This window comes from Camelus dromedarius, chromosome 3 (assembly GCF_036321535.1).
Source record: "Camelus dromedarius isolate mCamDro1 chromosome 3, mCamDro1.pat, whole genome shotgun sequence".
In the NCBI taxonomy this organism is placed as follows: Eukaryota; Metazoa; Chordata; class Mammalia; order Artiodactyla; family Camelidae; genus Camelus; species Camelus dromedarius.
This window is the reverse complement of record NC_087438.1, coordinates 30,185,298-30,473,655: the sequence shown is the minus strand read 5'-3', so window position 1 is coordinate 30,473,655 and position 288,358 is coordinate 30,185,298. Positions and strand designations below refer to the sequence as shown.

General features: G+C 38.8%; 5 protein-coding genes, 3 long non-coding RNA genes and 1 pseudogene across 17 annotated transcripts; 5 read left to right on the top strand and 4 right to left on the bottom strand.

The window, feature by feature from the left end:
• Nucleotides 1–21,455: 21,455 nt before the first annotated feature.
• Nucleotides 21,456–41,485, bottom strand: LOC135319551 (uncharacterized). Its single transcript, XR_010378229.1, has 3 exons — nt 40,483–41,485; nt 39,043–39,130; nt 21,456–21,851 (listed from the first exon to the last, which is right to left on the bottom strand). It is a non-coding gene; the product is annotated as an uncharacterized LOC135319551 (long non-coding RNA).
• Nucleotides 41,486–49,191: 7,706 nt separating this feature from the next.
• On the bottom strand, nt 49,192–125,381 carry NNT (nicotinamide nucleotide transhydrogenase). 3 transcript variants are annotated; one of them, XM_011000969.3, is made up of 22 exons: nt 125,232–125,381; nt 120,265–120,460; nt 117,385–117,614; nt 114,767–114,984; nt 110,916–111,003; nt 107,116–107,204; nt 103,842–104,029; nt 91,065–91,198; nt 90,579–90,770; nt 89,866–90,019; nt 86,696–86,857; nt 85,700–85,810; nt 84,614–84,759; nt 83,251–83,446; nt 79,759–79,992; nt 78,430–78,590; nt 77,101–77,280; nt 71,007–71,166; nt 69,227–69,308; nt 53,331–53,449; nt 51,963–52,078; nt 49,192–50,426 (listed from the first exon to the last, which is right to left on the bottom strand). In XM_011000969.3, the coding sequence occupies exons 2-22, from the start codon at nt 120,413–120,415 to the stop codon at nt 50,277–50,279; spliced, it is 3,261 nt and encodes a 1,086-aa protein (XP_010999271.1). In that variant the 5' UTR covers nt 120,416–120,460; nt 125,232–125,381; the 3' UTR covers nt 49,192–50,276. The 3 variants fall into 3 exon arrangements, with proteins under 3 accessions (XP_010999271.1, XP_031300592.1, XP_010999267.1); XM_031444732.2 differs by lacking the exon at nt 125,232–125,381 and adding an exon at nt 124,691–124,830; XM_011000965.3 differs by lacking the exon at nt 125,232–125,381 and adding an exon at nt 124,422–124,560.
• Nucleotides 125,382–129,849: 4,468 nt separating this feature from the next.
• Nucleotides 129,850–138,549, bottom strand: LOC116150533 (uncharacterized). Its single transcript, XR_010378224.1, has 4 exons — nt 138,347–138,549; nt 137,047–137,132; nt 136,801–136,893; nt 129,850–134,434 (listed from the first exon to the last, which is right to left on the bottom strand). It is a non-coding gene; the product is annotated as an uncharacterized LOC116150533 (long non-coding RNA).
• Nucleotides 138,550–138,605: 56 nt separating this feature from the next.
• On the top strand, nt 138,606–167,724 carry PAIP1 (poly(A) binding protein interacting protein 1). 3 transcript variants are annotated; one of them, XM_031444712.2, is made up of 11 exons: nt 138,606–138,642; nt 139,994–140,160; nt 147,324–147,509; nt 150,957–151,069; nt 154,795–154,906; nt 156,170–156,295; nt 157,485–157,591; nt 159,817–159,934; nt 160,698–160,752; nt 165,311–165,404; nt 166,554–167,724. In XM_031444712.2, the coding sequence occupies exons 2-11, from the start codon at nt 140,065–140,067 to the stop codon at nt 166,645–166,647; spliced, it is 1,101 nt and encodes a 366-aa protein (XP_031300572.1). In that variant the 5' UTR covers nt 138,606–138,642; nt 139,994–140,064; the 3' UTR covers nt 166,648–167,724. The 3 variants fall into 3 exon arrangements, with proteins under 3 accessions (XP_031300572.1, XP_031300564.2, XP_031300569.1); XM_031444704.2 differs by lacking the exon at nt 138,606–138,642 and adding an exon at nt 138,892–139,403; XM_031444709.2 differs by lacking the exon at nt 138,606–138,642 and adding an exon at nt 138,895–139,163.
• LOC105084305 (phosphoglycerate mutase 1-like) lies at nt 157,600–159,809 on the top strand (annotated as a pseudogene).
• Nucleotides 167,725–172,747: 5,023 nt separating the features above from the next.
• Nucleotides 172,748–197,168, top strand: C3H5orf34 (chromosome 3 C5orf34 homolog). The gene is made up of 13 exons (XM_011000948.3): nt 172,748–172,882; nt 176,175–176,408; nt 176,560–176,649; nt 178,551–179,197; nt 181,273–181,374; nt 182,524–182,647; nt 188,012–188,103; nt 188,986–189,055; nt 189,703–189,873; nt 190,283–190,377; nt 191,449–191,547; nt 192,334–192,374; nt 196,755–197,168. The coding sequence occupies exons 2-13, from the start codon at nt 176,214–176,216 to the stop codon at nt 196,949–196,951; spliced, it is 1,923 nt and encodes a 640-aa protein (XP_010999250.3). The 5' UTR covers nt 172,748–172,882; nt 176,175–176,213; the 3' UTR covers nt 196,952–197,168.
• A 5,713-nt stretch (nt 197,169–202,881) lies between these two features.
• TMEM267 (transmembrane protein 267) lies at nt 202,882–224,528 on the top strand. 6 transcript variants are annotated; one of them, XM_031444690.2, is made up of 4 exons: nt 202,882–203,354; nt 205,516–205,639; nt 213,685–214,072; nt 222,286–224,528. In XM_031444690.2, the coding sequence occupies exons 3-4, from the start codon at nt 213,761–213,763 to the stop codon at nt 222,619–222,621; spliced, it is 648 nt and encodes a 215-aa protein (XP_031300550.1). In that variant the 5' UTR covers nt 202,882–203,354; nt 205,516–205,639; nt 213,685–213,760; the 3' UTR covers nt 222,622–224,528. The 6 variants fall into 6 exon arrangements, with proteins under 6 accessions (XP_031300550.1, XP_031300546.1, XP_010999242.1 ...); XM_031444686.2 differs by having other exon boundaries at nt 202,882–203,681; XM_011000940.3 differs by having other exon boundaries at nt 202,882–203,755.
• A 17,126-nt stretch (nt 224,529–241,654) lies between these two features.
• CCL28 (C-C motif chemokine ligand 28) lies at nt 241,655–259,585 on the top strand. Its single transcript, XM_011000922.3, has 3 exons — nt 241,655–241,989; nt 253,455–253,581; nt 258,627–259,585. The coding sequence occupies exons 1-3, from the start codon at nt 241,926–241,928 to the stop codon at nt 258,814–258,816; spliced, it is 381 nt and encodes a 126-aa protein (XP_010999224.2). The 5' UTR covers nt 241,655–241,925; the 3' UTR covers nt 258,817–259,585.
• LOC116150517 (uncharacterized) lies at nt 255,981–287,987 on the bottom strand. Its single transcript, XR_010378215.1, has 3 exons — nt 287,695–287,987; nt 282,867–282,957; nt 255,981–256,537 (listed from the first exon to the last, which is right to left on the bottom strand). It is a non-coding gene; the product is annotated as an uncharacterized LOC116150517 (long non-coding RNA).
• Between the last annotated feature and the right edge of the window lie 371 nt (nt 287,988–288,358).

The window sequence follows — 288,358 nt, the reverse complement described above, 5'->3', positions numbered from 1 at the left end:
TCATTTAATTTGGTTAAGACTCTATACCTTGATTATATTGTGCCTATTTTGAATGCACATAATAACTAAAAGGAGAAATTCTACTGTGTAGGAAAAGAAAACATATTACTAATCACCGATTAAAATCATTGACTCGAAAAAAGAATTTTTTAAAGTTATGATTATTGGACAGTAATCACAACTGTGTCAAATGCCGAGGCTTTTTTTTCCCATATTGCTCCTTGCTAATCAAATCCAAAGTACTGGAGAACAAATAGGTGAGTTTTAGGGCCATTCTCAATCAAGAATCTATTTTGTTGATGATTTGTCCCCAAAATATAAAACTTTGATAAATATTTGATAAATATGTGAATAAACTCATTGCATTTACCCCATAGAACTTTTATGCTATAATTCTTTACATCACTTATCATTAGCTATAGTAAACTATCCATTAATTTTCCTTTGATATGCAGTGTCCTACATTGCAAGCTTTTTTGCAGAAAGCCCAACACCTGTTTAAACCAAAGGCACAAGAGCGTAGTGACCAAAGGCATAGGTTTTAGCCAGACAGCATAGGGTTTTGTTTTTTAATTGAGGTATAGTTGATTTACAATGTGGTGATAGTTTCTGGTATATAACATAGGGATTCAGTTATATGTATATTCTTTTTCATTATAGGTTACTACAAGTTATTGAATACAGTTCCCTGTGATATACAGTAGGACCTTGTTGATTATCTATTCTGAACATATAGATTGTATCTGCTAATCCCAAACTCTCAATTATTCCTCCCCACCTTTCCCCTTTGGTAACCATAGTGTGTTTTCTATGTCTGTGAGTCTCTGTTTTATAAATAAGTTCATTTGTGTCAGATTCCATGTGTAAGTGATATCACATGGTATTTGTCTTTCCCTGTTTGACTTATTTCACTTAGTATAATAATCTGTCATGTTGCTGTAAATGGCATTATTTCATTATTTTTCATGGCTGAGTGGTATTCCATTGTGTATATATATACCACATCTTTATCCAGTCATCTGTCTCGATGAACAGTTATGTTGCTTCCATGTCTTGGCTATTGTAAATTATGCTATGAACATTCGGGTGCATGTATCTTTTCAAATTGGAGTTTTCTTCAGATCTATGCCCCGCAGTGGGATTGCTGATGGCATGGTAACTCTATTTTTAGTTTTTAAGGAGTCTTCATACTGTTTTCCATAAGGGCTACACCAAATTACATTACCACCAACAATGTAGGAAGATTCCCTTTTCTCCACATCCTCTCCAGCATTTATTGTTTGTGGACTTTTTAATGATGGCCTCCTGACTGGTGTGAGGTGATACTTCATTATAGTTTTGATTTTCATTTCTCTGATAATTAGCAATGTTGAGCATTTTTTCATGTGCTTATTGGCCATCTGTATGTCTTCATTGGAGAAATGTTTGCTTAAGTCTTCTACCCATTTTTTGATTGGGTTTTTGTTGTTGTTGTTATTGAGTTGTATGAGCTATTTGTATATTCTGGAAATAAAACCCTCAAATAGTGTAGGCTTTAATCCCAAGTCTAACAGTTATCTTTTGCCCTTTATTTTATTTCCCTATGCCTTATAAGTCAGATGTGCTAATGATATGTGTTTTGCGTGGATATTAGCAAGAAAAAAAATGACACACTCAAACAGGGTTTGAGGAGAGACTGATGACAGGACTATTTGCAAAGTTGTGAGGTGGGGGTCAGAGCACCCCTGATCTAGCAATAGCAGAGACTTTACCACCCTACACCTAGGAGGTAGAAGGAAGACACTGTTACCAAAACCCAGAGAGAGTGACTATTGGAGAAGACCAAATAAACAGGAGCTATGGTCTTTGAGAAAGGGATGCAGCCAAACCACAGTGACCCAAAAGGGAGGAAACAGAAGTAATAGGTACCATAACCTCACTTATCTTCCACCTCCTGATCTCATGCTGGCAACTCTCTTCAGCAAACACAACCAGAAATCATAAAGCAAAATATTTAGTACCAAAGGTCAGCCTCTCAAGGCACAGAGCAGGGTATGGAAGGATGGACAGTGCCTGAAGGAATAAACAAAAATGAGCACATCTTGTAGAGTTTTTGTGAAGACTAGAAGTGCTAAAATACATAAAGTACCTATAGTTGTGTCTAGCATGATGAAAGTGTTTGCTGTTATTTTGAGTAGAGTGGCAGTATGGCACAATAATATGAAGTCACACTGCCTAGATTTAAATTCCTATTGTGTTGCTTACTAGGATTGTGACCTTGAGCAATTTTAATTTCTCTGTTTCTGTTTCTTCTTCAGTAAAATGGGGAAAAAATAAAACCCTTATAGGTTGTATGATAATAAAGTGATAACATTTGTAAAACACTTAGAATAGTGCCCAGTGTATCTAAGCATGCAAATTTATTTATTTATTTTTATTCTGTTTACTCAAGAATTGTTGGCTTAGACTTTGGTTAATTCTGGTGCAATAAAACCTAGAAAACAGTCCCTTTTTGGCTGAAGTAATTCTCTGTTTATTCCAAGGAAATATGTACAGGGTTTGTGAATATACCCAGCACTACAGTATCTGACAGGTCAACTAAACACATGCTTAGGGCACCCTCAAGGCAAATAAGAGAGGGAAAAGAGTTAAGAGAAAGAAAAGAGAAGGTTTGATGAATTTATCAGAAAATCTAGAAAGACGCCATCTTATTTTCAGATTCCCCTAAGATTTACTTTGAATAAAACACTATGGGTGGGAGAGATGAAGAGAATAATCTTCCCAGTACTTGGGGTCTCTTCAGGTCTCAATGTAGTGCTGGGACAGACCAGCTGTTTTTAGCTCTTTGTGTGTGTGTGTCCATTTTAAAGATGATGCAGTCTCTTTTCAGGATGCAATGAGGAACAAGGAGAGTCTAGATGGAAAATGAAATATAATAATTAGACATTTAGTATGTAAAAGAAATTTTATTGGGCTCTGTCCAACATGTAGACCTTTATCAGAATTACTTTTGTTTTTCACTTAGTAAAGCCTCTAAATAACAGAGATCCTCATATGCAAGTACAACTTCAAAATCAGCTTCCAAAAAAAATCTCACTTTTCATCTTTCAGAAACAATTCTACACACAAAAGAATTTTGAAAACTCTTTGCATCTGTGATAGCTAGACAAACTAAGCACTTCAAAACCAAACATTTCATGGGGTTTTTGGTTGAAAGGGGAAGTGTACACTTTTTGAACTGGGCATTGGCATTCCCCCAGATGTCACAGAGTACACCTTGTAATAGTGTGAGTACGCCTCTGCTTCCACTCTCTCTGATCAGTTATGTTCCTGTTGTTGGCTAAGATTGAGAGAGGATGGTGAGACTGGCTGCGAGGGGATGAGTACTTAGAGGAGGCATATAACTGAGGAGTAGACCAGGCAAACCAAGCCCACACTGCAGGTTACTTACCCAGTTTGCCTGGAGTCCTGTCTTCAGCCCAAACACAGAACACAGAAGATTCCTATTTCCTCTTTCTTCTTCTCTGATACCACCAAGGAAGACTTTCTGACCACTTAAAACTCAACAGCCACATACCATTTCCAAAGGAGGAAAAGAAAACAGTCAGGTCCCCACATCTCCTGGAGTTGAAAATTTTTGAAATACATATTTTTAGTTCTTGAAAAAAAAAGTTTAGTTCTCAAAAACACTGTTTATAATAAATCATATGTCTCTGTTTTTAAATTGTAATCAACTATATGGTGAAAGCAGCTCTTTTATAAAAACTCTGAAATTAAAACAACCACTTAACACTCCAACCTAATGCCTGCAGTAAATCAAATGTCTTTGTTGTTTAGATTTTAGCTCAACAGGTCCATATAAAAAAGGAGTTTTAGCACTATTTATAAGAAGAATTGTCTCTCCAAACCCATCCAACAATTTTTTTTCATTCTTTAGGTAAAAACTTCAGCAGGAGTGTAAGTGAGGTACAGGCAGGCTACCAATAACTTTTTGTGCCAGACATTATATAACAAGGCCAAATTCTAATGTACACACAAATGTACAGCAGCTTAAAAGAAGCGGTTGTTCAAAAAAGTATCCAATAAATCATTGCCAAGGAGCTGAGAGGGCTGCTAGGGCATCTGTGTTAAACCACAATTCTGTCACTAGTATACTGTGTGACCTTGGACATATCACTTAACCCCTCTGCTTCTCGGCTTCCTCTTATATGATCCCTCTACCACTCACTCTACATCTTTCCAGGTCCAAGTCTCCACAGAATAGTCCAGGTGGTGAAATATTCCTTTATAGTCTCCCAAAAGGCATTTGCTTCATGACTCTATGAATCTGTTCTAAGAAGAGCATAATCCCATGGGTTTTCTTTTATGGACAAAGCAGAGTCTTCCTTTAACTAGATTTTCCACTCTCACCAAAGACAGTGGAGGAAAGGAGATAAACGAGAGGAGCCCAGCATAGAAAGGAAAAGAATCATGTTGTAAGTCAAGAAAACCAGTTTCCAGCCTCTGCCACTGCCTGGTTTGGGAAAAGACCTCTGTTTCCTTATCTGTAAAAGATGAACTTAGAATATGGTCTACCTGTATGTAAAACTGTATGATACTGGATGTAAATAGACCAACAGAATACAAGAGAAGGTTCAAAAACAGACTCAACTATTTGTGGAAATCTAGTATATGGTGAAGGGGATATCTCAGATGCCTGGGACAAAGTGTTATTTTTAATGAATTACATTGGGACAGCTGCATAACCATTTGGAATAACATGAACTTAGATCCATTCCTAACAACATATACAAGAACAAATTACAAACCAATCTGGAATCAAAACATAAAAAATTAAACTGTACAGGTACTTAAAGAAAACATGGATAAATTCCTCTATAACCTATGATTCAAAATCCATATTGTGATATTGTGATTTACAATAAGAAATATACATTTGGTCTTTATCCCTGTTTCTGGCACAAAGCTCCTAAATCCCCTGGAACTTCCTAAGTCATAAGAACCACAAAGGTGTCTTTTGTTATGTTAATAATGTTACTTTGAGACCTAAAGACTAGGGCTGGTTGTCAAGAGAACCAACCTTGTGATTAGAGGGTTAGAACTTTCATTCCCTGACCTCTGGGGAGGGAAGAAAGGCTGGAGATTGAGATCCATCACCAATGATCAATGATTTAATCTATCATACCTATGTAATAAAGCCTCCATAAAAAACTTAAAAAAAAAAACAAGCTTCAGAGAACTTCCAGGTTGGTGAACAAACGGAGATGCGGGGAGAGTGGCATGCTCCAAGAGCATGTAAGATCTGCACCCATTTCCCCATACCTTGCCCTATGCTTCTTGGAAAAGAAACTGTTCTGGCTATTCCTGAGTTTGTCCTTTTATAATAAATTGGTAAACTAGTAGCAAATGTTTCTCTGAGTTCTGTGAGCCTCTCTAACAAATTAATCAAACCCAAAGAGGGGGTCATTGGAACCTCTAATCTATAACCCATCAGGAAGCCCATGAGGCAACCTGTACTACTGATTGACATCAGAAGGGGAGGCAGGAATGGGATGGGGTGTCTTGTAGGATTGAGTCCTTAATCTGTGGGCTCTGATGCTGTCTTCAGGAAGATAATGTCAGAATTGAACTGAATTGTAGGACACCCAGCTGATGTCAGAGAATTGCTTGGTGGTGTGGGGAAACATCCCCCCTCCCCACAACACGCACACATAGGAATTGAGTATCATAATTATAATATGCAATAAAGAATGATTAGTAAATTTGAAATTTTGCATAGCATAGTCAAAGACAAAAGGCAAATTGCATTATGGAAGACACATAAAAAAGATGATTATTCCTAGTGGGTTTTTTTTTAACTTAAAATTTGAGAAACAAATTTAATAGAAAAATGGGGAAAAGAACAAAAAATTTAGCAAAAAGATATTTTATAAAAGTTCTTAAATATATGAAGAGGTGTTCAAGTTTACTATAATAAGAGAAATGCAAATTAAAACTGCACTGAGATACTATTTTTCTCTCATCAGAATGATACATATTCAAAATCCTGATAGTGCATTGTTGAGCAGACTGAGGGAAAAGAGCTTAGAAGAAGCAAACCCAAGTAGCAATAAACAGTACAGTTTAATGCTCCATCTTGTTTTCTAGATGCCTTTCCTAACTTAACGGAAACAGATCTCCTAGAAGAAATGGCTGATTTCAGGGCTATCAGAGAAAGTATAATGTGAACCTGAAATGTCTTGCTGGGTGGAAAAATAAGTGCTAAAAAAAGTGATGAGGCCGTATCAAAAGGACACAGGAGCCATTTTGAAGGGGCTCCAACTAGTCAACTCTATGGTCACTTGAACACAAAAAGAAATAAGGCTAAATAATAAATTATAACTTAACAAATAAAATAAGAATTCATGAGTCAATGCTGATAATAAATAGATAAATGAATAGGAAGGTACAGAGGATTCTTCTGTACAGTAAAATTCCATCTGACAAATGTGAAGGAAGTAAAGGAATTTGAAAATCAGCACTTGACAGTCATAGTTTATTGTGTGACAATCATCAATTATTGTAATAATTAGCGATACAACAAATGGTAGATACTACTATTATGGATACCAGTGAATGTCTACTGATGGTTGTACAGTCCTTGACAAGAGGATTTTTTTTTAGGCATAAGTTAATCCATTTCTGAGAAAAAAAACAGTAGGTTTTGAAACTTGCTAGGGTTTTGGTGCTCAGTTCTTCATATCTCCTCCTTAAGGTTGCCAATCAAAGACAGTAATTGCTATTCAAGGAAATAAAAACCAAATGGAAACTGAGTCCTGATTTATTAATTGCCGGGAGAGAGCCCAGTAATCCACAGTTTGGGAAACCGTGCTGGGGATTAGGGATATAAAGCTAGCTAGTGATGGAACTAGGAACTAAAGAAAGAGAGGGGGGATTAGAAACAACAGCCTTTTCATTTCTTTCCTGATTCTGGAGGAAGTTCATAGTAAAGAGACCAAGAATGGAAAAAATTAAAATGGCAACTCAGATAAAAGTCATGGAAAATGAAGTGCCACCCAAATGACTTGGGAGAATATTCTCCTGGAAAATTGAGAGTGGGACCTCTGAGAAGAGTCAGACATTACCAAGGGCTTCAGGGTTTTCAGGACTGGAAAATTCCTTGGATTTGAGTGATCCCAGAGATTATTCCAAGATAGACCTTCAGCTTCCCTATGTACTCCATAGATTCACTTTTAGGAGTGGTAAGTGGGAGGGAAAGACTTTCTGCTAAAGCACTAGGCTTTCCTCCTGGGTGGATTTTTCCCAGATGTGCAATGTAAGGACTCAGCCAATAATGTGTGATTCCCATCCACTAGTCTATTATCACTGCTTGGTCTGAGGATAAAAGTGATTAAGAAAGTTTACAAAGTAGAATTGCGAGATCAAATTACATGGAACATTGAAATCCCATGTGCAAATATGGCAGAACCACCAACCATGTAATTATAGGTTCAGAACAACTACAGAAATCAAGTGATTGAAAGTGGACCCCAGAATCATTGAAAGATCATCTGGAGATGTCACTCATATTTTGCAGACAGTAGCATCATAATGAAGCAAGTCAAATGTGATATGGAACCCAACATTGTAATTTTAAAAGTGCGTTCAATTTCTAAATGTCAGTGTAAACATGCAGGATATTGAGTCCCTCTTTCAGTCCACACTGAGGATTGGCCCAACCCACCAGTCTTCTTGGGCGACTCCAATCTCAGCCAGTCCAGAGGAGACTCCAGGAGAATGTACTTTTGCCTTCTCCTACACCATGTTTTCTTTCAGGCAGTGATGCCAATTAGAAGAAAAGATGAGGCAATACATATATTTACTTAATGTCTTATTACCTACTAAAATTGGATCAGTCAGCAGGAGAAGCACAGATCTCTAGGACCCAAGAATTTCCTGATCATGTAGGCTTGGTTTTATATATTTCTATAAAACCACCTCACTTCTTCCTTCTTTACACTATTTTGATTTGACCCAGATTCCTTCCTTGTGCTTCCTTTAGGAAGATTACACAGGCTTACCCACCTTGGACATAACTGGATCAGTTCTTCTAATTACTTTTTTATGTTAGCATTTTGATATAGGAGTGGTTTAGAGCCCCTTTTAGTTAGGCACATATATAGGCCTTTCTTGGTGGCAATTAAATTAAAGCCAGTTTTTTTGGTCCACATATTATATTTCTCTGGGTGAATCTTTATTAGAGCTAGATAGTACTTGCATTATATCTTGGGATGCCAATCAGTATTAAGCTCTTTCTTGTGATCCTGTATGTTTGCTTTAATTTCTTGGCAAAGGTCTCTTTCCTTAGATTATCCTTGTTTACTTATTTCTAACACACTGTGAGACCTGCTTTTATATTTGATCTTACTCCTCTCACAAGGAATTATTCTTAAGTCTTTGGGCCCTGTGCACACCAGATACTTTGTCTGTGTTGGATCAGTTGGAGAAACCAAAGAAGTTTGAAATCAGAGACAAGATTCCAGGAGACATTTAAAAAGGTAGAAATGGGACACAATGACAGAGCATTGCTGAGCAGGACCCTGAATTAGATGCCCATTGCTACACATACTTGAATTAGGCCTTAAGTAAACCATGATCATCTTTGCTTCTGACCAAGGCAACTGTATTATAAGAAACTCTAAAAATACAAATTCCTTCTTGACTTTCTGGACCAAGAGATCATCATTCAAATAATGCTATAAAAACCAAAGAATTGTAATAGTCATAAAATTCAGAGCCAAGAGAAAAGAAATTCACATTAGTGAGAAATAATTGAACCACCTGAAGAAAGATATAAAAAGATACTTTTTAAGATGCTTATATAGCTGCTGACCTATGAAAAATAACACATCCAGAAGAAGTACACAGAAGAAAATAAAAGGTACTTCAAAGGCTCCCAGTTTCCAGCCAAGATCAGTAAGATAAATACATTAAATAAAATTACTGTGGAATTTTAACTCTTTGATTCTTCAGTTGAAAATCTTGTGCTAGAAAGTGAATAATTCTGAAACAGAAAACCTCAGACCGCCCAAGTCATTGTGTTTGCTCCTACCAGTAAGCAAGTTATTGTCAGTTCCCCATGAAACCATTTATTCTACATTATCAAATCTTTCCCCCATAGTTCTTTGAGAAGATCATCACTAGCCATGTTTTTCAAGCATATTTTTCTAAAAGTAAAATTGTTCTGAATTCACTTTTGGTTAAACAGACTGCTTTCTAATAGAGATCCTTTCCACCAAGACCTTCACCTTCCACTCCTAGACTACAAGGTCTTCTTATCCTTCTAGAAGCTACTATTTATCATTCCAAAACCTACAGTGAACAAAATGAACACGAGAAAAGTGTAAGGCATAGGCTACGGTGGTACCTAAGATACTACTTAGGATGCCAACTATCAAAACAACCACCAGCCTTCTTCCCACAGCTCTATTCCATGCATATCTATCCCAGGGATTCCTTATTCTTGAACTAGTTTTCTCCACCAAATCTATGCCACCACTCAGGCCCTTATTTGATCTTTCCATCACTCATTATATAATATAACAAACAGTACAAAGATCCATTCTAAGTTAGCCCATAAACTGGAGAAAATAAATCAAGTTTCTGCTGACCAGGCCAAGTATAACTGTTGAGTAGAACATGATTTTTCTGTGGGGTGAGAGATATAACTGTCTCTAGAAAACTATTTCTCATCTATTGAACACTACACCTATATCACAGATCTTTTATTATTATTTAACAAATACACATGGTAGTCAAGCTTACCAAGGTCCCTCAAGACTCAACCCATCTTCCATGCCTCCTTGTTTGAGTTCTAGCTTTTCAAGCAGTGTCATATTCCACCAACAGAGGATCGAGCAAAAGAAAGCAGGAGCTCAGCTCTGAGATAACGTTATCCAGGAGCATCTCTTCTCCTAGCAAAGTCAGGGTCAACACCAGAAGATGAGTCTTGGGTCTTCATTCTTCTCACAGCATCCCTCCCAACCTTGATTGGGTGCAAGTTTTTCATGGACAAATTGCAGCAACCCACACATACTGTTTATTTCTTGTTTCCCTTGCATAAAAAAAGAAAAGGAGTTACTAAAAGAAGAGATCCCAACAAACAATGTAGTTAGTTTCACTCCATGAAAAAACCTTTTTTAAACAATAAAAGAGTTATTTCTGTCCTGAGAGGTTAACTTGTTATTATATGAACCTACTTAACTCTTCAGAGTTTGAGAAATTTTCCTCATCTCCTGGGTCCTGTCTTTTTCCTTATGCCTGGATAATGCCCCAAGTTAAAATCATATTCTTGCCTATGATCAGCTGCTTCTCCTAAACCTCTGTACTAAATCTTATCTGGGATCCCTGAATACAAATCCTCTTTCTCTATTTCACCAGTCTGCGGCAGACACTGATTTCTTTATCTCTAACCAAAGACTTGCCTATAACCTCTACTTAGTTTGAACTTCTGAATGTCCACCCCAAACTGTCTCCTCAAAATTCAAGAAAGCCCTGCTTGAACTAACATTTGAGGCTCTAACTTCCAATTTTTCCCTAAAATTCTCATTGATTCCTCTTACCCTCAGTCCTGCCTTCTCTGTCCCTCCTCCCTCCTGATCTAACATTGGTTGATGCTTACCACTAAGTCCAGTTGCCAACTTAAAAGACAGCGAACTCTGCAGCTAATCCTTTTAATGAGAAATGATGAGAGGCCTAGAAATAGTCTCCATCGATTCCCACATCAAGCAGGGAAAAAATGGATCTCAGTTGATCATTTCAAAAAAGAGTTACAGTTAAAGTGATTTGGGGAGAGAATTGACTAAGAACTATATTTTTTGCCAAACAGTTCTACCAGTTTGTAAAGTTAGAGGTTTTTTAATGACTCATGTAATGTACCCTAGCCACATGTGTATACAGGTGTTAGAGTCAGTCAGGTTTTAATTGTTGTTGCATCATAAATTGTCACTTTTACAAGAAAAAAAAAGTTAATTCTTTTAAGGGAATTGGCACTATATAACCATCAAATATTTCACCCTCATAGATTTAAGACAGTTTTAAAATCTTGCTGCATTCTTCCACAGTTCACACCAATCTTAACATCAAAGGTGAAATTCCTGTATGTGTAAGACTTAGGTCTTTACATTAAGTTTTAGTAATACCTCTACACATCTCTAAATCATTTCTGCCTCAGGGTTCACCACTGGTCATTTACTTACTGTGTGAATAGTGAAATACGCAGTGTTTTTGCAAACGGTACAATATTCCAGTGAAAGACATAATGCCCGGGCCCCTCATTCCATCTGCCTCTGGTTTGTGTCAGACTGACAGTCTGTAGGTCAGTTCACTCATCCTTAATACATTGTTTAAATATACAGTAAAAGCAATATTCATAGAGTGGTATAAATATCATACCCCCAAATTACAACAGTTTTATTTGAATACTCACATCTTCTACAGAATTCATGGAGATTTCCATGTTTCCACAACTTGAAATTTAAACAGACCAAAAGAAATGCTCTGAGATGGATGATACAAAAGCAAAACACAAGAGACGTAAGTGCATTTTTTTTAGTTTTTTTTCCAAGCATCATTGCTTTGCAACTTCGGGAGGGGAATGCTAGTGAACATATGGATCATTCAAATGGATAAAGATCTGTTCTATAAAATACTTCTATTTGTAAAACCCTTTCTCTATTCCCATTGGGGAAGTCAGGGTGATGAAAAGTGTAGATGTTGGTATCAGCAACACCAGACTACGTTCATCATTAATTAATGCAACAAGACTAAGGATGAAACCTCTCCGTGTAGAATGAAACTACTGAAATTGTTAATTTGCTCTGCTCACATAGGTAAGTTAGTATAACACGTAACCAGGAAGTGGTATGCATCACTAATCACCAGTCTCACTGATGAAAAGGACTCCCTGTTTTGATTTCCTTGAAGTTTGACTTCGCTGGTATTTAAACAGTATGCAGTTCACACTGGGTCTAGAGAGTGCTCTGAAAGGGCAAAAAAATCTTTACTTTTATCCCAAATAATTGCTAAGTAAATGTGTAACTTAGCTCAGAAATTAGGGAATAATTTGACTCTTCCTTTAAATGTTTATCAAAAATAACCCCCAAATTCAGAAGGAATAAACTATTTCCTTAAACATGAGAATTTCTAAAATCAATACCTATACGTCTACTTCAAAAATCGTTATGAACATTTATGATTATGCAAAAGAAAGAGTAGATTTAATTTCAAGAGAAATATAAAAAAAAGCAAAGTAAATGTGTATCTCAATATTTCACTTAGTTTAATTGTTTGTACTACATATAGTCTCCCCTTTGTATGATGATTCAAATAAAAATAAAACAAATACAAACAAACAAGCATAACTGGGAAAAAAGCATATTAAAATAATTTTTCTTTTGAGAGGAATGCAGGCATATCTTAACAAATAGTTTCAACAGATGAAGAGCTTCCTGACATGAGCGATGACAACAGATAGTCAATAACATAAGGTAACATTGAGTCATAAACCAAAACTTTAGCTGAAAGCTTCAAAGACCCAAAGAATTACTAGTGAATAACATTTAAATCCATTGATATGAGAAGAATTTTAAGTATTTTTCAAATGCAGATGTCTGTAGAATAATGAATTCAGTGAAGTCTTGACTTTTATTGAGAACTTTTTAAAAGAAAACCCATCTCCTCATGTTGGTTCAACAGCAAAATTTATTGAAATTCAACTGTTGTCAAGTGGGGCCCCCTTCCTCAGCTTTTTGTAATTGTGGGCGATCACTAGACACAACATTTTCCTGAAGTGTGAGCCAAAGCCCCAGATGCCTGCCCAGATTCTATCCTTTCCAATTTACTTTGACATCCTCAGTTCCTTTCATAGGAAATGAACATTAGCCTCTTGTGCGTCCTGCCTCCCCGGTGATATCCCATCTGAAAAACTACTGTCAGAAACCAGTCAGTTCTTACCTGACCCAGACACATAATTGAAATTTAATTCTACAGGTGTTTGGCAGATGAACTGAGAAGCCTCTGCAATTTCCATTTTCATTCTATAACCCCACTGTCTGGTGCTTAAAACATTTCCCCCTTCTTACTGAATGTAACTGAATGTTAAAATAGTTAATAAAGTAAGACCATGCTGTAATTTCTGCTATTTACTGAAATCTGCCAAGTTGGTGTATTGTTTTCATCATTTTGTGACCCGTTCCACATTCTGGCAAGGGCCTGCTCCCAGCTTGACATGATGAGCTGTGGCATCATTCATGAAAGGATGGAGAGCTTGCCAAACAGTTAGTTCTCTGACTGGTGGAATACCTTGTAAGATCTGGCCAAGGCCTCAGCCTGTAGGCTTCAGGAAAATCAGAAAAAGGGGGAAAATGTTACATGTTTGTTCCTTTTATACACGTTACCTCTGATACAATTTCCTTATGAGCTTGCTGGCAACTCTAGAAGCAAATGGACTATTTGTTCCTCCATGGGAATTTTCAAAGCCACAGGATAATGGTTTCAAAGAAAGGAAGGGGGATTGATGAAATAACAACAGTGCTATTACCCTTTCAAGGAAAAAAAACTTCCAGCATATTACAACTGGGTGGTCCAATTATTACAAATGAATATTTATTTTTTATTTGTTTGTTGGTAATGTGACTTCTTCCAGAAAAGATTTAAAGCAGCTTCAAAAGAAACTTATAAATATACAGGAGATTAAGACATATAATGAAAAAAATCAAAGGAAAACTAAGGGGAGAGAATGAGAGGGAGAAAGGAATTCAGTAAGTAAAGTTCATGTTATGTCCTTTGCTTGGCTAAAGGTTTGTGACAAATTATTAATATTACTTTTTAATTAAATAAATTAATAAATCCACAAGTAACAAAAGCACTGTTTGTAGAAGGAGGACATAGAATTGAAGAGCTGTAAAAGTTGTTCTTGAAATGATGATGGTAGAATTCTTTGTAGGACAGCCATTCGTGTCACTAAGAAATGGACTAATTTTACATTGGAAGCAAATGCCATGACTGAGATGCTCTGTTGCACTTTTAGTCCCCAAGTTCCTAAACATTAAAGCTAAGAATAGTTTTATTGTGAGTTTATATTTATCTGTTAAGGACCATGACATTAAATTTTCCACATACAGAAGTATTAATGATTTGCATCCAGAAAGCTGATACCCTAGTATTTCATCACAATGATAGATGAACTATGGCACCACCAAATCACACAATCTGCACCCAGCTCTCTGTTGACTTGAGAACAGTTTCTTGCACACCTGTGGAAGAGAATTCACCACTGGATTAAACAGTAGGGGAAAATTACTCCCTTTCCCAAAAGAGCAGTCAATTCTCCCCCATGGTTTTTGACAGTTAATTGCTATGCACTGTGAAGTTCACATCTAGGAAGTATTCTACTCAAGAATCCTGTGCATGACAGATGTCCTGATGTGGCAGGGTGATTTTTCAAAATCACTAGTAGCTACCTTTCACTTTTCCCCCAAAATGGCAAAGAGTTGAGAACTGCACTGGCTCCTCCCCCATTGCTGCTTTCTCTGTTGCCAAACTGGACACGTACAAAACTGGACATAAAGAGAAGTTCAACTGATTGTAAAATGCCTCTTGAGTCTTTTACACTACTCTACCCTTCAGTGACATCATGGACCTTTCTATTCTGGCCAAAACACTGGCAACATTTTAAGCTAATGTTAAAATTTTCATCTTAAGCTGCAAGGCGTTTGTACTGGCCTTTTTCTTAGCACCAGTGTAGTGCGGTGAGATCAAGTTCCAGTGAGTATCAGCATGCTGAGTAGTGTCCTTGGAAACATAATGCTGCGTTTCACAGTGAGATCTCCAAAACTTCTTCAAGGTGGGTTCCAGCCCAAAGCTTGAATACATCACAGAAGATGGCCAAATTCTCCTTGCTACGAATGAAACACTTTGGTTACTGAGAGGTTAAGAAGTGTTGAAGCATGCCTCTAGAACCTCTCACTTTCATTTACAGAAGCCTGTTTTGTGTATCAAGGGACAGAATCACAGCCTTCCTAGTTGCTCTTTCCCTCTTACCCAGGTTCACTCATCTATTCCTGTATCCATGGAAGTAGAAATAACCTACATCATCAAAACACGAAAAATATTAGCAGCAGCTCCCATTTACAGAAGGCCGACCAATATGGCTGGCACCATACTGATGTTTTGTTATTTCATTTGGCCCTCACAACAGGTTTATGAAACTGATTTTATTACCCTCATTTTATAGAGGAGGAAACCAAAAGTTACAAAAATGAATCAATTTGTCCAACATCACCCAGCTAGCAAGTGCTAAATTTTAAAAAGCATGAGGCTATTGAAAATTTCTTTTAACTCCTTGGAAAAATGCACCATAAAAATAATAAATTCTTTGAAACTTCTGAAAATTTTTCCATACCAACCATGAAATTATTTGGGAACATAATTAATGAAGCAGAGAAGGCCACATGGACAACACAAGCTCTGCCTCCAGTCCAGACAAGCTGAACAGCTTAGTACTATGTTTGTGAGTCTGTTGCAAGTTGCTATTTGTTAACCTACACAAATTAAATAATGGCCAACTAAGTGTCAGTAAACTTCAGGTCTTCCCAGGATGGTGGGACTCACGGGGCATAGGCCACAGTCATTTCATTACTCATAATTCACCCAGATATTCAAAATAGTGCAAACTCACTGAAAAGACCCTCTTTGTTTCATGAAACCCAGAAAAATCCTATCCAACTGAGGGTTTAGTAAGATGCCTTCAACTAATCCATGACCTGTGGGTTCACTGGGAGCTAGTTTGGAAGGTCAAAGCTTACACACAAGGGAAAACAAAACATGTGCGAATGTAGCTGAATCTTTCGTCCCAAAGCAGTGCTGGAAAACTCATGTAAATATACAAATACACTGAGCTGTATTGTGAAAGGAGCCATTTGTTTTACTAAAACAAGTTGGTATGGTGCAAGATTTTTCTTGGCAAATAAACAGAACACAGTGGAAAAATTTGTAAACGATGTTTTCTGGCAATTTTTTAAAAACTGAATGAACAGCCTTTCCAAAAGGTAAAAAACTTCCTTTTCCTCAATCCCCCATGAGATACTACTAACATATGATCACTTTAAAAGTCAAAACAGATGAAGAAATACAGCTCGATGATCAGCAGAGCTTGTTAAAAAGACCATTTGGTCACTAGAAGAGCTAACCAGCCAAATGCTCAACTTGGAGAGCGGTGCAGACCAAGCCAGCCTCGCCAGAATGGGCAGTCTCTCCATGATGGTCGCACACTAGAGTTCCGGAGGTGAAGAAATCACTCCTCTTCCCAGAATTCCTCTTATGTTAGTCCTCGTCACAGTGACGAAGGTTCAAATACAGGAATTGCTTTACTTACCAAATGTTACTACAGAGACCAAATGTTCTTGCTTAAACACAAGTCTCATTGGAAAAGTATTGGCTGAAGGTCAAAAATATGGAGAAGATGGGTGGAGGTTATAGCTCAAGTGGTAGAGTGCATGCTTAGCATAGTCCTGGGTTCAATCCCCAGTACCCCCTCTAAAAATAAACAAATAAGTAAACTTAGTTACCTCCCCCATGAAAAATTAATTAATTAATTAATTAAAATTTTAAGAATTTAAAGATTAAAAAAAAGAGAGAGAAGAAAAGTTCCCCAAAGGTAAGGTATATGATGTTAGCTTAAGAAATCTCAGCCTAGTATGGTCACACCTGTCTCCTGAGCAGATCCAAATCAAATGGATAAAGTCTGTCCTTAGCAAACTGTACATCTTTTTTTCTACTTAGCCATTCGAAATGGTTGACCACACACACACATACACACCCCACTCTGGACTCATTTCATTCTTTAACATGCTCGGAAGTATATTTACATCAGATTTACATTCAAGCTGCAAAGGACTGTGAATGTCTAAGATCAATTTATGTACAAAACATTTTTAAGTGAGAATTTTATACACTTTACCATACATAATTGTATAAAACTACACATAAAAGACATACATTGTGTTTTGTTATCCAACTCCAATTCCTCCTCCCCAAGGAACTGGTAATAATCCTTAATTACTGTGGTTAAGAGACTAATTTTGGTCCAATTCTAGATCCTTTTCCCTGTATCTCACACTAGACTTAATCCACCTAGTTTTCACTAGGATGTATCCTTACTTCAGGTTTTCCTCCATCAAAGTTCATAGATGCTACTTAAGTACTTAAAGTCTGTCTGCTCTCAGCCAAGTAACCAATGTTAACAATCTGTTAACAACCTGTGTATATCTTCTGCATGCTCACATATTCATATATAAACACATATATGTATATGAATGCACATAATTTGATATATATATTAAGATAGATGTTGGGAATTTTCTTTGATCGTCAAGAATGAGGCTATATACATACATACATATATTTTTTTCTTACTTAAGAATATGTCATGAGGGGAGGGTAGAGTGGTAGAGTGTGTGCTTAGCATACATGAGGTCCTGGGTTCAATCCCCAGTACCTCCATTAAAATAAACAAACAAACAAACAAACAAACCTGATTACTCCCTCAAAAAAACAAAGAATATATAATGGAAATCCCTTCAAGGATTAATTTAGCTCATTCCTTTTAATGGTTATTAATAGTTCATAGCAAGTATTTTCCAGAATTTAAGCAACCATTTCTCTATTGATGGGGATTCATTTCATTTTCTGTCTTTTCCCACTTAAAACAGTTCTATCCAATTAGAAGTAAAGGACAACGGAGATACATGTAAAAGCTTAATCTGTATAGCCAAGAGTGCATGCACAAGGCTTACTCCAAACAGAACATCAGAGAGGAATTATACTTACACGCTTTCTACTCTTTGTCCCCCTCAATTCCTTATCACTATGTAAAGTATGCAGTAGTTCCCCGCTGGTCTCCCTGCTTCCACTCTTACCCTTCCACATTCCATTCTTCACATGGCAGCCAATGAACTGTGAAAATAATAAATCATTCCCTTGCTCAGGACCTTCCAACATCTTCCATTCACACAAAAAAATGAAATCTACAGACAACCAAGTCCTACATAGTCTGGTCCTTCACCCCAGCCTCATCACCTGACACCCTCCATACACTCACCCCACTAACGGAATTTCCTTTCTTGTTCCTGAACTGCACCAGGAACCCTCCAACTGCTCACCTTTGCACCTGCTATTCTTTATGCCTGAAACCTCTTCCCCAGAAGTCCTTTACTTTATTCAAGCCTTTGCTTAAATATCCTCTCCTCAGAGAAGCTTTCTCTAATTATGATATTTAAAGTAGCCACTTATCTTGCTATTTTGTCTTTGGATCCCTGATCACTTCCTGACATTACATTACATAATTCTATTATTTCTTTTCCTCCGTTAGAATGTAGGCTCCATGCCTTCTCCTCCACAGTTTCCCCAGAACCTAGAACGGTAGGTAGCCTGTGGTAGGACTAAATATTTACTGTTGAACAAATGAATGAACAAATGAATAGATGGAAAGGTTAGAAAGGGGTCATCATAAGATAGGTACAATACATGTAGATGTAGAGTCTTTTAGGAGAGCAATACTTGGAGGAATTTTGCGTAGATTAGCTCCAGCATGCACTTCATCTTGTGTCAGTACTTTACGTTAACTAAATCTTCTCCACAAGCCTAGACAGTTAAAATTTTCTGTGAAAGCAGGCAGTTATGTAATGGCCCTAAGGATTTATTATGTTATTTGTACTGTGGCACACAGTTGCCTGAGTTTTCATTTAATTTCACTCTTGTGGTCTCCCTGAGCATGAACTGCAGAGTTATTAGTGGACATCAATGACAACCCTGGAGAGAAAAATATCCCTACGTGTGGGGGGTGTTCAGTTTCACTTTGGGGAGTTATATGAAAAGGAACAATGGAAAATGGATGCTGAGTTGTATTGCTTCTCGTTTTACTTTGAGTCCAATATAATTCAAAAGACAAGACACTCCCATTATTTCCTATTTACAAATATTAATAATGTGTTTATGGATTTGAGCTCCAGTAAAAAGAGCTAGTTAATTAGTATGGGACAAGCATTCTATGAAATGGGAAGTGGGTGAGGATTCTATTAAGCAGAATTAAGCAATAGACAGGGTTAACTCTTAACTATTTTTAATGGAACTGTCTGTCTGCTGACTTGTCATGATTTTACTGTTGTTTCTGCTCCCAGGGCTTTCCTTCAGAGGCAACAGATTTAGTTGATTGCTTCCACCACAAGCTTTGCAGATTCTATTTCTTATCCTGGGCAGACTCAAAGAAATTTCCCAGTGGATTGAAGAAGGTAGATTTACCAGATGGTGGAGAGATTCATACGAAAACAATCAGCCTGTGAATCCCTCCACCATGACCACGGCAAGTGTAGTGAAGTCATGCCTTTCCTGGCTAGGGCTTTCTCCCTTCGTCACCACTCCTACCTCTTCAGGCATCTTTGATGTTGATTTTCAATTAACTTCATCTGAAACAAGATGCTGACAAAGACAGTAAAGCAGAGTGCATTCTTTTTGTTTTCAATTTATCAAAGAGTTACATAGCTTACTATTTGTCAGACATTGCTCTAAGCATTTAAAATGTTATTTCATTTAATCTTCATGTCAACCCTATTAGGTCAAAGCTAATTAATGATTAATTGGTTAATTGATTTGTCCATGTCGCAGAGCCAGAGACCAGCTGACCCAGGATTTGACCCTAGAAGAGTGGATCCAGGGTCCACACTCATAACCACGACTATGCTGCTCTTCTGCCCCTTGCCTCTGACAGCGTGGGGAAAGCGAAATCTCACAACAGCTTTTTCTTTCTCATTAAAAAAAGCTACTTGTAAAAACTGACAATTAAAAATAGAGTAGCAACAAAACTCAACCACTATTTCTGTTTTAAAGCATATCTACCACCTAGGCAAAACCTAACTTAAGGAGGAAACTTTATTTGAAAAAAAAATGGTGAGTAAAGTATTAACGCTTAACATCCTAGATTTAGGTTACACCACAACTATTTGCCAACAATAATTGCACTTGCATTGATCATTTAAAACCTGTTCCAGAAAGGGGTTCTGTTTCACAGGAACACCCATTTGTAGGCCTTGTAATCTGTGGTTAATTCCTGTAGGATTCCATTTACCCCAATTTGTACAAACAAAATTAGGCTAGGTTTGTGTTGTATATACATTTGATTATATGTAATTAAGTATATATTAGCTCAGTATATCTGTTATATCTAATATTATTTTATAGCAAATTTTCAGAATGTTCTGTACTGTGGGGAATTTGTCTCATGCAATATAATAGGAGGCAGGAATTGAAAGAGATCATGTGCTTTGAGAGAGGAAACTGGTAAGGAGAAACTGTTTGTAAAATATATAAACCAACAATGATGAGTTGAAGAATGTCATCCCCCCAGCTTGCATTTTATAGTTCCTCTCACCCTACAACCTGAGATCTCAAACAAGATCTGCTCCTTTCATTCCAAAAGGGAAAATTTGGTTACAGATTAATTGGTGGATAATCTAGGATGCCATGACCAATTTGCAGTAGAGTAAGGACTCAAATTTTCCACCAATTTAAAAAATCATTAAGAAATATTTCCCACCTTATCAAAACAGCAATAATCCAAAGCATACTTTTAAAGCAGATTAGAAGAACCTGAAACTAATATTGTAAATCAATTACACTTCAATTTTTTAAAAAATTGTTTTAAAGCAGATTAGAAGAAATGTCCAAAACCTATTTGAGAAAAATTATAAAATCTGTGAAACTCACAAAAGCAGAACAAATCGAAAGACATACCATGTCCTTGAAGAGAACTCCACATGGTATAGATGTCATCTCTCCCTACATTTATTTATAAAGTAATGAAATCCAAATAAAAATAGCTCTCAGAATTTTTTTCAAAAACTAGGCAAGTCGGTTGTACATTCTGGAAGAAGTGATAAGCAGTAATAATAAGCAAAAATCTTAAAATAAGAGCAATGCAAAGGAGTAGTCTTACAGACATCTAATGTATTTTAAAGCCCTTATAACTGAAACTGTATGATACTGACCCATGAATAAACAGACTAATTAAATATAAAATCCAGAAACAGACCAAAGTATATATAGAAATTTATTATATAATAAACAGCATGTCAAATAATTGGGGGAAATGAGTTCTTAATAAGTGATTTGGAGACAACTGAAAAGTTATATGGGGGGAGAAAAACATATCCAGCTTTCATACCAAGTGAATTACGGATGGATCGAAAGTACTAGACACAAGCATAATCGAATTTCTAAATAATCTGGGAGTAAGAAAACCTTTCCTTACCATGACTCAAAACCCAGAAGCAATAATGGCAAAGACTGATATACTTGATGACGTTTTTACAAATTTAAGAATAATGATTTTACAAGGCAAAAAACTCTATAAGCAAAGTAAAAACAAAAACAACAAACCCGGCAGATTATCTGAAATTTATATCAGAGACAAAAGGTTAACACACTTCATATGAAAGGATTATATCCATCCAAACAGGTTAAATTTTGCTGTAGTAACAAACAACGTGAAACATTTCAGCAGCATAAAACATTGTTTCTCACTTATGCTATATGTCTATTATGTCCATTATCGGTTAGCAGGGAGCTCTATAATCAGATTGTCTCAGGGACCCAAACAAACAGAGGCTTTATCTCAATCCATGCATCCACAGTGGCAAGGGCAAGGGCCATGGGCTGGTTCTTCAAGCATCTGCTGAGAATGCATTTCACTTCTTGTTTTATTGGCCAAAGCAAGTCTCACAGAGGTGCTGAGTTCTACAGGTGGGAGTATCAGTCTTTGTGAACAGTGATAACAAGCCCTACAAAGAGTTTTTAGCAAGGGAGGAAAAATAAGAAAGAAAACTCTTTATGAGAAATGATCAATAGCTATGTTTACAGTAGGGCTTTTCAACCTTGGCATTATTGGCATTTTCAGCCAGATATGCCTTTCCTGTGGGAGTGCTACCTCGTAGATTATAGGATGTTTAGCAGTATTTATCCATGAGATGCCAGTAGCGCTACCCTCCAGCTGTGACAACCAAAAATCTGTCTGGATGTTGCCAAATGTCCCCTGAGGGCAGGATCATCTACAGTTGGCAGCCAATGGTTTACAGAAAGTGAAATGCCAATGATCCTTAAACATATGAATATTTGCTCAACTTCACCCATAATAAGAGAATCATAAATCAAAATCACAACATACCATTTACACTCATAAGACTGTATAAAATCTGAAAGTTGACCAACATAATCTCTTCGAAACTCCAAAATATATTAAATGGAAAATCCAAAGTACTGAAAAGTGTTTGAGTATGCCACCGTTTATCCATAAAAGATTGGAATACAAATGTGTATTGATTTTTTTTTTAATTTTTGCAAAGGAACAGTAGAAGAACAAGCACTAAAAAGGAAAAAAAAGCTACCTATAGGTGAGGGGAGGAAACAGAGGAAGGTTACAGGCATGAAAGCCAGACAATTGAATGTGGTTTTGATTTTGGACATTTACATGTTTTACATAATCAGGAAAAAAATTTAAGCCATTCCCCAAATTTAAAAATAAATAAACCTAACATTATAAAGTTGATGGCATAATCACATGGAGAAGAATTATTTCAAATATTTTAAAATACAGTATTTGTATTGTACATCAATAGTGAATTACATCTTAAGGACACAAAGAACCTCAAAAAAACTTAAACTCCATTTAAATGTCATATTGTTAGTAGTGATAGTATCATTGTTATTTCAAAACCATACAGAACTCCAATGTTTGGATAAAGTAAATAGATAATATATTAATGTCATTAGTCAAGATTCAGTGTAGAAGAGGAATAAAGTCAAAATGATGAATTCATGATTTACTTTTCTCTTTCTAAAAAACAAATATTTATTAAGTAGCTCTGACCACTGAAATGGTCTGGGAACAATGACAAGTTAGTAGTAATGAGCCCACTAACACCCAGATCTCTAAACACCGATTTCCAGTTGAGCAAACAATATATAAGTTGAGCAAACAATATATAAGTTGAGCCTGGGAAACCGACTTGCCACAAATCAACAAAGCTGTCAGAAACTACCATAGTCGTGTCATAAGAACATAGAAGCTAACTTAGTGAGCCTGCTGGTTGAAGAGGGCTCTTACAGAGCAAAGAAAATTTTAGCATTTAAAAAAAATCAAATATATAAAAATCTATGGGTTTATCAATACTGAAAAAAAGAAACCTACACAACCACCTCTTTGGTGACCGTTGAATTTCTAGGGTGTCAACTCATTATTCTGATAATTAACTGATAATAAAGGGAAATGATTAATTATTTCCCTGTCTTTTCTGCACAAACTCTACTTGAGGGCAACCAAATCATTGTTGAGGGAAAGATTTCCAACTCTAATGCAGAAGAAATAACAAAGCTGCTAAAACCATAAGGTTGTTGGAAACTTTAAAATAGGAATCAAGCTGAAAACACCTGCAGTCACTAGTCAGTGTTAACACCATTAAGAGTGAGACAGCTTACCTTATATGCCTCCTGATATGATGCAATAAGTACACAGCACTTCCTTTGAAGTAACTCAAATTTTTTAAATTTGTATATAATTATCCTTAAATTTAACAACGAATTTATAGGAAGTATGTGACATAAAGGAACAGACTAAATGATGTCATGAAGTTACAATCAGCCAAATCTAGAGTGAGGGACATTCAATAGCACAAATGACTTGGCTTCTTTGACAAATTAATGGCATTAAGGAGAAAGGGGATGGAGGGACAGAGAACCTGTTACAGACAGAAGAGAATTTCTAAGAAACACATAAATTAAATATAAATGTAGGTTTTATTTAAATCTTGCTTCATAAGCCAACTGGAAAAGACATTTTTGAGAAAATCAGGAAAATTTTAAATGGTCTTAGATTTATTTTTTTGCATTGAAGTACAGTCAGTTACAATGTGTCAGTTTCTGGTGTACAGCACAATGTCCCAGTCATGCATATACATATGTATACTCATTTTCATATTCTTGTTCATTAAAGGTTATTACAGGGTATTGAATATAGTTCCCTGTGCTATACAGAAGAAATTTGTTTTATATTTATTTTATATATAATAGCTAACACTTACAAATCTCAAATCCCCAAATTTATCCCTTCCTACCCCCTTTCCCCTGGTAACCATAAGATTGTTTATTATAGATTATATTATGGAATTGGTGTTATTTTTATTAGGTATAACAATAGTATTGTGATTATATTTTTAAGCCCTTCTCTGTTAGCAATACCTACTGAAGTAGTTATAGGTAAAATAATATGAAGTCTGGAAAAATCTAGGATTTGTTCCCAGTCAATAGGAAAGCGAAGAAAGCCAAAGCATGAGGAAAAAGATAAAATAAAACTGGCAAATTACTGGCAATTGATGAAGCTGGGTGATAGATACACTGAAGTTCAGTATACTAATTATCTTTGTTTTTATGGGTGTTTGAAAAGATTTTTAAAGTTCTTGGACAAGTTCAGGTATGACACGTCAACCATCAACAGCTCTAGCCAGAACCTGTCTAACTGATCCTCCTTGATAAGACTGAGAAGCATATATACCACATACTTAAGACACACACGATGCTGTGTGCTCATCTTCCACCCTCGTTACTCGAGTATCTCAATTCTGCATGGCCCCAGGCCAAGGAAATAAGGGACTGAATACAGCCCTAAAAAATAATAGACAACATGAGTCACCTGGTTCCACAAGCTAGTGACACCATAAAAACATTTGATTGGGGGCTAGCCTGGTTTAGGGTAATATTGGCTTTACTTATGTTGGATGAGAAGTGTATTTGTTGGGACCCTTAATGGGGATGTTCCAGAATAATGACAATATTTAGATATCAAAGCTGAATGAAAAATGAGACACTCCCAAAATTCATAAACTGGATTTACAACCCCTTTCTGGCACCATGCTTTCTCTATGGACCACATCACAGAAGGATCTCATTAGAAATAAAATACACAAACAGCGTATGTGACGACTTTGCAATCCTCTAATGCTTCGGGGCTAGTGGACTAGATGTGCAAACAACAACACTATCAAATGATCCCAGAACAACATCTTAAATCCCTTTGTGAAATATTTGGTGCTGTTGAAAAAAAAGAAAATTGTGACACAAGATCAGCTGTAAGAACACTGTTATGCAGTTTTAAATGATAAAAATTAAAACTTCTGAAAAAAATACTTCTGAGTCATAGAAAGCACACAGATTTTTGAGTCAGGCAAAGGTTCATTCAAATCCCACTTCCATCACTTGCCCAGGTGTGTATCCTGTGGGCAGGCTGTTTAACTTCTCCAAGCCGCACTTTCTTCATTTGTCAAGGGGAAATGAAAAGGCCTATTTAACAAGGCTGTTGTAAGGATTAAAGACGATCTTACACACACACACACACACACACACACACACACACACACACAAGTCCTTAGTAAAACACATAATGAGAACTAAATAAATAGTAACTATTATATTACATGAGTTGGATTGACGAAATGTTGTAGCCATTTAAGATGGGAGGCTCTAAAATTGTTTCACTATAAAACTGGAAAAAAGGAGTTCAACAAACCGTTTTAAAGACTATTTCAGATCCATAACAAAACATGAACACTTAATGGATCATTTATCAATGCTGAATGCAAGTCTCCTCTGATGTGGTGCGAAGAGGTACCTAATTCTACATGCAAAAGCCAAAATTACATTACTGAAAATGCCTTGGGTGAAGAGAACAGTTGCTCAGTGGAAATTTCAGTTTACTGTTTCCTACTCATGAAATTTCCATTGGTCCATTTACCACATCACTTTAATTGCTTCTCATTTATTCCTGCCCAGCCTGGTGTGCAATTCCCATGGCTACGCCTGCCTTGTGTGCTCATCCATTATTTCGCCTCAAAAATGCATTTACCTTTTTCTTTGTCACATAAATACAGTCTTCCCTCAGTATCCGAGGGCGATTGGGTCTGAGACCCCTGTAGATACCAAAATCCATGGATGCTCAAATCTCTTATATTAAAGTGGCATAGTATTTTCATATAACCTACACACATCCTGCTGTATACTTTAAATTGTCTCTAGATTACTTATAATACATAATACAATGTAAATCCTATGTAAGTGGTTGCCAGAATGAGGCAGATTCAAGTTTTGCTTTTTGAAATATCCTGTAATTTTTTTTCCCAAATATCTTTGATCCACAGAACCTGGAGATATGGAAGGCTAACCCTACTTGATTGTCCATTTTTTTATAGTATACCTTCATAAATTTATTAGTAAGGTCATTTCTAGTGTGTGATAATTTGAGGAGGCTAACTCTTACCTATTCCTTTGCAAACTCACCATTTATGGAACAAACTAATATCATAAACATGCCTCAGTCAGTTGTTTCTTCTTTGGCATTTGCAAAACACTTTGTATTAATAATAACAGTAGCTAAAACTTACTGAGCACTCATGTGCTAATAACTCTACTAAATGTCTAAAATGCATCAAATAGCATAATCCTAAAACAACCCTATAAAGAAGGTACTATTATAATCTCCATTGCATAACACGGAAACTGAGGCTGAGAAATGTTCAGCTAGTTTCTAGAGTTCACATAGCTAGTATATGGAAGAATTGGAATAAAAGCTCAGTAAGTCAGATTCCAGAAACTTCCCTGTTATTTTTTTCCCTCTTGGTAGTTAGGATTCTATCTTGTAATTACTGTATAAGCTTTTAATATTATTTATCAAATAATAAAAATACAAGCTCCAAGCCAATAAATACCTTATCATTCATCTGTGTGTCCCCAGTGCTTTAACTTAGACTCTGGCAGATATATAAACAATCTATCTTTGTTGAATGGATAAATCTAGTTGCTGTCACACAAAAATGTAATATCTTCAGTAAAGTTGCTAGTTTTTTGCTTCATTTTGTTTTTTAACCAAATCTGAAGAATTTAATATTACTCATTACCAACAGACTAACATTAATTTTTAAAAACATTCTGATCTATTAATTTACTACAAACCCCCTGAGAATGTTACATGAGATATAATATGTCAGTAGCCTAGTATTTTTGGTACTTACATGCCCCTCTTATAAATTCCTAATTCTACCAAAATCCAATTCTCTGCCTATCTGTGCCTAGCGTGAGAAACTCTGTGTGACTAAAGCAAACCACCATGCCATGGGTCTTACTTTACATTTCTTTCCAGCTACCTAAAAAGGGCTCTTGATACTGCCTGGCAATTGTCATGTCCCTGGTCCATTCACTGTACTGCTTGCCCAGAAATCTCTCTCTCAATGCTCTGTTTGAACTGCAAACACCTCCTCCGTCTCCTCCCCCTCAGCTCTGGGCCTTACAGAAAACAGAAGAGCAGCTTTCACATCTTCCCCTCACCACACCCACTGCTCTATGCACCCTACCTCCCTGCCTGTTAGAACCGGTGAACTGCCCACGCTCCGAGACCAGCTCCTCCGCGTTTCCATGGTTCTCGTCTGCTCTCACTAAATCCAGGTCCTGGCTTCTGCGGTTGCTCCTACTCTCTTCTGCATCACCAGTTTTCCTCTCACCGGATCAACAGCGTTATTTTCTTCTTCTTGAAACACTTCCTTCCCTTACTTATGAGATATCACTCCCTCTTGGTTCTTTTCCTATTTCAGTGGCTGCTCTTATTCAGTCCCCTTTGCTGATTTTTTTCCCTTATCTTCCAAAATGTTAAATGTTAAAGTACTAAGACCTATTCTGTTCTCTATCCATACTCACTCCTAGGTGAGCTCAGGTTGATAAATTCTATCGATACCTTTATGACCTTCAACCCCAATTTCTCCCTGAACTCTTGTCTCTTACATAAAGCATTTTCACTTAGATTATTAAAGGCATCTCAAATTGAATATGTCCAAAATTAAATTCTTGATTTCCCACCCCAAAACCTACTCCTCTCCAAATTTTTCTCATTCCAATGAATGGCAACTCCATCTTTCTTCTTGTTCAGGCCAAAAACTTTAAAGTGACCCTTAATTCTTTTCACTCTATCAGCAAATCCTGTCGGCACTATCTTAACAATAAGTATCGAATATGACCACTACTCACTGGCATTGTTAATATACTAACTGGAATCACTGACATTTTACCAAGAGATTATTGGCCTCCCAACTGGTATCCCTGCTTCTATCTCTCCTCATCTTCAGTCAGCTGAATAGCAGAGTGATCTTTTTAAAAATATGTCTCTTCCTATATCCTTTTCCTCTTCTTTCCTTCCTTATTTTCCCATCCTTTAAAAATTAGGACCTAAAGAAATTAGGAAAAGCAAAGCAAGGTATGCATCCCCCTTAGTAGGGGAGCTGTGTTGGCCCAGTGCAGGGTATCAAAGGCTCGACTGGGATAAGTAGTGTCCACATAGGAGGGCTTCCTGTAGTGGGGAGTCAGAGCTTTACTGAGGGTAGGAGGGCATCCATAGATGGGGTGGCCATGGACAGGGAATCACAGCCCAAGCAGAGCAAAGAGAGGATCAATGTGGGAGATCAGTCCAGCATGAGAAGTCAGAACTCAAACAGGGTCAGAAGGACATCCATGCAATATGGTGGTCTGATGTGGGGTGTCCAACAAAGGGATGTCCTGTGCAAGATGAGGAAGGAGTTCACATGGGTCAGGGGATGGCCAGGCATGAGGCACTAGGTTCAAGAGCCCAAATAGGGAGAGGGGGATCTTCACAAGGAGTGTGGTCAGAGAGTATCAGAGCCCAAGTGAGGTAAGAAGGATATCCATGCTATTTCTACTGTCTGGACATTACCCTGTGTCCATATAGGTGAGTGGCCAGGTGCAGAGGTCAAGACCTAAGCAGGAGGAGGAGGATGTCCACACACAGGGGCAGCCCAGCAGGGGGAAATAAGAATCTGAGCAAAAGAGGGTTCCATGCAGGCAGGCAGCTAGATGTGGGTGTCAAAGTCCAAGCAGGGCAGGGAGACCATCCATGTAAGAGGAGCAGATGTGCATGACGTATTGGGGCTCCAGTGTGGTGACAAGAGCGTCCACAGGGAGAGTGCAACAGCAGCGTCAGGAATCCGGATACCTACAAGGGGACTGGTCAAATAGGTAAACTTAGGGCAATGGGAGCACGTTTCCTTGCTGTTGAGTGACAAATATGAAAAGAGAGAAATAGAATCCCACTAGAATGGGGATGGAATATAGGTGTGAACTCATGGTTTTCAATACATAGAAATAAATGTAATTATATGTATGTGATTGTGTGTAAACGGCTGGATCTTTAACAATTAAACAGTAAACTGTTTACAGGGAACATATCAAAAACAGAAGGGCATAGAAATCTGAACATAAAATTATCAAACAAGATATACCACGCAGTGATGGGTTGGGTGTAAGAGGTACAGTCTAGTTCTTGAGCAAGACAGGTTCACGGGTGAGAAATTCAGTCACTGTGGCAACTGAATAACTCACATAGTGCTAAAATTAAGATAATGACTGTGAAACTTTAACGAAAGGAATACAGCTCATTCAACCATGAGGTGGTTAGAGTATTTTTGTGTGTGTTGTGGGAGGCCAGTTGACTCCCTCACACAATCTAGCACAAGTCAACTCACCAAATCCAGTATCACTTTGTTTCTCCAAAATACTATCCCAACAGTATCCCAGAGTTTATCAGCCTCAATGAAAATTACTCTGACAAAGCTCACAAAAGCCTGGTTTGTAAAACCAACATGCTGACTCATTAATATTTAATGAGGGGGAAAAAAAAAAACCACTTACAGGTCAGGCTGACCGGTGTATTCTCTCCCTGGACCTACGTCAGAAGCCATACCAGAAGATGATCAAATGAACTTGGAATTTATGTAATTTTTCTCTGCTCCTTTCCCTCTCTCCAGATCCATTTTCTGCACTTCTTTGCTTTGCACTACGTCCAGAGAGGCTGTCCCCAATGGCCTGCACACATAACCCTACCCTTCTGGCCAGAGACTTCTGGTTGGATTCAGCTATTGAAAGGCACCAGCAGGAAATTCAAGGATGGGGAAAGAGAAAAGTTGGGATATTTCTTCCTCACTTCTTCCTTGCTTGGTTCCATGTCTATGGCAGGAAACTCATCCCTCAAGACCACAACTGCCGCTGGGAATCTCATCATCTGTGGTCCAGCTCCACTGTCACTGGGCCCTGAGCCTGGAAACACCACTTCCTCCTCCAGGTAGGTAACCATTTCCAGTTGTGGCTAGTCTCTGTGGACCACCTCAGTATCCACTGTTAGTTCCCTCAACCTGCCCACACCTCTGTAAGTCTCTTCATTAGAATTATCTCAGCTGAATTGCATTTCCTGCCATTTGAATGAGTAATACAGTGTTTCTGAAATACCAAGTATTTTCAGTCTACTTAGAGTGACCTACCTTCTCAGTTGAAGCAGAAATGATGTAGGGTTCAGGACATTCTGTTTTCCTATCGAGATGAGTTGGTCACCCTAATCCTACTTGACTTCACCATATCTGCTTGCCACACCTGTATGGTTATTTATTTAATGCTTTGTTAAAATGGCTTCCTTTTGTTATTTCTTATTACTTTTAAAAGAAACTTTAAATCACTGTCTTAAATGGAAAACTAACATCATTTACCTTTGATCAATACAAGAAAATATACTATAGATATAAAAGTAAATGGAAACTAAGCAATAATATTAAATTTAACTAGAAACTATTACTACTTGCAAAGGGATCTGAGCCTGAGGCCTGCTCTCTCTATACTTAAAAGGAAGATTAGTGAGTGTCAGGCATTAAAGACATTCCAGCCCCAAATTAAACTTTCTGCCTGTTATATCAGAACATCTGGTAGAAATTGTAAGTGGATAACATTCTGACCGTACAGGTCTACATTATTTACCAATGTACAAGTATGACCTGTATCATCTTGATTACACCCAGTGGTACGTGCTCCAACCTTCTGGAGACAGTAGTCTAATGGGTGGTTAAACGCCTAGCAGAATCAGGCTCTACAATCTGGTGTCCCACTCTCCATAGTAGATATAACCAGCAGACTAACTACTGGCCTGATGGGCCCCCTTTACCGCAGGACAGTGCTGGGATGGACATCATCAACAGTTGCTTCTGACTTTGTTTCTATGATTCCAAGCCCTATTCTAATGAACACATTTTTTTTTCTTTGAATGCAGTAATCTTTTTACAGGAAATACTCAGGTCTTTTAAACCACAGAACAATTTGGTCTCCTTAAGGTAACTTCATAAATCTCTGTTACAGTGTGTGTTTATTAGGCATTTTAACTCTTAGGATACAGCCTTCTTTCCTCTTCATATTTTTAGAAGGCCACTTACTGTAACATTCACGTTCTACCTATAAATACAGAATACTCTGGCAACTTGCGGGCACGTATATGAGGGAGTGGGTAGGTATATGAGCAGTGGCCAGGTCTAATGTCATAGAAGAGGTGACACTGGAGTTCAGACTATGAAGATTAATTAGCTTTCTCTAGATGGAGAGTGGAAGCCAAGTTAATCTAGGCAGAAGGAAGAGTATGCTCAATGGCAAAGAATTATGAAAAAATAAAATATATTCAGGGATTGAAAGTAGTTGAATACGGTCTGGGAGGAGATGATTTTAACTTAAACAGTAGATTATCAGAGAACACAGTTCCTGCATACAAATAAGGTAACCCAGACTTCATATAGTGGTGCGCAGTATGGCACGTAGGGGAAGGACATCAGGGTTTGGAGTCAGATTTGTGCTGTTATCTCAGATTCAGAAATTACTCTTTGTTCAACCCTGGGAAAATTACTTAACATCATAAGCCTCCATTTCCTCACCCATAAAGTAGGAAATAATAAGCAATTCTACATATTTCATAGAGTTGTTATGAGGATTAAATTAGATAATATCCTTAAAACCAGTGATTCTCAACTGGGGATAATTTTGCCCCCTAGGACATTCAGTAATGTCTGGAGATATTTTTTATTGTCACAACTAGGAGAGGTGGGAAGGCTGCCACTGGCATCTAGTAGGTAAAAGTCAGGGATGCTGCTTAATGACCTACAATATACAGGACAGCCCCCATCACAGTCTTATTTGGGCCAAAATAAGGAAGGTGCTGAGTGAGGTTGAGAAACCCCATTTAGCCTAATGTCTGGCTTACTATATGCATTCAGTAAATGTTTCCAGAAAGAGGAGGAGGAGGAAGAGGACAAGGAGGAGGGATGATGCTGTACAAAGGATATGAGTTCTTTGCAGCTGCTTTCTGTTATGGTGAATGCCAACCCATCGTGCCCTGCTGTCATCAAGTGCACTCCCTAATCCCAGCCACCAGCTGTCTATCTACATGGACAATTGGTCACAGGGTGACTAGACAAGAATTACAGGCTGGTAGGCCTTGGAAGAGCAGTCAAGCACCTGACCACAATCAAGTTTAATAAAAACAGAGAAAGTAACCAAACCTCCCTATAACTCTAACACACAGCCACCATCTCCTGTCCTGTGAATAAGTATTTTGGGCCTGAGAACAATAAGTGGCAAGACCCAGTAGCCACGGTTGGCAGTTCATCTGGTCCACCAGCCTCGAAATAGTGAATAATTACAACTCAAATACTCAATAATTACAATAGTGGACCAGACATGTTTTAAAAAGGGATCATAGCACACTATTTAAACAGGTCTCGCATATAAAATCTGGGAGGCCTAAAGACTTCTGATGAAGCTTCAGTCCAAAGGATGGTGTGGCAAAGCTAAGAACAGCTGGGGACAAAAACAGAGGCTGCCTTGATGTGCATATAGCGTCAGTGATAGTGAAGTTCTTTTTCAAACTAAGCTTCAGCTAACCACACTTTGGCAGAACAAAATACAGAAGCGAGGCTCTGCCAACAGAGGCTTGAGCCACAAACCAAGGAGCAATCTGCATGTATATATGATGTGGAAAGAACTGCTTGTCAGATGTTGGTTTTTCTCAGCCACAGCTTCACATACTGGGGTATCATCTTCAAATTATGAAGGACAGTTTGATTCTTTAACTGCCCAGGCATGTGGGAAACTAATGACAGATAATGCCCTATGTTGACAAGTTAATGTCCCAGCAGGGAAAACCAATTAGGAAATGTGTCATTTAGGGTGCTGCCTATCCTTCCAGAATCAGCTCTAACAGTGTCTTTGTTTGAACTGACATGTCAGCTAAATGCTAAGGCTCTGGGGTCAGACGGCATTGGGTTTGGGTACTAGCACCACCGTTCACTTACTGTGTAATCTAGGAAAAGCTATAATGTCGCCAAACACCAATTTCATCTACTCTAGAATGGAGATGATAGTAACAACTTTGTAGAGGCGCAGTGAGGATTCAGTGCAATACTTCAGGTAGAATTCTTACCACTACACCCAGTACAGAGTAACTCTTAGGTGAATACCAGATGCCTGTGGCCCTTGGTGTCCATCAAAGAAATCACTCATCTTATGTTCATATCTCATCTCCTATATCTGAGAGCACAGGTCCTATCAATCATATTGCATGTTAATAACTGTGAATTGGGGCACAGGGGTCCACATACACTAAAAACAGAACTGTAAACAAAAAATCTGACTCATGAATTTGTTCATGATTCTTCCTAGAAATGGACTCAGCCTGTCTTCAGTTTTGATATATGTATTAAAATGTTTGCCCTTCCATGTTTTTTTTCACATCTGTACTGATACTATTTTGAGAAAAGTGTATATATATTTCTTTTGAAAAATTTCTTTCTCATATATTTTTCTATTTTTGCCATGTTACTGGTGGCAATCTTTAGATATCTTTCAGCAACAGATGCTCCACTGGGAAAAGTTTGCTCAGTTACATCCTTGTTCAGTCTCAGGAACTATAATGAGGAAATAAAACCATCTTTTCCTGAAATTCAAACACCACACGTGGGACTATAAATACCTCTATTGAACTTTAAGCAACAGTTTGCTCCCTAAGTAAGTAGTTTGGTGAAATATGAATCAGCTTCACAGGTAGAAAGAGAGTAGTCATAGGTCAGAACACCAGCCTGAGAGAAAGGAAGGGAAGAAGTGTGAATTTAATTGAACTGGTATTTCCCCTGATTGCTTTGTGACTGGGAACTTACTGGTCTTCATTAGTAAGTGAAACATGAAGAGAAATGTCATGAAAGTTAACATTTTTTGACAGCTTAGGATGTCCTAGGCACTGTTCTGTCTTTAATGTATGTTAATCACAGCAGTCTTATGAAGTGGAAACCCTGGCACCCTCATTTTGCAGGATGAGGGAAAGGAGGTAAGAGAAGTAAGGAACCAAGATTACATGGCTAGTAGTGGCAGATCTGGGGTTTAAACCCAAGCAGTGTGAATCCAGAGCCTTCCCTTTTAACATCTAAGACCTTTAAATGAAAGTAAAGGAATACTGCCTATAAGACATCATTTAAAATCTAGACAACAACCCATTTCACAAAATAACATTATGGAATGAAACGATGTTCTCATCACATAACAATTTAAATGATTTTGCTTCCAGCCAAAGATTAATGTTGTATTTTAAGGAGAGTAAAGAGGACTTTTAGTTCACAAGGCTTGGACAGTTAGCCTACAAAACATTCAGAATTTGCTGAGTGTAATAATGATCTTAATGGGTTTTCTTTTTCCTCCCAAGAGCTTAACATTTTTACCAGAAGGGAAGATATTTTCTCCAAATGTTCTAACAATTACAAAGAACTGTCTTAAATTTTTCTAAATTTTCATTGCCTTATTCTACTTAATTCACAAATTTCCATTTCCCCTTACATGAATAAACCATGAACTCAGTCTTTTTCCTCATTAGCTCATAAGCACCATCTAGTGAAGAAACAGAATAATTACAGAACAATTCCTGCTGGCGGTCACAATTTAATCTGTACTAATAAAGCCTAAATCAGCACCATTTTATATCATTGTTCTCAAAGAGAAGAAGACTTGTTCAATGCATACATTATGGCTAAGGTTTAAAATATCTATTCCAATTTTTATTATAGTTTTAAGTTTTTAGAAATGAGGATTAGCTTGCTTTCTATTTCCAATTCCTGCTGGCCTTTCCACTACTGTTGGCTGTGTGTCCTCAGACAGTATTTTAAGTGACACACTTCACTGTACCAATAACCCAGGATGGTTTTTGAAATTTGTTTTTCTGTATCAGCCCATACTCTGCTTTCTTCCTCCTTCTTTTCATGTATCACACTATAGTGCTTATATATATATGTATATATACATATTCTCTAGTCATTTATCGAGGACAATCTCTACCCTCAAGAAGCTCACAGTTCAGTAGGTGTAGACTTTAGGGAAACAGAATATTACAGCTGATATGATAGAGTATAATGTAGAATTATAGTCAGAAGGGTCAGAAAGAATTGGCTAGCATTTTGCAATTTCGTCGAAAGGCAAGGAGTTCATCATTCTACAAGTAGAAGCTCTTAGTCAACCTCCATTTAACCAACTCACCACATTAACCGAAGCTCTCCATTTACATCTGTAAAATACATTGACTCACACCCACTGCACAGTGAATGCTTAGGGCTAGAAGGCTATCTAAACACTCATGAACATCTGTTTCTACCAGCCAAGTTGGATGCTTAACAAGACACAGTTGGGTTTTGTTCCCAGATATGTTTATGCCAGTTCTAGTTGTAGTTACACAACATTAATTACACAACTTAAATAATTACTACATCAATCAAATATGAGTTCAAAAACTGGTGTCAAATTAGGCGGATGTGAGACAAGCATAGAAGATTAGGGAGAAATGTAACAATCTAGAAGAGTTCTGCATTCAGATTGGTTTGAAGATGTTTTTAGAATCTTGCTCTAATTTCTCAAAAAACCTGGAAATCTTAGCTGATGGCTTATGGGTGTGTTTTATGCAAGACAGACAATGCACAGCCTTCCTAGGGTGTCAGACTTTAAAAGGAAATAAACAAGAGATCATAAAAGAATTCATAGTAGAGAATAATACTTTAAAAGTGGCACAGAGGTATAAGAATAGTGTCAAAGAAGGCAAAATACAGCTTTAGCTCAAGACTGTGGAAAAACAGAACAATTAGCTGGGCTTTTTAAACTGTATTTAGAGAAAAATGAGAGCGTGAGAGGTGAAAGTCTCTGCACCTCGGTAGGTGATGCCACAGTAAGGGGGAGCACAGGTAAGGCTGATCTCCTCGAATCTCATTTTCCTTCCTTCTTTGTAAAGTATAGTGAACTTCAGCTGGAAAAGGCAGAAGATAGGACTTTATAAATAACCTCCTAACTCCTGTAGAAGGTGCATACATGAGACTTGCACTATTTCCAGGTGTAAATTCAGAATACATCCTTCGCCTGCTGACTCTGCTGTCAGCCATCTTCGAGGAATCAAGACAAGCAGCAACAGCGCTGACAGGGCACAAGCATATTCCCGACCTTCCAAAAGTGGCACGAAGTAGATACCGAAAATGACCAACTGGGAATATACTAACCATCCTCAGCTACATTCTAGAACAAATTATTAAAGCCTCAGACCATGAGCATCTAAAAAGGGAACAGTGTCGAGTGTGAATCATGATTAGTTCACAGGAAACAGATCCTACCAGAACTCACCCATTACTGTTTTTATGTTTATTAGGTTAGTCAGTTTCCTATTTCTGTGTATTTTTGGAAAATATTTGCCAAGCTTTTAAAGATACCCTTCTGGACAAAAAGTGAAGACATGTGAGTTCAATAGATTTATTGTTGTTTGTACCTAAAACGTCCTGATTAATGGATCAAAGTCAGCCTTGGAGAGGAGTCTGGAGCACATGTTGTTCAGTTTCATCCTAAGCCCTACAAAATGAGGAAATTTTTTTTTTCCTTTCAATGAATTCAGTAAGAAAATTGGTGCCATACTTGCAGGTGGCAGAAAGTTAGAAGGAGCATTCAACCCGTTGGATGGCAGACTCGGATCCCTATCCCAAAGGATAGAAAATGGGTCAAATAAGTCATTAAAAAAAAATGGGACATTGCAGTACACATTGTAACTGATTGTACTTCAATTAAAAAAAAAACTACAGAGTGCAAATAGAAGAGAAATTAATTATCAGTAGCCTGGGTGAGAAAAGAGTTAAGGATTTTAATTACGTTCAATATAATAAAAAGAAGTGCCAAGAGGTAATGTGCACATAGACTAAATTAATTATAGTAGTTAGAGTAGTAGAACCCTAAAAAGGGGACATTTTCCATAGTGGCTGGTCAGTGACATCAGATGTTAGAGAGATATCCAAGAAAATAAGTTCTGAGATTTATATTTAGTGAAAAGAACATCACTGTTGACTTTCAAGAGAGTAATTTCTGCTAAATAATTCGGGTAGGAGCCAACAACAAAGGTTTTTGAGGACTAATGAGAGTATGAGCAAAAAAAAGTAAACTACCCACTTGAGAGCTTTGACTGGTAAAGGAAAGAAAGTAGCATTTAAGCAGAGAAGATAAACTAGTATTGGATTATTAAATTCTCTTGTTTTAGAGAACTTTGATAATTTTATGCAACTGAGCAAAAAACAAAACTATTATCAAAACTAAGAAGCAATATGACTTGTGTCCTTACATTATTATACCATTTCAACCATGCTCTGCCTCTAATAACCTATACAGTTTTATATTTTATTTTAATTTTATACTTACTGTGTAAATAAGCATATCAGAAAGACTAGGTCTGAGGTAATAGAGAGGAATAGAGTATAGTTTAGCAGACTTATTGGACTAATATAAAGAAAGGAGGAGTCTACACTGTGGATGGAAGGACAATTTTCTACAAAAACTTGAGCAGCTCTACTGTATAGAATCAATCTCACGGGGAACATGAACTAGCATGGGGAAAAGAAGGTCAGAAGATGATGGGAAACCCAGACAATAACAAAAAGGAGGACCAGAAATGGAGGCAGGACAGAGGAACTGCCCAAACTAGTCTAGACTACAGGTTTCATAACTTTCTATTAAAGAAGGAATGGTAGTCAACGCTAGACCCATGATGTGCTTTGTAGCCTGTTGTATGGATATATATGCTTAAGTACATACTAAGATCTACAGCTACACTATTTAAAAAGAAAGAAAGAAAAGGAAAACTCAAGAGCAGCCTGCACTTAAAAACAAGTAGTTCACATTCTAGGAGTGAAGCACATGATCCTTCTTGTGGCATCACATCAAAATGACAGATTCTGGATTTCTAAAAGGTGAAGAAATCTTTTGGAAAAATTGACTCTGCCAAACACATGCATGAAGTTAAGCAAATGTCAAACGGGTACATTAAACTACTTCTTTGCTCCTTTGTTTAGCATCCCATAGAGTTCACAAATTACAAGTAGTTCCCAACTTACTAAGAGGTTGTTTTCTAAAAGTTAGTTGGCAAATCAGTTCTGTGTCAGCATAGCACTGTGGTTCGGAGTGGAGCCAACTGCCCAGATTCAAATCCTGACTCCACCACCTACTTAATTGGACTCTGAGCTCCCACATCCCACATGGGATGCTTACTCAAAGGATTGTTCTGTTATGATTAGTAAGTTATTCCATTGAAAATCTTTAGAATCCTGCCTGGCACAAAATGAGTGTTCAATGAATGTTAGCTATTATTACAATTAGCACACTTAGAGGAACAGGAACACAGTTAAGTAGTTCCTAGAACGGAAGGCTCACAGGGCTGTGGTTATGGGAAAGGACAGGAGAGAAATACATCACCAGGGATTTGGTTAATATCTTTACCTCTCCATATACGTAAAAGGAGACTTCTCTCTGGGTTATATCTCCCAAAGTGTTCAGCAGAACACATTTAAATTCCAAAGAGTATGCTAAGCAAAAAAATTAATTAAATGCTTAATTAAAATTTCAGTTACCAGATGACAATGGGAAATGCTGTACATTATATCCTTTCTTCTTGGAGATTTACAGCATATATTATCAGTACTACGATTAAAAAGAGAAAAATACTGTTGAATTTTGTTTAATCCAGCATTTCCTGAACTTTTATAACAATAGAACCCATTTTTCTCTTACCTGCCATTCCCATCACATTTTGGGAAATGCTTCTCCAGGTCAATTACTTCCCAAATATTCTAAATTGAAGAATAAACAGCAGTTATCCCTAAGGAAATAAAAATGGAGGCTTTTGACTCACAACCCTCAGAGGATTATAAAATGCTATTCATAAGTGGAATATTGGTTAAATCACAATTGCTGTTCTTGCTCAACCCACTGAAAATCAGAATAGCAATGTTAAAATGTAAAGCTCCAACACTTCCTTTTTTCCTGCTCATAATAGTAAACCCACTATAAGCAAGTTTTGTGTTTTATTACTACAGACTTTAAGGAAGATAAATCTGAATACTGCAAAATGTACTAAAGCATTATTGTTCAGACTTAGCATGGTGATCATTTTGCAGCATATACAAATACAGAATCATTATGTGGTACACCTGAAACTAATATAATGTTATATGGCAATTATACCTCAATAAAAAAGAGCATTATAGTCTTTCCTTCATAAATCTGAAATTGTTTAATTATAAAAGAAAAGGAAGCTTTTAACTATTATTGCATGGAAAAACAGGAATAATTTTTATGGCAGCCCAGTGATGTTTTTACAATGCATGTTAGCTCTTACTAGTTTTCTTGCTTCTGGGAATGCTTTTGTCCATGGATTAGAATTTAAATGGATAGGCATTTGTAAGGGAACCCACACTGCTCTAATAAGTCTTAGTTTCAGCATACTGCTCTTCACTTTTATTTCCCCCCTCTTGAATCATCTCATAGAGCTTTTAGAATCCCATGTGCCTTCTTTTTTGCCCACAATAGTAACAAAACACCCAGTCCAGGCACAAAAATTTCTATAGTGCATAGGTAAAACAGAATTTAATTATTTAGGATTTCAGTTCATTCATTCATTCATTTAACAAATATGTATTGAGTATGTTCCAGGTGTCAGAATATATGCTAAGTATTGAGAATACTGTAGTGGGCAAAAATAGACAAGATCTCTACCCTAGTGGAGCTTATAGTTCCAGGAGGTATAAATTACATATTTCAAAAGTTGAACTGAGATTTCTCTGAAGAAGAAATACTTAGTTTTATGAGTGTATACAATAGGAGAATTAATCGGGAGTTCTGGGTTGCTTCCCTATGGAAGTATACATGGAGTCAAGAGTTGAAGAAAGAGTAGTAGTTAACTGGATGGCAAAATAGGGGAAGAGCCTAGTAGACAGAAGTAAAAGTGTGGGCAAAGCCCTCTGGCAAGCAAGGGCCCGGTCTGGTACACAGTCCTTCTTAGTTAACCATTTCCTGGGAAAGCAAACTAACAAACTTACTCTGGTTCAGTGGTGAATGATGAGAATAACATTATGTGTCTGGGGATAGTTGCATGTTCATCATTGGAGATGGGAATTCTTAGCTTAGGAGAACAAAAATTTATTATTTAAATAATGTTGAAGATTCAAGTACCAGGACAGGCTGATAAGGAGATATTCTGGGGTAAGCAGGGTTTCCATGTCTCTCAACTCATGCTGCCTAGAGGAAAGATCATCCATTCTTCCACAGGAAAAGGGGAAATGAAGACAATGGAAAGAAGTAAGAAGGAATCTAAGGAAGGGGTAAAAAAAAAAAAAAAAAAAAGAAACAGTCAGAACTAAGTTAATGAATGGTTTTTGCTTTTAAAAGGAACAGTTTGCTGTTAATGATTTGTCACAGCTTCTTTTAGTCTTCCATCACTGTGTAGCCAACCACTCCCAAACAACAATTTGTTATTTCACAAAATACTGTTTGTTTGGCATCCTGGCAAGGTTTAGCTGGTGGTTCTCCTGCTCCAACGATGTTGCTCATGCAGCTGCCTTCAGCTGGTAAATCTAAGACAACTCCAACCCTCCAAAACCATCTCCAGGTGGCCTTTCATGACTCACCCCAGCTTCTTTACAGCATGGCAACAGGCTCCCAGGAAGGAACTTTCCAAAAGGCCAAGTCCCCATGTACAGGCATTTTATCAAGACTGTCTGTATGTCACTTGTTAATGCCCCACTGGCTAAAACAAGTCACCTGGTCAAGCCCAGTCAGAAAAGGATTGATTTCAATATGCAATAATGAGTGCTCTTTGAATTTCTAAAAACGGTGTCAGTCTTACCTGTTTGTGAGCATACACTATCACCAAAGCATATCTGAAACATTTAGCCTCCTCCTTTCATCATATATTCAAACATGCTCCCCACACATTCCCACTCTGCCACAAAGAAGATAGACTTTACAAGTGTCTTAAATCCCCCCATGGTAGTAAATTATGCCCTTTGGGAAAAAAAAGAAATCATTAACTGAATTTGCCATTCAATCCATTTGTAAAAGGTGGTGAAATGTGAGTCACCTAATTTTGATATTTACTAGGAGAAATGGTTGAAATCATTAAATGAAATGTTTTGACCATCATAACTTCAATGACATATAAGGAAAAGGTTGTAAAAAAAAATCCTAGGAATGTTATTTTTTATTTTACCTTTCCTTGAGAACAGCATAAGGAAAGGGAAATTAGTCAGTACCAAAATTGAAAAAGGACTATTGAAAAGGAGTTTAAGAAAAATTAGTGACTATTTCAACAGTCATGACCCCATGCCTCCCCATCAAAATAACCTGGAAAATAGCAGTTCTCTAGCACAAGAGTTTTGCTATTCATTTAAAATCTATATTGTGATCCATATTTGAAGAGAATTACTTCCTTTGAGATTTCTTGGTTGAGTTAATTTCACATGCTTTCTCCTTCCTTTAAAATGCCTGTTCCTTCCTTGTGTGCCTAATCATCTCTCACTCATCTTCCAGAACACTTCTCTGCAACATGTTCCCAGAATTTCCTACTCTTACCCAGGCAACCGTAATCATTCTCTTCTACAAGCTAACCTCCATAACTTGCATATCATTTAAGTTTTACACTTACACCTAATTATAATTATATTGTTCCTCTGTGCATCCCATACTTCACTGCAAGGGACCATGTCACAGGTATCTGTTACCTGGCACAGCACAAAGCACAGGATAAATAATAAAGGCTTAGGCTTTTCATTGCCATATGCTCACGTATTTTATAGACAAGAGGCCAAACTAAGTCAGTGGTGGAAGGAACAGAATTCAGAACATTTCAAGTCTAAGAAATTTCTCACATCACCTTATAATCTCGAAAATGTCATTACTGCTACTATTAGCTCTTTTTTAGCTTCTTTTACTTAAAATTGCAACTCCTTACTCCCTTCCAAAATTCTCATGCCAATATTCTGATTCTTCTCTCCTTTGAACATCCCCTTCCTTCATTTGGGATTTAAAAGAACTACCATAATTTGGGTTTCACCCAACTCATGAATGTCCCTTTGGTCTCTCTCTTGCCAGGGTCTTTTTCTCCCCATCTCATGGGAGTGAACGTCCCTCATGCTCAGCAGTAGCCACCCCACTCTTCTCACCCTCTGGTTCCTCCTTGACAATCCCCTGCTTATCCCACAGGCACCCGTATTTTGAGAAAACCCAGTATGCGAAGCTCTTCCTTACTGCCCCATGTTCTCCCTTGAAGTCTGTTGCAGGTAATAGCATGAGAATATTGTCATGGCAGTTTTAAATAGCCATGATTTAATACCTTGTGATTTAACATCTTCTTTGTTTTGCTCAATTAATTGCAATTCCATGGGGGAAAAATATTATTCTACAGAAGCAAAAAGCTTATGCATAAAATAGGAACCGTGAGATTTATTTAAACAACCAAGCACTTGTAAATTAAGGAAAAAAAATATAGCTAACTGGCAAAAGATATGGCTCTTGTTGTTCCATCTGTCACAGGATAATTACAGGAAGACTGTGATGCTTTGTGTTCCAATTTCTCCAGTTGAAAGTTACAATTAATAACATCCACAGAAGTCACTATTTTTTAAAAAATATTTCGTCAGTACAAAGAAAAATTAGTTGGGCTAGAAATGCTAACTTGTGTTCTTAAAAAGACAATAATTATCAGAAAAGCTGCATTTTGAACTTGCTTTGTTTCAGATGTGCTCCAGCTATGACTGAATGTTTCTTTTCAACTTTTGGCTATAGATTTAATACAAAAGCACTGTTGATAAATTGAAATTAGATAATCAAGCACTTTACATTCCTCGTAGGGCAGGGAGGAAAAAAAAAAACTTTCCCCCAAACAACTTAGTCTCACTAAATTTTTAAAAATACAGATTTCTGAAGAAATTCAGTTAGTCTCAAGAGAGTAATTAAATTGGCCCCTCTTTAAACTTCCTTGCTGGAAGTATTTGGATTAATTCCACTTCAAATTATGGAAACAATAGAGCACCTACTACTTTCTTTGTGGAAATAACATTAATATTCTGTTCTCATACAAAGGCTTTAAAAAGTTTCACCCCACAGACTCATAGACATAGAAAACAAACTTTTGGTTACACCAGCAGGGAAATGGGGTGGGAAGGGATAAATTGGGAGATCGAAATTTGCAGATACTAACTATATATAAAATAGATAAACAAGTTTATCCTGTATAGCACAGGAAACTTTATTCAATATCTTATAATGAAAAAGAATATGAAAATGAATATATATAAGTATATGTATGAAGACTGTTACGCTGTACCCCAGAAACGGACACATTATAAACTGACTATACTTCAGTGAAAAAAATTAAATTTTTTTAATTAAAAGAAAGTTGCCGAGAGAGTAGATCCTAATGGATCTCATCACAAGGAAAAAGTTTTCTTTTTACTGTATCTATATGGGATGATGGATGTTTTACTAAACTTTTGTGGTAATCATTTCACAATTTATGTAAATCAAACTGTCGTGCTTGCTGTACAGCTTAAACTTATGTACTGATGTATGTCGATTATTTCTCAGTAAAACTGGAAAAAAAGTGTTAAATAAATAATAATAAATTAATTAAAAGTTTCACCCCAAATATAAATAGTAGTATATAGTAATACATAGTAATAGGAGAAATTTGCCAAAATTTGTTGAAATTATCATATCCTTCACTTTGTGTATTTCTTCCTTCCCGTTCCACACTGCTTTAAACAATTTTGTAACTTCTTTTATTTCGTTTAGTAGAGGGTGTCAACATGCAAAGAAATTAGTAACCAAGACTAGGCAGGAAAATAGACATCTCAGAGGATGCCAGACTGGACGGATCTTCATTCCTCCCAAACTCTGAGGTTATGTAACTCACCTTGCTCTCCCTTCCACTTTGCCTTTGAATGACGAGGTGCCCCCAGGGGAAGGAGGAGGAGAAAACACTCTGAATTAAAGTTAAGGCTCCATCACCAGAGGAAAACTGAGATGTGAGGAATTAAGTTCACATATAGAAAAATAAATTCACATTTTGGAACATTTGAGTTTGTGGCCCAGGAGATGAAAATTCACAGCAAAAAGCTCCGGCCTGACTGGCTGTCAGGTGCGAAGGTATCAGAGGTCAAAGCAAGCAAGGAAGTGCAGCAGGTATGGTCCTGGAAAGCAAAACCCAGAAAGGTGGAACACCTGCTCCAAAGGCTCCTGTATTCTATTCCTAGGTAGGAAGCATCCTCAGTATTCAGGCTTTTGTGTCTGAGGCAAAAATGGCAACAGCTGCTTAAAGAGAGAATGGGTGGAAGGACAAATCATGACTGGATAACCAGCACTTTTGTAATGCTATGTAAAGACAGCAGGCACTTTCCCGTGTTTCCTCCTGTAAGTGGTTAGCATCTTCTTGCTGAAACTTTAACTGGGTTTAAAAATACGTATTTAATTAATTTAGAATGACATGGATCTTCCCTTTCCCATCCTTTCCTTTAGCTATTTTTGTTTAACAAACATCAACAGTGGTTAGCAGATCTTGCTGTCAGCCAGCTCTGGGTTTAAGTCCCACTCTACCATTTTCTATTGTAGGAAGCACTGGAAACCCTCAGGGTGTTGATAGGATGTTGTCTAGCACAAAATGAGTACTCATTAACTAGCAGCTACTGTTACTATTACCCACTCACTGAGCTACTAAAATGAACAAGGGGGCAGTCTTTCTATCTAAAATTAAAAAAAAAAAAAAGCTAAGATAAACTTCAAGATAATGAGTCTTGAATACTGCATAGAAGTCAATGTGGAACACACACAAAAACACATTCCCCTCCTTCCCTTCACCTTGCATGGTAATATATTTATTTAAATGGCTTTGTGCTTAATTTACCAAAAGGTGATACACTCCAGAAATGTAAGCATGACCAGAAGTGATTCATTATATAGAAAACAGTAACACGTTTCACAGTGATGCCAGTGATCCAACTCCCCAACCTGAGTTCATCACTAAAACCCACCTTTGGTGCTGCTTACAATATTCTGGCTAAAGTGACAACATTTAGGGTAAGATGTATTGCAGCAAGGACCAAAGCCAGTATAGGTCCTCTGAAATTCTTACATGTACAGTATCCCTGTAAGATTTTCTGCTACAGTTTTTGAATGTTCTGATGGTCTCATTTACAATAATGATTCTAATCTTTATGAGACCATGTTTCCAAGTTACTATAATTATACCCAACACTAATGAAGCAGTCACCCTCAATCAGACACAAGGGTGTGGACCAGAAGTATGCCTAAGCTTCCATGCCCATATATATCCCAAAGGGACAAAACCACAGAGCTATAATTTACAAGAACAAAATTTTCCATGAATCAGTAGAGCCATGAAAGCTTTAAAAGGCCTTTTCTAGAAGGCGTGATTTCTGAAGCATAGTGTTCCAGTAACGTGAAGAGAAGCAACAAAACATCCTAAAGATAAAGCCATGACATTCTGCTTCATCCCTCCGGGGAAGAAACCATCTCCTTGCTGATGTAATACAAAGGGGTTATTTATTTAGTCACACTTTCTCTCATTTCTCTGGAGAAGTTTAGACGTGACCTTTCAGTGCTCAGCCTGTGGGTGTGCAACAGAGGACTAGAATCACAAGGTCTGAATAGAATCAACCAGCACAAGGCCCTGCTGTGTTAGTTTTAACCACTGCACTGTACTCTGGTGGAAAATGCACTCCCTATACTGGAGAAAGAGGAGGAAAAAAAAAAAAAAACAAGGCTGGCTCATAGCAACTCACTGGCTTTTGGAAAATCAGTTCCAGAAAGACTGGTTTAGATCAAAGTTCACTGGCTAAGTCTAGTTCTACACCTTACTGCAGAAGTTTACACGTTCTTCTTTTCTTACTGTAAACCAAAAACAAAGTAGAAGGATGTGGGGGGTGGGACATGGCCTCATTTCAATTTCTAAATGATCCGTTCCATGGATTTTTCCTGTCTCCTTCATCAAATCACACTGCTGCTGTTTTTCATCTTCCCAAATGCAACAGGAAGGAGGATGAGAAAAAGTTTACTAGATCTTTCTATTCCATCTTTACAACAGAAGAAATGGCAGCACCCCCGACACTCTGCTCTGAGTTCTCACTTACCTTTTCGCTTCTCTCCATTATTGGGGGAAGGAACTAGCCACCATCATCCCGCATGTCACTTGCATATCCCAAATCCACATCCCCTCCTCGATTCTTCTCCAGGTCTGTGACAACCACATCTACTCCCTGCCGTTCTGCTGCTGCCAGGCTGACTTCCCCCTAAACTCACTGAGGGGAGGGGGACAGCTTTACCCTCCCCATTCCAGCGCCTTCATTTCTTTGTTATTCTCAGACACCCAGACAGTGCAGCCTGGGGACCCAGCTCTCGGAAGGTCTGGTTTGATCTATGAGTGAAATCTAGGGGCACCCTGGACTCCAGATCCTTTAAGCAATCTTTCCACTAGTAGTATTCTTCACAAATATGCTCTTGGAAGAACTGAAAAGGAGAGTTCAAGGCTGTCATCTTTGGCAAGAATGTGAAATACAAATATTTTATATAGAACAAGGTAGTCATATGCTTTGACAATCAACATGACTTAAGATGTAGTACCTCCCCATTGTTTAGGACTCAAGCTTTTAAAGTTTTCCATAATCATAACCTGACCTTACTCTACTTATCCAATATGTTTTTCCAACCTTCCCCCATATAAATTATCTACTATGATCTATTTTTTCCCACCACCATCTTAATCATTGTATGTCACAGTTTCAAATATTGGTCATTCTAATTACTGTCTCATCATCTATATCTCTATTTTACCAGCATCCAAAGATTTCCATCCAGAATTACAGTATACACCATGTTAAATGACCATAATCACTTAAATTATGGAGAAAATAGTTCAATTCCGTAGCCCAATATGTAACTTCTAAGAGATAAGAGTTTACGAACAGCAATCTTGAGTGCTTTGAAATTCAAATGTTACCATTTCTGCTACTTTACTGAATCAACACTTTAAAAGTTTTACTTAGAAAAGTTTCTTTCCTCCTTGTTAATTAACCTAACTTTTCTTTCCCTTAAGAATCTAAAAAGCAGCTGGTTTATGCAAGTTGCTGCCACTGGAGTGAAGAGTTTGGGGTTTTGAGGTTTTGTTTTTTTGTTTTTTTTTAACCATTTTGCCCCAGTAACATTTGTTGGCAAAGATTCTCAAAAACTGGCAAGAGCTATAAATTAGATATGTGAACTATTCTCCCCTATCTGTACAAAAGAGATGTCCAACTTTCCAGTGCTAAAATGCTTTAACTCGCAAGATTCATGCCTTAGGGGACTAGAAAATTTGCCTCTAAGTCAGAGGAACACATGGGTTATAAGTTATTAATTACAGAGAATAAGGCTTTGGGATGAGATCAACTGAACTAAATCCTAAAGTTGACTGATACATAATATATCCCATATTTGTGTTGGATGATTAAACAGCAAAACCTAAAAGTTAGGGTCATGACTTGAATGGAATCAGAAAGGCCAAGGCCCACTTTCCAGATTTATTACCAAATACTTAACTGATATTCCCTGACTCCAGGAAGAACTGAAAGTCTACTGCATGGAGACTAGTCCTCTCTATTAGTCCCTCTATTCCAATCCCTAGAAAGCATATAGAATGATAAAAAGATTTATGTACCAAAAAACTGTCCAAAGTTACTCAGATAGATAGAATGTATAAAAACTTCTATGTTTACTTACATATATTCTTTACTTAGATGAGTAGCTTGAAGACAAACTCCCAATTTAAGACAAACATGAGAAAATAAAGGATGGTTAATAAGTCCTAAAAGACAAATCAACATTATTACTTCATTCCCTAATTCTTTTTTCTTTCCTTCTTTCTTTCTTTCTTTTTTTTTTGGTAACAGACCGTAGGGCTCAATGGACTTTTTAAAAAATTATTTCTAGTTGAATATCAAGAAGATATAGCAAATAATACAAAATAAAAATAAATTATATTTACCAGTTGAATGACATACAGAAAAGGAGGAATAATAAAAATAGGATGCATGAAAGTTATTTTTCTTAATTTTAGACCCTACCATAGTTAATAATCCAAAACTACCAAACTTTTGGAGTATTATGAAATTATATATCCAAAAATCCCTTAAACATCCTAACCAATAAAGTAAAATAAAACCAACTGGAACAAGAATTTTCAATTCAGTTAGCACAACTGAATGACAAAGAATTAGTGAGTATCAAAGAAATGAGATGATCCTAAATTCTAAAAATATAAAAAAAATTACTATAAATGGTGAAAATAAATTAATAAATCCAAGTATAATTACTTGAGTTTAAATTAAATGCAGGAATTATCTCCAAAAAAATTCAAGTTGCTGCTTTCCAGATACACCTACTACTACTTTGGGAAAGGAAAGGGGCATGAATCAAGACACAATTTACTTTCTTCGAAGAGAACTTTCATGATATAATTCAGTCTTAAGGTTATGAATGACCTGAGATCCATTAACAAGTTGCATTTACCACTGAAAAATTAAAAAGGGATCTTTCCTGATTTAAATCACTTGCACACGCACACACAGATCTTAATCTCAGGCACAGCAAAGCAGAGATTGATCAAACCAGCAAATACTATAAGCTGTAAACTCAGTAAACATGAGCACTACAGTAAAGAAATTTTGCGCCAGTTTTTTTTTTTCTGGTTTAGAGAGAGTTTTTACGTGTTAATTGTTTTAAGACACTTACTTCCAAATTCATTACGTAGAGAAATAGTCCAAGTATTCATCATACATTCAACCTTAGTATAGAGCTTTCGGCACAGCAGCAAAGTTACAAAGACAATCTACACTATTACTGCAAAAAGACATCATCTTTACTGGTGCTTATATAAACAAAGAGGTAGCTTTAAAAAGCGCCATCATTTCTCTCAAATGTCATCAAGTACATAACACCTCAAAACACACTCTTGGGGAAAAACTATTCTTGCAAACAGTTAAGACATTAATTTTATCTATTCCATAGTAGCAGGTCTTCTTCAGATGTTATTAACAGGCAGAATTATTCAATTTTAGCCTTTTGTCACCAGAGACAATTGCTATATCACAATGCAAACATGGTGAACTTATTTTATTAGTCAAATAGTTGAATTCCATTCAAGTGCACTTAATACAGTACTATACATTATAAATTGAAATTAAAGAGATCTCTAATTGGAAATGGGGTTTTAAAAATACAGCTAATACTGATTTCAAATTATATGTTTCACTGGTGTTCTAATGAAACATACAAAGCAAATGATTTCTTTCCAGCATCTCTGAAAGACTATCTAGTCCTTTTATGTATCAAAATAGAAGTGGGAAAATACATCCCTGAAATCTAGAATCAAAAGTACAGTTTGAAAAATTGAAACCAATCTGGTATGGTAAATTCAGATTATGGTTCAGTGGTAAGATGAAGAGCTCAGGAGTTGATAAAAGCTTCAAATTAGTCATATTTGTTGAAAAAAGATAAATGCAGGTGGCTGTAATGTTTACACTGTGTCAGATTTTTCAGATCCATGTATAATGTAAGTCCTAAAATCCTAAAGACTTAATGTCTTCAAACATTGCTGACTATTGAGGAAGAATGAAAATACCCAAATGGATTACATTCAAAATGAGACTGTTCTTTCTCCTTTTGGAAAATATTTTGGAATTCATAAAACAAAAAAAAAAATATGCACAGAAAGACATTCAGAATTGTCAATCTTTTTTTAAAATCGAGGGATCGCTGTTCTTGAAAAATTTCCCTACATTTGCTTTGCTTTCTTCAGAACCTTCCTTTTCTTCCAAGAGCTTTGCTACAGATGTGTATCAGCTGTATATATTGATAATTTATCTGCCTGTTCCTACATGTGAAGAGGGGGCCTTGTCAGACAACAGCTTGAGCTTTAAATTTTACTTCTGGAAGGATTCTCTCACTTTCGCCTGCAGTGCATCACATGTCTTCTTGGCATCGCCTAGAAGCATGGCTGTGTTAGGTTTGTAGAAGATTGGATTGTCCACTGCGGCATAGCCAACGCCCAAGGTCCTCTTCATGACGATGACCTAAGAACCAAAGATTAAGTGAGAGAGTGTATTTAACAGACTCAGCCAGGATGTGTTGGGCACACAAATATTGCCTGCCGTGCCCTGACTCTGAACAAAGCATGTACCACTACTAATTCTTTACTACAAAGACTTCTAAAATACACAAGGAGTACTTTTAAATGCATGTTTACCTTGCATTAACTTTAATTCTTTAAATGTGCCCATACTCTGATATCCATTAGAGAAAAGGTCATGTTAACAATAGTTTATCTGAGTGATAAGTGAAGTGATTTTCTTCTCAGTGCGTCTCTCTGTAAGGACTATGTATATAACATTTTCTAGTCAGAAAAATAAGCATCCTTCTCTGAATGGGCTAAGGAGAACATACTTCATGCATGAGCTTCCAGTACAAATCCCAAGATAAATGTAGTAGAGTGGGAAAATGGTATGATTCCTACTCCATTGCTTTAAAGTAAAGGACAGCAAACAAAAAGAATATAACACAAAAGCCCAAGGAGCAATCTAGCATGTCCCAAGGACAGAGCTAACTGAATGCTCCCACAAAGCAAAATGAAGTCCATCTCTAATACTGATGTATTATAGACATTTACAATTACACAGACTATGGATGTTGCTGTCCTATTGAACATCAGGTCAGTTCTTCATAAAATAAAAATCCTTTCTGTGGTCTTCGAGGACATGTAGTCTATCCAAAAATGGAAGTGGTGTGAATTTATTCATGCTCCATATCACATTAATACAGTAATGCGCTCTGCAGACTCTCAAATAGTGACCCCATTGAAGCAATAATTTTCCATACACACATGAACAAGTGCATGTCATATCTACTCACAACAAACACTAAGTTTCAAACTCATGTATTTATAATGAAGAGAAACAAAATTAAAGGGAAAAATACATTACATTATAGTGATTCTTAAAATGCAGATATGCCGCGAGAGTGGTAAAGGGACGTGCCCACAGTTGGGTCAGGGGAAAATTTACACACCTTTGAGTTCTCCACAGTGTAGCAATTGGCTTTTTCAGAAGTAAAGTTTCAGGGCTGGCTTCCTTATGCCATGTTATTGTTTGGATTTCTAAATCACCTTTCTTCTAGACACTCCATAACAACATACAAATTCCCTCTCAAAAAAAGTAAATGAAAAAAATGTGCTCGTCTTCATAAGCGGAGGTGATGATACTGACTCAGTGTCCCAGAGGGAAGCCATCTGCTTCACTGGGCTCGGCCTGGAATTCAGCCAGACTCATTCTAAAAGCTCACAGCTCCTTTTTCAGCTGCGGTTACAGATTTTGTTAATCCATCCACCACGTAATCTCATCTAATTCCAGTCATGATCAGGGCATTCAATCACGTTCTCTAGTGACCACAGAACAGACAGAGGCTGGACAGAGAGAGCTGGACCCTAAATCTACTCTAGCTCCTGGGCCTCCTGAAAGGCATTGCCATTTCTCATCAAGTGGCAAGGGAAGTTCTGTGTGTGTATTTTAAGAGACCTTTGATGATCAGAATGAAACACAAGTCTGAAACGTTACCTGCTTTGATTTCCAGACCTCAAGGACTGGCATGCCTGCAATAATAGAGTTGGGGTCTTCTTGAGCCGCTGAATTAACAGTGTCATTAGCTCCAATTACAAGGACCAAATCAGTGTCTACATGACAATAAAACAGAAAAAAAAGAAAATATAAAGCGCGAAGAGGTCACTTTCCCTTCAGACAAATTATAGTGATCTGACTTTATAACAACAATAACAAGCTAACATTTACAGGATGCACACTTGTGCTAGGCACTGGACAAAGAATATCAGAGAGGTCCTTAGCCAGCGTCACAGCCTAAAGGCAGTAGGTCCTGCATCTGAACCTGAGCATCCCGACTGGAGCTTTGCATTATTATGCTTTCCCTCCCCCAATGGATCTACCTAATCTGACTTTATAGCTCTTTTATTACCCCAAAATGATCTGCCAGTAACATTATTTTAAAGATTTGCATTCCATTTTCGACTTTTAAAATGACCACTTAACAAGCAATTTGATGTCTAAAAGAAAACGGTCTAAGAACCTGTACTGCATTAAAATTGTGTTCATAATTCCTGCAACTGGCAGGTTTCACACACAATTTAGCAACAGTGAAATCTGAAAGGGGGCATAAAATTAAAATGGCCTAAATCCCCTCTTTAAGGACCAGAATATAAAGTACCTTAGAAATTTGCCCAAAAAATGCCTTGTGAATCTAGACATACACACAATTTCACTGTTTTTCTCTAATAAACAGTATTTTTTTTAAGTTTACAGTGGACACTTGCCAGAAGGAACTGGTTTAATTTTGACAAATATGATCTTGGGCCAAATGTCATTAGCATCCAACATCTACCCAGTAAAAGCCATTAAGTACAGCACCTTACCTAGTGAAGTCCAAGTACTTTAAAGAAAACAGAAAACTACTTACTGATCTCAAATTGCTGCAATTGAAAAAACCAGTAAAATCTCAGCCACTGGCAAGAATTAGACACTAAATCATCAACAGAAGCAATTTCGTAAAAGAGGAACCCGAGGTTGAGTACCTACTTCAAGGCCACAAGCAAATGAGAATCAGGACCTGATTCCAGAGCCAAATCTGTACCCGGTCCCTCTGCAATACACACCATTGCACTGCCTTCCAAGACTTGTACCATCCTTCAGCCCTTCCCACAGGAAAAAAAATCACCCATGCTGCTTACAAAGCCGTAGCATCATTTTTAGTATTGGCTTTCATTTATTTACTTTCAGCTGCATGCTTAACCAGGAGCAGGTGACTCTTCATCTGACTAGCAGGTCTTCAGTAATCCCACAGTCTATGTCCCAAGACTGGCATTGCTCAATTCATACTAAAAACACTTAAACTTTACCATTACCCCCATCACTTACCTGGGAAATCATGGTTGATCTCGTCCATTTCCAACACAATATCATATGGCACCCCAGCCTCAGCCAGCAGCACATTAAGCTGACCAGGCATCCGGCCTGCAACTGGGTGAATTCCAAACCTGGACATGAAACAAATGAACAGCTGGCCTTACTTGATGGACCAAAATATACAGAGATCCCAATATCACCTCCAGATCTGCACACTTTGTTCTTGGCACCTCTGCTTCTCCTGGTACTATCTGATTTCTACAGGCAGGAATAGAATCAATCTAGATACGTGGTCCATCTACAGACACTAAGGTTAGAGATTCAGGATCCCAGTATATACAAACTGTAAGCTCTCTCAAAAAAAATAAATGTAACTTTAGAACCTGACTCTTCCATATATGTTTTATGTACAATGAACTCCCAACAACGTTAATAAGTAATATCACCTTACATTTAATAAGCACTGTGTTCTCTCATGATACTTTCTGATAATTTCTGAATCTTTCTGAAGTCAGCCGGGAATTAAACGTTTGCCATGAAAAACACTGTCATGCACATGAGTTAAAGGCCTATGTTCAGCGAGTAACATGTAGCATTACTCCACATCACAGATGAAATGTGATAGTAACACGCTGGGGTGTTTAAAAGGCAGAGTAATACACAAATCAGAGCTCCGCTCTTTTATTGAGGCAAAAGAAACTAAAGCATCAAGCAGTTTCTTTCAACCACAGCCATAAGGGGGGGGGGTCTATGAAGTCATTTAATCAACCTCTTGCCCACAGGATTGATCTTTGTCTCCTCAGCACTGGGCACAGTCCCTGGCACATTGGAAAGCGGGGGAAAAAAGTGAGTGAGTGAATAAATGAACGGATACAGTGAGGGAATGCATTTTATAGTGCCTCCTGGCAGGGATTCATCCAACCTCAGCTTAAACACCTTCGGTGACCAGAAACTAACTCCAACCTAAGGTCCATTCTGTTACTAGAAAATCCCAATAATTTTATATCACACACACACACACACACACACACACTCATGCTTATTATATCAAATCAAAGAGAGCCTCCATCTCACTGCTTCCCTAGGTCTGTACTTTGAGAGTCTATCTACTCCCTCTTCCATTTGTGGATTCCTTTGAGCTTACCTACTATGCAAAACATCTTTGATTCTTTCAACTGTTCAATGACTGACAGGACTTCTGGACTCACTGCTGTCCTAGTCACCAGTTCCTACCTTGTCGATGTCCAGCTCAGACTTGAGGACCCCGAGGTGAACACAACATGCTGGATGTGCTCTAGTCGCACAGTCACCGCAATAAAGTCACGTCCTCAGACCCTTCACTGATGAAGCCTAAGTCTGCACTAGCATTTACAGCCTCATACAACACTTGTGGTCATTTAAGATGCCCTGGTACTCTTCCCAGAAACTGCTGCCAAGCCTGGCTGCCCACCCTCAACACAGGCCCTGTTAGGAACAGAGGACCCCGCCCAAAAAGCAGACCGACCTGAAAAGAGCTATAAAATGGCCTTTTACGTTGGTCAAATAACTGATAGACGCTTTTCTACATCTTTAAAACTGATAATGAAGTATCTGAATTATTGAGGAGCTCGTAACTGGGAAAAAAGACATCAAGTGACGACCTATTTTCTCTTTTATCAAATTCCCTTTTATGGAATCTTCCTTCTGGGACCCCTGAATGTCCTTAAATAACCAACTTATGTTTAAAAAAACAAACTCAGGGCTAAAAGGAAGCAAAACAATTATCTCTAGGCGGTTGTACAACAGATAATCATTTTATTTCTCCTCTTTTTTAAAATGGTCCAAGTTTTCTGAGACTGAAAATTTTATGGTGGAAAAAAACTAACTTCATTTAAAATAAATTACTATTTCATGCTTTTATACTGTGATATAATTTACAAATTTCTTATATATTACTTCATTCTATCCCTAATCATCTTTAAAAATCTCTGTCAAGCATTAGAATTTAGAGCAGCTGATTCAAATTCAGTACTGAGTTAAATAAACTGGCCTTTAGAGCTATATTCCTGTATCTTAAAAAAATGAAGAAAGCAAGAACGTATGTAAGGGGCTGATGGCATATATTTTGGCATCAGGGGTAATACTGACTCTGAGATGTCCTATGCAATTTGCTCAACTTTTTTAGTAAATAGCTAACTTGTGATTCAAACTCAGGTCTTCCTGCCTCAGAAGTGTGAATTTTTCACTACTATACAATATAGGCAGAATAGTCAAGCAATTTAAGAGGTATTTTTGTTCTGTTAACAGCTCAAGTTAACTAGTTGTGTGATGTTCGGTACGTTACTTAACAACTCTCTCTTTTCCCATAGAATAGTAACCAGCTATTATTACAAGCCCACATCATGCCAAGGGCCATATAAAACTCTGTAGAAGAGGTTTGAGAAATACCTATTTATCTCTGCTTGATGGGTGAAATAAAGAGTTCTAAGAATCCAATTTACAGTGTTCTTTGAGAAAAACTGAGAACTCAGAAAGTTTCAAACAATGCTACAAGCTATAACTTTTTTTTAATTTAATTAAATATTTGCATGGAAAAAAAGTATGCAAAGTACCTGCAACAATGCAAAACATTTACCAGCACCTCTTAAATGCTGGGGAAGTAGGTTCTGAAAAATTACTAGGGGTAGGAAGTAGAATGAACTATTAATAATCTAATATTCTTTTTTTTTCTATTGGAGTATAGTCAGTTTACAATGTTGTGTTAATTTCTGGTGTACAGCACAATACTTCAGTCATACGTACACATATGTATATTCCTTTTCATATTCTTTTTCATATAGGTTACTATAAGATACTGAATCTCGTTTCCTGTGCTATACAGTATAAACTCGTTGTTTGTCTATTTTATATATAGTAGTTAGTATCTGCAAATCTCAAACTCCCAATTTATCCCTTCCCACCCCCTTCCCCACCTGGTAACCGTAAGTTTATTTTCTATGTCTGTGACTCTGTTTCTATTTTGTAAATAACTTCATTTGTGTCTTTTCTTTTCTAAGATTGTTTTAAAATAAATTCATCATTTCTTTCCTCAGTGGGCTATCGATAGTTTTATTTTCATAAGAATAAAATTAAGGTCAGTCATTAGTTTGCTCCAGACTGTTGTCACCTAATCTCACCATCTCATAAGGTTTAAATTCTTCAATCACAAATTCTCCTATCATTTTTGGGAATATAACACTTCAACATTTGAATAAAAATTTTTTAACGTTCTCAGGAAACAAGATTGTTCTTCTTTTCTTGCTAAACATTGCTTTCCTAATGTTACCTGTACTAAACCAGAGTTTTCAATCACTCCTAAAAACAAAAGAAATGAGGCAAAATACTGACAATTCATGTTCGCACTCTTCATGTAGTAACACAAGCTATATTTAGCACTACTACAGCTATTTTCAAACAACATCAGAGAAAGCACTTCCAAAATGTTACAGGCTCTGGTTAAGAAGTCTACTTTAAAATGTTAATATTTTTACAATAGCCATAAGATAAAACACTTGAAAAAAAATTTCTCTAGACACCAAAATATATGCTCATTAAATAGGAGTTATTATTACTAAACCTTAAATCTGAATATAAATGGCATTTTAATGTTTTCACAATAATATAGGCTTTTAAGAATGAATATAAAAAGTAGAAAGAAAATGCATTATACTGAAATAACCAAAATATACTCCTAAGCCTGCAGATAGCCTGAATGTAGAAAAAGAAAAGATATGATGAATAAAGGCTCAGAGGTGCTTGATTTTGTGAACAAGCATCACAGTCTTCAGTTCAGGATTTTCACATTTTCCTTCGATGGTGGGGAGGAATGACAGATCCCTTAAGGTTCATGGGTAATAACAGAAGCAGTAAGAAAAAGAGGAAAACAGACTAAGAAGGTAAAGCTCACTTTTATGTAAGAAACTAAATTTCAAAAAAGAAGAAAGACTGAATTTGTGTAATTCTTGCGAAAGGTGAAAAAGAAGACAGCACAAAGCAAAATAAATGCACATACGAGAGTGACGTGGACATGTGTCTTTAAAGGCACACATGACACTAAAGGATTTAAAAATAAGAAAGTAATTTGAACATCAAAATAAATAAGGATAGCAATGGATTATAACCCACTGGGAAAAATGGGAATTCATAGGTCAAGACTGATAAAAGATTCATAAGTCAATAAGGAAAGGAGGGAAGGTGGGGGAGGGGTTGGGAAGGGAACACTCTCCCCTACAGTCAAAGACCATGAACTGATAAGTGGGGTGGGGTTATAAAACCACCATTTTGCAACCATCATAACAAAGACTGGTTCAGATAAAAATCATCAGCACATGTTCAATCTAGGGAGTAAAGCTTGATGAGGAGCAGGATTTTGCAAGGTCTTAACGAGAGCCCAACAGAGAAAGAAAAAAAAAATTGTAAAGACTTCCCGTGCTTTCTCTGAGAGCTACTTTATTGAAATCGATCAATAATAAGTAGTTGTTGGAAACAGGACATCTATATACTTTGCTCGTGGACATTTGGTTAAGTGGGCAGAGCTCATATTTCTTTTTCTCCCCAGCTAACAGTTTCTTAGATTACCAACATTAACAAACCAAATCTTAGTCAAGCACTTAAATTGAAACCGTAATTTATTATGTATTTTAATGCACAGTTTGGCATACATGGGTACTGATGATATTTTTAACCTGCTGTTCTTCTAAATAGCACATGGGGAAACTAAAGGCACAAAGACTGTGCCCCAACAAAAGCAGAGATTCTACAATAAAATCTGGGGATCCTGATGTGTCATTATTTCTGAATAATGACAGAACAAAATAATTTTCAAAAGAACACATCTTGAAATAAAAAATTTTAGTTTGAAAATATCATTTCATTTTTCAGAGGTTCTGAGTAATAGAGCTAACATGTCAAATTGCATTATTAATCAGGTGATTTTCATTTAAAGTGAATGCCAATTTGTATTTCAAGTGTGTCCATTTCAAGTCAACATTCCAACTTAACACAGGGATGTTTTCCCACATTCACAAAAAGGTACTTGAACTTCTACCACTGACTAGATCCAATGATAAAACTAAATAACCAGATTCAGTTCAGGGAGTTGCAGCTTAAAAGATCAGAGAGCACTTGGATACGGTTCAACAGAAACACAAAATACCTAACGACTTAGAAAATAACACACTCTAAGTGAAAAAAGATCAACTGGCTAGAAAAAAGGCAAAATGCGATTTCAAGCAGACCAAATAAAATGGAAGTTGACAAAATATTCCTCATTTTCATTAAACAGAAAATTGTCTTCAAATGCAAAAAAAAAAAAATTGTCAACAATTTAGAACAAATGCCCTAGTTAGGGAAAGTTTCTGCCTTCTCTGCTGTGGATCAGGGAGGGTAAGGGTTCATTCATCGGAGCTGATGCACCACCAGCTCAGCACAAAATGGATTCAAGGGCATTTCACAAATAAATGCAAAGGATGGTTGGCTGGAAGTGGACATAATCAAGGCAGTTATGGTGGCTGAGACAGCCCTTCATTTATGGGAGGAGGGGGAAGGATCAAAACCACTAGGAAGAGAGCCCAGAATAACTGCAAGACATTGCCCTGCTTCAGTCCTATACTACTCATTGCAATGAATTTGTGTTTTTTTGAGATGTTCATAGTAAATCTTGGATACCAAAAATTCCTCCTATTCTCCCAATCCTTCTGAGCACAAACAATGTTTCCTGCTTCCCCCAGGTCCCTTTCTCTTCCCAAAAACTGACTGGTGAGACTTCAGAAAAACTGAGTCACTGTGCTACACGGGATTTAAGGTCTGTGTTAGCTTCCTATTGCTGACATAACAAACTACCACAAATTCAGTAGCTTAAAACAACACAAATTGATTTTCTTACAGTTGCAGAGGTCAGACATCCAAAATCAGTTTCCCTGTGCTAAAATCAAGGCATTGGCAGGGCTGCATTTCTTTTAGAGGCTCTGTCTCAAGAGGGAAAATCCATCCCTTGCCCTTTCCAGCTTCTGGAGGCTGCCCTCATTCCTTGGCTTGAGGCTGCATCACTCTGACTTCTGCTTCGATTGTCACATCTCTTTGATTCTGACCCTCCTTCCCCTCTTTTATAAGGACCCTAGTGATTACATCGGCCCACCCAAATAATTCTGAATCATCTCCCCACCTCCAAATCCTCATTAAATCTACAAAGTGCCTTTTGCCATATAAGGTAACACAGTCACAGGTTTGGGGGGTTAGGCGGTGGGTATCTTTGGGGCCATTATTCACCCTACCACAAACTCCCTTTCCAGTCCTAAACTTCCATGAACTAGGGATTCTATTTTAGCTGAAAAAAACAATATACACTTTGTGATTTACTTTTGTGCTTCAATTTTGTATCCTCCCTTGATTCCAATAATTTTTTTTATTTTAAGTTTTTATTTGTTTTTAATACTGCCTTTGCTTATCTTTAAATTAATCCATCTGGTCATCATCTTTGTGCTTTAACTGAAGTGTCTTGGACCAAATTAGAAATTAAAGACCTCTAAATGTATTTGTTATTACTGTAATTTTTGATTAGCTGCAGACTGCATAAAGAAATGTTTCTGTTGAGCTAATTGTAAAAGGTAAATAATCATAAAGCTAACCAACATGTTATGCTGAAAATCCCAAAGGACAGATCACTTTATATCTGTTTGCATAATAATTTATTATACTAAACTTCAAGACTCTGGAAGTTGGAGAAAAACACACACAAGGCTATTTCAAGAGAATGCCAATGTTTTGAGAGAAATGACAGAACACAGTAAGTTTGTAGAAATATGTATGTGCATGTTGATGAGTCAATGTGAATTTATAACAATCCTGGCCCATGCCAACTGGCTAATCTTCAAAGCATGGATTAAAGTTAATTATATCAGCTATTGGTTGCCCATGACCGGCAGTTTCCAGGAACTGATGGCCAAAGCTCATCAGTGTTCCATCATCACATGAAGAATATCCAGAATTCCAAAATGCAAAGCCTACCAGCCTTTTAGTTCTTCCCTCTGAACCACGCAAATTATTGTATACATGCCTAACAAAACAGGATCAGCTGTCCCAAGTCCACAACATAATTCCACGGTCAGAGAATAACTACTCAAATGAGGTCACAGAAGGATCTCCCAAACTCCTGTAACTCTTTCTGCACCTCATCCTTACGATGCTCTGCTTCATAACAACTGGTTGGTAACTGTGCTCTCCAAACTGGGAGCAACTCGAGAACAGGAACCATGTCTTATTTATCAGTTCCCACCGTACCTGGCACTCTATTATAGCAACTCAAACAAAGGGAGGGAGGGAGGGAGGGAGGGAGGGAAGGACAGTGTTTCAAGTAACATAGTGTGCCCAGTAAAGTACACTGACTCAAACTTTCTATGTCTCTGTTTAGAGAAAGAATTTAGGGAAGTAGGAAAGAGTAGCAAGTAAAAGCTCTAGAGTGCCACTGCCCGGGCTCAAAACATTTGGACAATTTACTTCAGTGTCCCTCACTTTCCTCATGTGTACATGGGATTGATAATAAAGCCTCTTCAGAGGATTATTGTGAGATTTAAGTGAGAGAGTTCATGTAAAGAGCTTTCTATACAAAGCACTTTAGACCAACGTCTGGCACACAAAGCCTTTAAGAAATGTAACCTGCCATTATAATATTCAATTGAAATGCATTTTTATAATATAAATGCTCATCTGTATTTAGTCATTGGTCATTTATATGAAAATAAACACACACTTTTACATTAAAACAAATGTTGGTTTGATGTCAACATTTTCTGAATTGGTTTTCTAATCTTTACCTTGAAATCCCAGTAAATATCAACATGATCCAATAAAAGCCAGAAATTCTTTGTACTTGAAACCACATGAAAAAACTAGAGAAACTGTATAGTCACTATAGACTGAAGCCAATAAATGTGAACACTGACTCATTGGTCAACTTGGTCATAACTAGTATTCAAGTTCACATTTACTTTAATAGTGTCAAATTTCAAAAGGCCGCATTTAACCCTTCTATAGATACTATTAAGGCCAAAAATTAATGTTTCCTTGACTGACAGATGCAACAAATGTCATCAACAAGTCAGGGTAATCTCTTCAATTATCTTGAAGCAAGAAAAAAATTTTTTTTTCATTCTTAGTTTCTTTTTTTTTCCTCTTTCTTTTTTACTAAGTAGAATTGTTACAGTTCGACTGCACATACATGTTATAGTTTGAAGCAAGAAAAATTTAACCACTTTTCGCTATTTTTCTTCTCTCAAACATGAAAGCAATAAAGTCTTTCGTGGGACAGTATATAATAAAAGCTAAAGCCTCAGCAGCCAATTAAAAATAGACCCAGGCACAGTTCAAAAAAGGTGGAACAATATACTCCAATGAAACAACCCAATCTTCAGAGACTTTTAAATTATCCAAGAAAGAATAAAAACAAATAAAAATGTATAGAAGAGCTACTCATAAACACCACGTGAAATAGGTACAGTTTGGTAAAGGAGCAATTCAAAAAACATCGTATTTTTTAAGCCAGCCTCTTCTATAGTTCATGATGGCATAAATCCCATTCTTAAACTTTTTCACAACCTCCAATTAGATTCCAGGTGTCACATGTTCTAAAGGGGACACAACGACGTGAATTCCCATGACCGTGGGCCATGCAGACACGATGTCCCGGCTAGGCTGCTTCACCCCAGTTGTTCTTGGACATGTAGGACTTTTAAAGAGTATAAAACATTCACCACATGGATCCCACCACAACTGTTCAGATAAACTACATTTCCCTTCTTGCATAATGGAAATACCCAGATTTAGTTTAGCAGTAAAACATGAAGAGCCAAGTATCCCAAGTCAACAGTAAAAGAAAGAAACTACAGGGACTACTGGGCCCTGTGCTAAAATACCAGTGTGTTTTCTCCATTTTGCAGCCTCCTGCTATTATAAACAGAGGAAAGGATCTCCACATTTCTTTTTTAGGTCTCTTTACAACCTTCAACTATTTGGTTATACGTTTTGTGTGTCACTGTGCAAAATCTACTTTCATACTCAAGATGTTCAAAGGGTTAATTTCCTTTCTTTCACTGTTTTATATTTTCAAATCAAACTGTATACAGAACAATGACAGCATTTTAGAATTTTGCCTTCTCAATACCATCATCACACAATTCTACTAAACATGTTATTCTAAGCTCTTAGGTGGTTGACAAATTAACAAAGAAAAAGATGTAACAAAGGGAAAATAAAAAGAGTTCATTGTTAAAAGCCTACATATTCTTCTTGTTTTTAATCATAAATATTTATAAATCAATAAAACCTTAAGAGTTAAAATAAGATTCTCCAATCAAACTGCTTCCTAAAGCAGGACTCCTTTTTTAGAATAACACCAGTTATTTGTACACTCTATTCTGTCACAAAACAGGCTGGGAATTTCACTGCAGATGTAACAGAGTCCCTGGTATGGGCTACATCTTGAAGGACCTTCGTATTCAATGTTTGCATGTGGCAGTGCTGCATTCTGAGGAGGGTTCATGGAGGTAATTAAAAGATGTGTTATATACTCAATATTTTCTTAATTAAATTTGCATTTCACCTGTGAAAGATATGAAAGGATTGGAAAAGAGGTATCTTTGGTTCATCACATTCTGATCAGAACTTCTGATTGACAGCTATAGGTCACTTACTAAAACCACAAGGAAAAGTTATTTTTAAAGAAATAATTGTAGTAAATTAGAGTAAAACCTTACAAAATATGAAGCAGGGTAAATGTCACACAAATTATCCTTGCTGCTGAAAAGGCTGGGACCAGCCAGGTGGGGTCAGCCTATCCATCTGAAGAGAAACATGGTAACTTACAAATGGGAAAAAAAAATCTTCCTGATGAAGCAGCTGTAGTCCACAAAAACTGATTAACGAGAAAGGCTGTGGAATCAGCTTGTTGGCAAGGCTTCCTAGGCAGAAGGGTAGACACCCAGCTTTCTGAGATTGTGATCGTCCTCCTTAGAAGCAGTGGTTGAGATGACACTCTTACAATTCCGAATGAAAAAAAAAATTTTTAATTTCCTAGAACTTTCCAACAGCCAGAATTAGAGAACATTGTGTACCTTTCTTTTTTTGGAAGACAATTAAGGGCTGAACTCTCATCTGAAATCTGGTGTTCATCCACGGCCTTTCTTCAGGAAAAAATTATAAATGTTGAAGAGCTTATAAAAATGTCTTAGGGGCAGTGCTTCTAATACAGAATAGAACCTGTTCTATGACTGTGAGTGAGGACATGTGTGACAGAAGGCTACGGTCACATTTTCCGTCTGTACACGTGGCCTGTGACACTTAGGCCACCCAAAAGATGAGAAGTCATCCAAACAGGATCAGGTCAGATGATCTAGTGAAAACATCGATGCAGCCCTCTGCAGAGCCCTGTCCCAACACAGGCTTTTCTACCCTGAGAAATTATTCCAGATTGTGCCCAAATCTGGCTCTTCCACCACTGAACCAAATCCAGCTAAGCCCAGAACAGAAATGGTATGACTACTGACAGGGTTTTTGTTTCAAAATAGCCGACAAGACTATGAAAAATGACATTAGAGGAAAAACGAAAATTCTATTTGCCACTAATGTTCTAGAATATTATATGCTAGCATATTGCAGAGATTTAGTAAAAATAATATATACACTATTTCATCTTTCTGTCTGAATAATTTTAATGATGCTATTGAATGATTCTTGGAACGCAATGGCTAGTGAGCACCATAAAAATGGAAATTATTAGCAAGATACTGAAGAATTTGAACATGAAATGAGAAGAAGGCTTCTATTTACTTGTACTCTGCCATGTTTACATGAACCTCATTGACAAAAGTCAGCTCAAGAGTTTATTATAACTAATACTAGAACTAGAAGCCAAAAACCACCCTGATGGTCAGAGGCACTGGTTTCCAACAACAGTGAGAGTTTCCCCTTGAACCATGGGGACAATAATTTCCAAAGAATGAGCCCTAGAATGGTATGGCTGGCAGAGCCTTTACAAAGCACCTAAGGGGAAGGGGAGGGTATAGCTCAGTGGTAGAGCATATGCCTAGCATGCACAAGGTCCTGGGTTCAGTCCCCAGTACCTCCATCAATAAAATAAATAAGTAAGTAAAACCTAATTACCTCCCCTTGCAAAGCACCTAAATCACAGACTTTTAACACAGCCTTCTGTTCTTTCTACCACACCAATTTCTACCATGTGCTGTGGACAACATGAAGTCAAAGGTAGTCTAGTCAACAGTCATAATCCAGGAGGAAGACAGCCTCTTTCCTGGAGCACAACAGACACCTTTGATCAGAGGGATTGTGGCAATTCTACACAACAGGTTGACTAAAGATGTGAGGGAATGCACATGCTTTCTTTGGTTTTCCTCTCTTCTACCAAAAGTTTCACTCATTTGATGAATTTCACAATGACTTACCACACCCACCCTATTGCCACCATGTTTTACAAGAAGGCAGGCTCACTGCAAAGTGCAAAGAAACAGGCCACACTCTTTCAGAAAACCAGAAGCACTGGCTAACTCATCACCAAATAGTGCCAACTGTAATTCCAAAACTCTGACACAATAGCCTATGTTCTAGCTGTTTTTCCCCATTTCAACTGTCATCTGAATCGGAAACACAATGATGTTATGTCTTCCATTCAGAGTATCTTAACACCTATTAACTAACCTCCTAGCGAATATAAAAGGCATAGGATCAGGAATTTTGATCTTCAGATTCACTGATGCACTCTCAGGACCTAGAACAGTGCCTGGCACAAAGTACTATATAATTATTCATACAGTGAATGGTCATTAACATGAACAGTCATGGCTAAAAAGAAAGCATTGCAAAGCTGGCAAGAAACTCATAAATAATGTCTATTTCTTTACTCAAAACACTATACTGGATCTTTTATCTGGCCTAACTGCTATTCTCTTCCAAAGCATGTATCTTTATTACTTAACAAATTTGCATGTCCTAGCCCTTCCTGCACCCCAAAACATAACAAATGCAAGAAAGCTGAACTAATTTTATTGGAATTATATTTAATCCATGAAAAACAGGAAAATCCAGTCAGATTAACAAAATATTTCATCTTCAAGTAGCTTCAAAGAATGGATTTCTTAGCAAAACTAACATTTAAATTTGTAGCCATGTCACACAAGACCGTAAAACACTACTAAACTGCAAATACCACTGGCAGCTAGATGTGTTTAGGCAGAGGATGAAAAAAATAATTAAATAATTATTTTTTAAAACCTGCAGAAAAATATCATGTTATGAGTAATAGAAAAAGTTTTAAATGTTCCCTGGACAGTTATCTACTCCTCCTCCTACTTTTCTTAGCACACTACCACATTAAGTGGAGTTCACTCACTAATGCATTTGTTTATAGATTTGTTCTCTTTATAAACTTTTGAGAGTGGGAATTGGGCTTATGCAGCCTTGTATTCTCAGTATCTGGTAATACATTTCTAATAATTAGTAATTATTAATAACTTCTAATTATTAACAGAAAGATACAGGTGAAATTAACATGAAAGCAATATATCACAGTGAGCCAACCAAAGAAGTTAAAAGGTGGCTTTATAAGTGCAAAAGCAATAATGCTTTATACAAAGAAAATCAAGCAGGGATTAATTGCAAAAAGAGAAAAACTCCACCTCTTTCTAAGAATTGTTCATTGGAAATAACTATCTCAGCTTTGGAATGAAAAGCCTATCACATCAATCCAAAGATTGGGAAATTAAAAAAAAAAGTCTGTCCTCCTGTAACCTTAAGATTTTTGTAATAAAATGCTTTGAGAGATCAAGCCTGAGTTAGGAAAGCTACCCCGGCATTCTGGGCAACCGGGAAGCAACAATATCCTGGCCACTAAAGAACGGCAAAGTCAGTGAACTTCCATGACACCCTGAAATGAGCCCTTATCATGAAATGTCATGTGCTTCATTATATAATCTCAGCTCTCTGTGAGCATGTTATGACTATGGCCAAAGTAAAGGAAAACAGGAGTGTCTCTAAATCAATCACGGGCCATGAAGCCAGACAGACTGTATGACAGACGCAATTTTTCTTGGTACCACTTGGGCATAACTAATTGATGACAGTCGTATGTCCACACTGGCACGTTTCCATGGGGAATGTGTGCGAATATGTCACCACATCTGGATGCTGGGCTTGCTGGGGTCCTGAGGCACAAAGATCTGCTAACAGCAGAGGCCCAGCAGCTGTGCTCAATGAACACCGTGGGAGCGCTGCAGAGTGATGAAAGGACCAAATTACCGCAAACTGTAAATACAGATTTATTTCATTAAAATACGAGGTAACCACTGCAGCCATCTCTTGTTCAAGCAGACATTTGCCTCTTAAAAGAAAGCTAGCATCTATGTACACACATATTCTTAACTTCATAAAGAAAATCCGCATTTCTCCTATGAAAAGATGATGACAGACATAAAGCAAAATCAACAAAGTTGCTACAATTCCCTTCAAATTAAAAAAAAATCCCCACGCAGAAGCTAGAAAGGAAAAATATGATAATCTACTGTCATCATGTTAACAAGAACTGTTCCTTCCCATTCAATTCAAATGTGAGACTTAACATAACTTATTACAAAGCCTGTGTTGAAAATTCATTACAGTAAAAAAAAAAATTGAATATATAAATATATAATTTCATCTTTAATATGAAATAGATCAATATAAATGGCTAACTTTTCCTAACTCACAGAGAAGTCAGGCTGACCAATAATTTTATTCTGATCCTACGTAATAATTTATTAATACTTTATTTGAACAATTGATGACAATTATATGTAACGATTAAAAGCTCTCTCATGAAAAGCCTAATCTATTCACAGAATTACATCGATGAAAAACAAATTATACCTGAAAACTATTCACATATGTCTAACCAAAATCCTCCTAAAACAGCAGTTTATACTAGGTTCTCATGGATAAAATTCAAATTTTAATCAGGTCAGAAACTAAAATTTCATTTGTTTTATCCCTTTCCTTTTCAGATGATTTTCTTCCATCCTTCTAATTCCTTTCCTTTCACATCTTGCCTTCCATCAAGCCATCAAACTTGTAAGATGTTCTCCAACTCTGCACCCATCTATCTAACACTGGACTGATTTTCCAAGATGTCTGTTTAAGCTGGGCTGACCAACAGGACATAAGAGAGGTATGTCAAAGTATCATGCCCTTCCCTAAGGATAACTAAGACATGAAAGCCGTCTTTCTCTGTTTTGTTATGATTGCCACTCATCTAAACATTTATGTGGTGATAGAAGGCATTACTAATACATTAGACTTTTTCACATGTGGATTGAATAAAGGGAAACAATTTCTTTTTAGGAAAATTATTAAAGATTCTGTAACATGTCCTTTCCACTTGTAGGTCTGCAAATGCTTTAAGTGGTCGGAGTAGGACTGAAAGGGAAGCACAGTTTAATACCCTACGTGAAAACAGAAAAAAGTTACTAAAATGAGACCGCTTACATGAAAATCAAAACACAAAGTCAGTAACTTTTCTCATCTTCTGTCTTCTCTACCTTCAATTCATCTAAGATTTTACTAAACATCGAAAACACCTACATCACAGAAATGCTGGTCCTACCGCAAAATAATATTTTGATCCTGTGTATTTAAAAAATACAGACTCCCTACAGATCACAGGAAGGTAGAGAACGAGAAAAGGAAAAAAGGATGGAAACACAGGAAGAAATAAAATTCAGCTGACACTAAAACATTTTGGATAACCCTCTGCTGTCATCATCAGTCTCTTTTACTGCTATTAATAGCTGGGATATCCCAGCTGAAGAGAAGGATTCTGCATCCAGCCTGGCATAGGTGGTCTGACTAGCTCCAGGCACACTGTTTGACTTATTTTCTTATCATCTGCCTCCAGACAAAAATGCAAGATTGATGTCAAAAAGGAATTTTTATTAACAGACGTTAATAGTTTTGTCAACATACATGAACATCCTGGTGCACAAACTAATTTTATTTAATAATAGTTACCTTGTTGCTCTGACATATGGTATCATGTCAATGAAATTGCTAGTGAACCAGTTTCCCACACAGCAGGCAGCTCTCATGCTACCAGGGACAACTCCAGGCAGTACCTTCACTGACTCCTAACAGCAGAGTTCCAGAATATGGGTCCAAAGGTACACAGGACAGATGCAAAGTACTGCAAGGGTTCCTCACCCTCAGCCCCATTCTTACATCCCACAAACCCTTTATCCCAGTTCATGGGGAATAATCCAGAAATGCAGAGTTCTCAACTGTTGCGATTCTGCTTAATATCCACCCAAGGGCAGAGTCCAGTGCCCAAATGGCAAGGGGCAGGTACAGCTGCCGCTCTAGTTCACATTTCAAAAAGCATACGGTCTTAGAAAAAGAAATCATTCCGCAGTCTTTTCCAGCCTCAGGGTGTGAGAGCTGAATCAGTCAACTATTAACCAGCCCAGCTTCACCACCTGGTCTCACTCTTCAGCAATCTCTCGTTTGAGATGTTTTTCTTCAGTGTGAACAACAGTAACCAAAAAGACACAACTTGGTGTAATTCAAATGTTCTGCTTGACCTCCTTCCAGAAACCGGGTTTCTATTTTTCCCCAGGGATAAATATCCTGGAACTTAGTACAATAAAATTTCCCTTTCTAAAACGAACCTCTATTTAGGGTCGATGATATTAGACAGAGGCAGCAAAAACTGGGTAGTAAGACTGCAGGTAGACTAAGGCTTTTTACAACTTAGTCTCTCTACCTCACATTACAGAGGAAAACCCCACCCAAAGAAACAGTCACCTCAAAAGAGGTCATCTACGTCCCCCGTCTCTCATACACGCACAGCAAGCACTTACCTGACTTTTTTGCCCTGTTCAGAGAGCATCTTTACCAAATCTGCAATGGGGTACTGAGCTTTGGCTGCACAGAGGCCATAGCCTACAAGGAACATTAAGGACATTAAGAATGTTGTTTTTATTATGAAATTTTATGAACTACAATTTCTCTCTTGATCAAACATATTTTTATGCCCCCCAAAAAAGGCAATCGTTAACAGGATTAGAAATGGTAACAAAAAACTTACAATACAGACTTTTAAAAATATTGGCCTAAATTTCAGATTCAGAATCTCATGGTCCCTCCTCAGTCTCCTGTGGTGTCTGATGCTGCTGGGCACCCTCCTCACCCACCACCTACTACACATACACACACTCATTTGTGTACACACTTGGGCTCACCCTCACATAAAGTCCCCTGGCTCCCCTCCTAACATTGTCACTATTCTTCCTCAGTTTCCCTGAACAGATCTTCTCCTTCTGTCCCCCAACCACTTAAATGATGACGCTCCCCAGGGTTTAACTAGGCAACTCACTCTCTCCTGGGAAAACCTCAGCCCACCCAATGGCTTCAATGGCCATCTGATGACTCCCAATCTATCTGCAGGCTCAGCCTGTCATTTGAGCTCCAGGTCAGCATGTCCTTTGTCCCAGCTCCGCCACAACTTAATGTCTCCAAATAAGAACTTAAAAACATAGCCCTTATCACAACCCACCTTGCATTATTTATCGATCTGACTTCTTCACTAGATGGAAAAAGCATAAAGGGAAAAGAGTGTGTCCTTTACTTTCCACCTTCACACTCCAGCACAACGTTTCTCAGTGCACTTTGGTTGGGACAATTCACTATGCAGGAATGTCCCAAGTGCTACAGCATTTAGCTCGCCTCCTCCCATGTCTAGCTGACAGTAGGAGCCCCATCTTGAAGACAACCAAAAACCCAAACCCACATGTTTCAAATGGCCCTAGAAAATGATACTGCCCCCACTTGAGAAGGCTTGTGTCTGAACATTCAATTCTGCTAATGTTTGTTATTTACGTGTTAGTATATAACCAACAAGCAAACTATCCACATGCCAAATCAATAGATTTTCTTCACAGAAAATTCCCACGATAGCATGATAGAGTTAAAATCCTAATCTGGAACCAACATATTGCCTGTAATAAATACATCAGCATTCTGTGATAAGAAAGAACTGGGCCAAAACTCAGAAAATTGGGAAACTGAGGCCTGGAGAGATAATTGAGTTGGGCAAAGACTTGCAAAATCAAGAACAAAACTATGACTCCTAGACCAAATTCTTCCTACTAGGCCATGTTCCCTTATCTTTTGGAAATCACATGATTCTCAAGGATTTTTTAAAATACTTACTTTTGAAAAAAAAAACATTAACATTCCCTAACCCTTACTAAGTGAGTTTAACAAATGAGCTAGACACTTTCATATATACTGTCTATTTCAATCCTGACATAGGCCCAGAATTTATCAATGAGGAAAAAATAATCAAGACTCAAAGATGATTTAAATAAACATTTATACAGAATCACAGAAAGACATGGCTAGAACCCATTACATCAATTTATAGAATCTCTATGTGATTCCCAAAATATTAACCTAAACCAAGAATTCTTAGTATTTTTCACTTAGTAATCAAAAGGCTGCTTCTAAATTTGCATTATGTTTTCAAAATGAAGAAGTTCTCATTTGGTTTTTTCCAATTATAAGAAAGTTACTTTAATGTAATCAAGTACAACTGCTATTACAGGTTGTCTGTTTGCTTTTGGTTTGGGGTTTTTTTACCTGGAGTAATAATAATGCTGTTAGCTTCCCGAATCATGTCAATTGCATTGTCAAGGTTGATTTCCGTATGTGTGCCAGAAATTTCCATGGGTTTTCCACCAGCTGTTGAAGTGGTGCCATAGCCTCCAAGAATCACATTAGCCAGGGAGCGATTCATTGCCTGGAGAGCAAAAATGATCAGCTGTGAGAGTTCAACTCAAGTAACTTTTGCAAATGGTATGACTCCTGTGTATACGATATTCAGAATCATTTAAAGAGGTTTATTTGATCATTTAAAACATTTTAACCAGATCAATCTGACCCAGCTTCTGAAAATTATTTCAAAAATTTAAATGATAAGAAGATATTTGGGAAATCATATCATTTGTTTCTATAAAATCAACTGTACACTGATATGTTTTCAGTAAAAATAAATTTTAAAAAAGAATTTAATGGAAAATTACCAGGGACATTAACATATTCATGAAAAACTCAGAACTAGTTTTTATTGTCTGCGCACTGAGTGAGCAAGTTCTGCCTCCATACCGACTTGTATTTCACCAGAGTAAAAGAGAATGAAAGCTATAAGAAATTTTACAAGGTGACTCCACAGATCTCCCAGGTGAACTCTGCTACCAGCTGCAAGCTGTCACAAGGCAAGAGGGAGGAAATCAGGGAGGGACCCGTAGCATTTAGAAGTCTGCTGCCCTCTGTCGTCAAGAAAACAAACACGTGGGAGTTGATACTGTCTTACTTTCCAAATCAACTACAGCTCCATGAAGCAATAACAGAATGGCTGGATTCATCATTAGGCTTCTAAAATAGTTCACTTCTAAGAACACAGATGAGCAAGTTTATAGACTGCTTCATTAAAATCTGCACCCACCCTTTTAACTAGAAAAATAATCTTGGGGGAAAAAAGAATAAAGCATTTCCTGCGTGCTCATTTACAATCATCCAACAATGTACAAACACCACAACTGGAATATCTGACAATAACTGATCTAATTTTGCAAACTGTTTGTAGAACTCTGGAAGTGTGGTGGTAAAAGCAAAAAAAAAAAAAAAAAAAGAAAGAAAAACAAAAAGAAAAGAAAAAACAGGAAGCTAGATGTTTTTAGCAATCAAAAACATTTTAAGAATTCAAATCACTGTACACACTCGAAGCAGTCATTCAACATGATCAAAACTGAATTCATCACTTCATTAAAAATTTCAAAAAACTGAACCCTATTTTAAGGGTTGTAATAAGCAGAAGATTGATCCATTGTTTATACCATTTAAAACCTAGATAAGTGTCAATCTATATTAAAAAAAAAAAACAGACAAGGCTTTATTATTAAAAAGCAAAAAGCACCTGGAGATTCTCAGTGATAAGTAACACATCAGAGGAAAAAAAACATGGCCACTCATCCAAAGACAGGCCATCCCACGACCACCTTCGGGGAGACATTTACATGTATGGCTGAAGGGGGACAGAGGCAAAGGCAGGCAGGAAAAGGAGCAGAGCAGGTGAGCAGACACCTGGCTTATCAAGACTATAGACTTCAAAGATGATAGATCAAAATGTTGCCAGAATTTTTTTGATTGTACTTTTGACCTAACCTCATTGATCAGATACAACATTCACATTTTACAGAGCCTAGAGTCTGGTCAATTTATCTAAGATTATTACTTATAAAATAAAGCCCAGAAAATCTTAATGCATATTATTAACAGATAAGAGGGTCAGAGAAACGTCAAAGTAATGCTTTTAATTGAGCTCTTAGTCTCAATCCAACATGAAGTTTTAAATTCTTAACGTAGTCTCCTATACTTGAATCCAAGTAGGCACTCCTGAGACTTCCCAAACAGTCAACATTTGTTGATTTTGATAAACCCTTTCTAGTTCTGAAGTACAGGATTCTGAAATTAAGTTGCCAGAAATACATTCTACCAAATGCTTGCCCTTAAGAAGTGACTCAGAGGCACATTTCAGACATTGAGATATTTCTGTCATAGATAACTTAAAAAAAAAAAAGTCCAATGTACAAAGAGGCTCCATCACCTGCATCACACAGTTCTGTAAAGGGACAGGCAACAGAGAGACATGATGTAGAGTGTGACCACTTTATTCCAAGTTAGTTTAAAAGGAACCATTCTTTTCTTCCTATAAAACTGAATGGAGGATAAGAAAAGAATTTCTGAGGATATTTTGTTAATGTGTACGCACTTCTGATGGTATCTCAGAGAGAAAAAAAACGGGGGGAGCCACACGGTAGTTTAACAAATCAAAGTCAACTTGTTAAACACATATCCACGATTATATCACCATGAAGCTAATTCCACGTGGTCTCTTACTAAATTATTTTTCATCTCTGAATCTACCATTGAAGCATCATATTCACGACAAATATTTAGGGTTTAGGGCTTTGTTTTGTTTTTCTTTTTCTTTTTCTTTTTTTTTTTTGCTTACTAAAGTGATTAATGAGACTATCCCATGACCACTGATCCACAGATTGAAGAATTCCCAGCTTCCAAGGCAAAGTATTTGCAACACTGTCAAGACTGTTCCTTTTAAGTTATTAAACTCTATAATGAAAATTGTATGCTACTTTAAAGAGACCCTTAATTCACATAATTCCAAGCAAGCTGAGAAATAAATCTGAAAAACACAGGAAAGGTCATAAAACAGGCAAAACCAAAGCAATAACAACATACATACCACTTACCAGCATCTCTCACTTCAGTGCTTTGTAGGTGCTAACTGATCACAAAGCCAAAAAAAATTATTTTGGGTTTGGCTTTGACCTACTTCATCCTGCTCAATTTTCATTTGGAAGCAAAGTGCAAAATTCAGAAAATATGGCCTGAAAATGCTGTCCCATTTCCGGGAGCCCTCTGTGTCCCAGGCAATCTGGACACTATCTCAAGCAAACGGACTATAAAATCATAAAGAGGTTAGTGTCTATATGACATCTGGATATAAAGCAAACCATTCATTTGAGCTAGTTGTTTGGACACTGTCAACATTTTTCAGTTTTTGTAATATTGGGTGTTGTGTAACCAAAGCATCAGGCTCAGAGGAGACCCGAAAGAATTGTCGGAACAAAAAGTCAGCTTTAGGGATGCTGATTACACAGGGTGCATTCCATTCCCTCTCACATAATAAAACCACTCTGTTCTGGTTTGGATTTGCATGTTTCTGCCAATAAATAAGAAAATACTGAAGGTAAACATACTAGCAATACTAATACATATGGACAGGTGGTAGTCTATCTGCTACCATAACCTATCTGAGAAGATTCCAAGTGTGAAATGAGCTAATAAAGTGTTCATCTAATGTCCATTTAACAAGTATTATATTCATTTGAATGTGCCAGGTGCTAGGGCAGGCTTCATAAACCCAAAGGCAAATAATAAATGGTGTCTTAAAATATCTTCCTTGTAAAATGAGACTATTTCCTACCTCCAGAATTAGTTTGGGGATTAAATGAGTTACTATTTGTAAAGTACCCAGCATATTGCAATATGCCCGAGTACAGGCAGCTATTTCACTTTTATTATTATTATTATGAATTACTCTGAGCTGCTAAGCACAAGCCATGAAGAAACTATTACTTACAATAAATTGTTTTTTTGTTAAGAAATAAACAATTTATCATAATAAAGAGAAAAATCAATGAAGATTAACATGAAAAGTCAGAGAGCAGGAATATTTTAAAGGAAAGGAAATGTCTGTCTTCAAAACTGAAAAACACGGCAGGCTTGTTTTTTGTTGCCGTCTTATGATGACATTTATAATAAGACACAGGAGTAGAAAGTGTTCAGTCAAACAAGCACTCCACACCCCACTGCTGGAGCCCTGACTAGAGAGTCCTTTGTGGAGATCAATTTAACAACATCAATAGCCAACAAAAAGATTTTTACTCCATTTGACCAAGTAAACGTACTTACAGAATCTGACCTGAGAAAATCCTCAGTGATGTACAAGGAGAAATAACATGGACTTGGATAAATAAAATTATGGTATATCTTCGTGTTATAAAAACATGCACACACTAAAATTTATTCGTTAAAAAATTAAACTTTAACATAGAAAGCATATGCATATGAAAAAAGACTAGAATTAGAATATTCAGTATAAACAACTAAGTGGCAAGGGGGCTATAGATTATTTTATATCCTTATTTATCCTTTCCCACTTTCTTCCAAATTTCCCACATTAAACATCTCTTATTTTCATAATTAAATAATTTTTTTTAAAGTAAAGCTTCATCTGTTCTTGAATCCAAGTTACTACAACTGGCTATTACAAACAGAGTGTCAGTCTGACCCAGTGTGAAGCTTATGGTCCCAGATGGCTATGAAAATACCTTTTTAGCCTTACATACAGTATAAGGATAAAAAATAACTGAGGGATGCTGACAGTAAATGGCAGGACTGAGGCAGTGGAAATAGAAAGAAAATACACAGAAGAACTAGAGGAAACAGATCAAGAAATATCGAAGAATGGAAAAAATTTAAGAGAAACATGATATAATCACAGAAGCACATGTAGAGAAGGGTATTTTAACAAGGGCCTTTTACACCTTCTTCTAGTTACTGCTGTAAAACTGCTACTGCAGAAGTTACTATACTTACTATAACCAACAATAAAAGAAACTAAATAAAGGAGGTAAAGAAGAGGAAATAAAAGACACAGGTAGAAATTTGCAAAATACTGTTAACTCAAGAACCTAAAGAAAATCATTAAAAAAAAAAAAAAAGAATAAGAAGGTATCTTATGCTGACACTTCAAGAACCATATACAAGTTCTTCCCACCTCTACCCATCAATACGCCACTGGCCTTGTTAAAATTCAGACCCTCCCATTTAATTTTAAAATCAGTAATTAATGGTAATCTGCTGCCCCCTGCTGGTCATTCAAATTCACTGAATGAAGCAAAGTCACGCTAAGGATTGAGAGCTAATATTTAGAGAAAACTATTTCTAATACAACTGAATAAACTTTTTCTTCCTGATAAGCATTTGTTTTTAAAAATTCCAAAGCATGATAGTTTTCAAATAGGAAACACCTTTCCAAATTCCTTGAACAACTTGAGGGATTTAATTTTAAAACCTCTCAGCTTATTTTGAACTTAGGCTTTCAAACTCTGTTTTTACAATATGGCCCCCAAAAAACTAATTTTTTTATTATGAAAAGATAACTTCAGCATTAAATTCACATAAAGATTTTCAACTAAAACATAAGAGAAATTCTAAGTTGTAAAATAAGGTTTTTTTCCACTGTAATAAAAGAATGAAGGTGGAATATCTTTTTTCTGCCTGAATTACTAACAGGTATAAAATCACATTCTGATTTCACTCAGTTTCATGCTCTTCCTTTCACAGTCATTCAAAACTATTATTCAGAGAATAATATCTTTAACTTGAAAAAGTTTTCTAGTCAAACTTTTAATTATTTGCAGGATTCTTCTTGCCATCAAGATGAGAAACAAATGAAGCTAGGAAGTATTTGTCTTGTTAATTTTTTCCTCTTTTTTTTAAATCATGCTGACCACAAAACTTCAAGATTGGCACTCTCACAGATAACCGGTGGGAGTACAAATTGGAGCAAGCTTGCTGGGAAACACATGGCAGTAATAGACAGAGCCCTTAAAATGAGCACACCAGTCCACTTCAAGCAGTCGATCCTAAGACGAAAATCAGAAGTGCCAAATATGTATTTATGTCGGAAGAAAAATAAAAATCAAACAACCTTAAAGGTCTAACATTAGGGAAAAATTAAATAAATCTTGTATATCCATATGATACATCAGTAAAATAATATTTAAAAAGCATTTTAATGATAGGAAAGTGGCAAGACTATAATTTGTAAGATGTAAAAATTTAAATGTAAAACAGTGTACAGTATAGTAAGTAAACACACAGATAGGTAATACACAAAGAAAAAGAACAGAAGGAAATAAATCAAAATCTTCAGTGTTGATCGCCAGATGGAGGCACTCAGAAGATTTTTATCTTAATCCTGAACCTTCCTAATTATCTATACTTACTGCAGATAAAAGAAATGACAAACAGGTCATCACTTTCAGAACTCCGTCTCCCTTCCCTTCAGTCGCTGGTTCCTTACCACACACATGATGTAGGACAGGATGGCGCCCGAGGAGCCAATGAGCGCGCCCACGATGGTCAGCAGGTTGTTGTTGAGCAGGAAGCCCTCGGCACACAGCGCCCAGCCTGAGTAGCTGTTCAGCACGGTGATGACCACTGGCATGTCAGCACCCCCAATGGCAGCTGTCAAAGTCACACCCTAGGACGAAAACCAGAGCAGAGCTAAAAATTAATCGAGTAAAAAGAAACCTCTGACAAGGAGCATCATGGCACGTAACCATCCCAGTTTTTCTATTAAGAGATTTACATGTAAGTTCCACAGCAGGTAATGACCGCGTGCCCCCTACCTAACTGACTCTCCCACAGACATAAAAGTACAAGCGCTGAACCACTTCCTCTGCCCCCCAAAATCCCTAAGTCCCTAGAAGGCAGTGATGAAAAGAGGGCAGAAACTGGAGAGGGGTCTACGCTTGGGAAAAATAACAGCACAGAGTAAATTTCCCAGTTTTTATGGTTTTATTTAGCTGATAAGCAAGACCCTGCAGCTGCCAATTGAAGCAGCGAAAACTAAAATATCTTACTAGTTTGAAAATCTGAGGATAGGGTTCAGAGTGACTAAACAATTACTATATGTCTAACTTTGAGCTAAGCACTGTAAATGATTTTAAAATTTCTAAACTAAAACCTTATCTACAAAGCATACACTATAGAGTATACTAGACAGACATGAAGCAGTCAGTGACAAACACAGAGCTGAGTGCTGTAACAAAATGCTACACTGTGACCACAGACAACGAAGGAGTACTGTATGTATCCACGGGCTAAATGCAGTAATTGGAGAGGAAGAGGACCAACCTATCCTGAAAGGTCTCCCTGAACACATAGGGTTTGTTCAGTGCATTTCATCTTATACAATTATTTGGTTTAGTATCACAGCTTCTAACAAATGTGAGAGTAACTAACGGGCAGGGACTCCTGGACACTTACTATGTAAACCCCAAGGCACTATTTTATAGGGCCTGTCACACAGCAGGGGTCCTAATGAACAGAACTGAAACCTTTGGCTTTTTAAATTCTGTTCACCAACCCACTGATCTGGTGAAAAGACCCCAGAGCAATAAAGATGTCACATGTGACAACACTGACAGGAATAAGTGAGTGGAGAGAGTGATTTCTTCTCACACTTTTCTATAGTTTCCAAATTCCACAAAGACAGACACATGACATCATTTGAAAAGACTTTTATTCCACCAGGGGACTTGAAGAGACAGGACAAGGCTGGACTGTACTCTAACAGAATACTCCCAGTTCCTCGGCAAACAAGTGCTTTCCATCTCTGACTACTCACCATGACAGCAGAGAGCGCCGACACGGAGCCCAGACAGGCGATGCCGGTGGTGAAGCTGGGGTCCATCATGAACGGGATGATTCCACCCACACTGGCAGCCAGCAGGCCTGCATTGAGTGCGTGCCTCCCGGGGAGCAGGAGAGGGGCGGATTTCAGGATACCTGGGGCCAAGCATGTGGTGGTCAGAACCTAGAACACATCATAAGAACCACCACCATCCCCCATACACACACACACACACACACACACTCTTAAGTGTATGTCATTTAATCCTAAACTACCAAAACTTAGTATTAGAATAAACATGCTACTTAAAATATCACTTTACATCAGCAGCTATTAAAACAGAAAAGCAAATGAGAGTTCTTACATGTAAATGTCAACAGAAGTAGAAAAGGCGTGGCTGAACTTAACTGTCCTGTACTTTGATCACACAACCATTTCATTCCTCTTCATCATGGAATCATGAAAAGTGATCGTTCTTTCCCTGTTTGACTACTACAGAAGTTGTTCAGTGTGGTTTTATTCATTTAAGACTTCAAAACCAAGTCCTAGAACATTAGCCTCTCTAATTCAATCAACTGCACCCAAGGGAGGAGAGCCCTTGTCTGCAAGTTGCTCTGAGGACAAAGTGTGAGACACGAATGTTGTGGGCTCGAAGTTCTTTTGTGATTTTTACATGTCACTTAAGTTCCCTCACTCACTTAATTTTAATGACTTGACTACTGAGAGGCAAGACCAGATTTTTAAATCACTAACTAGCTTCTCTAGAGACTCGCTTTTTTAGGAAAACACTGAAAGCAGCTATGTGAGTTTTCTTTCCCTCCACTTCTGTTTTCACGACTGCCTTCAGCAGCAGTGACAGCTGCCATGCTAGACCCCTAAAATGTGTATTTGTTTTCAAAGTAAGTAGGGTACCCTAATCACACAAACTTCAGTAAGCCTCTCTCTATGCTGGAAAACGTATGAAGTCCATTTCTGTGAATGCTACACAGGTATCTCTAACCAAAGATCATGACGATGCTATTTTGTTCGTATGTATTATCAGTGTCAACTAGTCCCTCGATGCACACTTCCGTGCACTACTTTCCTCCACGAGCTGTCTGCAGAAGTCATGGCTTCAAAGCTCTGTGAGGTCTGTAAGGCTCAATTAAAGGGAAGCCACCTCTATAGAGGAAAAAAAAAAAACTTTTATAGTACTTCTCAGGGCCATACCAATACTCTTCACCTAACAGGTCCTACTAATTAAGCTCTTTCCTGAAATTGAAATGGACCCGTAAACGCCCTAAATAATAGATATTTACCTCTATATTATACTGAATCACTTACCCTGCAATTTTCCATAGGCAACAAGAGACCCACTAAACGTGACACCACCGATGTAAGTACCAAGGTAGGCCACGATCTTGGTGAGATTAGCTGCTGCATCTGTAGCAAAGTGAGGATACTCTACAATGTACTCTGCTATGCAGGTCAGCACAGCCGCCAAGCCCACCAAACTGTGGAAAGCAGCAACCAGCTGAGGCAAATCAGAAATCTGGATGCGCTTCGCGATTGTCAGCCCTGTTGGGAAACAGAAGTCAGAGAACTCAGAGCTCAACAGACCCTTGAGAAGTGACCACAAGAAAGACCACATGAATATTACCCAGCCATAAAAAAGAAGGAAATGTTGCCACGTGTGATAACATGACTGGACCTTACGGGCATTATGCTAAGTGAAATAAGGCAGACAGAGAAAGACAAATACTGTATGATCTCACTTACACGTGAAGTCTTAAAAAAAAAAAAAAAGGTAAAAAAAAAAAACCAAGCTCACAGTCACAAAGAACAGACTGGTGGTTGGTTGCCAGAGGGTGGTCAAAATGGGTGAAGGCGAAGGTACAAACTTACAGTTATAAAATGAATAGGTCCTGGGGATGTCAGGTACAGTATGGTGACCACAGCTAGTAATACTATGTTGCATGTTTGAAAGTTAAGAAGGTAGATCTCAAAAGTTCTCATTACAGGAAAAAACCTTGTAACTCTGTGGGGTGACGGATGTTAACTAGACTTATTGTGGTGATCATTTCACAATATATGTATATATAAAAGTCAAATCATTATGCTGTGCATCTGAAACTAACCTTATGTGTCAATTATACCCCAGTTTTAAAAAAGACCACACTTAAGGATCTCCAACATTGTCATTAGTTAAGTATTTAACTGCTTCCTAGCAAAATATTCTCTTACAGGGACTATTTGGATAAGAACAGTGGCTTAAATACCCCTTCAAAGAGCAGGTTCCCACACACCTAAGCAAGGCACAGCTCCAAAGAACCCAAACACATAGCATCAACACACGACTCTTCCCCTTACAAACTTCCAACACTCCCCCAGACTAATGTTTCTTCAGAACACTTAAGGCTCCCATTAAACCCCTGACAGTCTCCCCACTCATGAATAACCCAGGCTCTCTTCTCTATCAGCCAGCATTCGCCTCTGAGCACACAAGAAACAGCTAGTCTGTGAAGACAACCTAGGTTTTAGGTGTGTGGATGGAGCCCAGTCCAAAGGTAACAAAATGTAAGTATTTGAGTAGTAAACAACCAAATCAGGAAGGAGACTCTGAAGGAGTTTCCTGGCTGCAGTTGGGTGACATAGGAGTGGGGCTCAGAATATTTGCAACAATGATGTCTGAAGGTTTTCCTGCCATGAACCTGCAGCACAAGCATTTTCCTTCAGGTGCCTTTCTAGGGATTTCTAAGAAAGCATGCCCAGCCTTCCTGGGTAAGGATGAAAGGAGACGTAAAGCTAATGTCGTGCTGGTAAATACTTAACCATCAGCTCCTCAGGACAAAAATTTGTGTGTATAAATACATACATGAGTTTTTATTTGGTGGGGGGAAGGCAGGGCATGTCTCTGTTTTTTTGTTTGTTTGTTTTTATTGAAGTATAGATGATTTACAATGTTGTGTTAGTTTCTGGCATACAGCATAGTGATTCAGTTATACATATATATACATATTCTTTCTCATATTCTTTTTCATTATAGGTTATTACAAGCTATTGAATATAGTTGCCTGTGCTGTACAGTAGGACCTTGTTGTTTATTCTGTATCTAGTAGCTTTTACCTACTAATCCTTAACTCCCAATTTATCCCTCCCCCTTCCCTTTCCCCTTTGGTAGCCATAAGTTTGTGTTCTATACACATGAGTTTTTACTGATAAAAAGGTATGCAGCACACAATTTTCAAAAAATAATAAAATACGGGGAGGGTATAGCTCAGTGGTAGAGTGCATGCCTAGCATGCACAAGGTCCTGGGTTCAATCCCCAGTACCTCCATTAAAATAAATAAATAAAAACCTAATTAGCTTCCACACCACAAAGAAAAATAAATAAATAAAAATGTAAAATAATAATAATAATAAAATATACAATACTCTATTGTAAGTTTCATAAAGCCAATTGACTTTCCCAGAATGCTTCGAAAGCCTTCATTGATTTTTGCCAAACTCTGGTATCTGCAGCCAACCTAGTGTTTGCAACTGATGAATGGGTATAGTTCCTACATGAATTGCTGGTTGAGATTTTTGTTTACTTTTACAAGTAAGACCAGAGTGAAACATAAGAGGCACATGAGAACTTCACTCATTGTCAATCATGTGAGTGGCAACTTCACTGAATCTGATAATAGTTTCCAAGTCCTGGAAGAATATTTGCTCAAACTGTTGTCCTAGTCATAATATAATGGTTATTTACTCCACAATATAACACACTTTTAAGTTTAAGCTGCATTATTAACATTATCCTCATCACTTTCTTAGATTGGACAACCAAAAAAACAATAAATGAAACCCAGATTTGTAGCATTTGTTGATTTCCATGGTATAAATACAACTGCCATGGCTGATCTCAAGCTACCAGCGTGATGGCATTAAATATGGGTTCCAGAAAAGACGTACAGAAGCCCACCCACCATTACACAGTGTCTCTACCACACAGACTCAAGACACATGGATAACCTCAAAAGCATAAATAATAAAACCTAGTGAATTCATTAGAAAGTCATGAGTTTTTAGTATTATACTCTTTGTTTCTAATATAATTTTTTAAGTTTATATAATTTAATTTTTGACAATGGCTGTGTTTAATAACCAGCTCAAAAACTTCTTGAAGTTTTTTTTTAACAAGCACTGAATAAGATTAAATGGTGGTTTTTCTGCTGGCACGGGACGTTTTTCAAGGTTTTAACAGGTCTCTGAAGCAGAATCTTCTACTATAACTTATACCCAGCAGACTAAAAGATGAGCCTATAGACAGTACACACAAGAGTCCCAATCCCTCGTTCTATTATCATCTAACTGGACAGAGTCAGTAATGGAAAACCAGGACTGAGTACAAGGCATTTTACAGCCTGCTCTTTTGACGGAGTTGATGTACTTACTCAATGTTGAAAACATTTGTACATGAATGAAAGTTATACCAACTATGATGACTTTTTACCAAAACAGTACTTACTGAAGCAACTTCCATTAAGGCAATTAAATTCTTTCATCAATATGGGCCTCAAACAGAAGTATATATACTTAGAAACTGAAGTACAACTAAAAGTTCTTACTCCTGACAAAGCACTCTTAAATCTCTGAGCCTGAAAAAAATATGAAAACGGATATATGTATGTATATGTATGACTGAACTATGATGCTGTGCATTTGACACAACATTGTAAACTGACTATAGTTCAATTAAAAAAATTTTTTTTTTAATCTCTGAGCCTAATTGCCTTCAGGTGTTCAAAGGGCATTGGTTCACATAAAGGCAGAAACCCAAAAGTGCTTACCAATGGTACCGCCCAAAGCCATTGCTCCAGACATCTGAGCTAACAATTCTGGGTCCGGTTTTAGGCCTCCAAGAGTGGCTGCCAGGCCTCCAGCCACCCCAATCATGCCCAGTGCATTGCCAAGACGTGCAGTTCCCTGGGTGGAAAGCCCGGCCAGGGCGCCAACACAGCACAGGCCGGAGCCCAGGTACATGATCTTTTCAAAGTAAAGGGAAGAGAGAGAAAAAGATTATCAGAACCTTCAGTCTGAGGACAATTTTAAATTTAGACAACAGAAGGACCAAATTGAGCTCTTCTTTCAATATATCAATATATTTTCCTATCCATAGGGGATAGTAACATATTTAATAATTTACATTGTACTTGCAATTATACCATTTATGTAATTTGGTTCCTTCTGGATTTGATAGCATGTACAAATGCTTATAAAATTAGCTAAATTTAAACAGAGTTATTATGGGATCTAGACTTAACCAAATGCTATAAAAGAGCCAACCCTCATGGTTGTAAGTGCCAGGGACCACACCGTCTATTTTACTTATGTTGTAACTCAGTCTCATGAGAGCCACAGGAGGAAAGAATCATCACCCTCATTTTACAAAAGAGAAAACCAAAGCTTAAAAAGGCTACAGAATTTTCCCTAGGTCAATGATCGGTAAACAGCAAATCTAGGATGCAGACGTGGGTCTCCCTGACTCACTGATCTAACCCTTTCAAAAAAGACTGTGTTCATTAAGCAAATACATGTTGGGAATCAACAGAAACCAAGGGAAACATGATTTTTCAGATGTCAGAGAGGTTGTAATTTAGTGACAGTCATTTTAAAGAAAGATATGACTGAGTTCAGAACAAAGTTGAGTCTCTATTATGTTTAGACATGGAACTTTCAGAGTTCAGCTTGATTATTTCTATTTTTCTATACAGCATTCATTTTTGAATTATCATTTTTTAATATACTGGCCATAACATCTGGCTTCATAGGGGAAGAAGTAAGTAGGAAAAGGACTGATAGTATTTAATAATGAAAAGTTTCCAATTTTTACTGATTCTTTCATTGTATCCGTACAACAATCCAGCCACGTACATAAAAGGAATACTAAGAATCTTCTTGGCGCTGCTTACATGTGGAAAAGCTTAGGGACAAGCAGATAAACCCACATGTGCAGAGCTAGCAGGCTAACCTGTCTCTAGAATTCTGGCTCCTGATCCTTAGAGGATGAGAATGCTTTATTTGACCAAGATGTTTCGAGAGTTATTGTTGTACTTGCTTGACAGAATTTAAATTTTGATGATGGTAATGTCAAGACTAACTGGGAAGAAGACACAATGCCAAAAAATAAAAGCTTTCAAAAGAGTCTCTTACTTGTTCAATGTTATAACCACTGTAGAGGGCAGCTAAATATCCTCCAACAAAGGTACCAGCAGGGAGCAGATACAGGTAATTGTATTCTGGGGGATCTGTGGGACGCTTGAACATGTCCAGCATTCTCTGAGTCACCAGAAAGCCACCTTATCCAAATAAATATAAAACAAAAAGAGTTATCTCATTGAGCAACATAATTTTTTAAAGTTATATATACTTTCATATATATACACAATTATATATAATTTTATATATATACATACTATGTGTATACAATTTTTCTATTTTAAGCACATCTTTATCATCGAGGAATAAATATAATTTTAAGTAACATTTTAGAACCTCAAAATTAGAAGTTATTCTATTATTCAAGCCAGTTCCATTGAAGGGGAGGAAACCTAAATACATTCAGGAAGAAAACTTGCTATCAGAATGCAGAACCAACTATTTCTGCGTGACTAAAAGTAAATAGCCATTCAAGCAACTTGGGAATGCAAGTGATCAAAGGCCAGTATTTTTTTCTAATAGGTTATTCTGTTTGTTAAACGCTATAATAAATGAAAAAAGAAAAAAATACCCTATCAACAGGCACCAGGTTTGTTGCACATGGTAAATTTTTAGCTACAAAATAGCATCGAATGAGTTTCATACACAAGAGATGTGCTGGGCTTTCAGTTTTCAGGAACACAGGCCAGGATGAGGTAAAAGGGTGAAATTTTATCTAAAGTTATACTCATTCAGAGATGTTATGGTGATAGCTCTAAGTCAGCTTAATGCAAAACTATGCATTCAATACCTTTCCAGTTAACATGCAGCGAGACATCATTTTATTTCTTTGTTTTGGGGCGCTGAGGGGGAGGGGTGTTCTTTTATCAACTAGTTTCTAAAAGTTACACATGGGCAAAGTAACTAATTTCCCTTCACAGAGAACAACTGTCATCTGAGTGAAACATTTTTTAAAGGCATGATAAAATTCTTAAAATCAAAATGTCTATTTTGACTCTGTGAATGTCTGTTTGACTTATATTCACTTATCACGGTCACCATTAAAAAATAGCACCCTGGGTTCTTTCATGGTCCTCGTACCTGCAATATTGATCGAGGATATGAATGTAGCAAGAGCAGCCAGGCCCTGAGGAGTTGTGGAAGGATACAGATGCCCTCCCATTAGCACCAATCCACCAACTGCAGTCAACCCTGGGAAGAAAGCATCAACGTGGTGAACAGCCATAGTGACAATGGCAAACCAAACGCCATAGCCAAGAGACCTCGCACACACATGCATCACAGAGGAGAATATTCTCGCATGCCGTTCTCACTGAACTCTTTCATGGACAAAGGTTTAACAGCACATTTGCTCCTTTCGCTTAAGGCTTCCACCTTTACCTTTCTAGCTCTGCTCCCCTGATTGATTTAAACCAGTAATGTTATCAGACAACATTACTTATGCTGAAAAGGGACCTCCAGGGGATAAACTGCATCTGAACTGGAAAAAACTACGCATGAACTACAAACATATGATGATGAAAGCCCTGGCTTTGGGCTTTCCTGAGTCTAGTACTTCTTGGAATTGGACCTGTTCCCTGCAGAGATCCTGGAAGCTATGCCTATGGCAAGACATGCCCACTGGGGCCATGAGGCTTCCGAGCCAGGGCAGCTCCCACACCTGTCCAATGTGGGTTTCACTCCTCAGATCTGAGCCATCACTGGGGGCCAGAGAGAACAGTCTTGAGAAGACCTGTGTTTACTGCCGCCCAGACCATGCTGCTACTGTGAAACACTGGCTTCCACACTTTATCAGATGAATCCTTTCTTTGAAGGAAATCATAACTTAAAAGAAGTAAGAGTGGCCCTGCAATGCTTGAAATGGGAGCAGCCCAAAGGCCTGACACACCCCCTTGGCCTCCTACTTCCAACCCCACCCCTGCACCATGTAGGAGCCCAAGGCACCTCAACCTCCACCTCAGATGCCAAGCCCTACAGCTGGAAAACACAGACTTCAGACACCTCGTTGGAAGTGCTCCTAGAGTTGAATAAGCCCCTGCAGACCTAAGGGGATGGAAAATGAGAACAGGAACAAACCTGAGATTGCATTAGTGACAGACATCAGTGGTGAGTGGAGAGCAGGGGTCACTCCCCAGACGGTATGGTAGCCCACAATGCCAGCCAAGCCGAAAGTGGTCACCATCTGGGAAAAGGCTAAATTGGGAGACGCAAGGCCCAACCCCAGCATCCCAGTGAGGCCTAGAGAAAGAGAGGACACAGTGTGAGCACACATCCAATTATCTCAGGAAGATTAAAAGCACACACACACCCACACACAAACACGTGGGATAGTCAATGCTATTAAATTCCACACCCTTGCCAATAATGAGTTGCTTTTTTTTTTTCATGATTTCATGATTGGGAAGGGGGTGGCGAAATGGGATTAAAGGTATTGTGAACAAAATTCAACTTCCTGATCACCACCCCCCAAAATAAACTGTAAACATCTAGCAAAATTTATGAGTCACATTAGTAACAATTTGTACATTTTCCTCTGTGTAACTTGTGCTCTTCCCTGTTTCAACTTTCATTGACAATGCCACATGTGTTTATACAAGTGTTTTTATTCCAGAATTATATGCCTATAAAGGATCTACCAAAGCATTTTCTACTTGGGCAAGACACAACCTTTATGAGACAGAGGCTTTTGTGAAGCCAATTTCATGTCACTCAGATTTGGCTGAGGAATAGGGATTTTAAAAGAGTAGGAAGGATTTCATTCACTCCAGCACCTCCCCAAAACATATGGCTTCCACCCACCCGGGACAGAAGTTTTGCAATTGCTCCTGAATCTGGACTGGACTGCTGGCCAGGGCAGTCAGCTCCAGCCTCAACACCAAGTCAGCAAACAGGATTTTACAAAGAAAAGGGGAAAAAAAAATACAAATTAAGAATGTGCAGAATACGAACAGTCAGCTCTGAACATACATCTTTAATTATTGCCTCTCCTAACAGCAAACATGTGGACGGTTGTTCCGTAACAGAAGAAAGGGTTACCTAATGGTCAGTGAAAACCAAATGATATTGGGTGACCTGGGAGCTGGACTTTTACTTTCCTGAATAAGATATTTTTTTCCCTTGATATAAACTATTTCTTTATAAGTGGCACAGCTGGAACATTAGCAAATGACATTAATTTTACTTTAAACCTTTCAATAAGACTGTAATTTAATTTTTGTTTTCCTACCCACATATAAGATTTCCAGGGTTCCAATGGATGGACTATTAACCATCTGGAGGCAGAATTAGATAGAATATTGTTTTGTGTTCCAGTTAAACATTGGAGAAGCTGTGCAGAGTTATCATTAAGGATATATTTTCTTAAGCCAGACTGCCTGATTCAAATCTTGACTCTCCTGCTTGCTAGCTGTGTGATCTCGGACAAAATTACTTAACCTCTCTGTGCTCCAGTAACCTCATCTGTAAAATTATTAACCCTTTCTGTCTTCATCTGGAAAAAGGAAATAATAATATGCCCACTTCATAGAATTCTTATAAGGAATAAATGAGCCAAGGCATGTGAAGTGTTTAGCACACTATCTAGCACTCATTCAATGCCCACATTAGTCAAGAAGCATTAATTATCATAATCTGCAATCCACTGTGTTGGGCATCTAAGGTAGATATCACACATCTGAAGGTTTTCTTAATAACTATTTAATAAGTTAATGTCTTTTCTATAATACATTAAATAACACCAAATGTGCTATCTCTAGCCTGTATAACAGGAAAAAGAAGAGAAAGGCAGAGAAAAACAAAAAAGAAAGAAAGAAAGAAAAGGGAAAAAAGCAAATCAGATTCTTTGAAAAGTCCTATTCAAATAGATGCCCAACACATACATAAGAAAAATACCTGGTTTTATTTTAAAGGAGGGAGTTTAAGGTAAAGTAAAATAAATATAAGGCCATCCTTTTATTCACTGGAATATGCCATTGTCCTATCTATTAAAATGCAATAAATATTGACCTAATAAACATAAGAGGAACCTGTAAACCATCATATATGTCTTGCTGTATTTCCTTAGGAACCTCAGAGAGAAATGGAAATGTGCACCCCTGCTGACAATACTGCCCATGTACAACACAACAGTAAGTGCAAATTGGGACACTTCTCCATCTACTCACAGTGTTCACAACCAGAGGCCTTTGCCATCATTTTGCTGAGATTTGCTCTTTATCCAAGGAGAGTTACATACTTAGCTTTAAAACATCTGGACTCACATGGGAATTTGGAGAATGCTGAGGCCACAAAAATTCTGTGCACCTGGTGCTGGTTCTTAATTCTTTATAGTTTGGTTTTGTTTGTTTTTATTTTTGGCTCTAAGCAGATCTAAACATTTTTAATTCATTCTATGAAAGAGAAACCAATTTAAAACCAAATATCCATATATCAAACTCTAACAATTCATAGCCAGAATGAATACTTATACTATTTTACAATAATTTAGTGTCTTCATGAAGATAAATTTAAAAACAAAGAATCTATGTTAAATTGTAAAGAAAGAGGTGGGGAGGGTATAGCTCAAGTGGTTAGAGCACATGCTTGGCATGCATGAGGTCTTGGGTTCAATACCCAGTACCTCCTCTAAGAATAAATAAACAAACAAACAAACCTAATTACCTCCCTCACCAAAAAAAAGAAAAGAAAAGAAAAGAAAAAAATTGTAAAGAAAGAGAGAAAACTTTTTAAATTGAATTTTTTTTACTAAGTGAGTAACTTGGGGGGTTTATTATTCAACGCAAACATTTGGTTCCCCAGTCTGACCGAATGGTGCAGATAATCACAAGTGAAGTTTTATAAACCACAAAAATAAATGAATAAATAAATAACCACATCGATATGCACTTAACACCAACACAACCTGACATACACTTACTACCCATTCTATTTGACATAAATAAAAATATTAACAATTACATCTTCAGTGTTCTCTATAAAAGAAACGTATTAACAGCCTGGGTATTGTTTCACACGCATGCATTCCAGTAACTAGCCCAGGGCCTATATCCCTGGCGGTGGGCAGCCCACGACCTCTCCATGTCCACAGAGGGGGGACAAGTGACCTGTATCTGAAAAATCGCCTCTAACAGGCCCGAGTCCTGATGGAATCCAGAGAAGGACAACAGCATTTCATGTACTCATTTTGACAATACATGCTCACAAAATTCAGAGATTCAGCACTAATTCCTAAGAAATGGGATCTTCACCTGCTGTATACACAGAAGCAGACGTCATCGTCTTCCTGAAGGGTGTAACAGCGGCTGCTTTTTCAGCCTCTAGCTCAGCCACTGTCTTCTGTTTAACTGGGGCACCTTGAGGAATATTTTTTGGTGTGGGAGCGGGGAAAATCACTTCGCCATCCTAACAGAAATTAGAAAAATACCATTTTTTAAGTCAATCCAGCGTTGAGACCAACACAGACAATAGTTAAAATTCTGGGGGGAAAACGTTCTTCTAAAAATAACTTAAACAAATATATAAATTCATGTAATTTATAACTTATCATTTATATAACTATATAACATGTGTACATTAATATATAATGTTTGTGTTTTGCATATACACATAGATGTATAATTAGTATGTGTATGGAACATATAAGGAAGAATACAAATCAAACCTAAATGCAGATAGGTAGGGGAATGTTTAATTTTTATTTTATTCAGTGTTGGGGTTTTTGGTTTTTTGTTTCTGTTTTTCCAAAGCACTGCATATTTCAGGTAAGTCATGCATGTACATAAGTCAGTGATATTTTTCTTTAAATTATTCTACAGTTTTAAACAATTTTTATTGGCATAAACCCAGCACATCAATACTTTACTAGAATATATCATGATTACAAAACAAAGACTCTTCCATGAACAGAAATTCTAGAACAAATTTATTATGTACATAAGAAGGAGCAGATCTCTTTACTCACCTTCATCACTACAGTCCCTCTAATGACATGGCCCATTGTACCAAAGTCAAAGTCATCTTTCACTTCAAAATAAAAATTATCTTTATCGGGGCTGATGGCCTTCAGGAGCTTGGTGATGTTGTTGGAATACAGGGTGCTGGCCTGAGTGGCCATTCGGCTGGGAAGGTCTGTGTAGCCTATGTGAGTAACTCCCTAAATAAACAAAAATACAGTCAGGGAGGCCTATTACTGAAAGCTCACCGTCTTTCTAGGACAATTCTCAGTCAGAGAGTCAAGGCTGAGTTTTGAAATCATACATCTTTATAAATACATACATATCCTCACAAACAAATACATATTTCAGTAGAAGCTTTAAATGTGCCTATTTTTAATCTTAGAAAATTCCAGGCCACCATTTCTCTACAGACTTAAAGGAATAAACAGTCTCTCACACATCACTGAAGCTGTGGGGATTGGGTCACAGACAGAGGATGCTTTTCGCTCTACCTTATGAACATAAAGTTCTCCCGGCTTGGTGGTTTCAAAGTTTCCGCCGGCCTCAGCAGCTAAATCCACAACAACTGACCCTTCCTTCATGGACTCGATCATTTCTTTATTAAATAAAACGGGAGCTTTTTTACCTAATAAAATCAAAGCAAACAGTACAAATTACATGACATGTATATATGTTTAACTCTATATTCTAATTGTTACAGTGGTCTCTCAGTACTCAGGGATTTAACATCTGAAATTTTAGCTCTGTCAAGAGACCCCCCACACACAAAGTCCACGACACAGGTGAGACCGGCCACTCCCCTAAGGAAGAAACAGGACCAGAGAGCATGCAAAGCCAGAGTGCGGGAGGGAGAGGCGGAGCCCTCCCTTTGCTAGGCAGGGAGATCTCAGCGAGCACTGCTCTTCTCAAGTGGTTTCCACCCAGAACCACTCATGAAGAGATGAACATTTTGCCTGTTTTCTGAAATATGCATAATAATGAGCTAGTAAGGAAACTCTGTCCACCCTGGTGCTGGGAATCTACTGGTAGGTAAACGGAAAAGATCCCTGTTCTCACGGAACATGCTTCTCATGAGATATTTACATTTCAGCCCATTCACTGATTCTTACATAGAAGGTAAAGCACCAGACAAGATTTTTCAAGTGAGCATACATCAGTACATTCAACAGGGCCCCACACAGTCGGCTTATTATCTTGTTCAGGTTTCCTAAAACAATGTAAATATCTAAGCCAAAAGAAAAAGGAAATAAGCTTGTGAGATCAGCTATAGGAAAGCAGAGTTAATAGCCTAATTACCTGTATCTTTCCTTTTGAAAGTTTTCATCTCTGTTTACAGAATTTCAATAAAAGCACTGTCAATTTTATAAATGAAAATCAATTTAAAATAAATTTGCATTATAATAACCTGTTTTTCAATCTACCTGATTGGAATACGTATGATTTAAAAAAGAAAAATAACCTCTATTTGTAGCACATGTGAAAAAAAAAGTTGTGAAGATACAAGTGGGCATGTATATAGTAGCAAATTGAAAGTGCTCACCTGTACCTTGCAGTTGTTCACTGTCATCAACCTCCCTTCCTCGGGTCCAGAGCCTCTTCTCTATTAACCAGCCTTTCATTTATCACAGCCCTTCCTCCCACCTTACTTGCACCCTGATATGCTTTAAACTACTCTTTTGGCAATATCCAATTTGGATCCAGGTCTACCCTCTTTGACTCGCAACTGCACCAACTTTATGACCAGCAACTTCACAAATTTGACCTGGCATCTAACTAAATTTCTCCTGCCCTAGAAATTCTGAATTCCTTCTTCCTTCTGAGACATCTACAGCTTCAGATTAGATCCTGGATCTGTAACGCTGCCCTTTTTATAAGACTTCAAGTGGCCGAAATCATTTAGGCTCCCTAGAAAACATCCAGCGGATCACCTGTTTCTCTTCTTCGATTTTACTTATTCAACCTTCACAAAACAATTATGCAGTGGCTGACACACCTTTAAATGCACAAACACACACACACCCTCGAATCTTAACAGAGATAAGAGGTGTTCTCTCCATATTATCACTCTGAAATTCAACCACTTTTGAAAGGATAGCGTATTATTTCACAGAGTATTTTATTTAGTGTATAGCCAAATAACTGGAAAGTAAATTTTAAAAAATACTTAAATCACAGAGGGACATTTAAAAGACATGGAATTACTATGAGTAAAAAGGATAAGCAAAATAGTAGACATAGGATGCTCCCATTCAATGTAAAAATTATGTATATGAGTGTTCCACATATATGTCTATATACACACCTACATAAAGTATTACATATACTACACAGTTCCTAGTAAATTCTATAGTATATAATGTTTAACAGTATCAGGATAACTTTGAGTGGTAAGACTAAGAATAATTCATTTTGTTCTTGGTGCTTTTCCTTATCTCCCAAGTTCTCTAGAAGAGCTTGTTTTAATGCTACAATTTTAAAAATTCAGTAAGTGTTACAGGGAATATGATGAAGAATACGACGCGCAGCAGCCTTGAAGCACTCACATGTGGATTAATTTTTTGAAAATTCTGAGAAGTGCAGATATGCAAATTGAAAACAGAAGTGAAAAAACAGAGCCAAAAGAGGAGAGGAGAAGTACATAAAAACTCCAAATGAGCAAACCCTCAAAAGATTAGGTCAAGAGAGGGAAAGCCAGATAAGGAAATTTCAAAACCCTATCTTACCCTGATGGCCTACAACGGTAAGAACGTCATGTATGACAAACATGGCATCACAGAATAGAAGGAATGAAAGGAATAAGATGGTTAGTTAGGTTTTAGGGGGAAAATCTACCCAAACCGAATATCATACTTCAAACTAAACTAAACACTATACATCAGAATGATAAAGGAAGAAAAGCAACCCAAAAAGAAAAAAAGAAAGAAAAACTTTGGTGAATATCTCTCTTGCCTTTGGATTAAAAAATACTTCCTAAACTTACAGCAATGGGGAAGACTACAAAAGAAAACATAAATAGATTTAAGTATGAAAAATGCATATAGTAGTAGCCTCAAAAAAAATTACACGACAAAAAATTAATATAAAAGCTCACAAAAATTAAAATGAAAACAAAACACTAATATCTTACTAGAAAATGAACAAATACAAATGACCTATTCAAAGAGAAATAGTAACCAAATTTTTAAAAAAGTTCACCCTAAGAGTCAAAGAAACGTGAGTACAAAAAGCGAGATACTTTTTTTCCCTCAAATTCAAATTCAAAATCATAATATTGCTGAAATGCAACAATTAGCCAGACAATCTACTGATAAGATTATTAGCTGCATCATCTTTCAGGAAAGCATAGTTCATCAAGTATACATCAACTGCGAAAAAAGTTGATATCCATTCATCCAGGAATTCTACTTCTAAGATTTGATTAACCCCAGGGAAATAAGTGAAATATGGATACAGGAATAAAGCAGGGGAAAAAAAATGTTAGAACATTATTTTTACTTGACAAAAACTGAAAATCCCAACTTTGGAAGAACAGATATATAAAATATGGTACAGACAAGTAAGAAAATTCTAAAAAACCACTAAAATACATTTACAAAGAGTTCCCAATGACTTATTACATTAAGGGGAAAAACTTGTCATATTAAGTGGGGAACGTAAGCACAACATTGTATCCTCATCTAACATGATAAAAAGGCATGGGAAAGGCTGAAAGGAAATGATAAAATGTTAACAGTATTTGTCACTAAGTAGAGGGATCACAGATGATCTTTATTTTCTACTTTGGACTTCACTGCATTTCCAACAAAAGTCACATACTATTTTTATAAAAATAAATAAAGTACTCCTGCATAATCACAACCAGTTTCTCCTTTAAGTTGAGGACAGAGATTAAAGAGTTGTACTAGAATAATTAAAATAACTTAGAAATGCCATTGGCCCAATCTGTTTACTTACCAACTGTAAAGGCTTCACCCAAAGTCCTCCACCCTCCCTGTGACTGCAAAGGAAGCTATACAGTTAGGATGGCTTTCAAAGGTTGCATCCAAACACTTATACTGGGAGACAGAAACATAACTAAGGGTGGGCAACAAACTAAGACATACAGATGTTTTATCACATATAGAGAAGAATATATCCAATACTTAATGCAAATCCTCCAAATATAGAGACATGCCCTAACACCCCAGCAATGGCCCTGTGCAGATCCTAGATACAAGGGTAAAAGGTCACAGAAGCACATCAGGTGTTTCAAGATAGAACTGTAGGAGAAGGCACAAGAGTTCATAAAAAACGCAGGTAAGAGAGATTTTTTTAGAGGTAAAATTGGGCTTTCCCCTTTTGACTGCTCACTTCTGTTAATTTTATCATTTGTCTGCAAAAGATGAGATACACAAAAAGACCAAGTCTGTTAAATTTCCTCAAACCATCTCCCCTACCACCAAAAAACAAAACAAAACAAAACAAAACAAAACAAAACAAAACAAAACAAAAAAAACAAAAAAAACCCCACTATGATTGGAAACAACAAGGAGAAAAAAATTTTTACTATATTCCCTGGCACAATACAAACTGTGGGTGAAAGGTCTGGCATGATGTCCAACTTCATGAATTTGTCGTATTTCGTGGTGCTTTCTGGTTCATAGACATTAAGTTCCTAATAAGATTACTGAGTTCCCTCCCAGTTGGGAGTTTATGTCCATACTTTTGCCAAGACAATGGCAGGACACCACGTACTCATAATCATTCAAGTATTCATCCATTCATTGACTCAATTAATATTTATTTAGTGTCTAACCATGTGCAGGCTAGATGGGGAAGGAAAATTTATAGCTCTGAGGTCTAATATTTTAGGACTGAGAGGCTGTATTCAAAGGTTAGTTAGTTTTTATTACTAGGATAGCTGAGGTATTTATAGCACTCATCTAAAATTTTTAAGTATAGAATTTCCCAACTGGTTGGCCATTATTTGGGGTGAGCAGGGGTGCCACAGATTAGTGTAAGGTCATTGAATCTCTGTGTGCACCAAGAACTGACAGTGGACTGAAAAAACATTGCACACACTTGTACCTTCTACATGTGTGCGTGCATGGCGGTGATTCACACAAATTCGTTCTGAAATGAGACTGAATTCATAGTATCTTTTCATACTCATGTGTTTTCCCATTAAACAAATAGTAAGATGCAGTTTTTTAAGTATAAAAATTCAAAATTTCTAGAAAAAAATTACTTCTAAAAATAGCTGTAACAACTTATTGCTATGTAACAAAAGAATGTATCATTGGCCTCTCTACAACTCTAAACTGAAAAAGAGAAATTTAGCTTAAACTAAATCCCAAAAGCTAAAGATTTGCTGGAAAGTTTTGCAATATATTACCTCTCTGAATAACTCAGGCCTAACAGGATCATCTGAAATCAATAAATTCCCAGATTCTATCTTACTGGGAAAAGAATCAAGCCCTCACAGACAACTTTAATCACACCAAAAAAAAAAAAAAAAGAAAGAAAGAAATTAAGAGGAAACCACTAAAAATATTAAGAACAAGACACCAAGATTAAAAAGGTTTACCACAAAATTTTATAATGATTCCAAGGAAGCATTTAGCATTATTTACTGGAATTATTCAATGGCATATAATCAGATGGGGAAATTCCTAACTTCCTGGCCTGTAAGGCGTCAAATTAGGCAGGCTCAAGAAAAACTCTCTGCTTTAACAAAAACATGGTATATTTAACACTATAGTAGCAAAGAGATTAATAATATAAATTATCAAACATATTTATCTAAACCAAAATAGATTTCTCATAAACAAGTACTACAAAGACAAGGATAATTTTTAATGTAACACATCATGCATGGACTAGATGCAAAACAGAGCATGTAAAGACATTCTGAACCATAGTACTTACACATTAAGAAATATCATTCTAATAATACAGTTTTACACTGAGCACTGATGTTTGCCCAACGTCTTCTTGTTGCTACTCTGATTTCCATTTTCTCTACACAGTCCACGAGCTCTGGGAGAAATGACCTGAAACTGCTCTAGAAGCAGGCCTGGCTGGCCTAAGGGTAATCTCATCACCTTTCTGATGACCGGTTCAGAAATCCAGAAGTAAGCCAGGGTCATCTCATGCCCTGCCACATGGATTGGTTCAGAGGTGGGCATGTCACCCTATTAAGACCGGTAAGAAGGAAGGAAAGTGTACTCAGGGCTTCTGAAAAAGAAGTTTCCTTGTTCTTGGAGAGGGAACCAGCAGAACTGGCTTGCCTCGTCCTCTGGATGTTGTGCTGGGCTGTGCAAACCGGAGCCTGAAGCTGCCCCTGCTGCCCTCCCCCTCTGAGGGGAGAACCAACTCAAGGAGGGCAGAGCTGCGGAATCTCGGGTTCAGAGAGACACATCAGCTGTTCGGCACTGAAACTGGAATTTACATCTACTCTCGCTGACTCTAAACCACAATCTGATCCCCAATGAATGGATTCAACATAGGCAGATAAAATTAAAACTGGAGGAGGGGAACGAGGCTGTCTGCTACTCATCAAAATCCGCATTTCTTACGGGTTGAATTGTGTCCCCAGAAAAATTCCTATGTTGAAGCCCTAACCCCAGGTTAGGGTTTAGAATGTGACTGTCTGGAGAGAGGGTCTTTAAAGAAATGATGAAGTTAAATTAGGCCATTAGGGTGGGCCCTAATCCAACCTGATTGGTATCAAAACAAGAGAAAATATAGACACACAAAAAAAGACACCAAGACCATGTGACGCAGCAAGAAGAGGACCTTCTATAAGCCCAGGAGAGAAGCCTCAGAAGAAACCAAACCTGCCAACACCTGGAACCCAGCTTCTAGCCTCCAGACTGTGAGAAAATACATTTCTGTTGTTTAAGCTGCCCACCCAGTCTGTGGGATTTTGCTAAGGCAGCCTTAACAAACTAATACACTTAGGGCACACAGGCCACAATTCCCAGCCTCCTTCACAGTTAGGTCTGGCCATGTGAGCGGGGTGGTGTGTGTCACTCCTAAGTGTCCCATGCACACTCCTCCAAGTCCCTTTCCCTCTGGCTGGCTGGAACAGAGGCAGGGCCCTGAGCAGCCTCCACAGCCTCATAATGATGATGGTAACATGGTAATACCCGAACCCCAGCTGCACACGAAGGAGCACTGCCCGCCAACATGTCCACCACTGTTAACTGAGCAAAAAGTACATTTCTGTAGTGTCTGAGCTTTGGGGTAAATGTGCTGGAGCACCTAGACCACCCTAACTAATCCTGAGGCACAAGAAAGTCCAGGAAAAGTGGAAAGAAGGAAGAACAGAGATGCGTATGGTGGAAAAGTGCTGGTTGTAGCAGTAACTCTTAGCGGGCACTGCTTCCCCAGAGAGAGCCTCAGTGTCCAAATCCTTTTCAGCTCAGGGACTGCCAAGGAGGGGAGCACAATGCTTCCTGATCTTGCAACATACTTCTGGAGAAATAACAGGTCAAACCAAAAGACAATTCTGTGCCATAAATTTTCCTAGCAGGACACTTGTTAAATTTGGCCCAAACATCACTGAGTGTGCTCAAACACACTCTGAAAAGTCAGGACTGATACATGGCAATGGAAAACACCACAACTTTGGCACCTCCCTCTTGATGACAAGTTGCCCTGCCTCTATTGAAAGCTACCAAGAGGTATGCAGACAGCCTGTGGTTCCCACCCCTTGATGTTACAACATTTAAATATTTCTCTCTGTTCTTCAGACTTCTCAAAACAAATGAAACCTTGTATGAGTAATATTACAAAATGCCATACAATCATACAATGCATTTAAGGGAGGGGAGGATGGTAGATGAATAGGATTAGTCAGTTAAAAAAAATTAAATAATATAAAAAAATTGGAAATCACTGATCTGTATAGTTTTGTCCTGTAAGACCATAATGCCTACAAAAGAAGGAAAAGAACAATTTGAAAAATAAGTCTTTATTTCAGAGAAAAATCTTGTATGGTCATCAAAACAATATTATCTTTTTGGAATTTCATAAAAGGAGAGTATATCGCTGTATCAATTATTTCCTTGCCTAAAAGAACAAGTTTGCAAATTACGGTGGGAAGTTATTCTTTTGTACTACATTTCTACTCCATGTGAAAGATGGAGTCAAAGAGACTGGCAGCATCAGGTAGAGAACCACTGTTGAGTTTCTAGGAGACTGAAATCTCTCAGGTTTGGTTTCCTATGTGTAAGGCCCTTGCATCTCAAGGGAACACACCCACTCCCAACTCTCCAGTCATACAAAATCACCACAAAGGTCCTCCAAGGGGTGGATTCTACAGACCCTATCTGGTAGAGATAAAAATTAAAGACACCATTACCCTAATTTGGATTGTGCCCAAAAAGAGGTCCAAGTACATACGGCCTAAAGTATTATAATTTATAATCAAGCAATCAATATCTTCCCTCCTGGCTAAGAGGACTGTCTACTTCCTAGTTCTATCTGCTGAGAGGTGGCGCTGACCATCTCAAACTGCCAACTTGGCAAGGTCCTGGTTTGAAAATTTAAGGAAGCTAGCTTCCCAGTCTTAAATCAGCCTCTCCAGTGTCCCTAACCAAGAGTGTTCTATCTTTCCCTGAATAGCACTGGAAAAATAAAAGGGATTGTACCCACCGAGACCTAAGGAGAGCGCCCAGGCTAGCTCAGCGCGTGCTGAACCACTGTTGTGCGCCAGGCTCTCTGGTGAGCACCAGCCACGGCAGGGATAAGCCAGGCACTCCTGCTGCGCCCGCAGGATGACAGGGCACCAAAGGGCGGTGAGACTGAGAACCACCTACTGGAATCTGAGGCACAGGGAAATGCTATGAATGCGGGAAAAAAGAGTGTTTCCCAGGGACCAGGGGATGGCAGACACTACGGAGAAACTACTGAGTCTGGTAGGATTTCAAAAGGCAGGGAAGAGGGGGTCAGCATTCCAAAGAGAAGGAACGATCTGCACGAGGTCCGGAAGTCCTGGGCCGGTGTGTGGGGTAACGGCAGCCAGCAGGACGGAAATCAGGCCCACAGAGCAAGAAATTAGTTTAACACGAGGCCCAAAGCTAAATCAGGACTAGAAACTGAAAGACAATGAACACCTTACGAAGGAGTGCACAATTTAGAGTACAGGGAAGGGTGGGGTGGGAGGGGCATGTGATCCAGTCCTGATGACTTCAGACGCCTTTAGCGAATGATGCTGGGAACCAAAGTGGCCAGGTTACTGTCATCATTACTAAACAAAACCCCAGGCTTTGCAATAGCTGTGGTTCAATTGTGAAATGAGGGCAGGACCTGAGGTGGGGAACGGGAGAGCAGGAAAGCTAGATGACCCTGTGATGCTTAAGATTTTCTTTCTAATCAGGCGGTCATCAGGAAAGGGTTTAAATGGAGGAGACTTGTGCCCCGCAGGGTAGATTAAGCGCGTGCCCCACAACACTCTTAATTCTCACGGGAATTTAGGCAAAATTTGCCTAACACATCACCAGTGCTAAACCACTGTGATCCCTCCTCACTCCACGCCTATAATCCCCTCCCTAATTTTCCAACCTGATTTAGTCTCTTGCTGATTAAATATTTTAAGTCGATGAAAAGTCTCTTTAAAAGGGTTCCAGAACAACAGAAATGCTAAAAAATCTCCTATGGCTCAGAAGGTTTAGTGAGAAAGTCTATGAGCAGAGCCTGAACATTAGTGGGGGGGGGGGGGAGGCTGCTGTCCTTCTTAGTGGTGACCCTACAGGTCACAGAGCTGGGCGGGAGGTTGGAAGTTTTCTCTGGGGTGCACAGTGCCACAAAATGGGCTGTCAGCTAGGCCCTATCTTTATTTTTTTTTTTAGTATTTCCACAAACTTTTATTTATTTTAGAAATTATACTAAAATACATATACATGACAAAATTTACCGTCTTAACCATTTTAAGTGTACAGTTCAGTAGACTTACGTAGATTCACATTGTTGTGCAACCAAAGAACTCTTTTCATCTTGCAAAACTGAAGCTCTCTACCCAGTAAACACTAACTTCTCTTTCTCTCCTCCTCCATCCTCTGGCAACCACTCTTTTAGTTTCTGTCTCTATGAATTTGACCACTCTAAGTACCTCAGATGAGTGGAATCATACAGTATTTGTCCTTCTGTGACTGGCTTATTTCACTTAGTATGATGTCTTCCAATTTCACTCATTATTTCTACAAATTTTGAGTTAGGATTTTATGAAGTAGAGAACTAAACAGAGAACTGGAGGTGAATTTCTGTTAGATGACATCTTGAGTGACACAGCCTCATTCTGTTCAGAGATTCATGTCTTTGATTTCTGAAGTACAATATTATTAAAGAGGATTAAAAATGCTTTCCAAGTATGTCTGGTAAGACTGGTTCTTCACCATGTCTCAAATTTCCTGATATAAACCCAACTGAATTATTTCTACCAGAAACATAATCAAATTACAGAGTAAATAATGTAATTAATACCTTAAATACAGTTACTTTCCTTTGAGCTAGGTCCTGTCTTAAAGGTACCTACAGGAAGTGAAATCCAAGCCCTTAACCCATCACCCAACCCGATGGAGGGGATGTAGGTGATGGTACAAGTTATGAGACACAAGATCTAGGCAGCAAAAACCTAACTAGCTACAGAAAACTTCCTTCCACATACAATCTTCATTCCACCTACAGACTTCACTAGCACAACATTACTGTCTGTTCAAGCCCACTGACTGACATGTGCCTAGGAGGAATGAAAACTTACCAACACTGTAAGATTACAACCTGAAGCTAGTTAATTGCCTGTGTCCCTCTATCAACGTTCTTATCCATGCCAGGTCTTCAGTACAGCCACGAGGATCTGGGTCTAAGGAATTTCAGAACCTGTGACATTTGACTTAATCCCCTTTGGAGCCACTCAAGGAAAACTGAGAACAACTTCTGCTCCAAGAGTCTCTTAAGAGCAAGACACACCATCAGCTGACCCATGCAAAGGCTCAGGACAAACACCAGCAAGGGTACAATGCCAAAGACAGTTTTTAAAAGGGCATCTGTATCTTTATATAATCTTTTCAATTTTTTTTTTTAATGGTCATGTTTTCAGGTTTTAGTCCTCCAGGGATCTTAAAGAGGTTCAGAAAGATCATCGTCTTCCTTATAATAGTCTAATTAGCTTTTCTCTTCTGAGGGGCTTACCAAAAAAGTAACAGAAAGGTCCTTCTCAGTCCAGCCTTCTGAATGTGAGCTCTGGTGAAGGATTTTGTGCAAGTTTACAGCGCTCTGAGCAGATGGCTTCAGAAAAGACTGAAATAGGAAAGGCTCAGCAAAACAGATTAATAAAACTTCTTCTACAAGTCTTCTTTAAGACTATTATATAATTTGACCTGTTACTAAAAAATGCTTACTATAAACTACTTGTGAAAAATAAGATGTTATGTGGGGTAGGCCCTTTTAAAAGTCTTTATGCGTTTTACACGAGAAGTCTGGAGATCTATCACTTACTTTAAGCTTTGTAATCAACAATAATTCTATATACTATGTCCAAATTATCCTCCCTTCTTTTTGTTAAGAGAATGACTTGACTATGAAGAGCTTTATGGCCACATCATTTACTGTATGAGTAAATGCTTCAGCGCCCTCTACTGGACATTTGTTGCATCTAGTCAGCTCCTAACTCCTCTTCAACAAGCAGTTAGCTTTCAATGGTGGCTACAGCAAAGGCCACCCCATCTCTCCTTCAAAGCCACCTGTGCAACAGCTGAGCCAGGGGCCACTGCCACAAAAGGAAAGGATGAATCCTAAAGTGCTCTCCTGCCACTGCCTGTCCATGAGTCCTGTGGTCGTTGGCAGATTTCACAACCCCCACCCTGGGCCCCCTGCCTTGTCTGATCTGCACCCACCTCCAGGAACCAACCCTAGCCCCATTTCTACACATATAGATTTTTTCCTAAGGGCTAAGCCCCTATCACCCTCCTGCCTGTCTGCTTCATCTAGCCAGCTCCGCTGGGATGTGGGTATGTGGAGCGAGCAGCTCATCCATCAGGTATTACCCAGGTAAACAGGGGACAGAGGAAGAGCTTGGGAGGCACAAGCTCAGAGAGATGATGCCAATCCATTCCCTGCCCCTGAATGTAGCCAGATATGTGAGTGTGTGTGCATGTGTGTGTGCGTGCGTGTGTGCTGGGCATGGGGTGCAGAAGAGAACGTCCCCTTTCCCACAACCACGTGACAACTTCTCCTAACTTTTCAGAATCCCCTAGAGAAAATGAGGCTCCTTTAGTAGGATCAAAAACAAGCAACCTGAACCCTGTAAGCTCCCGTTATCTGGCCTACTTTCTATCAGAAAGGGAAAAAATTAGAGTCAGCATGGTATTCATTATTCAATAACAGAAGGAAAGGAGAGGAGGAGGTAGGAATATAAGTGGTGGAGAGTTCTTCACTTCCAAATCTTGCTAGATGAGGTTACTGTTTACTGAGTAATAAATGCTGGTTGGCTCCACATCAATCACCTCTTGAGTGAAAAATATTCTTTATAGGAGGATGTTGTAAAGGACTAAAAGTAATTCCTGTCATCAGAGAGCTCACAATTTGGTTGCAAAGACCAGACACATCAAAGGAAATAATTAAAAAATGAAAAAGTATCAAATCCTTTAGTAAAAAATATATATTGGAAATTCCATAAATACATACATACACACACAAAGTCCTCCTCTCTTTCTCATTAATGTATGGAAAAATAATCATCAAAGAATTAAAAACAAGGGAAAGTATAGCTCAATGACAGAGCATGCACGTGCTCAGCTTACACGAGGTCCTGGGTTCAATCCCCAGTACTTCCATTTAAAAAAATGTATGTATATATTAAAAACAGTCATCTCTGGTGGAACTCCAGATCTGTACTATTTTTTCAGTACTGTTGGAATTTCCCACAATAAGAATGTAGTATCTTAACAAAGAAAACGGGAATAAGTTAAACATCAACTTATCAAGGATGCAGAGGAAACTGCTTATAAATATAATATTGTACACAGAATATGACATATGAATACAGTTAGATAAAAATACACAGAGAAAAAGACTGAAAGAAAATACACCAAATTATTAATGACCGTTTTTCCTCTAGGGGCTGCCGTCATTTTGTCTTTTTGCCTTTCACATGCTTTCTCATTTTCTAGAAAGTAAATCAATTTTTACTTAAAGAAATCCAAATGTTAAACGATTATTCCCCCTCATTTTAAAATATCCTTAATGAAAGTGCTTTGCCAATAACCACAGACTTAATGACCAACCTGGGATAAGCGCTGTGCTGATGAGGATGTCCACGTCCTTGCACTGCTGAGCAAAGAGTTTCATCTCGGCCTCAATGAACTCTTTGGACATCTCCTTTGCATACCCTCCTTGTCCCTCACCGGATTCCTTCAGGTCCACCTCTAAGGGCTCAGCACCCAGAGACTTGAACTGCTCCAAAGCTGCGGCCCTGGTGATCACCGATGGGAAAGCAGTGGTTACTTTAGGCCCTTAATACAGGAATCATGATCATCATTTACATACACATTTTTAAGAAAACTGTATATATTCAAAAGTGGACACTTCCTTTTAATGTCTTTGACCAGACCGTTTCAATTTTTTTCTAAAGACAGGTAACACTTTTATGACACTTTTTTTCCTGGAAAAAAAAAACTACATGAAATTCCAACTGTTGTAGTTAAGTTACAAAAGGAATTTCACTATTGCCAACTCCAGTCATCAATTACATTTCTTATGGCTCCACTGTCAATGATGATGTGAGATCTGACCTACAGTCAGATTTGACATCATTCAAATCACTCAAGTTGGAAGTTTTCATTTGTTCTGACTTATGGGGACTTTTCCCACATAAATGACTCTTTTACTTAGAAATATTGTTACAAAGTGATTTTTGCCTCTAGTCCTCATTAAATTGTGTCTGAGAAAAGCAATCTATAAATGACATAGACGTAAAAATGTGAAGAGCTAACACACTTAAAACATGTAAAAATATATGCAGTTTAAAAATAAACAAAACACTAGCCAAGCACTGGGTACTAGCTGGAAAACCAGAGCCCACAAAGCTCTCAGCTCTGTGGCAGACCATGTGTTTAACTCACAAACATCCATCCCACTACAGTGAATCCCAAACCTCCCTAATGGCAACAATCACTCAGCGTACTTGTTAAAAATTCAAATTCCCAGACCCACTGAACTACAATCTCCAGCAAAGAGGCCAGAAGCTCTGTTTTTAGCAAGAGCTGCAGGCAATTCTTGCCAGAGGGAAATCTGGGAAATGATGGTCTGAGCTTATCAGTCCCCCGGCAAATGCCATAGTCGGAGAGTGGACACAAAGGTAGGACGTAAAAGGCAGGGCAGAAAAGGTACATCATGGTTGAGCAAGAGCTTGTCTCCGTTTCTGCTGGCTGGAATGAGGAAGCGTGTAGCCCAGGTTGTCTGGGGGAGGTCAACATGTAACCATAGGGGACATTAGCCAAAGCTGAGGACAGCAGAGACAAGAGACAGAAAGAACCTAGGCTTAGGTTAAAAAAAAAAAAAGTAAGTTAAGCAGTACTCTCAGTAAAATTACATTTTTAATTAATGTGTAGAAAACAGAAATTATACTAAAATGTTAACAGTTATCTCTAGTAGGATTTTAGGGTATTTTATGTTCAGTTTTTGTGCTCTTCATGTTTTTCTGAATTAGGAGAATAAGCATGTATTATTTTTATGATCAGAATGAAAATAAACTGGATAAGTTATTGAATTGATTTATATTCTCTTTGTATTATGTAAAATAGGGCTATTTATTCCTATTTCACAGAGTAACTGTAAAGAACAAATAAAATAAAGCATATAGCACTATGCCTGGAAGAGAGGAAGCATTTAGTACAGGTGTCCTGCCAGCCGATTGTTTTTGTAAAGAAAGTTTTATTGGAATACACATTAAAAAAAAAGACAAAAAAGAAAGTAAAGCCTTTATATTTCTAAACTTTGTAACAGAGACAACAGGCAAGATACTATTGTCATGAGAATTTTTAGTTACTTTTTAAAGAATTCAAAAATCACACTCCTGTAATATCACTGGGTAATGAGTTGTCCTTAAGTCTTTAAGACATTTATCTGGAAATATATACCATTTGGCTTTCCAACAAGAATTTACAATCAAGTATGTTTTCCAATATATTTAGACTTCATATTTATAATATGATACCCCCCAGTCTCAAAATAGTGATTCAATTAACTAATGAGCTACAATTCTTAAAAAGCATTATATCAGATCAGCCACATCTTTCTTCTTTGTATACTTCGGTTATCTTAATAAACTGTAATTAAAAATGAAGTTAAGCAACAGCCATATTCTCGCTGTCTACTCACTACATAATCTAAACCAATGACATCAACGTAACTTTTATAAATTCTCAGTAGTTAACCCAACACAGAGTTTCAAATCATCTCCAAATCAAATACATACATTTCCACTGTAATACTATTGGTCCACTACAATGAAAACTTGAACAACCTGCTTTCACCAGGCTTGGATGGTTTCAAAAACTTCACATTGGTAAACATTAAAAATAAAAAGCTAGGACTAATGATATGTTTAAGTCTGGCTATCCTTGGCTTGTGTCCTGGTTACTTCAGAAACATCTTTTCTCATTTCAGCCAGACAGCTTTTTATCAGTACATCACTTCTCTGAACTCCAGGTAAGCACTGTAAACCACATTCCATGGAACATTCTTTACTCTGAAATGTCATATTCTTTTCAACTGTGAATGGTTGCATTTCTTTGTCATTCTATATTCGAGATTAACCATGGTATTTACCCCTCTACTGACCTCAGCTGATAGTCAATAACTACATGTTTCAACCTCGAAAAAGTATTGGAAGACATAAATGATAACAATATTCAGCACGCATTTAATAAAAGCTAGTATTGTCTTCTGAAATGGAGAGCCATGTTAATCAAACTTCTCTTTAAAGAAAGTCCAGGAAAATGTTGAAATGTCTGCTTTAAAGAAACAGGCACTGATCATAATCAAGGGCTGTCACTCAGGGGATCTAGTGCTGCCCAATGCGCTTTACCTGCTTCCATCCGTTCAGTGCAGAGCATGACTCTCATCCCCCATCTGTCTCCTAGATCTCTCCCTTTCTTCACACTCACAAAATCTTTGTTCATGCCCTACCGAGTACCTACATACATTATGAGCAGAAACAACACAGCAGAGCAATGTGTTAGAAAGTCAGGGCAGAGAGAACTCTGGTCCACATTGCTAATCTACGTGAAAATTCAACACTAAATACGAGTAGTCCGTTTACAGTTTCTTTTTTTTATTACATCGGCTGTACTGCGTCTGAGTCCTTAAATTCTTTTTCCCACTAAGTAATACATTTTCACTTTGAGTGAACTTTGAGAAAGTGGAAACACTTTTAAATGGAAAGAGCTTACAGAGCAGTTTCAATGTGCTGCTTTAATTTATAAATTCTAAGGAAAGCATAATTTCTACTGAAACAAGATAACTTACCTTAACAGCAATCGCTAGGAAAGCACTCACCTTGTGTCAAATCCCCGAACAATGGCACCCATCGACTTTGCTGCACCTGCAGAAGCGAGCCCAGCGACACCCCCGCCAACTATCAGAATCTAGGAAAGAAGGCAGAACCCATACGTTCAGGTCACGATCAACTGCCTATGAAAATCGTCAGCTACAAACTATGAATGCCTTGTATACAGCATGCACTAGCACACCAGGTGGCTAGCCCTCAATAGTACTGAGTCGGACAGACTTGCCCTTAACCTAATCACTGCTGTTTTTAAAAAGTTTTTTATTTTTTTTTTTTAACTGCTGGCAAAGGCCAACAACCTTCACTAAAGATAGCTTGGCAATCAGCATCTCGGTGTAAAAGCTACATACAGCACCATCAGTGTCATGTATGTTAAAGACTGACAGGTTTTTTTTCCCACTGTATCAAAGCTACTTCTACTCAAATCCCCAATGTAGCACTCTAGCTTCCTCTTCCCTTTCAAATTTTAAGATTTTTCTATGTTCGTAAAACATCAAAATAAGTTTCAAAGATGGGTACAACTTTGGTGGTGAAGTATCTACCTCAACTCCTATTTTGAGCTCAAATGCTTCTGAAATGTGCAGGTGACCAACTACCTATCTTTGGACTATTTTGAATGAACTGCACCTGAAATCCAAAGCAATGTAACTAATCTCCTGTGGAAGGACTGGAGCCAAGAAAGTCAAACAACTGCCCAGAAACAAGAGTCTTCCCCGCCTTCTAAGAAACAAAATAAAAACAGTGTTGTCTCCAGTCTGGAATGGGCCTTCCCGAGAAAAGTCCTATTATACTTTCCAGTCCACTGAAGGCAACTCCTTGTTGCTGTTAAAAAAAAAAAAAAGCCACCCATAGAAACAGTAAAGTTTATAAATTCCCACCCACCCATCATGCCCACATCTCCTTCCGCCTCTTTAAGACCAGGCTAGTGGAACTGTGCTCCAGCAACCGCTAGGCAATATCTCAGGTATCCTGTGATTTGACCTTAAAGGGGATGGTTTGCTTGTTGGGGAGAGGTGATCTACAGGAAAGGGGACAAAGAGGGACCACAGAGAACAAGCTAGCTCTGGGCTCCAAGGCAACAACCCCACTCTATACACTGAAGCCCCACCACAACTTTTAAAAACAAAAAAGAAGTTAAAATAAGCAAAAATCAAAGGACTGGGCCAAGTTATCCTGAATCAAGAAAAAACAAAAGACCCTATCATTTAAAAGACAGAAACTATTCTTCAGAGAGGGAAGAAGGGCTACAAATGGAGTTAATGATCAATCACTCCTGCACAATGGAGCCTCCATAAAAATCCCAAAAGTACAGGGTTCAGAGAGCTTCTGGGTTGCTGAACACACGGAGATGCAGAAGAGTGATGCCCAGAGAGGACATGTACGCTCCAGGCCCCTTCCCACATACCTTGCATCTCTCCCAACAGGATGTTCATCTGTATCCTTTATCATATTCTTTCAAAATAAACTGGTAAACAGTAAATTAAGTGTTTTCCTGAGTTCTGTGAGCAGCTCTAGCAAACTAATCGAACCCAAGGAGGGGGTTGTGGAAACTTCTGATTTATAGCCGATCTCTCATAAGCACAGGTGACAACCTAGACTTGTGACTGGCATCTGAAGGGGGGGTTGGGGGCAATCTTGTAGGACTGAGCCCCCTAACATGTGAGATCTGATGCTTTCTCCAGGTAGATCGTGTCAGAATTAAGTTAAACTGTAGGGCACCCAGCTGGTGTCACAGAATTGCCTGGTGTGGGGAAAATCCAAATTTTCCCCACACCAAGCAATGTCCCCCAACATGCTTATTGGGGAGAGGGTGGTCTATAGGAAAGGGGAGAAAGAGGGACCAGAGAGAACAAGCTGGCTCTAGGCTCCAAAGGACCAGCCCCACTCTATGCACTGATGCCCATGGCTGCTTCATCTCAAAAACAAATGAAATTAAAATAACTGGTGACCCAAAGGATCAGAAGTGAAGTGTTCTATATGAAAGTTAAGAGGGAACACAGGAGCAAGAGTGGAGTTTTTCCAAAACAATCAAGTCAGGGATTCCCTCATCCGCAAGAGAATCTGAACTCTAACATGACCTGTAAGAGAGGCCCCGCATCATCCAGCCCCAACCTACCTTTCCAGCATCATCTCGGATCACTCTCCACTTGCTCATCACACTCGAAACCAGTGGCCTTCATTATTCCCCTAGAACACACTTGAACTCTTTCCCACCACAGGGCCTTTATATGTGCTATTCCCCTGGCCTACAATCCTGAATCCCTGCTTTCTTCCTCCCCAGCCTTTAAGTCCCAACTCAAATGTCAGAGGAGTCTTCCCCATTGCCCTGATGACAGCAGCTTGTTCCCATTACTCACCAACATATCATCCTTTCATTTCTTTTACATCTAAAATTATCTTCTATATTTGTAAGATTTTTTATTTCCTCGCTGGGGCTCATTCTAGCATGTAAGTTTCACGTGGCAAGAATTTTGTTTGCCTTGTTCAAGCCACATCCCAGCTCCTAGAACAGTGCCTGGCATGTAAGCCATCAACCGATTGATCTTAGCTCATTCTAGACTCGTAAGAACCCTCCACGCTTAAAGCAAACCCAAATAAAATACTATGTAATCTACCTTGATGAGTCCATCTGCTGTCTAATTCCTCAATACCTGAAAAGTATTTCTGTCATGTCACTAAAGCCCCTTAAGGTGCTATTTAAATTCTCAGTAGACAGTCAGTTTTCCACCTTTTAAAGGCTGACTGATTCTCCTTCCTTTACGCCTCTTCTCTTTTATTTCACTTCTTAATCCCTTACTTTCACAGCTTTCGTCTCAACTTCCATGTACTTCCAAGAAAGATTCTAATCAAAACTGAGTAGTGGTTTTATGCATCAAAGCATTCGTCCAGTTCAAGAAGAGCAGCCAACTTCTGGCCACCAGAAGTGCCAAATCTTTTCTCATGATCCTAAGAAGTCAAAATGTAATCACTTCACGCATCTCTGTGGTGGTGGTAAGTATCCTGGCCTCTTGCCATTGTCTTCATCTGGCCTGTTTTTAAAGTAATAAATAACTAGATTTCTCAAAGCTGCTATTACCTGTTTCTCATTTTTTCTATGAGATTTTGTGTGAGAGCTCTGGGTTGATAGAACAAAGTACTTAAGAGCACCAAGTAAACCTGCATCCTACAGAGTATCTGTAGGTAGCTGACAATGTTGAAGGACCTGTTTCCTTTACCTCGCCGAGGTGCTTATGTTGTCATCTGGTGTACGTGGCACTGAAGGGTCATAACGTAATCTCTTCTTTCACCTAGCCATCCCCACCTCTCATCAACTGCTCCTCGCTGCTCTCCACGTAGACGAAAGAAACTGTACCCTTTCCCGCTGGCAAACACCCTCACTACACCACCTCCTATTTCCTCTCCTCTTGACCCCAAATTTGGCAAAAACAGAAAATCAAGTCTTTCCTGAGCCAAAATGTCACAATTATTCGGAAGTTGAGAATTGGTTGAATGGTATCGTGATGCTTTTTAAAAAACTGGTAATAAACCAGTCATCCAAAATCCCTTTAAGAATTCAAGTTAGCAAATGAAAAAGAAACAAACAAACAAAGCTAGAACTTCTAGAAATGTCAATTCTTTCAAGTAATCTTAAGCAGCTTTGAGTCTCCACCATGTATTTGTATGTGACACAAGTCATCATTGTGAAGTTAACATAGAACAAAAATGTTTTAATAACTGTATTTTAAAACCATACATACACTTCCCTTTAATTAATTCATAGTATAAAGAAATATTAAAAAGTTTTACCTACCTTAGCTGGAGGAACTTTTCCAGCAGCTGTGATCTGACCAGTAAAGAACCGTCCAAAATGATTTGCTGCTAGTACCACAGCCTTGTAACTTAAAAAAAATAGATAAATAAATGGGTAAATAATTCTACAAAATGAAAGAACTTAGGCTCATATATCAAAATTAGTAAAGAATAAGAATAATAGCTAACATTTACATAGTAACTACTCTTCGTCAAAAACAGTTCTAGGTGCTTACTCCTTTCATCTTCACAACAATCCTGTGGATAAGTAAAACTATTATCTTCATATTATAGGTGAGGAAACTGAGACACAGAAAGATGAAGAGATCTGACCGAGGTCGCTCAGCTAGTAAATGGCAGAGCCAGAAGTCTACCGCTGGCATCCTGCCTACAGAGACACATTCTCACCCATGATGCTCCCTGACTTCTTCGTAATGAACACTGCAGAAGATCGGTTGGGATAAAAAAAGAAATGAAGGGAAGACAAGAAAATGCTAACAATGCTTTTTCTTTGGCAGCTGGGACTACAGATACTTCATACTTTCTGTTTTACTTTATCATATTGTCCAAATTTTCTTTGAGGACTGCATAGTATTTATATGATGGGGGAAATCTTAAGAATCAAAAAATTAGACTAGCTATATGCTTGTACATAATAAAATTCCAACCTCAGAACGAAAAACATTTCCTTTGATCCCTGATGGTTGAAACCAGGGGATTTTGAGACAGAGTGACCTTGGTTCAAGTCAGAGTTCCACTACTAACTAGCTTTGAATGACCTCAGGCAAATTTCTTTAATTCTCTATGGTTTCCTCACCTTTAAAATGGGGACAAAAAGAGCCTTTCAGTGTTGCAGTGAGGACTAAATGAGATAATGCAGGTAAAGCACTTATCATAAAGCCAGTCACATAAAGACTTGGTAAATATGTTTTTAGCTAAAGAAACACTGTATGCATCAAAAACTAGTAATGTATACCATCTTTTCTTTAACAGGATTTTTTATTATGCTAATTTCATTACACATTAATTTCATTTTCATATTATTTTATACTTAAAAGGCCCTATGCACACTCTCAGTAACACACCCACTACCTTAATATTATAATGCAAAGATTAATATCATAATGCAAATATTATAGTGATCCTATCCACCTGCCAGCTGACAAAAAAAAACCTTTACCCAGTCATATTTTTATAACATAATACTTGATATAATAATTACTACAAAAGCACGTAAGTAGTTAACACTACTACTTTAAGGTAAATCATTAGAGCAAGGAAACAATATTTTAGAGATTACATTATTTGTTAGTCTTACTTCTGAATCCAGGTGATAGAAATTTGCAAAGAGTAAACATGATAAAAATTCAAAGACTACTGTAAGGAATTAATTTGGGAATTAATGTTTTAAAAGATTCAGTTGCTACACTAAAAAAATAAAAACGAGACATAGGAAATGTACAAGAAAACGTTGATAGTGGGGAAAAGTGATAAAAGTGGGCCTTTTTTTTTTGATGAGAACAAAAAGGCTCAGAATGAGCAGCAATGAACTAGAAGGAGCGTGTCTTCACGGTAACAGGGCCCTGTGTGTGAGTTAGATAACAACTGCGTGGGTAGGTACCCTGGACAGTTCATCTCAAGCTCTGCCCTTTGCAAATATCAGCTCAGGACATAAGACGGTGACGCTTTAAATTTTGTCCCTGGATTCCCAAAAGTTCAAATTTCTGCCAATTCTGGGGCTGTACTGGGTTAGCTAGAGAATAGACATGTTTGGACACCCTTTCATCCCTCATTTCAAGTAAAGCTACGCTGCTCTTACTGGATTTGTTTGCACTGTCTCATTATTTGCTCAAAAGATTCTGCAGCTAAAAACCACTGACAGAGAGCTACAGATTGGGATAACCTTTCACATGTGCGCATTTCCCATGACAAAATCAACAGCACCCTTAGAAGTTTACGTTGTACATTTTCTGTACAAAATTTCAAGTTCCACATCGCATAACATAACTCTTCTGGAAACTAAATATGGCAAGATTTATGATGTCACTTGGTACATAATTTATATCACAAAAAATGTCTTCAAACCAACCATTTGCCATATTACATTAAGGACAACAAAACCTGTTTTTAATTTGTCATTTTTGCTTATTGTATCTCATTTATATCAAAAGTGAACAACTGAAACCCAAAGTAGAACCTGTGGCACGTTTGATAGACTACATCTCAGACATGAAAGCTAAGAAAACTTTCAGCATATCTATCAGCTGTAAAAGGCTTTATTCAGATTAGTCTTTTTTCATGCACTGTTTCATGTTTTAAACATTTTCATTTGTTGGTGCCTCATTCATATTAGGAAGTTGTCACCACTAATAGTTTTCATGCTTAAAATCTAATTCAACTAGTTTCTTAGGTGAGCTGATTTCATAAGCATCATCTGATTTCCAGATTTTTCCCACTCTCTAGGCAGAGTCAGCCATACACTGCACTTACACAGTTACTTGTGTCCTGTGGTGGACATGGTTACTCAGCCATTGCCACATTTCTCAGAGCTGAATGAGCCTTAGAATCCTTCTCAACATAGCCCTCTAGGCAATAAACGAGGAATGCATCAGTGCCGGGGAGCAAATGAAGTTTATGGCCATCTTGGCCGTAGCTAGCCTTCAGCAGTCAGCATGGGTTTTGACACCAGATGAAACTTCAAGTGCAGACATTTTCCCTATTCATTAAATATTTTATGAATTTACTACATAAAACCTAATTAAAGTGGTAAATCTACTAATTAAAAAAAATTATATATTAGGTGGAATTGTATGAAACTGCCCATATCCAACCATTTTTAACCCTATGGCAACACTGATTTATGGTAATTAAACTTATTATGGTAATAATTTCACTATATATACATATATCAAATCATTGTTTACACCTTAAACTTACACAATGTTATATGTCAACTATAGTGCAATAAAACTGGGGGGAAAAAACAGTCATTTCAACCTAATATATACATACATACACACACACATACATGAAATACAATATATTCCTATTAAAGTACAGCTAAATCCTGAAGAACAAAATTTGGGGCATTATGTATACAGAAATCAGAAGTACTTTCTTTAGCATAGAATTAGAGGCCTTATAATTAGTAAACTAGAATAAGACTTTCTACATTGCACCCTTTCCCTTTTTCATTCTTTATAACTAAAGTCTAAAAGAAGATAGTACTAGATCTGTGTGAATTTTTTTTTTGGTTGTCATGTCTCTTTTTTTTTAATTGAAGTATAATCAATTACAACGTGTCAATTTCTGGTGTACAGTATAATGTTCCAATCATACATATACACACATATATTCATTTTCATTATAGGTTACTACAAGACACTAATCATTTGTTCTAATTATTATCACTACCCTTGCTATTGACTTCAGAAGTTTAGCTACTACAAAATATGAGTTGATCATATTAAGGTTTTTGGATAATTATAAATTACTAATGCTATGGTTTATTTACCACGTAGTTTTTGTGAAAACAGATATTAAGAAAAGTAAGTGTGCATTTCATTAAAAAAAAAAGAGGCATTTCTTCTGGTGGGAGGAAATATTACTTCCTTTCCGCTCATGAAGATTAAAAAGGAGTATACAATCGCATGCAAAACAAAGAGCCACTTCCTATCTGATGACTGTGAAACAATACGAGTCTTAACAATAATTCAAGTGCACTCTCAGAAGGCTGCAATCTCCAACAATCATTACAAGTAAAATCATTGTAAGACAGAAGAACTATAGTGAGCATGTTTCTATAGTACCATTGTGCTTCTGCTCAACTGGAATGGAAAAGAATCAACCTACCCAGCAATGTTGGCCATGGAGCTTAGTGCATCATATCCCTGAGCAATTGTGACTCTTGGCACCTGGTCCATCGCCAGAACTGTAGTTTTCCTTTTGGAAAGTTTATTTAGCAAGTCTGGATTTTGGGCTGGGTAAATGAAACTAATCAGTGTTCCCGATGTCTTTAAAAGGTCAGCTTCATGAACACCTAATGTTGGATTAAGCATAGGGGCTCGCACCTGAGAAAAAAGTCAAGTCACCAATTAAAAATGCAAATACCTTTATCATATTTTTAAGTAAATAGAGCAATTAAAATAATATGCCATGATTGAAATAATAATCCAGAAGTAATCTCTCAGCAATACATTTCTGACTAAATTCCCAAAGTAAGACTCACAAAGATCCATGCCACCTACTATCTAAGTAAAGAGACACATACCTGGAAATAGTGTCAGGACAGATTTGGCAATGAACTGTAGAGCAGTAAAAAAAAAAAAATGTAGGTTCTACAACATACCTGTCCTCCTGAAATCTTGTTATCTGGTAAGATTATGAGATATTAGAATAAAGGGACAGGAAGTTCTGGTTGTGTGTTCAAAAATTCAGTTCCTGTTAGTTTTGGCAAGCACAAACTTTGAGGGTGGTGAGAAGTTAAGAAGGTCATACACTAAAAGCTCCATGGTCGTATGTATTGATTTACATGACCTTAAATTTTCAGATGAATATTTATAGATGAACACAACTCAAACTAGTTGCCTTACTGAATTGGATTTATGCAAAAAGCTACAATATATTCTGTTAAGTATCAAGTCAGTGAACACATAATCCACACACTTAGAGAAGTTTCAAATGTCTACTTTTTCACACCAAATTTTTTTAAATTTCATTTTAAAAGTGTTTTAAAATGTGTTTCAAATCCCTCTTTAAAATCAACCCTCAAATAAAGTATGTCATTTCATTAGCTCCCAATTTGCAGTGGTAGTGCTTTTAGGCTAGTTTAAGCACAGAAAACACAGCTCTGGGAATCACATTTTAAAAGGAAACAGAATCACAAACACCGGGTCAATACTTTGTTTCACAGCATTAATTTACCTATAAGACACCTTTATCTATTATTCTCATTTCAGCTATTGATCTGGTGATGCATGTGGTTTTACGTTCTGGACTTTAATTAAGACTCTGACAAGGTCTATTTTTCCTCAGTAAGAATCTATAATACAGATTTAATAAAAATTAGAGGACAACTTTGAATTAATTCTTCTGGCCCCTATCAAATGCTCAGCTGAGAATGCTGGCATCTGAGAGAGTCAAGCTAACAGAGTATTTCCCTGAAGGTACATTTTGGATCACTAGTTCCTCAGTATATTAACAGGCTTGACTCAAAAAAGAGGCCCTAAGGTCAAGTAGTTTATTAATGCAAGTACAAAACTATATGTTTCAGTTATGTAAGTTTCTATGTTATAGGATTTCTCAGTGCCTTTAACAGGCTCATACACATTGTGAATCTCTAAAAGGAACATAGGGCATATCTAAAACTTATGCACAACCTACTAATCCTTTCTTCTGTGACATCTCAAAAGGTTTTGATCCTTAGAATACACATTAGAATGGATTATACTTATTCTTCTATTTTCCCTAACCTCTTTTATTATACCAAGTTATATTACCAAGTATCAGCACACCTAAACACTTAAAAACTTAAGTTGAATTACTATTTTTCTCCATATCCTAAATTTTATTATTAATTTTCTACAGCAAAAAACAGTTGTGTGTCTTCTGCAAAAACCACTATTTAAGACCCTATCAAGTTATTTAGGGATCTGTAGATTTTAAAAATTTTAAAAATTAAAAAACTATGTGATTGATTCCCGCTTAGAAACTAATGCAGAAAAAGCTGGTCTTTCCTGAAAAAATCAGAATTTTAACTTTTAATTTTAACTTGGTAATCATGCTTATTTAATCCATACTTCCCTACTTGCCTTGGTTACAGAAGGCTTAGGATTTAGATTAAAGTTCAACTCTAGTAATTATCTGTATTGGACTCTTGATACAGAGTATCAATCATTCTCTGAATGATTTTTTTACTTCAGATTTTATTTGTAAAATTCTTTAACATATAGTTTTCTATTATACAATACCTTAACACCTTTTATTAAAGTAGGCAAGATCACTCGACACTCAGCCCAACATTGCTTTTTCCAGAATATTCCTGCCCTCTCTAAAAATACCATGTAAGTCAGTTAAATCACTGTTCCTTCAAGGTATTAGAAGATCACTGTACATTCAGTCCCCGGAGTTCCACGCCTCCTGTCCATTCTAGCAGCAGTTAAATATTCACCTGTAGGCATTTTGGACATACATGAACCAAATTTTCCCTACCCAGTAAGAAGGGAATTTCTACATCGCAAAAGTAAAAAGGAAGATCATTTCTCTTCTCATGGTTAAACATAGGTCGCACGGTCTGATCAAAGTTCTACTGGAACATGATGAATATTCACAACATGCAACCATTTCTTTGAGAAAAAGGCATCGTTCAAAAATATGAGAAGCTATAACAATAGAAAAAGTAATTCAATCTCTCTATGGGAAGATTTCAAAAAGTCAGCATGCCATAAATGGAAAGGGGAAAGAATAATTACTTTGACCACCAAATCAGAAGCCAGCGCTTCCTTCGCCCCTTGGATTTGGGCACCTGCTGCTCTGTAGTGATCGTCTGAGAATTTGGAAGCTTCGCCAGCACCCGACTCCACAACAACATTAAAACCCTGCTTGACCAACGCCTGAACACCTGCAGGAGACAACGCCACTCGCTTCTCATTCTGGAAAATCTCCCTGGGGACTCCAACAGTCAGTTGCTTATACGGAATTCCTACAACAAAGGCCAAAAAAACAAACAAAAAAATTGGAAGTCAGTGATTTAATAATACAGTTCAGAAAATGGAAACGGGAAGTCTATTCAAAACATACTGCACATACAGCTTGCTGTTCTAAATGATGTTTCAGATTCATATGCATAATCCTTTGGCTTTTTTGATAGATGGGAAATTTTTGTACCCACTCTCCTGAAAATCCTAAACAGTTTAACCAAATGGCTCTCTTCAAGGAATATAACTAGTTTAGTTTATTCTTCAGAAAAAAAATGGGTTGAGAGACCACTCAACATGCTAACTCTGCTCTTCAAAGTAACTCTCTCTGGTTTATGGCCTCCTCATTTTTACCTTTAAGGAAGACAGGAATAATTAGCTATTTTGAAAAACAGCTCTGTACTAGACACTTTGATGGCCTGCCACACCCAAAGTCCTTTTCTTGGCAATTGGCCCCAGGCAATTCCTCACAGATTTCCAAGTGTTATATCTTAAACCTTTCTATTCTTAAAGGAGAGGTCAGCAGCTGGGTCAAAGATAACAGTCTACAACAGCCTTTGAGTGACAAACTGATAGTAACTTCCTAAGATGGATCACACTGACAACATCTAAACTCACTGATCAATCTTCCTGACAGTTAGTACACAGCAGCACCTACGAAGTATGATTGTCAAAAAAAAAAGCAAACCTGAGTCTGATCAAGCTTCTAGATCTAGCTAAATGTTACAGAAAATACAAGGGACCGACAAACTGGTTAAATAATACTAAGGGAACTCGGCCAGTCAAACCTAGAATGTGAGAAATTCTACAGGAAAACAACTAAGTTCTCTAACAATCAAAAAGGAAACAGAGGAGAGGAACATACAGATCAAAACAGACCCAAGAGACACAGCAAGCAAACACAACACATAGACCTTGTTTGGATCGTTATTTGAGCGTGGCAACTGGTGGGGGAAAAAAAAGGAAAAAGAAAAAAATTGAGAAAATATTAATATTGACTGAAACTACTTTTCATGCTTTTCAACATGGTAATGAAACTGTGGGTAAGATTAATGAAAAAGCAGAATCCTCCTCTGTTAGAGATAAAAAATAAACATCTAGGAAATGGTCAAGACCCAGAAATCCCACAAGTCTCATGCATGGTTGACTCAGAGATCTCGATGTCCTTGCTGCTCACAAGGACAATTCCCATGTCCTCAATGCAGTTATTGACTTTTACTTTACACACAATTTTATCACACTGGATAATCTGGCTTTCTAGAACACTTAAAAAAATCTGAAGATAAGCCTGAGGGCTCTCAGGGCAGGTACCCTACCATTAGTGACCTGTCATGTGAGAACAAGAAAAGAGGCTGTGAAATCAATTAAAAGACAGATAAGAACTCAAATAGTAGTTTAGGCAACCTTAATGCACAAACATTCCTACAAACTTAAATTTAAAACGGAAGTATTCTATGTGGCAAAGACTTCTGGTTCCCTGCTCCCCCATCCCCAAACAGCCATGCTGTTCCTCCACCCTAGTAACAGAAAGCCATTTTCACTTGAGTATGTTGCCATCTGGAATAAAAAAACTAAATGTCCGAGTCTCCCCTTCAGCTACAGATGGCCACCGGTCTGAGTTCCAGCCAATGAGGTGTAACAGAGTGCTAGGAGGGTCTTTGGGCAAGACGCTTAAAGGAGTCTGACTCGCTTAGAAGCCTCTCCTCTTAGCCTCTCCTCCTTCCCAGCCAGCACCCCAGGACAGAAGCAAGAGGGAGTCCTAGCAGGAAAGGCCGTGTAAGCCGCTGGAAGACTTCAGCTCTTACTCTGTGTGGGCTAGGAAGCTAGCTGCAAATTCTAAGTAGAAGAGTGATATGACTTTGATTTCAAAAAGATAATTCTGTCTTGTATAGAACAGACTCTAGCGGAGCGCAAAAGTAGAAAGCACAGGAACCATTTAGAGGACTAGTTAAGAGTCCATGTGACAGATGACGGTGGCTCAGACCAAGACAGTAACAGTGGTGATGGTGAGAAAAAGACAGATTCTAGATACAAGGAAGAGCTGACCTATACCTATTATGAGGATCTGGCATGACTCTGAGGTTTCTGACCGAAGCAACTGAGATGAAGTTGCCATTCACTGAATTAATAAACATTAATGCAGATCAATTAATACAGTTAGTTCCTAATTTTTGAGCATGGCTGAGACATGTATGGTACAGTCCCCCAATACTGACTAGGAAAGAGGAAGAGCTGCTGGAGAAATGGTTACTACAAGCAATAGTTTCCTGGGTACAACTCAATTGATTTTTTTTTTTTTTTGGTGGGGGAGGTAATTAGGCTTACTTACGCATTTATTTTAAATGGGGTAAGGGGGACTGAATCCAGGACCTCATGTATGCTAAGCATGCTCTTTACCACCAAGCTATATCCTCCCCCTCAATTGATTTAATCATTTTTCTTTTTCTATTATTTTTTCCTCTCTGTTAGTACTGACAGTCAGGAACTTCCATACATGGAAAATGTGAGAAAGCACTCATTTGTTTTTTTACGCAAAATGATCACGCGCAAGCACCAGGCTGTAAAGCTGCACGGCTTCTCCTTTTCTCTCTCATCAGATCTATTGGCTCCTATGACTTGAAGGTTTGACTTACATACGTTGAAATGAGACTTTACCTGGTTTTACAGGGGCTTTACACCACAGCGCCTGGTGAGTATGAAATGTTCGTAAAACATCCTTCTTCCCAGGTAGAACCTTACAGGACCCCAAATTGCTAAGTAAAGGACACGAACAGCCAGTCACCACTGTTTTCAGTAGGTTCGCCATGTTCACAGAACTTCCTGAATCCCCAACTTCCTTGAAGGTAAATCACTAAAGGAAAGAAAACAAAACATTTATGTGCTGAGAGAACCATACTTTGTCTTTTGAACATCAAAAACATTTTTTAAAAAACTATTCAAAGAGCTTGGAATATAACAGTTGATCATGGGTGTCTACAATGAATTTAGTTGCTGAGTCCATTACATACAGAAAAGGGTGCTTCAAAAGTTTGTTTCCAATTCACATATTTAAAACTTGGAATCTACTTTCCCACTTATATTGTAGTTATAAACTCACTGTTCAATTCCAAGCCTAGGTCACATAAGTCTAGTTGATCCTTAATGTAGCTGGAAAGTTTTATAAAGTCCGCTCACATCTTACATGAAATACTATCTTCTAAGTCAGCATGTCCAATAAAAATTACATAAAATCAAAATTACCCTTAATTCCTCTTAAATTGTCTAAAATACTGCACAATACAGTAGTAGGTGTTCTGTCACCATGCTGTACAGAAAACACCAGCATCCTTTCACAGCAGCCGGATGTTCATCCCATGAGACCCCTCTCAACCGAGACTGAGTAAACTTGAGATTCACATTTGCCAGGTGTACAACTCAAGAAAATTAAAAACATGCATGGGATATGACCCCAATTACAAAAAAGAAAGAAAAATTCCATGGTTAACTTTATCACACAGGCGTGTGCCTGCAGATGTGGGCGTAACTAGGAATTCTTCTGTCAGAGGTTCTCACAAGTGGCCACTTTTTGCCAGCTCTGCCCAAACTAGGTGAAGGGTCATTGACCTTTGCTGTTTCTGAGGCTCCGGTGGCAGACCCGAGGGGTGCATGGAAGGCACTTTCACCAACCCGCTGACTCCCAGTGTTCTCTTTCCTTCAAAAATGGTAAGGAGAAGACCTGGAACTCTACCAGTTAACCTCAGCCAACTCCACTAACTATGCCTTTAGACTTTGCCCTATCATGTCAGCCCCTCCTACGGCCCAGCCCATAAAACCAGCAGACTCTCTAAACATACTTCCAGCCTCCAGGGGAGGGGTCTAGCTCATTTTTCATTTCATAACTGCTGCCACAACTCCCTGAAGCAACTTCCTACAAACAGCAAAAAGCAACACTGGAAACAGAAATGCACAATCCAGGTAATGCTTATTCTTAAAATGCCCTTTAATTGAACCAACATGCCCTGAGGGCTGAGTCTCAGAAGCACAGCCATTAGGAGCATCTGTAGAATTAAACTGGCATAGGTTACAGGCTTGGAGATAAGAAAAGTCAATAACACGAAAAGCATAATATAACACAAGTCCAAAGTTCTTCAAGGCATCACAGGAGATCATGTCTTCCCACAGGGCTAAGAAAAGAAAGAGAAAGGCATTTGAGAAGGAGAGGATGATAAGAAAAAAGCTAAGGAGGAGGGAGCACACAAGATGTGTTCAGGCATACAACCAAAAATACATATGAATAATTTTTTTGCATTTGAATGGAAGGTTTTATATTTTCAAAGTGTTTCCATATATGTCATTTCATTTCAGTCCTAAAGCATTACCAAGTCCCATAAATACTCTCCTCATTCATTCATGGGTCACTGCTAGGGTTATTCATGGCAAGAATGGAGAGCAAATGAGCTCAAAATTCAGCAATCCATTCAAAACATTCACTGACTCTACACCAAGAACTGAGGGAGATACAAAGACATATAAAAGATAATTCTTGTCTTGAGGGAGATTTGGTCCCACCATTACCAATGACCTAGTCCTATCCCAACAGTCCCACTTTCCCTGGTTTCTCTTAGATCATCTCTGCTCCCCAACAACCACCATTCTCATCAGGTTGGTGAAGCTTGCCCAGACCTCATCAGCAAAAAGGCAAAGTAGCAATAATAGAGCCCAAGTATCATCTAAGCCTGCCACTCACTCGCTGTTTGACCTGACTCTCTCTGCACCTCACTCTACTCATCTATAAAAGGAGCATAGAAAGGCTCCTTTGTAGGGCCCCATTAGGCTCTAGAAATTTTACGATTAGATGGGTTTTTGCAATGCTTTAAAGCTGAAGTCCTGTTTCATGGCCTAAAGCCTGGAAAATTTGCCCTATCTTCTTGAAAAGTGGTAATTTGATGTTGAGCAGACTCCTGGCATCAGATGTCAATAGGGCAAGGCCTTCAGGGACCAATTTCTCCCCCAAATTCCACTTGATTCAAGTTAGGGGCATACAAGATAGTGATCAGGAGATAGTTGCTTGGTAAGAAATTATCACTAAGCCTAAATTAAATAAAAACGACCCTGAAAGATATTCAGAGAATATGTGAACCATGTTATTACAGCCCAGTACTTGTTAACACCAAAGATAGTACAGTTGACCCTTGAACAGCAGGGGTTTGAACTGCACTGGTCCATGACTGTCATTCAACAGTAAATACTACCATATATAAACAGCCAGTGGTCAGCAGAGTCCTCAAGGGGAAGGAACTACAGACGTAGAGAGCCATTATTCTAGACTCAGCTGTATTCCATCTTAATAGGCACACTTTCCCCTATTTTCACTTTAAAGCTCTCTACTCTTCCACTACCCACATGTTTCTATGAGTTTGAAGCAATGGAAAAGAACTTTACAACTCAAAATTGAAAAAAAAAAAGTTTTTTTTTAGTATCGCATTCATACAGCCATTTAATGTAAGTTATATGGGTAACTATCTCCCCTAACAGATGAAAATACTTGGGGGCAAGCACCTGAAAGAGGATAGCAGAGACGCTAAGAGGGTGAACTGTTGGCTGGAAGCTCCCATCCTGTAACTTACCGGCTGTGTCATCTTGCCAAGTCAGTCACTTAACTTCTCTGTACCTGACTTCCTCATCTTTAAAATGGGGATAAAAATAGTAGCACTTACCTTAGGGTTCTTGTGAGGAATAAAAGTACACAGTACCTTTATTGCTATTAGTATTAACTTTGGTATTACTTCTGGCCCAGGGCCTTACATAAAAAGAGAGGAAATCAACAAGTATTGTTTGAGTGAGTGAATGAATAACCAGGGCTAGGTAACCTGAAGCTTGGGTATCTATGAACGCATTCTCCAAGGCGTTTCAGGAAATTTCCTTCGAAAATAAAATGCTGTGTAGCCTTGTGGAAAAGTGATTCCATCAGCAAAGGTAAGCAGCCAGAGCACACTTGCTGATAAGGAAGCAATCCTAAACTGTCCATTCAATTAAAAAACAGCCGAGGTTTGCAAATAAAAGGGGTATGATGGAGAAGAGAAGAACATTTTTTAAACATTTTAAAAGTGCATATGCAAGCTCCACCTTTTCGAATTCTAGAGCCTGTCCTATAAGACTCCTGACAAACATCTCTTAAGGACTGCCCTGCACCACAGGGCGAATAAAGGACGCCTGCAACTATAATAAACAAGTCACGCTTTTGAAGCGAGATCAACCAAGGACACAATACCCTACAGAAGTTTAGAGTGGCAGGCAGAGTGACGTCGCCCAAAGCCACCGGTTCAGCTCCTCCCTCGGCCACTGAACTACCACGGGCTGGCATTTGCCGGGGACCGCTATTTATAACCTTCCCCGGAAGCCGATTGGCTGAGGGGGCAGAATAGTCATTCCGCCTCCGGAGCTCGAATCAGCTCAGCCCCTTCTTTCCCCCTCCCCCGCTGTCTCTCCCGGACCCCCAGTCCTAGCCCCAACGCAAGCTTGCCCGGACCACCACCAGCTCGCCCCGACATACACTCACAACTTTGGCTCGCCTCCTCCTAGGTCTCCAGCTGGTCACCGACCCCAAATTCCCTCCAGATTCGAAAACACTTTTGGGGCGTCCAGCTGCCACCTATCGAGAGTCCTCTATGACCTCCCTTCCCCCTCCCATCTTGTGGGCTGAAACGACCCTATGCAGCTCCCGCCGCCCCCTAAAGCTCCAAAGTCTGCACTGCACCTGCGCAGCTTACGCCTCGTTCCCTGCGCTCTCAAATCCACCAGAGACTCAGCTCTCAAATCCACCACCCTCCTACCTCCTTCCACTTTGCCCCCGCAAGAGACAGGAAAGGGTGGCCTCGAGGCACGGTTCTCCTCCTTGAGGGCCCAAGGCTGTCGGCCTGCCGGCGCCCGGGTGCACCCGGCGCCTGGGTGCACCCGGCGCCCGGGTCACTGCTGACCCCGCCCCCCTCAGCTCCTTGACAGGTCTCCTTCCCGACCCGGGCGGGATCACCAGGACGAGCCCCGCGCCCCTCCCCAGCTGCGCCTCAGGCGCGCGTCCCGCTGCCCACGTTGCGACGCTCACCTTGGCGGGGAGGTCAGGCAGCCGCGGGCCGCGAGGGGACGCCGCGCTGGCAGACCCGGGCTCTGGCCCCGCGGCGCGGAGCCTCCAACCCGGAAGAACAGCCTCAACCCGCTGGCGGCGGAGGCCACGTGACCGCGGCGCTGCCCTCACCACAGCCCCGCGCCCCTTCCCCGCCAGGCCTTTCTTCCCGCCCCGCCCCGTCTTTTAGGCAGCCCGCCCGCCGTCTCACCCGACGGGAAAGCGATACCACGAAAATCCCCCTCAGAGCGCAAAGGCCTGTTACCCTAATGGTCGCTTCCCTCTCCTCGGTGGCAACCAAGACCTCTTTGTCTCGGGCTCGACCTAAGCACCCCCCCCAACCCCCTCCCCACCTCGGCGCTTTCCCATGGCCCGTCCTGGTCAGTCAAACCTGGAGCCAAATGCAGAAGCTGAAGTTTCCAGGGCTACATTTGTCCTCCCCTAGAGACCCAGTTACAAAGTTACGATTTCCTCTCCAGTGTCCACCAGAACAAATAACATAATAGAATGCCGCTTTTGGTACCTGACTCCTCTGGCTCTCTAGGGAAAATCAGAACTTCTGAAACGAGAGGACCAAAAGGAAAGTGGGAGGAGGACAGGAGGTGGTGAAAGGCGGGAATGGAGGCGTTGTTTTTCCTTTCAGGACGGAGAGGTGGAGTTAAATTCTTCCAAAACGATGTCAAGGCCCGAAAATTAACACACATCTGCATACCAGTCTTCCTACGTCCCGCCCAGAGAAAGCCTTGTTGCTACTCTTAGTATTAACATAAAGGCGCTGGAGAGCGCCCTTGGTGGACTTTTAGGGTCCTGATCAGGCCTAGGCTGATTTTTGCAAAACTGCTCAAGAACTCGAGACCGTAATGACTTGCTTTACTTAGTCTGCAGGTGTCTCCTGACTAAAAGTGGAAGGAATAAGATAAAGAGTATAAATTGATTCACTAGCCCAAAGCTGAATCATCATGAAATGTCAGTACTGTGTCACCGCTTTTTTACTGTAATTGAAGTAACTAAGATGAGTTTAAAAAATTATGAATCGCAAAGGGCACGAAGCAAAACATTCCATATCCTTAAAAAGAAATAAACTGCAGGGAAACCCTTACTTTGAGAACATCTCTTGTGTTCAACCAACACAAAAGGTCATTCAACTAGTGGACTCCCACTGCCATCCAGACGAGGTAAAACACTGTCCTTGCCCTGCAAGGGTTATCATAGACAGGAAAGGACACAGCCCCATGTTTTAAATAGTAATAAGCCATGATAAGGGCCTGGATAGAGACAGGTTCAAGATACGGTAAGTACAATGAGATAGGAGTAATTGATAAGGATTCAAACTAAGCTCCTTTCACAATATATGCCAGTCAAAACATTATGTTGCACACCTTAAACATATTCAGTGCTGTATGTCAATTACATCTCAATAAAACTGGGGGGGAACTAAGCACCTGTTTTAAAATGTGTGTGTGTGTGTGTGAGGGGGATTTACTTCTTTTCTCTTTCAATGCTTAAAAATCAATCAGTGGTTCCCAGCTGGGGACAAAATTAGGGTAGGGTTAGGATTGGGGTTATGGTTAGTGTCTGGAAACACTTTGGTGTTCACAACTGGAAAGGGGAGGCAGCTAATGGGTAGAGGCCAGGGATGATGCTAAACACCCTACATTACACAGGAAAGCCCCTTAAAACAAAGAATTATCTGGCCCCAAATGCCAATAGTGCTAAGACTGAGAAACCTGGGCTTAAAGAAATGCTCAACAGCTTATTTAATTTGATTTACTTGCAATTATATGACAGAAGAACAAATCCAAAGATGACATTAATTTTTCCCTTTTCTGTTAAATAGTAAGCATATTGTAATTTTAAATACTCATTCTGCTCATGGCCAACATAATTTGGGTGCCATTGCTCCAGATGAAAACATCTTTCGTTTGGAGAATTCTGTTCAGGTTTTAAGCTCCTATATAATAATTACCATAGATTAATAGGAATCCCCAAAGAGAATTAGGTTCATTTCAAAAGTTTGTTTGTAAGTTAGTTACTTCTGAATCTTAGACACTGTCCTGCATAAAATGTTTGCAAAGATTTTATATCCTCTATTAGGTGGTGACAGCTTTGTTTGTTTTGATATCTGCTCCTTCCTCCTCAGCTTTCTCAGCCTTCAACCCCTACGAGAATAGTATTTCTCACATGTATGCAAGTTTTTATTATAGATTGTTCATGACTGGATATTTTAATTTTAAATATATTTTAAAATTAAGATACACATTGAAATTTAAACCCTCTGAAATGTAGGAGACTTTGTACCCACAAATGCTTAAAAATAGTGTTTAATATTTTAAATCTTAACCTATCAAAAGGAAAGGTTACATTTTTAGAAGTGTGTTACACACCATTAGGATCAGCTTTGAAACCTCAAACCACAGAGGTGCACAATAGCCAAAAATCAAAGTGTAGACTGAGCCTGAGAGAATATGTGTTCAAAAACTGAACTCTAAAGATGAGGTGTTACAAAACCCTGCATTTAGTTAAAGCCAAGCCAGAGAATAAGTCAATTTTTATGCTTTGTGGTTTTTTTTAATTGAAGTACAGTCAGTTACAATATGTCAATTTCTGGTGTACAGCACAATCATCATGCAGATACATACATAAATTCATTTTCATATTCTTTTCCATTGAAGGTTATTACAAGATATTGAATATAGTTCCCTGTGCTATACAGAAGAAATCTGAGTTTTTTAATCTATTTTTATATATAATGGCTAACATTTGCAAATCTTAAACTCCCAAATTGATCCCTTCCCACCCCTTTTCTCCACATAAACATAAGATTGTTTACTATGTCTGCAAGTCTGTTTCTGTTTTGTAGATGAGTTCATTAGTGTCCTCTTTTTTCTTTTTTTTCAGATTTCACAAATGTGTGATATATGGTATTTTTCTTTCTCTTTCTGGCTTACTTCACTTAGAATGACAATCTCTAGGGCCATCCATGTTGCTGCAAATGGCATTATTTTATTCTTTTTTATGGCTGAGTAGTATTCCATTATATAAATATACCACAACTTCTTTATCCAGTCATCTGCCAATGGACATTTAAGTTGCTCCCATGCTGTTATATATAGTTCTGCTATGAACATTGAGGTGCATGTATCTTTCCGAATTAAAGTTCCCTCCAGATATGTGCCCAGGAGAGAGATTGCTGGATCATATGTTAAGTCTGTTTTTAGTTTTTTGAGTAATTTCCATACTGTTTTCCATAATGGCTGCACCAAACTACATTTCCACCAGCAGTGTAGGAGGGTTCCCTTTTCTCTACACCCTCTCCAGCATTTATTGTTTGTGGAGTTTTTGATGATGGCCATTCTGACTGGTGTGAGGTGATACCTCATTGTAGTTTTAATTTGAATTTTTCTGATAATTAGCAATATCAAGCATTTTTTTCATGTGCCTATTGCCCATCTGTATGACTTCATTGGAGAATTGCTTATTTAGGTCTTTTTCCCAATTTTGGATTGAGTTGTTTGTTTTTTTGTTACTAAGTTGTATAAGCTGTTTATATATCCTAGAAATTTAAGCCCTTGTCAGTTGCCTCATTTGCAAATATTTTCTCCCATTCTGTAGGTTGTCACTGTGTTTTGCTTATGGTTACCTTTGCTGTTCAAAATTTATAAGTTTAATTAGGTCCCATTTGTTAATTTTTGTTTCTATTGCCTGGGTAGACTGCCCTAGGAGAGCATTGCTAAGATTTATGTCATTTCATAATGTGTTTTCATTGTAGTTATTAAGTTAAACGGTTATCAGCAGTTCGTTTTTTTCAAGCTTCCCTTTTATAAGTAATTATTAGCAAAGTAAACAACTCCAATGAGCTCGTATGCTTAGACTCTAGGGATTTTTAATAATGCAGACACTTGACACGTTTCAAAGCAAACATTACTAACCTCAATCTCAGTCCTCTTCTCTCAGGCAGACAAATCAAGAGTGTGTTTGATTGTGGGAAGCAAGTATTAACCAACTAAATGAACTTACACTAATCAATCTTAACTGGAAGAAGATCAAGGAGAACTGACATTAAACAGCCAGCATAAAGTTAAATAACTGGCAATTTGTTTAAATTAAACTGTTAAGTTAAAACCAGCTTGCATCTAGAATTGTTGTAAGCATCTAAAAAACCAAATTTTAGCATACTTTTGTGGATTTTGTTCTCTCTAAACAGTAAGTGCCAATGACAAAAAGCTGTGGTTTTTTATGAATATAAAAAATTATGTATTTAATGATACCTTTGGAAGCCTGGGAAGATGGTGAGGGATAGGAGCTGTATTAGCATCTTGGGGCCGCTGTAACAAATTACCACAAACTGGATGACTTAAAGCTACAGAAATGTACTCTCTCACAGTTCTGGAAGCCAAAAGCCTGAAATCAAGGTGTCAGCAGAGTTGATTCCTCTGGAAGTCTGAGGAAGAAACCGTCCCATGCCTCTCTCCTCACTTGTGGAGAAAGCCTCTGGTTGTCAGCAATCGGTGGTGTTCCTTGGCTTGTAGACACATATCACTCCAATCTCTGTCTCCTCTTCACATTGCCACCTCCTCTGTGTGTCCCTCTGTGCCCAAATCTCCCTCTCCTTTCTCTTATAAAGACACTAGTCAGTGGATTTAAGGTCCACCCTAAATCCAGGATAAATTCATCAAGATCCTTAACTAATTACATCTGCAAAGCCGTATTTTCAAATAAGCATGGACACAAATTTTGAACAGACACTAGCAACCCACTTAGGGGCAGTCTGTGTATAATACAATGTAAAGAGAGTTTTCTGTTGTTTTTAAACATGGATAGATACCAGGGTTTTTTTTTTAAATTTTTTAGTGGATGTACTAATGATTGAAGCCAGGACCTCGTGCATGCTAAGCATGCACTCTACCACTGAGCTATACCCAACCCCCAACCAGTTCTTGAGTTTAAAGTTAAAGGCCAAATTATTTGGGGGAAATTTAGGTGAAAGTTTTTTTTATTAATAATTAAAAGAATTTCCTTATATACTTGTTTGCTTTCTTAATAAAGACTCAATCTAATTGAATTTTCTTTCACTGTTTTAAAATATATGACTATATATTACATAGTTAGCATAATCAAACTATTTGATCATAAAACTCCATAATAGTTAACATGTTTATATTTAACTTTTTAAAATATTGCATCTAATGAAAACTCTAATTCTAATACTTTTTAAGCAGTTTTGTGAACATCATCCCTTTGTAGATCTTTTTTTATGCAGATATTACCCATAACAGAAAAGCAAAAACTAGATTCTGGTTTTCGTTGGTTTTCATCATATCACTTTCCTACCTGCTCCTGCTTCTTTAACCATTCTTAGTTCTTTCACCACTTAAATGGGCAAATGTTTCAAATATTCTCTTGGCCCTTCCTTTTAACTTTGATATTGTCTTCCTACAGGTTCGATGTCAGCTGTGCCGTCACAACTCCCAAAGCTTAATGTCCAGCCTGAATGTCTCTCCTAACCTCCAGACATGCCTGCCAGTCATTTCCACTGACATCTCCACAGATATTTTAAACTCAACATGAGAGGATTTCCCTCCTGCTCTACAAAGGACTTGTATCTAGAATATAAAAAGAACACTCAAACTCAACAGTTAAAAAAAAATCCAGATAGAAAATGAGCAAAAGGCATAAAGAGCCATTTTACCGAAGAAGGATATAAGCACATGAAAAAGATGTTCAACATCATTAGCCATTAAGGAAATGAAAAAAAAAAAAAAACCACATTGAGACATCACTACACATCTATAAGAATGTCTAAAATTAAAAAAAAAAATAGTGGCCAATATCAAATGCTGGTGATGATGGGGAGATGCTGGATCACTCACACAATGGTAGTATAAAATGGTACTAGTCACTGGAAAATAGTTTGGTGGTTTCTTGAAAAACTAAACATGCAACTACCATATGACCCAGCAGTTATACTCCTGGGTATTTATCCCAGAGAAATGAAAATTTAGGTTTGCCCAAAACCCATACACCAATATTGATAGTAGCTTTATTCATAATAGCCAAAAACTGGAAACAGCCCAGGTGTCCTTCAACAGATGAATGGTTGAATACATCCTTACAATGGAATGCTCCTCAGCAATAAAAAGGAAGCACTGATACACACAACTGATACAGCTTGAATGAATCTCCAGAGAATTATGCTGAGAGAAAGAAGTCAATCTCAAAAGGTAACATAATGTATGATGCCATTTATAAAACATTCTTGAAATAACAAAATTATGGAACTAGAGAACGGAGTAGTAGTTTCTAGGGTTTAATGAGGAGGTGAGGGTGGACGTGACTATAAAAGGGCAACAGGAGGGATCGCTGTGATAATGAAAATGTTCTATATCTTGACGGTATCAATGTCAATATTCTGGTTGTGACATCGTACTATAGTTTTGCAAGATGTCACCCTCGGAGGAGACTAGGTAAGGAGTACAAATGTTCTCTCTGCATTATTTTTTACAACTGCATATGAATCAACAATTATCTCAAAATAAAATATTTAATAAAAAATAAGCCTGGTGGGTGTAGTAAAGTATTAAGGTAGAATCTAGGTGGTGAGTATATAAAATTCTTTCAAATTAGCTGTATGTATTTTTGAAATTTTTCTTAGTAAAATCAGAAAAAAATTTAATCTTAACTATTGTGATTATACTGAGACAAAGTCTACCCAATTCTCCCAATCTAAAGTATAAAAGTAACATAGATTCAACTCATTAGAAGTATTCCTAAGTGCTTTCCCTGTGGCATAAGTTTGTCAAATGAGTTTGCCCACCAGACAAGAAACTAATTCCGTGAAATGGTTTTTCATTAGCAGGGCTCTTCTGAAATACTATGAAGCAAATGTTGATGGTTCAAGAGGCCATCCTAATTTGGGGGGTAAAGATGTTTTTCGTCATCCCTCTACCCCACCTCACCTTTTTTTTTCAGCCTGCTAATTGTTATATTCCCCTCTCTACTGGTCTTTTTATCCACAGAATGGCCCAGGTACTCTAAGGATTGATTGCATTGCTCACTCTACTGCTAGGTGATACTTTAGCTGCCATATCTTTCCTGCGGTGGCTTTTGAGTAGAGGACCAATTACAATAATTTATAGCATTAACTCAAACATTTTAAGTACCTTCAAGAACAATTCATTTCAGAGCTTAAACTTGGCAGACCTGAGAACTACCTACAAATCCGGAGTAACTATTAAGGAGTCTTTGTTTCTTAATCCCCATAATAGGCTCAAGAGTACGAAGGCATATGGCGTTCCACCTTCTGATGCTAAGAACAGTTAAAACCTGCGTAGTGTTTAACAGTTTCCATAGCACTTTCACCTGTGTTATGTCATTTGCTCATTTTGATAACTCGGAAGTAGGTATCTTTATGCCTGTCCTAAGATGAAAAAATGGCCTTGAGGTTAACTGACACGTCTAAAGTCACATCAACATGAAATATTGCTGAGACTTAAATGTAGATCTTCTAGATCTTCTGGTTCAGTGATTCCTGGTAGAAGTATCCCCTAGGTAGGGGGATGCTAAGATGACTGGCCTGTGAGAATGAAGGTGCCAAGAGAAACAGAGATGCCTCTTTGAATGTGGGGTCCCTCTTATTTCGCCCTCAACATTCATTCACCTGGATTATACCTACCACTCCTTTATTCATTTGAGATGAGACCTTCTCACAGAAGCCTCCCCTGATACTCAAGGTTGAGTTAGGTGCCCTTCCATTCAGACCTAAGTCCTAACATAATTATCGTGTTTATCATTCTGTGTTATTACTGTCTGTTGATTGCTGCATTTAAGCCCCTTGAGGATAGATATTTCATCTTGTTCACTGGTATGTTATCAACACATAACAGACTGTCTGGCTTTATTAGGCAGTCAACAAATATTTGTCAAAAGAAAGAAAAACACTGTTAATGCCCTACAGGAACTGAAACAGAAAGAAGATACCGGCTTTTGACCTCATGCCAAGAGAAAGGGCAGTGAATACACTGCGTCAGAGATAGAGAATCAGAAAATGCCTCTTACTTGACATTTATACATTAAGCATTGATGATCCTAATTGTCTTTTGAATGCCAAATTTCGGCTCTGAAAATAGCATTTCTGACTATCACATTACCTTACTGATGGCCAGCAAGCACTTCAGTTCAGTTAGTTGAATCATGCAAATTAGTAGAATATTGTACATTGTAATTATTCACCAGAACTTCCTCCAGAATTTTAAACTCATATCTCAAACTCAGACCACGACTTTTCTTCTTTCCAACTCTCTTATTTCTGTCTTTTGGTCCTCTTTTTTCCTTCCAATCTATCACCTGTCTTTCATCTTCAACCCTTTCTCTAGCTAACTAAAACCACAAACAGCCTCTCAGCCCCTTTTGTCTTTACCCTTCTGCCTTAACTGCATCATGAAATTACACTCCCACTAACAGGCTTCTCAGTTCCCAGATCAAGTTGTCAAGAGTAGCTAGAGAAAAATCACAAAATTGTTCAGTGTTGCCCCAACAAATCCCTGGTCTCCAACCTCAGCCGGACTTTCTATACAGCCCAGCAGGCCTCCTATGAGCACGCCCTCTTCCTCATCAGCTGCCTCTCCCAGAGCTTCTGCAACAGTTGCCCTTCTCCTCAAGCCCCTTCTTTTTATGTCTCCCATCCTCACAGTAGAGACACTTTCTCCTTTTTTTTCCCACTGAGAACATGGAGATCATCTTAAATTCCCATCACCCTCCTTCTCCTGCAATTTATCTGCCTCTGCTTCCATTTCTTAGTCACATAGCTTTTCTCCCATCCCAAGTTATTCCTGCTGCCTGTACTTAGAGTTTGTGAACTGCCACTTCCTCTGGTCCTTTATGCTCTCTATTTTCCCCCTTTTCCCTGATGTGTTCCTTTGCTTCATTGTCTTCAGCTAACAAACTAATCTTTCTTCTATCTAAATAAATAAATAAACCTATAATAGCAACAAAACGTCTTTAATATACTTGCCTTGCAAATTTCCTTTATCTGCCCATTTATTTCATAGTCAAGCTTAGAGGCATCTATGTTTCCTAATACTACTGCTTGCACCCAAATCACTCACAAATCTATATTATTCCAATTGCTAATACTACTGGAATGCCTATTTATTAATTTACAGTGAGAAATATAACACAAACAGAATAGAATGTTTGCAGCAGTGTCATCCACTTACTATGGAGATAAAATGTAGCGTATGGTTTCAGTTTGTGGATTCTGGATTTAATAGAATTTAGCTGCTCATTAACTGTGATCTAAAGCAAGTTAATGAATGTCTCTGAATCTCAGTGTTTTAATCTATAAAATGGGATTAGTAATAGTACCTCACACCTACCTCATAGAGTTTGTTTTGGAGATTAAATGAGATAATCTATGTAAAGTGTTTACTTGGAACAGAGTAGGTGCTAACTGTTATTCTGATTGTTATTGTTCCTCTGAAAATGCAAATTTAGCCAGGTAGTCAAATTATAATGGAAGATTGCCTGATGAGGCGGGCATGGTTCCCAGAGGCAGCTGTTCCTTCCGTTGTGTAATGACCTCAGGCAGCACAAAGTGCTCAAGCTCAGGGAACTGTGCGCTTTCATAGATTCTCTAGAATCCTTGTATGTGACATCTCAGCAACGTTTGACACTCGGGCTCTCCCTCTTTGATGTTCAGGTCCCCTCTGGCTCCTCTCCGGATTATTCCTATATAAACAGAGTAAAAAGATTCCTCTTCTTCAATCTAGCCATGCAACTTGGTGCTTCTCTTTCCTCTTCTGCCTCTATATGCTTTTCCTAAGGAACCTCATTTCTTCCTGTGCCTTCACCTATCACATCTCTAACTGTAGGTAACATTCCTCTGAACTCCAAGTCCATAAGTTAACTGTTGATAGAACAATTCCACTTAGCTGCTCCAGGTGCCAAATGAAATGTCCAAAGTGGAATTAGTGAGTCTCCTGTTCTGTGGATGAGAGTCTCTGCTTCCCTCTGGTATTCTCACTGTTAGGGACTGAGGCACCAAAAGCAGAATCCTGGGAGTGATCCATATCCCTGGCTTCTCATTAATGCCTTGCACACATCTGTCAGCTTCTTCCTAACAACCCTTGTATTTGGCCCTTCTCTCCAACCCCACAACCACTACCTTAATAGCTAGCCATTACCATTTCTCACTGGAATTTCCGCTATAGCCACCAAACAAGTCCTTCTGCTTCTAGCCGCATACACTTCACATCTACTAATCTCACACTCCTGTGTATCCTCAGCACCAAGAACAGTGTCTGGCCCATAGCAGACATGCAATAAATATTTACTGAATGAATGAACAAATAAATGAATTCCTATCCTCATAGAGTTTATAGTCCAGCCAAGAGATTGACATCAAATAAGTGAGCCCACTAGATGCTGGGGAGATTCCCATGCAGCATTCTTGGCTCTTGAAGATGGATTGGAACCCTGATTGGTCAAGTGCTGACTGGCTTTGGTTACATTTCATAGAAGGCCCAAGAGACCAGGGGAGGAAGATAATTTACACAAATGAGACCCAAGAGAACAAACACATCAGCTAATCCTTCTTCTCTCTGTTAATGACCCATTAATTTACAATGATATATAAGCTACCATCATGATTTGGGCAAAGAAGAGTGAACCAAGTTAGCTAGGAAAGAGTTGGGAGTAACAGAATAAAATGGAACAAGGCTTATTCATATGTGTTAGTTTTTCTAAACTTCTTACAGATAATTGTGAGTTTAAATGCAGTTGTAAGAAATAATACAGAGAGATTTCCCCCTAATGGTAACATCTTGCATAACTATGCACAATTATAATACAATATCACATCCAGGAAATTGACAATATACAATCCATCTACCTTAGTTTTTTTTTTTTTTTTTGCACTCATTTTTGTGTGCATGTGCATACCTGTATTTAGTTCTATGCAATTTAATGTCACCTCTTTTTTTTTTTTTTTGGTGGGGGGAGGTAATTAGGTTTACTTATTTATTCTTAGAGGAAGTACTGGAGATTGAACCCAGGACCTCATGCATGCTAAGTCTATCATTTGAGCTATACCCTCCCCCCTAGTTGTATGCAATTTAATATCACTTGTGTAGATTCATGTGACCACCTTCACAGTCAAGAACGAAACAGTTCTATCACAAGGATTCCTCATAGTACCTACCCTTTTAATAGCCACACCTACTTCTCTCAAAACCCCACACTCTCCTTAATCCCTGGCAACCACTAAACTGATCTCCATCTTTGTAATTTTGTCATTTCAAGGTTGTATAAATGGTATCATACAATAACTTTTTGAGATTACTTTCTTTTCATGCAGCATAATTCCCTTGAGATCCATTGAAGCTGTATTTATCAGCGGTCGTTCCTTTTTTTTGAGTAGTATTTTACAGTATGAATACCGCAGTTTAACCATTCGTTCATTAAAGAATCTATGTTTTTTCCAGTTTGGAGTTATTATGAATGAAGCTGTTATAAAAAATTTGGTACTGGTTTTTGTGTGAACATAAATCTTCATTTTTCCAGAATAAATGTTTAATTTGGGCTGCTTTAACAAAATACAATACACTAGGTGGAAGCACATCACTTAACTGGTTTCACTGGTTCACAGCTGGAGAGGATCTTTGCTATTTTATAATAAGGTTTGACTTATATCCATTGACCAATAATATCTTCATTTCCATCTGAGACCTCATTAGAATCATCTTTCGTGTCCAGAGTTCTACCAACATTCTCTACATGATTATTTGTATTCTCTAAGAAGATGGAAACTTTCCCTACAGCTCTCCTCATTCCTTCCTGAGCCCTCACCAGAATTACTTTTAACAGTTCCTTCAAGGAAATGTTGACTTTTTCTAGCAAGCATCAAAAACCACTACCAGCCTCTACCCATTAACCAGCTTAAAAGCCACTTCCACATTTTTTAGGTATTTGTTACAGCTGCATCCCACTTCCCAGTATAAATTCTTAGGGTTTTTCCAGAGAAATAGAACTAATAGGAGATAGATAAGGAGATATACAAATAGACAGGTAGAATTTATCATGAGGAATTGGCTTACATGATTATGGAGGCTGAGAAGGTCCATGATTTACTGTCTACATGCTGGAAACCCAGGAAAGCTGTAGTGTAGTTCCATTCCAGGTCTGAAGGCCTGAGAATCAGTGTAAAAAATCTGTTCATGTTCTCTCCAAGTTCATTTTTCATATATCATAATAGGACTACATTTACTTAAAAGTAAATAGGGAGAAGGCAAAGGACAGCATCTGTTATCTAACTTATCTAACAAAAGGGGCTGTAAAGATACCTTGATGTCACCATGGATGCAGAATAGCTTTATCCTCAGGTAAGAAAGTCTCAGGTGTAGAAAAAGAGCAGTCCACCATAAAAGTTCTAAGGGGGAAAAAAGGGTGATGAATGCAAACCAAAGCTCAGGACAGGACTGGAGCATCTACATCAATGGAACATACAGGATATCTCTCTGTTGTTGAGCATACATTTTGTGGGGCTTTCTTACATAAAAGTTCAGGCAAGAAGTGACTGACAACAACATAAAAGAATCGATTTTTATGTTATGGGCATTACCTCATTTAATTTTTAAACTGTAATCTTGTCTTGTCTTTACATGCTCAGTGCTACAACATACTTCTTATTTTATAGGCGAGGAAAGTGAGACTTAGAGAAAATAAATCCCTTACCCAAGATCACACAGATATTAAGGGTCAAGGCCAGGATCCAAACCAAATCTCTGGCCTACTCTGAATCCTACATTCTTTCTCAACACCAGGGAACCACACTTTTTGCTGGCTTTCTTCCCTGACTTCATTATTTTTGCCAACACTCAACAGAATGAATCACATATTCATGATTGCCCTCATTAAAGCTATTTTCTCTTTCATCTGGCTGAAGATCTTAACATTTTCTTCATTAGCAAGAAAAGAAAATGGTTAATGAGAGTTTTTCTTAACTGAAATGATTCTCAAGATCGAAAAGCGTTAAGCCTTGCTCAAAATACAGGGCTACAATCAGAATCTGTGAAGATGGTTCTATCTAACCGTAAAGAGATCATTTTTTTCTCCTTTTCATTACTGCTATTCATCCTTCATTTGGCTTTAGTACCATCAGGTAAGTCTGATTTTTTTAATTACATATTAAACAATGTCTAGAACTTTGCTGGGCAATGCAGTAGCCACTAGCCACGGGTGGCTGTTGAGCACTTGAAATGTGCCTAATCCTAAATGAGATATGCCAAAAGCGTAAAATACACATTGGATTTTGATTAGTATGAAAAAAGAGAAAATATCTCATTAATATCTTTATATTAATAACATGTTGGAATGATACCATTTGGATGTGTGGCCTAAGTAAAATATATTATTAAAATTAACTTCACCTGTTTTTTACTCGTGTAACGTGCCTTCTAGAAAATTTATAATTACATAAGTGGCTTGTGTCTCGCACTATATTTGATTGGGGACAGCACTGGTAGAAGATGGAAAAGAGGGGAGTTTCATTGAAAGGTACTTTCTTAAAATTTCGGATGGAAAGAGAAAAGGGAAGAGAGTACAGCTTGGTCAGGGTGTGACCTACTGTGATTAAAAACCTACTGTGAATTGAGACGGGCGGGGGGCGGGCGGCGTATTTTGATTCTGTTCCCATTCCCCTCTCCTTCGGCTAACGTAGCAGGTGGTAGAGCGTCTTCCAGAGCCCCCTTCCAGACCAGAGCCCTGGTCTCGGCTGGCGCGGGGTCATTGAACACACCTGCGCGCCCACGGAGGTGCGCGTCCGCGAGCCCTGGCGCCAGCTCCACGCCCCCTCCCCCCGTATTTTTATTTTCCTGGCATCAACCGTCAGTCTCGCACTTCTCTCTTGAGAACCATCGCGTAGGCCGCGCCCGCCGGCGGTAAGCGCCCCTCTCTCCCCTCAGCCCGGCCGGGGAGTCGAGGTGGCCCAGCCAGGCCTCCGCGGCGGGCAGGGCTGTCCAGCGGCCTAGGCTCCGCTCGCCGGGTGGCCTGCTGGGCCGCGGCTGTCCGCCCGCCGCGAACGGGAGGAGCTGCAGCGGGCGCGCCCGGGGCCTCCGGGCCGCGGGGGGCCGCTGTGACCCGCCTTCGCCCCCGCCGCGCCGAAGGCGGGGGAGCCGAGTTTTGAGGGGAGAGTCGGAAAGCGGAGGGTAGCTGTGGGGGACGGGCGGTCCGGAGTGGCGGGTTCGGCGGGTGCTCCAGCTGCCGTCCGCTCCGCCCGAATCGCGGAGGAGCCGAGCAGGGGCTCGCCGCCCTCCTCCTCCATGAGGCCCGAGTGAGCGCGGCGGCGAGAGCCGGCCCGCGGCGCCTCCCCCCGCGTCCTCTCCTGAGCGCAGCGACAGCGGCCCCCGGAGGAGGAGGAGGAGGAGGAGGAGCATGTCGGACGGTTTCGATCGCGCCCCAGGTGCTGGTCGGGGCCGGAGCCGGGGCCTGGGCCGCGGAGGGGGCGGGCCTGAGGGCGGCGGTTTCCCGAACGGAGCGGGGCCTGCTGAGCGGCCGCGGCACCAGCCGCCGCCGCAGCCCAAAGCCCCGGGCTTCCTGCAGCCGCCGCCGCTGCGCCAGCCCAGGACGGCCCCGCCGCCAGGGGCCCAGTGCGAGGTCCCCGCCGGCCCCCAGCGGCCTCCCCGGCCCGGGGCGCTCCCAGGTACGGAGCCGCTCTAGGGGACCCCGTCCTCCTGGGCCAACGCTTCCCCACGGCCCGCCGCGCGCGCCCGAGGTCGGCGCGCTGTCTCCTCTTTCCCTCCCCGGTTCCCCGAAAGCATTCCCCGAGGGACCCGGTTGTGACGGGGTGGGGACGGGCCCGGAACGGGGTTTGGAAGGTGGCCGCCGAAATCCTTTGTGCTTCCCGGCTGGGGGAGGGGCGTGGTGCGCGGCCTCCGAGTTCTGCAGTCCCTGGAGGAAGTAATAATCGCCTCCCCCGCCCCAGCCCTCGAAAGGGAGGCCTTAGGCGGGCAACCACCTCTTTCTAACCGACTCCTTAAAAAAGAAAGAAAAAAGGGAAAATAAAGCCCTCAAGCATTCATTTAGGAGGCAAATATGTTCATAAAGGGGCTAAAGCAAGTCTATTGTTTCTTTCTGCAGGCTCTCTGTTCATATCCTGGCGATAACCTTAAATTTCCTGATGGTTCTTGTTTAACTTAAAAGCCAGCCCTGCTCAGATGGCTTTTCAGTACATAGTAAGTTGTTATACAAAGGAATGAACGCATGTAACACGGCTTTTCCCCCCTTTCTCAGAACAAACGCGGCCCCTGAGAGCTCCACCTAGTTCACAGGATAACATCCCACGGCAGAACTCGGAGTCAGCAATGGCTAAACCCCAGGTGGTTGTAGCTCCTGTATTAATGTCTAAGCTATCTGTGAACGCCCCTGAATTTTACCCATCAAGTTATTCTAATTATACAGTAAGTACACCCTTTTAGTACAACTCTGGGTTAATATTACTGGAATAATGTGGTTACTGTGTCATTTATCAGTATGCTGATGCTTTCTGTACTACACATAAAAACATTTTATGAATTTATTGAAATGAAACAAAGTTGACTCGAATATATTTTGTAGTTTTTATATTCAAGGTATCAGAATATAAGCTTGAGAGTAGGCAGTCTTGTTTGTTCCCTGCTGTATTTCCAGCGTCTGTAGACTGTGTCTAGACTAATAAACCTAATGTAAGTCAAGGACACCTTTAATCTATAAAACTGAATCTGTGTCCAGACTTCATGAACAACCTACACAATAGCGGCCTGGCAACGTTAATTTTTAATATGATTTTAGCACGACAGCCGAATATTCGTTGGTAGCTTTAGGGTAAATCTGACTGGTTTTGCTGTAGACTAATTGAGGTAGGCTTTTGAATGTTGAGAAGTACACATCTGGGCACACACAATAGAAGTGTTTCTGGTTCTAATTAACTATTACGTAGAAATGTAGGGAGTTTTGATGAAGTGTTTACACAGATATAAAGAACTTTTAAACTGTCAGATTTATCTTTGTCAATAGCTAAAATTTTAGAAATTGATCACACTTTTCTTAAACAGCAGGAGAAAACGCCAAGCACAATTGGGATATCTAGGAAGAAATTGTGATAGGTAAATGCATAGCAGTTAATTGTAGCTAAAAGTGGGCAGGGACCATTCCGGATTTAAGAAATGGTAATACTTTAGCTTAAGTCCTGTCTTTTCTGTCGTCTTAGTTTTTTTAACATATAAAATAGTGTACACAGAGTTTGAATAATGTACACAAAGTTTAAGTCAAAGTTTTATAAAGTGAATACTCAGTCAAGCAGCATCCAAATTAAGAAAAAGGATGTTATCAACATCCCAAAAGCCTGCTCTGTCCCCTTCTAATCATTACTGCTCTCCAAGGATAACCACTATTTTGATTTAACATTAGTTATGCCTCTGTTCAATGTTTATATTAATAGAGTCACATAGAATATATTATTTTCCTCACTTTAATTCAACATTGAAATTAATACATACTGTAGCATGTAACTGGAAGTGACTTATTCTCAGAGCATTCCACTGTATTAACATTTGTCTCTTGATGAACATTGGGGTAGCTTCCACTTTGGGGCTGTTAGATTAGGGCTGCTACTCTGGTTTGTGTCTCAGTGGACAGACATTTGCCCTTATTTCTCTTGGTGTATACCTGGGAGTGGAGTTTCTGGGACATAGGGTAGCCAGCTTAGTAGAGATTGCTAAGTATTTTTCTGAAGAGATTGTTCCAATATATGCGTTGAGTGCTGTATGGTTTCCAGTTGCTATACTTCGACAGCACTAGGTATTTGCTGTTTAAGGTTAGCCTTTGTGGTGGGTATGTGGTATCTAAGTTGTGATTTTTAATTTGAATATACTTGATAACTAATGGTGGTACACCTTTTTTGTTATTTTGGGGTGGGGTGGGAGGACTTTACTTCCATATTTTATAGAAAGTATGGAAAAGCTTTATTCCATGTTTTAGAAACTTCATGTATCTTAGACTGCATTAGGAAAAGAGCTTTGGGGCTGGAGAGGGAAAAATGTAGGCATAGCAGGAAGAGCAGCTGATTTGGGGTAAAATGGACCATCAATTATGTAAACTAGAAATGAGAGCAGCTTGGATCCTTGCCAAAAAATTGTCTGTCTCTTTGAGAGGAAGGAACCATTGGAGAGCTGCTGGGTAGTTGAATAAACCCTTAAGGATATTTACCTTAACAGCCACAAATGGTTCCTCATTTGTTTTCTTCCTATTGATTTGGGCTATTTTATGGTAGGAGGGAGGCATTTTTTTTTTTCACAGTTATGTACCGACAAGTTTTATACATAGTTCAAGAGAGCAGCGTGTGGAGCCACTTTGTCTGAGCCACTGCCATCTTTTAGGCATTCCTTGATATCCTCTAGTAGGTCAGCTCCTGCTGTTCTCAGTTTGCCAGAACAGATTACAAACTGGAAGCCTGTGGCTCACGAGTGGACTGCAGGTGTGTCTTCTTTGACCCTGAGTGTTTTTTTTAAATGGGGCTTTATGATAAGTTACCAATACTTAAATATTGCAAATCTGAATTTTCTGATTTCTCTTAAAATTGTAAGCTCTGGTCATACTGGACTGTTATTTTGACAGAGCAAAAGTTGGCTGGAGCTGAACAGAGGCTGCCCCTTTAGATGGAGTGTGAGCTTTGATTTGCTCACTGGCTTACTTCATTACCCTCTAATCCACCTGGATTCTATAAGCATTCACGCTTGCTACCCCTGCCCCAGTATATTCACTGGCCTTACCCTTTTACTCTCTGTCAAAGCTGAGTTTTTCTCAATTGACTTAGTTACAGAAAAGCAAAATCCTTGTTTTTCCCCTGACTCTTTAGGTAAAATCTGGTTGTGAGACAAACTTTTCCTTATTAACCATAACCCAAAGTTGTTATATTCACTGTTTCATTCAACGAATAGTTGAATACTTATCACGAGTCAAGGACTAAGGATACAGCAGTAAACAAAACAGACAAAAATTACTGTCTTCACAGAGTCTCTGTTCCAGTGGTGTCCTGGCTGGGTTTCTAGAAATTCCTTGAGTCTGCTTTTTTTATACACATGAGAAGCTATTGCTTGGTATCCTTAAGCTGGATCTGCTCAAAGAATGGATATTTAAAAAATTTTTTATGATAGTCTTTTGCTGTGCTTTCATAACTCTTCAGAAACTCCAAGCCCTTTTATCTTCAGTCCTTCCTCAAATCCCACTGCTAGAATTTCCTGTTTTCCATGCCTTCTTACCAGTAAGTTACTGTATCCATCTGTTCCTGGCCATTGCTTCTCAGGTAAACCATTACATCTTGAATATTTAATCACAGCTCACTTACGAGAAATGAAAATACCACACAGGAGTTCATAAAGCATTTATTAAGACACAAAATTTCTCCCCACCTGTGTGCACATGCATGCACTCACACACACACACACAAACACACAATCCCAGCTTTTTTCTAAAAACATCTCCCTACAAGTTACCAGTTTTTCTTCTGCCTTTCAGTAGTGACATTCTCCAAAATATAAAATTATTCACTCTTGGTACTACTTTACTTCTCACTGACTGTTCAAACCTCTGCAGACTGATCCCCTTAATTGTACTGATACTATTTTTGTGACAGTTACTGGCATTTTTTGGGTTTTAAAATCTGTTGTCCTCTTAACTCTCATCTTAATAGGTTTTGTTGACCATACTATGAAGTGTAACGTTTAACAGGTCCCAGTGTGGGTCCTGTGTGAGGTGCTAAAAGTACCTTTTCAGTGTTTCAAAAGTTCCTCCTATTTCTGTAAGGACTGAATATTTAAGATACTGATTTTTGTTTTAATTTACTCCTAAGACAATGCAACCATCATTCACTTCAGATTTCAACCAATGAAATTATTCTGTAGCATTTGATACTATGACTACTTTTACCTTTTTCTTTGGCTTCTGTGACAGTACTACATCCTCCCAATTTGCAGATCATTCCTCCTTCCTTCAGACTGCAGTTTCTGAGGTTCTGTCTTTTTTCTGTTTTGTTACCTCCCTTGGTGATACTACCTACCCCCTAGAATCTAACCATCACCCACCTACCTCTGATAACTCTGGCATCTAATTCTTCCTCTCAGCTCCAGGCTTGTGTTTCCATTTGTTTGACCTCATCTGAGGATCTCACCTCCAAACTCAAGTATAAAAAATAATTTATCTTCTACAAACCTCTTATGTTTTTATGTTCTAACTAGCTGCTCAGTCTAAAAACTTGGTGGTGAATTGACTTGATTTTCTCTTTCACATTCTTGCCCCCTTTCAATCAAGTTAACTAGAGTAGTCTTGACTGTTTCACCACCCAAGTATCTGATAATTTCATTTTACTCCCACTGCTTTGGCTAAGGTTCTCATCTCTTGACAGTGTATTGAAAAGTGCCTACCATGAAGTGAGTTTTCCAATTGATGTCCTTCCTAATCTCTTGTCACAGAACTCTAAAAAGATAAATAATGCTCAAACATTTCTCAGCTTAGAAGCCATTTGACTTCACATTGAAGACTGAAGAAATCTGTACTTTAAAAAATCTAGTACTGGAGAACTTAACCCAGGCTTTGATTAAAACATGTTGGAATGCTTATCTGTTCAGAATACTCTATGCCTCCTTTTTCGCTTCAAGTGACAGGCTCTGAATCCCCTGTTCTGCTATATTCACAGCAGCTCTACTTCATCCTTTACTTTCACACTTCAGATTCTCTTAAAAGAATTACATTCATTTGAGGGAAAAAAAGACTGAAGTCAGTGTTTTAAAATACATTTTGCCAAAAGGAATGACATTTGATAGAAGCAAGAAATTAATACTGTCAGCTGAGACCTGTAGACTGCCTGTTTTTATCATTACCAGTAGGATACTATAAATCTTAACAGTAGGATACTATAAATCTGTAAAACTGCACTACATCAGAAACTTAAACTAGATAAAAAACTTAAACTAGCTTTAATTGTAAAACTCACACATGTACATAGTCAACATTAAGATAGTGTATGCTCTTACAAGGCTTAACTGCTTTCACAGTTTTATAAGATTCAGTATTTATAATAAGAACATTACCTCCAAAGATAACTGTTATCCCTTGGCTGTCTTTCCAGAAATTTCCACTGCCTGTAAGTCTCTTCTTAAGAAAGTCAAATTGTACTTAACATGGTTCTGATCCTCTTCTAATTCACTGTATTGAGAGAATTTCTGTATTAATACATGTAAATATATAGTTTTTCTTAAGTGGTTGTATTATATTCCATAATACGGATATAAGGTAACATATTTAACCAGTTCCGTGTTGATGAACTGTTGGTTGGGTTTTTGGCAACATGTATCCTTGTTTTATATGTCAAAGTTGGGTTTTAAGACTTTGTTGGTTGTTTGGAATATAGAGGTTAAAAGCACGGGCTTTATTCTGTGCTCAATTTTTTAAGACTAGCTATATGACCATGTGCAAATTACTTGAGTTGGTACATGGTCTTTCCTTGCTCAAACCCACCCTAGCCACCACCCCTGCTGTGGTTTTTGCACTGCCTCTTAAACCAGTCTCCTTAGTGTGGTTCCCAAAACCCCATACCATCTCCTCGTTTGTCTCATTGATCCCAGTAGCAAATGCCCCATCCTCAGTTTCTGTTCTGGCCTTTCTTAAAGGTGTCAGTCAAGTATGTATCTCCCCGGGACTTATATGCTTCTTGTGCCCACTGCATAGAATATCTTTCCTCATATTTTATGACTGATTTTTTTTTCTGCTCTTTCTCAGTTTAGATGTTAATTCAGAATCCTTCCCTGACCATTTTCATTATATCTCAATGTCTGAAGGGTGCCTTCCATCATAAAATATAAGCTCCATGAGAGGAGGACTTGTCTCCTTTATTTATGATATGACTGTACTCCCAGCACCTAGAACATTCTTTGGTATTCAGTAGGCACTCAACACTCCAGCAATTTTGAATGAGTAACAGGCTATCCATGCAGCTGGTGGCTGGTAGCTTACAATAGAGTATCATCCTAAGTGTAGTGATCCCTCTGCTTTTTGGATACGTTTTATGCTTTAGCCCCTTTAGGTATGAGAACATGACTCTTGCATTTGGAATATGTTTCAGTCTTTTCTAAAAATTTAAAAATTGTTGAACACTTAGTGCCTTACTATGTGCTACTTACCAGTCCAGGGGCATTTACTGATGTAACTCACTTAACTCATTTACTCATTTAATCCTCAATCACACAGCTGTAATGTTTATAATTCATGAATTTGTATTTCATCAATTTAATGCCTTTATCTTACAATAGAGTACTTCGGATTCAAATGTGTGATCAGACAAATATTTAAATATAAGAGTATGAACACTATATAAGCATGATATGGGCACATTAGTCTGCTCTTCCTGCAGCTGGTCTTATTTCCTGAGTGTCTTTCATAGTACATACAAGTGCCATGTTAAATATCACTTTAGTGTCTAGAGATACATAAAAATTAAGCAACATGGCCTCTAAATGGCAGTCAGCTGAAGAAATAGTTGGTCAGCATCAACAATGGAGGAATAATTAGCTATGTTAGTTTTTCTACTAAGATTTTATGTCCATCCCCAACATGGAGCTTTCCTAAGGGGAATTTTGACTAAGTGTGATGATTTTTTTTTTCTTTATGTGGTCACTAAGTTTAGAACTTAACCTCTTCATAAAATGCTTCCAAACCTCTTCATAAAATGCTTCCATACTGTAGTCATAATTCTTTCATGTGGTTTCTTATTTGACTTCTTTTGGAAAGGGGTAAGTTTCATCAAACAATATAGTTATTAGTGGATCATAATGGTTAAGTAAAATGCTTTGGGTGGTATTCCAGGCATTGTCAGTATAAACATTGATACTGTTAAACCTTTTGCAGTAGTCACCCAGCTCAGCCTCTTGCCATTAATTAAAAGGTTGGGAACCACTAAAGGTGAGAGAGACATTAGTTGAAAGCAGTGCTGTTATCAAGATTGGCTAGAAACTTGGACATAGGAGCCAGAAAGTCTCCCTCCACTGTACACTATTTTATTTTATTTTATAGTCAGTTAACTATATTTCCCTGTCCTTGGGGATTAATAGACAGGTGACAGACCTTACCTTTTTTTCAATATAGAGATTGTCACATAGCTATAAGAATACAGAGAATGGTACGATGAATCCCCATGGCCTCAGTAGTTAGCTATAGGTGGCCATTCTTATTTCTATCTCTGACTGCTCCCCCTCCCATTTTGAAACAAATCCTAGATCTTACTGTATCCATAAATCTTTCTTAATTGTGATATTGGAATTGTAGTGAAACATTGATTTTAAACTTTATTCCTCAGCCATTCAGTAAATCTGCCAGGGGTGAGAAGATAATTCCCTAGCTGGCTGGATGGAACCCTTCTGTTATGACATTTGGCCATTGGGCAAGGAAGAAGGGTAGCTCAGTGGGTTTTAGCAGGTGAAGGATTCTTCGAAATTTCATTTGAGCTAGAGACATCACAACTTAAAGTTGCCTTATGTTTATTTTAGACAGTTGCATGAATTATTATTTTTTTTTTTAACGTTTTCCTATATAGGAGTCCTATGAGGATGGTTGTGAAGATTATCCTACTCTGTCAGAATATGTTCAGGATTTTTTGAATCACCTTACAGAGCAGCCTGGCAGTTTTGAAACTGAAATTGAACAGTTTGCAGAGACCCTGAATGGCTGGGTTACAACAGATGATGCTTTGCAAGAACTTGTGGAACTCATCTATCAACAGGTAGGTTGGTTGATGGTGTAGGGTGATCGCTGGATAGATTCTGTGATGCCCAAGGATGTGGCTGCTCCCTGTGGGGAGGGAGGCTAGGTTCATGTTCACCAGCCTCCACACTCCTTGATTCTTTGTGGTTCATGGGAGCTTTTAAGTCTCCTGTATAAAATTCCTGTTGTTAGGGATCCAGGGCTAGAACCGGACTGCAAATCCTCCTGTGTAGCAAAGGCTCTATACAGGCAATTGGAAGGAGCTATGGCATTTGTGAGGAAAGCTACATGAGTATCGTATCTCTTTTCCAACATGCCCCCCCCATTTTGCAGGATCTAAATGTAACAATACATGAAAAAGACCAGTTTTCCCCTAGATGTTGAATTATATAGCATTATTATTAGAGTAAGGGAGAAAAAAATCACTGAAGAACTTTTTTGCCTCATAAATGATTCTTTAAAAAAAAAAAAAGGACCACCAAACACCCTGACTTTAGTCTTAACATTTCTCCTTGTCTTTATTTAAAAATTTCAAGGATTTACATCTTATTTGGTTAAATCTAATGTCAGTCTAGGTTGCTCACAGAAAGTTCAGTTTTAATTCTAGCATACTGGTCATTGACACATTAATGCTGTTTTAAGTGGGGGAAAATAGACAATACTGGATTTTTGAAGACAATTTTAAGGTCAGTGAGTGAGACTGGCCAAAAACAGTTGGATTAAACAGAAACATAACCTTTAGTGTTCTTTAAGTCATTGCTGAAAGAGCAGCTCAAATTTAGAATATATGAAAGGGTGATTTATGATAGCAGGTTGAATTTTTTTTATATGCTACCTAGCGTTTCATTTGGCCACTTCCTGGTTTGTTTTGGATTGTTACTGGACCTCAGTATTACCTGGCCAACTCTTAAATTTCTGAAAATGCCTGAGATTTTAGGAAGATAGAACTGCTTGTTTGTCCTGATTCCTACTTTCGGACTCTATATGGATTGAAAAGGAATATAAGTTAAGAAAATGGAAGAATTAGACTTATTTGTTACTGCTTTTCTGGTTTTGGCCTAATTTCAGCTCTTCAGTAGGCTGCCTGATTATAGTTCTTATATCAGAACTATAATATTATTTATAGTTCTTATTATACTCTTAATCAGAGTTGGTTAGAAAGGCTGTAACTGAACAAACTACAATTTCTGTGATTGTCTCAAAGCCAATGCTTCAAATATGTACTTAGTATTATTTTTAAATTTTAACATTTTGTGGTCAGTGATACAGATTTATCAATGTTTTTGAGTTGCATTAAGGGAACTCATAGCAACTAACAAAAGACCTGTTCAAAAAAAATGCAGATTAAACATATTCAACTTTGATTCTTTACCAAATACCACTGATGACAGTATCAGGATTTTAAAGAGCCAGAAGCCCATAGGACTTGTACAGGGAAAGGAGATAGACATACCCATTTTGAAGACTAGAAAGCAGGTGGGTGAGTGGTAACTGACTTGATAGATCTAAAAAGTTGAATTCTAAGCCAGTGGGGAAAGCTGAGAATTGTCCTGATTTATGATACAGAATATCCAAAAAGTCTCTAGGATAAGGATGGAGCGAGGCTAAAAAGATTGCTTGAAAATCTAAAAACACAATTAGACCATCTAGATCTTTTTGCACTGAGTAGCCAGTTTGAAGCTTTATCATAATCGTTCTTGAAGTTACTGAAGGAGGTACTCCACCAAAAAGAAGATTAAAGCCAAGGGTAAAAACGTGGGAACTAGGAAATGGGAAATTTTATAGGAGAGACTAAGTGAATCACCTAGATGATGGTAAACAGAGATCCCAAGGCAATAGCCATGCACATGGCAGTCCTAGAGGGGCCAGGCTTCACTGTAATAGGGCAGAAGGCTCCAGGAAAGGCTTCCCTGGTAAGATGAGCACACTCCGTGCATTTGAAGGTCCCAAGAAGAAATTTACAAACTAGTGAGAAGTATAGAAAAAATTAAGTATAGGGAAAACAAAAGTTGTGCAAGAGGAATCAGTGTCATACATGGTACCGCTATAAACGGAAACACAAAACTAATAAAATCATAGTGTAACCATAGTGGTAGGCAGAAGGATGGGGAAATAATGGAATGGAGTAGGGTTACGTAGGATGAAAACCAAATGCCCATGCTCCTTGGTGAGAAACTAGTAAGAAATAATGTCTAAACTCAAAAATCACAGAGCATAGAGATACAGAGGTTAAAATCTTTAGCTGAAAGAACTGAAAGTAGTTGTCTATGAAAGTAAAATTGAGGTGTAGCAGGGAAGTGGGAAACTTTAAAAACCAGCCTTGTTGAACTTCTTTAAATTGTGATCATTTAAAAGTAAAGGGAAACAGGCCATGGTAATAATGGTTAAAGTATACATTTTGACTTTCAAGTCTTTTGTGGTACCAGATACACACATATGATGTCAGGAGAAACCAGTCTTCCTTGATGAGAAATGTACAGGGTCCTGTGTGAGCAAGGAAATAATTAGAAATAGAAAGTTATGATTATAAAGTACTTACTCAAAGCCCGACAGTGCTGAACACTTGACCTGCAGTTAACTCCTTTGATCCTCAGTGGTTGCAAGGTATCACTCATATCCCCATTTTAAACGTAGCCTAACAGAGGTTAAATGACTTGTCTAAGGTTACACACTGGTAACTAGACGCAACATAGGGTTGGAGGGGCATCAGGCCATTTGTTAGGTCTAGACTCTGGTTAACTACTACCTTTGTGATGTTGGTCAAGTTCCTTAATGTGTGTTCTCTACTATTCTTTAAAAACTGCAATGAAAGTTAAACTTCCTGAGTACTTCTTTGGCTGTATCACAGTCTGATACTCAGTGTTTCCTCACTGTCTTATTATTAAAAATAGCTTATTTGTATTGATTTCTTCCTTACCCCAAATGTGTTTGGAGTGTTCTTTAAGTGTTAATTTTTCCTACTAGGTACCGTAATCACCTTTTTAGGAATCAAGAAACTGAAGCTTAGGGAGGTTTAGTGATGTCCAAGGTCACAAAACAGGCCTGGGAGTCTTGGTGTGGACCGCTAGATGCCAAAGTTGGTGCTATCCTGTTGCTGAGAATACCACAGATCAATAGTTTGGCAAATATTTTAATTCATAATTGATACTATGCAACTGGGTACATATACACATTTTGTGCAAAATGGGTTGATGTAAAGGGAGATGTTCCCTTTGCTTTCTGCTAACCTCGGGTAACTGGTGGGGGGAGCTGGCCTTAGTGTTTTTCTTTGTACTTATTCTGGTTCTTGGTAAGGTTGGGAGGGAGAGTTAATTTCCTTATGCCTAACAATTATCAGTGACTTGTACATTTTTCTGTACAATTTTGGGGGCAGAAATGTTTTTCCTCTTTAGAATGTTGCTGTTAGGTGTTTGCATTAATAACTTGATGCATTTGTGTCATACAAACATTTCTTTCTTTTTGAAAGGCCACATCTATCCCAAATTTCTCTTACATGGGAGCTCGCCTCTGTAATTACCTGTCCCATCATCTGACAATTAGCCCACAGAGTGGCAACTTCCGCCAATTGCTACTTCAAAGGTCAGTGTGAATATATGAAATTAAAGGAAAACTACTTCTAAACATACTAGAATTTGATAATTCCTCTTTTCTAAAGACTGTTCTTTATAAAAAGTTGCAGGGTAGAATAGGGCAGACTATTCTTATTTGTATAGTATTGAAAGTTTATAGTCATATATACATCAGTCTTTTTCTATAATGGTCTCTGCCTTTCATTTTGTACTTAGAATAAGCCCATTTCCTTTTCCAAGGTCTGAAAAATGATCACGTATTTCTTAGTGCTTTTGTACTTTCGGCTTGAATAAGGGTCAAATTTCACTTATTGCTGCATGTTTAACCAGTGTTTCCCATACTGCTCTCCTGAATGATCCTTTCCTTAATAATTAGAACTGCCACACTACATCCTTACGTTTGGGTTTTGATTTTGGACTTCCATTATATTCCGTTTGTTACTTGTTCTCTTCCTGTCTCATTACCATGCTATTAAAGAGCTCTAATTTTTTAATAGCTAGTCTAGTTACTTCCCCATTTTTTGTGTGTGGAGTCTTCTTTGCTGTTCTTGAATTTTTTCCTCTGAACTTTAGAGTCAGCATGTGAAATCACATAAATCTTGTTGATACTGATATTTGGGGGATGACATTAAATTAATGTAGGGAAATGAATTTTCTTATAATTTGAGCCGTTTTATTCAAAACAGGGTTGTCTTTGAGTATTGTAGTTTGCCTATTCTTTAAAGATACTTTTGGTTGCAAAGTATTCCATTGTGTGGTTAAACTGTGCTGAAACAGAATAAAGATTCCAAAGGTACACTCCAGAAACACTTGAAAAATTTAAATTTCTGGTGAAGATTATACTTCAGATACATATGTAAAAGGCATATTGTGCGGCTGACAGAACTGGCTAGTGGTTCGGAGGCAAAAAAAACAAAACAAAGATGGATTTCTGTCTCACTCTTTATACCAAAATACATTTCAAATATATGAAAGACTTAAAGTGAAACAGTAAATACTAGGGGGAAAATTGACAAACAGTAAATACTAGGGGAAAATTAACGATTAAACAATAATCTTAGATTGGTAAATCCCTTTTAAGCAAAACATACTCACAGGCCCTAAAATAAGAGATTAAACTTAATTACATACAGATTATAATATTGAGGGGTCATAAATTTATTTGTAAAGTAAAAATAGGGAAGTTGATAACACTGGCAATGAGCTCACTTATTTAATATGAAAAGAGGAGCCTCTTAGGAATGAGTAAGAAAAAGACCAGTATTTTAATAGAAATACTTGGAATGGCTCTGAATAGGTGCAGTTTGGAAAAATATAAATGACAAAGTTATAAAAAGATATCTAACCTTACTTACAATTGAAGAAATACAAATTACAGCTTCTGGAGAGATGTGGGAGTGGGCACTTCTAGGAGGCAGGATGGCAGAAAGGCTTGCTTATCTTCCCTTATGTTGCTCACCCCTGGCTCTGCTTTAGGGTTACCTAGAGACTTTAAATGGGGCTAAGTCCCTGCTCTTGGAAATTCTGATACAATTAGACGGAAGTAGAGCCTGGGCATGGTTTTTTAAAGCTCCACAGGGATTCTACTGTGTAGTCATAGTTGAGAACTACTCTTCTGACTCTTGACCTGGTGTGTGCTTCTCTACTATGATGCTGTCAAAGATCTTGCCTGGAGAAATGCTAATCATCTAACTTAATCATCTAACTTCTGTTAACTTAAAAATGCATCCATACTTTGAAAAAGACAAGTTATCTTCACAGCCATTATCTCAGTTGCAGTGACTTTGTTCTTTGTATTTTTCTGTTTTAACTTTTTGAAATAACCATGTATTGCTTTTATAGTTAAAAATCTTTAGCTTTAAGTTTTAGGGTCTTTTCTGTCACCTGGATAACCATGTACGAGGTTAGAGATTTGCTTTTGTACATATTAACATATGTTAATATGTAATTTAATAGTCATGGCACTTATAAAACAAAAGTCATTTCATCGAAGCTCTTACCTGCAAAGTCATAAAAGGAAGGACAGAGAAAGGAAAGCACCCAACAAGCTACTTGAATAACTGCATTGGAGTTAACTGATCCTTGCCGTTAGTAACCAGAGTGTTCTACGTATAGATGTCCCAACTTTTTTCTGATGAGGGTTTAATATGTATGAGAAGGTAACAAATATCTTTCCATATCTGACTCAAACAGATACCCATTTAATATAGCTTGTAAGCATTGGACTCAGCCACGCGGGCATAATAAACTGCTGGGTTTAGGGCTGAAACATAAACTGACCCAAGGTAAATTCTTGGATAAGAAGTGACTTTGTTTCTTTAAAAAATTTTTTTTTCCCAAACAACCTAAACTGGTCTGGCAGATATGAAAGCCATTAAGTCTTTCTAAGCTGCTCTCTAGGTCTTTAAAAGGAGAACTATCAAAATCAGTCTTATAAAACACATGCCTTTCCTAGAATGTTCTCACCACCTTACTGATAAAAATAAGAAAATCCTTAACGCCAAAATAATGATCGTTTAAAGTCCATTCTAAAAATCCATTTTAGTAACAGTAGCTGACACCATAGTTTACTGGTAAGAGACAATGACGGTCTTACTGTGATTATTTTAGACACCTTGTAGGAACTGAGTTCATAAGCTCTAATGCAAATGGACGGAGTTGGGGAAATCAAGCAAGGGAAAATTAGTTGACTCCTTTTTGTCTCTGTTGGAAATAGAGACCAAATTAATTGCCTTTGAATTCAGTTGGGGACTTGCCCCGCATTTCTCTTCTGGTTTGTATAATAGAAATTATAAGGATCATGGGCTTAATAAGAATTTATTTTCAGCTTAAGTTGGAGGCCATCTATATATCTTCTAAAGATCTGTTTCAAAGTTCATATTTCAGCAAGAGTGAGAATTTTAATTTACAGAGACAGTTTGAGTAAAATCAGTGCTTTGTTTTTTTTTTTTGAGTAAAGGTAGTTTTATTTAGAAATACAACACTGCATAGAGTGTAAGGCAAGGAAAGAAGTGTGGGAATTGGGTGCTCAGTTTAAAGCAAAAGTAGGTACACACTCCATAGACAATGCGGGCCATCTCCGAAGAAGAGGGAGCGAAAAAGGGCGGCTAGGCATGATGTTGCCAGTGTTTATGGGCTCAGTAGCTTCACACACCTACAGATGGGACCATTCCAGCTACCCTGGAGAAGGGGCTGGGATTCCCAGGAATTGGGCTACCGCTCATTCTTTGGCCTTTTGCTGTATGTATGGCGCCTACGGACCTGTTATTATGCTGTTACAATGAGCATATAATAAAGCTCAAGGTCTACTAGAAGTCAAAACCTCCCGCAAACTTAATCCTCAAGGCCAACTGGGAGTTGAATCTTCCACCATTTTGGTGTTAAATTGTTGTAATCAGTGAGTGCTTTCTTAACAAAAAGGCTGTAAGACAATAAGGTGAGATGGGTTTTTATTTTTTGTTTTTTTATTGCCAATATACAATGAACCTCATGAAGCCTATGTTGCTTTATTACAAACTTGATCTAATTATTTTCAACTATTATTGCATAGTCTGGTCTCTACAATAGACAGAAACAATTTTTATTATAGAAAATCAGGGGGTTTTTATTATAGAAAACCAGGCATTGTGCTTGCCTCTGTATTGCCTGTGGACAGCCAAACTGACAAGTGGTCATCTTGTTTGACTGTTTAAAAAGCAAAGCAATGTGAGATTATAAAAAGTATGTTTTTGTTAGATGTCGGACTGAATACGAAGTTAAAGATCAAGCTGCAAAAGGAGATGAAGTGACTCGAAAACGATTCCATGCATTTGTACTCTTTCTGGGAGAACTTTATCTTAACCTGGAGGTGAGGAAGAATTTTTCTTTTGTTTAGCATTGACAAAGCCTGAGAATATAAATTGGATCTCAATAAGGGATTTGTGTTTGCATTACCCATTTACAACAGTAAATGTGAAATGGAAGAGAAAGAAAATAATATCTCAGTACCTACTTGTGGTAGTACCTGTCCTCTAATGGAACGTTTGTACCATTTTGTTTTCCTATTCATGGGCAGGGTGTTGGGAAATAGTTACTAAGCATTTTTAAGTCTTTGTCTACATTTGGAAAGACATGGCTTACATGTGAGTTAAGCTTTTGGAATACAGATAATAATGTTTTGAATTCTTGCATCATAAATATTAGTATGTTCAGTACGTTGACTTTCAGGTAGTGGCTCAAAAGCAACTTGCCCTACAGAATACAAGCTTGAGTGAAGAGGGGAAAGACTAGAGTTTCTGGGGTTTTTCACCTAATTCACCCACAGTAGTTGTGGTCTTATTTTATATGTTAAGTCTTCCACGTAAAATGTATTTGTACAAAGTCTACAGCTAAATTGGTTGTATACTTGAATATATGCTTGTTGGTAGGCAACAAAAGTGCTGAATGTTACTTTGTAATGGATTTGCTTGATTTTTTTTTGACTAGTTAGTCCTAGATATGAGTATACCTTTGTAAACCCTGATTTGAAGACTTAGTATTGTAAAAACCACTGAAAAGCCACATAAACCCACCATCAAATGTGCATCTCAGTCAATGCATCTAAAAGGTCTGTGGCCTATCTTGTACCTAATTTGCCACAGATAGCCTTAATTTAAAAAAAAAAAATCTCATGCCTTAATCTTCAGTTAAAATTTTTATATAAGCCAAATAAGGGCACCAATCTACAATGTACCTTAAATGAAGAGCCACTTTAAGAATGCTGTTGAATATCCTGTGTAAAAGTAATGACGCTGTGTGAAGGGCGGTTGGGGAGTATGAAGATAAGACATGGCTCCTGAACCTATAATTTTTCAAGCCAGAGATCTAGATATGTATACCATTCTGATACAAGTTAGATTTTAAGTAGTACAAAAAGCAGAGTAAATGTTCTTTGTTTCCCCAAAAAAAGCTGTTAAGCTTAATAGGCTAGAGAATGCTTTATGAAACAGTAACATTAAAAGAGGCTTAAATTATCCTGACCATATGTTTTATATTTTTTAACTTAAAGCACTTATTTTGTCAACACTTTGTTAGACCATTTATGTATCTGTATATATTTTGGCATTGCTTTTCATTTCTTTTGTCCCAAAAGATCAAAGGAACAAATGGACAGGTTACAAGAGCAGACATTCTTCAGGTTGGTCTTCGGGAATTGCTAAATGCCCTCTTTTGTAATCCTATGGATGACAACTTAATTTGTGCAGTAAAATTATTGAAGGTAGGTTTTAATTTTTTTATTAAAATGTAACTTTCATCCCTTTTAGTGTATAACTTAAAGGAAGGAAAGTTGTATAGTACACAAAAGAATTCAAGCTTAAGTTACTAAAGTTAAATATTGACATTTAACTTCACTCTTGAATTTAAATATTGGAAAAGCAATGTAACTTACTGTTTAATATAAGAAGCAAAATTTAGAAGTGTAAAGTGGAAGTCCTTCACCCCATCTGTAAATTCCCTTTCCTTTCCCGTCAGTATATGTGCCCCCATAAGTAAGATCTTAACTCTGTTGCGGCTTGCTTTTTTATCACCTAATGAAGATCTTGGATCTTTACATGGGATATAGATTTGCTTCCCTCTTCCATAACTTCCCAGTATTCCATTTATGTATGCACATGTTTTTTCGATTCTGTCATTGAACTATTGAGTTATTTTCAGCTTAGCCACTAATAGCACTTGTCAGTAATCTTTCATCATGTCTTTATATATGTAGTTGTTTTTGTGACTTAAATTCCTAAACATAGATTTTGGTGGCTCAGTGAGCATGTATACCTTAATTTTGATAAGTAATGCCAAATTTCCCTTCCAAATGCCAAACCAACAGTGAATGAGTACACACCTCTCTCCCCATGTCTTTATCAGTGATGGATATAATCAACCCTCGGTTTTATTTTGTCATAGGTGATGAGTAGAAACAAAAAGCTTATTTTAATTTACAGTTTCCTGATTACTAGTGAATTTAAGCCTTTTTTCATGTTGATTAGCCATTTTTTCAGTTTCTGTGAATTACCTGTATTTATATCCTTAACTCATCTTTTTTTCATAAAATTTGAAGTTTGTTTTTTTTAATTCAAAGCTTCTATTACTTATTGCATGTTTCATATTTCAAAAAGTGATATGTTGATTAAAATTTTGTAGCCCATCTTAGTCATACAGCAAATATACGATATAGTCACTGGCACATAAAACCTATAATTAAAGTTCTGCTATGGTTCAACTCCTTTTAGTTTCTCCCAGTTGAGAAAAATGAAGTATAGCAATCCCTAAATATTAGATGGTAGAGAATAATTGGGAATATTTTACTTGCTAAATTCCTCTTGTTCTAAGAATACTTGAACTGCTACTAATATCTTTTTAGAGTTTCTATACTTTATTGAATGCTTTATTTCACTGATAATTGCTTTTTTTAGTTGACAGGCTCTGTTTTAGAGGATGCCTGGAAGGAAAAAGGAAAGACTGATATGGAAGAAATTATTCAGAGAATTGAAAATGTTGTCCTGGATGCAAATTGCAGCAGGTAGGAAAAGAGCTAATGTAGATAGCCAGTAAATCTCAATTCCTTGCTTTTTTCTTTGGAGGTTGTTTTTAATATGCTATACTCATCAGAATAATTAATCTTTGTAGACCTACAGAAATATTTTACCTATGGCTTCTGCTTACCTAGCCATTTTTTCTTTTATTATCTTTATAAATTGAAAAAGTTAAGATATTCCTATAGTAATAAGAGTCCACTGAAAAATAAAATGATTCAGACTTTGAGTAAATATTTGGGTAAAGATACTGTTAAGTCCAGTTGGAGTATAAAAATGTTTGCAGGATCACACTGCCTTAAGAACAATATATAGTCAGAGTTACATGGAACAAATTTCAAGGCTGTTTAAAAAAAAGAAAGGCGGCAAGAGCTGGGCAGTGGGGTGCGAGTACATAGGTGGGACCCTGGGACCTGGCTGTGACTCCAGAATCTTGGTGAGCCCCAGTCTACACAGCACCTCAAGCCGCCGCCATGGCCACCTGCAGGCTGGTGCTGATCTGGTACACAGCACTTGGAACCTGGAAGCTGCTTCAGTGGGTGGTCCAGTGTCGATCTGAGCTGGGCAGGGCATGTGCAGGTTCTGAGAGATGCTATGAGTTTGACATCTGCTACACTTCAGTGCAGAAGAGAACAATTCGGACCCTCTGGAAAATGCTGGATGCCATTGACCAAATGTGGCCGCCAATGGTGAGGACTTGGCACCTCAATGAGCGGCACTACAGGGGTCTGACTGTCCTCAGTAAAGCAGAAACTGCTGCCATGCAGAGCAAGGCCCTGGTAAAGATTTGGAGGGGCTTCTTTAAAGTTGCACTATCTCCAGTGGAGCCCAGTTATTCCTTCCACAGCAACAGCAGTGAGGATTGCAGACCTCACTGAAGATCAGCTACCCTCCTATAAGAGTCTTAAAGGATACTGTTGCTAAATCTCTGTCCTTTTGGAAAGAAGCTGTTCCCCAGATAAAGGAAGGGAAAATGGCACTGATTGCTGTAGCTCATGGCAACAGCCTTCTGAGGGTATTGTCAAGCATCTGGGGGGTCTCTCTGAAGAGGCTGTCCTGGAGTTGAGCCTGCTACCTGGCATTCCCATTGTCTATGAACTGGAAGAGTTTGAAGCCCATCAAGCAGTTCATAGGGAATGAGGAGACCATGCATAATTCCACGGAGGCTGTGGCTGCCCAGAGCAAGACTAAGAAGTGAGGGCGAGCAGCAGGCAACTCCGATCCCATTCCTCTGCACTTTTTCCCTCCACATGTCACACTGACCACATCTGTAGGCATCTTAATTTGGAGCTGCAGATGGGGTCTGGTGGCTCCCGATTTCGTATTAGCCATTTTTTCTCTTGCACCCCTTCTTATAATCTAGTCAGAATGGCACCTCTGGGGCATGGTCCTCAGTCCAAAGCCAAAGGAAGACTTGTCAAAGAGGTTAGAGAGGCAGTAACTCAGGGGGGTTTGCTTATGTTTTATTACTAAAGATCTGCTTGAGTAGGGGATACGGAGGAACCATAGTGAGACATGACCATTGAGGAGAGGCTAGAGAGTCTATTTCTGTTCAGTTCTGTAGTATTCTGTGTTCAGGTGACTGACTCAGGATGGGCTCTAGTCGTTCCAGTGGAAGATGAGTAACTTGTGTGGCGATTCAAGCAAATAGTTCTCCCTGGCTCCAGAAGATTGGGATCAATCCTGAATGTTTACATGTTGCATGTACTTTTACAAATATATAATTAAAAAAGAAAAAAAAACCTTTGGGGTTTCTAGTGATGGTTGAAATATTCCCACATGTGGTTGCCAGAAAATAAGCCATTACCTTACACCAACATGGTATAAGCTCCTTGACCTCTAAGGTGTAGGAGTTCATCCTGTTGTGTGTTTTAGAATCCCTCCCTGTCTTGTTTTCTGGCAGTGGAATACCTCTTCATCACATCCAGGTGTGTTTCAGTGTGCCTAACTTCTAAATCATGTTCCCATTGGCTTGGCCCAGTACTCACTGAGCATAACTGTACTAAATCTTTTTCCAAATCAGTATAATAGAAGAGTGATGTGCAATTTAAAAAAAGGCAAATTTGTTTCTAGACATTATAGGAAATGTCTAGAAAATCTAAGCACTAGATATACATGTTTAAACTTGAAACAAAATTTTAGGCATCTAGTATTTTAAAGCATGACAGCACGTACTCACTCATTTTAACTCATTTTCAACTTTCGTCTGCAGAGATGTAAAACAGATGCTCCTGAAGCTTGTAGAACTTCGGTCAAGTAACTGGGGGAGAGTCCATGTAACCTCAACATACAGAGAAGCAACACCTGAAAATGATCCTAATTATTTTATGGTATGCCAGTTTTTACATTTTAAATTTTGCTGTTGCCCTGAATTCAGTTTTGGAAATTTCTATGTAAGTTACATAAAGCTGTTCTCAGAACTTAATACCTAATAACTCTTCACTGGCTTAGGGTCACATGACAGCCAGCAGACCAGGCCAACAGGAGGAGAAACATGAATTCCTCAGTGAAAAAGGATGGACTAGAGAAAGATCCATCCAGTGGTGAGGGAAATTAGTAAGGCTTGGACTTGGGTGGGCGTAGGGATTCCACAAAGCAGTTTTTCCAGAGAATTCATAATCAAAGGCCCGTGTCAAACTTTTCCTTTGCATGTGGTAGTAAAAGTAAATTAAGAAAATAGTTACCCAGGCCAGTGATGTCCTGAAGCTCTCAATAGGACCAAACATAAAGCCACTATGGAGGAATGCTCCTACAACCTCGGTCTTGGAAATTCTTAAAATAAAATACTGTGGGGAGTGGAGAACCACAACTGAAAATCAGCTGACACTGAATCACAATGCATAGCTCAGCAAGTCACCATGAGTTTGACAGGCAGTAGACAGCAGGATGAGAACCACAGGAACTTGACGTAATAGAAATCTGAAGACTGTAGACTTTCCCAATGAAATGAAAATTCATTTCTGAACGGAAGGAAGTTTTTTGCTTGTTCTTGTATTATCAGGTGCAGATGAGTGACGTCAGCCATGCTTTATTTAGTGTGGTTTAATAAGTCAATTCTGAAATGGTTACATATTTTTATCACTCTGATCCTAGAATGAACCGACATTTTATACATCTGATGGTGTTCCTTTCACTGCAGCTGATCCAGGTATGTTGGCTCAGTCATTTTCCTCCATTTTTTGGTCAGATAGTAAACTACAGAAAACCATACCCTCACGGGCACAAAGTTGCAGTTCTCTGAAGAGTGCACATCATTCTTAAATTTAGGGTAAAGATTTGTCTCACTGAGAATAGTCCTTCAGTTACCACTTAGAACTATTTCAAATGGAACATCTGAGTCAGTGTAGTGTCTTGTCACCCTAACAGTGAAGGATTGGAAGAATTCCTCAATTAAAAGAAAGCATTTTTATATTTCCTCTAATATTTTGTTTTTAAACTCAAACTTTCAGGTGGTTAGAAGGGAAGAGGAGGAAGCACAGTGTGCTGTATAGTCAGCGGCTTTTATTGGTGTTGGTTAATACTTACAGATACTAATGGATTTTATTAATACTTGGTCAAAAATTAATTAAAATCTAAATCTCTGCAGCCTTCGCCTTCCAGAAAAGGATCACTTACAGAATGATTGCTTTAGTTGTGATAAATAGAACTGCAGTGTGAGCAAATTTTCCCACTTGGTACAAAATTATAGCCAGCTTGTCAGAATTTTTCTGTTTGTTTCCTCTAGATAGTGGACACTGCCTGTTGTATGTCTCTAGCACAAAGGAGGTGGAAAGAAGGACTGCTTAACTTTTCAATTTAAAATTATGAAACATTAAAAAAAAATTTAAGAACCACAGAAAACTGGCCTATTGATTTACTGTCAAGAATAAACCAATTTCATTTTTCCATATCAATATACGCTTTGGGTCTTTTCAAAGAAATAAAACCCTGTAGATAACATTAAACCATTCTCTGTTCTTAACTGATCCTTAACTGAGTCCTTCCATCGCTTCCCTCCCAGAGGTAATTACCATCCTGAAGTTGGTGTCATTGTGCTGTCATTTTTACTTCCATATGTCTGTAAACAATAGGTATTATACACAGGAGAACTAACCTCTGTGATACGTTACTGTGCACATGTTTTTTGCCACTTACTTTTTATTCAATATTTTGATATTTATCCATGTTGATGCATACATAGCTTTAGTTGATTCATTTTAAATGCAAAATGGTGTCTTACTCAGAGTAAACCACAATTTATAGGTACCTACATTTATGGGTGGTCAGGTAGTTCACACTTGTTAATACTCACAGTGCTGTGCAAACATCTTTAAGAATCTTTGTGCACATGCAGGAGTTTCTTTGGAGTAAGGAAATAGAATTGTTACATTATAGGCTTTGTGCATCTTCAGCTTCATTATGTGTTGCTGAACTGCTTTCCAGCATGATTATACCACTTAATATTCCCACCAGCAGCTTGTGAAGGTTCCTGTTTTCTGTTGTTGGCAACACTTACATGAACCAGACCTATTATTTTGTCAGTCTGTTTGTATGAAATTGTAAACTTTTATTTCCTGACTAGTGATAGTGAATTTCTTTTCATGTTTCTATTGACTTTCTGATTTTTTTCCTTTGAGAATCACCTGTTTGCATCCCTTGCCTATATTTCTATTGGATCATTTGTCTTCTTGATTTGTAATGACTTACTTGATCTAGAAGGTGATCCTCAGTTTATCCCAGTATGTGCTGTCTTTCCATTTTATTTCCTGACACGTAGAAGCCTTGAGTGTTAATGCAAACTAAATGTATCTGTCTTGTTTGTGCTCTGTGACTGTTCCCTTACTATGATCAAATTCTATTTTCTTCTAAACTTCGTTGCTTTTTATATTTAGATCTTTACTCTATCTGGCTAGTTTTTATATGTGGGATATGGTAGAAACTAAATATTCCATAGTCACTTGTCTTTGCAACAGGTCTTCCTTCCTTTCTTGGATAAAATGTCCCTCTGTTGTGTACTATGTAACTTCCTATAAATTTGTCTTATTCCTGTGTCTGTGCAGATGGATCTTTTTATCTGTCTCGACACCAATACCACATTCTTAATTATTCTTACCTTACCAGACACTAAGATTTCAGTAAGACAAATTTTCCTTCTTCCCTTATTCTTTGAAGTTACTGTGATTCATTTTGGTTTTTTGTTCATCTTTGTCTAATCTTTTTCTTTCTAGTGACTGTTTTGTTTATAGAAATCCAGTTTGGCTTTCAATTTGAATTGTTTCTGCATTTTGTTCAAAGTATCTTGATCTTAAAGTTTCAAGTCCCTTTTTTCTCATTCTAAACATGCTTGTTTTTGTTTCATATTTTTGTTCTCTTAATTCTAACTCTGCTGTTATTTCTAATTATACACAAAATTGTTTCTTTATGTTGTGATCTTTTTTTGGAATCATATTTAAGTGTCTTAAATTTTTTTTGAAGTAATTTCAAACTTATGGTAAAGTTACAGAAGTAAAAACTGTACGAAGAACATCCATCTGCCTTTTACTCAGATGTACCTTTTGTTAACATTTATCCATTTATCCAGCTTACTCCATTTATCACTGTTCTCTCCATGCTCACGTTTTTCTAAACCATTTGAAGTTAACGTGGCCTTTTATGACTGCTCCAGTGTTTTAACTGCCTGTTTTTCTTTGTGAAAACTCCTTGTGGCTTGGATTATAGGAATGTCTATCCAAAATGGGGTTTATATTTGCTTGTGTCAGGAGCCACAGGAGTAACACTGGCTTGGAACAAGTTTCTGTTTTCTTGTCATGAGGATTCTTTATATAGACAGAAATTTGAAGTGCAGGTCCATTGTTACAAATTCTCTGGGGAACCAGTTTCTTTAGAGCACTTCTGTCCTCGCTCCAAACCCAGGCGGACACGTCCAGGCTTCTTTGCCATCTGCCTTTGCCACCTCGGGGTATTGTTTGTTTTTTTTCCTTACACACTTTTTTTGTGGTGGTGGTGGTGGGGCGGGATATTTAGGGTTTTTGAGGCGGGGGGCAGTTAGGTTTATTTATTTATTTTTAAATGGAGGTCTTGGGAATTGAACCCAGGACCTTGTACATGCTAAGCACATGCTCTACCACTGTGCTATACCCTCCCCCTAGGTTTATTTTTTAACAAAAGTACTGGGGATTGAACCCAGGACATTGTGCTTGCTAAGCACGCACTCTGTGACTGAGTTGTATCCTCCTTGTTTTTTCTTGATCTACCTTTTGCTTGAGATACTAGCCCTCTGAATGTCCCAGGTTTGTGTGGGTGAGATGGATGTGGGGCATGAATTCCGTCTCCTTGTTTCACACGGGCCCAAGACTTTGCTTTCTGACCTTTGGGTTTTAAAATCCAAGCCCCTTTGTTACTTAAGACCCCGTGGTCTACTAGCCTCCCAGCTGTAGTAGTTATGTATGGCTTTCAGTTATGTCATCTAGTGACTTTTTTTTTAAACTCGTTTGTACATTTAAAAGAATGTCTTATCTGTGCCTTGAACATTTGTGGCAGGAAGGTTTGGAAGGTTTTATAGTTAAACTTCAAATTGCCAAGATTGGATGTCAAAATATCGCCAAGCCTTTAGGGTGGAATTATTTTTATGGAGAGTAACAATCTTGGAAAAACATGGTCTCTACTCTGTTTAATTTAATTATATTATCCTCTTGAAATTTGAGGTAGCTGTTATTCCCAAGAAACTAATTGTAGGTAACTACTTTTAATATATACTGACCCATTTTATTATTCAGAGGTAAGGACTCCATACACACGTGCCAATCTTAAAAGATACTCAGTAACACTGCCTAAGTCAGTTGGCAGGTGGAGAGCTGTAATATCACCTGTTTGCTGTAGAAGAGCCCATCCAAGGGAGAGCTGATGTTGCTGAAACATTTATCAGGTAGCTACCTTCCAGCTGTCTCTGCGGAGAGGGAAGGAAAGAAAATCCCCTGTGCTCGAAACATTTGCTAGGTTAGCCTCCTCTGCTTGAGAAACTTGGACCAATGATGGCTCTTATCTGGTAGCCGAATAGCTCACTGTATCTCTTAGGAGTAATGGGGGAGCCAGAAACTAGGAGGTTTGATTGAAATCCCTCCTCGTGAAGGAAAAACAGTAGTATGGAAGAAACATGTTCTTCCCCAACAAGTTAGGACAATACTTGGTCTGATGGAAAGCAGCAGTAGAAATTATAAACAGCATACACATTGGCTGTGAAGTGTACTCTGGTATATTCATAGTGGCTTTGATTTCCAACCTATATTTAGAGGAATATTAAATGGACACTTGACCCAGAACAACATATTTGAACCGCACAGGTCTATTTATATGTGAATTTTTTCTACAGTATACATGGGGTTAGTTGTACTACAGTACCACATGGGGTTAGTTGAATCCACAGATAGAGGAACTGCACATAAGGAGGGCTGAGTAAGTGATACACGGATTTTCAGTTGTATGGAGGGTCAGTCGCCCTAACCCCCATGTTGTTAAAGGGTCAGTGTATAATTCATGAGTATGTGATGGTGGGGGAGATAAAGCAAGCCAATTAGAATGTAAATTTTGTAAAAGCAATCCCTAAATATGTAATCAGAACCTGGCTGCTAATGAAACATTGGATCTACTCAGACTCATAACATAAAAAAAATTTTAGTGGCCATTTCATATGAATTTTTTTCAGCATTAAAATTTATTTGTTTTTTTAGATTACCAAGAGAAATATCAAGAGCTACTTGAAAGAGAAGACTTTTTTCCAGATTATGAAGAAAATGGAACAGATTTATCGGGGGCTGGTGATCCGTAAGTTCTCGTTAGCTACTTTCATTGTGAAATTTGTGGCCAGAGTTTAGGAGTTTAGAAAAGAAAAGATGATGAGTGTGCATTCTTATTTGATGGTGTTATAGTGGTATATGAGTAGTAGTTATTTACCAAAAATTTCAGAAAATCATATTAGGAAACACTATGATTCTGAAAATTTATATATAGTTGGAGTTAAAAACTACTAATGGAGCATATTGAAGCTATGAGTTTTTATAAAATAAGGTACTTTTATTATGCCTAACACTTTAAATAAGTGGCTCAAATACTGTAATATCTTGGGCAAGTTCTGTGCCTGTTTCTCCATCTATTAAATAGGAATAGTAGTACCCCTCGAATTTTTTTGAGAACTAAATGAGATACATAAATACTTGGAACAGCCTTCTGGTACAAGTAAAAAGCTCAAATCTTAGTTGTTAAAGGAGTTAAAATGAAAACAAAACTATATAAAAATATTTGGGCTGATAGGAATATGTAAATTAGTCTCGTCACCTGCCATTCTTTGTAATATTACTCATTTATCATTAGATTGTGCTACATTTTGTATATGGAAGGGCCAAGAACTTTTGAGGTTTAGTCCCAGTTCTGTTAAGAATTCATGTGAATTTGGACAGGCTACTTAGATTCTAGTCTTCATAAGTGTGTGCTGTAGGTTTAAAAAAAAAAAAAAGAACCACATTCTGTCTCCAACTAGTGACATTTTAATTATATCAGTGTAAGATTTTCTAATGTTGCTATACCTTTATATACTAGTTTTAATAGAAGAAAAAAATACAGGGCAGTGCTTCCAAGCACAGTTAGGAAAGTTCAACCCTGCTGAGTGTACCATTGGAAATTGAAGTTGTCCTTGGCATTGAATTTCAGGTTATCCTGTAAGGTTTTGCTTGGTAAGCGTTATATTTTCTTTGCCCTAATGAACTTGTGGCATTTCAACACATGCCCTGCACTAGAAATGGGACAGGAACAAAGAGAAAAAGACCTATCAGCAGTTGGTAGGATTGGCAAGATAGTTTTGTCACATATGTAGGTGGAAAGGGTTATGGGGGTGGGGAGACACACACCATGCTTTGTGGCTTAGCATCTTAGACATTTTCTGAATTGTAAAACATTACATCTTTGCTTCTTTCACAGATATTTGGATGATATTGATGATGAGATGGACCCAGAGATAGAAGAAGCTTATGAAAAGTTTTGTTTGGAATCAGAGCGTAAGCGAAAACAATAAAATTAAATTTCAGCGTATCAGTTTTATAAAGCAGTTTAGGTTATGGTGATTTAGCAGAACACAGGAAAGCAAGAAAATGTGTCACACTTATACCAAATTAAGGATGTTGAGTTATGTTACTAATGTATGCAACTTTAATTTTGTTTAACACTCTGCCAAAATAAACTTTATTCCCTATAACTTAAAATGTGTATATATATATAATAGTTTATTATGTACAGTTAATTCCACTGTTTTGGGCTGCAATAAAATTGATTTTGAAATAAATGAGATGTTGAAAATAAATTTTGCTAGCTGGGTTAGAAGCTTATCCTTTAAATTCTACTTTTCTTGAGGTAAAGTCCTAGCCTGGAAATACATATTACTGCAAAATGTAGCATTCTTTTTTTAGATATGAGTATTATAGCTTTCATTTAGTTTTACGATTATAGTGTTTCAATGAATTGAGTTTCAAATATGAATTGCTATCATGAATATCTTTAGCACTGAAGTCTTAGAATATATCGTTAACAACTGATTTACATATCCAGATGCTGTTTGATACCAAGGGCTTTTAAAAACGGCATTAAAAAAAAAACCTTAGAACTCCCAACTAAACCATGATTCTTCACTGAGGATTTATTGCAATTCTAGAATTGTTTGGTTTTTTCACTTAACCTCATTACCTTAAAGCCTAGAACACTATTCTGCTTTATTTATATAACTTTCTCACTTTCGTTTTATAGCATGAGTTGCATTGACTTTTTTACTAGAGAATTTTACTAGATCTTTGTCACTCAAGTTTTCATCTGCTTTATAATTGATACACCTTGAGAATCACTTTTCTAATACTTATACAATAATGTGGTACCACCTCAGCCCTGAGTAATATTTTTACCTAATGTCAAATCTTTTTCCAACTAACTAAAACTTAATGTACAAAAGGATTGCTTGTAAATATGCATGTAAATAGTTCTGTTAATAACCCACTGTTTTACATTTGGTACATTTGTGTCTGCTAATACAGTTAGCTTTCTCACTTTTCTGCTTGTTTGTTTCAGTCTGGATTAAAGTTAGACTTTGAAAATAAAATTTAAATAGTTTTGTTTCCTCTTAAGTTTTTGGAGTGGTATCCTGGTATTTTAAAGAATTTCTGTTGGACTTTTTTACATGACACCATAAAGTTATTTTGTAAGACTGAAACCAGAGAAGCTATGCTAGAGTAGAAGAAACTATTCAATGTCTGTTGAATAAGAATTTCAATGACAAATACATCTACTTGGAAAAACTAGCAAATATAAAACAAAACTTTTAGTATCCTTGTTGTAAAGAAGGGAAATACATATGTAATTGGGGTTTTTGCAACTTGTAATAGTCAGAATTCTTTTTTTCAAAATGGCTCCTAACATGGTGGCTGTTGCCTTAATCTGCAGTTCTCCAAAGACTCTGCTCACTGTAATCTCGGGAAGGGGGTGGAAGGAAGGGGCCAGCCATTAGACCCAGCCAAGTATATGCTAACTGAATATACTTAAATTCTAGCAATTTCTCTGTAAAATAACCACCCAGTTTTATCTACTAGCTCATTGTCACCAACTACTGCTACACTCACAACAGCTATGAACAGGATCAGTATATGTTCCAGTTTACTAGTGCTAGTGAAGTAACCACCCAGAGTAAGCGTGCTCAAACAGTAAGCATTCTGTTATACTCTGGCTCAGGAATTTGGACAGGAGCACAATAGAGTTGGCTTTTCTCCACCCTTCAGCGTTTGAGCCTCAGGGTGGCTTGAACAGCCAACAGCTGGAATCATCTAGAGTTACCTTTACTCCTACTCACATGGCTGGTGACTGGGCTGAGAAGACTTGAAGCCATCATTTGACCAGAACCACCTACACATGGCTTGTCTATATGGCTTGGATTCTCACAACGTGTCAGCTGGATTTTGAGAGAGGGCATTGCAGAAGACCCAGGAAGAAGCTGCATTTGGAAGCTGCACACAGCGTTACTTCCACTAGAGTCTCTTGGTTGTAAGTGGGTTGCTGTAAAGCCCTTCAAGGATTGTGTAGATGTGTTTTAAAACTGCAGCAGTATGTACTGAAAGCAAGAGTTGGTCTTGTGCCACAGCTGTTGGCCTTAGGGTTGCCCTAGCTTCAACAGAAACATGGGCCAGTCAGCCTTTTGTCAGAGGGATTATTAGTACAGGTCTTCAGTGAGCAAGGAAACAAAGGTTGCAGCGAATGTCAGTCTTGTGCCTGGTAACACAGTGCAAGTATTAGTCTGAGCCCGGCAGTCGTGTCATTGACTCAGACCCTCAGCCAGACTACCAGGACCACATCTGTACCGGAATATGTTGGGTGAGGTACGTGAGGTGTGAGGCAGAATATACACCATGGGGGACTGTTGGGTATGTCCATAAGAGGGTGTTAGAAAGAAACTATTACAGGATTTGGGCTTTGATTACATAACTTGGGAGAGGGTCTAAAAAACTGGAGGTTCACTTTAGCCTGGATGCTGTCAGAAAGGAGGGGCAATTCTATGGTTACGTATTTCACTCAATCTTATTTATAGGGAGGACAAGAGGGCATGGATTAAGTTTTAATTTTTTTTTAATCTTACATTTATTGAGAGAGGATGCTTGGTATGGAAGAGTAAAAACCTGTCCAAGACTGAAGGACTGGAAATCAGCTCAAACTGGAAAAGAAAGTAGCCCTGCCTGTTAACTGGGCTGGGAGGACAGACAGATAAAGCCAGCTGCAAATTTAATAGGAAACATTTTCCCCGAAGGTCATGTGGCTATAAAGTGCCATCATGATCCCCTCTTTGTGTGACCACTGCTTTGTTACCAATGATGCCTCCAGACCTGCTTTGCTGTCCTTACCCATCTTTTACTGGGGATCCCAGTTGCTAAACTGCCCTCACCTCATGATAGCACCCAGTCCCTAGTTAATCCCTGCTTCTAATTCTGCTGCAGAAACTGCATCCAGTCCCAGAACTGGACTCTCTTCCCTTAGAACTTCCTCAGAATTCTTCAGCAGGAACCCAAACCTTACAAAGGTGGTGCCCTCCTCCCCCTGTGGAAAGCACACTTCGTGTTCCTCTGGAGTGTGCTTCCTTGTTTACAAGTCAAATATTTTGTCAGACTGCAGGCTTGAGTCTGGTGGTCCTTGGCTGACTAAATATTAGCAGATGTATTGTGTCAGCCTGGCAGAATGCCAGCCCTGGATGAACCTGATGCTGCTGCTGCATCCAGACAGCTGGAGGTCATGTTTCTGGTAGGTTTGTGCTACTGCAGTCATAGCCAGCCCCTGGCTGTCAGTGCTGCCAATAATCTTTGTGTTTCTTCATTCTCCTGTTTAACTATTTCAAACCCTCTCCACTCCGTGTGCCCCTTTATCCCCTAACTGATGATGTGCTTCACAGGAAAAAAAAAAAAAGCCACCAGACATGTGTACAAAAATGCATCTGCATGCACTTCACCCCTCCTCTTCCTGTGTGGGAAGTATCTCTCTTCCTACTAAAGATCAGTTACTGAACATGTGCTTGAATACCATGCCTTCTCACTCTCATGAACTATTGTTACTTGATCTGTAGTTAAATTTTTTTCTCCATTGACCCTTTGCATGGGCTGTTGAACATGCCATTCCTATCATTAAAAGAAATCCGGCCCTCATACTTCTCTCCAACTGCAGTCCTGTCTCTGCTTCCTAGTCAGACTTCTGAAGTGTTATCCCATTTTTCCATTTCCTTACCTCCTATTTATTCTCCTAATCCACTACAGCTTCTGTCACCAGTGACATCCATGTCATTAAATTGAGTAAACACTTCAATCTTTAGCTTGTTCTCTAGGCAATATCTGGCATTGTCAAGTGACATCAAAACATCTAGGCATCTACAATACAGTAGCTTGCTTTTCCAGCTTTATACTCTTTCTCAGTGTTTTTTTTTGGATTCTCTTCCCTTACCCTAATCTGTAAGTACCAGTGCTCCTCAAAGCTCAGTCCTAAGCATTCTTTTCTCATGTCACAATATCCTTGGACTATTTCATCTTCTGAAGTTTCAGTTAGCAGCTATCACCACTGACCTCCAGATTTATTTCTAATCTCCTGTTCTAGATCTTTGCTAACTTGTCATTTCCACCAGGAGGACTCATAAAATTTAAGTCACACTGTTCTCTAAATTTGCACTTCTCACAAATCCCTCCCATTGACAGCACTGCCACCTCTCCATTTGCCCCAACCAGAAACCCTGGAACTGTTAACTTCCACTGTTAAATCATCCCAAGACTATAGAGTCTACCTAAATATATCTTGGAGCTATGCTCTCCACTCTCACTGTGCAGTCTTGAGTTTGAACTACCATCATCTGTTGTGTTTTCAAAAGCCTTCTACTAGGCTCCACACATCTTCTCTTGCATCCTACAGTCTATTCTCCATTTGGTAGTTCCAGGAATCTTTCTAATATACAAAAAGCACCACAAAACCTCTCTGTAGTTAGAACTTTTATATAGGAGATTCTTAGTAAAGGGGAAGAAAGAAGGATAGGACCTAAATTAGCACTGTGTAATAAAACTGATAGTACAGTTCAATGAATAAAAACATTGTCTGAGGATGCCCTAATTACACTTTACATACGATTGAGGTCAATTTGCATATCGGACTTTTAAAAATGGAGATAAATTTAAGGAGTTATATTCCTGCCCATTCCTCGATGCTGCCATATTTGCTTTAAGCCCTTATAATAGTTTACCATTGCTTTTAAGACAAAATCCGTAATTCATAAATCTGTACTATCTCTAAAGCCCCATTTTAGGCTTCTCTCCCCTAAGAGATCTTTAATCATTTTTAAACCAAACTTTCCTTCAGTCCATTTAAGGGACCAGATCTTCCCAAGGGCCTCGGGGCCTTAACACAGGATATTACCTCTGCTTGAAACACTTTCCCCTCTACTTTGCCAGGCTAACACCTACTTATCCTTTGGATTTCGGTGGAAACATTTCCTCAACCTGGGTTAGGTCTGCCCACTATGCTCTCACGGACCTCTGTATTTTATCTTAGGAACACTTAACACAACTGTGATCAAATTATCGTCTAGTTGTTTCTTTCCAGTTAATCTTGTGAATGAAAAATACAGCAACCATATCAGTAAACAAAGAATGCTGAAACCATCAAATCGTCAGCAGCTGCCACTACCCCCCAGTGAAGAAGCCTGCAGCCCAGCCTCTGCAGCTACTCACAATGGTGCACTGAGGGGACTTAGAATAAGAAAGGACAGGATAATGGCCCCAGATAGCTATATGCTTGTCAAAGGAATGAATTCAATGAGCCCAAATGTTTTCTCCCTCCCATACACAGAAAAGAGCTAAATTCTTTCACCTGAGATACCTGGTTTTCTTCAGTTAACAAGTAATCTTCTAATGTTCTGACTACCTGGTCTTCGTTGTAAAACTCCTGTATATCCTAGCTCCTCCCCTACCCCTTTGGAGCCGTCCCCTCAGAGCAATCTGAGAAGCTGTCATCCTGGCTCGAGTCCTCCCACCGAATAAAACATAACTATCAACTTTTCGGCTGTGCATTTATTTCAGTGGACAATCTCTAGCCCCCGTGTTCCATCCTGGGTCCCATTCCCTACTTTATCCCCAGCACCCCTAGCACACACTACTACTCCATAAATATTCTAGCGGCACTAAATATAGCAGAGACGTCAACTTGCTATTTGAGGGGAAAGAAGGCGCAAAGACACAGTTGAAAGACATTTTCTGATAAAGTATTAAAATAGGAAAAGTAGAGGTCTATCTTTGGTCAAGTTTTTTTTACAGCCTTACTGAGGTATAATTGTTTAGATTATTTAAATAAGCATCACTCCGCTAAAATCCACCTTTACAGTTATCTTGGCTAGACCATCAGAACGCTGATCCTCACCCACCTTACCGCAACCAGGTACCACCGGTTCCTTCTTTCTGGGGTACCAGAAGTAAAAACCGAGACAAGTCCACCGGCTTCCGGACTGGGAGCCCCGCCTCCCGACTTCCGGTCCCGCCTTTCCCGTGCAAGCGACTTCCGGCCTGCCTTCCTAAAGTGGAGCGACCGGGAAGATTTGAATCGCATTTGTTTGCGTTTGCTGTCTCTCCGGGCTGACAGCTAGGGCTGCCGCTTTCTCCCGCTGCTCCGACTTGACGAAGGACCCGGGAACACTCTCATTGTGTCCTTACTCCTCTCGGTTATGATTGTTTTCCTTCATCGAGAAACATCACTTGCTGGTAATTTGTCAAATTCAGGAACTGTTCCTCGGGAAGCAGTTGTGGGCGGGCGCAGAGGCTGCGACTTGGAGCATTTTGGCAAGCGAAAGCACAAAGGCCGGTGATTGGCCTCATTTCCACGACTTTTGGGCTCAAAACTGCTTGATGTGTTAGTCCAAGACGTTGGTAGTTGTTTTGATGAGGATTTTTCTGTAACTAGATAACGCATTTTGAAAAACGAAGTTCCTGTTAATGTCAAAAACGAACTTGTGGCCTTTCGATCCTTAAACACACTCTGACGTAAACTGCTGGCTGGGTGGTGAAAACACGAACAGGAATAAGACACTAGAAATGTGGTTGGAAATGTGGGTTGGAGCCGGATTATGTTTTTTTAATGATATTCCGGGAACTTTAGACATTCCACTGTTTCTTGTGTGTGCTTCATTATTTAAGTGATCTAAACAACAATTATGCTTCAGTAACCTGTTTTTAAGTTGGCTAAAGATAGACCTTTTTCCAATTTATATCAGAAAATATTTTTTCTAACTGTGTCTCTGCTCCTGTTTTTTTCTAAAATAGTAAGTAGACGGCATACGTATATATGATATATGTAGCTGCAATCTAAATATATTTATTGCTGTGAATATTTATTGCCATTTAACAAGTATGTAAACAAGTGGTGTAAAGTGGTTGGTATGGTCTGGATTGTGGAAAGTTGCCTATGGCAGCAATACTGGAAATGGATTGGAGAAGGGAAAAAGTGGGAAAGGGTCCCAGGCAGTTTACAGGAGTTGAGGGGAGAACTCATGGCCTGAAATAGAAAATGAGGAGCCAGATTTATGAAGGAGACTTAAAAAATCAACAGGACTTGTTACAGGGTTGTAAAGGGAAACAAGTCAAATATTGCTAACATTGAGACGCTATTAACTCAAATTGCAAAATCAGGAGGAGCAGGAAATTTTTAATTCACATATATTTCATCATTAAGTAAATATTTACTGCACTCTTATTGGCCAACTATTGTTTTAGATGCCAGGAATACAATTGTGAATAAGACAGATGAGGTCCCTGCTCTGACTGAGTTTATATCCCAGTGGGAAAAGACAAAAAGCAAGTACATAAACAGAATTAGTTTCGATAGTAATCGATGTTATGAAGAAAAAAAAGGAAATGGATAAAAAATGACTAGGAGATGGTTAGGAACAACTTTAACTGACATGGTCAAGTCAGGCCTTTGAAGAAGGTAAATATTTGCGCTGAGAGATTAATGGAACCAAAAACCAACATGTGATGAGGCAGGAAAAGGACATGCTAGGCAGAAAGAACAGTGCAAAGGTTCTCAGATGTGACACAGCGTGCCTTAAAAAAAAACAAAATTAAAAAGGCCAACATAGCTAAAGTGTCCTGAACAAGAAGGAATTAAAAGATAACATTAGAGTGGTAGATGGAGGCAGACTGTATGGCTTTTATATAGGCCATGGTTAAGGATTTGGATTTTATCCTAAGTGCAAATGTTGGGTTGTAAGTCAGGGAGTGTTAGATCTCATTTTTATTTTAAAAGATCCCTCTGGCTACTGTTTGTAGACTGGACTTGAGGGAGGTTAGAGTGAAAGTGAATTAGGGGATATCATAGAAGTCTACTTTTGGTGGGAGTGATTAAGTTCCATTTTAGTCATTTGAGTTTGATTTATCTGTAGAAGAGGGACATGAAGAGGTTTCCAGCAGGCAATGGAAGCTCTGGAGAGAGGTCAGGTAGATTTGGAAGTTCTCTACAGAAAAAAAAATGATTACAGTTATGTGACTCTCCTCAGGAGAGATCATGTGGTTTAATATTTACTTATATCTTGACATATTCCACAAAGGATTATAGGCCAAGGCATATGTAGCTAATGCATACATTGAAAAGGGGTAGGATATTTTTAAAAAGCAACGGTGGCATAAAAGCAACACAAGTGTATATAGTAAGAAGAGATGACATGGGGACTAACCAAGGTCAGGTCTTGATGAATACTTGATATGAGAGAATGTCGAGGAATAGATTAAAGAGGAATAGAGGAATGATTAAACATAAAAGAGCAGTAGATGGAGTGGGAGTCAGGGGGACCATGGAAGCCCCCCTCCCCCTGAAAAAAGGCAGAAGAGGAGAGTTTGATGCAAGGGAAGATAGACCACCCTGTCACAGGTTGACCAGTTTAGTAGGATGAAGACTAAAGTAACTGGGCATAGGAAGATACTGGTAACCGGTGTGAAACAATTTCAGTGGAGAGGTGGAGAGGAAAGCTGGATTGCAATGGACTGAAGAGCGATGTGAGAGAAAGTGGATCCTGAGTGGATACTACACCTGAGAAATTTATTGGTAGGAAATGGTGGTAAACTGGGGGAAATGGTATCTATGGAAAGATATTTTTTCCTGTCAGGTTAAACGTGATCACCTGAGTAGCAGGAGACGCTGTCCTAGAAGGGAATGGGATTCGTTTTAGAAAAGAATCATAAAATGTATTGAGCTCCTAGAAGGCAACATTCACACCACTGGCACTGCCATATGTGTTGTCTCATTTAATCCTCACAGCAGTCCTGTTACCATCCCCATCTTGCAAATAAATAACCAACCAACCAACCTGAGGTCTATAGCTAGTAAATAATGTGTGAATGGAACCCAACACTCTAATTCCCCTTCCGTCATATCTGTATGGAAAGCATAAGTGAAGAGACAGAGACATTTTAGAGGTAAAGAAGAGGAAAGTGAATTCAGTGAAATAAGGATGAATCTAAGACACTAGGCAGTGAATCAGCTTTCTGAGTAGTGACATAGGGCTACTTCCTTAATGCCAGGCTAGGAACAAGAGTCCAGGTGCCCATTTCCCTCCGGTGTAGTAGTTACTTTTGGCCCTGCCTTTTGCATTATTACAAATGATTTGCTGCATTCTTACTGCAAAGATGGAATTTGCTTGTTATCTGAAATGAGATAGTGAGCATATGATTTTTAGAAGTTAAACTTCAGAAGAATAAAACTACTAAAATTATAAAGGCAATTATAAAGCTATAAAATTATAGCTTGGTGGGCTATCTTCTCCCTCTAAATTATCTTCCCACACTGCAGTAAAGCCTTTGGGGTTCATCAAGGCATTCTGTTAAGGATGTTAATTTCAGATCACATAAGTGTGTGGAGTAAGATAATCACTGTTTCTCCAACAAAAGTAAATGCAATGACAATGTTTTGCTTATGTTCTTAGAAAATTCTTCCATATGTTTTGATAGAGCTTTTGTACATTAAGAGAACTATTTGTGCAACTGTATTTCTTATTTCCCTCAGTCTTTGCCTTGGAAGGACATTTTATCCATAGTCACAGAAATGGCAGCTGAAATGCAAATGATACTTTATGAAGATGATTCAGTGCAAGTACAGTATTTTGATGGTTCCAGATTGCAGCTTTCTCCCTGTGGTTCTGAATTTTTATTTGAAAAGGCACCTCCTATTTCAGCACATCCTTTAGAACAACCAGAAAGAATTCGCCAAAGAACACACTTTGTTATTAGCACTTACCGAGTAAGTAAAGATGACACAAGAACTACTCTTTTTTAATATTAAAATATTGTTGAGGTGGCCAGAATATGGAAAGTAATTAGTATTCTGGATTACTGTCATTCTAAATTGATTTTCAAATCATTTTTAAAGATTATTTTGTGTTTCTTTGTAGGAGCAGCTACAGCGAGCCCTGGATTTCCGAAACTCTTTTGCTACTTGCCCTTTTTTATCTGAAAGCATCATACCTTCAGAAAGAAGAAAGGTAATTTTTTTAAAACCTCATTTTCAAAACAATTATTTGAGGACAAGTAATTACAAACAGGTAGTTTAATGTTTAGTCTTTTTCTTCATGACACTTGGGAGCAGACATGTTGCTGTAGAAAGCATAGGCCTGTATATTGTACCAGACTAGGGTGTTTTGATATTTTGTACATCGAGACACAGAAGTTATATTGCTCATCTGCCTGCCTGTTTCTTTGTAGCAGAGAATTTCACTCATAACTTTTTAGACTGATGACTTTTTTTGATCCTCAGAGGTGTCAAAATTAAGAAATTACATGACCATTTTTGGTAGCTTATGTGTGCAGTAGAGATGTGTAATTACTTATGGGTATACACATTTTATTCTTTTACTTATATTCTATTTGAACTTTTAGGAATAATAATAACTATCATTTATTGAGGGTTTTCTATGTGCCAAGAACTAGGAATGGTATTAAAAATATTTGGTAACACCATTATGGCATGGGTACCTGCTGATCAAAAAGGATGTCCAACCAGTCAGAACAAGTATATTGACTAAGATACCAGCCCCTTGTTACAGCTAAGGGAACTAAATCTCAAAGAGTTTACCTAACTTGTCCATGGAAGTTGTCTAAGTGGCAAAGTCAGGATTTGAACCCAGTCTATCTGACTCTGAATACTGTGTCTTTTAATCATGATGCTTGCTTGCCTAATGAGTAATTTTCTGTTATATTGTCTCATGGCAAAGGAGTTAAGAAAAATTGTAAGTTGTAACTTAGTTTACAAGGCCATTTTTCCACTGTATCTTTTGAGTAACTATTTATTGAAACTGTGTAGCTTACCTCTGATGCTGCAGTAGGATTATTAGATAGTCTAATTCTAGAAAAGGAAAGTGCCTTAACTGACCATCCTTACAAACCGGCTTTGCCATCAGTGAATACTGTCCCTAATTTTAACACACTAACAAGCATGTGTACATGTGGATAGTGCTGTAAATTTACGAGGCTTTCTTGACAATAGTTTTTGTAAATTTAAGGTTTTACGTAAATGGAAGTTGAAATGTGTAATCTGGCAAGTTTAACTGATAAAAAGATGGTTAATGGCACTTAACTGTTTTTATCTTATATGAAAAGATGCAACAGGTACTATTACCTTTATGAATCTGTTTGTTGTTGGTCTGGATCAGTTTACCTTTGAGTAATTGGACTTTTTAAAATGTTACTCTTTAAGCCACCTGGGATTTATTTTAGTGTGTGGTGTGCCTGGTGCTGTCTAGGGTAGGTACCTACCTTATTCATGTTATCCTATTTAGTCCCTGTGATTATCTTTTGAGATCGCATTTCCCAAATGCTATTCAGTAATTCCAGTACCATTTATTAAGTAATACTCTCTCTTTCCCCTCTTGTTTTGAAAAGCTTATGTTATCATATGTGACATTTTAAGATATGGTTGAATCTGTTTCTATATTCTCTGGACTGTTCTATTGATGACTTTTTATGCTATTTCCATACTATTTAAGTTATGATTGGTTTTCACACAGTAGTGCTAGTCTTCCCTCATTTATATTCTTTTTCAGAATAGACATTTTGGGAGGGACTGCAAATCTATTTATCTCTGATTCATTGCACACTTTAAATCAAAATATATTTAGCATTAAATATAATCAAAATGATTTTTCTTTTTCTTTGTCATTTTTGTCAGAGTGTGTGTATGTGTGTGTGTCTACTTTTCTGAGAGAGACAATCTTAACAATATCAAATATTCTCTGGAAAACCAAATATAGGCTGACATTCCTCTTTCTTTCTAGATAGTAAAACACAGAACTTTAAGAGCTTTCTTATGTAATATGTAAGTATCAAATGTATGGAAAAATTGGACTGTTGACAGAAAATACCATCTCTTTTTCTCCCCTCAATTCAGCGTATCTTCATTGACATCTCAGAAGTGAGATGGCCCAGTCTTCACACTGATGAGGGTGTGACATGTATGCAGGGTGGCACCGTGAAGATATCTTCTTTAGATGGTCACGCATACCTTTGCCTGCCCAGATCTCAGCATGAATTTACAGTGCATTTTTTGTGTAAAGTAAGCCAGAAGCCAGACTCATCTAGAGTACTGTCAAAAAAAAAAAATCAAGCCCAAAAGGACAAACTAGTTGAAAAAGCTGGCAAAATCTATACATCTGGAAGTTTATCAGGACAGAGACTGAAGAATAAAGAAAATGAACTTTATTATCAGATTATGAAATCCAGAGAGCCTTTAGAGAAGAAGAGTTGTGTAAATGGAACTGAAGGGAGGGAGGAGCCGTCTTCACTTGGTTCAAAACACACATGTGTATACACGTGGGTGAAGCAGTGCTGGTCTGTGGCCTCCTGTCCAGAGGAATGGAGATACCCTTTGTCTTTAGCACTTCATTTTCATGATAAAATCAGCAATACATCTGGAATTGATGCAGATATCACCCAGAATAGAGTTTTAACATCTGACCTTTCTGAGGAAAGAGGAAAAGAAGTTTCTGTTCTTCCCAGGGCCCTGTTACTGAGCTGTCCTGTCCCACACCTGCACAGGTAATGGAAGAATGACTTCATCCTAAAGCTTTTGTCAGAACCAGTCCTTACCTAAGGATCATTTTTCTTTCTGAATCATCTGATACCATTCATAAGGGAAGTTCATTCAGTTGATCTAAAACTTTGCTTATAACAGATAGTAAATAATTTCCTAGCCAATGTATTGTTTATATTTTTCACTCTACATCCATGCATTGAAAGTTGGTGGGAGGCTGACTATACACTAGATACTCTGTTAAGCACAGAGACTACAGGGATGATTAAGACAGAGTCCCTGCTTTCTAGGAGCTTAGAGTCTAGTAAGGGTCACTGTCACTGAAAAGATTATTGAGTGTGGGAAGTGATGGCACAGGGCTCTGGGAGCGAGCCCCGGGAGGCACCCGCTGCCACTCAGTGGAACCCATTACCTTGGTTGCTGGACGAGCTTGTGATGATGGGTGCTTTCTTTCATATGCAGCCGCAGAGGCCATCCCGTCTTTAGTTAACTGACAGTGAGTATGTCCATTTTCAAAAGGGATAAACATGGAGAAGCTTCTAGATGGCTAGGTACAAACCTTTTACCTCCACTAAGATGAATAACCTAATGGTTATAGATTTGTAACACGAGCTGTGTATAAGTAGTGCAGTAATGATGGTAACAGCTAACACAAAGCACTTACTTTGTGCCAGGGTGGCTGTGCTCTACCTGTTTCATCCTCATAGTGACCCCATGAGGTGAGTGCTGTTATCATCCCCAGTTTGTAGAGGAACTTGAGAAACAGAAACATTAACTAGCCCGAGCAAAGTCTCACAGCCAGCACTTGTGGAACTGGGATTTGATCCCAGGTTGTCTTTGAGTATATATTTGTTATTTAAAACAGAATGTGGGAATGATTTTCAGGCTTGTCATGGTAATCTAGTTAGAATTGGAGATTTTAGTATTATGAGTACACTTCAAAAGAGATTTATGCTTCTAAGCAAACAGTTTTTCAATAACTTGCCACTGGCCTTGATTGAAGTCCATTATCCTTAAGCATGGCTTAACAGGCGCTCTGTCACCTGGTCCCTCCCTGGCTCTGTAATCCTCACCGCTCTTGCCCTTTCTTTCTCCACTCTTGCTAAACTGGGACTTCTTGCAGTCCCTCGAATGCCTGGAAAGCCCAGGGTTTCTTTTACCACAGTACCTGCTCCTTCCTGTGCTGGGATCACTTCCTTTATCTCTCTCGGCTGGCTAACCTGTGCTCATTTCCAGGTCTTAGCATAAGCCTTTCTTCCTTAGGTTGGTTATCCTGAAATCCCTAGACAGGATTAGGTTCTATACAACCCCACAGAATCCAGTCATTCTCCTTTCTTTCTGTTTAATATTTACTGTTTAATGTCTCTGCTAGATACGAATCACTGAGGACAGGGACCATGTCTTCTCTTTTGATGTTATATGCACAGTGTGTACAGCACAGTGTCTGGCCCACTGTAGATATTTCAGTAATATTTATCGGTTGAATCCTAAATTTTAAAGGTTAGTAGAAATTTATGTGTTTGTGCTGAGATTCAATAATGAGATTATTGAAAACACTGGGAAAAATACCTGGAAAAATAAGATTATGGTTGACTATTGGCTAACATGGGCATGAAATGCATGGGTCCACTTATATGTGGGTTTTTTTCAAAACTACAGTACCTGTATTTTCATTTTTCAGATCTTTAAATTAAGTAAGAGTCAGGGAAAGTTTGTGTTTGATTAGAGATCACAGTTTGTAGAATCAAAAGAACTAGGGTTTGAATGCTGGATTCTATCCAGACTGTCTCAGCGTCGTGCCCTTAGGTGAGTCATTTATCAACTCCTTTGTTTTGGGAGCGGAGATAACAGTACTCAGTTTTCTACTTCCCTGGGGTCGGTGCCCCTAACCCCCATGTTGTTCAAGGGTCAGTGGTAGTTTTAAATTTCATTAATACATCTTCATATTAATTTTTACTTCTCTTTGATCTGATGAGTTAAGCAAGAAATACATCTTATTACAATAGCACGGTTTTGTTGACTTCTCAAGGCAATTATGTTAGGCATCCAGAACTTATAGCTTGTATTTTGTCCTTCACAGGTGGAATTTCTGTGATTCGCTTTCACAGGGACAGTTTGGCGATGAAGAATATTCCTATCCTGAACTAGTGAAAGTGGTTTGGCACAAGGGTGTTACCTATAGGTGAGGCGCTTGGGCTGCAGTTGGATCTATTTAGCGATGCCGCAGAGGGTACGGGACCAGCCTTGTGGACGGACTCCCCTAACAGGACGCAGTTTTGCCAGGGCCACTGTTCTATGTTTGGCCCTGAGTTTTACAGGTCTCACAACGTAATTTTATTAGTGTACATAGAGGTCTTATGACTAATTCACATTAACCATGTTCACAGGATTTTTGTGATGGCTCCCAAGCCAGTGAGGGGTTAGTTTTGCTCATAAATGAAATATTTCTGCAGTTATTTGGGATGCCCCTTCCAAGCAGCAGGAGATCTAGTCGTCTGAATTAGTCACATGCTGCTGAGCATGGAATTAGAGAAGTTGTCTAGCCTGAGATAGATTTCCGCCTTCATTCATGCAGCAAATATTCACTGTCTCCTCTGTGGCCAGACTATTCCACTGAATTATCCCTGCCCGCCACAAAGTACACCTCTGTGGTGACTGGAATTCTATTGTTGGCTAGATTCAGAGTTTCACTTCTGTAAAGAATACGAGAACAAATTTGTGAAATTTGTGCTCTTTGGCGTCTCCCTTCCCTGCATGAAAACTCACCCTCTTCTGACAATATATTGTTCACACATGTTTCAGTAAAGTCGACTTGGCTTAAGTTTTTATACATTATATACCCAATACCTTGATTGTATCTGGCTGCTCCAGGTGCAGTCACCTTCTCTTAAGGGTGGCTCCTTTTACACGTGGCTAATCACATCCATCAGGTATTGAGTCTACTAGTTTCGTTATTAGAGAATAATCTTAGTTCTAGGTTCTGGAGTTGTCATATTTAACTCCTATGCAGCTGACATTGCTTTGGTGACTGTTAAGTGCCAGCCACTTGTGACTGACAGTGAGGATACCAGGATGATGAGACAAGATGACTGACTTCGAGAAGTTGAGCTTAGTTGAAATAGATACATTAACAAATTCTGTGTTCTGCTTATTTTTTTGCAAAAAATTACTTTAGCTGGTTGATGTTGAGTATGAAATTATCCATTTTTCTGGATAGGCAAGACCCTATACTGGTTTGCCCTTTTTTTTTTTTTTTTAATGATTGCCTTCATGTATGTTTTAATCTCAATGAGAAGAAAATTTTTTTTCATTGATTATTTCTTTTCCTTAGACTTACCCATAAAAATATGAACTCAATAGAGATTCACCCTGGAGATGGATCTGTTTTCAAATCAGAAGGAGCTTATTTGGGGAACTATTTTACATATTATTCTATTCAAGAAGGATCAGGAGAGGTAAGTTGACAATGAGGTCTCAGCTCAAGAAGATTTTTGGTATATAGCTATTTCTAAATAACTCTGAGTATATCTCTGGGAAATTTGATCTGTTATAACATTTCTTGCTACTCCTCAGTTTGCTTAATTAATATAACCTTACTGTCAGCATTGGCACAGTAATTACTGGTCACTTATTTTTACTGTATTCTCATCTGGTTTTCTGTCATCCATTTTCTAAGTAGTTTGTGTTTAAATCAGAAGTTAAAATTCTTCTGTCATAGAATTTACCAGTAGGAAACACTGAAAGTACTAATACTATACTTCTTTGAATTAGTATTTGCTCTTTAAAAAGCACATACATTGGTTTGCATATTTAAAATACCTCCTACCTCCTAAATCTTTGTATACAACTAGGATATTGAACAAGATTGTTCTCTGTCATTGATAACAGGGGCACATAACATGATATATTTAGTATATCAGGCCAAAATATAATCATGTGAAAACTTTGTTAATAGTTTCCAGTTTACTTGTTCCCAATCTGACACTTGAAATCCACTCTTTTATAGCAATCACTGTAGTATCACACGGCTTTGCTTTGCAGGATAGAACATAATATATTTTCTTCCTCTGTTACAGAGTGGAGTCTTTGAGTGATAAGATTATCAGAGTTGCTGGAAGAAGGCTTAAAACTAGAGCAGATTTTATTTATTTATTTTTTTTAACTAGGGAAAATTTCAAACACATGCAAAAGTAGAAAGACAGATGTAATAGACCTTCATGTTCCCATTGCCCAGCTGGTTCCCTCTTTCCTTCCACTGCCCCTCCACTCCCTATTTGTTTTTAAATAAATCCCAAATACCATTTCATTCATAAATATTTTAGTATATATTAGAGCCGATTCCCTGCTGGGATCTATTTGTAGGAAAATATTCATTTATTCAATTAATAGTAATTAAACATTCATAGGTTGGCACTCTATTAAGCACTGGGCAAAGATGAAGAGTTCCTGCCCTCAAGGGTTCACAGTCTGACAGTCTAGTAGTCAATCAGGCAAACAAGCAAATGAAATGAAAGTGTGTGTGTGTGTGTGCATGCATGTAGTGCATGAGATAATCAAATAAACAGGCAAAAAGAGTGAGTATGCATATATATCTACACTGCTGAATGCTGTGTATTGGGAGTTCAAAAAACTACATCTTCCTGGAGCTTCAGTTTTACTCAAAGTTGTCATGGGGAGGGGGTGATAATTTTTATACTGAAGCAAACATATCACGGAATAGAAGCATGTGCTTTGGGGATAAAACAAAACTTCGAGACAAGTTGTGCCTTTGTGTTGGACTGCTTTGGGCTTCACACACTTAGATCCCTGTGTGCAATACATTCACTCTCCTCTGTCTACTTGAGTGAAAAGATCTAGAAACAGCTGGCTCTCTTTTAGGGGTGAAATTGTTTGATGCTTACTTTAACCCATACTCCAAAATAAATTCAAGACAGATTAAAGGGCTAATGTGAGAAACCAAACTTTGTAATTGTTAGAAGAAAATATAGAAGGACAATGTTTATCATCTTGGGGTAGGGGAGGCCTTAAGTACAATACAAAAAACCAGACGGCATGAAGAAAAGTTTGATCAGCCCGAAATTTTCAAATGTATGTTAAATTTTAAATATGTAACTTCTATTTAATTAGATAAAGTCAAAAAGACAAACACCTGGAAGAAAATAGTCTACATTATAAATCAGTAATAAAATGACCCCTACCCCCCAAAAACATAATAGAAACAAGACAATAGAAAACTGAGTAAAGGATAATGGTTAAGCCATGTAACACATAGTATTTGAAAATATGTTCAACTTTACTACTTGCATCAAAGAAATGAAAATTAAAATAACAATAATATTTTTCACTCATCAAATTGTCAAAAACTGTAAAGGTTGATAATATCTACTGCAGAAAGGGGTGCTTTCATGACGTTGATTGGCGTATAAATTGATTCAGCTTTCATGAAAGACAGTTTGATAATATCAAGTAAAATTGGCCAAAATTCTGCTTGTCAGGTATCTATCCTAGAAAAATATTAGCACATATATTCAAAGAAGCATGGCCAAGGATGTGGATTGTGGTCTTGTTTGTAACAGCAAAAAACTGGAAGCAATCTAAACTTTAATCAGTAGGAAAATGGTGAAATAAACTATGGTGATCACATCATGGGAATACTGTGCAGCAGTTTAAAAGAATGAGGAAGATGTAGACACACAGAGACAGACAGTGACAGGTCTTCAAAGCACTGTGAGTGAAAAAAAGCTGCATAAGAACATGTACAATGATATCTTTTGTGTAAAGAACAAAAAACAAGCCCTAAACCCAATTGTATTACTTTATATAATATGTGTATCATTGCACAGAGAAAGATCTGGGCAGATAAAAACTGAACTTGACGTGGTTACTTTTGGGGAGGAGTCTGGGATTTTGTGAGGGAGGAGGAGTCGGGAGGGACTTAAATCTTGTATTTTTTAAAACTTTTTTCCTCTTCCCCTTTCTCTGAAATGTAGTGATGTATCATTACTTCTGTAATTAAAAATTTAAATAGGAAAGCTTGACAAGGACCCACAATGTAAGTGCTTCCATAGAGATGAAAACTTGGTGCTTTGGGACTACATAGGGAGGGGTACCTGCCCCTGTTCTGGAGGCTCAAGAAAAGCCTTCTGGAGGAAGACATGGCTCAACTAGGATTTATAGTTCTAAAGGATGAGGTACACAGAAGAGGGATGGAGGAGCATATAGCTAAGGGAACACTTTGGCTCAACTCTGAATGGCTGGCTTCTTGTCATTAAATTTCAGTTTAAATGTCACCTCCTCAGGGAGGCTTTTCCTGATGATCCAGATTAAAGAAGCTACTCATGACACTCCCTATAACATACCCTCCTCTTTTTTTCTTCTTGGCACTTAATACTATGTGATATTTTCATATTGATCAATGTTTGTTTACTAACTAACCCACACTAGAGGTAAGCCTTGTCTTTTTCAACACACTATTATTGCTAGTGCACAGAACAGTAGATAAATGTCACCTAGAGTCTGGGCCGAGTACAGAGTGTTGAAGGAAACGAAAATGCTGTGATACGCTACAACAGAGGGAGAATGTTGGGAATGTCCAGAGAAGACACTAGACCACTAAGCTGGGGCAGTTCATAAATGGGACATGAGAAACCCTACTGCTTTTGGAGAGCCACTGAAGGATTTAAGTAGGCAAGTGACATCATATTTTTATTAGATCTTTTCAGAGGAAGATGAACCGGGGTGGGGAAGAGATGGAACTTCAAGCTGTGGAACCAGTTAGAAGCCATTTATAGTAGTGCAGGAAGAAAGTATAAGGGCCAGGCAGTGGTAATGAGAATGGAAAGATAGGAATGGACCCAAGAAATATTAAGGAGACAGAACCAATGGTTGATGGGATATTGGAGATGAGGAAGAAGTTGAAAATGATGCCAAGTTATTGAATTAACCAGTGAATGATGGTGCCAGGCACTGTATTAAAACAAAATGTTTTTAAACCTGAAGTGTACTGATGATGGCACTTTTCGATCTTAACCAGGAGGTGTCAGTAAAAAATTTAAATTCTATTAATCTCAGTCCCATTTACCTGATAGTAATTGTAAGATACTCTTAATTATAAGATGCCTCTTGATTTCAGAGAGGTTAAATTGTGAAAAATAAGCAGTTTAGAATTGGTGAAATAGGGCAGTGGAGAAGACAAGACCTCTTAAGGGACTCAGTATTCCAACAGAGAATGACATAAATAATTAAAATGTGGTATTTTGAGTGTCTACCATGTGAGTTAGCACACTGTGCTGATGCATGCTGGGATACAGAGGTCAGCAGAACAGATACAGCCCCTACCTTCACAAAGCTCCATTCTAGCAGGGGGACATTGAGTAAAAGGCTATATAATGAAAACCAATTATAAAGAAAACCAATAAGCAGGAGCGGAGGGTACTGTGCTTGTGGACATAACTGGGGGATTTCACCTAGCCTCTGAGACCTCTGTAATGGCTTCCTTGAGACTGAAGGAAAAGTAGGAGTTATCCAGACACAGGGAGGTGATGGAGGAGGGAGCTGAGTTTCAGGTAGAGGGAATGACATGTAATAATTAACATACCAGTGGTGAATGCAAATAGAGATGGAAAGAAATGCAGATTTTGAAGTGAAGTTAATCACATTTTTGACATGTTGAAGTTGAGATGTCTTTTTGATATCCAGTAGAGATTTATTACATATTCAAGTCTATAGTCGAGGATGAAAAAGGAGAGACTATTTTTTGAGTACCCACTATAGACGAAATTCTGTCCCAGGTGCTTTATATATGTGTTATTTCATCAATCCTCAGGACAATCTAGATGGTAGGTAGTATCCCCATATAATAGGTTGTAGGCTCTGAAGCTTAAAAAGGTTGCATAACCTGTCCATCAGTACAGTTAGTAAGAGGCACACCTGTGATTTGGGTCCAGCTCTGACCCTGAAGCCCTCTCTCACTGGTGGTAAAGTACAGGCTGCACTCGCTTCAGTTCAATTGAGATCTCTACTGCTCCTTAGCTCTCAAGCTGCAGTTTTCTTATCTAAAAAATAGGCACTAATAGTTCTTATCTTTCAGAATTATCTTGAGGAGTAAATGAGATAATCCTTGTAAACTACAACAGCTTAGCACCTAGCATAGCAACTAACAATGTTAGTTGTTGCTGTGTTGATATTTATTATGAACACAGTTTTGGACTCTGCTGGGATTACCCAAATAAGGAAATCAGAAGAGAAGCCTGGAGACAGTCTGGGAAACACTAGCATTCGAGAGTTTGAGAAAGAGGAAATTGAGAAGGAATAACAAAATGACATTTTTTTTTAATTCAAGAAGCTGAGCCTGTAAATAATACTGTCTTACACAAACTAGCAATACTTTCATTAATAAAATATAACAAAGTGATATATTCATTCAATTAAAAGTTTTTTAAACCTATATAAACTTTTTTTTTCTTTTGTCTGAAAGGAAAAGGGGACTTATGTGGTAGGTGTCCTGTTAATGCACAGGGAAATTAGTCTGCTACTTTGAGTATAGCCAAGATTTAAACTGAGCAGTGAGTTATAGGCTATTAGAGTGTAGTTTTTGAATAGATCAACTTTTGATAGGAGGAATTCTAGACTTTACAAAAATGGGAAAATGGAAAAGCATCCTAAAATACCTTTAAAAATACACCTTTTATGTGCTATTGAGTAAGGTAAAATAACGGCTTGCCTTGTCACTATGTAAATACATATTTCAAGGAAAAAGAGATAAGTAATAATGGCCAGAATTTATTATTGAAATTTTTTAAATTTTAAACTATTTTCAGAGAGAAGAGAAAACTTATTCAGTAAATAACCTTCCTCCAGATAGACCAGGAAGTCTATTCTCTGTGTGTTCTCTAATTAAACAGGCAACCAGGTAAGTGCTTTATGTTCAGCTGAATCAAGTGTCATGTGTCTGAGAAACTTGATACATTTTCTAGTGGTTAGGAAGACTAAAAATTGGTAGGTACAGTTGAAATATATGTCTTTGGTAAAATCTGTCAACTTTTCTGGTCTCATCATTTATAAAATAAGGTTATCACTATGTCATTATATGAGTACTAATGGCTTTGAAATTTGAAGTAAATATGGAGAAACATGCATATGTGGTGAGCAGCTGCTGGTGGGAAATAAGTGCCTTTTCTCTGGGTGAGTGTAGCATCACTGTTGTTCTTTGGAATCAAGGGGAAGATTTGATGATATTTAAATTTTCATAGTTCTTTATTATCCTCACAGTAATAAAGATTTCTGAGAGTGAATAGATGATTAACTGTAGTTGGTTCTTTGGTTCATATGTTTTTTAATTCTCCTAATTAATTAATCAACCTGTGGCACCTAGAAGAATGAGAGTGGACTGTTGAATTAAATTATTTATTTTTCTAAACTTATGTCTAAGCAACTTCCAAAGTAGGTTTGAAGGAGCAGACTTGGTAATTTGATTTTCCAGGGACAGTTGATTCACATCCCCACCACTCTTAGACTGTGCTTACCTTGTCAGGTGTTGTGAATCTATCACTTCTTAAACAGGAACATCTGAAAAATTCTATTTGGAGTCATTTCATTGCTAAAAATTCAAGGAATAATCTTAGCTACATAAGATTAGTGCAACGGGAAGCAACAGGCCTAAGAAAGAAAAGTGGTCCAAACATATTTTTGTGGAAATGAGCTGCTTGCCTAAAATGTATAGCAGTGAGAACGGGTTGCTAGAATTGGAAAATGACATATGCAAATGTTTAAGTAGTATTTTTCTTGTTCACAGAATTCTTCAACATTGTGCCAAGATGAGGCTTTCTCTAAGCCATAACTATCATATATGCTGCTGGAAAATGGTATCTTAAATTATTTTAAAAGCAAGATATTTTTTATTTTTTAATTTTTTTATATATCTAAGTTGTTTACTTTCATCTAAGTCTTGTGAGAAATTCTTTGTAATATTCATATTGGCTTATTTTTTAAAATCTACTTAAACGCTGCAAAATTTGGCTTTTATATTATACTTTTACTGTATATTGTTTGTTTTTGTTTCTTTTTTCTTTGTGGAGGGGGAGGGGAATTGATTGGACTTGAAGTATGTGAAAACACAGTTATTATAAAACATATTACAGTGTTCTACTCTATTTCCATAACTGTAAAGGTAAATTTTTTAATACTGAGGTGGAGGAAGTGATTATCAGACTGATTTCTATGTCTATACTGATTTGATTATAAACCTGTGTGTTGCTGTAGTTCCTAAACTTTGTCTATTTTCTATGTAAAGTTCAGCAGGATGGTGACTTTCCAAAGATATTAGAACTTAATCAGCTTATAGTAGCTCCTTTTGGGGTATCCACTTCTGGAAAAGTTAAAACATTTACTTAAGGATTCTACACTATTCAGCTTCTGAATGAGAATCTGAAGTTGCCTCAGTGTTCCTTAATCATTTCAATCTTATTAGTGGATAATTCTCTTTCCTGCTATTTTTATTTTCTGGTTTCAGGTACCTGGGATAAATGATAGCAGTATACTGCCTTTGCTTTGGAGAGAATCGTTCATACCCGGTGTGGGAAGGTTCCTCGCATACTCTGATGACAAAGTACATGCTGTCTTTTTAGACGGTATTACTCTAACCCTGAATTGGAATTTCAGCTCTTTTATTGAAAAGAGACAGGTGATTGTACTTCAGACTGAAATCTATTTTTTGTTGTTGTTGCTTTTAAACGATGGAAATAGTACAACGAAAATAAAGTACTACACTATCTATTTTATGAAGTATGAAATCTGTCAAGAGGAAATCTCATTGGATTTCCTAGCAAAATTCAGAAGGGTGTGACACTCATTTTTATAAAGGTAACTCATTATAAAGAGAGGGACTCGTATTTTTGTTCTTTTGATAATGATCTGTATAAAGGTGGCGGGTAAATAATACCCGTTTCCATGTGAAAAATAAATTTTAAATTAGTCAAAGTTTTAATGATTCATTTACTTCTTTGTTTCTTATTTGAAAATTAAGTAAGAAGAGGGTTTTGTTTTTTCAGTTCTAGAATGATAATATTTACCTTTCCTCTTTGCTTCTTAAGGTAAATCAGGGTCTCAATTTAGGTTGGTGTAAGTTAACTTTTCCTGATGGACAAGATCAGTTCATTCAGATTCAACACCCTGGACCGTATGAAAGGTACTGAAAAGCAATTTTAAAAATTAATTTCATGTTAGAAAATAACTTACTTTTAGACACAGAGGAAGCATATTTTTAGTTTCCCATGTGGAAAATATGTGTGAAGTCATTTCAATAGGTTTCAGAGTTTACATTTATATTTACATTTAGCATAACTAAATAGGTCAGGTCAGCTTTAATCATTTCCATTTATATTCTAGTGATTTTTCAAAATAAATGTGTTACAGATATAACTGGCTTGCTATGGAGATTGGACTATGGTCAGACGTGTTACCTAATTAACTAATTCCCTAACCAATTTGAAATAAGGTTTATAGGCACAAATAACTAAACTTATATTTCTATAAAGTGAAATAAACTAGCTGATGATTATTCTTAAAATGGAGGAGATTCTGAAATCAACTGTTTATGAATATGCTTTTTCTCTTTTGGTTTATGTAATTTGTCATAATAATCATTCTCCTCTGTTGGGATTTACTGCATTTTGGTCTAATGCTCCAACATGCATTGCTAGTTTGAGTAGTTTGCCTCAATAGATAGTGTCTTCAGTAAATATTACTATTTGTTTTAGCCAATCACTCCACATCATTCATTTTATTGAAATTGATACTTGTATATTCAATGAGTTATATATAATTATAGGTATATATGTCTGTGTGTCTGCATTAATAGGTGTGTTCTGGTAACTTTTAGAAAACAAATGCTCACTTAGTCTTATGTAAAGATATTTTCATGATAAAATTTAATGAAACTCATTTTACTTTAAAGAATTAAAGGGAGAATTTAGACATTTGAACTTGAACTCTGAATGAAATCCAAGTGTTACCTTTGTCCTAATTCTTAACTCCCATCTTTATTAATCATGAATGGGAGTAAATCATTTTATTCCTGGTCAATGAGAAAAACTTGCCTTTTCTTTTTAACAATGAAAAGAATTTTTTAAATTGCCCTACTTTAGATTTTTTTTCCTTTTTTTCCAGATTGTCTTAATGATTTTTCTATTTCTTGAATGCTTTTACAAATATTCTATAAGTTCATTTTTCAAATCTCTCTTAATGTATTCAATCTTAGATATGTGACAACAGTAATATCATGGTGCAGAAGACTGACCCAGACTACTCAGAGAGAAATGCCCACACATCCTTCATCATCTGTTCCTGGAGAAAACTGGTATTTATATTTAATTTACTTAAAAAAAAAATTGGTGGGGGGGAGGTAATTAGGTGTATTATTTATTTTAATGGAGGCACTGGGGATTGAACCCAGGACCTCGTGCATGCTAGGCAGGTGCCCTACGCCTGAACTAGAACCTCTCCCTATATTTACTTTAAACTTAATCTATGTAGAAGAGCCAGCTAATCCTCAGATATTAAAATGTTAAATGGTACATTCTGACTCCTTTTTCCCAAGAAAACTTTCTCTTAGCTAAATGTATTTAACCCTTATGATGTTTTGATAGCTTAAACCTTGAAAATAATTTATCTTTAATTGGATATCTAATTTATTACATTTCATCGCATTATATTTTACCTGAAGATCAGAAAACTGCATTGAAAACTTCGTATCAGAAAAGGGTGACTCTTTTAGTGTGATACTTTTATCCTGAAAACTTTATGGAAAAATTCAAGGAGTTTTTTTTTTTTTAATTTTAGTAATATTAAAGGAAATAAAATGTTGACTAACATAACAAGCTTTCAGAATAATTTTTAAATACTTCTATCATATTAATTACTCCCCCAAATCAATTGGCAAATCAACAAATAAAGCAAGATTTTAGTCCCTCTTGTGTGCCTTTCAGTGTGCAGGGTACTGGAACTGGGCTTCAAAGGAATATTTAGGGTTCTTCTATCTAAATTCTAACCTTTATGAAAAAAATCAAGTTTGCTTACTTGAAATATTGTGGCTATAAAAGAATCAGACAACTAGCATTAACTTTTTTTTTTCTTTTTTGCACAGGTCTGTGGCTTCTGAACTTGAAAAGATACAGAAGTTTAACTGTATCCTTTAAACAGAATGTACTGTCCTGCATAATTTCTCCCTTTCCATTGCAGGCTTAATTCATGACTGTTTTTATATTAATCCATACTTACATACTATAGAGCTTTATTGAATAATATTCAAAGTTATCATTTAAGATGTATTTTGTCTGTAGAAGGTACATCATGTTAACATTTATACTTTTCATTGGGTTTAAATCAGCAAAGGACAGTGAAGTGGAAACTTTCTCACTTATATAATTATATTCTAACTATAACTCAGAACTATTTCTGACTTCTTTTTCTTTCTTTTTTAATTTGTAGGATTTTTACTTTTTATTTTTTTTAAATTTCAGCTTTATTGAAGTATAATTGACAAAATTATATTTAAACTGTGCCTCACAGTGACCCGACACACGTACATTGTGAAAGGATTACCCTATCTCATTAATTAACACATACGTCACATATCTTCCCTCTCCCTCTGCTTTTTTTGGGGGTGAGATCATCTGAGTTCCGCCATCCCAGCAAACCTCAGTCACACAGCACAGTCTTAGTATGTTATACATTAGAACCTCAGATCTTACTCATCTTACAGCTGAAAGTTTGTATGCTTTTACCAACCTCTCTTTTCCACAACCCCCAACCCCTGGCAGCCACCATTCTACATTCTCTATGAGTTTGACTTTTTAAAAAAATTCCACATGAGTGACACTGTACAGTATTTGTCTTTCTCTGTCTAGCTTATTTCACTTAGCAAAGTGCCCTCAGGGTCCGTCCATGTTGTTGCAAATGGCAGGATTTCCTTCTTTCTCACAGCTGAATAATAATATAGAGTGTGTGTGTGTGTGAATGTGTATCACTACGTCTTTATCCATTCATCCAACAATGGACACTTAGGTTGTTTCCGTATTTGGCTATTGCGAATAATGCCACAATGAACATGGAATTGCAGATATCTCTTCATAATACTGTTTTTGTTTCTTTTGGATATATACCCAGAAGTGGGATTGCTGGATCTTACGGTAGTTTTATTTTTAGTTTTTGAGGAACTTCTATACTGTTTTCCATAGTGGCTGTACCAATTTATATTTCTACCAAAGTACACAAGTGTACTCTTTTCTCCACATCCTCACCAACCTTTGTTATGTGTTGTCTTTTTGATGATAGCCATTCTAACAGATGTGAGGTAAAATCTCATTGTGGTTTTGATTTGTATTCCCATGATGCTTAATGATGTTGAGCACCTTTTCATGTACCTGCTGGCCATCTGTATGTCTTTGGAAAAATATCTATTTCAATTCCTCTGCTCATTTTCTAATCAGATTGTTTTTTGCTATTAAATTGTATAAGTTCTTTACATATTTTGGATATTAATCTTTTATTCGATAATGTGCTTTGCAAATATCTTCTTCCATTCCCTAGGTTGCTTTTTCATTTTGTTTATGGTATCCTTTGCTGTGCAGAAGCTTTTTATTATAATATAGTTTATTTTTGCTTTTGTTATCTTTTGGTGTCAAATCAATACGATAATTGCCAAGATTGATGTTAAGGAGCTTACCTCTATGTTTTCTTGTAGGGGTTTCATGGTTTCAGGTCTTACATTCAAGCCTTTAATCCATTTTGAGTTGATTTTTGAGTATGGTGTAAGATAGAGGTCTAGTTTTACTCTTTTGCATTTGGATGTTCAGCTTTCCTAACACCATTTATTGAAGAGTCTATCCTTTCTCCATTTTATATTCTTGGCTCCTTTATTGTAAAATAATTGACCATAAATGCATGGATTTATTCCTGTGCTCTTTATTCTGTTCCATTGATCTATGTTTCTGGGTTTTTCCAATTTCATACTGTTTTGATTACTATGCCTTCATAATATAGTTTGAAATCAGAACATGTGATACTTCCAACTTTGTTCTTTCTCAAGTTTGCTTTGGCTATTTGAGGTCTTTTGTGGTTCCATACAAAGTTTAGAATTGTTCTATTTCCATGAAAAATGCCATTGGAATTTTGTATTGTTCATACATTGAATATTGTATTGAATCTGTAGATTGCTTTGAGTGTTATGGACATTTTAACAATATTAATTATTCCAATTCATGAGTACAGAGTATCTTTCCATTTATTTGTGTCTTCAGTTCCTTTCATCAGTGTCTTAGTTCTCAATGTTCAAATCTTTCACCTCTTTGGTTAAATTTATACCTAGTTTTTTTTGATATAATTATAAATGGGATTGTTTTCCTAATTTTTTTCTGCTAGTTCACTACTAGTGTGTAGAAATGCAACTTATTTTTATGTTGATTTTGTGTTCTGCTAAATTTATTACTTCTACCAGTTTCTGGTGGAGTCTTTAGTGGATTCTATATATAATACCATGTCAACTGCAAATAGTTTTACTTCTTCCTTTCTGATTTGTATGACATACATGCATTGATTGATTGACTGATTGTCAAATTCCTCTGGCTAGGACTTCCAGTAGTACTATGTTGAATAAAAGTGGTGAGTGAGCATTATTGTCTTGTTTCTTATCTTAGAAGAAAAGCTTTCAGCTTTTCACTGTTGAGTATGATATTAGCTGTGGGTTAGTCATATATGGCCTTTATTATGTTGAGGTATGTTTTGTCTACACCCAGTTTGTTGAGAGTTTTTCTGCATCTATTGAGATGATCATATGATTTTTATACTTCCTTTCGTTAATATGATGTATCACATTGATTTTCATATGTTGAACCATACTTGTATCGCTGGAATAAATCCTGCTTGATCATGGTATATGATTGTTTTAATGTATTACTGAATTTGGTTTGCTAATGTTTTGTCAAATATTTTTCACATTTATGTTCATCAGGGATATTGGCCTGTAAATTTCCTTTCTTGTAGTATCCTTGTCTGGTTCCGGTTGTCAGGATAATCCTGGCATCATAAAATGAGTTTTGAACTATTCTCTCCTCTTCTATTTTTTGAAAGAGTTTGAGGACTAATGTTAATTCTTGTTTAAATGTTTGGTAGAATTCACCAGTGAAACCATTTGTGTTTGGGGTTTTGATTACTGATTATATTTCCTTACTAGTAATCGGTCTGAATTTGGTCTTAGTAGCTTGTATGTATCTAGGAATTTATCAGTTTTTTTTTTAAGTTTGTCCAATATGTTGGTGTATAATTGTTATACTAGTCTCTTATGATCCTTTTTATAGTGTGGTATTTATTGTAACTTCTCCTCTTTCTTTTCTAATTTTATTTGAATTTTTTTCTTGGTAAGTCTAGCTAAAATTTTGTCTGTTTTATCTTTGCAAAAGACTAGCTCTTTGTTTCATTGATTTTTTTCTATTGTGTATAAACTCCTTCCAGGGAGACAGCAGCAACCTGGAGTAGTCCAGAGACAGAATGTGGAGATACCACCTGCCTCCCCAGTCTCTGGGGAGGATCACACTCAGCTCCCAGGTGTGTGCTAAATTAGAACCCTGACCCTCAGGCAACAGCTTTTAAAGTATACAAATAGGCCTCTTTCAGGGAACGACTGAGAGATAGGTGCTTCTGTCTGCTGAGAGCTAGATGTTTTGGGGGCCTGTCCTGCATGTGGAAATCTTAAAAACTGGAGTATTAGATGTTGGGTCCAAAACTTTTACTCCTCAGGGAGAAGCTGGGAGCTGTGAGTTCCTCTGATTGTGCTGGGGGTGGGGTTTATGGTGAGAGTGTCTCAGCCTTTCTTACCCATCTCAGTGTAGGTATTTTCTCATTCACCTAATGTGTAGGAGTCACTCGGGTAGTTCCTGGATTTCTTACAGGGAGAATTGCTCCGTGTGTAGCTGTAGATTCAGTGAATCTGTGGGAGGAGGTACGTTCAGGAACCTCCTCCGTGACCAACTTGGACTAGACTTTTTACTTCTTTTTCTTATGAATCGTTTGTTCTGTACATTCCCACCTCATTCATGTAAATTCCTTTTACCTTGTTATTTTTCTATACTCCTATTGAAATAATAAAGTAGCTCTGCAATAGAGGACAGGTTTCTTTTCACTCTAGATTTTAAGGTAAAAAATACCCTACACAGATTTTTTGTATCCCTCTCACCCCTACATTTGTTCACTTTTATTCCCATATCACTTCTTCACTTAATTATGTTACTGAGCTTTTAATTCTTTTATTTCCTCCCTATCAATCACCAAACCTACATCCAAATACATACATACATCCAAATACATTCCTTTCTCCTACTTATACTCTAACCAGTTTCCTCCTCTATAAGGGACAGACTTGATAAATTCTAAAGTCCCAACTCTGTTGTGAATCCAAGAGATCTTCCTCTCAATGGAGATATTATATTTTAATGAAGGCTGGGCTCTCTAAAATTAAAAATAATTATAATGAAAAATATGGGGGGAAAGCTCCTTAACTAAGCAACTTAGTGTTATTGGAGAATAGTGGTGTCCTAAACCAGATTTCTAACAAGAAAAATGAACAGGATCATTTGGATCATTATAAATCAGAATCTTCAGAAACCTTACTAGAAGAAACTAATGAAAAGAGAGTATCAGTGGCATTGAAAAAAACCTCTGAAATCCTTCAGGATATTGACTGTCTTCTATCAAACTCTAAAAGGTGAAAAATGGAATTATTACAATATATTATTAAACCTTGAGGATGTTGTTTTAACTGACTGGTAGAAAATTACTAGAAAGCCAAGTAATGGTGTATATGACTTCTGTACAATGATTATATGAGAAATGGCATTTAACTTTGAAGGTATTTTACCAAATTAGTAAAAAGATTTTAAAATATATATTTTTATATTTTATTAATAAAGAACTATTTTGAAATTTTGAACAATGTATTTCACATTTGAGAAAAAATTTTTATAAAATTGTACAGTTCTTGCTGTTTTATCTTGTGGAGCATTCACTATGAATCAAGTGTTTTTCAAATTAATATGCAGAATTGTGTGCATTGGTTATTTGCTTTAGTCTCTTGAGTCTCTCCAAGTATTTTCCAGTAGAACCATGAAGAGAGAATTAGATCTTAAAAAAACAAAACAAACAATGTAGGCCATATTGCTTCAAGCTATGAATAGAGCACTTGAGCTAAGACTAAATTTTATCTGAACTTTCTCATGTACTACATATTTTCATTTGTTTTGAACATCTCAAAAGATTATGCTACAAAATGTGTGGAGACTTTTAACATCAATAGACAGATCTCCAAACAGAAAATCAGTAAGGCAACAGAGATCTTAAATGACACAATAGAACAGTTAGAGTTAATTGATATTTTCAGTATATTACATCCAAAAAAACAAGAACATACATTCTTTTCAAGTGCACATGGAACATTCTGTAGGACAGACCACATACTAGGACACAAAATAAGCCTCAACAAATTTAAGAGGATAGAAATTCTTTCAAGCATCTTCTCTGACCACAATGGCATGAAACTAGGTATCGGGTCGGGTGGAGGGGATGAGAAAAAAATGACTGTATGGAGACTAAACAAACAAATGCTACTAAAACACCAGTGGGTCAGTGATGAAATCAAAGAGGAAATCAAAAAAAATACCTTGATACAAATGACAATGAAAACATAACCACACAAAATCTATGGGATGCAGCAAAAGCAGTCCTGAAAAGGAATTTCACAGTGATACAGGCCTTTGTCATAAAACAAGCAAAAAAATCTCAAATAAACAACCTAAACTACCACCTAAAAAAGTTAGAAGAACAAAGAAAATCTAAAGCTAGCAGAAGGTAAGAAATAATAAAGATCAGAGAGGAAATAAAACAGATTTAAAAGCAAAAGGAAAAAAATCAATAAAACCAAGACCTGGTTTTTTGAGAGTAAATAAAATTGACAAACCTCTGACCAAGCTTACCAACCCCAAAAACAAAGTGAGAAATGAAAGAAGAGCAGTAACAACTGATAAGACAGATATACAAAAAACCATAAGTGAATACTATGAACAATTACATGCCAACAAACTAGACAACCAGAAGAAATGGGTAAGTTTCTAGAAAAATACAGTACAATAAAACTTAATCAAGAATAAATCATTTGAACAGACTGATCAGTAGAAGTGAAATAGAATCTGTAATTAAAAAAACAAAAAAAAAGCTCCCTGCAAACAAAAGTCCAAGATGGCTTCACTGGGGAATTCTACCAAACATATAAAGAACTTATACTGATCCTTCTCAAATTTTCAAAAAAGATGAAAGAGGAGGAAGCACTCCCAAAGGCATTCTAGGAAGCCACATTCACCCTGATACCAAAACCAGACAAAGACACTAACAAAGAAGAAAATTACAGGCCAGTATCTTTGATGAATATAGACACAAAAATTCTCAACAAAATATTACCAACCAAAACCAACAACACATTTTAAAAAAAAAATCACACACTACAATCAAGTTGGATTCATCCCAGGGTCATAGGGATGATTTAACATTTGTAAATCAATCAATGTGATACACCACATCAACAAAAGGACAAGAACCACATGATCATCTCAGTCAATGCAGAAAAGGCATTTGATGAAATTCAACACCCATCTATGATAAAAACTTTTACCAAAGTGGATACAGAGGGAACATATCTCAACACAATAAAAGCTATTTATGACAAACCCACAGCCAACATAATACTCAAAGTTGAAAAGAAAGCCTTCCTGATAAAATCTGGAACATGACACAGATGCCCACTCTCACCACTTCTATCCAACATGGTATTGGAAGACCTAGTCACAGCAATCAGATAAGAAAAAGAAAAGGGATTCAAACTGGAAGGGAAAAGGTGAAATTGTCACTATATGCAGGTGACATACTATATATAGAAAACCCTAAAGACTCCACACAAAAACTACTAGAACTGACAAATTCAGCAAGGTAACATGATACAAGATTAACATACAGTAATCTGTTGCATTTCTTTACACTGACAATGAAATATCAGAAGAGGAAAGTAAAGAAACAATCCCTTTTAAAATCACATTAAAAAATGCTTAGGAATAAACCTGACCAAGGAGGTGAAAGACTTATAAGTGGAGAACTATAAAACATTGATAAAGGAAATTAAAGATGATTGAAGGAAATGGAAAGATATCCCATGCTCCTGGATTAGAATTAATATTGTTAAAATGGCCATACTACCCAAAACAATCTACAGATTTAATGTGATCCCTATCAAATTACCCAGGACATTTTCATAGAACTAGAACAAATATTTCTAAAATTTATATGGAATCATAAAAGACCCAGAATTGCCAAAGCAATACTGAAGAAAAAGAACGAAGCTGAAGGAATAACCCTCCCAGACTTCAGACAATACTACAGAGCTATAGGAATCAAAACAGTGTGGTAATGACATAAACAGATGTATGGATCAATGGAACAGAAGGGAGAGCCCAGAAATACACTTACACACCTACAGTTGGTTACTCTTCAACAAAGGAAGCAAAAATATACAGTAGAGAAAAGACAGTCTCTTTGGCAAGTGGTGTTGGGAAAGCTGATAACTCAAAATGGCTTAAAGAGTTAAACAGAAGACAGGACACCATAAATATCCTAGAAATGAACATAGCCAAAACATTTCCATACGTAAATTGTAGCAATGTTTTCTTAGGTCAGTCTCCCAGGGCAATAGAAATAAAAGAAAAAATAAACAAATGGGACCTAATCAAACCTATAAGCTTTTGCACAGCAAAGGAAACCATAAACAAAACAAAAAGACAACTTCTGGACTGGGAGAATATATTTACAAACAATGCACCTGACAAAGACTTAACTTCCAGAATATACAATTAGCTCATACAACTCAATAACAAAGAAACAAAAAACCCAATCCAAAAAATGGGCAGAAGACCTAAACAGACATTTCTCCAAAGAAAACATACAGATGGCCTGTAGGCACATGAAAAGATGCTCAATATTGCTAATTATCAGAGAAACGCAAATCAAAACTACAATGAGGTATCACCTCACACCAGTCAGAATGCCCATCAATAAAAAGTCCACAAACAACAAATGCTGGAGAGGTTTGGGAAAAAGAGAACTCTTCTGCACTGTTGGTGGGAATGTAATTTGGTGCAGCCACTACGGAAAACAGTATGGACATTCTTTAAAAAAAAAACAAAAAACTAAAACTAAAAATAGAGTCACCATATGATCCAGCAATCCCACTCCTGGGCATATACCAGGAGAAAACTCTAATTCGAAAAGATACATGCACTCCAATGTTCACTGCAGCACTACTTACAATAGCCAAGACATAGAAGCAACCTAAATGTCCACCGACAGATGACTGGATAAACAAGATGTGGTATGTACACACACACACACACACACATACACACACACACACACACACACACATATACACACTGGAATACTACAGAGCCATAAAAAAGAATAAAATAATGTCATTTGCACCAACATGGATGGACCTGGAGATTCTCATTCTAAGTGAAGTAAGCCAGAAAAAGAAAAATATCATATGCTATTGCTTATATGTGGAATCTAAAAAAAAGAAAAAAAAAAGACACAAATGAAGTTATTTACAAAACAAAAAACATACTCACAGACAAAGATAACAAATTTATAGTTACCAAGGGGTAGAGGAGGTGGGAAGGGATAAATTGGGAGTTCGAGATTTGCAGATACTACTATATGTAAACTAGATAAACAAGTTTCTTTTGTACAGCACAGGGAACTATATTCAATATCTTGTAATAACCTATAATAGAGAATATGAAAGCCAATATATGTATGTATATGTGTGACTGAAACATTATGCTGTACACCAGACATTGACACAACATTGTAAACAGACTATACTACAACAGATTTTTAAAAACAAAGAAAAAGAAAAGATACATGCACTCCAATGTTCAAAGCAGCACTATTTACAATAGCCAAGACATGGAAGCAACTTAGATGTCCATTAACAGATGATTGGATAAAGATGTGGTATCTTTATGCAATGGAATATTACCCAGCCATTAAAAAGAATGAAATCATGTCATTTGCAGCAACATGGACAGATCTAGAGATTATCATATTAAGTGAAGTAAGTCAGACAGGGAAAACAAATATCATATGATATCACACATTTGTGATACATGAACTTATTTACAAAACAGAAACAGGCTGGGGCTCACAGCCTTCAAGGTATTAGCCTGCTGTAACTCTCTTTGCCAGACAAAGCAATAATGCTGCTCTTTTCTTTGCTCCCCCGGCAAAAAACAAAACAAAAAACCAAAGAACAGAGAACCCCCACAGAAACAGGCTAACAGACATGGAAAACAAACATATGGTTACCAAAGGAGAAGGGGGGGAGAGGACTAAATTAGGAATTTTGGATTAGCAGATACGAACTACTAAATATAAAATAATAAACAAGGTCCTACTGTATAGCACCAGGAACTATATTCAATATCCTGTAATAACTTATAATGAAAAAAACATGTACAACTGAACTAGTATGCTGTACATGAGAAACTAACACAACATTGTAATTCAACTATACTTCCAATAAAAAAAATTATACCAATATAACCAGAAATGTTCTGATTAACTTGTGATTTCTTGAAAAGAACAGACTCTTCACATAAAAGGGAATAAGCAACAGATGAGACAAGGAGAAAAATAGAAAGCAAAGCAAGCAGAGTGTAGCAGGTTAGGAGTGATAATCAGCAGTTTAAATGGGCACAATACTCTTTAGCTCCTCTCACTTCGGGCTCCCTACTACCTTCAGGTCTCAGCACAAATATCCCTTCTTCAAGAGGGGGGCCTCCCCCAGTTACTACATTACTGTATTTATTTTACAGCACATATGTCAATCATCCAGCTTCTTTGTGGTCTGTATCCTCTACTAGAACTTAAGCTGCAATAAAGTTATTCTTTACCTTTATTACTAGGCATAGTGCCTGGTATATTGTGCACACTCAGTATGTATTGTATAAATAAATAGTGCCTTTGGGCAGTAGGCTGACCACAGAGAAAATAACTGTAAATCTTCTTTTGGTTGCAGGAAACCATCTGTGGTTGTCCCTAAAGAACTCTAGGAAGCCTAGAGTATGATAAGACGTGTACCATGCTGCCCATAAGAAATGCCAAATTATAACTGCATTCGGACAGAAAAAACACCTAATATTATGGTTAATGCATTCAGTGATAGATCATTTTAGCAAACATTTAAGCTGTGCAGGTAAAAATACATGTAATTTCCTCCCTCAGCTGAGTCTTTCCCGTTCGCTAAGAACTGAGTGTAACAAGCAGTGAAAAGTTCTAACAGTAACTGAGCCACATTTTAAGGTTCTGTGAGGAGTCTAGCCGCTTGAGATTGAAGATTTGGATTTTCTATGGTCTCTTTCTCAAGTATATAATCAATATAATCCCACTGCTGCTCCTGCTTTACGTTGGATACTAGTTTTGAGCAACTGTAGGTACGAAAGAGAAAGAAATGTTCCTCCCTGAGCCTCCCCTTTTGGGCCAGTGCTTCCTAGCGTCAAGCCAGATGTCTCCTTGGTGCTTAGAGCGCACCCACCACTCCGAGGTAGGGAGACGGGATGGGAACTGGCCGGGCTCACCATACAAGCAGCGTCTTGTCTCCAGTTAATCAGGGTCAAGCTACCCTTTAAGTGGCTTTTTCGACTAGTGAGCACTTAGTACTCATGATGACGCGTTCTGGCCACGTCACTACAGTCCACAAGGAAGAGCCGCCCCCAGTGTTCACCCGCACAGAGGCCAAGAATAATTATCAAGAAATCCCCAAGGCGGTGGTGAAACGTCACGGAGGAGCGTCAGGTGTACAAGGTCGCGAGCTCTCGTCTCGTGGAAACCTCCAACACCCACCCTGAGGAATCCCTGGAAGGAAGTTGGAGTATCCGTACACCCTCGGAACCCACGACGGCAGAGGGCTCCGAGCTCAGGCGTCTGGGCACAAGGCCGCGCGTCCGACGTTCGGGAGTTAATTCTGCGTCCCCCTTCCCCGTCGCCAGGTGGCGCCTTATGGCTAGGTCGGCGGTAAGTCTGTAGACGGCGCCCGCTAAACCGAGAACGAATCCTACGGTTCGGCGGAAAGAAAGAAGCAAGGCACTTTGTAGTTCTCACCCCACCTTCCCAAAAGTCTTTTTGTGGCGCAGGTCTGAGGGGAACTCCAGGTATCCAACCGCACTCAAGCGTCCTTCCCGCCGGCTCAGCGTGGGACCGGTATCCCGGCGTCCTCTCGGCCTGCGCTGCGGGGTGCAGCCGCTCTGGCCCGCGGCCGGCATCTCTGTGGTGCAGACAGAGGCGGGCGGGGAGGGGCGGGGCCTCCGTTCGCGCCACGGGCTTCAGCCGCGAGAGCAGATGGTGGGTGCGGCTGAGCTGCTCGAGGAACCCGGCGGGAGGGGCACGGTCTGGACGCCGCCAAACTGCGTCCTGAGGTGGGAGGCCAGAGGCGGGGACCAGCTGAACCTGAAGTCTGGAAGATCCAGGTTCCCGATGGGGAGGGCGTGCAGGAGCAGCCGACTTGCGGGACCCGAGACTGTCGGAGTGCTCAGTCCTTACTGGTCGGTGGCCCCGGGATCTGGGCGGTCCCTGCACCGCCCTTCGGCTTCATCCCGCCTTCTTGGTCCCTTAGGCGTCCTGCCCTTGCCAAGGTTTCTCGCCCCTCGCGTTTCCCAGGCTCAGGGCTGAGTGCCGGGGGTCTTGCCGGAGCTGCCCGTTTTCATTTTAACAGCGTGAGAGCCCTTAATGCGCCCCTGCTCCTGGAGGCGTGATTGTGATGAGTGTAACAGGCTCCCTTCCCTGCGGACGGAGGGGTTTCCTACCCTATTTTCCTAATAGACATTTTAAAAATTACTGCATCACGCCAACCTTGGGAAAGAAAGACTTTGGGAATTTGCCAAGACTTGCTGAAATTCAGAATTGTATGTTTTATTCGTAATAGTCATAGGGATAAACGTTTTATATGCAGGTTATGAAAAGTATCTGAAACGGAGCAAGATTTGTGTTTTCTTTCTTTGCAGGTTACCTGTATTAGGTTTGGCATCTGCTTTAGGTATTATAGCATTAAAGAAAAATATATATTAAGTTTAGTAATAGCTACAGTTCGGCGAAGAGGCCTTATTTGTAACGCATAATAAAGGCAGTTTTCGGATTTTAGACCATGCTGTCACCACAGGGTTTTGTAAATATTTGTGTTGGGGGTTATTGGGGGAGGAAGAGGGTGAAGCAGAAAAAGACATTTCTGTCAGGAATTTGTTACCTCTTACTTGCTTTGTAATGATGTTTAAGAGATTATTAACAAACAGTGCACAATAGTGTGTAATTAAAGTAACTGGCTAAGTGTGTGTAGAGTTAAGGAGAGAGAGGATTACTACTGCGTATACTTTGAAGGCCCCATAGTTGATGGCATTTTACTATAATGAGGGATGAAGTGTGGCAGAATTTAGCCATTATAGAAGGTGGCTCCTGCAAGTCAGAGAGAAATTTATGATCCGGGTACTGGCTGTTATGGCAGAGAAATCATTCCAAATCTTTAATTCACAGGCTGAGGATTTGCTTACCTGCTTACCCCTTGTATTAATAAAGTAAAATATTAAGGAACCTGCCCAACAAAAGTGAGTATGTAAAGTAAACATAAAGCTGTTTGACAATTTAAGAGGTTCTGAAGTTCATTCTGTTTGTAGGGGGAGGAGCAGGAAGTGAAAAAGGAAAAAGGAAAATGGGACGCTTAGTTAATCGAAATATCTGCACCAATAATTGGAGTGGAATAGATGTCAGAATTGTGTTTCTGGGACCATAATTATTTATACCTTTCTTGAAAATAGAAACTATTGTTTTAGTTATCTATTCTTGCATAACAGATTACCCCCCAAACTTAGAGGCTTACAGCTGAACATTTATTATCTCACTGTATGTGGGCCAGGACTTGAGAAGAGGCTTAGCTGAGTGGTTTTGCTCAGGGTCTCATGAAGTTGTAGTCCAAATGGTGGCAGGGCTGCAGGCATCTGAAAACTTGACTGGGGCTGAAGGATCTGCTTCCAAGTTCACTCAATTGAGATTTTGTTCCTTTCTCATCAAGCAAGTTGTTTAAACTTTCCATTTAAAATGCATTTTGTGCTGCCCCATTATGTGTATCTGTTCCTATTTGTAAACCACAAAATAGTTATTTTCTATATAGTAAGTTTTTCTTTTTCAGGTCACTTTAAATTTGGATCATCATTTAAATACATGAAGTGATCTTCTGATGTTTCACTTTGCTCGTGACACTTTACTGGCTGCTTGATCCTTTTAGTATCTGGACTCATCAAGTAAAATGTAAGGTGAGTAACATTTAAATATATTTCGTGATGATAAAAATTGTTTAGTGAGTAAAAGAAGATGGATGTAATGCAGTGGCTTTATAGAAACAGCATGCAGTTTGTAATTAGGTAGATAATGACCTTTTATTTCTGTCTGATTTCTGGGATAAAGTTTGACAATAAATTTGTAATGAAATGCATATGTAAGCGCAGTTTGAGTGGCAGAAGAGCTATTCTGTTCAGCCTCTGTGTAGTCTCTGTCCAGCCTACGTTCTCCCCGGACTCAGCCACCTGAGTGGCCTTCTTTCTCCTTAGGGCTGATTTACAGCACGGCTTACTGAAGGGGAGGGATATTGCTGCTTCTGCTGTATCTCTCTGGTTTGGTCACTAATTCAAGCTTTCTGTGTCCCAGTTCCCATCTAGCTAAGTGGATACTGTCATTTATCTTTGGCTCAAAGGAATATTTCATAGACTTTAAAATTACATGCACTGAGCCTTTAAATACATTGACTTATTTATCCATTCAACTGTCAAATGTTTACTTTGCAAAATAGAGACAAATAATTCATAATTTGTCTCTGTAATTCAAATCCTGAGGTTTATAGAAAGGATTCATGACCTTGGAGGGGTCTTTTGCATATTTTGCATTTTAGTCATATCTCTTATTGAAAGTACCTTGAAATCATTATTTCCTAATCCTGGGAGAGTCTGTAGACTAGAACCCAAACTTATTGCTTTAAAGAACAGTTTTCTTTTTTGCCAATGACCAAGAATATGAGGATTGTTGTAGATTCCATTAACAAAATAGTTGCTCTCTGCAAAGTATTTTTCACATTAATAAAAAAAGAATGAAAGGAACCTGCATAAGTTTATTTCATCTAAAGATACAGAAATCTTTCATACAGACTTTTCATGTGTCTACTAATACATAAATATGAACAAACTAGTTTTATAGTATAAATTTGACTTATGAGAATTGTATATAATTTTATTAATGTTTATTAATGTATCCTAATATTTTTATTAATACATATTTATAGTGTTATAAATGTTTCTACCTTTTTAATTAAACTTTTAAGAAGCTGACTTTAACATCATGATGTGAATTGTTTAATTACTTCTGACTGTTAACTTTTCAAAGTCGCTTTATTGGCTTTATGTTCATAATAGCAAGACATTGAAAATTTGTAAGAGATCAAAGAAAGGGAAAAAAAGTAAGGATCACATGTAAGCCCACCAGTGAGACAAGCCAAATGAACAGCCTTCCAGATTTTTTAATGCATATGCACATATTTTTAACAAAAATGCAATATTTCACGTATTATTTTATAGGCTACCATTTAAAATTTAACACCTATTGAGTATTTTTCTATGTCAATAAATATGGGAATAAGGGTTTTTTTTAATGGCTGCATAGTTGTGTGGAATGTATTTCACTAGTCCTGTATTTTGGACATTTAGTTTCTGGTTTTTCCTTATAAACAATACCATGCTGAACATCCATGTGTAATTCTTTGTATTTATCTAATTCATTTCTTAGGGTAAATTCCTAGAATTGGAAATGCTAAGTCAAAAGTGTTTGCTCATCAGTTTTTAATGATTTTTGATACATATGCATATTGTCAAATTGTCTGCTAGAAAAGTTGTACCAATTTATACTCCTGCTAATGCTCTGTAAGAGTGATCATTCACCCACCGCTAACAGAAAGAATTAGCAAGCTTTTGTCTGTCTTACACTGAAATCTCATTGTTTTAATTTAAATTCAATTGAGTACCAATAAAGTTGAAATCTTTTAATAGTTTTTTTTTAACTATTTGCATTTCTTCCTTTTCCAAGCTGCCTTTTCGTAGACACTGTCCACATTGTTACAGGGATACTTATTTTTTCTTTTTATTCATTTTAAGAGCCCTTAATAAAGTAATGCTTGTAATCTTTCTCCAGGATAACTGTACTAAATTTCCTCTCTTTATTTGTCTTTAACTTTGCCATGTAGAAGTTTTATATTTTCATATAGTGATGTCTATCAGTATTTTAAAAACAATTTTGAGCTCAGTTCTGAAAGTCTAACTCGCTGAATTATATAAAAGTCTGTTTACAAATTCATATAAATATTCCAGATTTATAACCCAACTGATTACAAAAACCCTAGAAAATTTCCAGGCAGCTGGTCATTCAAACTGATTCCCTGTCTTAATTTAACAAGAGAAGTGGTCAGTATTGCAAAACTCTAATCGATACGAATATGACATTTTAAAATCTACAGTTGTTTGATTTAACAACTGTACCGTATAAAGCTGCACATTGCACAGATGATCCAGTCTCAGGTTTCCTCTGATAATTGACTCTCTGGTAATACTTAGCAATTAAAGCCATTTGTAACAGACTGATTACAAACGTGGACTGGTCATTTCCTGTTCAGTATAGTATATTCCTCTTCTAATGCATCTTGAAGGAGAAGAGAACCCACCTTCTACTATATATGCTGAAAAGGCCAAATACTATCTTTTCTAACCTCCCTTGCAACTAGGGTACAGGCATGTGACCAGTGCCCACTCTGAATTTTGTATTGAGAGCAAAGAAATAAACATAAACAGGAATCTTTCATGGTAGCAGCAGACAGGGCAGCACTGGCAGCCGTGCCCATGGTCACATCTAGTGATGGGTTCGGCAGTGGAAGCGGGGCTCAGTGGTGGTGGTGGGGTCTTCACAGGTGTCTGCTGTCATTTTCACTGAGGTGCTTGAGGCATAGGTTTGAAGCCTGGTTCTTGAAACCTGGCAGGTCTATGACTTCCCAATATCCTTTTTTAAATTTATTTTTTTAATTCTTATTTTATTTTTTTGGAGGGGGGAGGCAATTAGGTTTATATATATATACGTTATGTTATGTTATATATATATAACGTGTGTGTGTGTGTGTGTGTGTGTGTGTATATATATATGTTAATGGCGGTACTGGGGATTGAACCCAGGACCACATGCATGCTAACACCTGCTCTACCAATGAGCTATACCCTCCCCTTTCCAAATATCCTTTTAATAAATGTTTTTCTCTTTTACTGCCAGAGTGTTTTCTGTTCTGTGCACTTAAGAATCCTAACTGATATAGCATCTGAGTGAAATAATCTTTCCTTACTGATTTGAAATTAGACATACATTTCCTCCTCCCCATACACACTTGATCTGTCTTGGACTTTGTACTTACCTTTCAGTATTCACATTACTCTACTTTTTTGAAGTTTATCGGCATTTACTCTTTCAAATAAAATTTAGAAAGTTTGTGAAGCTGCTAGAAGAAAATCCCTTTATGATTTTGATTAGAATTACATTGTGGATTAATTTGAGAAACTACCACCCATGTTGTCTTCTTACTCAGTTAAATGCCCTGGCTCTTGTGTCAGTGCAGTTCATCAAAGCAGCAGAACCGCTTTGCATGCTAAAGGGTAAGAAATTAATCACAGGGCTTAGACCTTCTGTAATTGTGGGGCTGGGAGAGCAGCTGTGCAGGCTGTTGTCTCGAGTCTGCCGTTGAGCCTGAAGCTGCCACAGATCAGCTGGACAGACAGTTGGGAAGGGAAGGTGGGTGTGGATGAGAACAAGGACAGGGGGACCTGCACTGGCCTCTCACCAACTCCAGTTTTGACCCCATGGGTAACTGGCAGAGCTGGCACTTCTGACCTTGGGGTATACACGCTGGCCCAGGATTTGGAGAAGGTGATGGAGGATGTGGTGGGAGCTGAAGGAGCTGCAAACCCAGCTGCTTCCTATGCCAACACGGTGAGCTGACAGGTCAGCAGAACACTTAACAAGCTCCACACTGTCTAACACTGACCTTCAGAGTTTAACAAAACGGCTGCTGCTTCACCCCCGTCTTCCAAGTCCCATATGCAGTGTCCCCTGTGGCCAACCTTGCCCAGAACCATACAAGGAGGGGCATTCTGTACTTGCACCTTTGCTGTGTTGTCACAGCCCAAAGCCACCTGAGCTTTAATTAGCTGGTTGGCCTTTTCCATCCTTTAATACAGTTTTGTCCTTTGCTTCATACGTGTTACCTGTTCAGTTGATTCCTTGATCTTTGAGTTTTTGTTGCTATTCTGAATGTACATTTCCCCATATTGTCCCCTTATGATTACTACTGATATATTAATGTTTATCTTGAATTAGCCACGTTTTGCAACTTAAATTCTATTCAATTCATTCTCTTGGGTAGGAAGTCATTTCACTTACACACTAATGTAATGATCTTTTTCTTCCTGTCAGGGTGATAACACAATTTTCTTTCTCTCCTTCCATCCATCCCTCCATCCCTTCCTTGCCTCATTACATTGATTAAAACTGCCAGAACAATATTATAGTAGCTGTACTGTTTTTTTTCAATCCATATATAGATTTTTTCTAATTGAAGTGTAGTTGATTTAGCATTTCAAGTGTACAGCAAAGTGATTCAGTTATACTGCTTCTGACTTTCAAGGTAATGTTTTGTGGTTTTCATCATTTTGGTTTTCTATTAACCTAGTGGTTGTTACTGTTTAGTGAACATAAGAATTACCTGTTTAGAACCCTGCTGTCATAACTCAGAGCTCTGTAATTGTGGCTCCACAATATTTGGCATTTAGTGTGGGTATTAATCATGTTCACTTTCCTTTGCAGAGAACCTTTTTTTTTTCCTTGTTTTTTTCAGACTAGGAAACGCTTAAGGATTTTCTCTTTTTTTTTTTTTTTTTCCTTTCAGTGCCCAACTCTGTCCTTTTTTCCCCCCCTCAAGCTCTGGGAAAATTCTTTGAAAGTGTTCTTGTTCACTGTGCTTTTCGAAGCATTCATTTTACTGTGCATTGCTTCTGTTGACTTTTTGTTTAGGCAGTCAGGCTTTTTATCTCCATAATCTCTTTCTTGTCTTCAGATTGCTCCTTTTATATGAAAGGCTGCTATTGTTATCAACAGTGAAGTATATTTTCCTTGCTTTTTAACATCTTTATTGGAGTATAATTGACATGTAATAAACTGTACCTATTTAAAATGTACAGCATGATATGCTTTGAGGTAGGTATGAAACTATGGACCATGAAACCATCACCACAGTCAAGATAATGAACACATCTGCCCCCCCCCCCGATTTCCTTATGCTCCTTTTTAATGCTTCCTGTCCTTCCTGTCTCCAGGCAACCACTGATCTGCTTTCTGTCACTTAGTTTGCATTTTCTAGAATTTTTCATAAATGGAATCATACTATGTACCCTTTTAAAAAACGTATTTCTAAATGAAAATGTCAAACATAAAGGTAGAGTACAGTATAATGAACTAAATTATATCCATTACCTAAATTTAACCATTATAACATTTTCCCGTAATGCTTTTCTTATTTACTTTTCAAAAATTAATAGAATTTATTTTTTATAGCAGTTTTAGGTTTCCAGAAAAATTGAACAGAGTACAGAGTGTTCCCATATATTCCTTTTCCCTCTGCACACATTTCCCCCTATTGTCAATGTTTTGCATGAATGTGGTGCTTTTGTTACAATTAATAAACAAATATTGATACCTTATTATTGACTAAAGTCCGTAGTTTACATTAGGGTTCATTCTTTGTGTTACACAGTTCAATGGGTTTTGACTACCTACTTTTTGTTGTTGTTGTTCTGGCTTAGTATTATTTTAGGATTCATTCATGGTTTTGTCTGTATCCCTTTTTTGTTTCTTTTATTCTTTTTCCCCATATTTTGTTTAGCCAGTTGGGTTGTTTACAGTTCAGAGCTAACGGAGAGAAAGCTGCTATGAACACTGATGTGCAAATCTTTGTGCAGATATTTGCTCTCATTTTTCTTAGGTAAATACCTCGGAGTGGAATGATGGTGTCATATAGTATTAGTATGTTTAACTTTTTCAGAAACTGGAAAGTGGTTGTATCATTTTACATTTCCACCAGCAAGGTGTGAGAGTTTTGGTTGCTCCGCATCTTGCCAACATTTGGGATGGTCAGTCTTTAATTTTAGCTATTCTAATAGTTATGTTTGTAATCTCATTGTGGTTTTAATTTTCATTTCCATAATAATTAATGATGTTGAGCATATTTCATGTGTTTATTGACCATCTGTATATTATCTCTGTAAAGTACCTTTTCAAATCTTTTGCCCATTTTTGTATCAGTTTCATTTTCTGTCCTCAAGTTTTGAGAATTCTTTAATCTGTATATAAATCCTTTATCAAATATGAGATACACAAATATTTCCTCCCAGTCTGTGTCTTGTCTTTTCATTCTCTTGACATTGTCTTTTGAAGGGCAGAAGTTCTTAACTTTGATGAAGTTCAATTTATCAAGTTTTTAAAAGATTGAGCTCTTGATGTGGCTACGAAGAACTCTTTGTATAACCCAAGGACAAAAATATTCTCCTGTGTTTTCTTCCAGAAGGTTTATAGTTTTGTGTTTTACTTTTAGGTCTGTGATCCATTTTGAGTTAATCTTTGTATAGGGAAGAAGGTATGGATTGAGGTTTATTATTTTTACATATGGATTTCCAGTTGTTCCAGCACCATTTGTTGAAAGGTGTATCTTTTCCCCATTGACTTGCCTCTGCATGTTTATCAAAAATCAGTTCACCATGTATGTGTGAATCTATTTCTGATCCCACTCTCTCTTCTGTTTCATTGATCTGTTTGTCCATCTTCATACCAATACCAGATTCTTAATTACTGTGGCTTTATCATAAGACTTGAAACCAAATGGTGTAAGTCCTTCAACTTAGTTCCTCTTTTTCAAAGTTGTTTTCCTGTCTAGGTCTTTTGCATTTTGCTTTTGGTTTTTGAATATATACAGTGAGCTATGTATAGTTTTTTTTATTACAGAATGGAAGTTGAAGTGTTCTCAATAAATCATTTAATTATTCTTTAGTCTCAGAATTAAAACAAAACAATATAAAATAAGCACTTCAGGTATCACACAATATTGTGTGTGGATAAATGATTTCAATATTCTGTGCCAGGTGAGCACTCAGCACAGCATTAATTGCTTTGTTATATCAACTAAGGTTCTTTGGTTAGAGGCAACTGAAGGGAAAGGGGATTTACTGGGAAATTTACTGGGAAAATCCTCTGACAGCTCATAGAAGTGAAAAGTGAGCTTCCGGAACTGGGGCAGCTCTGAGAACCTTGGGGACTGAACCTAAGGACTTGATGTCCTTATGATTCTTTTTTCTTGGGCTGTTCCAAATAGTGGAGTCCATGGTCTGTAAGAAGAAAAGGAACTTTCTCCATCAGCTCCACTTAGGAAAATTAGAGAAAAAGAATCTGATTGGCCCAGCCTGGGTCACCTTCATCACTAGAGTAATCACAATTAACCACTCCTGGACAATTATTACTAATTAGTAATTGCTAGTTAATCGCTACTACTAATAAATGAGACAGAGAATTCTAATTAGTCAGCTCCAGAATTTGGGTATTGTGATGAGCAGTTTTCCCAAAGGAAAAGGATGCTGTTACCAGAGAAAGTATGGAAAGTAGTTGCTGGGTACACAGACACAGTGGATGCCCACTACTGTGTAGTATACATTGTTGAAAGATGGAACTATTTGGTGACCTCAGAAAAGTAATAGATTAAAATCAGTGGGCTTTCTTAAGTTTCCCTTGATACATGCTACCGTCTTAAACTGTTGTTCCTACAAAGCTAATTTCTCTTTGGGCCACATGGCATATTATTATATATAAATTTAAGAAATACCATTTCTTTTAATACTTGAAAGTTGCTAAGAGCGTGTATCTTAAATGTTCTCACCACACACAAAAATGGTAACCATGTGAGGTGATGGAGGTGTTAACTAACCTTATTGTAATCATTTCACTATATATGTGTGTATCACATCATCATGCGGTACACCTTAAACTTACACAGCGCTATATATCAGTGATATGTTAATAAAGCTGGGACAAATAAAATGAAACTACAGACAACAGTTAAAAGAAAGGAAGATAATTTTCACAGATTGGTTTTACACTTGTAAAATGACTGCTGATACTGTTTTGTGTACATAGTCATCCCATAATCTTCATGAATGTTTTTCTCTGCTTTCTATTTTAGGGTGACTGGGAATGTAAACAAGAAGAAGCTGTGTGTCTCCCGATGGCTGTCAGTACATGCTAACGTAGTGTTGGTGATGGCATCCGAGACTGAGAAGACCCATGCTTTGCTCCAGTCTTGCAGCCCTGGATCTCTTATTTCCAGCCTTGGTCTGGGGCTGTTTTGCTTCGTGGCTGATAGACTTCTTCAGTTTTCCGTAATTCAACAAAATGACTGGCTTCGAGCCCTCTCAGATAACTCAGTACATTGTATGATTGGCATGTGGTCCTGGGCAATAGTCATCGGAATCAAGAAGAAGACTGACTTTGGAGAAATCGTTTTAGCTGGATTTTTAGCCTCTGTTATTGATGTAGATCACTTTTTTCTAGCTGGATCCCTGTCTTTAAAGGTAAGAAGTCTATGTGTTTAATTCTTCTGGTCTTTCCTTTAATTTCTTTCACACCATTATATTGATCTTCACAGCATCGTTTGAGTTAGAGCTAGAGAAGATGAGCCTTATTTCAAAACAGGAAAGCCCACTCATCCAACTTTACTGAGCCCTGAGTGCTGCCCTGGGGGTGCACTCAGATGTGTGGCTGACCACATTACCTGGCATCACAAAGTGCCGTCGATGTGCCCAGGGCAAGGGCTCACTAATTGTACCCAAGGAGTTCCATGCTGGCTTTGCAAAGGATGTGCTTAGCCAAGTCTTGAAGGGAAGTTAGCCAACTGCTTGAAAGTAATGGGGGTCATTCTCAGGGCCATCCTGGTCCTTTCTGTATCAGGGTTCTTTCTGCAGGGACACACTTACACTTTCCCCCTATCCTTCATGTTTTACAGTTAATGTGCAGCTCCTAGGTGCTCCATAACAGCTGAATAGCTTTAAGCTGATCCCTGGGCCTGGGGAATGACTTTAATGGAGTCGTTCATTCCTCAAGTCCCCCTTGGGGCCAAGGTGTGCATTTCATTGGGCTGATTAGGACACAGTCCCCAGTGGAGAAATTGAAGGATTTTATTGAGTTTTCAGGGATTTAGCTATATGGTAACTTATTAGTCTTGAGAATGAACTAAGCCTAAAATGGCAGTTCAGATAATATTTTCTAAATGTCAACAGATTTACCTAATGTTTATGTGTTCATAATCTGTAAATGCTTCAGGAAAGAAATACAGACAAACTCATAGACTAACACTGGCCTGGAACACTCCCTGGCTTACCTAGTAGGTGTTTAGTAAACATTTGTTGAACCAATAAGAAATGATCATTTCTTCCTATTATGAGCCAAGTTCTGTACCAGATACTTCTCAGGTTGTCTCATTTATTTAGAAATTCAGTAAGTAGGGAATCATTACTTCCTTATTACAGACAAATTCTAACTGTTCTTGCTGTAAGTAGAGGCAGCATAGCAGTGCTGATGATCAGAAGCAGACCAGAGTCTGAATCCTAGTATGTACTCTTACCAGAACATTTCTCTACTCTAAGTCTAAATTTCATCATGTGTAAAATGTGGATTGTAATGTTACTTCCCTCATATGGTGGTTGTGAGGAGTAAGTGAGTATGTTAAGTGACACACCCTGGCAAAGAGTTCACAGTGAATGTTAGTAGAGGTTATAAACAGTGTGATTTAGGACAGTGGCCAAGATAGAGGAGTAAAAAGACCTGAGCTCACCTCCTCGAATGAACACATCAAAATCATGGCTCTCTGCAGAAGTACCAAAAAGACTAGAAGCTACCAGAAAAGATCTACAACTAAAGACATAAAGAAGGAACCACAATGAGATGGGTAGAGGGGTGGACTTGCGATATAGTCAAATCCCACACCAGGGCAGCCCACACACTGGAGAACTATTATATTGCAGAGGTTCTGCCACAGGAGTGAGAGCTCTGAGCCCCACATGAGGCTCCCCAGCCCAGGGGTCTGGCATTGGGAAGATGAGCCCCAGAGCATTTGGCTTTGAAGGGCAGCAAGGCTTAACTGCAGGAGCCCTTCAGGACTGGGGGAAATACAGACTTCATTCTTAAGGAGCACACACAAAGTCCTACATGCACTGGAACCCAGGGCCAAAGCATTAATTTTATAGGAGCCTGGGCCAGACCTCCCTGCTTGTCTTGGAGAATCTCCTGGAGAGGCAGGGCCGGGGGTGGGGAGGACAGCTGTGGCTCAACATGGGGACGTAGACACTGGTGGCATATTTATTGGAAATCATTTAAATGTGTGAACACTCCTGCTGGAGGCTGTCATCTTAGCTTGTTAGTGCCAAGATCTGGCACCACTCAACACCCTGCAGGCAACAGTGCTAGGACACCTCAGTCCAAACAACTATCTGGGTGGGAACCCAGCCCCACCTGTCAGCACTAAGGTTGCTTAAAGACTTCCTGAGCTCAGAGCTACCTCTAGACACGTCCATAGCAAGGCCCTACCCACCAGAGGGCCAAGACCCTGCTCCACCCACCAGCGGGCAGGCACCATCCCTGCCCACCAGGAAGCCTGCACTACCCTCTAGACCAAGCCTTCCCATAGCAAGCGAGACCCTACCCTGGGACCAACTGGGCCCCAACCCTGTGCACTAGCAGGCCAATGCAACCTTGAGGACACCATGGACCCCATACCCAACTGTGACAGCAACCAGAACTCCCCTCCAAAAAAACTGAAACTAGCTCTGGGATCCCTGGGCCCTGCAGCCAGACTCCAGGAGTCAATTCTGCCTGCCAGTAGCCCTCCACTAACCCCAGGAACTGGCTTCACCAGCCAGTGGATAGGCAAAAGCCCCAGCGTCTTCAGGACCCTGTCTCTGCCCACCAGTGAGCCAGCATGAGCCTTGGGGCCGCCTAGACTAGAGTTCTACAACCAGCCACCTCATAACCAGGCCCTGCTAAACAACAGCCAGCAGCATCAGCACAAGAGAGGGCCTGGCAACCAACCAGACCAGGGGCCAACCAAGCCTACCAGATGGCCCATAGTCACCCTCCACAACAGGACCCACACAGCATATACCTTGGGTGACAAGAGGAGAGTGCACTGGTGGAATGCACGGGATGTCTCCTACAGAGGACCAACCACTTCTCCAAGGCTGAGAAATGTAACTAACCTACCACATACATAAAAATAAAAAATAGCAACTCGGACAAAATGAGGCAGCAGAGGAATATGTTTCAGATGAAGGAACAAGATAAAACCCCAGAAGAAGAACTAAGTGACTGGAGCTAGGAAATTTACCCGAGAAAGAGTTCAGGGTAATGATCATAAAGGTGATGAAAGAACACAAACACGTGGAAGCTAAACAATATACTAGTGAACAACCAACGGATCAGTGAAGAAATCAAAGAGGCAATTAAAAAATACTTAGAGACAAATGAAAATGAAAACAAGAGGGTCCAAAGCCTATGGGATGCAGCAAAAGCAGTTCTAAGAGGGAAATTTATAATGATCCAAGCTTACCTCAGGAAACAAGAAAACTCTCAAATAAACAACCTAACCTTATACCTAAAGCAGCTAGAGAAATAACAAAGCCCAAAGTTAGTAGAAGGCAAGAAATCAGAAAGATCAGAGCAGAAATAAATGAAATAGAGATTTTTTTAAAAATAAGAGAAGATGAGTAAAAAACTAAAAACTGGTTCTTTGAAAAGATAAACAGAAATGACAAACCTTTAGCCAGACTCATCAAGAAAAAAAGGGAGAGGGCTCAAATCCATAAAATCAGAAATGAAAAAGAAGTTGCAGTTGACACCACAGAAATACAAGGGATCATAAGAGACTACTAGGAGCAGCTATATGCCAGTAAAATGGACAACACAGAAGAAATGGACAAATTCTTAGAAAGGTACAATCTCCCAAAACTGAACCAGGAAGAAACAAAATATGAATAGACCAATTACCAGTAGTGAAATTGAATCAGTAATTTTAAAACTACCAACAAACAAAAGTCCACAACCAGATGGCTTCACAGATGATTTCTACCAACCATTTAGAGAAGAGTTAATGCCTATCCTTCTGAAACTAATCCATAAAATTGCAGAGGAAGAAACTCTTCTGAAGTCATTCTGTGAGGCCACCATCAACCCAGTACCAAAACCAGATACAGTTTCAATGCAATCCCTATCAAATTACCGATGGCATTTTTCACAGAACTAGATCAAATAATTTTAAAAGTTATCTGGGAACACAAAAGACCCCAATAGCCAGAACAATCTTAAGAAAGAACAGAGGGAAGAAGCATGCTTCCTGACTTCAGGCTCTACTACAAAGCTACAGTAATCAAAACAGTATGGTACTGGCACAAAAACAGACACACAGACCAATGGAACATCCCAGAAATAAACCCAGGTGCTTATGGTCAATTAATCTAGACAAAAATATACAATGGAGAAAAGACAGTTTCTTTAATAAGTGGTGCAGAGAAAATGGACAGCTATATGCAAAAGAATGAAATTAGAACATTCTCTAACACCATATACAAAAATAAATGCAAAATGGATTAAAGACCTAAATTTAAGAGTCAACACTATAAAACTCCTGGAGGAAAACATAGGCAGAACGCTCTCGGACATAAATCACAGCAGTATTTTTTTTTTTGAACCAGCTCATAGAGTAATGGAAATAAAAGCAAGAATAAACAAAAGGGACCCAATTAAACTTAAAAGTGTTTGCACAGCAACGAAACCATAAACAAAATGAAAAGACAGTATCTACAGAATGGGAGAAAATATTTCAAACAATGTGACTGACAAGGGATTAATTTCCAGAATATACAAATGGCTCATACAGCTCAATTTTTAAAAAAATCAAAAAATGGGCAGAAGAACTGCACAGCCATTTTCCAAAGAAGACATCCAGATGGCCAACAGGCACATGAAAAGATGCTCAACATCACTTATTATTAGAGAAATGCAAATCAAACAACAAGATGTCACCTCCCACCTGTCAGAATGGCTGTCATCAAAAAGAACACAAATAAATGTTGGAGAGGGTGTGGAGAAAAGGAAACCCTCACACACTGTTGGTGGAAATGTAAATTGGTGCAGTCACTATGGAGTACAGTATTGGAAGTTCCTTAAAAAGTTAAAAATTGAGTTGCCATGTGATCCAGCAATCCCACTCCTGGGCATATAACCAGAAAAAAAACTAATTCAAAAAGATGCATGCACTGCAATGTTCATAGCAGGACTATTTACAATAACCAATGCATGGAAGCAACCTAAATGTCCCTTGACATGTGAATGGATAAAGAAGATGTAGTATATATGTATATTTGTATACAATGGAATATTACTGAGTCATAAAAAAGAATGAAATAATGCCATTTGCAGCAACATGAATGGACCTAGAGATTATTATACTAAGTGAAATATGTCAGAAAAGACAAGTATCATATAATATCACTTATATGTGGAATCTACAATAATGATACAAATGAACTTATTTATGAAACAGAAATAGACTCACAGACATAGAAAACAAACTTATGGTTACCAAAGGGGAAAGGCTGAGAGGGAGGTTTAAATTAAGTTTGGGATTAACAGATATACACTACTATATATAAAACAGATAAACAAGAAGGACGTACTGTATAGCACAGGGAACTATATTCAATATCTTGTAATAAACTATAATGGAAAATAAACTGAAAAAGAATGTATATATATATACACACACATATATGTATAACAATAATTTTCCTGTACACCTGAAACTAACACAACATTGTAAATAAACTGTACTTCAATAAAACAAAAACAAAGTGTGATTTATAAATGCATTCATCTAGAATTTAAGTATTCCTGTTGTAATTTTAAAAAAAAATTTAGGCTGTATACTGTATTTATTCTTTGAATCATTTAGAAGCAGTTGTGTTAAGAATATGAGCCATAGAATCAGACAGAGCTAGAACCAGACCACAGCTTTGCCATTTGATAACTGTACACCATAAGGAATTTACCTAGCCTCTCTAAGTCCCAGTTTCCTCCTCTGTAAAATAATTCCTAAGTCATAGGAATGTTTTAAAGATTAAATGAGAGACTGCGGATAAAGTATAGCATACTGCATGTATTGATCCTTATTTTTGAATGAAGTATTAAAATTTTTTCACATTCACCATCAGATTGTATGTGGTCCTGAGGAATAAATATCAAAACTGAATGAGTATTTATGATACTTAATTTTAAAAATTTATTCATTTTATTGACATATAGTTTCTGTACAATATTATGTAAGTTACGGGTGTACAGTATATAGTGATTTGCAATTTTAAAGGTTATATACTCCATTTATAGTTATTATAAAATATTGACTATATTCCCTGTGTTGTACAATATATGCTTGTGGCTTATTTTATACCTTATAGTTTGTACCGCTTACTTCTTTACCCCTAAATTGCCCCCTCCCTCTTTCCTTCTCCCCACTGGTAATCACTATGTGTTCTCTATATCTGTGAGGCAGCTTCTTTTTTGTTATATTCACTAGTTGGTTGTACTTTTTAGATTCCACATATAAGTAATATATACTTGTTTTTAAGTATCTATTTTTACTTATATTTTTAAGTTATCTAGCTTTACTTCTATAATTTTATGGTAATGTCCTTTTCTTCTTTCACTGTTTATCTATGAATGAAAAATCTGCATGGATTATTTTAGAAGTCAACCAAGCAAGAGAAATTTCTTGTTTCTTCCTTAGCATCTATTACTGTAAATTGGCTTCACAAATAAAAGTGTGAAGAGTCCCTATTCCTCCACACATCCAGAGCGTAACTGCTCATCATCTCAACACGAGGCTGTGGCTCTCCTCTCAGTAGTGATTACCGTAGGCACCCCTGTCCCACCCTGCCATTGGGGAGCACGACATATTGTGGGTGTAGAACTTAAAAACAAAGGTGGAGACAAAAATGGCATAAGACAGAAATGTTATATGTTCTGACCAAGGAGAAATAAAACAACTAAGTGTGGAGGAGAAGGGAGAGGAAATAGGGATGTAGGAACATCAAATCAATAAACTTGATTGATGTTCATTCTGTAGGTGGGAGTTAAAGAACCCTGGGTTTACAGGATTCCCAGTTTAAGCGTGATCTGATTTGACAGCGTGACAAGGTACAGACTCTTCAATGGATGACTTTCTTTTTAATGTGGTGGAAAGGTGGTGTCCTCTAACTTTTTTTAATAGGGACCTAATTTTTGCCTCTGTGACTTCTTTTTTTCCCTTCATCACTCAGTCTTCAAAGGCTACCTCTCCCTTCCTTTGTACCATCTTCTCCCCCAGCCAGAACTAATGCCTTTTACAACCTTGAATCATGCCCACTTTTAAGTCTTTTCTCTGTAGTCACTACTTTGATCTACCAGGACCCTTTTTGGTATTTTCACATGTGGGGTGAACTTTCTTTTTCTGATGGTAACTTTAGATCAATCTTAGATTTCCCTTCATCTTTCTTCAGCATTGGCTTTTCCTGGCTTCAGGCAGGAGTATGTAAGAGAGAGCTCTGATTTGGTGTTTATTTTAATACTTTAGAGTATTTGAAGTTTGGGCATTCTCTGACTTCTAGCTATGTTGAGTGGGGCTTGATACAGTTTTATTTGTCCTTGTTCTGTAATGTGGTGTGGGGATGTGTGGGGAGATTTGAATTTAGGCAGTCTTCTCTATCCTCAGCTTTCTCCTTTTTAGAAATTATCTAGTTGGAAACTAGCCTTTAGTATATGTGAGAATAAAACCTTACTCCTCGGTCATTCGGGGGTTAAGCCTGAAATTTTCATTTCATATTGATTACATTTTTACAGTGGTTTAGAAATATTACTGAAGTTTAACTCAGCTTTTGAATACTTATTTAAAATAATATACTCTCTAATGTTGTTGTAAATAAATTATGAAAGTATTCAAGGCTAATATGAAGTGTTTACAATGAAAATACTCCCCTTTAATGCCTTTATTAATTGAAGAATGGGTGAAGAAGAGGGGTAAGATAGGGGAAGGGGATTAAGAGGTACAAACAACTAGATGAAAAATAAATAAGATACAAAGATGTACAGCACAGGGAATATGATCACTATTTTATAATAACTGTAAATGGAGTATCGTCAATAAAAATTTCAAATACTATGTTATACACCTGAAACTACTATAACATTGAAAAATCAACCATACTTCGATTTTTAAGAAGTTTAACTGAAGAATATTTTGTTCAGTTGTGAAACATTTTTCAATGCTCTTAGAGGCCCAAGACAATTCTTTAAAACTCCAAATTTACACAAACATACATTTAGGACATAAATTATGTATGTATTGTGACTTTTCTAAGCAAATAATATGAAACTTAAATTAACCACATGTTCTTGAGATCTTGATTTCATATCTAGGGGGAGGGTTTAGCTCAGGGGTAGAGTGCATGTTCAGCATGCATGAAGACCTGGGTTCAATCCCCAATACCTCCACTTAAAAATAAATAAATAATCTGAATTAACCCTCCCTCAAAAAAAAAAACCCCATATTTAATGCAAAGTATATTTTGAGGTGGCATAGAAAATGTCTCCTTTGCATTTCCAATACCTGCAGGAAAATAGATGATTACAAATATTAGGAAGCATCTATCAAATTTTGTTTGCGGAGAAGGAAATGATACTAGCTCCTGCTTTTCCCCTGCAGGCTGCTCTGGCTCTTCCTCGAAGACCTTTCCTTCACTGTTCTACTGTGATACCCGTTGTGGTTCTGACCCTGAAGTTTACTATGCACCTTTTCAAGCTCAAAGACTCATGGTGCTTTCTTCCCTGGATGTTATTTATATCCTGGACCTCACACCATGTCCGAGATGGAATTCGCCATGGCTTGTGGATGTGCCCATTTGGAAAGACTTCTCCTTTGCCATTCTGGCTTTATGTAATCATCACATCGTCTTTACCTCACATCTGTTCATTCATTATGTATTTCACAGGGACCAGACAGATGATGTCTTCAAAACATGGAATTCATATTGATGTCTGAGGTAACCATGTGGCAGTCTTAGAGGAGCACTGGTTGAGACAATGATATTTAAGGATTGCCAACATTAAAGTGAATTTTTAAAAAGGTGTTAGGTACTTAACATTAATTACTAGAATTCCTGAGTCCTCTTGCTCAAGAGGCATGTACAATTTTTAAAAATTATATATTTGTTGTATTCCTCTTTTCCGTAACACTCCAGTGCAATATTAGAGTTTTGTTTATTCCATGATACATTTGTATTTTTCTTCTATTTATCTGGCTTTACTAATGTTATTAGATTTACATCTAGTTAAGTTTTCTGGAAGTATGCTTTTAAGGTAGTTCATTTCCTGGTGAGAAACAGCTCACATTTTAGGATGACTGATTTGTGAAAAGTTAACATTACATTTGGAGCCACAGTTTCCTGAGATGGTGAAACAATGAAATGGGCAAAGTATATGAGATTATAAGTAAGATGTATAGTGAATGCTAACATTTCTTTATGGCACATATTTTGATCCTGACTGAAGTTTAATTTGCTAAGGGCTTTAGTCAGTTTTGACTACTGGCAGAGTCTTGTTTCAATGCACTTATGTTATAATATTCACAAAAGACAGTAACATGAGACCTAGGCTGTTGTTTCAGAAATAACTTCAGGAAATAATTACTGTAATATGTTGGCTCTAATAACATCTTACCAAAGTATTATTTTTTCAGTATCTCTGCCCCCAGATCTCGTATGTTGGAGTTTTAACTGTTTTGAAAAACATACCTAAACATAACAAAATATTTGTTCAAAATTAACATTAACAAAATATTGATACTTGCTCATAACCATAGAATTCACACAAAAAGGACTTGAATCAATGTCATTTCAAATGTAAACGCCTGAATGTACCATTAAAATTATTTGTTGCTGTCAATTTGTTTATGTACTATTCTAAAATATTACACCAGTTAAATTGTTTTTTTAAATGTGCCTGATACTGAGAAACAAAACTTTTTTTTTTTCCAGAATAAAGTAGTTTTAGGAAATTGGCTATTTCCTTTGTTCTTTCAGGTTGATCGTCTGTAAAAAATGATTAACCTTTATTAGAGAAGGAAAATTGAGTTGCTGTAAGTTTCACATTTGCACAGTTTAATGTTACTTTGATATAATAGTCAGTGCCCCAGAAGTACCTGCTTTTTTGTGGCATTTGTACCATCTGCTGTCTTCAGATTTTCTTACATATTTGTGTTCTGTCATGCTGATGCTTGTGTGCCTTATTCTCTGACAAGGGATGAAGCAATGCCTTATCCAAAGCAGATTTTTCATGTTTATTAAACAGAGTTCTGTAAATTGTTACAAAGGGGCAAGCTCTTTAGTTTTTCCTTTTGTTTTTAACCAGTTGGTTGCAGTCTCTTATGTTTTACAATTTATTAGATCTTACAGTCTGTTACTGTCTTTGGAGAGCAATTATTGTGTCAGTTTGGTTGGTTTCATAGTATTATATAGTGGGGTAAATTTGATTTAAGGAAGAGATTTTTTTTAAGTGTATGATTTTAGAAATCCATGGAAATAAAGCATATATATTGTGTAACTTTTTCTGACTAAATTATAAAACACTCCCTTTTTTTCCCTCTCCATACTAAACAAAGGAATATCATAAAATTAAAGGGCTTTATTTAAGAATGTCACATTGGCATTTGGGGGGTTGTCCCAACTTTATTAGAATGGGAATCCACTTTGACCATGACTCCTTGCTTAAACAGTAACTGCAAATTTTAAATGTGGTTTAGCTTTGTTCCTACCTCTGCTGTCAGTAATGTTTCTTTCCTCTAAATGGTCTCTGAAAGCTGTGATTATACCCTCCAGAAATATAGCAACCAATTTCCCATGCCACCATTCTGTTCCTTTTTTTTAGTGAAAGAGTTTGTGTCAATACAACTTAATGTTGAAAGTTGGACTGTATTGTCTTTACGTGTGTGTTTTCTCCAGGCTCTAGACATCCTCTTTTCACTTAGTGTTTCTCTCTTGGCTGTTTCACTGATCTGACCTCCCAATCTACTGTTTTCTTGAGCCACTTTAGTTATGCTGGCTACTCAGGAGAACTTTTGTCACGTCTGCTTGAACTATTGTCTACTCATCCCCAAGTCTGGTTCCCTTTAGCGGTGGGCTAAGAACCCTTGTTGTGTATGGGTTAATGCTCCCATTTGTCCTCACCTCCTTTCTTTAACGTGGACCTCTCTTCTCCTAGGCAGCCACCCCTTTTCCCCTAGTCAGGCAGATACTTCCTGGTACCTTTTTCTTATAGCCAGTAGAAGAATTACTTGGTTTTTCCCATTTTCCCAACTGAAGGGGAGAGAGGACCAGGGGCTGTCCCGGTCCTTGCTCACCACTTTCATGGCTAAACCTTTCATCTGTCACAATTCTCAGTCATTTGATACCTCATTATACTACTACCTCCAAATCCTCCTCACCCTCACATACTGCCCTCTAAGGCTCAGCTTCACCTTCCTTGATGATATGATCAACTGGATCTCTTTTTCCCTGTATTCTAACCCTTGATTTTATCCTCGGTCATCAGATGACCCACCTGAAATCTGAACTTCGCCTCTTCTTCTATACCGCTGACTCTTACCACATCACATCAGCCATCCACCGGTACAACAGGCCTCTGCATCTCCTTTTTAGGGGACACTGCTCATCTCTGAGATCTCCAGGTTCATTTGCTGTTTCAAGACCAGCGGTTCTCAAACTCTAGCGTACATCAGAATCACCTGTAAGGTTTCCTAAATCAAGAATTGCTTGAGACCCACCCCCCGAATTTTGACTTGTCAGGTCCTGAAAATAAGCATTTCCCACAAGTTCCCAATTGATATTGATGCTGCTGTTCAGGAATTATCCTTTAGGAACCACTGCTCTAGGGAGTCTGAAGAGGGAAGAGGGCCCAACAGCCACCTCCACTGCAGCTGCAGCCGCTAGTGCTGCCACAGTAGTCACAGCCGCAGCCACACCTGCACCCTTGCCGGCCGCAGCATCAGCACCAGAGAGTCAAGTCTGGAGCCCGCTGCCTGGCAGGGACTGTAAACCACCAGAGTGACTGAAGGAGAGCGGACAAGTAGTGGAGTAGAGGGACCCTGAGCTCACCTTCTCTCACGAGCACACCAAAATCACAACCATCTGCAGAACAACCAATTATGAAAAAGACTGGAACCTGCCAGAAAAGATCTTCTACTACTAAAGATACAAAGAAGGACCCACAGTGAGATGGGTTGGAGGGGTGGACTCCCAATATAATCAAGTCCCATAACCCCTGGGGTGAGTGACCCACAAACTGGAGAATAAGTATATTGCAGAGGTTCTCCCACAGGGGTGAGAGTTCTGAGCCCACGTCAGGCTCCCTAGCCTGGAGGTCTGGCACCAGAAGACAAACCCCCACAACATCTGGCTTTGAAGGCCAGCAGGGCTTAATTTCTGAGCAGAAATAAATGGAATAGAAACTAAAAAACAATAGAAAGTAACAATAAAATTAAAAGTTGGTTCTTGAAAAGATAAACAAAATTGACAAACCTTTAGCCAGAAAAAGAAGTTGAAGGACTCCACATTGGAAAGGAAGAAGTAAAACTGTCACTCTTTGCAGATGGCATGATACTATACATAGAAAATCCTAAAGATGCCACCAGAAAACTACTAGACCTCATCAATGAATTTGGTAAAGTTGTGGGGTACAAAATTAATATGTAGAAATCTGTTGCATTTTTATACACAAACAACAAACTACTAGAAAGAGAAATTAAGGAAACAATCCCATTTTCCATCACATCAAAAACAATAAAATACCTAGGAATAAGCCTACGTAAGGAAGCAAAAGCCCTGTACTCTGAAAAGTACAAGACACTAATGAAAGAAATTGAAGATGACACAAACAGATGGAAAGATATACTGTGCTCTTGGGTTGGCAGAATCAATATTGTTCAAATGACCATACTCCCCACAGCAATCTACAGTTTCAGTGCAATCCCTGTCAAATTACCAATGGCACTTTTCACAGAACTAGATCAAATAACTTTAAAATTTGTAAGGAAACACAAAAGATCCTGAATAACCAAAACAATCATGAGAAAGAAGAACAGAGCTGGAGGAATCACACTTCCTGACTTCAGATTACACTACAAAGCTACAGTAATCAAAAGAGTATGGTACTGGCACAAAAACAGACACATAGATCAATGGAACAGGATAGAAAGCCCAGAAATAGACCTAAGCACTAATGGTCAATTAATCTATGACAAAGGAGGCTAGACTATATAATGGAGAAAAGACAGTCTCTTCTATAAGTGGTGCTGGTAAAACTGGACAGCTATTATGCAGAAGAATGAAATAGAACATTCTCTAACACCATATGCAAAAATAAACTCGGGGGTAGGATATAGCTCAAGCACTAGAGCACATGCTTAGCATGCATGAGGTCCTGGGTTCAATCCACAGGACCTCCTCTAAGAATAAATAAATAAATAAATGTAATTACCTCCCCCCTCAAAAACAATCAAACAAACGTTAAAAAAAAAAACAAAAATAAACTCAAAATGGATTAGACCTAAATCTAAGACGGGATACTATAGCACTCCTGGAGGAAAACATAGGCAGAACACTCTCTGACATAAATTGCAGCAATATTTTTTTTGATTCATCTCCTAGAGTAATGGAAATAGAAGCAAGAACAAACAAATGGGACCTAGTTAAACTTAAAAGTTTTTGCACAGCAAAAAAAAAAAAACCCACAAACAAAATGAAAATACCATCTATGGACTGGGAGAAAATGTTTGCAAACAATGCGACTGATAAGGGATTAATTTCCAAAATATACAAACAGCTTATACAGCTCAAATTAAAAAAACAAAAGCAAAAACAAATAATCCAATCAAAAATGGGCAGAAAACCTGAACAGACATTTCTCCAAAGAAGACATCCAGATGGCAACCAGGCACATGAAAAGATGTTCAACATCGCTAATTATTACAGAAATGCAAATCAAAACTACAATATCACCTCACATCAGCTGGAATGGTTGTCATCAAAAAGTCTACAGATAATAAATGCTGGAAAGGGTGTAAGAAAAGGGGACCCTCCTACACTTCTTGTAGGAATGTGGTTTGGTGCAGCCATTATGGAGAACATTATGGAGTTTCCTTTAAAAAACTAAAAATTGAGTTACCGTATGATCAAGCATTCCAACTCCTGGGCATATTATCTGGAGAAAACTCTAATTCAAAAAGATACATGCACCCCAATGTTCACAGCAGCACTGTTTACAATAGCTAAGATATGGAAGCAACCTAAATGTCCATCAACAGATGAATGGATAAAGAAGATGTGGTATATTATACAATGGAATATTAGTCAGCCACAAAAAAGAATGAACTAATGCCATTTGCAGCAACATCAATAGACCTAGAGATAATCATACTAAGTGAAGTCAGACAGAGAAGGACAAATACCTTATGATATCACTTATATGTGGAATCTAAAATAATGATACAAATGAACTTATTTACAAAACAGAAATAGACTCACAAGACATTGAAAACAAATTTATGGATACCAAAGAGGAACATGGAGGATGGGGGAGTGATAAATTAGGAGTCTAGAATTCATAGATACACATTACTATATATAAAATAAACAAGACGGACCTATTGTATAGTATGAGGAACTATATTCAGTATCTTGTAATAACCTATAATGGGAAAGAATCTGGAAAAGAATATATATATATGTCTGTAACTGAATCACTTTGCTGTACACCTAAAACTAACACAACATTGTAAATCAACTATACTTCAATACAAAAAAAAGAACCACTGCTCTAGAGCCATTCTGTTCCTTTAACTTCTTTTTCCTCCCCTCCCTTCTCTTTACTGAGCCAACTCTTTGCCTTATCAATACTTTTAACTTAGCTTTCCTTTGTCAGCAGGTCCACCTGCCCACTGCTGGGTAAAATTTAACTCTGTCCTGGCCCTACCTGTGCAGTGCTTTAAGTTACTGTGCACTATTTCAACACCCTAATATTCAAGACTTCCTCATGTACTATCCAACTAGCCACCCCAGAGTCATCCATATGGTCTGCTTTCCCCAGTTCTACTTCAGATCCTGTGTCTTTAAAGCCATTATGTGACCATGCTGATGTGGCCTACTACAGTTCATACCATCTAACTTCAACTGGGTACTTAGTAATACTTTGCTCACTACTGAACAAGTATTTTCCCAAATATTGTACCAGACAAGACAAGCCTTAAAACTATGTGCCCATATTAGATCCAGCCACAAGCCAGGAGGCTCACAGCATTCCACTGATCTGAGGAACCCCTGCTAATAATGGCTCTCCAGTTACTTTGCACAAAATCTGAGGCATTGCCACATGCACCCCCTTGGCATTCCTTTACTTCCCAGGGATAATGATAATAAAGAGTTTTGGAAGCATTTTACCCTTTGACCTTTCAAGGAGTTATCTGGCTTACCTTCTAATAGGTACACTAATTAATGCTGCTTCAAGGTCTGGGCCACCTTCCAATCTCAGCAGCCCCATGATTGCCTCAACAGGAGGGGAATGTCAGACGAGGGCTCTAACTCTCACTCTGATCTCCTCAGACATCTGTGTGAGCTCACAAAGAAAGCACCCATCTGAATTCACATACCTTTATTCATTCAGTATTCATCTGACTTCATTTAAGCACTGTCCAGGTTCTCGGGTAAGCAATACTGATACCATGCACATGACATGGAAGTCAGAGAAAATTTTCCCCAGATATCTGGGTGAAGTTAAATAAAGTATAAAATGTGGGATAGTGGTTACACAACAGACCGCACACAGGGGCAGCATGTCTAAATGACTCTGGCCATACCTCACAACCCCTCATGTAGTCACAGGGAGTGGTTGGAGCTTTTTTAAGTAGTCATAAGAGAGCTTGCTATCAGGACCACATTGTACCTGCAGAGGCCCTGTTTTTGCAAAGCCATGTGTAAATACCATACTTCCCGCTTCCTGGACCTCCATGGCTGGTTGCCCAGAGTTAATAACAAAAGTGTCTTAGTGTCAGCCCTTTTCCCTGGCCAGCAGAGACTTGGGCATTTCTCTAGATTCTAAACTGATTGGCACAGGGCTACTCCTGGCCAAGGTGCCCTCACAAAGGGTTGTGAGACCGGGCCAATCCTCTGGAAAGGGCTCTGCCACTTCTGGGGTGTAAGACGCAGAGCAAATGACTCTGCAAGCCCTCTGCTCTCATCTTTGACATCACCTCAAGTGAGACGGGATTAGATAACCCCCAGAGGGTCTCTGAAAGGGTAACACCACCACAAAAGAGTGAGAAGAAAGTATGGAAAGGAGAAGAGAAGCCTGCCTACGTGGCCTGTTCACGGTGTGTGTAGCCGGCATCGCTCTTCTCTTGCTGCTTTAACACATTACCCTAACTCAGCGGTTTAAACATTCAAGTGCATTATTTTGCAGTTGGGCACATCAGAAATCCCACACAGGTCTCACTGGGCTAAAATCAAGGCATCGGCAGCAGTGCTTCCCACCGGGAGGCTCTAGGTGGGGATCAGCTTCCTTGCCTCTCGTAGGTGGGACTGCAGGTAGTTTGGCTGGAGCAGTGTTTGAGGTGGGAGAGTGGGGAGGGCTGACGGTAGTCAGCTGACTGTGACCGGGACCTCTATCTGGTAAGGAGTTGGGAATTTATCCTGAGGGCCATGCGGAAACATTGAAAGGTTTCAGCCTGAGGTTGGCATGATCAGACACGATCAGGTTTGCCTTTTTTCCTGGAAACTGGGAGCTCAGTCCAAGAGCTCCTGTGTTTTAACTGATGTCACATAATCATGTGGCCTTCTCATCAAGAACTTTGGAGGTTAGAGGCAGAGCAGCAATGAGAAGCCTATGTACTTAGCCCCAGTTTCCTCTGAATTTGGCTACCTATAACCTAAGAGTAAAACACTAGACATAATACGTAAGCAAATTCACTCCTACCTTATGCAAACCAGGGATGTGGTCCCTCTCCTGTTGATTGTAGCCCTTTGGTTCAGGTTTGCATGGACTATCTGCAGTGCCTAGAATGAACTGTGACCTAGGGGTCACCTTTGTGGACATGCTGTTCCCTCTGGCTGGAAGCCTTTTCCTTCCCCACTTAAATGTCTGCGTAGCTCTTACTGTCCCTTGGAGTTGCAGTTCAGGTGTGTCCTGTCTGTAAATCATTTCAAATCCTCTCCATCCAGCCTCCAGAGTAGAGCTAGTACTTTAGTAAAGTCTTCTGCATCCTTCTTTTTTGTGCATATCACACTGTAATGTGGGCTAAATGCTTTTCTTGTCCTATCCTCATTCAGGTCCTTCACCCCCCTCCACCCCCACCAGATCAGATCTGGATATGCACTGTTAATTGTAAAGGCAGGGTGCTTAGTCAAGGCAAATGCTATCTCAGCACAGTAGCCCCAGGATATTAATGGACAAGAAACCAGTTCTAAGGTATGTTGATGAAAGGGATAGGACTTTCCCATCTCACCAGGGGTTCACATGGAAATTAATATCAGGGTGCAGAACCAACCATAGCCCTGCACAATGATCCCCTCACACTTACCCCTTACTGGGCAGAAGAGAGAAGGCCGGGGATGCAAAATCTGCAAGTCACAAGGCACTTGTGAGGAATGAGACTTGACTATTTCCATAGGGAGGTGCCAGCACCTGGGCGGACCCTGAAACAGCCGAGTGCAAAGGGGAGAGGCTGCCGGGAGGAAGATGGGGAGGAGGTAGGTGGGAAATGATGCCCACCTGAAGATGCCCTCTGAAGGCTCAGGAAGAAGTCTCTGCAGGAGGCCCAGGTGGTAAGACCTTGCCCCAGAGAAAGAACGGCTCAAACCAGCGTGTGTTCACTGTAGAGAAAACATCAGGAAGTATCAGGAAAGTTGATGGACGAGGTACTGGAGGTTCCCAAACCTTCTTGGCTTAAAGTTGGTGTTCTTAATGTCTCAGTAATTTTTTCCACTTACCACTAAGCCAAAAGAAATAACAAATAGTCCCTGCTATTTGGTTAGATCCAAATGACTAAATAGTAGTAGTTGTGTGATGTTCCACAGTTGTCCTTGAGTGTCCCTCAACAATTTAGAATATCTCGCAGCACACCTAAGAGTTCATTTTAGCACCTGGGGGGCCTCAGTACCCAGTTTGGGAACTATGTTACCAATTTTAATGTAACAGCAGCCTTCTTTTTGAGGACTTGGGTTCTAGGAAGCATCAGTCCCTGACAAGACAAAGGCCCACTGAAAACCTGTGTGGGTAGTGGTTTTGATTTTCCCCACTTCAGAGTAATCAAAGGCTCGCCCTGAGGAAGAGCAGGATAGAACGTATGGTGGGATTAACAATGAAATTGTTGATTTTCTTTCTCTCTCCCTCCACAAGCAAAGGTTCCATGAGGGCAAAGACTATCTGCATCTCTTACTCTTTCCCTGGAGCTGTGCTTCATGCAAAGTGGGGACTCAACCCAGGCACACCTCACTTTATTGCACTTTGCAGATGTGTATTGTGTTTTTCACAAATTGAAGGTTTATGGCAGCAACGCTGCATTGAGCAAGTCTATTGGCACTGGTTTTCCAACAGCATTTGCTTCCTTTGTGTCTCTATGTCACATTTTGGAAATTCTCCCAGAATTTCAAACTTTTTCATCATTATTATATTTGTTATGGTGGCCTGTGATCAGTGATCTCTGTTGTTAGTATATTTCCCTGAATGTGCAGATGATGGTTAGCATTTTTTAGCAATAAAGTATTTTAAAATTAAGGTATTACATTGTTTTTTTAGACATAATGCTATTGTACACTTAATAGACTACAGTAACATGTAAACATGACTTTTTTTTCCAACTTTTTTTATTGAGTTATAGTCATTTTACATAAAATTCTTTGTCCCTTCTATTTATTATTACTACTATTATTTTGGTGCGGGGAGGTAATTAGGTTTGTTTACTTATTTTTAATGGAGGTACTGGGGATCGAACCCAGGACCTCAAGCATGCTAGGAAGACACTCTACCACTGAGCTATCCCCTCCCTACCCTAAACATGACTTTTATATGCACTGGGAAACCAAAAAATTCAGTTGACTCACCTTACTGTTATATTTGCTTCATTGTGGTACTCTGGAACACACCCACAGTGTCCCGAAGGTATGCCTGTATATTTTTGTTGAATGAATGAACGACTGAATGGTTATGTCTATTTCACCCTTCCCTATTTTCTTAGACGATAAGAGCTAACATGTCCTGGATAGTCCTAACTCAGGATTCTTTCCTGAAATGTCAGCCAAAAGAAGGAAAATATAATTATCCAGGTTCAAAGACAGCAGCAAAAACCTGATGGGAATTTAAAACTTCATGTGTTCTCCACCCTAAGGGAAATGTAAGGAGAAAGGTGATCTAGGAGTACAAAAATAGGAAAAAGAAAGATGGACATCACACTGATGTTTCATTATTTAATATTTAAGAGGTCCTCATGCTCTTCCAAATCCTTGCCACTCTCCATTCAGAGGTAAAGTCTATTTCTCCTTCCTTTTAACCCGTGTAGTACTTTGTTACTACCTCAACTAATCGACTGAAGGAGAAATGAACCTGCATAAATTTCCAAGACAGGTCATAAAAAGCTACATAGCTTCCACCTGGCTCACTCTCTCATTCATGAGGCTACTTGCCTTGGAACCCAGCTACCATGCTGTGAGGAAGGCAGAATAGTCTCACGGAGGCCCATGTAGAGAGCAATGAGGCCCCCAGCTGACAGCATCACCTGCCAGGCATGGCAGTGAGCCCTCCGGATGATTCAGGCTCCCAGTGTTCAAACCACTCCAGGTGATGCTGAGTGGAGCAGACATAGCCATCCCCTGCCTAACATGCAGATTCAAGAGCAAAATAAATGCTGTGGTTGTTTAAGCCACAAGTGTTGACATATGTGTTATACAGCCTCAGTTAAAAAAAATTTTTTTTAACCACTGTGTTTGAAAAATGTACACAGAGTGTAGTAAGGAACACAGATCTCTGAATTTAGAATGCCTTGGTTCCTATGCTAGCTCCAATACTTGTTAGCCCTCGACCTTGGGTAAATTACTTAACTCCATGCTTGTTTCCTTATCTGTAAAATGAAGGTAATCAGAGTTCCTAGAATGGTTCTAACGATTTGGTGACTTTATATATGCAAAGTGGAACTGTGCCCACTATGAAATAAGTCCTATATGAGGGTCAGATATTACTGTGATGGTGATGGTGGTTTTATAGTTGGTAAGATTGGTGTGTTAGGCAGAATTCAAGGAAGTCTCCAGTGACTCCTGCTTCCTGGCATCCTGTCATTTGCTTCCAGCCAATAGGATATGGCAAAGATGAGGGAATTTTGCAGATATAATTAAAGCCCTTAAAACTGACTTTAAGTGAATCAAAAGGAAGATTATTCTGGGTGGACCTCACCTAATCAGCTGAGCTCTTTAAAAGAGGATCCAGGGATCAGACTCTCCTGCTATCTTGAAGATGTAAGTCACCAGGAGTTCAACAACCGTGAGGAAATGAAAGCCAAGGACCACATGAGTTTGGAAAGGGCCCTCAGCTGCAAAAGGAACTGCAGTCCTGGCTGACATTTGATGGCAGCCTTGTGAGATGCTGAGCAGAGCATCCAGGTAAGACACCATCCTCGACTCCTGACCCATGCAGACTGTGAGCTAATAAATAAATAGGTGTTGTTTGAAGCCACTGAGTTTGTGCTAATGCTATTCAGCAATAGAAAACTAATATAATTAGTAAAAATCCAAACCATAAAAAAGTATATAGTAGATTTTTCTATCACCCTCAGAGGCAACCACTAGGAAGAACTCGTGTTTCATCATTCCAGAAATTCTCTTTGCATATATAAACATTTACACGTGTCTGTGCATTGGATTTCATTCATACACACACACAAGGATATATATTTATATGTATAATTATATGGATATATATCTTGAAACAAGGGCCAAGGGCAATGAATCAGCAAGTATGTGTTATTTCAGAAATCTGTATTCTTTAGAAACTATAGAACATCTTCCAGCTGAGATGGCTTTTAGGAGAGCCAGGCTAGGTCCCTTTTAGTGCTGTGATTTTACGATTTACATTCTGAATTAAAAGTTTGATGGGGTTGGGCATCAAGGTAAACAGAGGAAAGACAGTTTTTCCACTGCTTTCCACCTTTTTTCTTCCTTTCACGTACAGACCAGAGATCTTTTCTTACAACACATTATTTTGACCGTGCGTTATAGTCCACTGTGTGGTGTGCCATAATTTATTTTTCTTGTATCCTACTGGTAGGTATGCAGGTTGCCTTTAATATTTTGCTATTTAAAAATGCTACAATGAGATTCTTAATGCTTACATCTTTGCATACATGTGTCTGTAGCTGTGGTATCAATTCCAGTAGTGAAACTCCTATGTCCAAGGCTATCTTCATTTTAAATAGATCAAGTATTGCCAAATTAGTGTCCTAAGACTTTGCACCAAATTTCACTCCTACTAATCACATGTAATAAATGCTTGCTAACACCATGTAATACAAAACACTTTGGTCTTTGCCAGTCTCATACGTGAATAATGTATCTTTTTTTTTTATTTGTTTAAGTACTTTCAAATAATGTGGAATAATGTTGAATAATGTTTATAAGCCTTATTTCTGTGAACTGCCTGTTAATATCCATGCCAAATTTTCCATTGAGTCGTTGGCCTCTTCCTTATTGACATAAAAGATCTCTTTATATAACAGCCCTTTGTTTGTTGTCTTACAAATGTCACCTCCCCACATACAACTTCATGCCATTTGTCTTTTATTGAGTTTTATTTTTCCATGAGAATTTCATTTTTTTGTACAGTCAAATTTTTCATTCTTTTCCTTATGGCTTCTCAGTCTTGTTTTATGCTTAGGAAGTCCTTCCCTGTTTCAACATTTTTTTAAAAAAATCATACTTCCTTTGGATACAATTATATCTCAATTATTTACATTAAATGTGTAATACACCTGGAATTTAAAGCTCAGCTTTACCTTTTTCCACATGGCTAACCAGTTGTTTCAAACCATTATTGAATAATCCAGTTTTTCCTGATGAAAAATGCTAACTTTAGTATGTACTGAATTCACATAAGCACCATATTTTCTGGATTTATGCATCTGTGGTTTGTGTCTACTGTAAGTATTTTAATGACAGTAGATTTAGAATATATTTTAACATCCAGAAAGACTAATCTTCACTCATATCTCTTCTTTTTCAGATTTTCCTGAGGCCATTCTTTTTATTAGCTTGAGATTACCGTTCGGCTCTGATTCCCGATTTATTGATTAATTGTATGCAAGTCACTGTACTTCTGTACCTCAGCATCATAAAAAACTGATGATATGGGGATGAATTTGTATTATTTACTTATATGGAAAGCATGAATGCTAAAAAAGAGAAGTTATAAACTCAAGTCTGGAACGGGAACTGTAGTGTTAGCCAGGAATGAGAAATTCAGTGAGAGGGAAATTCCCTCCTCTGGCTGTAGGTTCTTACTGTTTCCGCTTCGTCCTGTATTCTTAGCTCTGTTTACTTTGGCAGACCTGGTGCCCAACCCCATCGCACATTTAATGAGTATAAATCATGAAACTTCAGAACTAAAAGGGACTGAGCCTGGCTCTCCTAAAAGCCATCTCAGCTGAAAGAGGTCTATCTCGTTTGTAAAGAATACAGGTTTCTGAAATATCATATACTCCCTCTTTCTCACTCTCCCTTGGCTCCTGTTTCAAGCCTTCAAATACCTTGGTGATAATATGTTTTTATAACTAACCATCCGTGCTTGAAGGAAAACTCAATACATAATTTTCTGTTTTCTGTAGGGCACAGAAAACAATTCCTTCTGAGAAATGAACATTTAAAATATTATTACCAATTAGACCATAAATATTCAGAAGAGGCCACGGGTACCACCTGTAGATTTCTGTGATCACACTGGCAAGGTTTTGCCCATGTAATGAAGATCTGTGTGTTCAAATAACCCAATTTCTTGTTCATTCAACAGTAAGCATCTGGCATTTGCTGAGCACTGAGCTAGGCATTGGGGGTATAACAGTGAGTAAGGCAGAGGTCCCGCCTTCACTGAGCCCCTCTCTACTGGAGGACAGAGGCGTGCACGTATTTACAATAGCGTGAGATAAGCTGACAATACATACTAAAAAGCGACTTAAATGGGCATGCCCTTTGAGAAGTTCTGTTTCTAAGAAACTGATTTAAGAAAATGTTGAGATGAGTGAACAAAGTGTACAGAATTGATTATCACAGAATTTCCATAATAGTAATAAACACCAGAAAAGGAACACAACCAAACTACCTAAATATCCAGCAACTGGGGGTACTCTAGTAAATAAACTGGCAAAACCACGTAATTGAATACTAGTAAACTCTTGCAAGGAACAAAACAATACAAATCAATAAGTTTGCCTCTGGGGGACTATTTCTGATCTATTAATGGGAAAAAAGTCACAAAACAGAGGGGGGAGGGGCAAGACAGGGGTGTGGGATTAAGAGATACAAACTACTGTATAAAACAGATAAGCAACAAGGGTATATTGCACAGCACCGGGAATTATAGCCACTATCTAGTAATAACCCTTAATGTAATCTAATCTGTAAAAATACTGAATCACTATACTGCACACCTGGAACTAATATAATATTGTAAATCAAATATACTTCAACTTTTTAAAAAAGTCACAAAACAGGAAGTGTTATATGACTATCTTTGTAAGAATAAACTATACTTATAAATTAAAAATTTAAAAGGATATACATCCAAATGTTAAAGAGTTCACATTTGATTGGCTATTTGGTTACATATTATTTTTTATATTTTCATATAATATACAATATTCTGACAATATATAAAATGTATTTTATATTTATATAAATATTTTACAAAAAGCATGGTTTTTTTTTTTTTAAGTCAGAACAAAGATTTATGAAAATGTAAGATGGTGAATACAGTGACTTCATTCTTTCACACACATGAGTGAAGCACCTCCTGTGTGTCTGGCCTGAGATGCACTCAGGGAAGGCAAAGCTAATCAGAGGAGTTTCCTGCTTTTAAGGAGCAGCCTGGAAGGCTATGGATGAGGAAGCAAAGGAGGGCAGGGAGATGCAGAGTGACATTGGAGCTGTGCCTTAAAGAAGGAGTAGAAATTTTCTAGATGAGACAGAAAAGGCTGGAAAAATAGTCTGGACCAGGGCAACAAGACTGGAGAAGACACAGGAAGATCAGGGCTGCCATGGACGGTTGTGCAGTTTGTGCACTGTAGAAGGCTACCTGTTAAAGAGTCGGGGTGAAAGGCAGAGCAGGCTTTGCTTGCCAAATCATACATACTAGTTGCATCTTCCCAGAGGAAGGGGTACCTCCTTCCCTGAGCCTTTTTAAATAGAGGAAAGGGTCTTTCATTTGTGTCAGCACTTTCTGTTTTTCCAGATGTTGAGTCCCAAGGCTGGGTCTACCCAGAGAACGACAGCTTTTCCTGTTTACACATGGTACACTCAGAGCATCAAGGGCCCTGCATAAGCGAGTCCTGAAATCCTTATTTGGGAAACGATCTTCAGAAGGGCCCTGGCATGTGCTCTCCAGAGCTACTTTAAAGCATGTGATTTGCTTTATATAGTTAGAGGCATCATTGTAGGATGCTGGCAAATTGTGGAAAGTATTGGAGAAAAAAAAATGTACGTAAAATGTTCAGCTTAACAGCCCGAATATGTATGAAAAGCCCTTCAAATAACTATGCCCTTTAACTTTGCAGTTCTGCTTTTCAAAATTTATTCTAAAGAATGAACATAAAGGTTTGCATCATATAAGTGAGTCACTGCAGAACTGTTTATAGCAGTGAAAAAAAATCCACAATCTACAAGTTTAGCGTTTAGAGGTGGGTTCAATAAAGTACAATATGTCAGTGTTATGAAACACTAAACCAGGCAGCAGTTTAAAAGACTGGGTGAAATGCCCCTGCTAGGAGAGTCTTAAGCATTGCATGTCTGACTTGGCATTGACTGGACCAGACTGTTAAGTTTTGCTGAATTATCTGTCCCCTGCTATAGGGACTCTGGCTCCTTTGCTCACCATTGGTCTAACACAGCATCATGCATATGGTAGTTTATTTAAGGAATGAATGACTAGATGTGCATAGAAAGAAGACTGGAGGAATATGCACCAAAGGTTTAGAAAGCTTATTTCTGGATATTTAAACATTTTCCTTCTTTCTACTTTTTTTCACATGCTCTAAATTTTCTATAGTGGACCCAAAATAATTTTATAATCAGAAGAGAACAACATACTATCCCTAAAAATTGTAACTCAGAGCCTACATAAAGTATCTGAAGCCCAGTTTTGAAAAAGACACCCCTGCATGGCTCTTCATATCACACAGTTTTTAAAAAAGGTGACTGACGATTCTCATTACCAAAAAATTCAGGAAAGGAGCCCATGAGACTGCAAATTTTTCTAGGACATTTAAAAGTTGGCATGATTTTCAAAACAGTCCATCTATACACTAATTTTCAAGACAAATCTTTAAGGGACATTCACTGGCTTAATTTTATTTTGTGAAAGCTGCACTGTCTAGAAATCTTCATCCCCCTAACCCAAACCAGCCATTTTACCTAAAGCATGGATGGCATCAAGTATTTTTATGACAGTCTGAGGTTTACATTTTACTTCTCTTTGCAGTGAAAATAATACGGTTTTTCCTAGTAAAATTAAAAAAAAATATGTATGTATCTTAAAGTTTGCATCCTGGTATTCTTTGCCAAGGACAATGGAAAACAAAACCATACACAATTTTAGATTGTACTCCAACTGTTGCATTCTATGGCTCTGCCCTCCAACTCTCTATTCCTAGGTTCCAAAGGCACGCCTTTCCCAAGCTTCTCCTTCTTTTATTTTGTAGAAGCACAGGTAAAAATATGTAAACAATCCAGGTTGTTCTACTCTTTTGAAGCTCCTTCCCAGTTAATTCTGGTCCACGTCTGCCTAGTGAACACCCTGCCACACATAGATACACACACCTCATAACTGCAGCTTGCATCATGTTCTCTCCAGACAAAAATCTCATCATTCAATTTTGCCCTCACCCCAGGCCGACTAATTAGCTGGTTGATATCAGCTGTGCTTTTTAACACCAGTCTGACTTAATGCCCTGCCCCAAGGCTGCCATGCTAATGATGGTAATTTGACAAGTGCAAGCTTTAACGCTCTGGGTTCCACATGCCACGCCAACTGTCTTAGGGTAACCTCCACCCAACCCACCATCTCAGCAGTGGCCCCCAGGAAGCAGAGGGGAAGTGCTAATAACCTGTGACAACTCAAGGAGAGGCCCCTGTGCTTTCCAAGTCCACATTCTGTCCCTGTGCCTTCTTCTTGGAAGGCCCATGATGACATTTCCTAGCAGAGGAGACAGGTACACAATGAAAGGGAAGCTACCCTGTGACACAGAGCAACAGGTGAGAGTTCTTGAGTTAAGTACACAGGGTCTGTCTAATCCCAGGCTCATCAAAACCGAGCCCAGCCTTCCGGCTGGATTAAAATCACTCCTATTACCCAACAGTCACCCTTCATTTCATCTGAACAGAGGCTTCTTTCTACTGCAGAGAAGTGTCCTCAGGAAGGACCCTTAGGGAGGGAACTTCAGGCACAGTGGCAGGCTGGTGAATGAATGTTTTTGCACAAGTGTTGTTTTTCTAAATCAAAATAATTTTGTAAATTTTGGTAAATCAAACTAATTTTTAAAACATGGCTGATTCAGACTATCATTTTTGCACAGCTTCCCTGACTCGTACCTTCAGAGCACACTGCTTGGTCCAGGGAGGCTATGTGGTCATGGCAGGTGCACACAGCTTCACTGTGCTCTATTCCAAGACTTTGAGCACGACCCCTTGCTTAGTGGCAGGGTCTGGAATGGCTGTTGTGCGTGACTGGGTCTTGTGTGACTGGGTCTTCTCATTCTTTGCCTTGCCCCCAACCCCCAGTGCTCCCTTTTCTGATTTTATTGTGACTCCAGTTCCTGGCAGTGAAACTGGGGCTTGGTTAAGTACCACAACTTGACAGCTGGGGCACGATTCTGACCTCAAGCTCCTGACCTTATAAAGCAGCACTCACTGCCCAGTGCAAGTACAGTGTAAGCGACGTAAGTAATTCAGAATTTTCTAAGTAGTCACATTAAAAAGAAACAGATGAAATTAATTTTAATAACAGAACTTCTTCAACTCAATATATCCAAATATTATCACTTAAGCCTATAAGCAATATAAAATTATTAAAGAGATATTTTCTATTTCTTTGTACCAAGTCTTGGCAATCGGGCGTGCATTTTGCACTTATGGCACATGTGAAGTGGGACCAGATCAAGGGCCACATGTGGACAAGAGGCTACTGTATGAGACACTGCAGTCAGAGGAAGCACAGGAGAACTCTGGAGATCATCCAGCCTGACTTTTTTTTACAGAAACGTTAAGTACATTTGCTGAGGTTATGCAACAAGTTAGCAGAAAAGGTGGGATTAGAGTCCAATTACCCTCAGCCTACCCTGTGGTTTTATTCACAAAGCTGAACAGCAGCACAGCTGGAGTGGAACCCACACCGCCTCTGGCCCGCTCGTACCTGCTCTGGGGCTCTTTTTCACCAGGCCCAGCCTTGAGGGGACAGGCCCCTCTACCTGTAATAACTTTTCTCCTAAATAAACTAACAGCTTTACTGGAAACACTTTGGCTGCAGCGTGGGGTCAAATTTTTCCATCTTTCCACCAGATAATGTTTTTTTTTTATGACTTGCCACCTTTGTCCCCAGAAACTGTTTTAACAAGCTACTTAAAAACTCTGATTCCTTTATGCAATGGTTCTCAATAGAGTTGTCCATCAGAATCACCTATGGAGGCTTTCTAAAAATTCAAATTACTGGTCACCTACTCCTAAATTCTGATTTATAAGGCTGTGGAGGAATTCACATAGGGAGCTATTTTTCTGAATGGTTCCCAAGTTCTGATGCACACCTCCAACTCACAATGACCTCACCAGATGTCAGATCACCAGGGACGTCGCCTGGCGCCCTGGTGGTTGAACGCAGCTCTGTGCTCAAGAGCGAGCCTGATCTCGAGGAAAGAACTAGGTTCTCCAGTACCTCCTAGGGCGGGGCTTTCTGGCTTGCTTTCCTCCTTGCTCTTTCTCTGCACCCAAGGACACTTTTAGCCTCATTTCCTGATCTTACAGCCTCACCTGCGGCGTGGAGCTGCTGGGGCAGGCAGGCATGCAGCAGACAGGACTCGCTCTCATGGCCTTGGCTGCCTGTGTGGCTCTTCATCCCTCGGAAGGTGAGTTGGGGGCTGGCTATCTAAGCCTCCAGTGGAAGGGGGGGCTGCCTTCCAAGATGGAGCTGGAAGGAGCAAAGTACTCTAACAATTAGGGGCATGAATTTCCAAATATCTACACAAGAATGGCATAGGTTTGAATTCCTCATCTCCAAGAGGCAATTTCGGGAAGGAACCTCATTTAAACAGGAATATCAGTAATTTGCCACCAGGAGGATCAGATCCCTCCACACCAGTGCAACTTTGAGCAGTGATTCCTTTTCTGATGACAGTGTTTTAGACAACCCCCAGGTAGAGGTTGGAGGAAAGCCCCTATTATCCAACTGTCTCCCCCTTCACCCGGACCAGCTAAACTGTCCGAATACAAACGTGCATGTTTCTGAAGAAAGACAGACTTGCCCTTCTGGTTTATGGCTTGGTAAGTTGCAAGCTTTCTGAACAAAGTCAGCCGTGTGGGTACTGAAAACCAAAACTTCAATCTGATCTTAAAAATGAGACACAGGATAAAAGAGACTGAAGCACACAAATTACATCAAAGAGAACTTCAGTTGTGAGCTGCTAGCATAGATATGGAGATTATAACTGCACTTGGACTAGAGGCAATCTTTTCTAATTTTTTAAGGAAACCCTAAATATAGGTATTTAATACCTGACTGATTTGACTTTTCTTTTCTGAAACTTTACCCTGAATGGGATTCTCTAAATTCAGAACAGAGGTGAAATGTAAGTTTTGTTTGATCTGCTTTTATAAAAATTAAGCCAACATTTTTAAATTGACAGATTTCATATACACAGACTAATACACACACACACAGACACAATTGGATTTTAGAGCTTCTGTTGAAAAATCAGAGCTGGCAAAACCGGTTCCACATTTCCTGGCAAGAATTAGAGCTGAGTAGCCTCAGTCTTTCTCTGGAGCTGGCTATCACCTTATCTACTGCCTGGTTCCTGTAGGCATTTGCTTAGGGACCCCATTAAAGTGCCCGATGCACTGGGCTTGCATTACTGTGCACAGGAAACATCTGGATAATCCGTTCTTCATCTCTATCCATCTGTCTTTTCAAGACAAAAAGTTTGTCATTTTATATGTTTCTGTAAATTTTCAAAGAATTTCACTATTGAAATTTTAGGAATCACATCCATTGTTTCCCAAAAGTCCACCTGCTAAGGCTTTACTCCTAGTTTTGGAAATGCAATTCTTTTTCCATAAAGCTTTGAAGTAAAGGTGCATACATCTCCCACTTCGGCTTCCTGGCCTGTTTCCAGCTGTCCCTGCAGCAGCTGCAGCAGCAGCAGCAGCACCAGCCCTCCTACAGGAGAGGGAAGGAAGGGCAGGCGGAGCGCGTAGGGGAATGAGGGAAGCCCTGGCAGACCCACAGCCAAGGTTTCCAAGGAACTGAGTTCTGGCAGAAAGGGTGGGACAGCAAAACACAAAGGTGTATGAAAAGGAGCAGCTGGTGATGATAAGAAAGAGAACTGAGAAGACCCAACAGTAACTTTCTGGGTTAGTCTTGGGGCTTTTCCTAAGGCAGTTTGGGTCGTAGGAAAATCACATTGTCTGAGAAGTGCAACTTTCTGCCATTTAAAAATAAGTGATGTCGGGGTTAAGCCTAAGAACAGTCATGGAACTGAGAGAGCAAACCCCACTGCTTTCCGTAGCAAACTTCCATTCAAGTGTCTGTGTGTCTCGGGTACCCTGTGGGAGGCTACCTGGGATTCAGGCTGGGGGGACAGTCAGGCTTGGAAGGAGGGAGGTAAATACTGAGGAGTGCAGGGAAGGAAGTATAGGTGGCCTTGGCAATTGTCTTCGGCTGGGGGAGGGGATAGGGAAATGGCCCATGCCAGTTTGGGACTGTGGGAAATACATTTTATTTTTCTAGACATTAAATGTTCCATTAGCTTAATGTTGCCTGAAGTGGCCATCTTGATGTGATGGCTCAGTGATTGGCATTTCCAAAATGTTCCGCATAAACCAGGAAGCAGTTGACTTATCCATAATTAAAAACCCTGGATTCTACCCAAAGATAGGGCATACTCCATACCTGTTGACGTGGCTGCTGGCTCCCAGAACTCAGATGAGTCCATAAAAATGTCTATCATCCAGCAGCCAAGAGCCAGATTACTTAAAGCCACGATCTAGGGCTTTGTGGGCCTTGCTGTTTTTATTATACATTAAAGACTAAGGGTCCATTTTTGTCCAGCAGACACAAGTTGGAGGATTTTGCTTCACTGAGTCCCAAATTGGCTTCCTCTGACAACCCACTTTCTCAGAGTAGGATGGCTCCTAATTAGATACTTGCTAGGGACTGGCTGTTTGCATCCTAATAGAAAACATCTTTTGTTTTAATCATAGGAGACTCACTAGAGAGAGTTGCCAAAAATATACATTTGGACTTGAAAGTTGTTCTGCACAGTGGGGCTCTCCACTTCACCAGGAGTAGTTCCCAAGAGGCCAGACATGATGTGCTCAGTAAATGTGCCCTTCAGTTTCTCTCCAAGTGTGCCCTTTAATTAAAACAACAGGTCCTGCATTCCCTGAGTTCAATGACATTGTTGGATTAAGTGTCTAAATTTTATTAAAAAATCCAATCATCGTATCTATTATGTAGTTCAGGGTGTTTTTTCTTAAAATATCCTTTTCTGTGTCCAGAGAAACAGAGTGATATAATAGCAATTTTCTCAAATTTCAGTTATATACAGGTCCCTTTAATGGAAAACATTCTTATTCTCAATGATGATTCCTAAATTATTTCACTACATCACTTGATGTATAAGCATAAAACTAGGTATAAAACCCTTGTGAATATACCTCTTCTGCAATTATAAAGCCAAAATAAATTTTAAGTAAAAATACAACTACAAAGCCAAGATTTAAATGTAACAATATTAATTTAATGTAACAGTTAATGTTTGGCCCAAACTAAAATCACCATTCCAAACACAAATATAGCACTGATACTTGAAGCGAAGATTTCAAGCTTTATGTGCATAAACTACCCTGTTCCAAATAAGAAGTGTTTTTCCACCACCTTTTCCTATTGAACCATGATGGTATAATTTTGCCCCCCCCCCCTTAGCACACAACCCATTTTGAAATTCCGCTCTGTTCTCTTCTGATCGATGTGGGACAATTAAGGTAGTATCCGACTTGGTAACAGCACTAGCATAAACCTAAAGCAAAATTCAAATCTCCTGCAAGTGTTTCTTTAAGATGGTCTTCCAGAAGGTCCAGACCATGCATGTCTATTTAAAGATTATCACTGAGATGACATATTAAATTTAGGCATCATCTGTAAAGCTCATGGACCCTGAGAACACATCCAAGGGCCCCTCCCAGAGGTCAATGAAGCCCAGTTTAAGAGATGCTTGGATACTGGAAGGAGTCTGGACTTTGGACTCCAAAAGGCCAAGTCAGAATTCAAACCATATGAACTTGGGGAACTGCTTAACCACACATAGCCACAAAGATTTTTAAAAATAGGACCAGAAAAGGGTTCCCGGACCCAATTCCAACATGTGTGTGTGTATACGTTTCGCCACACCAAAAAACAAAATTGAACTCTCTATTCTGACACTATCTACCCAGAGACAGACTGAGCTTCCACAAGGAAAGGGCTCACTGCCCCCCACTTTAGATGCCAGTAGCAAGCCCAGGTTGTTATCTGTGCATCTGACCAACCAGCTACAAATGGGAGGTAGGTTCCAAAGATTCCCATCCTTGGGTTCGATCAATTTATTAGAATGGCTCAGAGAACTTAGAAAAACCTGTTTTCTCTCTAGATTACTGATTTATTACAAAGAAAACAAATCAATAGCTAGACGAAGAGATACACAGGGCAAGGTCCCAAACAAAGGAGCTTCTGTCCTTGAGGATCTTGGGGCCCAGACTGGTGGCATGTTGGAAGCATGCTGGTTCTCCAGTGTGGAAGCTTCTAAATCTATCCCCTGCTTTATTTTTTTTTTCTTCTGTATTTTGTGGAGGCTTCATCACGTACGCATGATTGATTAACACCTTGGCCATTGGTGATTGATTCAACCTCCAGCCCTTCTTTCCTCCCTGGAAATCAGGGGGTGGGACTACAAGTTCTAACCCTCTATTCATGGTTGGTTGCCCTGGTGACCAGGCCACATCCTTAGGTGCTTTACAAAAGTTACCTTCATTAACATAAACCGAGACGTGGTAGAAAGGGTTTGTTATGAATAACGACACCTGTTTCACCTTTATGACTTTGAAGTGTTTTCTGGAACTGAAGATAAGAAACCAAATGATGCTTCCATTGCTCTTATCACTCAGGAAATTCCAAGAGTTTTGGGAGCTGTGAGCCAGGAACTCACATATATTTGAAGATCAAACATATTGAAAAATATACTTGGTCATCTGAATGAGCTATATTTCAGCCATCTGAATGTCAAAATATATATATTTCTTATAAACTGCAAAATCACAGACCAGAATCTACATATTGTTTCACTTACATTTTTTTCCACTTAATCATAGGTAACAGTGTATCTGTTCAACACACAGTCATTTCTTAAAAGTTTGCATCATTCATCTTAACAGACAACAAATAACTTCCTGGAACAATTTGGAACATTAAAGTTTCATCCATTATCAATCAGAGTCCAATCAAGGGACAGAAACCAGACAATAATTTGAACAGAGAATTAACACAACTAATTATCAACTATAACAAGAGATAGGCTAGAAATGTTAATGGAGAGTAGGTTCTCATTCAGCAGAAAGAACTCGGAGACAAGACACAGAGGTCAAGAAAGTAAAGTGAGGATTTATTAAGTGATAGTATGCTTTCAAGGGGAGAGCAGGCAGACTTAGGTGAGTAGCTGTGCTGAGTTTCTTTGGCAAGATGGTTATATGGGGTGTGAAAATGAACAGGTGGAATATTCACTGGAGAGAGAGGGGTCTGGGGTCATATTTTCTGATTTCCATCCCAGCTCCACCTTCCCGAGGGGAGGAGGGATTTTTATCCTTATTTAGTCTTGATCAGAAGTGTCATGACATCAGTGCATGATGGGAACTTCTGACCTGCAAGGGTAATTTTATTGGAATGACTGTAATAATGGCATGAGCAAAAGGTTACATTCAGAGGGCATAAGAGGTTACATTCAGACACCAGAGATGCCTGACATATGCCACCTTTCTTTATCTGCCTCCAGAACACTTATCAACCCAAATGTGTCATTTCTTATCAGTCCAGAGGTTCCTGCTTTGGTCTGCCCAAGGACCCCCATTATTCACAAGATGTATGGGCCATTTAGCCCATGCCCCACTTTCTCTGCTCATATCTAGCTATCTGTCTACTCAAAACAGAAAGAAGAGGACAGGAAAGAATATAGGAATAGCAGATATTCCTATGGCAAAGTAAGAGTATTTAAGGAAGAGATCCTACACCCCTTCCCTGACCAGCTGTGATCCAGACCTTGTTGGAGAAGGCACAGACATGGCTCACTGAATGACCAAAAACAAAACACCAATTCAGTCTGCCCTACAGTTTGCAGGGGAAAGTTCTTCACAGGGAAGGGGGAGTATGCTTTCTAAAAGGAGAACTTCAAGGATGGGGCAGCCTGGCTCTTCACCTAGTTGTGCAGCTGGCAACACGTTTATTCTTTAAAATGGATGCCTTGGCAATCAAAAGCTTAATGCCAGGCACTTACATTACAATCAAAAAAGCTGACTGTCAGGTACTTACACTACAAGGGTCCATCTTAACTTCATAAAATAGGCAATTAAAGGTGAATTTGAAGCTTAGGAGCAATAAATTGAAAAAAGGACACATTCCACAGTGACACCTGGAGCTGGTACTGTGCTGTATACTGACCTCCAGGTGATGTCTTTTTTGTTTCCACGTATTGTTCACTATGTCACCCCTGTTCTAAGCACGTACGTGTATAAACTCATACAAGCCTCACAACAACCCTATGAGACAGGTGCTATTACTATCCCCAAACTGCAGATAAAGAAACTGAGATACAGAGAAGTAATGCACCCAACATCAGCTAGTAAGTAGCAGGGCCAGGACTTGAACCTGGTAGTCTGTCTCCACACGCCTAGTGACTGTGCAGTAATGCCTGTCGGCATGTCTCTGGAACAAAATTATCCAACCCCCTTCAAGACTATCCCCTGACCACTCCAGTATCCATGCTGTGAGAAGTACTGGGGAACAAATGTCTTCAGATTAACTAAAGAAAAACCCTTATTCATTCTCCATTACCCAAACAGAGCTCAGATCAGCTTAAGTGACATTGAGCACTAATGCCAGGCACTGTGCTATGGGGCATGGGTACAAAGATATCCCAAGGGAGTTCACAGTCAAGAGACATAGTCGAATAAACCCTTAACTTTACACATGGTAAAGACAGGAAAGCTCAGAGTGCTGCAAGAACACAGATTCATGTAGGGAAAGGGTAAGGCTGGGAGAAAGGAGGCAAGTGGGAAGCTCAGTAGGGCAGGAGCCAACTGATGAGGTCTTGAACTTGGGCAGCGGGAACAGGGATGAGAAAGGGGAGACAAAGATAAGAAATGTTCAGGGAGTGAATTTTAACAGGAGTTTGTGACTGGCTGTGGGAGTGCAGAAGGAGGAAGGAATGACCATGGGTTTCTGGCTTGGGTAACTATAAATAATGGGTAAATGAGATGAGAAAAGGAAAAGGAGTAAATTTAAAGTCGCAAGAGATAACACCCTCAGTTGGATACAGAGCGATGACTATATTAGCAGAATTACTGTCTTGTAAACCAGGGATACTGTAAATTTTTGGAAGGAATGGGTAACAATGTTACATGCAGCAGGGAGGTATTTTGAGATAATGTTAGGAAAACAGCTGCTACTGCAGGGACCCGGCGGGCAGGTGTCATGACTTACTAATTTTTGTATACTTAGAACCGGGAACAGTGATACAAGGCAGGCGCTCAATAAATGCTTATGGACTTTACTGATGTAATAATCACTTTCACTAGTAAAATAATACCTTTACTCAAATGATTCAAATCCAAAAACGTTTGTTGAGATACTGTTGCTACTTTCCCAAGAAAGTTTTTCCTTAACCTTACAAAGCCTAAGTTTTCAGTTAAAAAAAATTAACAAAGGAAATGTAAAAAATTTACCAACACTAGGGGGAAAAGCAAAGAAAAAGGATAACAAAATGAAACAAAGAAAGGTGGATAAAAAATTTAACCAAAAATTTAGTGTCACACTATTAATACCAGAAAAAACAATACGAAAGGTCTGTAACAGCACTAGCGGAATCTTAAAGGAAAGATGAATATGATCAATTCACCAAAGTTCATCCAGGGCTGAGCACAGGGTGAGGCAAGTGATGCGACCAAGGTGAGTCGTGCAACTGCAGGGTCGGATTTTGTTTTTATTTAAAACTGCAGTATTTTATTTACTATAGAATTTTTTTGTTCTAATTCTTATTTTTAAAGTATTGCATTAAAATGATTCATCTTGATTACTGAATTTTTTGGTGCCCCTTCAAATTTGGCACCTGAGTCTAGTCCTTCTACTCCAATCCCGGGAAGGACGAGGAAGATACTCGTATGCGTTAGAAAATATAACCCCAAGTGATATACTGTAAAAGTGAACAGACTGACAAGAAAATCTGACATAATCTCAACAATACTGTAAGATTTTTTTACGTACGCGCATCAGAAACTGACCAATCAAGGAAGTAGGGTATAGCTCAGTGGCAGAGTGCACGCTTAGCATGCTCGAGGTCCTAAATTCAAGCCCCAGTACCTCCATTAAAAAAGCAAAGAACCTAATGCCTCCTCCACCCCCGCCAAAAGAAACTGATCAATCAGAACGCTAACGGAGGTAGGAAAGACGTGCACAACACAACTAATATTTTCCTACAACTCTGAAAGGCAGCCGTCGGTAGGCCAGGCCTGGCCGTGCGCGCCCCGGCCCGCTGCCCGCACCGCGGAAGCGCGTCCCCAGGAGCCGCGAGGCAGAGGCGGGACTCGCGCTGCGTCCAGGGTCCGGGCCGAAGCCGCGCAGGTGCCTGCAGTTCCCCGGGTCGCGCAGGGGAGGCTCACGCCGGCAGGCGTCCGTGGCCTTGTGAGCTGCCGCGCCGCGCGGGTCTGGGACTCCACCCTCCCCGAGGCGCAGTACTTATTACACGTGAACCGCTCCTCCGCTCACGTGCTCTCCCTGCGCCACACACACGCCACACACGCGCGCGCGCGCGCACGAGAAAAGCCGCCCCACCTTGACAGTGGCGCCGAGCAGGTTGCGCAGGCGCAGACCGGAAAAGCGGCGGCGGACGTGGCCCAGACAGACAACGACCAGCACCACCCGCTTCCTGTTGCTGCCGCTCCGCACTCCTCCTCCGCCCCTTCCTTGGGCTGGGGTTTCCGTTCCCACACCTGGTCTCCGGTTCCCCCGCTCTCCTCTCCGGTCCACGGCCGCCTGGCCTACATGTACGTGTAGTGCGACAGCCGTAAAGCGGCGCAGCGTCGTGCTTGGGTCTTTTCCCCGTATTGTATTGGTTTCCTCTGATTTTCCTTTTTTACGGTCGTGAGTTGGACGCACAATTATTTTATCGTGTTTGTGTTTTAAATAAGTGCATTTAGGCTAAATTTAGCTGTATCCCACCTGTTACAATAGGTAGTACCTCCACTCTTTTCCGGAATAAATATTTTGTGATATCACCTTTAACCTCTGACTCGAATGCATTTTTAAGTTTCTAACCAAGTGGTATTTGTAAATTTATAAATATATTTTATTTATTATTTCGATCCAAGTTTTTAAACGGTTACTTTGCACAGAAACTATTACTTTGCCCAGGAACTACTTCTTGAAACACTGTAGAATAAAAAAGAAGTCTTAACTATAGATACGGTAAGGTAATATTGTGATGCAGGGGAGGGGAAAAAAAAACTTTCCTCTACCTTTCTAGGTTCTCTACCAGGGCCCCTGTAATGAAAGATAAATTAACAAGAGAAAAGCATATAAATTGATTTAGTTTAAGTTTTGTTTGACGTGGGAAGCTCCATAAAGAAATGAAGACTCAAAAAAGCAGTAGAGTTATGGCTTATATAACTATTTGGACAGAGAGTGGTAATTGTGAAAACGTGGAAAGACAAAGGAACTTGGCCTAGGGCAGATAAGCATGGAAAAGTGACTAGGAAGATAAGGGCGAGTTTAACAAGGTTTGTTTGTACAGTTTTTTCGTGGCCTCCACTTCCCATAGTGTGGAGACACAATCCCACTTCACCCAGAGGGGCTGCTGCCACCCTCCCCTACCAAAAATATCTTTCTTCCCCAGGTGCAGGGAGACCACCTTTTACTTGGAAGTTTTCTCTCTGGCCTTCAGCACAGAGTGCCCTTTCTCCATCTGCTGGTTTTTGTTTTTTTTTTTAAAGTGATTTTAACTTAAAATCATCAACATGCCAGAATGGCATATTTTGGGGTGGCAAGTTTTGAACTTTCAGTGACAATGTTAGGGGATAGTGAGACCCCTTAAATTAGAAGGCCAACCAAAGTGTGGTGTGGGTCCTTGCCTGCCAGCTGGAAAGAATTCACAGCTGAGGCAGAGGGACAGAACGAAAACTGCTTTTATTTCTCAAAAGAGGAAAAGGAAGGAAAGTGCTCGAGCAGGGAAAGGAAGCGCTTGAGTAGGGAGCTGCCATCCAAGATGGCCGGAGGAGACAGCTCCAGCTTGGGTCGGGTCACATAGACTTTTATGAGAGTCTTCGGCATAATGTCCTCTTTCCAGCTGTGGTGGAACCAGTCAGTCCTTGTACGGACTTTTCAGTCCTTGTATGGGCTTTTCCGGTTGTTGTCATGGCAATTGTCAACTGTCATGGTGCTGGTGGTGTGTCACTTAGCATGCTAATGAATTATAATGAGTGTATAATGAGGCTCAAGGCCCACTGGAAGTCATATCCTCCACCATCTTGGACTCTATTGGTTCTTCTGATTGCAGTTGCCTCCTGAGACTTAGATAAGAGTAATTGATTTCTACTCAAAGGAGGGGCAGGGGTATGATCCTGGGCAACAGCCTTGGTAATAAAAAGGAAAGTTGTTTTTAACCAGAATGCCCGCAATCTGGTGGGCACAGCCCGCCCCCCCAAAATCTCCAAAGATTCTTTTCAGCTATGAAAGTTTTAAAGAGAAAGGGAGAAGTAATCTCAGTTAATCACTGAGATAGGTTGTCAGAGTCATTGCCAACCCCAATGCCCGCAGGCTTGTCCTAATGAACTGCTTGAGCCTGCTCTTCTATGACTCTGGGAGGCCTGGGATACTTCCTTCAGCTTTTCTATAAACAAGAGGCAGGGTTTTGAGGGGGGGGTGTTCACAGGGTCCTGCTCAGTATCAGCAATACATTAGAAATTGTAGATTAAATGGACAATTTCTTAGAAAGCTATCAAAATTGACTCAAGAAGTTATAGAAAAATCTAAATAAACATACAACTGTTAAGGAAATGAAGTTAAGGTTGAACATCTTTTCTTCAGACAGAAATCAGGCCTAGTTGGTTTTAGAGGTTTTACCAAACACGAGGAACAGACAATCCTTGTCTTACACAAACTTTTTCAAATAACAGAAAAACAGAGAAAGCTACCCAATGCATTATGGGGAGCACGGGAGAATACTGTGTGCAAGTGGCCTTACGAATTTGCAGAAACACATTTCAGTGTGGGGTTAGATTTCCTTTCGGATTTGTGTTGCCATCTCCTCCTTATAGCTGGACAACATCAGTTCCTCCTAACTTGACTTTCTGCCCCCATCGCTCCCCACTTGTTTATCACTGCAAGACAGGTCTTCCTAAAACCCTTCCTCATTCACAAATCTTAAATGGACTCCATTTCATAAAAGATAAACCTCCTTAGACAGACATACAAGGCCTCAGAGGTGTGACCTCGGTCTATCTTTTGAACCATATCTCCCATCACTCACCTTCCCAGCCACTCAGTTCAGACATAGTGGTCTATTCCTCTCCATACCCTAAACGTGCCCTGGGCTTTCCTATCTCAGAACTCTAGACCATGTACTTCCTTTAGCCTGGACAAGTCTTCTCAGGTTTTCTTCACCCATCCAAGTCCTCCAAGATTGAGTCAAGTCCTTCCCCAGTGGGTAAATGTCAAACCTGCTCCAGAGGCCCACATGGTTCCTCTCTTCTGAGCTTGTGGGACACCCTGTCAACCTCACTTCTTCTTTAATCAAATCCTATCTGCAACCCCACCAAGGTCGTTGTCTGGAGCTATTTTTCATCTCTTCATATATTTTATGTCTTTGCACTTAGTTTTATCTTCCCCAAATATAGTGTGAGTTCTGGAAGGTAGAGACGTGTCCCGTCCCCGGATCTGCATACATAGGGCCCCCCAGTGAGTGTTAGCCCCTTGCTCAAGTGGATTGACATTGTTTCTCTGGAGTCTTTGAGACGGGCGCCAGGCCAGTGTTGTATAAGCTGTAAGATTTAACATTTCTTCCTTTTCTTCTTTTAGCCATACTCCCCATTGCCTCCAGCTGCTGCACCGAGGTTTCACATCATATTTCCAGAAGGCTTCTGGAAAGAGTGAATGTGTGTCGCATTCAGAGAGCTGATGGGGATTGTGACTTGGCTGCTGTCATGTGAGTTTGCTGCCGCAGGAGGCCTAAACCTGCACAGAGACCACTTCTCCACCAATGGACAACAGGTCTAGGTCAGAGAGGCTTTGCCTGTTACACAACATACAAAGACTCACTTAAACCTGGGAGGGGAGAGCGGAGTGAAGGTCCCGGGGCGTCCAGAGCCCCAGGGTAGCCCTCTGCTCCCCGCCCTGCGGTGCTGCGCTGAGGGCTACGTGCCTTCAGTCATCAGGCTATGTGCACGACCTTCCTAAGCAAAACAAGGGACATTCTGAGTGAGAACAAAAGCAAAAACAGAAGGCGACTCTGTTCTACTTCATGGCTTTTGCTAACTTTTTTTCAGCAAGTAAATGGATTGCTGTCATTTTTACTATCTGAATTCGTCAAGTGTGCACGTAACATTCAAACAGATGTGTAGAGACGTCCGTACCTGTCACAGGTGGTCCACGCAGTCAAGTTCCGATGCCCTCCTTTGCTTCTGATTCTGAGCCACTGGCACATGGTGAACCCTCTCACCCCTCCTATCCCCACCCCTGACCCAGTTATTCAGAACTTTGGACTTAGATGTACTTAACGTCTCCCCAGAGTTTAAATTCCGCGAGGCACTGGTATGTAGTAAATCTGGATTCTGACAGTAATGCTGTGAGGAAGGCACACATTATCTCCATGTCACACAGGAGAACGCTGTCACTGGGGAGACTACATAGTTCACTTGGTGACAGACAGCGAGTGAATGGCACAAATGGGGTGTGAAGTTAGGTGTCTTCGTTCAGAACATGGTATACTTCCAAAGGCTCTCAAAAGTGGTGGTGGGGAAAAAGAAGTGATGGTGGGACTACACATAGCATGCTCTCCCCAAACTCCCACACTGGGCATCTCCCAGGAGTGCTGGCTTCAGCAGGACTCCAAGGTGACACTGATGAGCCCTTTGGGCTACATATAAGCCCACTGCTTATGCCTGAGTTGCTGAGTCACTGGGGAACCTCTTTATTTATTAAATGAATTCCACAAATATTTTACTGATTAGCTATGATGTACCAAGCACCATTCTATATGCAAGAGATGCAGCAATAACAAAATAGTCTGCCCTCCTGGAATCTCCGGGAGACTCTATCCAACTGGGTCATGCAGACTAGTCTCTGAGATTTAAGTTTCCCCTTGCCCCCTTTCAAAGGAATCCATCCGTTACTCATCTTTGAGAAACACTGCTCCAAGACAGGGTTCTTAGAAGTGCAGAGGAAGCATTTGGAAGATGTCCACTGACAGACTTCCTTCAGGTCTGGGGACCATGAACCCCCTGAAGTTTGTGGGTATGAATGTGGGAGCATTTTTCCAGGGAGAAGGTCGTTGGTTTTATAAGCTCCTCAAAAGGATCTTAGATCCAACAAAGTTTAAGCATCAGTGTGCAGAGGAAGACAATTCCTGGCCCAGACATTGTATTTTTTATTTTTGGGGGGGAGGGTGAGTTTATTAGGTCTATTGATTTACTTTTTACTAGTCTTTTTAACGGATGTACTGGGGATTGAACCCAGGACTTGGGCTAAGCAAGTGCTCTACCATTTGAGCTCTACCTTCCCCTCTCCAACTCTGAATAAGCATGAGTGTCTATGTGGGAGAAGAGAGAGGATGGAAAACCCTCTCAACATCTCCTCATATCATGCCAGCTCACTGGATCTATCAGCCCAGTTTAGTCAGTGGGAACCAGTGTATCCTGTAGCAACCCAGGGAATACTAGATAATGAGGTACCTTCTGAGGGGTGCTTCAAGTTCTCAGCTTCTTTGAAAAACTCCCTTACTATATGCCTGGCCAAGAGTCTACCAGTTTTTATTTAATTTTAATAAACAGTGCTGGTAATAGTTGGAGAGTGAAAATTCATAGGCAGTTCATAGCCAATGCTCTGGAGAATTGGAGATTCTGGATACTGGTGTGAAGTCTACCTGCCTGAGGCTGCTCTGGCTACTCTCAGAAACACCAAATTCTCTGCTTTCAATTCCTTCCACCTCATGGCATATGTCACCTTCAGAACTTGGAATGGCTCCCAGGGGACTCCCGGAAAGCCATGGGGAAAGAACCAGAGAAAGTTTCTGTGTGTGTGTAAGAGTAAGAGACAGATGCAGGTGATCATCAGGGATACACTGGTAACAGGATTTTCAGAGAAGTTTTCTTTGGAATAAGCAGGTGAGATAGAGATCTAAAAGGTATAGGAACAGAAATGATGTGAACAGGAATGATGTAAGTCCTCACTTCGATAAGGGAAAATATGATCAAAAACAAGCTTCATTTTAAAGAAGACTCAATTTTAATAAAAGGAAAACTATAAAGCCAATCACTTGGATCTAAAAAATACTTTATTCAAGTACTGATTTGTAAATTGACCTCTCTGTAGAGAAAAGGCAGCAGAAAAATATTGAGTAGTTATGACTTGGTCTGAGATAAGATGAAATTTGACTATGTAGTATTTTGTAATCATAAATTACAGATCATCTCTGTTGTGTTTCCTGACATTTGACATAAACAGATAAACGTTCTCTTGTTTTCAAATTGTTTTACTACAGAATATCCCTCTCCTTATCCAAAATGTAGTCTCCTAATTTTGAATGTGTATAAACACTTTAAGGTTGGAGACAAGTGTTTTAGAAGCAGAAAACATTGCAAGTATTGGAAATATAATTCCCAAAGAGCATGTATTATTAACCACAATTAATTAATATAAATTAACTTACAGTGAACTCACTAGATTTAATTCCTTCTCCTTTTCTGCCTAGAAATAGGCCCCTTGTTTCACACCCTATAAACGATCACTGTAATTTTTGACGTCTGAGATAGCAGTTTGCTCGTTTAAAATTCCACTATAGTGACTTCATTAAAGAGCTTCTAGCTGTTTCTAAACATAAACACAATGCAAAGTTGTTTATCTTGGGCAGAAGGCAGAGGTTTCTTGAATCATATAGACATTACCTGTTGGAAAGAAAAATTTTGGTTATTGAATAATGTAATTTGAGAGGTTTCCGTATTTTTTCCAAAGTGGTTGTTGAAGGACCGTTGTACTTACAGAAATGGGTGAAGAAATAAAATTCAGGGAACAATGATAGGTATAATTTCTACGGCAGGTCCATCCCTTTAAATCTGTTGGCCTGTTTCTAGCAACTCTCTTGTGGGGGGAAAAAAATCAGGGGAACAGCCTTATGGTTTCTTAGAGTCAAAACTCTCCACCTAGAAATCCACAGTGGGGTGGGGTCAGTGTCCATCAGAATACTGTGGAGTTGGGGAGAGGGGAGGGAGAGTGAAATAGGCTACCTCCTTGCCCACATTACCTCACCTCTTTTTATCCTGATGAATACACGTGGGATACAAGTCGGGGTATCAGCCATCTTTAAACTTCAGGGTTTTACAACATCAGAACATCTTGGATTTGGGATGTGTGTTCTGGCAGCTAATTGTTCCCCTCCTTGTATTACATTGAGATGTTGAGGCCCCACTGGGTAGGCCTTTGAGAAGGGTCCCACTTGGCAGGTGTTGCCTGTTCTCCTGTGGCTTTCCTCCTCCCTAGATCCTGTCTGTGTTCCCCCATCCAGTTCTCTCCTGCAGCCCCAGCGCCGGTGCCCCTCCCTGAGGCTCCTCACTCCCCACGGAATAACGGCATCGAGCCCTAGTTCTCTCTCAGGGCAACCGACGGGCTTATCTGGGTGTGTCGGCAGAGACTTTGTCCACTGGATGTCTGCTCAGCTGCTCGCTGACACCACGGGGAGAGGGGGGTTTAGCCCTTCGGGAAGGATAGGAGCTTCAGCTCTTTCTTGTTTATTGTTTTCTCTTCCACATTAGTGCTCCAGCCAAGATTTCTCCTGTAACAGCTGAAGGCAAACCAACTGGCCTCCGTGAGAAAGAGCTCTGCTCTTGAAGACCTCTCAGTCGGATACACTTGGAGAATGTGTTGTTCTCCTATTAAGATGCCTCACTTCTTTCAGATGAATAATCCCACACTCTGGGCTTTTTATGCTCAAGCTCATTCAAGCCTTTCCCAACATTCCTCCCTTTTTCAAAAGTCCCCACATTAGCTGATGATTCCTCTTCCATCTGGGGAAATGGCAGCCTATTTTCTAGTCCCATTTTTACCCCTACAGAAAAGAGGCATTTTAATTTACTCAGACATAGAAATATTGTATAGGTAGAGCCAGCAGGATTTTCAACATTTACTAAGATTTGGATGGTGTCTGATGGGGAATTAAAAGTCACAATATCTTTTGTAACAAGAATTCTTCTAGGTACCAGAAATTGTGAAGGTGCTGTAGAATTCTCCCACCCCAATGTCAAAACTTCATACAGAAAAATGATAACAAAAACACATTCTGAGACGTGGTGTAGATCTATATTCTATTTAAATGTTAACAGATGCCTAGAACATTTTGATTGTTTTGTTGAAATAAAACCAGACTGTTCTTATTTTGAACAATTTTGACTTCATGTCTACAACTAATCACTGAATTCCTGCTGTGAACAAGGCCTTTTCAAGACACTTCCAGACTATTCCTCCTTCAAGGAGCATAACACCACAGAGAAAGGAGAGTCTGAGACAGGCACTCAGATAAAAGATGGAGTAAACTAAGTGCCAGAAGAGACGTAACTGGTGCCATGAGATTCAAAGGAAAAAGGGGCATTTAGTTGTGAGGATCTGGAAAAATCTTATGGAGGCAGATGTGTTTGAGATGGGCAGTTAGGAAGAAACTGGTTTTGCTGGGTGAAGTTTGGAGTCAGGAAAAAGAATTGGGTTTACTTAGTTTCTTTCCTCTCCCTCCCTCCCCCTCCCCATCTCCTCTCCCTTCTCCAATTCCTTCTCCTTATAATACTTTTAAAACTTTCTGCAGATGTCTGAGCAACCACAGGCAGAAGTGTAGTCAAGTCAAGATTCATCCTTGTGGTCCTCAGCTTTAGGATTCAGTCTCTAACATACACTGTGTCTAAAACAGGGAACTGTCTATAAATTCACTATGTTTTTAATCTACTTGTACTTTCTGTCAGTGATTTTTTTTCCCCCTTCTCTTCTTGACAGCCTTCATGTCAAGCGCAGAAGAATCTGCGTCAGCCCACACAATCATGTTATTAAGCAGTGGATGAAGGAACAAGCAGCTAAGAAAGATGCTAAAGGCAACGTTTGCCAGAAGAAACACCATGGCAGGAAGAACAGTAAAGGGGCACATCAGGGGAAGCGTGAAACACATGGCCACAAAACTCCTTATTAGAGAGGGTACAGATGAAGCTACACAGACGAGTCCTGAGTGAACTTGGCCATAGTTCATTAGAACTATATCACGTGGATATTCCTTACTGGAAGCCAACAGGGCAAAACAAAATATATTTTTTAAGGGAACAATTATATAGATGCAAATGTAGCCAATAATGTATTCAACTGAAAAATGAAATGAAAAGAGAATACTTATCTTCATATAATATTTTAAGAGCAGCATACAGATCTAATTTCAAAAACTTTTTCATTATGATGTTTTCCAAACCTACAAAGAAGTTGAAAATGTTCTATGAACACCTGTATTCCTTTCACCTAGATTAATCCTTGTTAATATTCTGCCACACTTGTTTTTTTCTCTCTTCTCTCTTTGTACGTATGTATATAAAACATTATGTATAAAAATATATAATTCTTTTGCTAAACAATTTGAATAGAAGTTACAAACATCATGACACTTTATTCCTAAATATTTTTTAGTGTACAACTTGGCATCCCTCAAGAATAAAGACTTTGTCTAATTACACTATCAGCTTTATACCTAAAAACAATTCATCATATGTATACACAGTATATGTATTAACATTCCACATTCAAATTTCTCCAACTTTTTCCAGAGCATTAGATTTTTTTTCAACCAAAGTTTACATATTACAATTTAATTGTTATATTTCTTTAGTATCATTCCATCTAAAAAAAATCCCTGCTTTTTTTCTTTTTTTTTCTTCCCATGGCATGAATTAAAAAAAAAAAAAAAAAAAAAAAAAGGAGCCAGGCAAGAATTGGTTCCACATTCTTGGTTTGTCTGTTTCCTCAGGATCATATTCGGATTTAACAATTTTTGGTAAGAATGCTTCCTATGTGAATTTGTATATTATTGCATTATTTAGAGTTCATGAACAGTGGAGTTCATTTACTTCATAGAAAACTTTTAGCTGAATATCACCTTAAAATGCGTAGTTTGAGTAACTACTGTTGTTTGGATTGACAAATTCTGACACTAAAAAGGAATGCCTGCTTTCCTCTGGGAGCTGTCTGCCTCCCAGTTGGTTCTGGGGGCAGACTGGGAAGGGGTCTGGAGTTGGGTCTGGTGTGGGATGATTTTACGCTCTCCTAAATAAGGAGCCTATATCCTTTAACTCCTAACCCACCTTTCCCCTACGTTGTGGGTCTGTCCCCACTGTTCTGCTCCTCTTTTGGCCTCGTTCACAGAGGCTCCGAGATGTAGAGTAAGAGGTAATTTTCACAAACAGCCACCAGATGGCAGAAGCACAGCGTCCGCTCTGCCCGTGGTGTTGCCAGGATGACTTGAGTGTGATAATGGAGCACACGGAGGTGCTGAGCCTGATGTAGATTAAAATATCACCAGACCTCCTTTGTCTAATACTCCTCACTGACACTAGTTTAGCATGTGATTTACTTATTCTTACCAACAATCTTGCGGGCTTTGTATTGATGTTTCCACTTTAAGGATCAGGAAACCAGAGGCTCACAGGGGTAAAATGACTTGCCCAAGGGCACACAGTAAGCGGCCAAGACAAGCCTTTTACCCAGGGCTCCACTTCCCGTTTTCCCATTAGCCCCAGCAGTGAATCCTGGAAGGTGTGGACCTGGAGGTGGGGTGGAGGGAGGGGAATTCAGGTAAAGATCTGTGCATCTGGTGCTTCAACAAAGGGCCAGGGGATGGGCTGACAGTTTTACTTGGGTGCAGAATTAAGACATGTTGCTACTGGCATTGTTAGAGCTGATACCGGCAATAACCGTCTTCACAGATTAAAATAGGTCCCAACCAGATTTTACTGAGTTTTACTCTTAAGTAGTGGAGGGAATCACACACTATTTATAGCCTTTGTTTTGCAAAATCTCCCTCACTGGGTTCTTCTTTTCAACATAAAGACAGATTTTTGTCAAAAAATACAGCATTCTTCCACTCAACCGCATCATGCTTTTTAATATGAAAATATAATAAAATAGGTAATCTTGAGAAAAAAATGAGTCCTTAATGTCTCAGTCCCTTCTGGCTGCTATAACAAAACACCGGGGACTAGGTGGCTTGAAAACATTTATTTCTCACAGTTCTGGAGGCTGGGAAGTCCAGGAGCACAGTTTTGGCAGATTTGGTGTCTTGTGAGGGCTCTCTTCAGGGTTGGAGACTACAGACTTCTCTCTGTGTCCCCATGTGGTGGAAAGGACTAGGGAGCTCTCTTGAACCTCTTTTACAAAACACTAATCCCATTCATAAGGGTTCCACCCTTATGACAAAAGCACCTCCCAGATTGTCCTTCTAAGTGAAGTAAGCCAGAAAGAGAAAGAAAAATGCCATATGATATCGCTTATATGTGGAATCTAAAAAAAAAGGGACACAAATGAACTTATCTACAAAACAGAAACAGACTCAGACATAGAGAACAAACTTATGGTTCCCTGGCAGGTAAAGGTGTGGTGACGCAGGAAAACAGGTGTGGGGCATGAGGAGGGCTGTGTCCCAGGTCTTGGTTCCAGTGGGAGTCTTGGTCAGGGATTACATCCCCCCAAGTAAGGTAGATTATGTGTCTCTGGTTGCGAGCAGCCAGTTTATCAGCATATGCCCTGGCTGTACCAAGGATCCAGCTTTTTTCCTCAAAAGTGCAGCAGGTTGAAAGGAGGACCTGTAGGTCCCTCCAGGTAAGCTCATAGACCATTGGTAGCCTGGCAGATTCTTCCATGAACCTACTGGGGTCCTTGGAGAAACGTCCAAATTTCTCCTTGCAAGTAGCTAAATCAGCCATAGAAAAGGGGACGTGAACTCTGATTGTTTCCCCATCACCGGCTGGCACTTCCCTTAAGGGGCAGAGTTTGGTAGTAGGAGGTTGGTAGGTGGCCCCACTTCGAGCAGTACTGGCAGGACTTTCCTCTGGTGAGGGAGATGCTGGGGAAGACTGTGCTGCCTTGGAGTTGGGGGAAGTAGGAACTTCTGGCTGTGGACCTTGGGCAGCTGGACTCATAAAGGGGTCATCTAGAATATCGAGCTCCTGTGGGAGGAGATGCTTAGAGGGGATGCGGGCCAGGAACATCTGGCAGGAGTTCCTTAGACAGGTTTTGGTATAGGGTGAGGAATATTTGGACATACGGGATTTCCCCCCATTTATGGCCTCTTTTACAAAATAGGCCTAGCTGCAAGATGGTATTGTAATTTAGTGATCTGCTCATTGACCAGACCTCTTTGTCCCCTAGTTTGTATTGCGGCCATGCAGTATTACAAAGGAAAATTAATTTTTTTTCAACTATTCTTTTTAAACTTTTTCCGATTTACTAATATGCATCCTAACAGGGAGTCTTTTGGGATACTTGTAGTTGTCCCCATTTTGTTTAGGATGTCCTATCCATGAGCCTGAGGTGGCTCCTTTAGACTAGTTAAGGAAAGGAGCAAGGGCCAGAGGAAGAAAAGATGACTAGAGTCCCAGGGTCTAAATCCTTTAGAGGGAAGGAGGAGACGTAGGTCCTGAATCAACTAAGCAAATTACGTTTTGTTTAAGAGAAACAAATAGTGTCGAAAGGTGGAAATCTAGAACGAAAAGGGAATGCTATAGCCACAATGCCTCTTAGACCAGAGATCCGTAGGCCCACTAAGGGAGTGTCCGCCTGTGACTCCCACTCAGGGGCACTGTAACCTGTGACCCCACTAAGGGACGCGAAAACCTGTGACTTGTGGAGAGCACTCTCCGGCAACTCTCGCTCAGGGGTGCTTGAACCCACGACCCCACCAAGGAGTGCTAAAAACCTGCGACCTTGCCAAGGGGTGCTAAAACCTGTGACCCCACCGAGGGGTGTGAAAACCTGCGACCCCACTGAGGGGTGAGAAAACCTGAGACCCCACCAAGGGGTGCGAAAACCCACGAACCCGTGAACAGAGCACTTGCGGGTAACTCTTGCTGGTAACTCTCAAAACCCGCTATCCGTAAAGGGAGTGCCCGCCCCCGACTCCCGCCTACGGATGCAATGAGGCAGTATGCCCCGAGGTCACTCAGGGAGGGCCAGGCTACAAATTTTTAAAGTGGAACTCCCGCAGTCCCCCAGTTTGGGCCCCCTTTTGTAATTCTGGCGTCTTGGAACCAGACCAGCACTGTGTAGAGAGGTGGAAATAGGCTCAAAGAGCCATGGAGGGGAAGCTCACCCAATCAGGTTGCCTGTTACTTGCCACGTGGTCTTAATTTGGATGTCCGAGTGGTCACCTTGGATTTTCTCAAGTCCAAAGAGACAGAGCGATAGAGGAGAGAATGAGAAAAGATCAAGGGGAGAAAAGCCTTGGGCTTGGTGGGCTCCTTCACGGCTAGAGAGCTGGTCTCTGCCAGATCGGGCAGGCAGCGTCAGCTGCCACCTAAGGGCTACTTGAATCTGCACGGAGTGGGAGAGGCCCCCTGCCACCCTCTGAAGAGAGGGGAGCCATAGCCCAATAAGCGGGTCGAGATTATGCCCTTCGAGCCCTGTTTCTTTATGTAAATGCCCCACGTTGGGCGCCAGAGATATGATGGAGGTAAACAGATGTGGGGTGTGAGGAGGGCCGTGTCCCAGGCTTCGGTTGAGCCAGTGGGACGTGCCCTGCCAAGCATGGGTCCTTGGCTTCACGCAGGAAAGTATTCAAGAGCAAGCCACAGTTGAGTAAAGGTAGATTTATTCAGAGAGATACATTGAAAGGCAAGAGAAAGGCCATAAGGTGTGGGGGTTGGGTGCTCAGATTAAAAGTGGGTACATACTCCATAGACAGAGTGAGGACCATCTCCGAAGAGGGAGAGAGAGGGGCCGCCCCCGAGGCGCTGTGTTGCTGGTTTTTATGGGCTTGGTGGCTTCATATGCTAATAAGTAGAAGACCAGTCTAAGGGGAAGGGGCTGGGATTCCCGGGAATTTGGCCATTTCCCACCCTTTGAGCTTTTGTGGCTAGCCTTGGGACTGCCCTAGTGCCTGTGGGCGTGTTGTTCACCATGTTAATATATTACAATGGGCGTATAATGAAGCTCAAGCTCTATTAAAAGTTAAATCTCTCATCATCCTGAGCCTCAAGGCCTACTGGGGGGTTGAATCTTTCACCATTTTGATGTTAATTGCTGTGGCATTCCTTGAGTGGCTGTGCACTGCCCCCTTCTGGTCTCATAAGGACCAGGTACCTAGGAGAGCAGCTTCATAAAGAAATTCCACTTTGCAGGCTATCACATGTGCTTTTAAAAACATTATTATATCACCAATACTGTTACTGCAGTATGCCTAGATCACCCAAGTTAACCCTTTCCGGTTTTTTAGATAATACTTTTATTAATGTAATACAAGTGTGTAGTAAGCAAAACAAGATAAATAAAAAGCACAGCAGAATTAATCATGGAAACAACATCCTCCCACTCTAGCCTCCCTCTTCCCAGACCTGTTCTTTGAGCTGCTTCTTTGAGGCAACCTCTTTTAATCTTATTTGGAGGGGGAGGTAATTAGTTTATTTATTTATTTAAATGGAGGTACTGGGGATTGAACCCAGGACCTCCTGCATGCTAAGCACACTTCTACCACTAAGCTATACTCTCCCCTAGTCCATTAACTCTATAATTTCAGTCTCCTCTCCCTCCTTTTCTTTTCCTCCTATCCTTCCATCTTCCATCTTGTGTCACATCAGCTATAGTTTTACATTTACGTTACTATAATTCTATACGATAATAACCATCATCCTTCATGCTTAAGGCAGGATTTCTCAACTGTGGCACTGCTAACATCTGGGGCTGGGTAAGTCTTGACTGTGGGGACTCGCCTCTGCATTACAGGTGGATTAGCATTATCTCTGGCCTCTGCCTGCTAGATGACATTCAGAGTAGCTCCAGATAGTCCACATATCTCCTGGGAGAAGGGAGTAAAATTACTCCCAACCTCAGTTGAATCGAAGGTAGATTCAAAAATTGAAAACTAATGTTGCTGGAAAATTTCTAAAATGACCAAATTCCCTGCCCTGGTATACACACACCTTATCCCAAACCTAGGGGTTGCAGCAAAAATTTTTAGTGATGAAATTAAGGCCACAAATCAATTGATCTCTGGATAGGGAGAGTATCTGGGTGGGAATGACTGCACCACAGATCCCTGTAATTCTGGGTCTAGAGGTCAGAGACAGAGTAGTCAGAGAGATTCAAAACAGGAGAAGGATTCAAGATGCCATGGCTGGCTTTGTAGATAAGAAGGGCCAAGTCCCAAGGAATGTGGGTGGCCTTAGTTGTTGAGACGGGCCCCCAGCTGACAGACAGCAAGGAAACAGGGACCTCAGTCCCACAACTACTAGGAACTGCATTCGGCCAGAACAAGAATGAGCTTGCAGTGGATTTTCCCACGGAGCCTCCAGAGGGAATGCAGTCTCACCAATACCTTGATTTCAGCCTTCTGAGATCGTAAGCAGAGAACCCTGTCATGCCACATCTGGATTTCTGAATTACAGACTGTGAGGTAAGAAACAGGTGTTGTTTTAAGTGATTAGGTTTATGGTTCTTTGTTATGCAGCAATAGAAAATTTACACAATCAGTAAACAATGCTTTCACCATCCTGACTATGTAAGCATTGGTCTCTGCTGGGCCAACTAGTGTGCTAGAGTTTAATCCCCTTCTCTAACAATGAACTGTGTGAAATTCACCTTTCAGGCAACTTGAGCCTGATGAAACATGACTACTTCCTACATTATTTGTGTGGTTTAGATATTTTACTTCTTTCCTAGGTGTGGCCAGCCCTCCCTGTGACCTCTATATTTTTCTATTATCCATGAACAAACAGAACTATGACTTAAGTTTCACAATGTATATAACTGATTTGATGCTCTTTTGACAACTGTAGCAATTTTCTTTTCTTTTTTTTTTTTTAGTGGTTACAAAATCATGCTTTCCCTGTGGTAAACTTAAGAGACCTCCAGGTTCGTCCCATCCTACCCACAATGCTGGGGTGATGCTCTTCCTTAAAATTCACTGCCAGAGAATTTGACCAATTGGCATATTGTAGTCTCTCCATCTTGTTACCTTTCTACCCCTAAAAACATCTCCTACATCCAGGGTTTAGCACATAGTAGGCACTCAATAAATATTTACTGATAAAACATATGTAGGCAACTGGTCCCTCGTTTGGCCAATGATGGTGAAAATAAGACACCACGGGAGAATTGCGCACTTCTGGAACTGGTGCAGGAAAACAGGTGGGGTGCGAGGAGGGCCGTGTCCCAGGTCTCAGTTGAGCCCCTGGGACATGCCCCGCCAGGTGTGGGTCCTTGGCTTCACACAGGAAAGAATTCAAGTGCGAGCCACAGTTGAGTAAAGGTCGATTTATTTAGAGAGATACATACTACATAGAGTATAAGGAAAGAGAAAGGCAAGGAAAGAGGTGGGAATTGGGTGCTCAGATTAAAGTAAAAGTAGGTACACACTCCACAGACAGAGTGCAGGCCATCTCCAAAGAGAAGGGAGCGAAAAAGAGAGGCTAGGCGTGGTGTTACCAGTTTTTATGGGCTCAGTAGCTCCACATGCCCACAAGTGGGACCATTCCAACTGCCTTGGTGAAGGGGCTGAGATTACCAGGAACTGAGCCACCACCATTCGTTGGCCTTTTGCGGTTAGCCTTGGGGCTGTCGTGGCGCCTGCAGGCATGTTATTTATCACGCTGTTACAATGAGCATATGATGAAGCTCAAGATCTACCTAGAAGTCAAACCTCTTAATCCTCAAGGTCAGTTAGGAGTTGAATCTTCCACCATTTTGGTGAATCTTCCACCATTTTGGTGTTATTTGCTGTCATTCCTTGAGTGGCTGTGCCCTGCCCACTTCCCTCCTGTCTCAGAGTGACCAGTCTCTACTGAAGAGTGAGAGGGATACTAAGGGTTAAATTCTTTGAGGTCCTGGCCTGGGAGAGTACATTGACTAAACCCAGTGTGCCTGGGCACCACTGTTTAAAAGCTTCTCTTTTATATATATATATAATATATATATATGTATTTCAATTGAAGTATAGTCAATTTACAATGTTGTGTCAATTTCTGGTGTACAGCACAAGGCTTCAGTTATACATGAACATACATATATTCATTTTCATATTCTTTTTCACCATAAGATATTGAGCATAGTTCCCTGTGCTGTACAGTATAAACTTGTTGTTTATCTATTTTATATATAGTATTAGTATCTGCAAATCTCAAACTCCCAATTTATCCCTTCTCACCCCCTCAAGCTTCTCTGAATCTCAGAATTTTTGTGTTTTACTTCTTCCTTACAGCTCTAATACCAGTCTGTCCATAAAATGGACTTTATCTCTATTTCTGTATATCTTTCTCCTGGGGGATAGTGATCTGTTATCAGTGAATTAAAACAAAGAAGAAAGAACCTTCTTTACAGAGGAGGTAGGGCAGGAGAAAGAGCTTCCAACAGACTGACTTTGCTAAACCCAGACCACAGTAAAGGTAAATTGTACAATCTGGGAGAAAAATCTAGGTTTAAGAAGAAGTAGGGTCATAGGGGTCTTGGGGATTATAAAGGGTGAAGAAAAGAGATGACTCCTTATTTGATTCTCAACTTACAGAGCTACCCTGGACCCACCAAAATGGCTCAAATGAAAAAGACGAAGATACCAAATATTGCTGAGGATGTGGAGTAATTGGGACTCTTACGTGCACTGGTAGGGTGTAAATTAATAACAGTCTCTTTGGAAAACTGTCTAGTGGTATCTACTAAAGCTAGATACCTAACCTGTGACCCAGAAATTCCACACTTAAGCAATATCCAGTCAGGGAACTATGTTCACCAAAACACATGTATAAGAATGTTCATAGCTCTCCCCAAATGGGAACTACCTAAGTGTCCATCAGCAGTAAAATGGATACATTTAAAATGCTATATTCATAAAATGAAATACTATCAGTGAGAAATGACCGTCTATAACTCATGTGTCAATATTGGATGTATCTCAAGTATATTGATTAGACACAAAGGAGTCAGTATTGTTTACCTATTGGTATGTAACAAATTACTCCTAAACTTAGTGCTTAAAACAACAAACATTATTATCTCATGGTTTTCATGGGAGAGGAATCTGGGAACGACTTAGCTGGATGATTCTGGCTCAGGGTCTCTCATAAGGCTGCAGAAAGTTGGCATGGGCTGCAGGTATTTGATGGCTTGACAGGCGGACCCCCTTCTAAGGTGGCTCACTCACCTTGCTGTTGGCAGGAGTCCTCAGTTCCTTGCCATGTGAGTTTCTACATGAACTGCCTGAGGCTCCCTGTGACAAAGCATCTGGCTTCTCTGAGATGAAGTGATCCAGGAGAGAGAACAAGGAGGAAGCTTGGGTGCTTTTATGACCTAGTCTTGGGAGTGAAATGCCATTGCTTCTAATGTATTCTACAGGTCACACAGACTAGTTCTGATATGCTGTGGAAGGGGACTACACAATGATACAAATACAGAAGTCAAGAATCACTGGGGATCATTCTTGAGGCTGGAATATCCATTCTGTATGATTTCATAAATATAAAGTACAAAACAGGCAAAACTCATTTATGTCGCCAGTAGTGAGGAAAGATGATGACTCTGGGGAGAGGACAGTGACAGGAAGGAGGGAAGGGAGGGGCTTTGGGGGTGCCAGCAATGTCTTGTTTCTTGATATAGGTGTAATTATATGGCTTTGTTCACTTTGTGAAATTTCACTGAGCAGTAACTTATAATATGTTCCTCTTCTGTGTGTATATTAAGCTTTGGCAAGATAAATATAATAAGAAAAAGGAGGAAGAAAGACAGAATAAAGGGAGAAAGAAATACAAAGAGAGGAGGAGAAAGAGAGGGAGCAAAGGAGGTAAGGAGGGAAGGAGAGAGGGAGAGAGAAGAGAAGAGGAAAAGAAAAGAAAAAAAGAGCAGAACTCTGAAAGACCCCCATAGCACATAGGATTCATGTACTGTGCATGAAAAATCAGGCCATTTAAGGGAGGTGCTTGGGCAACAACTGAAAAATCCTCAACTATTTGATTGCTGTAGAACATGACCCATGGGCAGCAGTTTTCTTCTTATAAACCCAGGTGCCATAACTTCTTACTAAAGACAGCTGAAGATATTTAGAAGCAGGAGTAGTGAAATTCAAATGTCTTCAGTACTGTTCCATCCTCTGGGTATATCACACCAATAACCAAGAGACAAAAGACTGTCAGCCAGCACTGATACAGGACACCACATCTTAGTCTCTTTGGCTTCTACTGCTGTCTTCGTGTGTGGCAGCTAATCTAATTTCCCAGCTGGTGCTGAACATGCCATGACTTCTAACACTGAAGGACAAGTCTTAGCCAATATGAGGCTGATGATTTTGCATACTGGAGCTTCTTTGTCATTTTATCTTTTGGCATTCCCTCCTCTGACATGCTGTCTTTGAAGTATCCAAGCAGCGCTATCTTGAGTTCTCAATCAAGCAATTCATTTAGAACAGACTGCCTAATCTGGGGTGCATGGGGTCCTAGACACTCCGGAGAGACTGAGGAAGTCCTTGTGGTTTTAGACAAAATTTTCATGTATATGTGAACTCTTACGTTGAGTGGACACATGTGTCCATTGCAGGGGAATGGCTCAGCCGTGGCATCCAGGTGACCTCGCACAGAGCCACCCAGGCCGGGCAGGCAGAGGTTTGAACCATAGCTCATGTGAGTGTTGGCAGAGTGCCTTGGGATCCTCCTCTCACTGGCCCTTCTCTCTCTTTGTTTTTGGCTTACTCGCTGTATTATTTTTTAGGGCTGCCTTAACAAAGTGCCACAAACCAGGTGGCTTAAACAATAGAAATTTATTATCTCACAGATCTGGAGGCTAGAAATCGAGGTGTTGGCAGGCTTGGTTCCTTCTGAGGGCTGTGAGGGCGAATCTGTTCCATGTCTTTGCCCTAGCTTCTGGTGGTTTCCTGGCAATTGGCATTCCTTGACCTGTAGAAACACCAGCCTGATCCCTGCCTTCTTCTTCACCTGGTATTCTTTCTGTGTGCATATATCTGTCTTCAAATTGCCCCCTTTTATAAAGACACCAGTCCATATTAGATTAGGGCCTACCCTCTTGACTTCATGTTAATTAATTAGATCCATGATGACACTATTTAGAAATAAGGTCAATCTGACACACTGGAGCACACAACTGAACCCTTAACACTTGCTTTGATGATGGAAGCTGCCATGTGGGAAAGGCCCCCGTGGCAAGGAACTGAGGGTGAACTCTGGCCAATAGCCATTGAATATCTGAGTCCAGTGGCCTGTGAAGAACTGAATCCAGTCAACAACCATGGGCCTGGAAGTAGATCCTTCCCCATTTGAGACTTGAGATGAATTCAGCCCTGACCAATACCTTGATGACAGTTTGTGTCTAGGCCGACATCTTGGTTGAGCCTTTCGAGAGAGTCTGAAGCACAGAACTGAGCTAAGCTGTACCTGGATTACTGACCCACAGATATTATAAAATAATAAAGGTGTGTTGTTTTAAGCCATAAGCTTTGAGGCAGTTGGTTATGCAGCAATAGATAATGAATATAAAGAGATGAAGTAATGAAAGAAAAGCAAAAATGGCGACAAGTTCTACAATTAAAGAACACACACACATTGAGGATTGGGAACCAGATGAGATAGTTTCTCTTAAATATATTAATAGAAAGTATGGCCAGCAGTCAGTCTAGAGATATATAAGGGCCAAGAGGGCTTAACTTCAAACACAGATAATTCAAAGGCTGGTGGAAACCTGACTGACAGGGTATCTGAAGTCAAGTGGAGTCAGGATGAGAGGAATGTTCAGGTTTGAAAGATTAATATTATCTTAAGATACCAGAAAAGACCCTGAGGCATAAGAGGAATTATTTCTTATTTAATAATTTTGAGACGATCCCATTCCTGACTATATTCATAAAAACTAAATATTTGAATCAAATATCCTTCATTGTCATTGACACGGTGCCATGTCTCTAAACATAAAAACCAGATAGTGAGCTGACTTTTTTCAGTCAGACTCAGCCTAAACTCTACTAAAGAAGTGGTAAGTGTTGCAGTTCCCTGAGGCAGTTCAAAGCCCAGAACAGACAGGGGAAAATGTTAAAAAAAACACACACATACCAGGAAGCCAATGTTCTAATGGGGAGGAGGATAATAATTAGTAGGTGCAATAATAACAATAATTAGTATAGGAACTAATTTGAGTAGCAAGAGACCTAGTTATTAGAGGAAAACTTCTAGACAAGATCATTTTTTGTTAAGCCACATCATGCCCTGAGAACAGTTCACTGAGTTTTGCCTTTGAATGGTTGTATTTAGTTGTAATGAGTATGCCCATCCAAACTACAAATACCTTCCATCCAAATAAAACATTCCCCTTAGCTAAGAGTTACACTGAATGCTGCCTCAGGCAGCCTCCTCCAGTAAATAGGCTGTTTACTAATCACTGTTTGTTTTACTTGGGACTCTGGTCCACATTCTGAAACAAAAAGTACTCCAATCCAGACAGAAGTTTATTTCCCTCTTCTGACACAGCACCCTGAGTGTAAACAGTCCAGGGCTGAAATGCTGGTGCCGTCTGCCATGTTTCTCTGCTGCCCCTCGTCCACACGGGCAAATACGGCTCACCACCGTGTGTGCTGGGGCCACACCCCAGGCTGCAGTAAAAAACGCATTCATTTGCCAGGGCTGTCCATAACAAAACACTACCAACCGGGTGACTTATAAAAAATAAGAATTTATTTTCTCACTGTTCTGGAGGCTAGAAGTCCACAATCCAGGTGTTGGCAGGCTTGGTTCTTTCTGAGGTCTGTGAGGAAAGGATCTGCTCCAGGTTCTCTCCTAGGCTTGGAGATGGCCAAGTTCTCCCTGTGTCTCTTCACGTCATCTTTTCCCTACATGTGCCTGTTTCTGTGTCTGAATTTCCCCATACTACATTAGGGCCGACTCCTATGGCCCCATCTTAACAAATTACATCTACAACTACCCTATTCCTAAATAAGGTCACATTCTAGGGTACTGGGAGGTTAGGACTTCACTATAAAAATTTGGGGCGGGGACACACAATTCAACCACAAGAAGGAGGAGGAGTGGGGTGGGAATGAGGGAGGAAATCCTCTTTTAAGTGCGTGACCTAGAGGTTGCATATAACCTCCCCTCACATCTGTTGGCCACATGACCACTCAACTTCAAGAGAAAGGAAATACAGTTCTTAGCTGGTGGTCACATGACCAGCTAAAACTGTGTTTTGTTATTAGAGGAAGAATGGATATCAGGGCAACCAGCAGCTTTAGACACATTACAGTTTGCAAAAATTTTAGGAAGCAGAGAGCTAACTTCTTCCGCGAAACTGCACTGATAATTACTCTTTCATTTTGAATACTACCTATCATACCAGAAATGCTGTTTTTAGTCCTCACAATAACTGTGAAAAGTTGATATTTTTACCCCACATATTTCAAGAGGGGAAATCCAGGCTCAGAGAGATTAAGCAACTTGTCCAAAGCTGAACCTTTTAAATGGTGCTAAAGCCTGACGCATTTCACTGCACCCACCGTTCATTGTTCAGATACAATGGCGAGCAGCTCTCAGCAGACCTTTCTTACTGGTAACTACATAATTTTCAGCTCACTTCATCCTCAGTTCTGGTTGGTCACTTGAAGATTTGTATGAGAGATTATCAGAAATGCCCATTTCTAGACTTCAAGGGTTAGCAAAGTGATAGGCAACCAAAATTTCATATATAAAACACACAATGGCATAAATATAGAAAATATTTTGTATTTATATATAACACCCCACACAATACTTCCCCATCCCCACTGCCAAGGCATCAGTTTGCTCTGTGTTGCTCTAGTTAAAAAAAAAAAAATCTATATATATCTATATAGATATACATTATAGATATATATAAAATATCTTGAATGTAGAATCTAAAAAAACCCTCACAATTCATAGAAACAGAGAATAAACTGGTGGTTGCCATGGGGAAGGGTGTTGCAAAATGGGTAAAGGCAAGTCCAAACTTCCAATTATAAGAGAAATAAGTCCTGGGAATGTAATGTATAGCATGGTGGTCATAGTGAACAGTACTGTATTGTATATTTGAAAGTTACTAAGAAATTACATCCTAAAAGTTCTCACCACAAGAAAAAGGTTGTAACTTTGTGTGATTATGGATGGTAACTAACTGTGTTGTGGTGCTCATTCTGCAATATATACATAGGTCAAATCATCATCTTGTACACCTAAAACTAATACAATGTTAGATGTCATATCACAGTTTAAAAAAAATCACAATGTTTATTAGAAAATAAAGTCTATAAATAAGAATTCTCTGGAGTTGAGCAGAGAAACTGTCATACTTCTTCCTCTTCCCAAAGATGAAGTCAGGTAAAGCAGTGCTGTTACTGTTTCAATTATTTCAGCCTCTTTCTTTCTAGGCACAGACAGGAAGTCACCTTGGGATGGTGATTTGCTTGTTCTATGAAGAGTTTCTTGCGTGACTTCTGTTTGCTGCATAAATATAAGGTCAGTGGGCAGAGGCAAAGTTCCATATAAGACCTCCATCTCCCCTTTTATGGTTTAGCCACACTGTCTTCCACTGATCTATGCAAAATTCTGGGGGAGAAGTATACAGTTTGCACAAGGAGACCTGAGCATATGAGAAAATGGACCAACACTCTAACCTCAACTGCTGAAATGAAAGTTTGAAAAACTCAAGGTAATTTCCCAAGGTCTGCTGGCAGGCAAGGCACCAATTGCCACTAAGGAAACCTCAACTAAAGTACAGGATTCTTATCAGCTGATGACTCAGGTTTGACACCAGGGGATCAGTGTTTGGGAACGGAGGTGAATTCTTTCTCCCTCAATGTGTGGTTGACTGCCAAAACTCTCAGGACACTGCCACTTGGAATATAGTGTCTGGGCCTGTGTGTGACCCAGGAGAGCTGCTCTGTGGAACCCAAGCATGGAGCATCTCCTTAAGCTGGTCTGTGTATTTGGTCCAATAAGGGCATCTTCCTCTGGACCATGGTACTGGGGAAGTCTCATGAGGACGGGACCATGTCTAATATGTTCTCAGCTACATCCTTGTTGTTCAGTGTCTGGTACATAGAAGGTGCTCAGTGAATATCTGAGCATAAAATATGTTAATAATGGATCCAGGATCCAGAATTCAGTAACAACACTCTGTGGTAGCAACCATGGCAACTATTCTAGTAGATTCCAGTCTCTTTACCTGGTGTTTGGAAAGAAGGTGCACCTTACTTTGGACTGAATTCTTAGACTATTCAGGTGGAGGAGATAGAGAGGCTTTAAGAAAATATGCTAGTTCTTGTGAATAAAGGTAAATTAATTTGCAATCAGTTGATTAGAAGAATAAAAGAAATGTTACTGTTTTTTTTTACATCCTAAGCCAGTGGAACAAGTCTTACTGATTGCATAAAATATTATTTCACGTGTCTGAATCTTGTAGGTCACAGGTGACAGACAATTCCAAGGTTCTAATTCCTTGAAAGAACAAGTATAAACAAGGTTTATTTCAACTGAGTGTAACCCTTAATATAATCACATCAATTGTTTAATGTTAGAAATGCTCCAAAATGGGCTCAAGTTTCTTTCCAGGGATAAAAAGAGAAATTTGACATTTCTAGTGCCCTAAACCAAATCTCAAAATTTGGCCAACTTCCCTATATTTCAGGCTGAAGAATCAGAGGCAGTGTAGATGGAACAGATATTATATATTATTTGGAGCTAATATACTCACAATGATGGCTACGTAAATAATTCAAATAAAATGTTAGTTTTAATAATCTTGCGTGAGTTTTTGTTGTGTCAGCAATTTCTATTTAACATATGCACGCACAAAACCTAGAAACTACGTGTGAATCTGTTTTTTATAAACTAAACATTCCTGAACACTATGTCATCATTCAATTTACTTTTATAAGCTCAATTCTACTTTAAATGAAGTAGGATAGTTTTTTTTATTTAAAAAAATTTCTCCAAAAAAAAAACCCCTTTTGATAAAATGAATATAACTTTTTAAAAGCTGATGTTGTCCTTTGATTTTTTTTGTTGTTATTGTTGTTCATGTAGCAATATGTGGTCAAAAAGCACTGGATTGTTTTCGTCAGACCAGCCTTAACTGAAATACTTACATAGGATGTTGGTTTATTTATTTGCAAATGGAGATAATAAAAACAGCCTCAAAAGATTGTTGTGAAGTCAGAGAAGGTGATGTGACAAACAGGAGAATAATCTGTCTTTGAGAAGAACTGAGTGCTGTGAGAAAAATGAGAAACCCGTTATTGCTGGCTGAGAAGATGGAGGAAGAGGGCTACACATGCATGAACATGGGCAGCCTCTAGAAGCTGGAAAGGTGAGGAAGGAAATGGATGTTTCCCTAGAGCCTCTGGAAGGAATGCAGCCCTGCAAACACCTTGAATTTTGCCCAGTGAGACCCATTCCAGACTACGGACCTCCAGAACTTCAAGAAAATAAGTTTCTGTTGACTTAAGCCATTAAAAAATTGTTGTGAGGATTTAATGTAAAGCGCAGGACGACTACGAAGACGCGCACTATTAGTAACTATTAGTTCTGTTTGGGGAGGAAGACTGTATTCTGGTTTGTTTAAATGAGAAAAGCCTTTGAAAGTGCAGGTATTCCCTCCAACTTGACCTTCACTTTCTAATTCTCGAGCACTGGTTAGACATTATAACCTGGCCTCAGTCATGCCGTGGAGAACTGGGGAAGGATCTGCCATGTGCTTCAGAAAGAATAGCTAATGGGAGAGCAGAGTCCTCACAAGGCCTGAGTGGTGACTATGGGGTCTGTGGCGAACAAAACAGGAAGTCTGTGTCCCTAAGAGCAGCAACCTCATGCGGTCATTGGTAGCTGAGGCAGCAACAGGGCAGCATAAACAAGGCCAAAGCAAAAGTATACAAATCACCTGTCTCTGAGCACAGGTGGGACAATACCCTTGGGCCCTGGGGGTCACATCTGACTATTTTGTTGGTGGGATTACAAAATATCCTAAAATTTGGCATCAAGATAATGTGTTCTTATCTTTTAGTCAAACGTGGTATTTGTTTCACAGCATGAAAACAGCTTTGGTTTCATTGATTTGGATTGGATTCAGAAGAAATTTGAGAAAATGTCATAGCCTGCCCTCCCTTGGCCCTTTCTTTATCAGGAACCCCTGAGACCTGGGTGGGAAGGGGTTGGAGAACACAAGAGAAAAGGATAAAGAACAGTTGTCCCTCAGAATCCTCAGGGGGCATTGGGTCCAGGACCTCCATAGCTACCAAAATTCATGGATGTTCAAGTCATTTATATAAAATGGTGTAATATTTGCAAATGACTTACACATATCCTCCCCTATACTTTAATCCTTAGATTATTGATAATACAATATAAATGCTATGTAAATAGTTGTCAGTTTGTAGCAAATTCAAGTTTTGCTCTTTGAAACTTTCTGGGTTTTTTTTTTTCCAAATATTTTTGATTCTCAAAATGTTGGTTGAATTCTCAGATGTGGAAACTGTGGATACAGGGGGCCAACTATAGCTATAGCTCTTTGAGATAAAGAGAAGAGTTTAGGAGTGTCGTAAGGTTCTTGTTTTTGTCTTTTTTTCCCCTCTGTTTTTACTTGCCACCAAGATACTTCCCCAATGCTATAGCTGAAGACTGAAGACAGTAACTCTTAACCTCTTTCCTGTGTACATATCAGGAGTGGTGTTGAAGAAATGGTTCTTTCCTGCACTGTAACTGAAGTCTACTATGATCATTTGGTGGTATTTTGCTTTACTGGCCCCAATTCTTTGTCTTTCAGCTGTGGCCATGCCCTTTGCCATGTGATTTTACAGCTCCTCCCACAAAAGCAGAGTATATTTCCCCTCCCCTTGACCTTGGACTTGACCACATGACTTACTTTGGCAGGTCAGCAGGTGGGACTTTTTAAACAGGAGCTTAAAAAGTACTTTGGGGAGGGGGCTGGCCCTCTTGTACTCTGTCATTAAAGAAGAATCCTCCACTCTTGGTAGCTACTCCCTCCATCCTGGGTCTCAATGAAAACAGAGAAGAGATATGAGCTGGCCAGACTCAGAGCTTGAACAAAACTGTTCTGCTGAACTCAGCCTGAATCAGCTGATCCCTTTCTAGTACATAGACATATGAGCAAATAAATGATTGCTGCTTTAAATCACTGAGTTTTGGGGTGATTTATTGTACAGTACTAGCTGACTAATGTACCATATTTCTATAGAAGGAAGGTAGAGAGAAATAAATGCTTTTTTCATAGGGATCTGTCACAGGGGAAATGCTGCTACATCAAGGAATGGAAGGAAAGAAAAGAGGTGATGGGACCAGAGTGACAACAAGGCTGTGAGGAAAACAAGATAAATCTAGAGGATAAAAGAAAATAAAATCAGAGGAGTACTGTTACTGAACCTAACTTGGGTCCACTCACCCACAGAACAGCAAAGCCAATTTACTGACACTGGGTTGTGGTGAAGAAAAGTACAGCATTTATTGTAGGCACCAAGCAAGGAAAATGGGTGGCTTATGCTCAAAAGACTCCCTGATGGCTTTCAGGGAAGTGCTTTTAAAGGCAACATTTGGGATAAGAGTTGCAGGGGACATGGCTTTTTTCTCATTGGTTGGTGGTGAGGCAACAAAGTGGTGTTTCAGGAATCTTAATCAGCAACCTTCTGGTTCCAATCAGTCTCAGGTCTACATGCTTGTGGTCAGCATGTAGCCACTACCCTCCACCTGGGCAAGGGTCTTTGTTCCTGCAGAACAACTCAAAGATATGTGTCAGATTGTTATGGATATCCCTTGAGGAGAAACTAGGACTCTTATCACTGAACTATTATTTCTTGACTGCTTTTTCCTTGTTTTGGCATTCCCTCACTTCCCTAATTAGTAACTAATTCAATCTGCTCTTTGGAACTCAGGGAAGGCCTAGTAGACTAAAGCTCTTTTCTTACAAATAAGAAACAGGGGACACAAGGGAGTTTTTGTACCTGAGAGGGCCCCACAGAGTCTTGCTCAGTTTCAATCCCTCCTTTCCTTTGATACTCTTTAGTCCTGAGGGGAACAGGAGGTGGGACAAGAAAGGCAATAAAGTCTTGGATAGAGAGGTTAATCATAAACTCAGCAAGGGAACTCAGTTTCAGGGGGACTTGGTTTCAATCCCCATACCTGTTTTAACCTTCCCCAAATATTTGAAAGAATGAGGCAATGACTGCTCTGGCTACTTCCTGCTAAAATGGGGCATCGATCTGCCTCAATTTGGGGAATGGAAAATTCTTGTGTTACAAGTCTTGTATCTGAGTCTTGTATGATTAAGATCTTAATCCCTTGGTTCACCATTTTAGTGTAACAAACCCAATTTAGAAGTAGGAGAAGGAGTGAAACCTGAACTTTAATGAACCTTAGCAAGTAAATCTCATTCCCTCAGGAATTCAGGAAAATAACCTGAAAATCAGTCTGAACCTGGCACTTATGGGGAAACTTGTTATAGTCAGTTGCCTCATTTTATCTAAGTTGGTTTTAACTTCTAATGTGGTATTAACATATATATAAACAGAAACTACTAGCCACTACACATATATCTCTTTTTCTGCTAAAATCTAATAAAGCAATTTTATTGGTCAGTATTATCCTGGTTAGAGAATCTAGTGCCTTCTGCCAGAAGGCTGTGGCTTGAGCTGTCTCATTTATTACTATCCCAAAATAAGAAAAAATTTAATAGTTACAAGAGGAGACCTTGAGACCGTAAGATTGCAGCTGGCAAGTGCCAGCAGACGCTGCTTTAAGAACTGCTGGTTGTGTCCCCAAGTCCAACAAAGTTCAGAAAATTCAGTTTCTCCACAATACAAGAACATGTGTAAAATCATGAAGGTCACCCAGCTCCACCTTCAATGCCTGAACCAAAGCCACTCCATTTTGACTTTCAATGCATTCTCTTCCTCAAAGGCCAAAGCAGGTGTACAAAGAATGTTCAATAGGCCACAAAACAGGCTATTCTGGTCAGCATAAAGTTCAAGTTAAATCATGTATAAGCCAGAATGACTTCCCCATACTTCAGTATGTGAAGACTTCTTTATCATTTGCTGCCTGCCCTGAGTTTATCATGTCCATAGGTTTAGGCCTCCTTTGTGTGTGTGTGTATACACACACACACACACACATATATATATTTGCCTAGTTATCCATATTGGGGTAAAACTAATCAGACAATGAACACGCTCAGAGGTATGCTAAGGCCTCTCAAGGCCAGGAAAACATGTCAAGGACTTGCCATCAGATTCTGCTTGTGATATTCATAGATTTAGATGAATTCCTTTCTTCTCAAGGTCCCCAAAATATCTTGAGATTCTTGCACCTGTCAGGAGGTGACCTTTCTTATCACCTGATAAGTTTAGTGGGAACCTAAGAATTCGCAGTTTCTAGAGGGATCAGGTAGAGAGAAAAGATAAATGTCTCAATCTTACGTAGAAAGATATAATTTACCAAGTTGCTATAAACCATGATTAGCTTGAGGGGAAAGGTTTCCTATTTCTAGCAAACACAGATTAAAAGCCAGTAACATTTCAGACAAAAGCCATACAAATTGTAACCATATTTGTCAGTTTCCTCAGTCTTATGTAACTCATCCTTTTTGTTAACAGTTTTATGAAATCATCAGGTTTTCCACTAGGATTCTTTAATTTCTTACCCATTTCAGTGATAGGATCTGAAATTTATCAGAAACCTGAACTTGTCAAAAATTCCTTCCTATGAGTCTTCTTGAGGGTGAAGCTTTTTTTTTTTTTTTTCAAAATTATCAGAGTACAACAATAATGGTCCATAAATAACAAAAGACTTTAAAAGGCACAGTGAAACACCTGATTTCAATGCAATGGACAAACTTGGTTACTGCTGTGATGTAAAACATTTAAAGATTAGAATTATGACTGATAACATGTTGTCAGGATGTACCAGAATTTTTTACGATTTCCATATAATTTCTGGAATATCTATAATAATAACATTTACCCATACAGTATAACCTGAAAAGGCTTATCACTCATTTGACAATGCTTCCCATGTAATTTAACATACCAAATAATCCTAGTTAGTTCAATATCTCTCTCTGAGATGATTCAGGGCCCCTCTGAAGCATCCCCAAACTAGCTGGAGGTGAAAAGAAGTTCAAATAGAATTTGGTATTTGGGAAGTTTGTCAAAAATATCAAAAAGTTTCAAAACCCTGGTCAAATAGGATCATAGATCACTGAGGAAAAAATACTTACTCACCTAACCAAAGTGACAATAAAAGACTTCAAAGGTTGTAACAGATCACTAAAAAGGCATAGAAAATCACACAATCTGTTATCAAAAGCAGCATTCCAAGAAAACTCTGCTCTCTTAAGAGAGAAGCCAAATCCAGTCTGGCGCCAGATGACTTTTAATAGCAAAATCCATTTAGCTAATTTAAATCCAATCTAATGCACAACTCTTTTCTCAGGTTTCCTTTTCTGTTAACATTCCACAACTTTCTGTGTCCATATTACTTTGTCCCTGATATTTTTTTTTTGATCCAGAACAACCAGCTGTAGGACAAAATTACTTTCTTTACCTTTAGAAAAATGTACTTCTATTCCTCATACCTTCTTCTATTGAAAACACGTCTCCTACCTTCCTTGAACACCAAAATGTTTCCCTTATCATTTTAGTAACTTTAGTTACATACATATTATAAATTTTGACCCTTAAAAAACCTTGATGTCTAGCAAAAAGCAAGGAGCAAGCAACGGGTGTGAACATACCAGCATTTCCTGATTAACAAACTTCTGAACATGCTCTATAAGTTCTAAAAACATACATCTTCTCATAGCATAATTTCTTTCCTCTGTGTGGTAATGAGACAGGATGGAAGGGGGCAGGGCACAGCCATTCAAGGAATGCCACAGCAGTTAATACCAAAATGGTGAAAGATTCAACCCCCAGTAGGCCTTGAGGTTTAGGATGATGAGAGATTTAACTTCTAGTAGATCTTGCGCTTCATTATATGCCCATTGTAATATATTAACATGGTGAATAACACGCCCACAGGAACCTTGGCAGTCCCAAGGCTAGACACAAAAGGTCAAAGAGTGGGAAATGGCCAACTTCCTGGGAATTCCAGCCCCTTCCCCAGGCTACTTAGACTGGTCCTTCTACTTATTAGCCTATGAAGCCACCAAGCCCATAAAAACCAGCAACACGGCACCTGGCACCTCATGGCCGCCCCTCCCCTCCCTCTTTGTAGCCGGTCCACATTCTGTCTATGGAGTGTGTACCCACTTTTAATCTGAGCATCCAACCACCACACCTCATGGCTTTTCTCTTGCCTTTCAATATATCTCTCTGAATAAATCTACCTTCACTCAACTGTGGCTCACTCTTGGAATTCTTTCCTGTGTGAAGCCAAGGACCCACACTTGGTAGGGCATGTCCCAGGGGCTCAACTGAGACCTGGGACACAGCCCTCCTCATGCCCCACATCTGTTTTCTTGCATCAGTAAAAGACATGTGTCTGATAAACCCAAACATCTTTACTTTCCCTCTTATAAAAAGACAAAAGTAAGTAAACTTAGGCAAGTTTAGTAATTAATGTTCCAGTGTTTTATCTTATTTGAAATGCTGGATATTCAATTAATTCTCATCATTTAACTTAATCTAGCAAAACTCTAAAGTTTCAAGTTACCAAAATCTGGAGAGACTATTTTTAAGTAGACATTCCTAAACATAATTATTCCCAAAGAGTTCACCCAAAAAACTCTTATCTCATTTACATTTAATTTACTTAAAAGTTTCATCATATCAAGTTATTTTCCTTGCTGACAAACTTACAACAGCTATAATATGAACTTCTTTACCTTTCAGTAAACCTAGGTGTAATAAAAGCATTATGCTTAATACTGACGACTATAAAGACATGTGTGCACCAATTAAACCAACAAGCCTAAACCAACTTTAATATAAGATAGTAATTTAATACTGAATATGAACCTGAAATTGTTTCCTTTTTATTTCTGAGAATTTATATAAACAGTTAATTTCCTTTAAGCCAATTAAGTAGAGCTCATTTACAAATTAATTTTAATAATATCATGTGGAGGTAAAGACATATCATATCTATAAAATACAAAGACATAACATACATTTATATAGACACAGAGATCCTTTACTTTTCCTGCTTGGGTTTAAAAAGCCTTTCTTTCTCTCTTTTTTTTTTCCCTTAGTGACAGGAATTGGAAATGGTCTAGATAAGACAGGAGAGCCCAAGTAGAACATTTACATCTCAAACCACAGGGAGAGAAATGCAAGTTCCTTCTAGAAAGCCAGCTTCCTCAAACTAATATGCAAAAACCAATTTTGGAATGTCAAAAGAGCCCCATCTTGTCCATTTTCAGGGTGAGATTTCCTTCAGTTCCCCAGCAGCCAATTCAGCTTAAACAAATACAATAATAGACACTAATTCATATCACTCATGTTCACATGCCTAGATGAACTTAAATCAGCATCCAAGTTACCGAGACCCTCTAATGAGGGTCATAATCAGGACCACCTAACAAAGGCCAAAACCCGGAAGAGAGAACAGGATTTAGACTCATGTACTGAAACACTCATGCACACACTCAAGATAAAGACCAAACCAATTCCAAAAGGCTCACTTTGATACAACGCATAAAAGCCTATACATAAGGAATTTCATCCTATTTTCTTCCCTTTTACAAAACAGTTCTCATTCATAGATGTATAACACCATTAGAGAGTCATTAGGGGCCACTGTTTTCTGGATTCTGAGGAGTACTGAGGCCAAGCAGTGTTATAATAAAATACTATTTTTTTTTCTTTCACAGGAGCATAGCTGAAGACCTCCCAGTTTTGCAAAATATACCCTACAGGACTACATAGAGCTCTGATTACCCACTGTTCTTCCACACAGCTGGTATTACCCAAAACAGAGAGAGACATATTAGTATCTGATGGCCTCTCGGGGTTGCAGTTCCCTAGCAGGAGAATGGAAGATTTCCTACCTGCTGTTCCAGACAGGGGTGCAGATGAGCCTTGGTCTAACAGAGAGTTTCCCAGTTACCTCTTAAGTGGTGCTGGATGGCTGAGGGACTCCTAGATCCAGAAGGGAAAATCCAATTAAAGAGGCACTGTGCTCAAAACCAGATGGCCAAGCTGTCTGTCTTTCCCCACCAAAAAGGAAAATTCCAATCAAGGCAACTCAGTAAGGAAGAATACGTTAGTGTTGTCACATGCAAGATTCCATCGCTTACCAGAGACATCCCACAGACCAGACTAGGACCAAACAGGACCAGACCCCTGTTTCCTTCACCACAGAATTGAAAGCACTGTGGGCCAGCGGCATCTGGTCAGGGGCAAGCACTTGGGGCTGTCCCTGAGACAAAGGTACTCAGGCAGCTGCTGGGCAGGATCCCAGGAGCCGCCACTGGCAGGGACTATGTGCTACAGGCGAGATGCCTGCCTGGGTCAGATGTCCCATTTGAGTCACCACAATTGTAACAAGCCAAACTTGGGTCCACTTGCTCGTGGACAGCACAGCCAACTTACTGACACTGAGTTGTGGTGAGTAAAAGTAAAGGAGCGAGAAGAATGGGTGGCTCAAGCTCGAAAAACCCAAACACCCCAGTGGCTTTCAGGGAAGGGCTTTTAAAGGTAACATTTGGGATGAAGGTTGCAGGGGGCATGATTTTCTTCTTACTGGTTGGTGGTGAGGCAACAAAGTGGTGTTTCAGGAATTTTAATCAGCAACCTTCTGGTTTCAACCAGTCGGGTCTACATGCTTGTGGTCAGCATGTAGCTACTATCCTTCACCTGGGTAGGCATCTTAGTTTCTGCAGAAGAGCTCAAAGCTATGTGTCAGCTTGTTGTGGATATCCCTTGAAGAGGAGAGAGGACTCTGCTTTGTTGCTGAACTGCCGTCATTACTTTTTTTGTTTAACTGCTTTTCCTTTGTTTCTGCATTCTCTCGCTTGCCTAATTAGAAACTGCTTGAATCTGCTCTTTGGAGCTCAGGGAAGGCCTATGACATTAAAGCTTTTTTCTACAAACAAGAAACAGAGCATACAGAGGGGCTTTTGTACCCGAGAGGGCCCTGGCAGGGTCCTGCTTGGTTTCAGCATCACTCCTTAAGAGTGGGCTGCACAAAGTGACTTCCTTCCAAAAAGTAGAGTATGAAAAGGGGGAAAAGGGTAACTTCACGGTGGAGAAACCCGACAAACACTACCTGAGCCAGGTGATCAAGGTCAATATCAACGTAATAGTCATGTTAGTAGTATGTAATCTTGATATGATGGGATGAGCATAGCACTTTAATTCCTGTGGTCTTCTTCCAAAAAACCCCATAACCTCAGTGTAACAATGAGAAAAACATAAAACAAACCCCAATTGAGGGACATTCTGCACTGACCAGCATTTCTCAAAACTGTCAAAAGAGGGCGAGTCTGAGGAGTAAGGGAACTAGATGAAGGTGGTCAAAAGGTATAAACTTCCAGTTTTAAGATAAATAAGTGCATGATGACTTTACTTAACAGTGTTGTATTGTATATTAGAAAGTTGTTAGGAAAGTAAATCCTAAAAGGTCTCATCACAAGGAAAAAAACATTTTTCTTCTTTGTTTGGTATCTGTATGAGATGATGAATGTTAACTAAAGTTACTGGTACTCATTTCACAATATACGTAAGTCAAGTCATTATACTGGACACCTGAAACTTATATAGTGCTGTATCTCAATTATATCTCAATAAAATTGAAAGAAAAAAATACTTAGAAGCAAAGAAACAATAACAACAAAATTGTAACTGGGAAAGTCTGAGAAACTGTCACTGTCTAAGGTGACATAACTTAATGTAATGTGGTATCTTGAGTGGGTTCCTGAACAGAGGAAGAACATTAGTAAAGGCTGAGGAATCTAAATTAGTTCATGATAATGTGTCAATACTGGTTCATTAGTTGTGACAAATATACTGTATGCAGGACATTAACAATAAGGGAATCTGGGTATGGAGTATAGGGGAGCTCTTTGGACAATATTTGCAACTTCTCTGCAAATGTAAAATTAATCTAAAATAAAAGTGTATTTTAAAAATTAGAAGAGTAGATTTTCTTAACTAAATTCTTACTTTCCCCAAAAGGCCTTTTTTGCTTTGGTTTCACTCATTCATATCTCTCCCATCTTTTTCCTCAAGGCTTAGAAATTCTAGTTCACTCATCTGTCTTTGAGATGATACCTTCAGTTTCTCTTCTTGCTCTTCATTTGCTCCCATGTCACCTGCTGTCATCCCAGCACAGCTGACCAAGCTTCCTGCTCTCTGATTGGTGGGTGTGGGTAGCGTGCTTCCCAAGGCAGGACAAGACAGGACAAGTCAGGGTTGCCAACTTCTTACTATCATGTCAGCAACACAAACTTTGTCACCTTAAATAGCTTATCTCTCCTCTCAGAGCAAAGATTATTTCTTGGAGGAACTGTGAAAATAAGCCAGCATTCTCATTTTAGGCATTAAAAAATATATATCTTAGAACTTAAGAACCCGGCAGGAACTCTGAAAAATCATCTAGCCCAAACCTCTCATTTTAAAGGTGAAGAGAATGAGGGCCACAAAAGATAAGACTAAACAAGGGTAAGCACAAAGCCAGGTTTCTGGATTCAGAGGTCATATGCGAAGTTCATTATGCAAAACTTTTCTGGGAAATAATGACCCAGATCAACTATATTCATATCAGAAAATAGCTACTAAGGATCTACTTTGGGCAAAGCATTGTGCTCGATGTTAGAGCTGATAGGAACATCAACTAGAATAGTATTCGTCCCCAAGGAGCTTCCAATCTAGGTATGCACGGGAAATAACAGCCACACGTGTAATAACCGTAATATAAGCAAGAATATATATGTGCCATAAGGGGTAGAAGGTAGTGAGGAGGGAGGCGTGACATCCAGTTAAGGATATCAAGAAAGGATTCATGGAGTGGGTATCATTTGTGGTGGACTTTGGAGGATAAGTGAGATGTTGGTGGACAGACAAGGGGGTTGGGGAAGCGTTCTTGACAGAAGAGCACAAGCCAAGTCAGAACTGTGGGAAAGTACAGCCTGCATTTGAGGAAAAGCAAACCCCCTGGTTCACTGAGAAAATTCTGCAATAGGCCAGAATAATATTCCAAAGGGCTCTGAGTAACTGCGGTATTTAGTTTTGTACACAATGAAGAATGGCTGGCTTGCGTGGCTGGTAGGGAAGATGGGGCACTTCACCTGGCTTGGCTTGGTGCTTTCACTGCATAGTTTTCTGTAAGAAGGTCAGAGGCACACTTTATCTCCAGTGTGGAGGCACAGCATAAGGTGGGCTGGAGGAAGGCATGCCCCTTGAATGGGGTGGGAACAGGCTGGGGATCCCAGAGTGTTCTATGAGAAGACAGGGCTTAAGTGGAACAACACAAGCATAGACAGTGAAACGTGTGAGCGGAGGAATGGGACATGCCTCAGAGGAAGGACGTACAAAACTTGCAGTCAGTTTAAAAACTAGGGAGGCCAAGAGTTGTCCTGAGCAGTGAGTACGGAATAGATGAAGGGGAGGCTAGGAGGTTCAGGAAACTACAAATAAGAGGCTCATTGGTCTGGATTATTCTCTTATGCTGAGCATCACAGTGGCATATAAAGAAATTAAATTGGTATAACAGGAAATTCCAAAGTGAGTGTTACAGCAAGATGAAGATTTTCAACAGGACTACTAAAGCATTAGTTTTACAATTCTTAAAAAAAAATCAATCCATAATAAGGGTATGATGGCCAGTTTTAGGGGTCAGTTTAGCTAGGCCACAACCCTCACTTATTCAATCAAACATTAATCTAGGTGTTGCTGAGAAGATGTAATTAAAATCCTAATCAGTTGACTTTGAGGGATATTATCCGGGTGGGTCTGATTCAATTAGCTCAAAAGTTTTAAGAGCAGAAGAAAAACATTCCACCTGTTTAACTCAGCTCCAGCTCCCCCAGAGATTTCCAGCCAGCCCTTCAGGAAGGCCTGTCCTATGGATTTGCTTCCACAATCATGTAAATCAACTCCTTGCAATAAATCTCGTAACATACATCTCCTACTAGTTTTGTATCTCTAGTTGAACTCTTACTGATACAAAGGGTATTAATGAGTTTAAAGAGGAGCGCTTCAGAGACCACTTAGTGAAGAGAATTTCTTTGGAGGGAGGTGTGCTTTGATTCCTTCTGCTTGAGTTAGCTGAGGCTTCCATGGGGCTCCTGAGAGTTTGGCATGGGTCCCCTGAAGCTGGGGGCAGCTTGGACAGGTCACAACTGCTGAGGATGAGTTGGTGGGCTCGCTCCTTTAGCAGAGGAGCTACTAAAACCGGGACAGGGTCTTCCAAGTAAAGACAGGAATTAAACATACATTGACACTTGCTTCCTGGTGAAAACTGACTCAAACGATTATACATGGATTTTCTAAAAAGCCATAAATCCATAAAGATGGGAAAAGAGACAACAGGAGCAAACTTTTGTTGGGAAGGTAGTAGTAAAAAAACAAAAAACAAACAAAGAAAAACCTAGCAGAAACTATCAATATCTGAACACACGACCAGCCAACAAAAGAGAAGAAAAATTCTCAGTGTTCCCTTATAGGGAACAGGGGACAAAAATACTTAACTCCAAATTCTCAGACGCATTTGGATAAACATAGATATTCACTATTTTAGTACTGGGTTACCCTGAGTTTTCAAAAGCACGTTAAGTGTCAGAAAATACAATCGACTTGCTATCACCATAAAATACGCTCAAATCAATGTCTAGGTGTGCCGGTTATGGATTGGTTGTCCTTCAGCTCCAAACTCACCATTTTGGACTGCTCTGTGGAAACAGTTCTGGTACCTGGTAAATATTTTTCCTTTGCCAGCTGGGACGATATTCAGCTGTGACGGGCTCCTGCAGGGTGGCAGGGGGATGGGAGGTGGCATCCAGAGACCAGCGGCAGTCCCCTCCCCCGCTCTGGATCCCGGTCCCGAGCAGTTTTGTAGCCCAGTGCCTGCAGGGAGCCCCAACTACTCCCTCAGCACCCTAGAAGGTGTTTACAGAAAATTCCAAAGGACATGGCACCGCCGCGATTTCTCCGCCATTCCACGGGCCACAGCCAAGCTCTCTCCAGCAAAATGTGAATCTCAGCCTGGTGGAGCCGGGCTTCTCTTCCGGGTTCTCTCAGCCCCGGGACGGTGGTGGCCCCTTCTCTCTGCCACTCCTATAGGCTTTAGAGTTCTCTCTGCTTATGGACTAGAGCCAATCCCTCTTATGTCAGTCATCACCTCATTTAGTAGTAATTCTTTATGTTAGAAATTTCCTGCTTAAGCTACTGTACATTTTCTCTTTCCTGGTAGGATCCACACTGATGGGGTGGGGGGGAAGCAAAATAGATAAACATTAAACTTTTAAAAGTTTACTCTGAAAGTACACAAGGAACAATTTGTAGAGACCTCTTAAAATCTCAAGGGGCTTAAATAAAAACA

Excerpts from the sequence above, each read along its gene's own strand:
- NNT (XM_011000969.3), bottom strand. The coding sequence starts at position 120,415 with ATGGCGAACCTACTGAAAACAGTGGTGACTGGCTGTTCGTGTCCTTTA. Across the intron at positions 104,030-107,115 it reads GTTCGGGGATTTGACACAAG|GGCCGCAGCTTTGGAGCAGT; the intron begins GTGAGTGCTTTC and ends GGTGATCACCAG. Across the intron at positions 79,993-83,250 it reads GGCTTTGGGCGGTACCATTG|GGCTGACAATCGCGAAGCGC; the intron begins GTAAGCACTTTT and ends GTTTCCCAACAG.
- PAIP1 (XM_031444704.2), top strand. The coding sequence starts at position 139,136 with ATGTCGGACGGTTTCGATCGCGCCCCAGGTGCTGGTCGGGGCCGGAGC. Across the intron at positions 139,404-139,993 it reads CCGGCCCGGGGCGCTCCCAG|AACAAACGCGGCCCCTGAGA; the intron begins GTACGGAGCCGC and ends CCCCTTTCTCAG. Across the intron at positions 160,753-165,310 it reads TTTCACTGCAGCTGATCCAG|ATTACCAAGAGAAATATCAA; the intron begins GTATGTTGGCTC and ends TTGTTTTTTTAG.
- C3H5orf34 (XM_011000948.3), top strand. The coding sequence starts at position 176,214 with ATGGCAGCTGAAATGCAAATGATACTTTATGAAGATGATTCAGTGCAA. Across the intron at positions 176,409-176,559 it reads TTGTTATTAGCACTTACCGA|GAGCAGCTACAGCGAGCCCT; the intron begins GTAAGTAAAGAT and ends GTTTCTTTGTAG. Across the intron at positions 176,650-178,550 it reads TACCTTCAGAAAGAAGAAAG|CGTATCTTCATTGACATCTC; the intron begins GTAATTTTTTTA and ends CCCTCAATTCAG.
- TMEM267 (XM_031444690.2), top strand. The coding sequence starts at position 213,761 with ATGGCATCCGAGACTGAGAAGACCCATGCTTTGCTCCAGTCTTGCAGC. Across the intron at positions 214,073-222,285 it reads CTGGATCCCTGTCTTTAAAG|GCTGCTCTGGCTCTTCCTCG; the intron begins GTAAGAAGTCTA and ends TTTCCCCTGCAG.
- CCL28 (XM_011000922.3), top strand. The coding sequence starts at position 241,926 with ATGCAGCAGACAGGACTCGCTCTCATGGCCTTGGCTGCCTGTGTGGCT. Across the intron at positions 241,990-253,454 it reads GGCTCTTCATCCCTCGGAAG|CCATACTCCCCATTGCCTCC; the intron begins GTGAGTTGGGGG and ends TTCTTCTTTTAG. Across the intron at positions 253,582-258,626 it reads TGTGACTTGGCTGCTGTCAT|CCTTCATGTCAAGCGCAGAA; the intron begins GTGAGTTTGCTG and ends TCTTCTTGACAG.